Source organism: Schistocerca nitens, chromosome 5 (genome assembly GCF_023898315.1).
Source record: "Schistocerca nitens isolate TAMUIC-IGC-003100 chromosome 5, iqSchNite1.1, whole genome shotgun sequence".
Lineage (NCBI taxonomy): Eukaryota > Metazoa > Arthropoda > Insecta > Orthoptera > Acrididae > Schistocerca > Schistocerca nitens.
In genome coordinates, this window is record NC_064618.1 from 740,695,160 (window position 1) to 740,935,533 (window position 240,374).

General features: G+C 40.1%; 1 protein-coding gene and 1 non-coding gene across 2 annotated transcripts; one reads left to right on the forward strand and one right to left on the reverse strand.

Moving 5' to 3' along the window:
- Positions 1-17,837: 17,837 nt before the first annotated feature.
- LOC126260144 (eukaryotic translation initiation factor 2-alpha kinase) lies at positions 17,838-238,358 on the reverse strand. The gene is made up of 16 exons (XM_049957398.1): positions 238,056-238,358; positions 226,799-226,922; positions 212,089-212,242; positions 202,765-202,942; positions 199,573-199,750; positions 182,772-182,921; positions 182,193-182,304; positions 150,627-150,737; positions 144,233-144,392; positions 120,344-120,455; positions 116,418-116,662; positions 110,912-111,055; positions 78,361-78,940; positions 67,148-67,333; positions 34,514-34,678; positions 17,838-18,998 (listed from the first exon to the last, which is right to left on the reverse strand). The coding sequence occupies exons 1-16, from the start codon at positions 238,193-238,195 to the stop codon at positions 18,792-18,794; spliced, it is 2,946 nt and encodes a 981-aa protein (XP_049813355.1). The 5' UTR covers positions 238,196-238,358; the 3' UTR covers positions 17,838-18,791.
- On the forward strand, positions 60,219-60,291 carry Trnav-cac (transfer RNA valine (anticodon CAC)). Its single transcript has one exon. It is a non-coding gene; the product is annotated as a tRNA-Val (tRNA).
- Positions 238,359-240,374: the final 2,016 nt, after the last annotated feature.

The window sequence follows — 240,374 nt, forward strand, 5'->3', positions numbered from 1 at the left end:
AGGTGCATGGTAGATGGTACATCCCATTGCACCAGTTATTAGGGTTGATTTCTGTTCCATTCGCGTATGGAGCAGGGGAGGATTGATCGTTTGAATGTCTCTGTGCATGCAGTAATTATTCTAATCTTATACTCATCATCCCTGTGTGAGCAATATGTAGGGGGTTGTAGTATACCCCTAGAGCAATCATTTAAAGCCAGCTCTTCAACTGCATTAATAGAGTTTCTCAGGATAGTCTGCGTCTGTCTTCAAGAGTCTGCCAGTTCAGTTCCTTCTGTATCTCTGTGATACTCGCCCAGGGATTAAACAAATCTTCACCATTTGTGCTGCCTTTCTCTGTATATGTTCAATATCCCATATTAGTCATATCTGGTATGGTTCCCACACACTTGAGCAATATTCTACAATGGGTCTCATGAGTGATTTGTAAGCAAGATTGAGTGTATTTCCCCAGTATTCTTCCAATAAATGGAAGACTACTACCTGCTTTACCCACGACTGAAAGTATGTGATTATTCCATTCTATATTCCTACAAAGTGTTACACTCAAGTATTTGAATGAGTTCACCGATCCCAACAGTGACTCATTGGTATTATAGTCATAAGATCTACGTTTTTTCTATTTTAGAACTGCACAGTTTTACATTTCTGAACATTTAGAGCAAGTTACTATTCTCTGCACAATGTTGAAATGTTATCAAGATCTGATTGAATATTTATGCAGCTTCTCTCAAATGGTACTTCATTATAGATAACTGCATCATCTGCAAAAAGTCTGATGCTACTATTAATATTGTCTGCAAGGTCACTAACATACAACATCAACTGCAAGGGTTCCAGCACACTTCGCTGCAGCACACACAATGTTACTTCTACATCTGACAATGACTGTCCATCCAAGACAACAAACTGTATCCTCTCACCAAAAAGTCCTCAATCCAATCACAAATATCACTTGACAGCCCGCATCATTGTACTTTTGACAATAAGCGTAGGTATGGTACCAAGTCAAAAGCTTTTTGGAAATCAAGGGACACAGTATCTATCTGGTTGCCTTGATCGAAAGCTTTCAATATTTCATGTAAGAAAAGTGTGAGTTGGGTTTCACATGATCGATGTTTCCAAATTCCTTGCTAGTTGGCACTAAGGAGGTCATTCTGTTCAAAAAACCTTATTATGTTTGAGCTCAGAATATGTTCTAAGATTCTACAACAACTCGATGTGCAGGATATTGCACGGTAGTTTTGTGGATCACTTATACTACCCTTCTTGTAGACAGATGTGACCTGCGCCTTTTTCCTAAAACTAGGCACGGTTTTTTGTTTGAGGGTTCTTCAATAGTTTATAGTGAGAAGAGGGGCTAACTCAGCTGCAAATTCAGTTTAGAATCTGACAGGGATTCCGTTGGGGAGTGGAGCTTTAAGCCGGATTCACACACGCAACAAAAGTGTCGCAACAGCTAGTGGCATACTGCAGATGCATTGCAGTTCCATGTGTGAACTTCAGTTTTAAGTGGCGCAACTTAAGATACGCAACATTTGTGACACCACAAAAAGTTGAGCTTGGTTGTACTTTTTTTGCGACACTTCCCTATCACCCACGCTCCCTGGCCGCAGTAGTGCGAAACACAAGCATCCTGTTGCAGTTATCGTGCAGTAATTTGTTTTTACTTTATTTCTGAAAAAAGTGAAAACAGTAGTCAGCAGGTACACTTTCGCAGGTTCTAGAACTACAAGAGTAGCAAGTGTGTGTGTGTGTGTGTGTGTGTGTGTGTGTGTAAACCAATGACATATCCCATAAAGGAATAAATAAAGAAACTTAATATATGTAACCAAAAAAGCTAGTCGGATAAACTTCGTAATTTGTGAGTCAAAGCATTGTGTAAATTGTGGATTATATCCAGGAAATAGCCCCAAAATGTGACGTGACAGCTGTTGAACTAAAACTTAAGTTATTCAAATTGGCTATGTCAACAATACAATAAGATTCTGAAATCCCGGAAGCGTGGCTCTATGATATTTACATGCCAACTGTTGTGTAGTTGTTCATTGCAGACAGCATTTTCGTATCTGAGTGTCATTTATTTTACGAGGCCTATCCACAAAGTACATTACGTTTTGGAATTAAAAATAAATAAAGTATTGGAATTTTTTAAATTATACACAGATGAAAGCCACACTTAAATACTACTTTTCTACATAGGTGCCATTTAAATTAAGGCACTTATCGTAGCGATGGACGAGCTTGGAAATTCCTTCGTCCTAAAATTCGGCCGCCTGCGCCTTCAACCACGTGGTTACATCTTCTTGAATCTGTGCGTCGTCATCAAAACGCTGCATAGCCAACCACTTCTTCATTGCTGGGAATAAGTGGAAGTCGCTCGGTGCCAAGTCAGGACTGTACAGCGGATGAGGAAACAACTCCCACTTAAAAGATTCGAGAACTTCACGAGTGGCATTTGCCGTGTGTGCCCGGGCGCTGTCGTGAATCAGCAAGATCTTTGAGCCCAACTTTCCCCTGCGTTTGTTTTGTATTGCTCTTCTGAGGTTGTGCAGAGTTTGGTAATACCTTTGAGAGTTTATTGTAGTGCCTCTTTCCAGGAAATCCACAAAAATCACACCTTTTCTGTCCCAAAAGAGGTAACCACGTGGTTGAAGGCGCAGGCGGCCGAATTTTACGACGTAGGAATTTCCAAGCTCGTCCATCGCTACGATAAGTGCCTTAATTTAAATGGCAACTATGTAGAAAATTAGTATTTATGTATGGCTTGCATCTGCATATAATAAAAAATTTTCCAATACTTTATTTGTTTTTAATTCCAAAACGTAATGTACTTTGTGGATATCCCTCGTATAAATATATTTGTTTCCCTTGATTTATCCTTGTGCGAAATCTTTTTTCGGATCTAGCCTTTGGGTTTCATCCTCCTTGTACTTAACTCTTGTCACAACTCTAAGGCCGTAACCTGCACTATAACGTTCATACCCACCCATATGATTTCAACTGACACCAATTGAAAACCGTGCTCCTACGTAGAATTTGTGGCGTCCTGTGTGAAAGGTAGCTCACGAAGCCACTATAGCAAGCCACAATCTGTGGCGCCACATTAGACGCGTGTGTGAACCCAGCTTACGAAATTGTTCTCTAGTGTTTATTTTATGTTCCTTGTATCATTATTAGTATGCGTACTCTAACTATGTCAATACAGTATATTTGTACAATATATGTAAACTCTCTAGGACGACATTGGTTGCATAAAAATGCTCAAAGATGGATCAAAATAAATAAATAAGTACAGTACGTAATTTCAGTGGCGCCATGCGAATGGCTGCTAAGACACACTGTACTATGTCAAAATATATTTCAACGTGATTATCTGAAGCTCAGGTGGTATGGGAAGGAGGTGGGTAAATTCCGGGTCAAACATACCACACTGACTTCAGAGTACAGACATGTACAGAAATAAATACACGACTCGTCATTATCAGTGGTGTAGTTTGGACCTTACCGAATCTCAAGATTCGTGTTAGGCCCGACTGTAGTTCCTTGATTTTTCTCATAAAACTTAATGCCGTTTTAAAAATTCCGTTTTACATAAAATTACGAAACCAAGAATATTATATAAGAAACGAAAGTTCAGTGTGGTGTAATTCTACATAAATCGTTTCCGAAGCATCAGACAAAATGCTGAGGTCTTCTTGCTGTTTATTGATGAAAAGTGTTGCTTAATTGTGGTTGTTGTTGTGGCCAGAAGTGCTAAACTTGATTTGATGCAGCTGTCACACTAGTCTCTCCTGTTCAAGCCTATTTATCTTTGAGTATCTACTGCATCTGCCATTCATTTGAACCATCTCACTCTATTCATGCTTAGGTCTTCTTCTATAGTTTTACACATACATCTTCCTCCATTACAAGCTTGGTCATTCAGAGATGCTTCAGGATCTGTCTTATCAACCAATCCATTGTTTTTGTCAATTTGTACCATAAATTTCTTTTTTCCCCCCAAATTCTATTCAGTATCCCCTCATTAGTTATTCAGCCTGCTGCCTCATCTTTTGCATTCTTCTCCACCGCCACATTTCAGACTTTCTATTCTTCTCTTGTCTGAACTGCTTATATATATTTGATTTTTGTACAAGGCTACACTCCATGAACGCTTTCATAAAAGACTTCCTAATTTTTAATTAATATTGGGTGTCATCAAATTTATCTGTTTCAGGAGTGCTTTTCTTACTGCAAGCAGTTTGCATTTCATATTGTCTCTAAGTCTTTGTTGCCCAAATAGTTAACTTTTAGTGTCTCCTTTCCTAAACTAATTCCCTCAGCATTACCTAATTTAATTCGATTACGTACAATTAACGTTGTTTTACTTTTGTTGAAGTTCATTTATAAACTCTTTCTAAAATGCTATCTCTTCCATTCAACTGCTCTTCTGAACCTTCGCCATCTTTAGCAGAATTTCAGTGTCATCAGCACTCCTACAAAACTTTTAATTCTTCTCGCTTAACTTTAATTCCTTCTCCAAATTTCTTCTTGTTTTCCTTTACTGGTTGCTCATCATACAGATTGAATAACATAGGTGAACAAATTTCCACTGCTTCTCCATGAAGAATGCAATACAACACCTCACAAATGTATGTTAAAAGAGCTAAACGAGAAAAGTTATCCTGTTGGTATATTCTGTGTACTTGTCAAAGCTTCAGGTACTGTGGAACAAAAATTTCTACTTCACAAGGTAAAGTGTTATGTCATTAACGGCATCCCTCTTGCATGGATGGGATATAACCTCCTTAACAAAAAGGAAAGTGTCTTATTACAAGACTGTATCTTGGGCATGTAAATAACTTCAGAATTTGGTGCACAACATGGGGAGTGCCACAGGGACCAGCACTGACATCACACTTGGTGCTGACTTGCATAAATGATTTTCCAACGACTTTAAAGGGCTGTTCAAAACATGTAATGTTCGCTGATAGCAAAAGCAAACCAGTCAAAGGTCCAAGCTCAATACTGAGAGACAGGGCTCAAATAATAAGTGAAAATGCCCACATATGGTTCATAGCTAACAGTTTAAGTGTTAATCTCACAAAGAATCTTGCAGTTTCAAACAATCAGGAATGACTTTTAGCATAAGACGTAGACACTGACAGCCACATGCTGTATGAAATACAGTTTATAAATTCATGGGATCCAGTTGGATAACAAGTTAAAATTGTGCCAACACAAAGATAAACTAATCAAGAAGCTTAGTTCATCATGTTATGCCCTTAGAATCATCATCCACTGGGCTGACTGCAAGACAAATGTAGACTTATCTTCCATATTTTCACTGCCTACTGTCTTACGGAATTATCTTCTAGGGTAGTGCACCTATTGTAAGTAGCTTACTTTGTTCACACACCAGAAGCAAGCAGTAAGAATGTTGTGTGAATTAGACACCCACATATCTTGCAGAAGCTTTGTTAAGGATTTTAGCTGCGACGTAAATGAATTAGGTCGTGCACTCAGCCATGCCTGCTACAGAAATGATGGGCACCCTAGAATACGCTTACTTTAGTAAATAATGGAACTTTATTTTTGTGTGCGGCGCTAAAATACAGCGCTCACGATTCTAGTAAGGTGCTATAGTCTAGTCGAGATCAGTTAGCTCCTTGTTGCTAGCCTTACTAAACACATATGAAAGGAACACATACTAAAGAACGAGAGATAAAAAAAAAAACCAGAATAGTTAACATACAAAAGGTAACAAAGACATGGAGTAAATGATCCGCACTTCGTGCGAACAAACACAGCACCTCTAGCGGCGCGCACGGAACCACAGACGCACTAGCAAAAATTTGACACTTGCGCACTAACTCACACACACACACATACACACACATGGAAGGTCGCTGCGGGTCGCTACATCAGACCCTCGGCGGGAGCAGAGCGCCACCAGAAAACTTGCCGGGAAGTGCACATGAAGGCCAGATCTCGTGGTGCGTTGTGTTGCAGGAGCTGCTGGCGTAGTCGGTGCGGGTAACTGGGTCATTTCTGTTGCTCAGGTCAGCGCTGGAAAAGGCAATGAATGAGGCAGTAGTGGTCTCTGGGGGTGGCTCATGGAAAACGTAGGCCAGCTTGACACTGTCGACAGTGACAATGGTATGTTTCCTATTCAGGAGAATGTCCAATGTGTGGTCTCCTGTACTGACAACCTGGTGTGGACCAGTGTAGGCAGGTTGGGGAGCCGGTTTGATGCCGTCACTATGTAGCATCATTTGAGAGCACGAGCTGAGAGCCTTGTACATGAACAGCGGGCCAGTGCAGTGTCTGGATGGCTGTGTGGGGGCATATCTTCTGGATGTGCTCTCTCAGATGGCTAACGAGTGTAGAATGATCCATTTCTTCTCTTGGAACAGCTTTTACGAAATCACAGGGTAGTCTCAGCGTTTCCCCATATACTATCAACGCCGAGGAACCACCCAAGTAAGACGTTTGGTAAAGCCTCAGTCCACCCAGTCGCATGGCACATCAGGGCTGCTTTTAGGGTGTGATGCCATCATTCACCATTTCATTGCCTCCAGGGTGGTAGCTGGCTGTCCGAAGATGATTCATGCCGCAAGGTACTGACAGTTTTGTGAACAATTCAGACTCGAATTGTCTGCCTCTATTGGTGGTGATGTGAAGCAATATCCAATGTGACACAAAGGCATGCGTCAAGGTTTTGGCCAAGATATTATCTATTGGTACTGCTTACGGCCAACGAGTGAATCTGTCGAGTATGGTGAGCAGCTAGCGTTGGTTGTTCGAAAGCTGGAGCAGTCCAATGATGTCAGCGTGAACATATGCGAATCATACTGTGACATCGGGAAAATTACCTACTGGTGCCTGTATATGTCCACCAACTTTACTGCGTTGGCACTGGAGACAACACTTTGTCTACACTCTACAATACTTCTTTGCTCCCGGCCACATAAAGCGATCTAGTATCAGACAGAGCGTAGATCTCGTACCTGAGTGGCTCAGGGATTCGAATGCTTGCCGTCAGAAGTTCAGAGGCAGGTACGGACGTGGCTTGGCCGTGGTCACATCGCAATGCAGTTGTATGCCAGTGCCAGGAATGTCTACTGGTTGCACTTGCAATGAAGTCCGTGCATCTTGTAACAGGTCTTGCAGCTCTCGGTCTGACCTCTGTGCTTCTGCAAGTGCCACGCAGTCCAGTGTAGAGATGCTGCCGATGCGATATTGTCGACACTGGAAATGTGTTGAACATCTGTGATGAATTGGGCAGTGTATAGCAGTTGACTGTGTTACCTTGTCGAGCAGTTCAGATTATTTTGCCAAAAGGTGAATGTCAGCAAATTGTAGTCTGTAAATATTATGAAGCCGCGAGCCTTGACATGAGGACGAAAGTATTTGAAAGCCTCGTACATCGCCAGCAGTTCGCAGTCACATGCACCCCATCTCTTTTGCAAGGTGGTCAGCTTTTTAGAAAAGAAAGTTAGCAGCTGCCAGGCCTCATCAATGCATTGTTGAAGCACGCCTCCTATCGCTGTCTGGCTCACATCTACAACCACAGCCAACAGTGCATTTGGCTCGGGATGTACCTACAACCCACGTCTGCTATTGCTTGTTTTGTTTTCTCAAATGCCGCAATCATGTCATCCATCCAGGATTCCGCCAATAAAAGTTCGGCATGCCTAGGTAGCTCCACCGTGAGTCCATATGGCAAAGATGTCATCAGTGTATCTAAACCAAACCAGGAGCCGAAGACTTATCGATCCCAGGAAAGCCTCCTCCAAATGACCCATGAAAAGGTTGGCATAGACAGGAGCCAACCTGGTTCCCATTGTTGTGCCCCTGATCTGTTTGTATGTCTGCTTCTCAAAAGTAAAATAGTTGTTCATAAATATGAAGTTGCTTAACGTCATCACAAAAGATGTCATTGGTTTGGAATCAGGTGGGGAATGGTTGAGATAATGTTCAATGACACACAGACCATGTACATGGTGAACGTCAGTATGGTGCGATCTGGCATCAGTGGTGACAATGACAAGCAAGACATGTGGTAGGAATGGGATGAGCACAGATTTCAGACAATATATGAATTGGTTGATGTCTTTAATATAAGAGGGAAGTCTTTGCACTATAGGATGTAGTTGTTGATCAACTAAGCCAGATATATGATCAGTGGGTGCTTTGAAGCCAGCAACTATGGGATGGCCAGGGTGACTGGATTTATGGTCCCTTGGAACAATGTAAAAGGTGAGGGTTTGTGGTTTGGGTGGGATAAGAAGGATTGAGGTCTTAGTCCTGGTGTATCACAGCAATGGGATCTTAATGGCAGATGCTGTAGGCAGAAGTGTCAAAAAGCTTGCATAAACCATCACATACGTACTCTGGTTGGTCAAGTATCAGTGTAGTAGATCCTTGCCCACCAGGAGTCAATAGCTTTTTAGGGAATGAAGAGCACGGATTTCTTTTTAGGGTCATGTTGTAGGCCCTAAGAAAGAATTATGAGGCAACGCTGAATGTTGGGAATTCTTGGAATGTATGTAAGGGGTGATTTTGAGATAGTGCTGGTTGATCAAGTTGGGATTGTGACTAATACAGGTTAAGACAGGGTTCAATGTCAAGCTTGATCTTGGAAAGGTTTTTAGACTAGGTTGCAAAGTAAAATAGGTCCTTAACTAAACCAGCAGGATGAAATGCAGGTTTAGGGCTGAAAATGAGATCCTTGGATAATACAAATGATTCAGGAGGGGAGAGAACCTTAGATTAGAGGTTAACACTGTAGTGTTAGGGCTCGTTCTTGTGGTCATGGGTTACTGTAGCTTTGGGAGGCACTTTTGAGGGCTGGGAGATGTTAAGAAGCCTGGCCAAACCCAGGTTGTATGAGAGGAGTAGCAGTTGGTGTGGATGCATAGGGAGCTAGTGGGACAGGAATGGAAACACAGCTGTTGAAGTAGCGTAGGAGATTGGATAGCTTTTTGAGGTGAAGTCTGGCCTGTTGTTGCACTTTGATGTTGGCTTGGCAGATGATACCAACTAAGGAAATGTGAAGGGCAGATAACAGTAGGATTTTGTAGGATACATATGGTGGAGTGGAAATTGGCAGATGAGGTATATTACATCCAGAAAGAAGGACTTTCGGTGTCAGGCCTTTGCAGGTAACTCTCAGGATCAAGCAGCTTTCGAGAAACAGAATGTGTATGAAACAATATCGGAGTCTAAGTACTATAAATCACTGATCTTGTAACCCTGCCCACAAAATTCACTGCTGCTTTTTATCACTATGAACTTACTGACATTGGAGGCAAAAAACACATCAAATGTTGGTTAACTTATGCAGTACATACTACATTTCTTATTACCAAGTACTGCACCAAACACAAATTCTCCAGGCAATCAATGTGAACATGGTTCCATGCATCAGGTAAAATATATTTGATAGATAATCATCTGAAAACATTACAGTTGGTATTAGCGCATGTTGTTTGTGGACTTTCCTGGTGACCTGTTGGTCACTTGCAAAGTGAACATTGGTAAGTGTGGAAACATAGTACTATGAAAATTTCTCACACAAAATCTGCCCAGGGAGCTATAGTTAGCATGAACTACTGAGATTTAGAGAAAACTGACACTTTTATCGATAACAGACATAATGTGGTTCAATGTTCAAAGGTACACTATGTGATCAAAAGTAACCGGACACCCCCTACAACAAATGTTTTCCGTATTTGGTGCACTGTGCTGCCACCTACTGCCAGGTACTCCATATCGGTGACCTCAGTAGTCATTATTAAACATCGTGAGAGAGCAGAATGGGGCAATCCACGGAACTCACGGACTTTGAACGTGGTCAGGTGATATTGTGTCACTAGTGTCATACATCTGTATGCGATATTTCCACACTACTAAACATGCCTACGTCCACTGTTTCCATTGTGATAGTGAAGTGGAAACGTGTAGGGACACATACAGCACAAAAGCGTACAGGCCGACCTTGTCTGTTGATTGAGAGAGACTGCGGACAGTTGAGGAGGATCATCGACTGCATCACGATCCACTGCAAGTACTATGAGAGTTAGCTGGGAAGTTAGAAAACTTGGATTTCACGGTCAAGCGGCTGCTCAGAAGCCACACATCACACCAGTAAATTCCAAACAATGCCTCACTTGGTGTAAGGAGCATAAACATTGGACAATTGAACAGTGGAAAAACATTGTGTGGAGTGACGAGTCATGGTACACAATGTGGCGATCCGATGGCAGGGTGTGGGTATAGCGAATGCCCAGTGAACATCATCTGCCAGCGTGTGTATTGCCAACAGTAAAATTCGGAGGCAGTGGTGTCATGTTTTTCATGGAGGGGGCTTGCACCCCTTGTTGTTTTGCATGACACTATCACAGCACAGGCCTTGCTTCATTGATGTTTTAAGCATCTTCTTGCTTGCCAGTCTTGAAGAGCAATTCGGGGATGGGGGATTGCATCTTTCAACACAATCGAGCACCTGTTCATAATGTAAGGCCTGTAGCGGAGTGGTTACAAGACAATAACATCCCTGTAATGGACTGTCCTGCACAGAGTCCTGACCTGAATCCTACAGAACACCTTTGGCATGTTTTGGAACGCCGACTTTGTGCCAGGCCTCATCAACTGACATCAATACCTCTCCTCAGTGCAGCACTCCATGAATAATGAGCTGCCATTCCCTAAGAAACCTTCCAGCACCTGATTGAACATACGCCTGCAAGAGCAGAAGCTGTCCTCTAGGCTAAGGGTGGGCCAACACCATACTGAATTCCAGCATTACCGATGGAGGGTGCCACGAACTTGTGAGTCATTTTCAGCCAGGTGTTCAGATACTTTTGATCACATAATGTATATAATTTGACAAAGATTTAAGCCTCACAAGAACATGAGGTACTTTCATACCATCACTTATCAGAGATCACTGTAAAAAACATGTTGCGTCAAGGTGGTCTCTAGCCCATTTCCCTCATTAATTAAAAGATTTGGAACCCAAGACTGCATAAATAGTGCATTAGTTCGCTAAACATTCAGAGATATTTGCAATGAATTTCTCTGTAAAGTCTCTGTGAGTTGATTAGGTGCTTTTTTTAGCTCAGCTCCCCATAATTGTTTAAGATGGAGTTACATTATGTGATCTAAAGTATCTGGACACCCCCAAAAACATACGTTTTTCATATTAGGTGCATTGCGCTATCAGTTACTGCCATGTACTGCATATCAGCGACCTCAGTAGTCATTAGACATCGTGAGAGAGCAGAATGGGGTCCGTGGAACTCACGGACTTCAAACTTTGACAAGTGACTGGGTGTCACTTGTGTCATACGTCTGTACGCGAGATTTCCACACTCCTGAACATCCCTAGGTCCACTGTTTCCAATGTGCTAGTGAAGTGGAAACGTGGAGGGACATGTACAGCACAAAAGTGTACAGGCCTCCCTTGTCTGCTGACCGACAGAATCGCCAACAGATGAAGAGGGTCATAATGTGTAAAAGGCAGACATCTACCAGACCATCACACAGGATTCCAAACTGCATCAGGATCCACTGCAAGTACTATGATAGTTAGGCAGAAGGTGAGAAAACTTGGATTTCATGGTTGAGCTGCTGCTCATAAGCCACACACCATGACGGTAAATGCCAAACGATGCCTCCCTTGGTGTAAGGAGTGTAAACATTGGACAACGGAACAGAGGAAAAACGTGTTGAGTGACGAATCTCGGTACACAATGAGGCGATCCGATGGCAGGGTGTGGGTATGGCGAATGCCCGGTGAACATCATCTGCTAGTGTGTGTAGTGCCAACAGTAAAATTCGGAGGAGCTGGTGTGGTCACGTTTTTCATGGAGGGGGCTTGCACCCCTTGTTGTTTTGCATGGCACTATCACAGCACAGGCCTACAGTGATGTTTTAAGCATCTTCTTGCTTCCCACTGTTGAAGAGCAATTCAGGGGTGGTGACTGCATCTTTCAACATGATCGAGCACCTGTTCATAATGCACGGCCTGTGGCAGAGTGGTTACATGACAATAACATCCCTGTAATGGACTGGCCTGCACATAATCCTGTAGACATTTTTGGGATGTTTTGGAATGCCGAATTCGTGCCAGGCCTCACCAACTGACATCGATACCTCTCCTCAGTGCAGCATTCCATGAAGAATGGGCTGCCATTCCCTAAGAAACCTTCCAGCACCTGATTGGAAGTACGCCTGTGAGAGCAGAAGCTGTCATCTAGGCTAAAGGTGGCCCAACACCATATTGAATTCCAGTATTACCGATGGAGGGTGCCACGAACTTTTAGGTTATTTTCAGCCAGGTGTCCGCATACTTTTGATCACATAGTGTGTGAGTAGCGATGTTGCACAACACACTCTTCTGCGTACTGGGCTCGGTGCTGATAACTACTTGTCATTCTCTGGGCAATGAGTTTCAGCATAATGTCAGCTCCGAGGCATAATTTATTTCTCAGCTTTTATGGGGCTATCAGTTGTGAGATATGTCACAACACAGAAAGTTAGTGAATGTGTCCCTCAATGTTTGGCAGGTTTTGGAAAGGGGAAATCCACTGACACAATCTCAAAGATTGTCAAATCTCTTGCCCTTGTGTCTCATGAATAACTTAATTTATTCAGTGCTATGGCCTCATTGGTTTTATCACCATGGATCAATAGCAATTGGAAGACGACCAAGAATCTTTTCCCCTACAATATAGTTTTACCTGAATGTGCTGTTTGCATTGACACAACAGACTTCACTTCAAACATCTGCAACAGACATGTTACATTATACATTGTGTGCAGCTCTGCCATGTACTATTCACATTTATGTTTCAAGTCTGTAGTAATTTCAACTGAAATCATTAAAAGGTGTCATTTTATTCTTTCTACTGGTTCGGCATTGAATTTTACTGCACTCTTCATATTTTGAGCTGCTGTAGTTCAACATTTCCCGGTAGCAAGGCCAGTTGTATATTTGTTGTGGAGGATGTGCTGTTACCTATTAAACATATAAATTAATTTATGTGTGTGTGTGTGTGTGTGTGTGTGTGTGTGTGTGTGTGTGTGTGTGTGTGTGTAACTGAAACTGAAAACACAGGCCACTTATTATAAGAGTAAAAAACTGAACTTGCTAGACAATGTCAGTTAGTTTCAACATTTTCTTTGAATGATATTAGGTTGCTGCTAAGTGGAACACAACATAGTGTTTTATAACAAATTTATCCAGTTAGTGTCTTGGTAAATAGGTAAAGTGGGACTATGGTTGAGATGATGCCAAACCCATATTCAGGAACAGTGTCCAGTCATCCTGATTTTGATGTCCATACATTCCATCAACTTAAGGGTTTGTTTCCAGAGTGAAATTTTCACTCTGCAGCAGAGTGTGCAACTATATAAAAAAATGTTTCATATCAGCACACACTCCACTGCAGAGTGAAAATTTCATTCTGCAAACAATCCCCAGGCTGTGACTAAGCCATATTTCCACAATATCTTTTCTTCCAGGAGTGCTAGCTCTGAAATGTTCACAGGAGAGCTTCTGTTAAGTTTGGAAGGTAGGAGACCTGATACTGGCAGAATTAAAGCTGTGAGGACGGGTCGCGAGTTGTGCTTGTGTAGTTCAGCCGGTAGAGCACTTGCCCATGAAAGGCAAAGGTCCCGAGTTTGAGTCTCTGTCCAGCACACAGTTTTAACCTGCCAGTAAGTTTAATAACTTGGAAGTTACACTTTCTGCCACAAATGTGAAGTACCCAGAAGGGGAGGAGGAAATAAAATAAAACTTCATGGGTTGAAAGGGTATGTGAACTTATTTCAGTGATTACATAGGGCAGTATGAACCCAGTTATCAGGCTGAAAGTACTCTGTCCTGGTGCATGAATGAATCAGTATGATGTCATAAAGCTATTGTACACTCTGGTGAGGCACACTGACCCATAGTAGCTGTAATTTGTCCTTAACTGGATATTGGCAATGGGATGGTGGTGTTGTCCAAGTTGGTCACACACGTCCTTTCGGGGACAGATCTTGGAATCTCACTGGCCACAGAAGTACTTCAACATCACTTATACAGTTTATAGACAAACATGCTTCGTGTGGACAGGCATTGTCCTGTTGCAAAATGGTGACTTGATAATGTCACTTGAGAGGAAAAATATAAGGCAACAGGATGTCCATGATGTACCATTTTGCTGTCAGAGTTCCCTCAGTCACTATCAGCTCCAATCTTAAGTAATACCTGATGACTTTCCATACAATGACACTAAAAGTAACACCACTGTGCCTCTCCAAAACATCGGAAGAACAGGACTTCTCCCCAAGTTGCCACCATACTCAGTGATGGTTGTCATCCAGGTTAGTGTAAAGCCAGAATTCATCACTGAACACTATGTGATACCATTAATCAGCAGTCCATGGTTCCCAGTCATGGCACCATTTTAAATGAAGCTTTTTGTGAAGTGGTATTAATGGCAACATATGCACATGATGGTAACACCCTAGTCCGGCTGCTGCCAGTAATGCTAGACAATACAGAATGTTGCAGGCCATCCATTACTCATTTTCGGTTGGTGGGCGTAGATGTGAAGGGAATGCAGTACGCTTGGTGCACAGTACGGAAATCCTCCTGTGTAGTTGTCAGATGTGGTCGACCAGAACCTTGATGGTATACTGCCCTCGCCTTCCCATGCATTCCAACACTGGGCTACTGTTACATCTTCATGCCCCAGAAGTCTGGGTATTGTATGATTTAATCAGTTGACCAAATGGAGACCAACAAGGCCCCTTTCAACTCTCGTCTCTTGCTGATAATGCTGTATTACACGAGTATGCAGCATCTCCATGTCTTTCACAGTGATCACTCAACATCTCAGTCCCATGGCATTAAAACATTTATCCAGAATATTTGGAAATGTATTAGCTTATTCTGTTTAACATAAATTAAGCAAAATTAACAAACTTTCTCTACAGAAGCATTTGACAGTGAGGTAATTCTTGTGTACATAGTGGTATTCATGGATTTAAATGTACTTTACTTAAATGATTACATTGATGCTTGTGCATCGTACAGGATTCACACAGCCAAATTACTAAACTTTTTCTTCTTTCTTGGAAGACAGAAGTTCAAGAATATGAAGTTTTGTTTAATCAACTGCCAGAGATGCAAGTTTACAGCATACAGAATACACAGGCTATAGTGCTGATGTCACTACCACACTACAAACTCAGCTTATGTCTGATTAGACTTGTAAACCTAAAATATTTATTACATGTTCTGTATCATTCACTAATAAAGCTATGCAAGATAATACTTTTTATTTAATTGAGCTCCACTGAACTCCTCTCAAACCACATGAGAAAGGCACTTGTTATACCGATAGAAACTGCTGTTCTCTAACACTATTATTATTATTATTATTATTATTTATTTGGAATTATATGTAATTCTTGAACTGTCTAATGAAACTTCTTTGCTATCAAGATTCACAAACAAGATATACACTTTTTTGTGTTAATATAAGTAACATGAAATTTTCTCAGTTTGAACACACTATACATTCAGGTAAAAAAAAATATGCATGAATTACTGTTAAGAAAATTTGACTGTCCTGAGAAGACTGGTAGGCCATTAATACATAAATAATAATGATGTGATGCTGATGAATGCTTATGAAGTATGAGTTATATTGGCAGAAACAGTGAAATTGTTAAGCACAGTTTATCTTAAACAAACTAGGTACGCTGTCTTCAGGGAATGTAATGACTGCCTCTTAATTATTATTCTCGAATCAGAAACATACAAATTTTCAGTAGCCATACAGATCAATAAATATGTACATATGTATACACACACACAAATTGTATTTATATTACATGTGCCCAGTACTTTGCAACCTCCAAGGCGTTTGGAGTGGCTTGCTGGAGATCAATCTTCGTGCAGGATGTAGGGCACAAAAGGCACTGGAGCATGTGGCTTGTTCTTGTCCACAATCACAGGACGTATCTTCTGTTATGAAGCCCCATCTCTTCAGGTTGTCTCTGGATCGTCCAACTCCTGATCGTAATCTGTTTAAAGATTTCCACACCAGCCAGCTCTCGTTGTGTCCCGGTGGTAGTTCTTCAGCTTCTGGCATCTGCAGGTGAGGCGTCGACTTCTTCCATAACTCCAGCCTTGCCTTCTCTGGTGAAATCATAGTCAAAAATTTTTTACTGTATTTTTCTGCCTCAGGTATCATGAATGATACAATGATTTCTCTGCTCAGCACTTCAATACAGCAGATATCACAGTAATACTGAACCATTAATTTCCTATTTATTTCACACTGTGCACGGATATAATGACGTTACTTCACTCCTTGTCAATTATCATTCTCAGGACTGAGCGTACCATTGCAGATAAATGTCACCACTCAACACCTCAAGATTTATGATGTAGTAATTGTGTACTGTGAATTGAGACCTGCTAGAGGACTTAAAGAATTATTATTAGATTTTTAGTTTTTGTATTACAGCCTGTATCACATCTGCGAACTTTTGTAAATAGAGAGCAATTAGTAACTGCTTTCCTTTAATTTAGTATTAGAGACGTGTTTAACAAACTTAATGTGAGCCAGTCAATATTTTATGTTCTCTGTAGACGCTGTTATACCACTCAGGCATTAAAAATTATACGTGAACCTTCTGTATTTTCAGAACTGACCAACCCAAGAAAGCACTGAAATGTGATTGTTAATCCAAAGGATTGATAATATAGTTTCTTAAATTCATTCATCAAAATCACAGCTTAACAAACCAAAGCAATCTATATACACACTCCACAAGCCAGAATGCAGTGCATGGTGGAGAGCAGTTTGTACCACTGCTAGTCATTCTGTTTTCTGTTCTACTTGGAAATTCAGTGAAGGAAAAACAACTGTCTATATACTTCCATATGGGCCCTGATTTCCCTTATCTTTTTCTCATGGTCCATATGCAAGATGTACGTTGATATCAGTACATATTCAAGATGTCTATTGGTCTTAGTACAATTGCACTGCAATCCGTGTCAGATACAAGTTGTCTAAACGTTTTCAACGGCATTTTGCAAGAAGAATGTCTTCTTCCCTCCAGCAATTCCCATTTAAGCTCACGGAGCATTTACATAACATGCCTGAGTTGACCGTACCTGTTGTCGTCATTGTGGTGGCGGCGGCGGCAGTGGAGGAGGTAGTCTTCAGTCCAAAGGCTGGTTTGATGCAACTACCCATGATAGTCTGTCCTGTGCAAGCTTCAATTTCATCTCCCCCTACCCCACCATTTCCTTCCATTACCAAATTGATGATTCATCGATGCCTCAGGATGTGTTATTTAAGGATCCCTACTGGTAACAAATCTCAGTCTCACAGCATGCCTCTGAATTACTGAATTATTCACAAATTAGCCACACTACATACAACTGAACAAAGCCACAATTTACAGAGTGCAGTAACCACTGCAACTAAAGCAGTGAGAATCTGCAAAGATACTTTCACAACTAATTTAGAGCACTCCATTTTCATAGTATGAACAATTCTGCCCAACCCTTAGCCTACTATCCCTCTCACTCCCTGCCTCAGCCTCCTCCTCATTCCCACCACCCAGACTGCTCCTCCCATCAAGCACAGCTGCTGTACGCAGACCAGCCTCAGTGGCCAGAGACAGTTGTTGTTCAAAATAATGCATGCTGAAGAAAATCCAGAAAGTAGAATGTATATGTTGAGCCAAAGGAAACACAAGATGAAATATTTAGACTAGTCTATTTACTTATCCAAATTTTATTCACTGCATTTGATGCAATACATCATCAAAATAATTTACTCATTAAAAAAAAAAAAAAAAATATGTTTTTGAACAAACCAATGTGTGTGTCAGTCAGAGGATAGTTTAAGTGAAATGACTTGTTCTTAAAGCTTGCTGTTGCTGAAGCAAATCCAGCTATTAAGTACTAAAAGATCTAATTTATTGTGACTGTTTGCTTTTACCAAATTAAAATTATAGCAACCATACGAAATAACATTCAACGAAGCATGGAAAAACAGAAGATAGGTAACTGTGAAAATCAACTTTTATGTTATCCAACTGTTCTGAAGGCGGTAAGATAGTGAGCAAAAGAGGCACTCACACTCTTTTTGCAATTAGCAAAATCTTAGACAAGAATGATCTGATGGCTTTAGAACGCATTACTTTTCCCTCAAAACAACTACCAGTTGTATTTGGTGGTATCTATCTGTCCTATAGGAGCATGGCAGACGAATTTTAAGTGAAAAGGATGCTGCTTCTCAGCTGCACACACAAATACAAAAACTGTAAGTATTAAACAAAAAGTAATACACAACAATACTGATGCACAAACTGCAGTGCTGTTTTGGCACTTAATGACAATGGAATGTAAAACAACTCAGACCAGCTGAATACAACTAAACAGTCTTGTTTATCGAATGTGACATAGCCCATATCATTTGAGACTGTTCTCATAATGTTGACAGTGAGGGAAGGCACATTATGACTTGGTTATGCAATGCAAAGTTCTCCGATTTCCTCGTGAGGATTTAGCACTTAGTAGATTTCTCGTACTGTCACTCATGCAACCTTGCACAATTTCTCTGTGTAAAATAGTTTCTAAAATCTTGGGCAGCTATTTTCCTACAAAAATATATACAAAAAGTATATATACACTATTTACAGCAGTTTTGCTTATCTAGTACTTGCAGAACATTTAAATAAGGAAGTCGTAATAACAGTTTTTCAGACCACGCACAACTACAGTACTAGGTAACATCCCACGACTCCACACTGGAACTATTAGAAAATGATTTAGTTTTCATCCGAGAAGGTAAACTGAAATGTAAGGCATCATCTCCACTAGCTGGCCATCTTCCTTCTGAGAACTTGTCAAGCGGTGGTCGAGCCCTTATTCCAAATGTTGTTGGTCGCTCTTCAGGTATGTGGGATAACATAAGTTGTAACAGCATGTACTGAAACAATAAACAGCAGTATCTTTTACTACTTCATTTAGAAACTATTCTCTGTCAAATGTAACACTGACTTAAGGGGGAGTTTTTTTGGAGTCTTTCATCTAAGAAATTTCTGAATTTGCCAATTAATGAGATTGTCACTACGGAAAGTTCCAAAAAGATTGTAATAAGAGTTCATTAGACATGCTTTCACATGAAATGAAAATGAATTCCACAGATATTACTTAACTGATATCACTATTAATAACAGTCAAATGAATATGAGAAATATATGTCTACATGACAGGAGGCACTATTAAAAGGTGAAAGGTAAACCTTTTGCCACCTTTCTGATCCTGGGCCTCATTTGTTATGTAGGGGTGGGGGTTGGGGGGATATACACTCCTGGAAATGGAAAAAAGAACACATTGACACCAGTGTGTCAGACCCACCATACTTGCTCCGGACACTGCGAGAGGGCTGTACAAGCAATGATCACACGCACGGCACAGCGGACACACCAGGAACCGCGGTGTTGGCCGTCGAATGGCGCTAGCTGCGCAGCATTTGTGCACCGCCGCCGTCAGTGTCAGCCAGTTTGCCGTGGCATACGGAGCTCCATCGCAGTCTTTAACACTGGTAGCATGCCGTGACAGCGTGGACGTGAACCGTATCTGCAGTTGACGGACTTTGAGCGAGGGTGTATAGTGGGCATGCGGGAGGCCGGGTGGACGTACCGCCGAATTGCTCAACACGTGGGGCGTGAGGTCTCCACAGTACATCGATGTTGTCGCCAGTGGTCGGCGGAAGGTGCACGTGCCCGTCGACCTGGGACCGGACCGCAGCGACGCACGGATGCACGCCAAGACCGTAGGATCCTACGCAGTGCCGTAGGGGACCGCACCGCCACTTCCCAGCAAATTAGGGACACTGTTGCTCCTGGGGTATCGGCGAGGACCATTCGCAACCGTCTCCATGAAGCTGGGCTACGGTCCCGCACACCGTTAGGCCGTCTTCCGCTCACGCCCCAACATCGTGCAGGGACAATGAATTCACGGTGTTCTTATTTCAATTTCCAGGAGTGTGTGTCTATATATATATATATATATATATATATATGTTTAAATCTTTTTTGTTTATAAATCTGGATAGGGAAAAGCATCCAGTGCACAGTTTTAATAGTACAAGTTGGTATCACAAGTAAGTACAAAAGAACAATGGCATGTGAGCGATCAACAAGAGCCGGAAGTTACACAGTAAAATAGCAAATAAAATGGATTTACCAATTATAGTGAATGTTCAGTAAGTGGGTGAACAGGAATTTTAATTGATTTTTATGGGCAATATATGTCTGCTTGTGTCTGTTATGTGCGGATGGATGTGTGTGTGTGTGTGTGTGTGTGTGTCCTTACCCTCTCCCTTAAAACCCACATCCTTTCGTCTTTCCCTCTCCTTCCCTCTTTCCTGATGAAGCAACCGTGGGTTGCGAAAGCTTGAAATTTGTGTGTGTGTGTGTGTGTCCTTACCCTCTCCCTTAAAACCCACATCCTTTCGTCTTTCCCTTTCCTTCCCTCTTTCCTGATGAAGCAACCGTGGGTTGCGAAAGCTTGAAATTTGTGTGTGTGTGTGTGTGTGTTTGTTATTGTTTCTATCAACGTACCAACGCTTTCGCTTGGTAAGTTACAGAATCTTTGTTTTTAGATATATTTTTCCCACCTGGAATGTTTCCCCTCACACACACACACACACACACACACACACACACACACATATATATATATATATATATATATATATATATATATATATATATATATAGGGAAACATTCCACCCTCTCCCTTAAAACCCACATCCTTTCGTCTTTCCCTTTCCTTCCCTCTTTCCTGATGAAGCAACCGTGGGTTGCGAAAGCTAGAATTTTGTGTGTATGTTTGTGTTTGTTTGTGTGTCTATCGACGTGCCAGCGCTTTCGTTTGGTAAGTCACATCATCTTTGTTTTTAGATATATTTTTTCCCACGTGGAATGTTTCCTATAGAAGGAAACATTCCACGTGGGAAAAAATATATGTTTCCTATAGAAGGAAACATTCCACGTGGGAAAAAATATATCTAAAAACAAAGATGATGTGACTTACCAAACGAAAGCGCTGGCACGTTGATAGACACACAAACAAACACAAACACACACACAAAATTCTAGCTTTCGCAACCAACTGTTGCCTCGTCAGGAAAGAGGGAAGGAGAGGGAAAGATGAAAGGATGTGGGTTTTAAGGGAGAGGGTAAGGAGTCATTCCAACCCCGGGAGCGGAAAGACTTACCTTAGGGGGATTATTCTGTCCCATGCTTGTCATCATGAAACATTTCTTCAGCATACTTATAATTAAGTTGCCATTTCCACAGAAATGTGATGGTTTTTTGAAGTTTATCACATGCTGAAAATTTTTTTCCCCCTAAGGTAAGTCTTTCCGCTCCCAGGATTGGAATGACTCCTTACCCTCTCCCTTAAAACCCACATCCTTTCGTCTTTCCCTCTCCTTCCCTCTTTCCTGACGAGGCAACAGTTGGTTGCGAAAGCTAGAATTTTGTGTGTATGTTTGGGTTTGTTTGTGTGTCTATCGACGTGCCAGCGCTTTCGTTTGGTAAGTCACATCATCTTTGTTTCTAGATATATATAATAGAGGGAAACATTCCACGTGGGGAAAATATATCTAAAAACAAAGATTCTGTAACTTATATTATTACATGATCTAATACAGTCGCTACATTTACTCTTTGATATCAATTTTTTATGGCATTATTAATTATGTGATGATTATTCTGTCCCATGCTTGTCATCATGAAACATTTCTTCAGCATACTTATAATTAAGTTGCCATTTCCACAGAAATGTGATGGTTTTTTGAAGTTTATCACATGCTGAAAATTTTTTTTGCTTGCTATTAAATGCTATGCAGATTCAATAGAAGTATACAAGTAGCTCCCAAGAATGCATCACCACATAGTGTTCAACCTTGATTAGGGGTTTTCCTTTCTACAACATCTATTTCTTGATTTCATGGAAAATACAGATGTAACTCTTTCTTCCACCCTTGTTGACTGTTGTCTGTGACCGAGACATTTTTCTCTTTCTGAGGTAATGGAGGCTCACACGTGGATATGCTGGTGAAAAGGCTTTGAGATTCACTCAAGAGTACTATATTTACTCGAATCTAAGCCGCACTGGAATCTAAGCCGCACATGAAATTTGAGACTCGAAATTCATGGGGAGAGAAAAGTTTTAGAAAATCGAAACAAAGCTGGTCCATTGTAACATGAGACACAATTTAGGTCGATTGGATGAAGATACAGCTACAGTAGTTTGGTTTGAGTTGTAAGCTTAACAGTTAAGCTTTACCAAGTAGCCATTGCTATGTGTCAGGCGCTCAGTCCTTATTTGTTCGGGTACCCTTCCTTTTTCACGTGCTTCGTCTGGTTTGAATCGATTGCTTATTTTGCTTTGATCTGATAAGTGCCGTTCTCTTTGTTATAGGTGTTTATGTTACACTAAGCTGAAAATGCATTATTGTACTGTGTAATGCAATGTTTGTCTCATCCTGATAATGAGTGTTTACGACCTGTCGCCGCTCGCGGCATGGCTTGCTTTTGTGCGCGCTACCGCAGCTTACAATTAAAAAAAGCAAAACAATGGCAAGAGACTGCTATTTGTTGTTACTTACACTGCTGCTGTATTTGATAATGATCAACAAGAACCAAATAATAGACTGTGTATGATAGAAGATGTTCTGAACGAGAGTTTAGCGAAAATTTTTCTCCGTTTGAAAATCTTTGCAGACTCCTCTTTAGTACATTACATTCTGCACACAAATTAGTGTCATCTTACACTTAAAAATCTAGTCAGTTGTCGTGCTTCATTTCTTCTAACTGTATCACTATTCAGCATAAGAATAATATGAATATAAACATGATATGATGTGTATATTCTTCCGCGTTTGCTGTTGTCTCATTCTAGTTTCGTAGTTTATTAGGCAGACAGGATTTAAATGAGATAGCAGCAAACACGAAAGAATACATGGCATAATGTTTACATTCTTCTATCTTTTCTTTTAATTTATTTACTGACACAGAGGTTTTGGCGCCAGTATTTATCTTTGTGCCTGCGAAGCATGCCTGTGTAGCGTTACATATATTCGACGGCAGAAGTAAGTTGTGACGGCACCTACCAACATTTTTCAGAACTTCCGCTTTCTTTGCACTCAATTCTAAGCCGCAGGCGGTTTTTTTTTATTATAAAAAACGGGAAAAAAAGTGCGGCTTAGATTCGAGTAAATACGGTATAGGATTTTTTTAAAATGCTATTGTATACTAGATTCTGGGTAGTGTGCTGTTGTTGGCTATGATATTGTTTCATGATGTGTTTGTTGCCTGAACCAATGCATTTGTTTGTTCTGTACGGATGTGATTCCAATGATAGTAATATTGTCTTCTATAAACTCAGCATTGCTCCAATTCTATTTATGAAAGCATCGAAGGTTATCTTTATGTAAGTCCAACCCCTGGTTTTATGAGTGAAAGTTGTGAGTCATCCTGAAGACTGACATAATTTGCATTTTTCGACCTCAAGCCTGTTTCTCAATAATCTTTTGAGAAGAAACCACTATGTACAGCCACCTGTATGATAGGGGTGATAGTAAATCTGCATTCTTTGTGTAGTAAATCTGCATTCTTTGTGTAATTCAGTGTATCCTGCTGTGTTTCCAATTGTGAAATGGACAATGAGGCTTGTGTACACTGTCCAGTTTGTCAGATACACCTTAAAGCTAAGATTGTGTGTGGGTGGCCACTTTATGGCTAGAAGGTTTCTCAGCACAGGAAGTTGATCACTGAATTTGTATACCACCACAACATCATCATTTAAATTTTGAGCTGCTGTGAGTATGGCACAACATACTGAAGATCTGTCTCTTATGGTTGACTCCAATTAAAAAAAAAAATCAGCTGAAGACTGCTACCTACAACTTTGGCTCATAAGTAACACAAGGACTGTGGGACAGTTCTGTAATCTGCCTTTTTGGAGAGGTCTGACAATCCAAACAGTACACAATCACCTCCACAGCAATAAACAACTGGGTGTTCCCAATGTAGACAGTTTTTCTATGTCCTTTCATGTGCTCAGCCAGTTTAGTGGCGGTTATTATTTTACAAAATGCTGTGCACTGAACGCACATTAGCTGGTAAACAACAAGCATAGTTTTCCTTGTTTCTCTGCCTTCAATGTTTTTAATGATTTTGAAGTAAGAACAATTACAGGGATTGGAGGTTGAGAGTAGGGATATGATCTGCAAATGTCATATAGTTTTAAACCGCTCCTAGACATCACTAATATTGCACAATATTTCCAGATGCACAATAATACTGAGAACATCAAAACTTTGGGAATATGTTGCACTGCCTGGAAAATTTGTGCCATCTGTGGACAGTATTAATATCCTTGTCTACTGCTTTGTACACAGGCCATAGAGGTTAGGTTATTTGTTGTTGTTGTATTATTATTAGAACACACTGAAATGTATAACTGTTTGCATCTTGGGATGTTAGGGCATATCAACATGAAAACAGAAGTGGTTTAGAATGATGAATCAGATGATCTGTTGGTCACAAAGTATACGAAATGGTCACAAAAAAACATGTTTTTAAGAAATTTAATTAATGCGAAGTTATAAATAAAAGTATATATAGATATTTATTTCTGTGTACACGTTAATACCCGAATATAATACTTTAGTGCATTAATTATTGCATGAAACATTTCCACAACTGTCTCAAATTTTGTAAGGTGAAACTGCACTTGTAAATTTCAAGCCTTAGAAAGAACTGCCAGTATTGTAAAAGATGAGAGCTGACTTGGTGGGACTGCATCTCTCTGTTGATTTTTAATGATGGAGATATCGGTGTTGGCAGAAATTTATCCAGCGTGGTGGTGTTGGGGGGCCACAAGTGCCTATGTATGGGGAGAACCATTTCCAGTGATGTATCATATGTTGGATCATCCACACAAAAAAGTTATGATTGGAATGAGTGGTAGGGCCACAAGATCAGCCAATGTGAATCCCATCAAACATTTATGGGACATAAGCGAGATATAAGTTCGTGACAAAATCCTGCACCAGCAACACTTTCACGATTACAGGTTACTATAGAGCACCACGGCTCAATATTTCTGCAGGGAACTTCCAATCAATTTTTGAGTCCATGCCACGTTGAGTTACTGCACTATGCTCAGCACAACAAGGAGGTCTGACATGATATTATGAGATATCTCATGACTTTTGTCACCTCAGCGGAGGTAGCAGTAGGAAAACTGATAAGAGCCTACTGCAAATTTTGCCCTGACACAAGGATATGAACCTTACACAAGGAAGTGGGTTAGGAGGAAATTAAATAAATTTTATGAGGAGGGGTAATCAGTTCTTTCTCTTACTCCCCCCACTCCTCTCCCTCCCTCCCCCCCCCATATTTCTGGTTTCTTGACTGCCACCTAAAACATCTCTAACAGTTTTGACACACAGTGCCCTGTTGGTATTTCCCTGTTAATTTCCATCTTGGCCTGAATTGCTGTGTTTCACTTACATTGAAATCCTGACTGGCTTTAGTTGTAGTTTCATCGTGAACTTTTTCTTACATATGTGACTAGTACACAATGAAATTTCATGACACACGTTTTTTTGTCATATGTAAAGTAAAATTGATTCAGTTGTAGCAGCTTTTAATTTTTTTTCTGTGTTTACTTGATAAGTACTAAATCTGAAATACAATATCAAAACAACAATATGAAAAATAATTCAATATAAAAATTTTATTTCAGTTATAGAAAGACAGTTCTTTTCTTTTTTCAGTGGGAAGGGGGGGGGGGAAGAGGTGGGAGGGGGAAACTACAAAAATGCACCAGAATGGGTGCTAACAGCATTCTCTTGTACAGAGTCCAATAGCTCTGTGTTAAACTGAACTATATAGGTGAAAACATTAATGCTGACATTCTGAATTATAATGACCTGGAGGAGAAACATTTTGTAAGAATAAAGGGAACATTACTATGAACGGAGACGGATAAGAAATACACTGAAATAAAGATGTTACAGTAGTTACTGTTAGGGCATCACAGTTACACTAGACTTTTGCTGGAAAAGAAGACCTACTCTGAAACTGCCACAGCCAGAATTTTTAAGATAATATAATAATTCACACAAGGAACAGCTGAAATATACTGCAAAAATATGTAAAACTTCTCAAATACCTTCAAGCGTATTGGGAACAAATGGAGGAGACAATGAAGTTTGTGTGTGTGTGTGTGTGTGTGTGTGTGTGTGTGTGTGTGTGAGAGAGAGAGAGAGAAAATGGGGGGGGGGGGGGGGGTTGCCACAGTACGCAGCAGCATTTCTGTGAAGTGTCAGAACTTGGTTCGGGATAAAGATTCCCCACAGAAAATCACGGGAATAATGTATTGATCTTGATATGAGCCTATCTGGTTCCAATTTTCTGAAACACGGAAAGTCAGAAAGAGAGATTTAGGCATGGTACATACAGATAATAAAGCAATTAGACCTACAAGATCAGATAGAATCAACAAAGCAGCACAGACATGGAAGGAGAATGAAATATGTTGGAACACCAGGGAAGATGCATGAATAGAGGCTTTGAGGCAGAAGACACAGTGACAATTGGCTAAAATGTGTGGAGGAGAGTATTTGGAGAAAATGAGAATATTGGAACAGGTTAGTGGCAGACTGGTGGTGGGAGTATACAGGAAACTGGAGAGATTTCTGTGCAAACCAGTCCCACATAGGGACTGGAAATTGTTCTTGGTGATGCTGATGATACAAGAAGTATTAAAAATTTTGAATGGTGTTCCGACCAAACCTAACCTGTGCCAAGAGAAGTTTTAATGTCAGCAGCGGTGATTCACTTCCCACATTGACAGAAAATCGCTGTGTGTAATGTGTTTCTACTGTGCTCAAGAGCTGCTTGAAATTATAAAATATAAACACTTCCTTCAAACCTAATGGCAGGCGATAAGAAATGGATTTATGGCAGCAATGTGGAAGATGCAGTTTTGAAACTCCCTGGCAGATTAGAACTGTTGGGACTCCATTTTGGAAATGTGCCTTTAATGATCATGCTTTTCCCAACTGAGCCAGCCAGGCCCTCTTGGATCAGTTCCGCCAGTGCTCTCTCAAAATTCTACCATTACTCTCAAACTTCTCAACCGTTCAAGGCACGGTTCCAAGTTCCAGTATTTATTTCTGTAAACCAGACTTTTAAAGAATTAGTATTGAAGTTTTGTGATTTATTTTTTTATTTGTGGCAGATACACTACATGGTAGGATTAGTCAAAATTTACATTTGCATCAATACTCTGCAAACCACTGTGAAATGGCAGAAGGTAATTTCCATTGTATCACTTATTAGGGCTTCTTCCCATTTCAGTCATGTATAGAGTAAGGCAAAGATGACTATGTAAATGTGTCTCTACATGCTGTAACTAATTTTGTTCTACAATCTATACCGGAGTGATATGTAGGGCACTGTAGTATGTTTCTCACTTAAAACCTATTTTTGAAACTTCATTTTGTATCTCTTACAAAATGTTACACTCACACAATGGAAAGTCCAGAATTGAATAACAACAATATGAACAGAATAGACTGCTACTCACTGTGCAGAGGAGCTGTCAAGTTGCAGACTGCCACAAACAAGAAAACCATTAAATATTTAAGCTTTCATACAAAAGTACTCCTTCAAAAAAATGGACTGCACATTCACAGATGCACAACTCACAACTACATGGCCATTATCTCCAGGTGTTGGGGCCAAACTGCAGACTGTGACTGTGTCTGATATAAGCAGTAAGCTGCTGGGTTGGGTGGTGGGGGTAATGGAAAGGCTTGGGGTGGAGAGGGGGAGGGATGGCAGGGTAGGGGTCAGGGAAGATGCTGTGCTGCCTGTGGGAGCACGCAGGGCTTTGGTGGGGACACGATAGGGCCGCTAGGTGAAGTCAGGAGGCTGAACTGGGAGGAGGGGAGGGGTGGTGAAGAGTACATACAGAGGCACAGAAAGGAAACAGACTAGCAGGAGTGTTGGTGGGATAGAAGGCATTTTTAGTGAATGGGATAACTAGATGGAGGACAGAGACTAGTGAAAGCTGAGGGCAGGGGGTTACAGGAATGAACAGTATGTTTTGGAGGAGTTATCACCTGCATAATTCAGAAAAGCTGGTGTTGGTAGGAAGAATCCACATGGACCAAGCTGTGAAGCAGTCATTTATGTGGTGATAATTATTCAGAAAAAAAGTAAATTACTTACAAACTATGGCTTGCACACATTTTTATTCAATGTGTAAATGTCACTACAGACATTCAGATTTAGGTTATGACACATTCAGTATGCCCGCCATCATTGCCGGTGATGTGGTGCAGATGAATAGTGAAATTCTGTATGACCCGCTGAAGTGTTGGAACCTTGATGCTGTCGACAACCTCCTGAATGGCTGTTTTCAGTTCAGCAATGGTTTTGGGGTTGTTGCTGTACATTTTGTCTTTAATATAGACCCACAAAAGGAGTCACACTTATTCAGATCTGGAGAAAATGATGGCCAATCGAGGCCCATGCCAGTGGCCTCTGGGTACCCCAGAGCCAGAATGCGCTCCTCAAAGTGCTCCCCCAGGACATCAAACACTCTCCTGCTTCAATGAGGTCTAACTCCGTCTTGCACAAACAATATCTTGTCAAAATCAGGGTCACTGTGGATAATGGGGATAAAATCACCTTCCAAAACCTTCACTTACTGTTCAGTAGTCACCGTGTCATCAAGGTATATCGCACTGATTATTCTGTGACTGGACACTGCACACCACACAGTCACCCCTTGAGAGTGAAGAAACTTCTCGATCACAAAATGCAGATTCTCAGTCACCCAAATGCACCAATTTTGCTTACTGACGAACCCATCCAAATGATTCATCACTAAGCCGAACCATACTATTTCCCATCAAGCCCCGCACCCAAATGTAACCGTTCAGAAGTTATGACGATTTTATTTCCTGTAAGTAAAGTACACTGTGTTGGGCACGATGTTCAGCAACCAGGTGGCCCATCTGTCTCTTGGCTACAGTGCTGGAGGAATATCCTCCCACAGTGGTATTTCACTACCACACACATCGAAGCAGTATCATTGTCCATCCCTTCTCTGTCTCTGTTCATGCAAAATCTGTCTCACACATCCTTTTACTACCACAAATACTCCAGTCCAGTCACAGGTACCTCCTATCCCATCAAAGACAGGGCAACCTGTAAAGCACCCATGTGAACTACAAACGAAGCTGAAACCACTGTGCCATTTTCCGCATGGACACAGTGACTAACAAGCATGAATGGCCACTGCCAAATTGTGGCCAAGAGACACCTGGACCACCCACCTGTTGATCATGCTGCCCAACACAAATATTTCACTTCAACTCCTGCTTCAGAGTCTGTGCCATCTGGATTCTTCCTATCACCACCAGCTTTTCTGAACTGTGCAGCTGGGACCTATCCCTATAATGCACATCCTTCATTCCCAAGTACCCTGCCCTCAACCTGCACTTGTCGCTGCCCTCCACCATCCTATCCCATTCCCTGCTCATAATCCAGCACTACATGTGTCTTCTATCCCACCAAAGCAACTACTAGTACTTTTCCCTTCTCTACTTCTCTCCCCAGACAACCCTCCTCCCTCCCCCTAGTTCAGCCTCAAGATTCTGCACCTACAGTCCCACCATGCCCCCATGAGCAACACATCTCCCATCCTCCCTACCCTGCTCCCCCCCCCCCTCCCCCCATGCTTTCTCCTTATCCCGACCAGCCACTCTGGCAGATTGCTACTCATGCAGACACAGTCACAGAATACAGTTGGGCCCCAGTGCCTGGACATATGTGTGTGTGTGCGTGTGTGTGTGTGTCGGAAGAAGGGCTTTTCTGTCCAAAAGCTTAAATATTTGGCAGTCTTTTTCATTGTGCCTGTCTGTGAATCAATGGCTCCTGTACATGGCGAGTAGCAATCTATACTTTTCAAATAAATATTAGGCCTACATACTTGCATGAGTTGTATGAGTCCAACTGTGACTCACTGATACTGTAGTCATAGGTACTACATTTTTTTTATTTTGTGCAGTGCAAAATTTTACGTTTTTTAACATTTCAAGCAAGCTGCCAATCTTTGCACCACTTTGAAATCTTGTACAGATCTGACTGAATATTTGTATAGGTTTCTCAGACAATGCTCCATTATAAATAACTGCATCATCTGCAAAAAGTCTGTGGTTACCATTAATATTTCAACATGAACAGTAACTGTTGCATGACATACCCTGAGGCATACCAGAAATTTCTTCTACAGCTATGAATGACTCCATTGAAGATAACTATCACAAAATTCTCAATCCAGTCACAAATTTCTCTTCATACCCCATACAAATGTATTTTGGACAATAAGCACAGACATGGTACTGAGTGACATGCTTCGCAGAAATCGAGAAGTACTGCATCTAAGTGACTGCCTTGATCAAAGACTTTCTGGGAGTCGTGTGAGAAAAACCTGACTTCGGTTTCATATGATCGAGTTTTCTGAAACCATGTTGGTTGGCATGGAGGAGGCCATTCTGTTGAAGATACCTCATTACATTTGAACTCAGCATATGTTCTAAGATTACACAACAAATGAATGTCAAGGGCATTAGACGATAGTTTTGTGGATCACTTCTGCTATCCTTCTTGCAGACAAGTGTGACCTGCATTTTCTTCCAACTACTGGGCGTGTTTTTTTGTTCAAGGGGTTTACACTAGATTATAATTTGGTATATCTTGGTGGATTTGAGTTTCTTGTCTACTGAAAAAAATACACCACCTCCATTACCCGCCTCAATGACAGGTTGCTAATACGTGCTTGTGAAGCGGTGCTCAACTCCGAGGTAAGCTGGTTCAAATCGTGGTGGCGGATGAAGTGTCCACTGCCAGTATTCGGGTGGAAAGGAGAGAAGTGTTGGCTTGAAGTTCTTGACCACCCGTCTCTGCACCGCTGTCCTGGATTAAAATCAAAACTTCTCCATAGTGTTTCATAAAGTTAGGGCATGTGACACTCTACTGATGGTGATTCACGCATTGGATGGGGACGTTAAGCTTGGTAGCCCCCTTGGTGCTCTTCGAGAGCAGTAGACTATGTGCTGGTACTGTGTTTCATCCTCTCCCTTCTCTTAACATCTCTAACAACAACACGACACTACATTACACGTGCATCCATTACAGTCACCTACACTTAACAGTTACAATAACATAGCCAGTTCATAGTTCATGATGAAAAGGTGCCTGCTGGCATTAAGGATAAGGAAAATCTTTCCAGTTTGGTGACTAAGACTGCCTTTCATGATCTCCCACCCATTCATGATATAAGACTTCAGTTTTATCATGTCTATTTGCAGTTTGCCTATCCTTTCGATAAACGCTTAAATTTTGCCCAGCTATCTAACTGCTATCAATTTTGAGTTTTAACCAACTTTCTGTATCTAGTGTAATGTGAACTCCACAGCTTTTTAGGAGTGCTTCCCAAACTCTGGCATTTAGTTGCAAATGCTTCAACAAATCATTACTAGGATGTTAATACTCTCCCCTGTAGAGGGCATTTTTTTCGATCTTATGTCAACACTTCCATGTCATCATAGCAGCTATCTCAACTGGACGGAGAGTCACCTAATCTAAAAAGAAATCTTGTGTGAACCTCACATGCAGTGGGTAGCGTCCACTGATGTATAGTGCATCCCTGTCCAATCTGGGGGGGACTCAACAGTTCTCAACACAATGGTGCAGGTCCAGGAAGTTGCAGCCAAGCTTGTTACAGAATCTTCAATGTCTCTAGTTCAGTCTTTCCGCTTGACTCAGAACCAGGGGGCTGGGCGCATTTCTGGGGATGACGATGCAAACTGTCAACTTCACTGAAACTCCATACACAAGGCTGCTTATAATGAACAAGATTATCATTTACTGTCCCCGGCTGCTCTGTTTACGTGAGTTGTCAAATAGTTCATGCTCTGGTTGCCACAGGCTCTGGGTTTTGGGGTTTGTTAATTGTGTGCAGTGTAACATTCCATGAATGTAACACAGGATATAATTTCTTAGTAATGGCAGTCTATTATTGTCAAACTCTTTCCTAGCACTAACTAGTTTCAAGTCCTATAAAGTACCTGTTTCTGTGTTTACTGGTTAATAAATGTTTATTTGTTTTGGTACACCAGACCTCATATTTCGTACAAGTGACTGAGTATCACGAACACACAATTATTGTTGTTTGGATGGCTAACGTCTGCTCATGCTGACATGGTCTTCTGAAACTTTTCTGCCAGTTGCTTGAATGAGTCAAGTATGACCTTTGTGTCCCTACAAAGGGTACTGTTTGTTCCAATGTGGGCCACAATCTGCAGCTGGTTGCACTCTGTTCCCTTAATGACTGCTGGAATAGCCTCTTCAACATGTTGAATGAGAAGGCACACACAGAGTGCATCTGGTTTTCCTTTCTGTACCTTGTTGCCATTTCCCTACATGGTATCATTATTCATCATTAACTTGAACTGCTGACAATTAATAGAACCCTATGGTTTCGTGTTTGTCACCTCTTGTCACAGGAGACAGCAGGTTTCCCAACAGGTGAAGTGAGTCTCCCTGGTTCAGCTTTGTCACATCTGGAACATCACTCTCAGGAGTTCTGCCAAAACAATCATTTGTACCATGTTCCAATCATGTGGCAGAAGTCAGAATGATTTCCAGCTGCTTTCAAACATCAACTAACTAATCCTATGTTCACAAACAGCATTCACAGTGGAGCTGCACTGAGCTTGGTGCTATGTTTCACAGTACATTAATCAAATAACTTTAAAATAAGCCTACTGATTCTCTTTTAATCAGTTAAGATAAAAATAACCCTAATACCCTCTAAGAACTGAAACAGTTAATATACAAAATGAGATCTTTAATAAGGTAACAGTAGGTTAGTAGTTTCAGGAAACTTTTTTGGGGTTATAGTCACTAACAAACACAAAAATAGTGTCATTTTACGATAAATGCTGAAGATATGTCCTGTTGAAAGGGAAAATTAGAGGTAACATTATACTTTAGTTATAATATGCTACAGTAACTACGTGACAAATGCCGATTTACTACAAAATAGCTTATGCACACAACACTCTTAACTTACAAAAATTTCTCAAAATATATGTTTGCAAGCATTCAAAAATTCTCAAAAACATGCCTTTTTCACATAATTATACAATGAAATTAAGGAACAAGGTGTTTTTAATGAGGTGGCTGTTATCAAAATTTTCTAAAAAGTTCAATTCATGTTTAGGCCTACAACTGACAATAACAGTATGAGTTTTTCACAGCACTCTCAAATGATCATAATTTCATGATATATCACAATACACACGAGTGTTGACACAAGCAATGAGAGATGATGTGGAAATAGTAAACGCAGTGAAATATTAGAGTCTATAATTTCAAACTGGCAAACAAATGTGGCAAAAGTTGTCTCACTCAAATGAAAACGTATGTAAATAAAGTTGCTAACTGCACAGATTTTTTACTTCACTGAGATTGTGACACTTTCTATACTAACATGCTAAACACTTTCTACACGGACATGCTAAAGATAAACACTGCAGTGCCAGGTTATAACAATGAAAACTGTGAAAATGTGTGTTGTTGCAGAGCTTAATTGAAATAAAAGACACTTCATACTACAACAACAACTTGAAGGGACTTGCATTTTTTAGAACACCTACAGGTTCTTTTAGTATACAATCACAATTATACTCCATCTGAGCGATTGCAAAGAGTGTTACAGCTGGTAGGACTTCATCCACCAAGTCACTGAATAAATGGACACTGTAGGATTGTGAGTGTAATACATTTGTAACAACATAGTAGGCAACATCAATCACATCCCCCGCCCCCTTTTACTACACACACACACACACACACACACACACACACACACACACACACACACCTGGTAAGATATGGTTGGTAACGTAGTAAAATATGAAATACCTGAAAGAAAGACATCCAAATATAATCATAATAATAGGAAACTCAGGATGGAACAACAGCAACAACAACATGAAAGGGACAGATTGCTGCTCATCACACAGAAGAGGCACTGAGTTATGACTGCTAGATATTATTTAGCTATTGGTCTAAGTCCTTCATCAGATGTAAACAAATAGTGTGTGTGTACACGTTTCTCATGTTATGCATGTGTGAATACAAGTTTTGTCTCGTCTATGTCTGATAAAGGACTTAGTCCGAAAGCTAAATAGTATCTAGCAGTCTTTTTTCAATGTGCCCATCTTCCACTTCTGTGATGAGTAGCACATATGTCCTTTTCACATTGTTGCTCCACAATTGTAACAACAAAGATGTAACTAGTAAAGCAGATCATATATGTAAGCAGATTACCTCATCTTGAAATTTCTTCTGGAAGTCAGTTGGAAATTTATTTTCACGCAAATTCATCAATGTCCTGTGCCTTTCCATCTGTGTTGCAAATGGCACCAGAAGTTCAAAAAATATCAGACCCAAGGAGTATATATCTACCTTGTAATCATATGGGAGGCCATTCAGCTATGGTAAAAGAAATCAATTATTAAAACATTTTTCAAATGTTTAATAACAAATTAATCTCTCTTATGTTAGGAGATAGAAAGTAACTTTTAATAGGAGAATTTTCTTGTAGTTAATAAATACAGTAGAGGAATGTGCTTAGATCTTGCTACAAAAATTTAAATTTAGCTCCCTGTAAGCCTCACTAAAAACTCATTAGTAGGACTGCTTACTTATTTTGAAATGTGACTGTGTGGTTGATTCACTGTTAATACACATTCTTTGGTGCCCTGTATAAAACAGTCAGAAATATGTATGGTGAAATAATCTCCATAGGAACTTTAAATTAAAATCTACTCTCACACCAGAAGTGTAAAATACTTGAAATAATTATAGAATAAATTACATTCCCAAATAAGAAAACAGTCAGGTACACTGCGAAAGGATGAACCAAACAGTTTACAATAAACACCTTGTCCCTATTAATACAGGAATCATTGTTTAACAATTCACAAACTTTAATTTTGTATTACACTAGTTTTTCTCACAACCTGTTGTTGTTGTGGTCTTCAATCCAGAGACTGGTTTGATGCAGCTTTCCATGCTACTCTATCCTGTGCAAGACTCTTCATCTCCGAATAACTACTGCAACCTACATCCTTCTGAATCTGCTTGGTGTATTCATCGCTTGGTCTCCCTCTATGATTTTTATCCTCCGCGCTTCCTTCCAGTACTAAATTGGTGGTCCCTTGATGTCTCAGAACGTGTCCTACCAACTGATCCCTTCTCCCCAATTATATTCAGTACCTCCTTATTAGTTACGTGATCTACACATCTAATCTTTAGAATTCTTCTGGAGCACTAAACTTAAAAGCTCCTGTTCTCTTCTTGTCTACATTGTTATCATCCACGTTTCACTTCCATACATGGCTACCCTCTATACAAATACTTTTAGAAAAGACTTCCTGATAAATCTGTACTCGATGTTCCCAAATTTATCTTATTCAGTAACATTTTCCTTGCCATAGCCAGTCTACACTTTATATCCTCTCTACTTCAACCATCATCAGTTATTTTGTTCCCCAAATAGCAAAACTGATTTACTACCTCAAGTGTCTCATTTCCCACTCTAATTCCCTCAGCATCACCTGATTTAATTCAACTACATTCCATTATCCTTGTATTACTCTACATCAACAAGATGTTACACAGTTATGGTGGCGCAACGCATTCTACATTACAGCACTTCATGCTGCACGACAGAATCTGGTGAGCTGTGTTTGTGCCACAACTTTTGTATGTTAAATGAAGAATGAGCTGAGTTTTCATAGTCTCTTCTAAGAAAATGTTAGTAACTGTTGAGAACTGGGGAACTGTTGTTCAGATATTATTATTATTATTTCTCTTTCCTGTCTCAGACGTATGTCTGGTTAAAAATGGAAAGTGACACGGACCTTGATCAAGCGTGACTTCCTATTAACTGTACGGTATATGTTACATTGCATTTAGGAACTTTCGGGTAATTGAACATGTATCAATAACTACAGATTTCTGTAGTTGTATATATACGTTTGGATGTAGCTGTATTGTGTTGATGTACTGGAGGATATTGTGTGGTATGGCTCCTGTAGTTGGTAGTATAATTGGTATGATGTCAACTTTATCCTGATGCCACATGTCCTTGACTTCCTCAGCCAGTTGGATGTATTTTTCAGTTTTTCCTCCTGTTTTCTTTTGTATATTTGTTGTATTGGGTATGGATATTTCGATTAGTTGTGTTAATTTCTTCTTTTTATTGGTGAGTATGATGTCAGGTTTGTTATGTGGTGTTGTTTTATTTGTTATAATGGTTCTGTTCCAGTATAATTTGTATTCATCATTCTCCAGTACATTTTGTGGTGCATACTTGTATGTGGGAATGTGTTGTTTTATAAGTTTATGTTGTAAGGCAAGCTGTTGATGTATTATTTTTGCTGCATTGTCATGTCTTCTGGGGTATTCTGTATTCGCTAGTATTGTACATCCGCTTGTGATGTGATCTACTGTTTCTATTTGTTGTTTGCAAAGTCTGCATTTATCTGTTGTGGTATTGGGATCTTTAATAATATGCTTGCTGTAATATCTGGTGTTTATTGTTTGATCCTGTATTGCAATCACGAATCCTTCCGTCTCACTGTATATATTGCCTTTTCTTAGCCATGTGTTGGATGCGTCTTGATCGATGTGTGGCTGTGTTAGATGATACGGGTGCTTGCCATGTACTGTTTCCTTTTTCCAATTTTCTTTCTTCTTACCTGTTGATGTTACGTGATCTAAAGGGTTGTAGAAGTGGTTATGAAATTGCAATGGTGTAGCCGATGTATTTATATGAGTGATTGCTTTGTGTATTTTACTAGTTTCTGCTCGTTCTAGAAAGAATTTTCTTAAATTGTCTACCTGTCCATAATGTAGGTTTTTATGTCGATAAATCCCCTTCCTCCTTCCTTTCTGCTTAATGTGAATCTTTCTGTTGCTGAATGTATGTGATGTATTCTATATTTGTGGCATTGTGATCGTGTAAGTGTATTGAGTGCTTCTAGGTCTGTGTTACTCCATTTCACTACTCCAAATGAGTAGGTCAATATTGGATTCGTATAGCATCGGTATTTATAGCTTTTGTCTTGTTTCTTGCTGTCAATTCTGTTTTCAGTATTTTTGTTAGTCTTTCTCTATATTTTTCTTTTAGTTCTTCTTTAATATTTGTATTATCTATTCCTATTTTTTGTCTGTATCCTAGATATTTATAGGCATCTGTTTTTTCCATCACTTCTATGCAGTCGCTGTGGTTATCTAATATGTAATCTTCTTGTTTAGTGTATTTTCCCTTGACTATGCTATTTTTCTTACATTTGTCTGTTCCTAAAGCCATATTTATATCATTGCTGAATACTTCTGTTATCTTTAGTAATTGGTTGAGTTGTTGATTTGTTGTTGCCAGTAGTTTTAGATCATCCATGTATAGCAAATGTGTGATTTTGTGTGGGTATGTTCCAGTAATATTGTATCCATAATGTGTATTATTTAGCATGTTGGATAGTGGGTTCAGAGCAAGGCAGAACCAGAAAGGACTTAATGAGTCTCCTTGGTATATTCCACGCTTAATCTGTATTGGCTGTGATGTGATATTATTTGAATTTGTTTGGATATTAAGTGTGGTTTTCCAGTTTTTCATTACTATGTTTAGGAACTGTATCAATTTAGGATCTACTTTGTATATTTCCAATATTTGTAGTAATCATGAGTGGGGTACACTATCAAAAACTTTTTGGTAATCAATGTATGCGTAGTGTAGTGACCTTTGTTTAGTTTTAGCTTGACATGTCACCTCTGCATCTATTATCAGTTGCTCTTTACATCCTCGTGCTCCTTTGCAACAGTCTTTTTGTTCTTCATTTATAATTTTGTTCTGTGTTGTATGTGTCATTAATTTCTGTGTAATGACTGAAGATAATATTTTGTATATTGTTGGTAGGCATGTTATGGGGCGATATTTTGCTGGGTTTGCTGTGTCTGTTTGATCTTTAGGTTTCAGATAAGTTATTCCATTTGTACGTGTATCAGGGAATGTGTATGGGTCTGCAATGTAACTGTTAAATAATTTAGTTACATGTGAATGTGTTGAGGTGAACTTCTTTAGCCAGAAATTTGCTATTTTATCTTTTCCAGGGGGCCTTCCAATTGTGCATAGAATTAATTGCTCGGGTGACTTCATGTTGCAAAATTATCACTTCAGGCATTTGTGGTATAATCTTGCATGTGTCTGTTTCTGCTTGTATCCACCATGCATGCCTGTTATGTTGTACCGGGTTTGACCATATGTTGCTCCAGAAGTGTTCCATGTCTGCTATGTTTGGTGGATTGTCTATTTTAATGTGTGTGTTATCTATTGTCCGATAAAATTTCTTTTGGTTTGTGTTGAATGTTTGGTTTTGTTTCCTTCTATTTTCACTTTTTTTGTATCTTCTAAGTCGTTTGGCCAATGCTTGTAATTTCTGCTTCTTTTCATCTAACTGCTCTATCGCTTCTTGTTGTGAGATTTTACCTAACCTTTTTCGTTTTTTGTCTGATATTTCATTTCTTATAATTTGTGTTAGCTGTCCGATGTCTTTTCTCGGTTTTTCTATTCTGATCTGTAGCCTGTGTTGCCATGCTGGTTTTGTGGGTTTCTTCTGTATGTTCGTTTGTTCTGATCTCTGCCTAGTGTGTATATTTAGTGTAGTGAGTGCTCCTATACAAACCAGTAGTTGTAACTCTTCCATAGTTGTATTTTCATTTATTTTGTTGTGTATGATTGTGTTGATAGCTGTTATTGTTGTTTCGACTTGAGGGTTTTTTGGTGATCTATGCAAGAATGGTCTAATGTCTGTATTTGTGTCTTTGTATTCTATATATGTTAGCTCAAATTTTTCTTCTATATCTAACATGTGTGTCACTTCACGTTCTATTTGTGCTTGTTCTGGTGGCTGTCTTAAGATTTCATTTTCCTCTGATTGTTTAATTGATGCGTGGTGTTCTTTGTTTGTTTGCTCTGGGATGTTTGAGTCCATTACTGTATTTTCTTCTTCTTCTGATTGCACATTATTTTGTTCCAGTATTTGTTGTACTTGCTGTTTGATGTTTTCCAATTCTGACTGGGATATCCTGTTATTTTTGATTACTACACGGATCTGATCAGCTAGTCGTTGTTCTGTTAAAAATTTTAATTCTGGGTATCTGGTAATAAATTTTGTGTATACTTGTGATCTGTATCCAGTTGTGTTGGTTCCTAAGTTTGTTGCTTGGTAATAACAGAACATGAGGTGTCTGTTAACTTCATCTGACCATCTCATCCTCTGTCTTTGTTTTCCTTCTAGGGTGGTTGCAGGAAGAATATCCTGCAAAACACCTCTATTTGGTTTTAAATCATTTTCCATGTGGCTAGCAGTGTCATTACCATTGTGGACGGGCATAGGGTTCAAGTGTCGTCCCCGGCCATGACAGCGCTTGTCCGGGCTTCATTAGTTCTGTCCTGAACCAACTAATCACACTAAAAGGGGGGTTAGCCCTATTAGTGGTTTGTTCTTTTCGTCGCCTTTTACGACTGGCAGAACATACCGAAGGCCTATTCTTTTCCCGGGCCTCCACGGGGTTTATTATTATTTTGACTAAATATCTATATTAACTAGAAATATGAAGAAGCATTTGAAGGACTTCTTTGAAAAACTTTAGCTGATAATCTAAGGCAGATCTGATAGCTTAAAAGGGGAAGATAGTACTGATCTGAAAGCGCAAGTAGAACAAACTAGTGTTAATGAGGCCAAATTAGATACAACAAATGTTAAAATATACTAACAACTAAATTGGTTAAAATAACATACTATTGAAAAATGTAAGCCAAAGATTCAAATAAATTAAAGAATGCAAGATTTAAAAACCATCATACAACATTTACAGGGCAAATTATATTCTGAGATAATTAAACTCTGTCATTTAGTGACGAATGAAGTTAATGAACAATTCAGAGATGCCAATACTGTTATAAACAAATTAAGAAATTTACTGAGGTACATTAAGTTCAGAAATGATTGCAAGACTTAGGGCCAATTGTACAAAAGCATTTAACCTCAGAGTAAGACAGAAAATGATCTCAGATCAAGCTTAACCTGGAAATCTGCATTGTGTACATGTTAAACCTAGATCATATTTGATTGGCGAAAATTTGTGGTTCAAAGTCAGGTTCAGCTCTAATTGTCAGTTTATAGTGTAGGGGCACTACGATTCATCACTTTTGTGTTTAGCAGATACCAATTAAAAACGTTGTTATTAACACAAAAAATGGCCAATAAATATAGGACTATGCCATTTCCAAGCTGCTGGTGCTCAAAATACTTTTTTTCCCTTTTTCTTCAATCTGCAAGGCTAGGTTAAGGAACTTGCCGGCTACCATGTGTAGTTAATGATCAATCTTGTAACGCCTATTGGGAGATGACTCTTAATTTATGTGATTAGTTCACAGGCATTTCAAAGACAATTAGCAGCAAGTGAGAAAGGGAAATTTGCTTGAGCACCAGTAAATATGCAATTCGTTTTAAAACTTTAACTACTGTACACGCCCTTGAACTGCTACGGAATTCCATGTGCATTGATGAATACAATATAAGCAAGTATTTTGAAATAAACTAACCACATAACCCTGTTTCATTCATTTCGGTTGGTCAGAGGTTGCATTGTGGACTGCAGTGCAGAAGACCACATGCCTGAACCCATGTCAATTCAAGTAATTTTTTTCTATTTGTTACTACTTTCTGTACTTTATTGGTCGTAAAAACAATTATAACAACATTACCATGCTATTCCATGCCTCTAAAACTATACCATACTCTCCGTTTTTTTGAGCGTTCTGGACTACTGCTGGGCAAAATTCTGTGTGCAACATCCCTACGCAATGTGAATTACATTATTTCCTTTCGTTTACTTTACAAATATCTGAGCATTCAGATGTATCCACAGAGGGCAACGATGACGAGACACAACGAGCTCCCCACACGTTCCGTGAGAGTGAACCCACTCTCTAAGTTAAATAACAAGTCACTTAAGCTGAGGTTTCATTTTGAGAAAAGTACTGTAGAGCAGTTGCAATTGAGACTTAGAGACTATCTGATGAAACCAACCAAAAGAAACCAACCAAAAGAAACCAACCAAAAGAAACCAACCAAAAGAAACCAACCAAAAGAAACCAACCAAAAGAAACCAACCACTGACTGAAAGGAGCATGTTGCTGTTGCAGGGTGTATACACAGATAAGGAAAAAAATTCCTGGACTTCTCCTGGATTTCCCAGTTAAAAATACACTTTCTCCTGAACGAAAATACATTTTTTCTGTGTTAAGCAACAGTATACTTTTCCTCGAAACTGTAAAATTTGTCAATCCTTTGAATGATTATGGTTTTATAGACCGGTATAGAATTTTTCGGCACTTTAGAAAACGAAACTCAGGTGAAAAAAACACGTTTTGGAAAGTTGTCAGATGTGCAGCAACATACACACTGCATATTTTTGTATTAAGAAAGTATAAATTCGAATTCCACCAAACACTGCATGTTATTTTCCGCAGCACTAAAATCGAGATTGCGATGCACTTCTGTAAGCCAGTCATAGCTCATGTCACGTGATCTCACCAGCCCATGACAGCGGACATTCAGAGCATAGGACATGTGATGTAGTCGGCCAATAGCAACATCACTGTTAAGTAGCGCCAACACACAAACAGAAAAAGTTATTGGTTTAAATTAATATACATAGTGTTGCTACAAGAAAAGAGAAGCTTTGACATATAACATTGGTCTCAAAGATTAATAAGTTGCAAGAGAAGCTAAGCTTTCACACATAATGTTGATCTTCTTTGTGCTTGTTACATATTAAGGTACATTGCACAAATATACCAGTAAAATTTTTAACAATGACATAAATGACTTATCTGGGCTCGAAATTATTCTAAATGGGCATCCTCAAAGAGTTGATTTTTAAATGAGAGTAAAACGAGCTGTGATTTAAGAAATTCATTGTACATTCTAGCACATAGTTCATCTTGCATAAAAGGAAATTTACTTTGACAGCAACATTTTTAAAATAATCATTCGCAATATTTCCCTGCAACCTGTTAGAAATAGGTTCGTTTCAGCAGTTGTCAGAGAGTGCCAGATAACAGGCGTCACTGTGCTTGTGCAGCTACGATGACGCAGAAAGTCCGTATGTTTGTACGTGTAAAACATTGTAAGATCTCTTATGTCATAAAAGAAACAAGACATCAGAGGATATTTCAAGAGCATTGGAATTTTGTGAACCATACTAAAACACACAATTTGGCTTAAAGTGCACATTTGTATGTTCAGATTCGGATGTAAATTTTCTTGGAGTACCAGTACTGTATTATCTCATGTTTGGTTCTTTTTATGGCAATACCATGCCCGCCAGAAGACAAAAACATGCAATTGAAATGCAGCAAACAATTGAAACTAGCCAATAGTGTAGACTTAAACATTTCATTTCAAATAAATTGACTGCCTCAGCGGAAAACATTAATAAAAGCCAAATTTCTTTAGCAAACCGACAAAAATAACTTAATTGCTCTGCAAGGCGATTAATGCTTGACTGTCAGAAAGTTGCAAATAAAATAAAATCTGAAACTAAGAATATATTTTAGCCTTCTGTATCACTTAACAGATTCCGGCCACAGAAATCCGTTTTGTTTTCATTTGACGTGAGAGTAATAAAGAGGAAACAGCAAAATCAATAAACGTAAACACGGGTCATGTGGAGACTACCCACCTCCCCATTACAATTCAGATTGCTCTGTGCATCAGCCCCAGGTCTACGATATTTCCGAACTGGAGCAATACTAGATACCTTCCTAGAGCGTTTGAGGTAGGACACCAAAAATTTAAAAAAATCGAGTTTTCAAAAATATGTTCATTTTGTAGCACACATCTTTCTGAAGAGTCTTATACATAAATCATAAGTGCTTGAGAAAATGTAAGACATGTTATTTGATAACAAAGTGCAGTGCCACACCTCTCCACACAGATTCTTCTATTGCACGTCACTGTATTTCGCTCTGCGGAATTCAAACGTGTAATATTTTGTAATGGATGCCCTCAAACTATATTCAGGACAGTGGAAATTAAAATGTCCTGTGGTGCTTCTCCTGCTCCCCGTCAGCCAGTTTGACACCCTGGACCCCCTCAGACCCCCTCTTTTTAAGAAAGAAAAAAGAAAAACTCAATTAATACTGGATGGGATTATTTGTAAAAGGGAGAACAAGAACTCTTCAGAACATTTGCTCTCTTTAGCTAATAATTTGCTGTTTTGTTTCACATAAAATTAAATATAGGATACATAAAACCAGTAAAGACAAGAGACAAGCAAGACAGTACACATTTCTTCACTCCTTAAGTCATTGCATTTTTTTCTCTCTATCTTGCTTCAGTGTTACATGGTGTGCTTTCCTTTCTGGGAAAGAATCTATTACCTCATCAAAGTTCGTCAAACTTTTACCCCATGACAAAAACGAAATGTCGTTGTCTAATACTGAAAAACTTTTAATACAAATAGTACCCAAGACCGATGTGGTTTCACTATCTGATTACGTGTATTTTGTCACTGTCTGCAAAATAAAATGAAACAGGCCTGCCTAATATTGCAGGAATTTTAACACATACCAAATAAACTTGGAACAAATGGTCATTTTTATAACACGACAGAATTCACGAAGTACCAATATCAAATGCCTATTAGCCTATTACATGCAACAAGTTTTATGTTAGGAAATAGTTTCACATTTCATTCATACGCTCTAGCTTCTGAAGCACATGACTGAAAAGTAGTACTACGAAATTTTTGTATAAATTTGTAATCGTCATATTCTTTTGCAATTTGTGTGATGTCCCCATTTCTTCTCCTTCCTCATTCTAACAAACAATCTTGTCATCATCACTAATTTGTAACCATTCCTGCCAGTTTCAAAACGTATTCTCCGGTTAACTTCACTAACCATACCACAATCACCGGTTTAGTTATCCCGCATTTATTCTCCAGTTAGGTGTTATGTGTTCATACAACGTGTTTTTCGTGTTACTCCCAGAACAGAACTTTAGCGGCTGCTAGCCGGGGATTGTACAACTCACCCTTACTAGTGTAGCGGTCTGGCCAAAAATTTTCTGTCAAAACTTCATTTTCTTGGACACACCGAGAAGATAATATGTAATCTTTCTTTTGTTATTCCTGTTAGTTGTTTATTTCCACTCTGGTAGTCTGAATTTACGGATTTCACTAGTAATTATAACAACGCTGATCATTCGCAAGCCCAGTCAACCACATAAGCAGCGACTGTCATTCACCTGTCTGGCCTTATTCCACTCAGCTCGTATAGCCCCGTCCCCTTTTGTCTGCAGGAAAGTGTACTTCTAGGTGCGCCGGGATTCCCCTGGCAGAGACTTCATGTACAGTAGGCATGCAGTCAAAATTCAACTTATTCATTCAGAAATCAACTTAGAAGTTGCTCAAAAATCAACAGCGGTGCGTTTCAAAATCATATGAATAATCGATAGACCAAGGTGTGCTGGATGCTAGGCGCTTTGTGAAACAAGGTCAATATGAATTTGGTGCCACCCCCCTCCCCCACCTGAAATTGACACTCGGGGCACATATCCTGGTTTGCCCCATGGCCCCTAGATCCAGGCCTGTTGTGCAAGTGTGAATCTGGCAGCTTAGGCGCGCCAGTAAAATTTTTCCGGGTAGCATCTAACTGCCGCACTTCCGCAGCCAGAAGCAGGAGAAGGTACACTCGTACACGACTTAACTGCGCATGCGCATGAGATCGCTCCAAACTGCTCAAATGAATGTAATCTAAGCAGTAGTAACACTCATCAGAGACAATTTTTTGTTATGAAGCATTACATAGTCTTCCTAAAGCCTTTGACACATTTTGCTGTTTGCAGATGCTTCTATGAACACTGTGTTTTGATATTGTATATGGAGCTTTCCCTTTGCAATTTAAGTTTTATTTTCATTTTTTTCTCTTGTTCATGTTTTATTACTGCAGTATTATTCTGCAGTAGCGAGATACAGTAATAACCTTTGTTACAGTATTGGTTCTTAGCAGTCAAAGCTACAAAAATTTAACTGAAAACTAAAACTATGAAAAATTCTCGGAATTCTAAAAAAATTCCCGGGTTTTTCCCGGTTTTCTCCTAGATGAAAAAGTTCCCAGATCTCCCGGTTGTCCCTGATTGTATAGACCCTGTGTTAACCGTAAGATCTTATGTCAAAGGAACCTTTCAAATAGTGCAACAGCTTGCCAAGCTGTCCATAAGAGAATTACAGTCTACAGTAACTTTTCTGCATGCCTTTACCTTATTGGCCACAATGACTTCATCTTTACACTTGGCCAACAGAATTTCCTGCAGTAAGTCTTTCTCGTATTGACAGAAGCTTCTTTTTCTGTTTACTTGCTCCAACAGTAACAGTACAACACCTTCAATAATAAATACCGCGTACCTACAATTTATGATAAATATCTGTAGTCAAAGGATGACAATCATGCCAATAGCTGATTTTATCCGTGTTGCCAACATGTTATGTGCTGGCATAAGCTGGTGCCACCACACCATGCAGCAAAGAGGTTGCGAGAAGATTGACAGAGGCCAATGACAGACTCGCAGGAAATGCACCGTCAACACCCTCTCAGGCAGCAGTATTTAGATAGCCGCTGCGGACTGGAGGACAAGTCTGTCACACCCAGTGAGTTCCAGTCTGTTATACAGTGAGTCACTTAGTCGAAGTCGCAGTCACAGCCTCTAGCTCAGAATCTGGCAGCACACAGTGACTGGAATAGTGCACACAGTGGACTTTTACTTCACCAGCAGTATGGTTAATGTGGACTTCTATTACAGACAGCTTGTACCACAAAGACTATCGTAAGTTAAGCAATTTTCTATTTTATGAATGAAAAACCCAGTTAATATATGCACGCAGTTTGTGTTATAGAAAGAGCATACCGGCCACCAAACAGCAACTCCTCCTTGCTTCCCATGGTACAGCTCTACAGAGACAATGTGATGACATAAAATTTTAAATGCTACCTAAGATCAAATCCGAACCTGCTTTGGTGGATCCAAGTGTAGCATTATACAATAGAGTGGGGTCCTGAACAAAGTTCAATTTCTGATCTAATGACAAATTTGATCTCCAGTCAGCGATGTTGATAAAATTTGGTCTTACTGTTTTCGAACAAGGTTTTCAAATTCTGTGTGGAACAGTCACCAACAATCAGTCTTTCCATCTCATGTCGTCCTATAAGTGTCTCCTGTGCCGATGTGATGGGCAACTTTTCTGAACTTTATCCCTTTTCCTAAATCTCACCAGTCCTTCTCTTTCAACACTCTCCATTTTCCTTCGCCCTTCTGCCAGTAGAAGGAGCCACTGGCTCTGAAAGCTTACGAACTTCTCCTGCCGCCACTTGGTGAGTAGATTTTTCATACAGTCAAATACATTATATTTTCAAAAATTGACCATTGTAGCTAGTGATATTTTTGAAACAAAAGTTGATATTCATTTAGATTCCAGTAGCAAATCATCTAATGTCACAGAATTACTAGCAGAAATGAGAAAAAGGTTTGTGTCCTATACTACCAGTAAAAGGAATAAATCTTGTTGAAATTACAAGCAATAAAGGAAAACATATTAAAGTAGGGACATGACTACCTGTTACAATTAACGCAGCCTCTCTCTAATAGACATTAAACGTTGCCCCTCATTTAAAGCTAGACTTATTATTGGGCTTCAATTGGTTTACTGATAACAAGGTATTATTGGGCATGTATGGGAAGCGAATGGTGGAGGGGCTAGTATGATTTTCCTAAATAATTTATTACAGTTTAAGGAAGAAAAAAATAATGAATCATATTCATCTAGTAGCCGCCGCTGATACTGTGGTGGTAGAAGAACAAGAAAAAGTTAGACAAAAATCATCAGAAAATATTAAATTAAAATCTGAAGTTTTGGATATACTGATGGAAAAACAGAAGAGTTAATTAGAAAATATGTAAAATAGAGGAAAGGCAACCACTCACTAACAGCTGACTAATATGTGGTACATAGAACAGGCAATAGAAAAATGTATTCACACTAGCTCATGAACTCTTGCTCTTTCTCTAATAAAAGCATATTCATTTATGTACACAACAACCAGGGCAGAGGGGATGCACAAGGCAAAGAGGGTGGTAGTGCATAGCGTGAGCCAGATCTTTTGACAGGTGACTCACGTGTCTGCACAATGTGATGAAAGAAGTTCAGAGGGGAAGAGTGTACAGAGAGGGTGACAGAGCTGGGGGAAAGGGAGGGGAGCAAAGAGGAGGAAGATAGAAATGAAGAGGGAGACGGGGAGGGAACAGAGAAAGGGAGAGAATGGAATAGGGAGAGAGGGATGGGGGGGAGTGTCCAAATGCGGGAGGGTGGGGGAGTGATAGGAGAAGACTGTGGGAGAGGAAGAAGTGCTGTGGACAGACGAGAGTAGGGAAAAGATAAGGTACGGTGAGGCAGTGGGAAAGAGGTTAGAGGAGGTTTAGACCAGGAGGACTGTGAGAGCACATGATATGCTGGTGAGACAATTCCCACCTGTGTAGCTCAGAGAAACTAATGCTGGAAGGGAGTATCCAAAGAGCTCACATAGAAAGCAGCTTGGAACTCTAGATGGTCGAGATTGTGGTTTGCCACAGTTCAGTAGTGGCTATTCATGCAAGTAGACAGTTGATTACTTTTCCTGCCATACAGAATACTGCACAGTAACTGCCGCATGGCTGGTGTATAAAACGGCTGCTTTCACATGCAACCCTGCCTTTTACTATGGGATACTAATGCCTGTGACTGGACTGCAGTAGGAGGGAGTGAGTAGGTATACAAGATACATCTTGAACCTAGGTCAAGCACAGGGGAATGACCCATGTGATGTAGAATTGGGAGTATGATTGGTATGGGGATGGACAAGGATATTCTGTAGGATGGGTGGGTAGCAGAATACTCCTTTGGATGATATTGGTTGGATATCTCTCATCTCAGGGCATGGCAAGAGATAATCAGTCTCTTGTGAAGGATGTGGTTGCGCTTTCCAAGGTCAGAGTGATGCTGGTGATGAAAGGAGTGCTGGTTGGTGGCCGATTAACAGGTTTACTGCTGTCATCAGAGGAGATGGAATAGGAATTCTGTTTAGGCATGAGCTGGGTAGGATACTGTCTTTCAATGAAGGCTCTGTTAAGGTCAACAGTATATTTGGACAACTCTTGCTTTCTCCTGCAGAAGTGGTGTCCAAAGGTGGCAAGCTGTAAGGAAGACACTTTGACATGGAATGGTTTATTGTTGCTGCTGTTGTTATTGTCGTCGTCATTATCTTCAGCCCAAAGATGGTCTGACACTGCTCTCCATGCTACTCTATCCTGTGCAAGCCGCTTCATCTCCAAATAATTACTGCAATCTACATCCTTCTGAAACTGCTTACTGTATTCATCTCTTGGTCTCCCTCTAGAATTTTTATTCCTCACACTTCTCTCCAATGTGAAGCTGGTGATCCCTTGATGTCTCAGTATGTGTCTAGCGGATCCCTTCTTTTGGTCAAGTTGTGCTACACATTTCTTGTCTCCCCATTTCTACTCAGTACCTCCTCATCAGTTACATGAATTACCCAATTCTATTCAGTACCTCCTCATTACTTATGTGATCTACCCAGCTAATCTTCAACATTCCTTGTAGCATCACATTTTGAAAATTTCTATTATCTTTACTGTTTATCATCCACGCTTCAATTCCATACATGGCTACACACCACATAAATACTTTCAGAAAAGACTTCCTAAGTCTTAAATCTATATTTGATGTTAACAAATTTCTCTTCTTCAGAAAAGCTTTTCTTGCAGTTGCCAGTATACATTTTGTATCCTCTCTACTTCAGCAATCATCAGTTATTTTGCTACCCAAACAGAAAACCTCATGTACTACTTTAGATGTCTCATTTCTTAATCTCAGTCTCTTAGCATTAGCTGATTTAATTCTGACTGCATTTCATTATCCTTGTATTGCTTTTGTTGATGTTTATCTTACATCCTCCTTTCAAGACTATGTCCATTCCATTCAAAAGCTCTCCCAAGTCCTTTGCTCTGTCTGAAATTATATTTGGCAAATGTTTTCCCCAAACTTTAATTCCTATTCCAATTTTTTTGTGGTTTCCTTTACTGCTTGTTCAATGTACAGACTGAATAACATCGGGGATAAGCTACAACCCTGTGTCACTCCCTTTTCAACCACTGCCTCCCTTTCATGCCCCTCGACTGTTATATCTGCTATCTGGTTTCTGTACAAGTTGTAAATAGTCATTCACTCCCTGTATTTTAACCCCGCTACCTTCTGAATTTCAGAGTGCTCCAGCCAACAATGTCAACAGCTTCCTTAAGCATACAAATGCTGCTGTAAAATGTAGTATCATCGTTTTCCTGTCACTTTTTCTCTTTGAGCCCAAACTTTTATACATAATTGCACAAGTGGTCCACATGGATCAAAGACTTATTTACGACACACACACAGAGAGAGAGAGAGAGAGAGAGAGAGAGAGAGAGAGAGAGAGAGAGAGAGAGATTAGTGTTAAAATATTGGGGAAGTGGCTTCTCTCACCCTAAACTTTACATTCAAATAACTAGATATTAACTGAATCTTCTGTCTGTTCTTGGTAGAACAACATTATAACAAATGAAAAGTGTTAGTATGAATGTCTGAAGATGGCCTTGTAAGTCAAAAACCAGTTAACACAATAAAAGTAATTCTGTGGAACAAAAGCAACTAGCGCTTTGTATTTATTACCTAGATATTATTCATTCATAATAAGTTAACTTCCATTTAATGAGGAGAGAAGTTAAATTGGTAATTGTTTAGGCCAGGACTCTGTGTATAATATTTGTGAGTATCTGTTTCATGCTACAATGGAATGAGTACTGCTGCTATGACACTGTGTGCACATGTGAATTTCAGTCCAAATACTCGACAGAAGACAAGATATAAAGGTAGGACCTCTACCCAACTATCTTTCTGTATCTTTTATGCCACCAATTTGGTTCTTGTAATGAGTAGAAGTGGCAAGGACTCTGTTGCTGTTCTATGTTAAGGATAGTTTTCCATTTTTGCTATCATTCTGTAGAAAAACTTCTGCAGCGGTTGTCTGTGAAGTCCTACAAGATTTGCGTGTGAAATAGTGATTCAATTTATTGTGTGTGTTTTCAGAAAAGTAGAGTTTGCAGAACTGTTGGCATCATTTCATTGTTTTAACTCATGCACAGTTTAAAATATAAGTGGAACAAGAAAGCAAAATGCAACCAGGTAATGTAAGGGATGCAACTGCTGACCCCACAGCTGCTGTGCAGGATCTAGCTAGATCCTCAGCACCCATGATTTATCCCCTCACTGTAATTACGCAAAAGCTTGCTTTGCTGTTCAAGTCGATCAGATGGCATAAGTGCAGTCAGAAATCCAGACACAGCTGAACTTAATTCCACTGATTGTGTAAAATTAAAACAAAATGCAAGAGACGATACCTGATCTTATCAGAAACCATGAGGCCACGTTGATTGAATTCAAGAATTGCGACAGGCTCAAGACAAATTTCTGACAGAGATTGAAAAGATAGGTGATACTGTCAAAGAAATATGAATCAACAAAATCAGGTGGAAGAAATGGTTGCTAGCCTCAGTAAAACAATACAAGATATTTCGTCAGGACAGTAAGCTAAAAATCAAAGAAAATTTTGAAGTACACAAGCATTACTTTCTGGAGACCAGCAGCAAGCCGTATTCTTAGCTCACTTATTTGTCTCATAGTTTAATTCTTAATTTCTTTGTGCGTTTTTGGGTACATGCATAGTTTAATTCACAAATTTCGAGCGTATTATAGTATTTAAGAGTTGTATCATCGTGTTTTAGTACCTGAATAGCGTAAATTCGCGTAGTCGACAGTCATTTGTTTTGTTTTTTGAACAGCTAGTGACATAAAAAAAATTGTTAGGGATGGACAGGGACTGCACCTGTTACATACGGATTCAGGGGGAATTGGCCACCATCCGTAAACGGCTGGAATCTGTGTTGGCAGTGGTCAACAGGCTCCAGGCTGTTGCCCTGGGCCGCGGTGACATTGGGACACCCAAGGAGAGCACTTTGGTGCCTCTGAAACCTGTAGCATCGCCTGGGATCTCTGATGCCACTGTGCCCTCAGATTCAGACGTCCCTGCTGGTCGACACTTGCCTGATGGTGACTGGCGAACCGTGGCGGGATCGCAAATCCCTGAGCGGAAGGCGAGAGTTGGTGCTGGCCGCAAGGCTGTACCCTTACGTCTCCGTAACAGGTTTGAGGTACTGCCCACTGCTGAAAGTACTTCTGAGCCAGCAAGGGCAGCCTCGCCTGTTGCGGCAGTGGCGGGTCTTCCTGAGAGGTTCGGACAAGCGCAGAGGGTGGGACTGCTTGTCATTGGGAGCTCCAATGTTAGGCGGGTGATAAGAGCCCCTTAGGGCTATGGCAGCTAAGGACAGGAAGAAAGCCAATGTGCACTCCATGTGCATACCGGTGGGAGTCATCCAAGATGTGGAAAGGGTCCTTCTGGATGCCATGAAGGGTACAGGGTGCAGCCAACTGCAGGTGGTGGTTCGTGTTGGCACTAATGACGTGTGTCGCTATGGATTGGAAGAGATTCTCTCTGGTTTCCGGTGGCTATCTGAGTTGGTGAAGACTGCCAGTCTTGCTAGCAAGATGAAGGCAGAGCTCACCATCTGCAGCATCATCGACAGGACTGATTGCGGACCTTTGGTACAGAGCCAAGTGGAGGGGGTGAATCAGAGGCTCAAATGGTTCTGCGACCGTGTAGGCTGCAGATTCTTCGACTTGCGCAATAGGGTGGTGGGGTTCGGGTTCCGCTAAATAGGTCAGGTGTCCACTAAACACAGGAGGTGGCTACATGGGGAGCAGGGGCCGTGTGGCGTGGACTGGGCAGTTTTTATAGGTTAGACAGTCTCAGGAAAGATCAAAAAGGGCTCCAGTCTCAAAGGGTACAGGGCAAATAAATGACAAGAATTGACTAAGCAACAGTCCATATTGTAGTTGTAAATTGTCGAAGCTGCGTTGGAAAAGTAGCAGAGCTTCAAGTGCTGATAGAAAGCACTGAAGCTGAAATCGTTACAGGAACAGAAAGCTGGCTAAAGCCGGAGATAAATTCTGCCGAAATTTTTACAGAGGCGCAAACCGTGTTCAGAAGGGATAGATTAAATAAAGTAGGTGGTGGTGTGTTTGTGTCTGTTGGTAGTAGTTTATCTTGTAGTGAAGTTGAAACAGATAGTTCCTGCAAATTACTATGGGTGGAGGTTATACTCAACAGCCATACCAAAATAATAATTGGCTATTTCAACCGACCCCCCCTCCCCCCACCAACTCAGATGATATAATAGCTGAACGGTTCAAAGACAACTTGAATCTCTTTACAAATAAGTACCCCACTCATACAGTTATAATTGGTGGAGACTTCAATCTACCCTCGATTTGTTGGCGAAAATACATGTTCAAAGCTGGTGGTAGACAGAAAACATCTTCCGAAATTGTGCTAAATGCTTTCTCTGAGAATTACTTTGAACAATTAGTTCATGAGCCCACATGAATTGTAAGTGGTTGCAGAAACACACCTGACCTCTTAGCCACCACAAATAATCCTGATATAATAGAGAGCGTTACGACGGATACAGGGATTAGGTCACTGTAGTGAGGCTCAAAACCATACCAACCAAAACCACTAAAAATAAACGCAAAATATATCTATTTAAAACAGCAGATAAAAATTCACATGATGCCTTCCTGAGAGAGTGTCTCCATTCCTCCCAAGCTAATTATGTAAGTGTAGACCAGATATGGCTCAAATTCAAAGATACAGTATCGACAGAAATAGATTCATACTGTATGTTAATAAGAGGCAGGACTGATCCACCATGGTACACAAAGCACATCAGAACACTGTTGCAGAAGCAACAAAAAAAGCATGCTAAATTCAGAAGAATCAAAATTCCCAAAACCAGCTAAGTTTCACGGAAGCTCGAAATTTAGTGCGGACGTCAATGCAAGATGCTTTTAATTGTTTCCGCAATGAAATATTGTCTCAAAATATGGCAGAAAACCCAAAGAGATTATGGTTGTATGTAAAGTACACCAGTGGCAAAAAAACAGTCAATACTGTCACTGTGCGATAGCGATGGAAATGTTACTGATGATGGTGCCACTAAAGCGGAGTTACTAAATACAGTTTTCCGTAGTTCCTTCACAAAAGAAGACTATGTAAATATTCCAGAATTCGAAACTAGAACAGCTGTTAGCATGAGTGACATAAAAGTAGATATCTTAGGTGTTGTGAAACAACTCAAATCACTTAAGAAAGGCAAGTCTTCCGGTCCAGATGGTATACCAATCAGGTTCCTATCAGAGTGTGCAGACACAATAGCGCCTTTCTTAGCAATCATATATAACCGTTTACTTGATGAAAGGTCTGTTCCTGAAGACTGGAAAGTAGCACAGGTCACACCAATATTCAAGAAAGGAAATAGGAGTAACCCATTGTATTACAGTCCCATATCACTGACCTCAATTTGCAGCAGGATTTTGGAGCATATACTGTACTCGAGCATTATGAATCACCTTGAAGAAAATGACTTATTGATACATAACCAACACAGATTCAGAAAATATCGTTCTTGTGCAACAAAGCTAGCTCTTTATTCCCATGAAGTAATGAGTGCTGTTAACAAGGGATCTCAGATCGATTCCGTATTCCTAGATTTCCAGAAGGCTTTTGATATCGTTCCTCACAAGCTACTATTAATCAAAACGCATGCATACGGAGTATCGGACAGTTGTGAGACTGGATTCGTGCTTTCCTCTCAGAGAGGTCACCGTTCATAGTGATAGACGGTAAATCATCGAGTAGAACAGAAGTGATATCCGGCGTTCCGCAAGGTAGTGTCTTAGGCCCTCTGCTGTTCATGATTTACATAAATGATCTAGGTGATAATCTGAGCAGCCCCCTTAGATTGTTTGCACATGACGCTGTAATTTACCATCTAGTAAAATCATCAGACAATCAATTCCAATTACAAAATGACCTAGAGAGAATTTCTGTATGGTGCAAAAAATTGCAATTGACACTAAACAAAGAAGAGTGCAAGGTCATCTACATGGGTACTAAAAGAAATCCGTTAAATTTTGGGTATACGATAAATCGCACAAATTTAGGGGCTGTCAATTAGACTAAATACCTAGGAATTACAATTACTAGCAACTTAAATAGGAAAGACCACATAGATAATACTGTGGGGAAGGCGAAACAAAGACTGTGCTTTGTTGGCAGAACACTTAGAAGATGCAACAAACCCAATAAAGAGACAGCCTACATTACACTTGTCTGTCCTTTGCTGGAATATTACTGTGCGGTGTGGGATCCTTACCAGGTAGGATTGACAGAGGACATCGAAAAAGTGCAAAGAAGGGCAGCTCGTTTCGTGTTATCGCGCAATAGGGGTGAGAGCGTCACTGATATGATACGCGAGTTGGGGTGGCAGTCACTGAAACAAAGGTGGTTTTCTTTGTGGCGAGATTTATTTACGAAATTTCAACCACCAACTTTCTCTTCTGAATGCGAAAATATTTTGTTGACACCCATCTATGTAGGGAGAAATGATCATCATAATAAAATAAGAGAAATCGAAGCTCAAACTGAAAGATTTAGGTGGTCCTTTTTTCCATGTGCTATTCGAGAATGGAATGGTAGAGAAGTAGTATGAAAATGGTTCGATGAACCCTCTGCCAGGCACTTAAGTGTGAATCACAGAGTAAACATGTAGATGTAGATGCACGTAGATGTAGATGCACGTAGATGTAGATGCACGTAGATGTACAGGTGATTGATAGCTGGGCAAAGGCATAGGAACAACAGCTGAATCAGGTGATAACAGACGGTGTAAAATCTGCTGTCTCCCCTCTACCCCTAGATGAATTGCCAGAAGAGACTTTCTTTAAGAAATGATTAAAAGAGGTTAAGACTCAGCTAGGCTCTGACTTTGTGAAATGGAAGGAGCAAGTCAAGGAGTCTATTAGGATGACCAAAGGAAAGCTAGAGGAGTTCCAAGGGACGATGAACAGTGGTAGCAAAGGTACATCAAGTTCCACAACAACAAACTTGGGGTGATGCATCCAGTTACAAAAATCCAAACTTGTATTCACCATTCTATAGTCCTCATAAAGTACACAAGATGCTGCTATGTGCCACTACATATAGTCTACACCTAATATCAAAGAGAAAATGCTCAAGTATCGGCAATTTCAGATATTTCATTCTGATAAGAGGGTGGTAAATCATTTGGTGTTTGTGTTAAGTTTCGGGGGACCTTTGGCAAAGGACTGACTGGTACACAGAAGGAAAGCTATCTATCAAGTTATAATTCAAGGAGAAGGTGCACTACGGACAATCGACGCATGCGAATCTTGTTGGACTTAATGATGAATTTGAACAGGTGTTCTTAGCAAAATACTGATCACAAGGAAGTCAACAAAAGGATTCAAGCAAGGGTTGTTAGGAAAGTATTTCAAAAAATATCTTAATAAATTTTGCTACTGGGACAATCTGTTAACACAACTGGATGTATTGAGAATATTAAAAGCTAGATTACCGGTCAGTGTCAGAAATGACCTAGTTAATGCGTCAGATAAATATTTGGAGGAATTTTTATCTGTGTTAGTTTTGATCGACCTAATTCAAGAATACATGAAGTTCATGTAAGGATCAAATAACAGGTATAATAATGCAAACACTGGTGTCGATCACTCTCGAAGTGGAAATGTTAGTAATGCACAAAGAACCAACCAAATTGACAAAGCAAATAGAAGCAATGTACCAAATGGTAATCTGAACAATAGTTGGAAGAACAGCGGAAATGGATATGGTAGTGGCTTCCCACCGGCCGGAAACAAATTTAATACAGGTGTTTGGAGGTACAATCCAGTCCAGCCTAATAACCAGCAACCGTCAACTAGTCAGTTTTGGAACATAATTTTCCACAACAGCAACAACAGACTCAGTCGCAGTCTATACTGAGAGACTGACATATGCAGACACCAATAATTACGGAGAGAACAGTGATGCAAATAATGGCAGTGATGCGCACATCCATCAAACTAATCGTAACTGCCTCAAGCCCCCAGAGATGTGGTCAGGGATTAAAATACGGGCTCTGACCAACAACTGCAGATGCTAAGGTACAACAATGGAAAGGAATTAACGGAGTAATTGTCTGAGGATATTCGTTAGTGTGACACGGTTTATCCTTTCGTGCCAATGTCGAAAATTCTTGCTACAATTGAAGTAATTCCAGTCACTGTAACACTAGATACTGGAGCTCCCGCTAATGTGATATAAAGTGCTTTGTCCCAAAAGCTATTGCGAAAAGCAAAACTACCAACTTTGCCAGTGGAGAACTACAGAATTATAGGAGCCTTAAGCACAAGATCCAAAAGCGACAGGATGCAGATACAATTAATACTGAAATTGGGAAATGCAGCAATTACATGTGCATTCCTGATTTTGAAAACCTGATAGTGGATTGTATTCTGGGCATTAGTAGCATACAAGAGAGGGACAGAAACATCAACTTCTTAGTGGGGAAAGCAGATTTTTGGATCAACGATGCTTTAGTGGAGGTAGACTTAATAGGGAAAGGAGTAGTGCACGAGTGGTACTGCCGTGCAGCCCACATAAGCTTGATCATCACAAATAATAAACGACCGAAAAAGTTTTCCCTGAACACAATGAAAGTATTACATTTTCAGATCATGTAATCGAGAAACTAAAGGAACCCTTGCATCTCACTGATGAACAGAAGCTGCAATTATCAAGCCTCCTTTATCTCTTTTAAGAAAAACCTGGAATTATCAAAGGATGTGTTATCCACAAAGGACATACTGTAACAGCTTCTATCCAGTTCCCTGGCATCATAAGAAACCTACAGAAGAGGAAATTATGAACAACTTGCTTCACACCTCAACCAAATTCATGCCTGCTGAATTCATGTTTAGAAGAAAGGAAAGAAATGAACGGGCAGCTAAAAATTTGAAGGCAGAAGATACTGACATACCTTGGGAAGAGAACATTAGGCAAGCTCTGGTTAATCTCATCAAGAGGCTACGAACAGAAAAAAGGATTACGACAGCAAACTCAAATGGATGCAAACATTCAGGATTGGCGATAAGGCATTGCTGTGAACACATTCACGATCCTCTTTACCTTCCAAAAAGAATAGGAAGTGGCAATTATTATACGCTAGGCAGTTCGTAATTGTGAAGATTCCAAACCCTGGTGTGTATTTATTGACGTATCCAGAAAGTATACAAATCAGATCCCCATCAGTATATTAAATTATATCATGTGAAGTGATTAACATTGTGGAAAGACCTATGATGATTAAATTCAAAGTGATTAGGGATTACACAGTGACGAGTGATGGACTGTGAATAAATTTATAATAATTGTTTGGTGTTGGACTATGATGCACTCATAGTGAGATCAGAGTTACTAATAAGACACTATGTACCCCATAGTGAGAGCTTTAGAGAATTAATGGTAGTATTTATCTAATAATTCACTAATTAATCCTTTTTACTGATGACCAAGTTAATTCTTTATTTTTAGGAAGGGTTTATATACATTTGTAAGGCTATTTTAAATAATTAAGTTTTGATTTATGATGTATATGTTTTATCCACTCAGGTTCATGCATTGTAAGTTAGTCTTTTGTGAAAGGACGTGTATGTGAAATGACTGAACTTTGCTTCAAAATGGCTCTGAGCATTATGGGACTTAACATCTGAGGTCATCAGTCCCCTAGAACTTAGAACTACTTAAACCTAACTAACCTAAGGACATCACACACATCCATGCCCGAGGCAGGATTCGAACCTGCGACCGTAGCGGTCGCGCGGTTCCGGACTGAAGCGCCTAGAACCGCTCGGCCACAACGGCCGGCTGACTGAACTTTGCTGAAGGAGGTATTATGATGGTGACATTTTAGGGACCTGCAGGCATAATTGATAATGAACAGTTAAATTTTGCTACATTCTTACCACTTAGTGTAGATGCAAGTTGGTTGGTATATAAGGCGTGGATTGGAATTAGTTTGGTTGTTCCTGACTCAAATTAATTTTACTTTCAGGAAGATGAAATACTGCATATACATTTGTTGTTGTGGTCTTCAGTCCCGAGACTGGTTTGATGCAGCTCTCCATGCTACTCTATCCTGTGCAAGCTTCATCATCTCCCAGTACCTACTGCAACCTACATCCTTCTGAATCTGCTTAGTGTATTCATCTCTTGGTCTCCCTCTACGATTTTTACCCTCCACGCTGCCCTCCAATGCTAAATTTGTGATCCCCTGATGCCTCAGAACATGTCCTACCAACCTATCCCTTCTTCTTGTCAAGTTGTGCCACAAACTCTTCTTCTCCCTGATTCTATTCAATACCTCCTCATTAGTTATGTAACTACCAATCTAATCTTCAGCATTCTTCTGTAGCACCACATTTCGAAAGCTTCTATTCTCTTCTTGACCAAACTATTTATCGTCCATGTTTCACTTCCATACTTGGCTACACTCCATACAAATACTTTCAGAAACGACTTCCTGACACTTAAATCTATACTCGATGTTAACAAAATTCTCTTCTTCAGAAACATTTTCCTTGCCATTGCCAGTCTACATTTTATATCCTCTCTACTTCGACCATCATCAGTTATTTTGCTCCCCAAATAGCAAAACTCCTTTACTACTTTAAGCATCTCATTTCCTAATCTAATTCCCTCAGCATCACCCGACTTAATTCGAATACATTCCATTATCCTCGTTTTGCTTTTGTTGATGTTCATCTTATATCCTCCTTTCAAGACACTGTCCATTCCGTTCAACTGGTCTTCCCAAGTCTTTTGCTGTCTCTGACAGAATTACAATGTCATCGGTGAACCTCAAAGTTTTTATTTCTTCTCCATGGATTTTAATACCTAGTCCAAATTTTTCTTTTGTTTCCTTTACTGCTTGCTCAATATACTGATTGAATAACATCGGGGAGAGGCGACAACCCTGTCTCACTCCCTTCCCAACCACTGCTTCCCTTTCATGCCCCTCGACTCTTATAACTGCCATCTGGTTTCTGTACAAATTGTAAATAGCCTTTCGCTCCCTGTATTTTACCTTTGCCACCTTTAGAATTTGGAAGAGAGTATTCCAGTCAACATTATCAAAAGCTTTCTCTAAGTCTACAAATGCTAGAAACGTAGGTTTGCTTTTCCTTAATCTTTCTTCTAAGATAAGTCATAAGGTCAGTATTGCCGCATGTGTTCCCACATTTCTACGGAATCCATACTGATCTTCCCCGAGGTCGGCTTCCACCAGTTTTTCCATTCGTCTGTAAACAATCCGCGTTAGTATTTTGCAGCTGTGACTTATTAAACTGATAGTTCGGTAATTTTCACATCTGTCAGCACCTGCTTTCTTTGGGATTGGAATTATTATATCCTTCTTGAAGTCTGAGGGTATTTCGCCTGTCTCATACATCTTGCTCACCAGATGGTAGAGTTTTGTCAGGACTGGCTCTCCCAAGGCCGTCAGTAGTTCTAATGGAATGTTGTCTGCCGCTGGGCATGCATTGCTTGCTGCTAAGGTGATTGTTTTTGCTGATGTGACTTGCAATAACGACTGCGCGAAACGCCACCATCTCGTTCGGGATGCTATGGCAGACACCCTCTCGAGCACCCCGAAGACTTCTTGAGCCCTCGGCTGTGATGGTTTTCAGGCTGTCAAAAGAACTATGGTGTGTGCATGTGCGGACGAGAGAAAGGCTGAGGCGTCTTCGAGTGTACAAGGATGGACTCATTGTGTCAGTCGTTTCCGTAGTGTCGCGGTTATCACGTCTGCTTCACACGCAGAAGGTCCCCGGTTCGATCCCGGGCGGGAACAGTATTTTCCTGCCTATGTCGCATACTACACCAGTGAGCCACGTCATGTGTGGATCTGCTGCATGTACCTTCGCTATGCAAGTGTGACATTTATTGAATTTTTAAGTTATGATGGCAACCTTGTTATAAGTTCTCTGTGAAGTAATCATCACAGCAGTAGTTTCCATGGTGTAGCGGTTGTAACGTCTGCCTAACACGCAGAAGGTCCCTGGTTCGACTCGGGTCTTTCAGAGCTCTGTCAAACTCTTCACGCAGTATCATATCTTCCATTTCATCTTCATCTACATCCTCTTCCATTTCCGTAATATTGTCCTCAAGTACTTCACCCTTGTATAGATCCTATATATACTCCTTCCATCTCTCCGCTTTCCCTTCTTTGCTTAGAACTGGGTTTCCATATGAGCTCTTTTCTCCAAATGTATCTTTAATTTTCCTGTAGGCAGTATCTATCTTGCCCCTGGTGAGATAAGCCTCTACATCCTTACATTTGTCCTCTAGCCATCCCTGCTTAGCCATTTTGCACTTCCTGTCGATCTCATTTTTGAGACATTTATATCCCTTTTTGCCTGCTTCATTTACTGCATTTTATATTTTCTCCTTTCATCAATTAAATTCAATATTTCTTCTGTTACCCAAGGATTTCTACTAGCCCTCGTCTTTTTACCTACTTGGTCCTCTGCTGCCTTCACTACTTCATCCCTCAGAGCTACCCATCCTTCTTCTACTGTATTTCTTTCCCCCATTCCTGCCAATTGTTCCCTTACGCTCTCCCTGAAACTCTGCACGACCTCTGGTTTAGTCAGTTTATCCAGGTCCCATCTCCTTAAATTCCCACCTTTTTGCAGTTTCTTCAGTTTTAATCTACAGTTCATAACCAATAGATTGTGGTCAGAGTCCACATCTGCCCCTAGAAATGTCTTACAATTTAAAACCTGGTTCCTAAATCTCTGTCTTACCATTATATAATCTATCTGATACCTTCTAGTATCTCCAGGATTCTTCCATGTATACAACCTTCTTTCATGATTCTATGATTAAGTTATGCTCTGTGCAAAACTCTACCAGGCGACTTCCTCTTTCATTTCTTAGCCCCAATCCATATTCACCTACTATGTTTCCTTCTCTCCCTTTTCCTACTCTCGAATTCCAGTCACCCATGACTATTAAATTTTCGTCTCCCTTCACTACCTGAATAATTTCTTTTATCTCATCATACATTTCATCATGAATGTAAGAGGAATTAATATATCTATCTGCTCTAAAGTGAATTCAGTTTCATACATGGTGTGAAAAGAAACTGATAAGGCATAAGAGTTTAACAGAGAAATGTATGATGAAAGAACAGATGTGGTGCGAAGGCAAGGTGATTTATAGTCTTCATCAGAAGTACTTCCCAGGTGGAAAAGTGCAAAATATTCAGTTCTTTAAAATAAATAACACCGACAATTAACAAAGCACATGGGCAGTAGTCAGTCAATAAGGAAGAATGCTCCAAAATTTTGATGAAAAATTGAATATCATGTAAATGAGTTTCTGAAACAGGTGAGTTTAACAACTACTATTAAACTCCTAGTTTTGGAAACAAACCAACCTCTAGCTGAAGATATTTCCACTCATTATTTTATGGTATAATTTTTTGAGGTAAACTTTCGTTTAGGAAAGAAGTGTTTATTGTCAGAAATATTTTCCAGCCACTAGGTGGGTCTGTTTTGCACACAACCCTCGCCATTTTCCTCTCTCCTCCCATCACAACTTTGCCACCACCCTGAATCAGTCCTATTTTCTCCGAATAATCTCCTTTGCTCCTTTCAGATAACCCTCTCTTGGTCCTTTGCCTTGGTGCCTCTATTCAGGCATCTTCCCTGCAACTCTAATACATTTCATTCTCTTTAAAAGTTTAGGCAACTCAAGCCCTTGCTGATGCTATCTGCTTCTGGTTTCCAGGCAGTTTCTTACACCTGACTTTGTGAATACTGGTCTGGTAAAGATGTTCTGCCTCAGTTACAAGAATCACAAATATTTAAATAAGGAAAAAAAAGTTCTCACAGGAAGACGTTGGTAACACTAGAAGCAAACAGATGGGGTACACTATTTCCGTCTCAGAGGTGGGGACGTTCAGTGGTGACAGAAAGGGACATCCAGCCACACTAAACCACTAACATTCCCAAATCCAGATTAACATAACTACCCTGTGAAGATACAGGATAAAAGCCAGGGAAAAGAGAAGATTAGCATAGGCCATTAACTAATGATTATCCTCTCCAACTTTATTCTTCAGGGGCTCCCATACCTTGCTGCAGCACACATTGTCATACACTATCTCAAGATACAGGAAAATCAACAGATCTTGTCCACTCTCATGTTTCCCATGTAACTGCCTTACTGCAAATATGACATCTATCACTGACCTGCCAAGGCTGAAGCCATGCTGCTATTCCTTCAGTTTTCCTTAACTTTGCCCCTTATTCTCTTCCCTAGAATGTATCAAATATTTCTGCACAGTTGCACCCTTCTATAGTTCTTAAACTCATTCTCAATCCCTTTCTTTAAGACTGGGACAATTACTCCTTTCTTCGAGTCTTCTGGAGCTGTCTTCTCCCTCCAAACTACCCTCAGCACATTGTATTATCATTACTGCGTTGTTGCTCCAGCTGCTCTTACCATTTCAGCTGACACCACCTACCCTCCTCCTTTTACTGTCCATGGCTGATTCTACATTCGTACATCTAATACCTATTACATTTTCTTTTTCTCGGATGTCATCCATCTCTTTACTGACCTTCCTTCTTGGCTATCCATACTGGATTTAAAAGGGCTTCAAAGTGTTCTTTCCACACTGCTCTCAGTTTTTTCTTACTCCTTCCTTATTTTCCATTTACATTTCGTGCAGTGAAGTTTCCAGTAACACATTTCCTCTTTGTCTTCCTTATCCCAAATAGCAATTACCTGTTGCTTTTTCTGCCTTCCTTCATCACTTATGTCCATCAATTTCCCTTCTCCTCTGCTAATATCTTTTTGGCTTGCTTCTTCTTGCTATTGTATTCATGCCTTACATCTTGTTTCTTTTGCTGAAACCATGCCCTAACTGCTGTCCACCCCCCTTTTTATCCTGTACTGCTGCTTTCACTCTCTCATTCCACCTACATTTTTGCTTCAATCTTTTAATGTTGCCACCCACAGGTATATTGAAGGCTGATGTTTAAAGAGTTACAAATTCTTTGAGAGAGTGCTGAAAAGTAATGCCTCCAAATTTCTTATGTGAAAACTCTTATTAAGCGGCTCCGGAAAGGCTCAAAATCATGAAAAGTTCAATTTTTACTTTTTTGCATTTTCTGAATCTGCAGAGTATTACCTTTTAATAGATATATAATTTATTCAATTCCGAAGACTACAACTATTTTTAAATTTTTTTTGAAATGTGTTCTACATGGGCGTGACCCACTGTGGCGCTGTTAAACTGCTGTCAAATGGTGTTATTATCAACGTCCGTGTTCATCAGGTACATTTTAGTGATGTGAGATAAAGTATGTGTTGTGGCTAACCTGTGATGGTTCAATATATATCGCTGGTGTGATTGTCGATTGTTTCATGTTTATTTACTCTGTCGTTATCTCGAAAATATTCGTAATTAATTCTGTTTCTTGAGTCTCTGTTTTGTTGAAGTATAATAATGAGTAAAAGTAAAGTTATTAGAAATCCTCTGAAGGCTTTTAAGAAAAGGAGAAATGTTGGAAAGCCAAAGGTATGTGTTATTACTGTAAACAATAAAGACGATAACCAAGTGAGTGAACCTAACCTCTCAAGTACACCTGCCCATAGCAGTCAAAGTGGGAAAGAAAATACTTCACAGAAGAAGCTTGGTTCAATGAGTGAAAACTATGAATGTTTTATGGGCGAATCGGATGTGAATGAAATATTTGATATGTCGGTTCTCAAAGGAATTTTTTCAAACTGTGTAAGATGTATTCATTGTAGTGAAGTTGGTCTGGAACTCTCCATAATAAAGCACGTAGGACTTGCTAGTGAAATACAACTGAAATGTGATAAGTGTTCATACATGACCACCTTTTGGAACAGTGTTGCAGTAACCGCAACTGAAGAAAATGGTAGCAAAATCTACGAACACAACATTAGATTTGTTTATTCCTTGCGTTCAGTTGGTAAGGGTGCTACTGCAGGTGCAATTTTCTGTGGCATCATGAATCTTCCAAATCCCCCAACCAAGTTTACGACCTATAATAAATTAATAGGGTCTAAAGTAGAAGATGTCTGTATAGAATCTATGAAGAACGCTGTGGAAGAGACAGTAATGGAAAATAATGGTAACAGAGATTTGACTGCAGCGTTCGATGGTACCTGGCATAAACGGGGACACACATCTCTTCATGGTGTAGTATCTGCCACCAGTATGTATACAGGGAAAGTTTTAGATGTAGCAGTAATATCAAAGTATTGTAGATGTCCACAAAAATATAAAGGTACACATGAAAATAATTGCAAAGCTAACTATAGTGGCAGTAGTGGAGGAATGGAAGTGGCTGGTGTTGCCAGTATATTCCAGCGTTCTGAGGCGTGTGATAAAGTGCGATATGTTAATTACCTTGGTGACGGTGATTCTAAAAGTTTCAAACATGTTCAAGGACTGAAGCCCTATGGTAATGATGTTGTAGTGCAGAAATTTGAGTGTATTGGACACATACAGAAGCGAATGGGAACAAGACTTCGGCGACTGAAAGCTTCGTACAAAAAACAAAAACTCAGTGTTGGTAAAGGGTTGGATGGGAAGGGAAGGTTAACTGACAGTGTAATTGACAAAATACAGAACTATTATGGAATGGCTATTAGGCAAAATACACAAAGTGTCGACGAAATGAAGAAGGCTGTTTGGGCTCTTTTTTTTCATACTTCTTCAACCGATGAAAATCCCCAACATAGCTTGTGTCCCAAAGAAGAAGACAGTTGGTGTAAATATAACAAAGGATTGCTAACTGGTGAAGTGTACACTCATAAGCATAGTCTGCCTCATGCAATAATGGAGGCGATAAAACCTATTTTCAGAGACTTAGCAGCACCTGAACTGTTGAAAAAGTGTATTCACAGAAAAACTCAAAACCCCAATGAAAGTGTAAATAGTGTTATATGGTCGAGAATCCCCAAGACTGTATTTGTTGGAATAGAAACACTTCACTTTGGTGTGTATGATGCTGTTGCGACTTTCAATGATGGCAACATTGTAAGGTGCAAGGTATTTAGAAATATGGGAATGAAGATAGGTTCTAACATCGTACGAGCGATGCTTGCTTTAGACAAGGAACGCCTTCAGGCTGCAGACAGGGCTGTAAAGAGTCTAGAAATACAAGCAAGAGTAAACAGGAGGAGGAACAAGAGGAAGCTGGAGGAGGAGTTTGCAGAGGATGAAGATAATCCATCCTATGGACCTGGAATGCACTAAAAAGTTAATCCAATCTTTGTCGCTCGATTCCCAAAACTTTTATTTTCTCATACTAATTACATGTTTTCTAAGGATCTTCCAAACATATTTGTTTCAAACTTTCAGTAAATGTTACACAGTACCTTCTGCATAATTTAACACAGCCTTTTTCCAAAAAACTGTATATTTTTGAATCTATAAATAAAAAATTGCAAAAAAATGTTCTGAATTTTCATTACAATTGAAAAAAAAATCATCTTTAATAACTGAACTAAAATTTTGTAAAATCCCTGTGTTAAGTTGTAGCCCATATTCCAATAACTAATCTGTAAAAAGTTCAACTTCCTACCTCAAATACTTTGTGAGGAAAGATGTAATTTATAAGCGTTATTTTAACATTGCAAGTATAGGGCGTTCCGGAGCCCCTTAAAGCTTTTTAAATAAAATGAACATTACAAACATTCTACACCTTTATTCTTCATGTCTACACATTTGCAGCCCTCTGCCACTAGAGGGCTCCGAATTGTAGCCTATAACGTGGTGGTGTGTAACGTACCTATGTCTGTGCGTGACAAACGGTGTGCTGTAATCGAGTTCTGAATTCGAAAAGTTCATCTACATATGGAGCACCCTCTCCTTCAGCATGTCAATTCCAGAGACCACAGGAGTGCTGTGACATCTGCAACAATCTGATGCCTTGGGTTCACTGTCATCGATCATTCTACATAAAGTCCTGACTTTGCCCTATCTGATTTTCATCCATTTCCAAAATTTAAAGGACGCCTTCGAAGCCTTCATTGCTATAGCAATGAATTGGTGCATGCAGAAATGGGGTTGTGGCTCCCTCAACAAAGCCAAACAGCCTACAGTGACAGTTATCAACAAACTGCTCTCTCATGGCACAAATGTGTTTGTTGCAAGAGTGACTATGTTGAGGAATAACCATGTAGAATAAAGACGTATAATGTTAATAACATTCATTCTATTTATAAAGCTTTAAGGGTTTTCACATAAAAAACTCAGAGGCATCACTTATCAGCACACCCTCATAACTGGACCATCACAATACATACATTCACAAATGAAATTTGTTATAAATAATCCATCAAAATTTGAGAGGCGTTACAACATATGAAGAAAATATGACCTTCACCCCCGTCAGCCTTGTTTGGTTCAGATTCTGAAAAAAAATATTTCAGGTGAGATCTAGGAGCACGTTTACAGCATCTAATTCAGAATATGTTGTTACTGACAGTAAATTAATGAATTGTGCTCTGCAGTTTCATAGTTTATCTATCTGTTTTACATAGCACTTTGTTTGAAATACTGAAATAAGGTGATGTTCAGAAACAGCAGAAAGTATTTTCCTGCATCCAAAGCTAATCAGATCAGATTACTTTACAAAAGCTAATTTTAACTGCCTTACCTGCTCTGGGCTCATATATGTCTCTGTTCCGACTTGTGCAGTGTGCTTCTCATGCATTCTTTCATATGATTGTTGAATGGTGTCATGGAACGTTTTTTTCTCCGTAACATTCTCTACCATTGCAGTAACAAGACCAAAGTCTCCAACCTTAATTTGGCCGTTCAATGAAAAGAATATGTTGGAAGGCTAAAAACATGGTAAGATCCCAAATTACTAAATCAGATATATGTTCTCACACATACTAGAAATATAACAAATAAAATAAACTAAAATACAAAGTATGTTGAAAAATTCACATTGTTCATTAACAGATAGTTCTGGTAAAATGGTGCAGAAATTCTGAAACTACAGAAAATTTAAATATGTGTGAAAGTTATCATGCTAGAGTTTCTGTTCCCTTGATGTTAGGTGTGAATAAGTCAATGTATCAAGTTACAGCATTGGTCTTCTAGTGATTAATGTTAGGCAAGACATTGTTTTGTAAACCCCTTTTTTGTGAGTATTGAATGGTCTAGGCTTGGTTTTGTGTGCCTTCTGTTTGAGGTAATCATTGGGGTATGGTATGGGCAGCCGATGTTATGATATCAGAGTAAGGGCAGAGAGACCTCATCGCCAACTGCAGCTCCAAGGAGTACTTCAAACGAGATTCCGTGAACCCAAAATGAACAATGCTGAAGAAGACAATATCAAGCTTGGATGTATTTTTTAGGCAGTCTCTTCTCTGAAGTCTCTGGATAGACCTCTTATGATAGCATCTAATGAGACACTGCACATTGTGTAATTGACTCTGAGAATAAAGTAATCTGTCAGCAAGAACAACAGTCTACTAATTTAAGTTGATTGGATAAACAGCTGTTTTATATGGTGTGCTATGGTTCAGGAACTGTACAGGAGTACTACACAATTAGCATGGTCACAGTACGATGCAGGAGCACTAACACAAAATCATGTGGCACCCCGGCACTGGTTAGTAGCAACTTCAGCAAACAATATTATATGCCATGCTACTCATTTGTTTTCGGCATCAGAGGCGCAAGAGCCTAACAAAGTACTGAACAAAAAATTATCAAAATGCAATGGGTAAATAGTTTGGTGGTTTTCAAATATAATAGAACATAAGGCTGGGGGAAACTCCAGATCTGGACACTATTCCTCATAGTAATACCAATGATATAAACAGACACTACTTTACATGCAAGTTCTATTTTGTTGTCTAAACCATAAAATAAACGTAACGTGTGAGACGACAAGAATTTAATGATACATTTTAGAAAAAAATTATAGCTTGACAGAAAGTGATCAAATCCCATATCTAGCAACTCAAAGCCATGATTTGCTGGTTTCCTTAAATCACTATGCCCTCGGTAAGACCACAGCTTGAGTGTTTCACACATACTTTTCAACTGGGCTAGTGCCCTATCTATCTATATTTACGTAACTGAAAATCACCTTTCCTTCTCAGCAGGAACTTACATCATACAAAAAACTGTACCTGATCTAGTGGTAGTTTTAACTATGTAATTTTGGACTATATTAGTTTCAAAACAAGAATAACAATTTACAAAAAATATGGTACAAAACGAGCAAACCACACTCTAAAGCAAAAAGTTACAAAAATAAAATTGCGACTTTTCAGTCTTTGACAATGGGTCTGTTGCAAATACACTTTTCGGGTTTGCCACCAGACTGTATTGTGTAAATCACACAATATTTCATCGCTGCAACTGATTGACATCTTCAGGTGCTGATAGTTGTTGCTCAACTGAAGATGTCAAGTAGTTGCAGCGATGAAATATTGTACGATTTACAAGATATGATACAGCTGCAAACCAGAGAAGTGTATTTGCAAGAATTAAATTCATGTTCTGGTGTACTGTCAATGAAGAGAACGACTTTGAACAGAACAAACATGTAACAACCTTTAACTGAATAACATTTTTCTGAGAACCCATGCACAAACTTTATGCCATCCAACTGATGCCATGTGCCTTGCAGGATAAAGAATCTCTTACCATTTTCTCTCTTAAGTATGTCGATACTCAGCTCAGTTGCAGTGCAAAAACACATAATTTAACTGAAACTATTTAAATCTAAATTACTTAACATTCTAACAGTAATTCTTTATTAAACAAAACTGTGTGTTATGTGAATTATCTAGTCTCAGCAAAATCCCATGTTCTATAAATTGTCAGAAATCCATCACAAACTGATCTAATGGTTAACAACTGCAACAGTATGAAAGAATTTAATTAATAGAGCTATCTGGAACCATTCTCTAACTCGCACCACAAATTACATTTTGTCTCTTTACGCCTTTGTACTGTCAGGTAACAACTTGTTGCCCAGTTAGGTTGCAGTACTGGAACAATGTAAACTTCTCCTCTCTCTCTTTCTTTATTTCTGTGTGTGTGTGTTTTCTATTAGTTAGCTCTAAGGAAGGACATTATTGAACAGATTAGCAATGATTTCAATCTTGTTCGTTTGTGTGTGTCTCTTCATTTGCTTGATGCCTCATCATTGCCTTTATTCCTCCTATTACTAACAAAAGCAGATTATGCAGTTATTGAGTAAATGTAGTATTTATGGAGCACAGATTTTCCTGCATAACATTTACAGAGCTTTGAAAATGAAATTGTTTGATCAGCAATAGAACCAAGATGAAGAAAATGGTGTTTCAACTTACACACGCTATTAAGTAGACCAAAATTGCTCCTCAAAATCAAATAGAACTTCAAAATCAGACAGAGCTGTGAAAACATGCCTCAAAAATCATTTCATGACTCACTGATGGTCTTAGCTCAACTATGGGCTTTCTGTTTCCTCATAAAGTGAGTGTTCCAGAAATGCAGCCACATGTATGCTACTTAAGAGACAGGAAAAATTTGTGAAAACGTTAATGTAAAAAACGAAAAAAAAATTTGTGGGTTTTAGGAACATAACACAAAATCAGTGACTTTTACAAGGCATCACAAAATCTGTAATTTTGTCATGCAAAAATGTTATAAATCAGTGGACGGCAGTTTATCCAATATTCATAACTGATAGTTATTGAATGTTAGAACTGAGTTCTGATTTCTAATCCACTCAAGACAGGTTTGTATACAATTTTGAGATGTAACAGTATTAAGAAAAGGATAGTTGCTACTCACCTTATAGCGGAGCTGCTGAGTCACAGATACGCGCAACAAAATGACTGTCACAAAATAAGCTTTTGGCCAGTAAGGCCATTGTCAAAGTGATGTCACACACACACACACACACACACACACACACACACACACACACACACACACACACACACACCTCTCACATAAAGTGACAACAGATTCTGGCAGCTGAAGCGACACTACAACCAGCAGCAGCAGCAGCAGCAGCAGCAGCAGCAGCAGCAGCAGTGCATGATGGGAAAGACAACTGGGGGATAAGGAGGGGGCTGGGATGCGAGGGGGGAGGGATTGCAGGGTAGGCATGGGGGACAGTGGTGGTGGTTGTTGGGATGTTTAAGGGAGGACTAAACAGCTAAGGTCATCAGTCCCCCATTCCAAAAACAGGCGAGACATAAATGCACGAAGCAGGTAAAATCCCAAGGGGGAGGAGACTCCCCCCAGGCCCGAAAAGAACACAAATGCGGTAACGAACACTACAGACACGAAGAGTACAGATGAACACCAGACAAAAAGAAACAGAAGAAAAGAAGATGGCCGGAGACTGGTTGACTGACCACGACAACAAAAAAGGGAAAGAGTCAACCAACCGACTACACACTAAAATCTGCAACCAAATATGAGAGACTCGAGGACAAGAGACACACAAAGGGAAAGGAGCAGGACCTCCCTAAATCGAACCATAAAAAGGACTACCACGGATAAAATTTAAAACGTCATCAGCCATGGAGGCATTGTCGCTTAAAACCAAAGGCAAAGTGCCTGGGAGATGAAAAGACTGCCGGAGGGTGTGCAATCGGGGACACTCCAATAAAATGTGGGCAACCGTCAGCCGGGACCCACACCGACACAGGTGGGGATCCTCCTGACGCAAAAGATGGCCGTGCGTCAGGTATGTATGGCCATGCGGAGCCGACACAGGATAACAGAGACCCTGCGAGAAGCCCGCAGGGAGGAGCACCACACATCGGTCGTCTCCTTAACAGCCCGCAGTTTATTCGGGGATGTCATGCCACGCCACTCAGCAGTCCACATCCCAAGCACCTTACGGCGCAACACCAGCTGCTGATCGCGAGCCGTGAGGCCGATTTCCAAAGCTGGGGCGTCGATCGCCCCTTTGGCCAGCCTGTCGACACGTTCGTTCCCCGGGATGCCAACGTGACCGGGCGTCCAAATAAAGACCACCGAACGACCAGAGCGGGTAATGGCGGAAACAGACTCCTGAACAGAGGACACCAGAGGAGAAGAGGTATAGCAGTGGTCGATGGCCTGGAGGCTGCTCAGGGAGTCACTGCAGATGACGATGGATGTACCTGAGCAGGAACGCATATGCTCAAGAGCGCGCAATATGGCCACCAGCTCTGCAGTAAAAATACTGCAGCCAGCCGGCAAGGAGCGCTGTTCAATATGGGCAGCGTGAGCAAAAGCATGGGCAGTGCGACCATCAACCAGGGAACCATCAGTGTAGACAGTCTCACAGCCCGAAAATGGGGCGAGGAGCGCAAGAAAACGGCGACGGAGGGCCACAGGCGGAACCGAGTCCATGGGTCCCTGTGCCAAGTCCAGACGGACGGACGCTCGGGGCAAACACCAGGGAGGCGTACGTGCACGGACCCGAAAGGGAGGCAGTAGAGGGAATGACCCCAGTTCGGACAGCAGGGACTGGACGCGGACAGCTATGGAAAGCCCAGACCTAGGTCGCCGTTCGGGCAGCTGGAGGACCACGGCAGGGAAAAGCAGGCGATGATTGGGATGGCCAGGCGAGCAATGCACGTGGACAGCATAGTCGGCGAGCAGTCGATGGCGGCGAATCCGCAGCGGGGGAACCCCGGCCTCCACCAGTAGACTATCCACGGGTCTCGTACGGAAAGCGCCAGTTGCAAGCCGAACCCCACAGTGGTGTATGGGGTCTAACAACTTCAACACTGAGGGTGATGCAGACCCATAGGCCAGGCTCCCATAATCAAGCCGGGACTGCACAAGGGCGCTGTACAATCGCAGCAGCGTGGGGGACAGTGAAGTGCTTGTGTAGGGACAAGGTGGAGAGAGGGTAGGGCAGCTGGTGCAGTCTGGAGCTTAGACATAGGGCGGGAGAGACTTGGGGGGAGGGAGTAGGGCAGCGGAAAAGAAGAGAAGTAAAAAGACTGGGTTCATTGGTGGAACAGAGGATTGTTCAGTGATGGAATTGGAACAGGGAAGAGACTAGATGGGTGAGGACAATGATTAATGAATGTTGAGGCTAGGAGGGTTATGGGAATGTAGGATATATTGCAGGGAGAATTTCCACCTGTACAATTCGGAAAAGCTGGTGTTGGTGCGCCCTACCCTCTCCACCTTTTCCCTGCATGCTCCCCAGCAGCATTTCACCATCCCCTAGCCCTCCCCTGCTATCCCTCCCCATCCCAGTCCCAGCTTCCTCCTTACCTCCATCCAACTGCCTCTCCCATTATGCACTGCTGCTGCTGCTCATAGTGTGGCTTCAGCTGCCAGAGAGATGTGGTCGTGTGTGTGTGTGTGTGTGTGTGTGTGTGTGTGTGTGTGTGTGTGTGTGGTGACAAAGGCCTTGTTGGCCGAAAGCTTATTTTGTGACAGTCTTTTTGTTGTTCCTATCTGCAACTCAGCATCTCCTTTATATGGTGATCAGCAACTATCCTTTTCATAATATTGTTAATTCCATCCTGGATTTTCCATTGACCTTGGAATGTATGTTCATTTTCAGTGTAGCGAACTATGATGTGATGACAAAAACAGGACTGAAAATTGTAAAAAAAAGTCACTGAATTTCACAAAATATAACATAAAATTTGGCAAAAAACACAAAATTTGCCAGGAACAGCAAATCTGGCACAGAAATGACATTGAACTTGGCAAAAGATGACACAAATAAGGCACAAAAAAACAGCACGGAATTTGCCAAAAAAAAGTGGATCGGAATTTGCAAAAAAAAAAAAAGGGGGGGGGATCGGAATTTACCAACAAAAAAAGTGAATCGGAATTTACCAACAAAAAAAGTGAATCGGAATTTACCAACAAAAAAAGTGAATCGGAATTTACCAACAAAAAAAGTGAATCGGAATTTACCAACAAAAAAAGTGAATCGGAATTTACCAACAAAAAAAGTGAATCGGAATTTACCAACAAAAAAAGTGAATCGGAATTTACCAACAAAAAAAAAGTGAATCGGAATTTACCAACAAAAAAAAAAGTGACTCGGAATGCACCATACCAAAAAAAAAAGTTACTCGGAATGCACCATACCAAAAAAAAAAGGGGACTCGGAATGCACCATACCAAAAAAAAAAGTGACTCGGAATGCACCATACAAAAAAAAAGTGACTCGGAATGCACCATACAAAAAAAAGTGACTCGGAATGCACCATACCAAAAAAAAGTGACTCGGAATGCACCATACCAAAAAAAAAAGTGACTCGGAATGCACCATACCAAAAAAAAAAGTGACTCGGAATGCACCATACCAAAAAAAAAAAAGTGACTCGGAATGCACCATACCAAAAAAAAAAGTGACTCGGAATGCACCATACCAAAAAAAAAAGTGACTTGGAATGCACCATACCAAAAAAAGTGGCTCTGAATGCACCATACCAAAAAAAAAGTGGCTCTGAATGCACCATACCAAAAACAAGTGGCTCTGAATGCACCATACCAAAAAAAGTGGCTCTGAATGCACCATATCAAAAAAAGTGGCTCTGTATTTACCATACCAAAAAGAGTGACTCTGTATTTACCATACCAAAAAGAGTGACTCTGTATTTACCATACCAAAAAGAGTGACTCTGAATTTACCATACCAAAAAGAGTGACTCTGAATTTACCATACCAAAAAGAGTGACTCTGAATTTACCATACCAAAAAGAGTGACTCTGAATTTACCATACCAAAAAGAGTGACTCTGAATTTACCATACCAAAAAGAGTGACTCGGAATTTACCATACCAAAAAGAGTGACTCTGAATTTACCATACCAAAAAGAGTGACTCGGAATTTACCATACCAAAAAGAGTGACTCGGAATTTACCATACCAAAAAGAGTGACTCGGAATTTACCAAAAAAGTGACTCGGAATTTACCAAAAAAAGTGACTCGGAATTTACCAAAAAAAGTGACACGGAATTCACCAAAAAAAGTGACGCGGAATTTACCAAAAAAAAGTGACACGGAATTTACCAAAAAAAAGTGACACGGAACTTATAAAAAAAAAAGTGACACGGAATTTATAAAAAAAAAGTGACACGGAATTTATAAAAAAAAAGTGACACGGAATTTATAAAAAAAAGTGACACGGAATTTATAAAAAAAAAGTGACTCGGAATTTATAAAAAAAAAGTGACTCGGAATTTATAAAAAAAAAGTGACTCGGAATTTACCAAAAAGTAGCAAAAAGGTGGCATGGAATTTAGAAAAAAAGTGGCATGGAATTTAGCAAAAAAGTAGCACAGAATTTGGCTAAAGAAAGTAACACTGAATTTGACCAAAAGTAACACCGAATATGGCCATAAAATGAAACGAACTCTTCCTGTCCCTAATGGTACTGCAATGAGGCACTGATCCTCAAAGATGTATCTGCCTCTTATGGCCTAGCAAATCTTCCAATTAAATACTGTTTCTCTATACGCTTGATTAGTGTAAATAACATCCTTCCTGAAGTGCATGGTAAAGGAAGATGGGAATGTACAGCTCAAAGAGGATTCAGTCAACTAGAACGATATTTGTGCGGATAAATCCTGCCGTATGCTCTCAAAAGAGAATGCTCCCTAGCTTTGTAAGAGAGCAACAGGATGCCTAGTATCATCTCAAATGGCGGTACTGCAGTGCTCCGGAATTCATGCTGAACAACGGCAAGGAAAGTGTTTCTGAAGAAGAGAAATTTGTTAACATCGAGTATAGATTTAAGTGTCAGGAAGTCGTTTCTGAAAGTATTTGTATGGAGTGTAGCCATGTATGGAAGTGAAACATGGACGATAAATAGTTTAGACAAGAAGAGAATAGAAGCTTTCGAAATGTGGTGCTACAGAAGAATGCTGAAGATTAGATGGGTAGATCACATAACTAATGAGGAGGTACTGAATAGAATTGGGGAGAAGAGGAGTTTGTGGCACAACTTGACAAGAAGAAGGGACCGGTTGGTAGGACATGTTTTGAGGCATCAAGGGATCACAAATTTAGCGTTGGAGGACAGTGTGGAGGGTAAAAATCATAGAGGGCGACCAAGAGATGAATACACTAAGCAAATTCAGAAGGACGTAGGTTGCAGCAAGTACTGGGAGATGAAGAAGCTTGCACAGGATAGAGTAGCATGGAGAGCTGCATCAAACCAGTCTCAGGACTGAAGACCACAACAACAACATCTGTAAGTGATTCATAATTGATTTACACTCTAATCATAATCAAGTATGCAAAACCAACGTGAACAAAAAGATGACAAAATTTTTTGAAACTTTGTTCATGGAAATAAAAGAGCACTATTAAAAATTTTTAACTAAAAAATAGTTTTGATCACTAAAACCATTTATTTTTATCTTAAAAGATGACCAGTTTCAATGTGTGAGAGATCATCTTCAGACCAGTTAATCCATAATTACCACAGATGCAGTTGATCTTCACGCCTTCCTAGAGCAGTGCCACCATTTCCAACAGTAATCATGGAGTCACTGGTCTAAAGATGATAACACACAGATCAAAACCAGTCACCTTTTAAGATAAAAATGAATTACTTTAGTGGTCCAGACTGTTCTTTAATTTAAATTTTTTAAAAAAGCTGACATGTCACCAAAATGCCTGGAAAATGGCTGTTTTGAGAATACAGTGAATCTGAAATCTCGTGTAACACTTGAACTGATTTTCATGATGAAGTTTGTGTATTTTATCTGCTGCTGGATAAAGGTGTCTTCTAGACATTTCCATTCACATCAGTCCTCAATGATAATCATCCATGTCTCACTACCATAAATCAAAACTGGCAATACACACTGATTGTAGCTTTTCTTTTCAGTCACACACGTAATCTAGTATAGAAATCACTATTAGTTTCCCAAAAGCACTTCAGACCATTTCTAAACTTCTGTTTTTTTTTTCTTTTCCTGTTCACCAAGTCACCTTTAAATGTCCTAAATACAAAATGTCAGTGGGATTCATTGTTGAGTAATTCACAGTGTTTTCTTTTCAATCTGTTGGATATAAATAATTTCAGGCTTTTTGTTATTGATTTTCAGTCTTACTATCAAAGTTGATCAATAATATTCTTCCATTAGTTGCTCAAGTTTACTTGCACCAGCAGCAAACAGTATAATGTATCATCAAGTCAAAAGTGGCTCAGATAAGTTCCATTAACAATATGCCTTCTCCATTTTCCCAGTTTAAGGACCGTAAAGTTCCTCTAAGACTGCTGAGACTAGTTTAGGAGATATGGAATCACCCTGCCCACCTTCTTTCAATCCTAAATTTATCACTTTCTTGGTGAAATCTGATAGTAACTGCAGTGTTAACGTATTAGTATACCGACATATGTCTAATCAATTTATCATTGAAATGAAGCTGAAAGCATTCTCTAAATCTATGAGCCCTAGGTGAAGTGATAATTTATACCCCTTGCTCCATTCTATAATATCCTCCACGAATCACAAATGGGACATTGTGCTACAGCCATGTCTAAATCATGCTTTGCTCTGTAGGAGTTCAATGTTTATTCTATTGTTGGTGATAATTTTGTCGGACACCTTTTAATTTACAGAGGGGCTTTTTCTGTCTTGTCTGTCAACTATCTTATTAAGTAGAACAACTATATTACTATGTAAACTGAAGGTGGAGGGGGCAGGGAGGGTGGGCGTAGGGGAGGTGGGGGGGGGGGGGGGGAGAAAGGAAAGGGAAGGGAAGGAACTACTGACATCAGCTGAGTCAGGACTTTGTGTGGAATCAGCAGTGACAAGTGAAAATGTGTGCTAGACCAGGGCTCAACCTAGGATCTCTTGCTTACTAGGCAGTTTCATTAGCCTCTATGCCAGCCGAATACACTGATTTATAGCAATTGCATGGAGTATTTAGCATGTTCCCCAAATGACGCACACTCCCACCTAACACCACCTATCTGCATGTCTCCATCCATGTCCTCCATGCTCACTAATTTTAGATTTCCGCTGGAGATCGAACATTAACATGCTTCCACATTGAAGGTTGTGGATTCATTGCCCATCGAGTCAAATCAATTATATGAATGTGTGGTGTCAGTTCTTTCAGACAAAAACAGATTCCACGTATTCATATAAGTATATTATTGTCCAGTTTTTGGCAACTGTCTACAACCTTAGGCATTCTGTAAATAATTATCCAAGTTCTTTTTGTAATATTTTCCACTCAACTTTAATACACCACCATCCCCAGATAAGTTTCTTTTTTTCATGCCTTGAACGATTTTATATATTCATCCTGAACTACTTCAGAGTGCCATTAATTTCCTTATTAATTACATGTGTTTCAATTTATTCTTTAAGAATTTAGTTTGTCTCAATCGTTTATTATTTTGTCATTTGTGCATACCTTGGAATCTAAGGAGATCCACGCAGTCAGTCCAGCAAGAGATCATTGATGAAGAAAATCAAACACATGACCACCACACAATTAAGATGACAATTGCACTGCCATCATTGCACAAACATTTGCAAAATCACTGGCTACTGTGATTAAGAAAAAATCTGCTTTTTTTGTAATGTGATAAGTGGAATATGTTACTTTGTATAAGGTAGTGGCTGTTGTTTCTTTTGTCCTTCACAACAAAATAATGTATACATATCTCATTCATTATTTTGTGAATGAGTTTTACTGCAGACTAAGATGTTCTTTGCTAATCCCCAAACACAGCACTTGATTTTATTGGATGCTAAGAAAGGTACAGCAGTATCAATTTCTGAACTCTACTAGAATATGAATTTATAGGATTTTCATCTCTCAAAGCAAATATCACATCAACATTATTCAATGAAAAATATCACAAGTTATTCTAAGTGTATATATTAACCGGGTCTACTTTAACCTTACCTTTAGATCCCTGTGTATAAGGCCTTGGAGGTGAACATATTCCACTGCCTGCACAATCTGTTCAAACATTACAAGAACTTTATGCTGATCTCTAGAGGACACATTATCACATAACCATTCCCTTAGGCTTTCACGGTGGCATAGTTGCATTTGGATGTATAGGAACACAGATGTTGATGGACTGGCCATGATACTACCATCTCCACGTATGTTTAGTGATGCTGGTCTTCTTGAGGTCACATCACAGCTCGTCTGACTACTATCATAGTCTGAGCCTACAGAGATAATGCTGTCACCTTGTCCCTGTTCACTAATTTCATTGTCAAATGAAGTTAATAACTCATCTGCATTCTGTTTTTCCTTCGAATCCTCAAATACAATGAATGAATCATCTTCGTCACTTGCTGATCTGCAAATATTGGCACCTTTGGTGGTAGTCTCAGATGCCGTCCAACGGCTATCTTGAGCACCTGTCTTCATTGTCTTCGTGGGTAGCCCATACAGTCGTGCATACTCTGAGGTAGAGTGTAAATCTTTGCTCAGCTGAGAAAGGTCAATAGATGTAGCATCTTGTAAAAGACTGGAAGGAAGAACAGTGAGAATGATATTAGCACAATCAAGGAATCAAATTAAGTATTTCACTTACAATTCTGTATGCTTAGAATACATAATTCAAAATAACTGCAACAAAATTGTTTTACAAAATTATAACAACAATGCATGTTTCTTGGAAGGCAGTCAATTTACTTTAAAGAAAACGATGACTGCTGCACTGTTACTAGCACAGTGCAAATTTAGCCCCTTACACCACACATACTTGCCTCTTCTTGAGCAACTTCCAGGAACACTGAGAATTCCAAACTACAGGAACACTGAGAATTCCAAACTATTTGTAAAACTGAAGTTAACGGCAATTACACATTCGCTAATTCAGCATGAGGTACAGAGTGCTGGTGAACAATGAATAACAAACCACTGGCCCATCACTACAGTCCAGTATTTGCTATCACCTGTCCCAGGAACTTAACTGACAATACATGTCTCTAAATTTAGCAATATTTCAAATAATCCCTAATGTCAAAATTACTGATAGACTATAACACTGGGTTATAAAGAACCTACATGGAGTGTCCTTCCAGTTGAACCATCTAAATTTGTCTCATGAGGTGATGCAAAAATTCAGCTCTCATTACACACTGTCCCCTTTTTCAGCCACCACAGAGCTGTAAATCCGATCATAAAGGTGAGCCTTCAAGGCTGTCGAATAAGTCAAGTTACTGCTGACTCCTATCAACAAATTATGGTTCGTGCTAGTCAAATCACACTGATAGTTACAGAAATTATTTTAAACAGTGTGTCCCAGGAGGGATGGCTAATATTCAGGAACAATCATTCACAGAAATAAGTCCAGTAAACATGGGCTCTAAAATGCATATCCTAAGAGCTATGAGCACTCTTTTATCTTTGCTACTGTGGAACACAGCTCATCTACAGAACAAGTACTCATAGCTCTTAGGATATGCATTTTAGAGCCCATGTTTACCTGACAATTTTTTCTTGTTTTGGTCCATACTACCTCCCCACAAAATATGGATGGCAAGGAGCCTGCAGTAAGAGAGATTTGTTTCAGAGTATCAAAGATGAAGAAATGCCCCCATTTACAGGAAATTTTTGCTTCAAATGATAGTTCCTATTATATCCCCCTGAATATTGGCCTTTCTTCCTCACATACACTGTATGTGTATATTTGCAGAAAACAGCTCAATCGAATATGGGGGGGGGGGGGGATGCTCTTTCTGTTGTTTTTATCTAATTTTTTAAACAAATCACTTTGGTAACTTTACACAAACACCTATCAACTATCCATATATTTGAAAAGACAAGATCTATTTCATATAAATATTAGCACTACACAGATTGTAAGTCACTGATGATAAATATTATTGTAAGTTGCAGGAGTAGTGGCTAATGAGTTACTCTTTTACTTCTTTTTTAAATTTGTGAATTTACATTTTCCCACTTGATGTCTACCAGCAACATGTTGTAGGTCTTTGCACCAGAACACAAAATTCCATTCTGAACCCTAGCAGAGGCTGCAGAGTATACATGAAAATCATTTCTACTTCTACTAATGTGATCATGAATTACGCCGTTTATTCTAAATTCGCTCTAGTTATTAAGCACAACTACTATTAGGGACTATATACAGGATGTCCCATTTATCTTGACCACCCTAAATAACTGTTTGTCCAGATGCAAATTACAAAATGTTTCAACAAATGTTCTTTAGCCGTCAGTGGGACATCAATCAGCGTGACTGCCTTCGTTGTAGCTTTGTTTTTTACATAGATATGAACAGCGGTATGACTTCTCTAAATGGCACCCTGTATTTTTTATTTGGTAATTCATTTCCTCTCCTAAAGACCTATTCAAAAATGCATCACAGTGTACCATGCAATGAAACACAACATTATTAATTACATAACACAACACTGACGTTGAGACCAGGATCATAAACTTGTCCACTTGCTGGAGTTGTCAGAAAACAAATGAAAACCAAGTAAAAACATAACACAAAATTGACTTTGACTCTCCTGTACCATTGCCCAGGAATGGAACATTAAAAGGTGCTCAAAGTGGTGACTCTGGACACTGATACACTGGTGCACTCGTTGAATGAAAGGATTATTTACTGTTCCGGTGTTGCCTGCTGAAGAGAATTACAAACAAGCACAATATGTTCCTGCATGTCCTCTGGAGTTGTTGGAATAATGTCGCGATAGACAACGTCTTTAATGCATCCCCAAAGAAAAAAAGTCCAGAGGATTTAACTCAGGAGACCAGCAGGCCAAGTAACTGTTCCTCCTCAACCAATTCATCTGGCCAGATACCTTCGGTTCAGAACACGAAGTGCACACAAGACATTATGTGCTGGACATCCATCGTGTTGATACCACATAAGCACTCTTGTTCCTAGCAGCGCTTCATCCAGAAGAGGAGGAAGAATTCGTCTGAGGAAGTTGGCATACGTTGTGCCATTTAGGCTACCACTGATGAAATAAGGTCTAATAATTGTAGTACCAAGCATCCCACACCAGACGTTAACTCTCCACTGTCGCTGATGTTCCACCTGTCTAAGCCATCGTGGGTTGTCGCTGGACCAAAAATGCATGTTCCTTGTATTTACCTGTCCTTTGTTTGAGAAGGAACATTCATCGGTAAATAGAACATTGGAGACGAAGTTCAGGTTGGCAAAAATTTGCTACCGTGGCCACTGACAGAACTGTACACAATTCTGGAAATCATTCTCATGCAATTCTTGATGTAGGTGTACGTGGTAAGTGCGTAGTGCAATAACATGACATGCCTTGGAGTCAAAAGGCTTTGGCAGTCTCCCGCGGAAATATAGAGGCATACTGCTTCTACATCTGTCCACAACTGCAGAAGTGTTGCCAGTCCAGGATTTTATGCACGAACCAGCCTCTTGATTACGTCCCATAAATGTTTGATGGGATTAATATTGGACGATCTGGATGGCCAAATCATTCGCTCAAATTGTCCAGAATGTTCTTCAAACCAATCGCAAACAGTTGTTGCCCAGTGACATGGTGCAGTGTCGCACACAACAAGACATGTGCGCTGGCTTTGCGGCCAGTGTGGTACCTCTCTGTTTATCAATGGTTGTCCATGGTTTCGTCTTACGACCAGAGACGTTGTTCTGATGGTCTCCGATTGGCAGGGTGTATACACGGACAAGGGAAAAAAATTCCCATATTTCCCGGTTAAATATGCACTTCTCCTGAGTGAAAACACACTTTTTCCGTGTTAAGTGACAGTATATTTTCCCTTGAAACTGCAAAACTTATCAATCCTTTGAATGGTTATGGTTTTATACATGGATGTAGAATTGCCCGTCACTTTAGAAAACGAAACTCAGGGGGAAAAAAAAAAGACACGTTTTGGAAATAGCTTTGATGTGCAGCAACATATACGCTGCGTACTTTCGTACTAAGAAAATATACATTTAAATACCACCAAACACCGCATGTTACTTTCCAACTCATTGAAATCGAGATTTCGATGCGCTTTTGTAAGCCAGTCATAGCTCATGCCACGTGATCTCACCAACTGATGACAGTGGATATTCAGAGCATAGGACATGTGATGTAGTCAGCCAACAGCAACATCACTGCTAAGTAGCACGAACATACTAACAGGGAAAGTTAAAGGTTCAAATTAATATACATAGTGTTGCTACAAGAAAAGCAAAGCTTTCACATATAATATTGGTCTCTAAGGTTAATAAGCTGCAAGAGGAGCTATGCTTCCACATATAATGTTGATCTTTTTTGCATGTGTTACACTTTAAGATATATCACACAAATGTGCCAATAAAATTTTTAATAATGACATAAATATCTGACCTTCAGGGTTGGAAATTCTTCTAAATGGCTCGCCATCAAAGAGTTAATTTTTAAATGAGAGTCAAATGTTCTGTGATTTAAGAAATTCATGGTACATTCTTGCACATAGTTCAACTTACGTAAAAGGATATTTACTTTGAAAGTAACACTTTTCAAACCACCATTAGCAATATTTTCCCGCGACCTGTTAGAAATAGGTTCAGTTCAGCAGCTGCCAGAGAGTGCAGATAACAGGCAACATCGTGCTTACGCAGCCACAATGACGTAGGAAGCCCGTATGTACGTACATGTAAAACATTAAAAGATCATACATTATGTCATAAAAGAAACAAGATATCAGAGGCTACTCCAGGAGCATCGGAGTTTCATGAAGCGTACTAAAATGTGCACATTTAAAGTGCACATTCGTATGTCCAGATTCCCAATGAAGTAGACCTCGACCTGATATTAAGCATTTCAGTGTGGTTTTCAGGATGTAAATTTTCTTGGAGCACCAGTACTGTATTATCTCACGTTTAGTTCTTTATTATGGCATAATGCCATACGTGCTAGAAGATGAAAACATGCACTTGAAATGCAGTGAACAGTTGAAACTAGCCAGTACCGTGGAATTAAACATTTTGTTTCAAATACATTGACTGCCTCTGCGGAAAAGGTTAATAAAAGTCAAATTCCTTTAGCAAACAGACAAAAATAACTTCATTGTTCGGCAAGGAGATTAATGCTTGACTGTCAGAAAGGTGGAAATAAAATAAAATCTGAAACTAACAACATATTTTAGCCTTCCGTAATTATGTGAATGTATTTTAATTCAGTCTGCCCCTCGTGGTCTCACGATAGCGTTCTCGCTTCCCGAGCACGGGGTCCCGGGTTCGATTCCCGGCGGGGTCAGGGATTTTTCCTGCCTCGAGATGACTGGGTGTTGTTGTGTCGTCTTCATCATCATCATTCATCCCCATTACGGTCGGAGGAAGGCAACGTCAAACCACCTCCATTAGGACCTTGCCTAGTACGGCGGTGCGGGTCTCCCGCATCGTTCCCCTACGCTCTGTAAAGAAGCATGGGACTTCATTTCCATTTTAATTCAATTGATAGCTCCCGGCCACAGATATCTGTTTTGTTTTCATTTGACATGAAAGTAAACGAAGGGGAAACAGCAAAATCACTAAACACAGGTCTCATGAAGACTACCCACTATAACTCAGACTGCTCTGCACATCAGCCCCGGATCTACGATATTTGCAAACGGGGTCAATACTTAAAAAAACTTTCTGAAAAGTCTGAAGCATAAAACACGTGTTCGAAGAACTGCAGGACATGTTATTTGGTCTTAACTGTGCTAAAGTGCAGTGCCACACCTCTTCATAAAGCATTCTTCTAATGCACGTCACTATATTTCGCTCTGTGGAACTGAAACATGTATATTTTGTGATGGATGCCATCAATCAATATTCAGGACAGTGGAAATTGAAATGTCCTGTTGTGCCTGTCCTGCTCCCAGTCGGCCGGTTTGACAGCCTACCCTCTTGCAATTAGTAGTAGATGGGATTATTTGTAATCAGGAGAACAGGAACTCTTCAGAAAATTTTCACTCTTTACGGCCTATTAGTTAATAACTTCCTGTTTTGTGTGACACAAAATTAAATGTAGGATACATAAAACTAATAAAGACAAGAGACAAGCAAGAAAGTACACATTTCTTCAATCCTTAGCTCCTAGCATTTTTTTCTCTCTACTCTTGCTACAGCTTTACATGGTGTGCTTTCCTTTCTGCGAAAGAATCGATTACCTCATCAAAGTTTCCTAAAATGTTTTGCTACATGAAATATCCAAGTCTCGTTATCTAATACGGAAAAAGCTGTTAATACAAATAATACCCAAGACTGGTGTGGTTTCTCAATCTGACTAAGTCTATTTTGTCACTATCTGCTAGATAAAACAAAATAGGTCTTTCTAATATTGCAGCAATTTTGTAACACACACCAAATAAACAAGACTGTTTTGGCACAAATGGTCATTTTTCTAACACAACAGAATATAATTCACAAAGTACCAATATTGAATGCCTATTAGGCCTACTACAAGCAAAAAGCTTTATGTTAGGAAATAGTTTAACATTTCATTCATACACACCAGTTTCTCAAGCATGAGACGGAAAAGTAGTGTTATGAATTTTTTATATAAATCTGCAATCATCATCTTCTTCTTCCATAATTTGTGTGATATCCCCGTTTCTTCTCCTTCCTCGTACTAACCAAGAATCTTGTCATCACCAATTCTGTAGCTATTCCTGTCATTATCACAATCAGTTTGCCGATTAACTTCACTAACCCTGCCAGAATCACCAGTTTAGTTATCCCGTGATTATTCTCCAGTTAGGCGTTGTTACATGTTAATAAAAAAAGTTTTCCGCAGTACTTCCAGAACAGAACTTAAGCGGCTGCTAGCCGGGGTCGTACAACTGATCCTTACTAGTGTAGCAATCCGGCCAAAAATTTTCTGTCAAAATTTCATTTTCTTGGATACACTGAGAAGATAATATGTAATCTTTCTCACCTGTTATTCCTGTTAGTCGTTTATTTCCATTCTGGTAGTCTGAATCTGTGGATTTCGCTTGTAATTATAACAACGCTGATTATTCGCAAACCCAATCAACCACATAATCAGACAGCGATTGGTTTTCATCTGTTCGGCTTTACTCCACTCATCTCATATAGCCCAATCCTCCTTTGTGTGCGGAAAGTTTATTTCTAGATGCGACGAGGATTCTCCTGACAGACACATCATTTACACTATGCACGCATTCAAAAATCAACTTATGATTCATTCAGAAATCAACTTAAAATGTGTTCAAAACCCAACAAGGATGCGTTTCAAAATCATATGAATAATCGATAGACCAATGTGCGCTGGATGCTAGGCGCTTTGTGAAACAAGTTTATTTTTCCTCAAGAATATGACTTTGGCACCCTCTTTTCCCAGTAGCATCTAGCTGCTTGCTGCGACTGCTAGCACAGCCAACAGCCACACTCCTGTAGCCAGAAGTGGGGGAATCTACTACTCAAACGTGACTCAACTGCGCATGCGTATGAGCCCGCTCCTAACTGCTAAAACGAATCTAATGTAAACAGTTGTGACTTCACGCTCATCGGAGGCAATTTGTTGTTATGAAGCATTGCATAGTCTTCCTAAAGCCTTTGACATATTTTGGTGTTGGCAGACGCTTGTACGAGCACTGAGTGTCATAGTATATGGCACATTTCCTTTGCAATTTAAGTTATTTTCGTTTATGTTTTATTGTTGAAGTATTATTCTGCAGTAGCAGGGATACAGTAATATCCTTTGTTAGAATATTGGTCCTTACCAGTCAAAATTACAAAAATTTAACTGAAAACTAAAACAATGAAAAATTCCCAGAATTCTAAAAAAACCTGGGTTTTTCCCAGTTTTCTTCCGGATGAAAAAAGTCCCATGTTTTTCCCAGATCTCCTGGGTCATATAAGTGCATGCAGTCTGTCAGTTGCTCTCGGGTCCTTCAAGTTTGGTTCCGCGGTGGTGCGAGGATACTCCACAAGGTGATGGGTCATGTGGCTGCTGCCAGAGAGAGAGAGAGAGCAAGCAAGTGGTGTAATGTGGAGCATGTTATCTGCTGTGATTATGCGGAGCCAGCTTGGTCGCTGAGTACAAGTCCGATGAGAGTACTGTACTAGAGTCAGACTGGCCAATTTGTACTGGTGTTCACAAGGCCAATTTGCAGTAGTGTTCACAAACAACAGTGACTGTTCGTTAGTGTGGTTGCTAAAAGGCTGTTTAAAGCATTACTGTGTCCACACCTCCAATCCTACCACCACCCCCTAGAACTAGTCACAAAGGAGTGCCACCATCAGCTCTGGAACAACTGAACCATATACTTCAGCAGGGCTTTGATTAGCTATCATAAGGCCCCGAAATGAGGGATATCCTACCCAAGATCCTTCCTACCCCTCCTAAAATGCTGATCTGTCGCCCACCCAACCTCCACAACATCCTAGTTCATCACTATGCCACTCCCAATCTCAACCCCTTGCCACAAGGAAGACCCAGGTGCAAGATCTGCCCAATCTACCCACCCAATACCACATATTCCAGTCCTGCCATGGGTTTATCCTAGCTGATCAGGGGCCTGGCCACCAGTGAAAGCAGCTGTGTCATTTACCTGCTCTGCGACAATTACTGCAAAGCTTCTTATATTGGCATGACTACCAACTAATTGTCCACCAGCATGAGGGGCACAATATTCAACTGAATGTAACATTCTCGATTTCAATGGCTGCTTCACTAGACGAGCCTTCTGGATCCTCCCCTCCACCCTGAGCTTTTCTGAACTGCGCACATGGGAGTTATCCTCACGACACACTCTGCTCCCGTAATTACCCCTGTCTCAACATATGGTAACATACTGTCCCCTCACCCTCCACCCAACAGTTTCCACAGCTCTTTCCTATCATCTCCTCCTCACCTTCTTTGTTTGCTGCCCTTTACTGCCAACAAACTTGCCCATCTTTTCCCACTCCTATCCTTTTTCACTCCTTTTTTCCCCCACCTCCCTGCTCCACAACTACTGACACTGCACATATTGGCATTATAGTCCCTGCACACTCCTCCAGACAGCATACGTCTCTCCCTCCACCCATACACAACTATCCCTTTCCCTTTCTCACCCCCTGCAGATTACTGTTTGTAACCCACATGATAACTGCTTTCTGGCCCAAGCTGCCAGGGTTGGCGGCCATGTGTCCATGAGGTGTCCTTGCTTGTGTGTATGAGTGGTGTGTGTTTCTCTTTTGCCGATGAAGGCTGTAGCTGAAAGCTTCATATAAATGTCTTTAATTGTGCCTGTCTGAAAATGTTTCTTTTTTACAGTAAGTAGATATCTATCTTTATGTACATTGTTGACCTTCCCACCTGAGTTTCCATTGTTTGATACTCACGCATTAACTTGATAAGATTTGCCTGATCTGATGCTTGACATGCATATGTGGTTAACTTTAAAGATGATTGCTTGACCCAAACTAGTTATTTCTGAATATCCATTGAAACAGCTTTTGGTGGATCTATCATGATGTTGTTTAAATTCCATACCACAATATTGAGTGAAAAAATACAAAGTATGCTAGCAATACGGTCTGCAGGTCCACACAATGAGATAGATTATTATGTGCAAAGTACACAGAACTGAGATTTTTGGCTAACTTTCCACTTGCTGGTCCCACCTTAGTTTAATATCAATTTGGATATCCAAGAACTTTAGCCATTGAGCGTCATCTAGTATATACCCACTGATATCTCCTTCTGGTACCTGTAAGAAATTTGGTTTCTTTCAAACTGCATTACATGAGATTTTGTAAACAAAAGGTTAAAATACAGGCTGAGCCAGTTGTAAGCCTATTCTATTATTCTCCTTGTTGTGTTTGGTATGGATGTGTTTGGGCCCATCATCAAAATACTTGTATCATCACTAAACATCACAGTCACTGACAAATTCTCCAATGTCCCAGGTAAAACTTTATGTAGACCAAGAATAGGAACGAGCCAAGCACTGAAACTTACAACACACTACATGTAATGTGTTTCCACATTGAATTTTACCTTATCCCTACCATGTTATTCATTAAAGTGACCTTTCTTTTGAATTTTATCTTATTCCTACCATGTTACTCATTAAAGTGACCTTTCTTTCTGTTGTTAAGAAATGACTCCTTCCACACAAGGAGAAAACCCTTTAACACTATACCATTTGTAAAAAAATGTTGAAGTTACACATTTTTGCCGCACAGAGAACAGCTTATAGCAGTGGTTTGTACAGCCCTGCCCATCTAGCATGCGACTCGGTGAATCACTCACACAGCGCCTCATAATGGAATTATCCGGAGTTCACAGACGCCAATTTTCAGTACCTAAAACCTGCTTTACGATGGAGTGCTTGGAAGCGAACAAGTGCAAATGAGCATTTGCAGAAAACTCACCACCATTTGTTTGTACATGGGTAGAATCGTTCATACTGAAGGGAATGGAAGAGAACACGTGGTAACCAACATTGCCTATGAATGCTGTGTTATTAATTTTTAGTTTTTGGAGATAATATTCAGGATACAGGATACAATTCTATCTTGTTAGAGCCAAAATGTGAAACTTTGCTATTCAGTGAGGGTTATTTTGCATGGTGCGAGGAAGGAGGAATTTAAGTATCTCACTTTGTATGGAAGTGTGACATGCATGAAGATCGTGCACACTTTACACGGAATTGTATCTCCATTTCTCCTTAACACTGGTCCAAACTTTTCCTTGTAGGTCGGCTGCCGTTTTTCCCTGGCTTCTCATTACCACTGAGGGGAAATTTATAAACAGAACACTAATTACCAATGTCACGTATCATCTCAAGAGGTGACATTTCCACTACACTTGTAAGGTCTAATGGTCATTTTTTCCCCATAAAACAAAAATGGTCTAGTGGCAAAGCGCACACTTTGTGATTCAGAGAGCACAGGATCAAATCCTGTACAGACAACTTTTTCACTATGATTTTTAACCAAGCATTCACTTCACACAGATGTTGGAGTGTCCACAAAAGACATGTGGTTCGGATTCAAAGTTAAACTGCAGATCTCCATTTTCTGATTAGGTAACTGGGGAAGGCTAGGGACACGTAAGTAGTTGCAGTGGTGATCAGTTGAAAGACCTGCAAGAGGCCTACCGGGCACACCAGACAGAATTCTCTTTTGCTTGTGCTTGTTAGCTTGTTTGCTCCAGTGAAAGCCTGGCTTATACAATACAAACATTTTTTGAATAACTTCAACTCTTGCACATGTAATTCTGATAGAAATGGCCAGCAGAGAAAATAAAACCATGGCAGTGCCTGATGTCAGAGATGAGGACTTGTAATTTGTTGAAATGAAACGTATATTGCAGTACTACTTTTTATAATAATTCCTGTAGGCCATTCATTATAATAATGTTTCAATGTTGTACATTTGACTATCAGTGAAACAGTTGTTTGTTTATTCCTTGTAGTCATCACAAAAATGCAGTGTCTACTGAATGATAAAAACAAACATTTTTCTTGCATCAGGCACAACGGACAAAGGAAAAATTGATTCAGTCAGTAACTTCGCAGTAACCACTAGTTTTATTTAGACAGTACTGGGATGGAGTCAGATATGGTCCTGGCCACTGCGCTGCATACCAGGCATACTTGATCAAATTCTTAAAGCATGGTGAAGAAAACTAGTAATTATTGGAGCTTAAGAATATTGTTCCGGTGATAAACCTGAAATGAGAGAGAGGTATCGGAAATTATGTTGTCTGATAATTTCCTGACAAATGCTTTCCACTGTTGAAAAAATTCTTTATCGAGAGGTTGAATTGCACTAATAGTTCCAGGCGGAATCCACACTACATCTACAGATTTTTCGTCGTCCTCCACAAAAACATAGGCCTCGTTACGTCCAGACCATGAATCCAACAAAAGCAATGAATTAGTTTCTGCAGCTGGTAGGAATACTTTTTGAAGAAAATGCTGTAAATTATTCTCTCTCATTTTTCCAGATTTTGATACATCAATTACAAGATTTTTGCAACTAAACAGTCCATTTTTTATTTTTGGTCCAAATTTGCCTTGTGGTTCTTGAAGACAGATGTTCAGCTGCGGAAACAGTAAACCACTCATACTTTTCATTGGCATGATTGTATATGAATGTGTCATTGCATCCATTGATTGGGCAACAGACTCTTTTTTTCACCTAGAAATGAAAAAGTGCAGTGTGCACCCAGTTCTTTCATGAAACTTGACTGATCAGCATTATAAACAGCAGTTGCAGGGATAACAGCAAGTTTCGTCTTTACGTCAGCTATGAATTTCTCTATAGCATTGTCTATCACTGGCAACTGCTCTACACGTTTATGTGATATAAACTTGTTTATTTTGCAACTTCCTATTCTGTGCGATTTTTTGAACCTGCGTAGCCAGGTCAACAGAGCCTGTAAATTACCAATATTCATGTCAAATACAATTCAGAGGGCCCAGTCTCGTAGATCCCCATCAGTAATGGTGCACAGCCTCTCGCGAGCAGTTCTAATTCTTTTGAACAGTTTTTCACTCAGTTTTGGGTTTCTATTTGGCACATATTTTTTACTTAATGTAATTCATTCTTCCATTTGTACAGTTCACTCCCTGATTTTACGAAACAAAAATGCCTTGGCACACTGCTTCCAAGCGTTTTCCCTCCTTCGCTTAACCAATATTTCACTGTCTTTTTTCTTAAGGCTTAGAAGGTATTCTTCTTTAGAACTCTTACTGGCACAACTGACATGGTCCAAACCACAATTCATGGAATCGTCACAGTTATTTCCTATTTCTTTTAATGTATCCATAATTTCAAACAAAATGTCGATATCATTCGAATGAATGTCAAGGAAATCAACTAACAAACGACACATATGTACGTCCTCAGGAGAAGTATGTGATTTTGGCTGGAAACCACGTTCTTCACATTTCATCATTGCTAAATTAAGAATGATAATTGGATTCCACATTACTGTGAAACTGGAAGGGAAAAAAAAGAAGGTACTATTAACAGGCATGCCTTACGAAAGAACAATAAATATTAATTCAGCTTTATCTGTATTGTTAATACCTACCAAGAGTGCAAAAGCAACTGATAATTTGTAATATATGTTAATTGAGTGGCTAATTTGAGAGAATAGTAGCTGCATACTGTAGTGTCTGAGAAACTATCAATGAACGGTAACCTGGAACGTCCTTTACAAATTACGAGCGGGTTGTGTCGTGCTTCCTGTTTACAAATGTACCACCAACCTTGGCTGTCTGTATGCCTAATTCCGCACGCGCAGTTGCTACAGAGCCAGTAGGGGTTGTACATTTCTACCACAGCCTGGCATGCTACAAATTTAGCGTTTTTCAACTTTTAATTACTTGCAGCTAAAATTTTGACAGCACATTTCTTTCATTGTCTTCTTTCTGTGTGAAAAATTTTAGGGGAGGTTTAGACTTGTCTAATTGGACCAATCCCTTGTGAGTCAGCACATACTATTCTGTGAAATTTTACTTTTCTCTTCTATGCTGAACCTGGCTGATGAGGATACTAAGGTGCTCTCATTTGACAATCAAGGTTAGATAAACCGTTAACTATGAGGTCAAATCTATTTCATGTAAGATAGGTGGATTTATAACCAAATTATCAATCACTGTTGCACATGTCCTCCTAGTCTTGTTGGGATTGTTACTTTTTGGGACAAATGCAAAAATGGATATCAGCAACTTTAGTTGAAGCAGGCAAAAAGGAATACAAACGTCTCAAAAATGAGATCGACAGGAAGTGCAAAATTGCTAAGCAGGGATGGATAGAGGACAAATGTAAGGATGTAGAGGCTTATCTCACTAGGGGTAAGACAGATACTGCCTACAGGAAAATTAAAGAGACCTTTCAAGAAAAGAGAACCACTTGAATGAATATCAAGAGCTCAGATGGAAACCCAGTTCTAAGCAAAGAAGGGAAAGCAGAAAGGTGGAAGGAGTATATAGAGGGTCTATACAAGGGCAGTATACTTGAGGACAATATTATGGAAATGGAAGAGGATGTAGATGAAGATGAAATGGGAGGTATGATACTGCATGAAGAGTTTGACAGAGCACTGAAAGACCTGAGTCGAAACAAGGCCCCGGGAGTAGACAACGTTCCATCAGAACTACTGACAGCCTTGGGAGAGACATTCCTGACAAAACTCTACCATCTGGTGAGCAAAACATATCAGACAGATTAAATTCCCTCAGACTTCAAGAAGAATATAATAATTCCAATCCCAAGGAAAGCAGGTGTTGACAGATGTGAAAATTACTGAACTATCAGTTTAACAAGTCACGGCTGCAAAATACTAACACGAATTCTTTAGAGACGAATGGAAAAACTGGTAGAAGCCAACCTCGGGGAAGATCAGTTTGGATTCCGTAGAAATGTTGGAACACGTGAGGCAATATTGACCCTATGACTTATCTTAGAAGCTAGATTAAGAAAAGGCACACCTACGTTTCTAGCATTTGTAGACTTAGAGAAAGCTTTTGACAATGTTGACTGGAATACTCTCTTTCAAATTCTAAAGGTGGCAGGGGTAAAATACAGGGAGCGAAAGGCTATTTACCATTTGTACAGAAACCAGGTGGCAGTTAGAAGAGTCGAGGGGCATGAAAGGGAGGCAGCAGTTGGGAAGGGAGTGAGACAGGGTTGTAGCCTCTCCCCGTTGATATTCAATCTGTATATTGAGCAAGCAGTAAAGGAAACAAAAGAAAAATTCGGAGTAGGTATTAAAATCCATGGACAAGAAATAACAAACTTTAAGGTTCGCTGATGACATTGTAATTCTGTCAGAGACAGCAAAGGACTTGGAAGACAAGTCGAATGGAATGGACAGTTTTTTTTTTTTTTTTTTTTTTTTTTTTTTTTTTTTTTTTTTTTTTTTTTGGCGCAAAACTTCGATGGTCATTAGCGCCCAGCCCGCAACTTAGGAAACAGTAAAAAACCGAAATTGAAAACCAGCAGCAATGGGAACAAGGTCATAAAATTGGAGAAACTAAAAGCAGAAGGAAGGCTTAAAAATCCACTACAGAAAGGGGTTGGTTGTCCCCAAAAACAGCTTCAAATGACTGACGTCATTTCACTGTCACTAATAAACTGGAGAACGGGGTTGGCTGAGCGCGCGTCATCTGCTAAAATCAAAGAGAGATCAGGCGATAGCTGTAGACGGGAGCGTAACGGATTAAAATAGGGGCATTCAATTAAAAGGTGTCTTACCGTCCACAGCTGAGAGCAGTGGGGACAGAGTGGGGGAGGATCGCCGCTTAAAAGATGTCGATGGCTAAAAAGACAGTGCCCTATCCGGAGTCTAGCTAAAATCACCTCCTCCCGACGACGCGTTCGGGAGGAAGAGGTCCAAGCGCAAGGAAGGGCTTTCACTTCCTGCAATTTATTATGGGGAAGTGTTGACCAATGCACATGCCATAAATAAGCAACTTTGCGACATAAACCGCTCCGTAGATCGGTGAAGAGAAGCGACTGAATAGCTGGCCGAGGAAGAGAGATTGCAGCCTTGGCCGCTATATCGGCCGCCTCATTCCCACAGATACCAGCGTGTCCCGGGAGCCAGAGGAACGCCACCGAGATGCCCCCCAGGTGGACCAAGCGCAGACAGTCCTGAATCCGGTGGACCAGAGGGTGCACGGGGTAAAGAGCTTGGAGACTGAGGAGAGAGCTGAGAGAATCTGAGCAGATAACGTACTGTATCCGCCGATGGCGGCGGATGTAGTGGACAGCCTGGAGAACAGCGTAAAGCTCCGCAGTATACACCGAACACTGGTCGGGAAGCCGAAATTGATTTGGGGTGTCGCCAACAATATAGGCACTCCCTACACCTAACGATGTTTTCGAGCCGTCGGTGTAAATAAATGTGGCGTCCGTCATTTGTGCACATAGAGCAGCAAATGCTCGACAATAAACAAGTGTAGGGGTACCATCCTTGGGAAATCGACAAAGGTCACGGAGCAGGCAGATCCGGGGACGGAGCCAAGGCGGTGCTGTACCCCAAGTTGTCAGGAAGGTTTTAGGAAAGCGGAAGGAAAGAGAATGGAGCAGTTGACGGAAGCGGACTCCCGGGGGAAGTAGGGAGGAGGAGCGGCCTGCATACCCTACATCAAAGGAGGCGTCGAAAAAAAGGTCATGGGCTGGATTAGCAGGCATGGAAGACAGATGGCTAGCATAACGACTCAGAAGGACTGCTCGCCGATTGGACAGCGGAGGCTCAGCAGTCTCAGCATAAAGGCTTTCCACAGGGCTAGTGTAAAAAGCTCCAGACACTAAACGTAATCCACGGTGGTGGATAGAGTCGAGACGCCGAAGAATAGACGGCCGAGCAGAGGAGTAGACTATGCTTCCATAATCCAATTTCGAGCGCACTAAGGCGCGATAGAGGCGGAGAAGGACCACTTGGTCCGCTCCCCAGGAGGTACCATTCAGGACACGGAGGGTGTTAAGCGATCGCAGACAGCGAGCCGAAAGATAGGAAACGTGGGAGGACCAGCACAATTTTCTGTCAAACATAAGACCCAAGAATTTAGCGACGTCTGAAAACGGAAGGTTGACAGGTCCTAGATGTAAGGAGGGCGGAAGAAACTCCTTACGTCGCCAAAAATTAACACAAACGGTCTTACTGGGAGAGAAACGGAAGCCTGTTTCGATGCTCCAAGAGTGGAGGCGATCGAGACATCCTTGAAGACGTCGTTCAAGAAGGCTGGTCCGTTGAGAGCTGTAGTAGATCACAAAATCGTCCACAAAGAGGGAGCCCGAGACATCAGGAAGGAGACAATCCATAATTGAATTTATAGCGATGGCAAACAGTACAACACTCAGCACGGAGCCCTGGGGTACCCCGTTTTCTTGGGAGAAAGTGCGGGAGAGAGTAGTGTTCACCCGCACCCTAAATGTGCGCTCTGCCATAAATTCGCGAAGAAAAAGGGGCAGCCGGCCTCGAAAGCCCCAAGAGAACAGTGTGCGGAGGATGCCTGTCCTCCAACAGGTATCGTATGTTCTCTCCAGATCAAAAAATATTGCTACCGTTTGGCGTTTCCGGAGAAAATTGTTCATGATATAAGTGGAGAGAGCAACAAGATGGTCAACTGCAGAACGATGCTTTCGGAATCCGCATTGGGCAGGTGTTAAAAGACTGCGGGATTCCAGCCACCACGCTAAACGGTAATTCACCATACGCTCCAAAATCTTACAGACACTACTCGTGAGAGAAATGGGGCGATAGCTAGAGGGGAGATGTTTGTCCTTTCCAGGTTTCGGAACAGGAACGACGATAGCTTCCCGCCATCGTCTGGGAAAAGTACTGTCGGTCCAAATTCGATTATAAAGGCGAAGGAGGTAACGCAGACTATGGGTTGATAAATGCAGCAACATTTGGACGTGGATACCATCCGGTCCTGGGGCGGAGGAGCGAGAAGAAGAGAGTGCATGTTGGAGTTCCCGCAACGAGAAAACAGTATTGTAGCTTTCGCGATTTTGAGAGGAGAAAGCAAGAGGTCGCACTTCCGCCGCACGTTTCTTCGGGAGAAACGCTGGCGGGTGATTTGAAGAGCTCAAAATCTCAGCAAAGTGCTGACCCAACGAGTTAGAAATTGCGACGGGGTCCACTAATGTGTCATGCGCGACAGTGAGCCCGGAGACAGGGGAGAAACTAGGCGCGCCTGAGAACCGTCGAAGCCGACTCCAAACTTCCGAGGAGGGAGTGAAGGCGTTAAATGAGCTAATAAAGAATTTCCAGCTTGCCTTCTTGCTATCGCGGATGACACGACAGCATCGCGCTCGGAGCTGCTTATAGCGGATACAGTTGGCCAAAGTAGGATGGTGGCGGAAAACGCGGAGAGCACGTCGCCGCTCACGTAGTGCATCACGGCATGCCTCGTTCCACCAAGGAACTGGGGGGCGCCGGGGCAATTCGGAGGTGCATGGTATTGAATGTTCCCCAGCTGTAAGAATAACGTCGGTAATATGTGTGACCTCATCGTCGACGCTGGGATAGTGGCGGTCATCGAATGTCGCTAGAGATGAAAAAAGTGTCCAATCGGCTTGGGCAAACTTCCAGCGTCGCGGGCGCATATATGGCTGTTGAGGCTGCAGTCTAAGGACACATGGAAAGTGGTCACTCGAGTGTGTATCATCAAGGGCGAACCATTCGAAGCGCCGAGCTAGCGGAACAGTACCGACCGCAAGGTCCAAATGAGATAAATTTGTCGTGGAGGCAGACAAAAATGTAGGGACCCTAGTGTTGAGGCAAACTAGATCTGCTTGGTGGAAGACGTCTAGCAATAGTGAGCCACGTGGACAAGGATGTGGAGATCCCCAAAGCGGGTGGTGGGCATTGAAGTCCCCAACCAGCAAATATGGGGGTGGAAGCTGACCAAGAAGATGAAGGAGATCAGCTCGTGCCATTGGTGTGGACGATGGAATGTATACAGTACAAAGAGAGAACGTGTATCCGGAAAGGGAAAGACGGACGGCGACAGCTTGGAAGGAAGTGTTTAAATGGATTGGGTGATAATGGAGAGTTTCATGGAGAAGAATCATGAGTCCTCCATGTGCTGGAGTGCCTTCAACAGAGGGGAGATCATATCGGACGGACTGAAAATGAGGGAGAACAAAGCGGTCATGGGGACGCAGCTTTGTTTCCTGAAGACAGAAGATGACAGGCGAGTAGGATTGTAAGAGGATCAACAATTCATCCCGATTGGCCCGAATACCGCGGATATTCCAGTGGATAATGGACATAGGGTGAACAGAAAATGGAGGAATGTGACCAAGGTCGCTGTCAACTCAACGACTGCTCTGAGCTTGTGACCGACAGCATGGAATGGCATTCAGCCGAAGGCAGAAGATCCTGATCCATAGGTTGGTCAGGAGCAGCTCCTGCCACCAGCGACCGGCCGGTTGATCGGCCGCCAGCAGTGCGCCTCGGCGACACAGAAGACGGCCGAGGGCGATGTCCGCCAGGTGGTGCTGTAGATGGGACACGCCTTGGCGGAGAAGGAGAGGAACTGGGTTTCTTTGTAGCCTTCTTGGAAGTATGAGGTTTAGAGGAAGGAGGAACCGATGGTTGGGAAGTTGCCGTACGTAAAAACTCTTCACGAGTATGCTCTTTTTTCGAAGTCTTGGTGTCTGGCTTTTGGGCTTGAGATTTAGCAGAACTCGACGAAGGGTGAGCCAGAGAGGGGGCAGGCGAAAGTGGTGAGGTTGAACGGGCGATCTTTGCGCTGGCCGATCTGATGACCGTGGCACTAAAGGTGAGGTCGCAAGTCTGCGTGGCCGCCTCCTTTGTTGACCGAGGAGAAGCAAGGACAGTGCTGTATTTTCCTTTCTGAGGCACGGTGGGCTGTCGACTGGCGAATAATTTTCGAGCAGCAAAGGTCGACACCTTTTCCTTCACCCTAATTTCCTGGATGAGCTTTTCGTCCTTAAAAACGGGACAATCACGAGAGGAAGCGGCGTGGTCACCCATACAGTTGATGCAGCGAGGGGATGGAGGTGGACAAGCACCCTCATGGGCATCCCTGCCACACGTAACACATTTGGCCGGATTGGAACAGGACTGGCTGGTGTGATTGAACCGCTGGCACCGATAGCAACGCGTAGGGTTTGGGACGTAAGGGCGAACGGAAATTATCTCATAGCCTGCTTTGATTTTCGATGGGAGTTGAACTTTGTCAAATGTCAAGAAGACAGTGCGGGTTGGAATGATGTTCGTGTCAACCCTTTTCGTAACCCTATGAACAGCCGTTACGCCCTGGTCAGACAGGTAGTGCTGAATTTCTTCGTCAGACAGGCCATCGAGGGAGCGAGTATAAACGACTCCACGCGAGGAATTTAAGGTACGGTGCGGTTCCACCCGGACAGGGAAAGTGTGTAGTAGTGAGGTACGCAGCAATTTTTGTGCCTGGAGGGCACTGACTGTTTCTAACAACAGGGTGCCATTCCGTAATCTGGAACAAGACTTTACAGGACCTGCAATTGCGTCGATACCTTTCTGAATAATGAAAGGGTTGACCGTGGAGAAGTTGTGACCTTCGTCAGACCGAGAAACAACAAGGAACTGTGGCAACGATGGAAGAACTGACTGTGGTTGAGACTCAGTGAACTTACGTTTGTGAGCAGACATAGTGGAAGGTGAGGAAACCATTGCGGAAGAATCCCCCATGATTACCGGCGTCTCCGATGGCGCGCTCCTCCCTTGTGGGGGCCCTCTCTGAGGGCACTCCTGCCTTAGGTGATTGTTCACACCTCAGGTCACACCTCCCGACAAACGGACGAAGGGACCAATCGGCACTTTCGGAAGGTATCAGCTCGGGTAATCACCCCTCCCTGGGCCTGGCCGTTACCAGGGGGTACGTACGTGTCCTACCTGTCTACCCGGGGCGGGGAATTACGCGTTACCCTGTCACCGGCTACGCATGGAAGTGCGTGGGTCGGCCTTCAGACACGCACAGGGAGGAAGAAAGAGAAAGGGAAAGGAAAGGAAAGGAAAGGAAAGAAGAGGTCTCAAACGCCGCAGCGGAGAAAAGGGTAGAGAGAAGAGGTAAGGAAAAGAGAAGGACAAAGGAAGGATGAAGACTTATAAGCAAGGAAGGCGAAGAATGTGGTACATTTACAAGCGTCCGTCTCCGGACGTAGGCACAAACCGGACCCCCAGAGGGGGAGAAAGGAAAGGAAAGAGCCAGAGGTGAGGGGGGGGGGGGGAGGCGAAGAGGTGGGATGGGGAAGGATGCGGAAAGGGAAGGTATGCAGCCCGGAAAGGAAGGAAGGCCACATCAGCTCGGGGTCCCGTGCTCGCTACGCACGTATCCACAAAAGAGTTGTGGATCCCCTGGGGGGGGGGGGGGGGGGGGGAATGGACAGTGTCTTGAAAGGAGGATACAAGATGAACATCAACAAAAGCAAAACAAGGACATTGGAATGTAGTCGAATTAAGTCGGGGAATGCGAGGGAATTAGATTAGGAAATGAGACACTTAAAGTAGTAAAGGAGTTTTGCTATTTGGGGAGCAAAATAACAGATGATGGTTGAAGTAGAGAGGATATAAAATGTAGACTGGCAATGGCAAGGAAAGCGTTTCTGAGGAAGAGAAATTTGTTAACATCGAGTATAGATTTAAGTGTCAGGAAGTCATTTCTGATAGTCATGGCAGTGAAACATGGACGATAAATAGTTTGGACAAGAAGAGAATAAAAGCTTTCGAAATGTGGTGCTACAGAAGAATGCTGAAGATTGGATGGGTAGATCACACAAATAATGAGGAGGTATTGAATAGAATTGGGGAGAATAGGAGTTTGTGGCACAACTTGACTAGAAGAAGAGATCGGTTGGTAGGACATGTTCTGAGGCATCAATGGATCACAAGTTTAGCATTGGAGTGCAGTGTGGAGGCTAAAAATCATAGAGGGAGACCAAGAGATGAATACACTAAGCAGTTTCAGAAGGATGTAGGCTGCAGTACGTACTGGGAGATGAAGCAGCTTGCACAGGATACAGTAGCATGGAGAGCTGCATCAAACCAGTCTCAGGACTGAAGACCACTACAATAACAACATGATGAAACTAGTATTGAAATCTGCATATACAATCACTTCCTAGGTATTTATAGAAGTCTCATTAGGAAGTCTCCTAATTGCTTGCTGAAGTTTACAACATTTCCTGCTGTGGTTCTATGGACTGCCAGAAATACGATTATTTGTTTTTCAAGCCTATTACCGAAGTAAAGCAATCAAACAGCTGTTCAGTGCAGTACTCAGTGAGGTCAATGGCCACAGACCTTATGCCACTATGTTGTCTTTGAATAAACAGTTTCTGTTCTTCGTAAGGCGTCTCATGACCAATTGCTTTGTGAGGCACAGCATACTGGACATATGGTAATTGCATTTAGTTCTCCTTTTCACAACATTGTGTTTAAACTATTTTAATACTTCTGTAATGGGTGTAAAAGACACACATTTGCTACCTGTTGCATTGATTTTTCTGTAAGATGGAAAGTTTGGAAACAAACGTTTTGTTTCCACATTAAAGCACTATTGTCTTTGAGCAAGAAAATGACCCCACACCACACAAAGCATATCAAAATTCAAACTTGAATAAGTTAGGAATTCAATCATTTAAAGACTCGAGGGTTTACTGGTATTTACGATTAATCCTGAAATATCCTGTATACTGATGATAGAGGCATGGAGTCGTCAACAGGCAGATACACTATGTTGAAAACTTCACTAGCTTTCAGATGAAAGCTTTTTTTGAGCTACAGAACACGCACGCACGCACGCACACACACACACACACACACACACACACACACACACACACATTTTTTGAGCTACAGAACACACGCGCACGCACGCACGCACGCGCACACACACACGCACGCGCACACACACACGCACGCGCACACACACACACACACACACACACACACACAGATTCATAGAGGTGTGTGTGTGTGTGTGTGTGTGTGTGTGTGTGTGTGTGTGTGGTGTTTTATTCTAGCTTGAAAAAGGATTTGTGTTATGTTTATTCCTAAATAACTTACATTCTGCCAGAATTGTTCATTCCACGTAAGTTTCAGATCTGTTGTAAATGAAGATCATGATAAGTTTTCTCAACACTGTTAAGCAAAGTGTCAGTAATAACAATAACTGTAGACAGAGACACACATGTGCACACAAAGACAAGTGCACAAGTGTGATGACTTATCACCTCAATAACTGTAATGGCCAAAATACTGTTTTAAAATAATGCATTTGTAGCGGGACTTTGAATTTCGCCGCACTGCACTCGTTCCCTCAGACATGAATTGTGCCGTCACAGCGGTATGAGCGCTCGACGGCAGAGAAAATACTAAAATTGTAACTCTTTTTTGTTTTCTATCCGTTTCTTGTTTGTCTCTTGATAGCCGAAGCTTAAGGCAGACGTGATCTGATGCTGACGTAAAAAAACTTAATAGCTAGTCTTGATCTGATTTTAATGTGTAGACACATTGTGGAAGTTGTTATGAAATTCGGAGGATGGAGAGAAGCAACTAAAATAAATTGTATTTAAGATCAAGACGGTTTTGTATACATTAGAAATTCCTGGACAATGAAACTTATTGCAAGATTTTGGAGCAGACATTTCGCGCAGGAATGAAGTAGGAGATTTTTTGAAGACCTGGACACCGCATGAAAGAAGACATTTAACCTGGTAAAGGATGAACTCTTATCTACGCCATTTCCCCCTGTCAGTTACATTTTGTTATTCTCTGTTCTTTTTCAATACTTTTTGTAGTGGAAATTGATTTAACTTTTGCTCAAAAATGCCACCAGGACCACCCCAACAATAGCTTTTACGAATCACGAAGTCCAATAGCTTCTCTGTAATACGAAGTCCGATTTGCTTTTCATTCTTTCCCTTTTTTCACGGTCATTAACGATTTTAAAAAACCCATTTTTATTCACCATTTCTTCCCTCATTTCCGAATCATTTCTTTTCTCTTCTTTTTTATTAACCACAACAACTGGCTCCCGCGACAGGACGCAATTTTCGGATGTGTCGTTTTTGAGCAAATTTGAAACTTTAATTTGTATTTTTTCCCAACAGAGAATATCCAAAAATCCTGAACTGTAATGGGTAACGAAAACACCAACTTTATTGTACCTAAGCAAATGATTATACAACAATATTGTAAAGAATTTTTGTAACTAATTCAATCTGTTTTCTTTTCATGGCATATATTGATGCAAAACTGTTATTTTGAGACCTTTTGGTGATTATCCGATGGAGATGTATTAAGAAAATCCATACTTTGATGAATACGATTTACGCAGAAGTGTTTGACCAGCCGCTGCAGGACAGAAAATTTAATGGTGAGTCACACAATTATGTTTCATTCAAACATTCAATAGCCAACTACTGCAGAATCCATTTTTCCCTTTCCACACATCCTGCAGTTTTCTTCTAGATTTTTCCAAAATTATCTATCTCTATTGTAGTTTGTGGTAATTATAGTATTGTTGTAGCATATGAAGATCGTGAATTTGACCGCCAAACAGTCATTTGTTATGAAAAATTTTGTCCGCCCTGCTGCATCTTTCTCAACCATTGTTTGCAATACAGCAACCATTTACATTGACGAGAAAATATTTCAACCTAAATTTGAGTCAAATCTTTATTAATCAGACTCATATTATTCCCTTCTGACTTACGACTATACATCCTATTACAATGGAACGTGGTAAGGTAGAGGTAGTTTCGGCAGATGAGTTATCCTATTACAATGGAACGTGGTAAGGTAGAGGTAGTTTCGGCAGATGAGTTAAGTGAAGTAGATTCATCATTCAACCAACAAGAAAGTCCGCGTTTCCCTCCATGGACGAGTTCACAGATCAATGCAATGATTTTGCCTCAAACTCGCAACATTTGTGATAATACACAGATGGCGACTTTAAATGACGAAATGTGGAATGGACGCGAGACTAGACCGTCAGCGCCACTGTTAACATCAATGTCAGAACCAAATATGAGACAAATTCAGCAATGTGACACAAATCGGACACAGGAAACTGACAAACTGGACCGACTATTAGAGTTATTTGCAGACATGAAACGAGACGTTAGTCAGAAAATTGACATATTAAACCATAATATGACCGAAAATTTTGAACGAATGACAAAACAGATGACAGAATTAAATAACACCACTCAACAGCTCAGCCAGCGATTTGAGACACTGTCCGATCGAGTAACTAAACAGGAAGAAACTTTGGTTAGATTCACACATGAAACAAAAAACAATATCACCCGATGTGAGAATCAGTTAATGTGCAGCAGGAAGTGAACACTCGTGTGGAAGAGTTAGCTCAGGCCCACACTTCAGCTAGCTCCACCCAAGAAAAGCTGACTGATGAAGTGGGAAATATTACCCAACAGCTCACAATGGTAGTTCTTGAACAAACCCACCTCAAAGAAAAGATAGAAAAATTAGAAGATCGAGCGGACCTCGCGTCACTAAACGACGACACCAACATGGCCGAAAGAATTGTACACGAATGTAAAATGTGTGACCGACTATCTGTACAAAAAACTTGAAACAATTACACAGGACATACTTTCAAAAACAAAGACACATGTTAAAGACGAGACAAAACACATAGAAGACGAAGTGACAAAATTACGAGACAATGTTGTGGCGTGTTTGGCGATTGGTGCAAACGCATCGTCAGGAAACAACAAAACAGCTAAGACCATGGCTAATGACACAGACAGAACACCTATTGTGAAATCACCTATTTCCAATCAAAATTACAATGTGCCGCTTTCTTTTCCACCAAACGAGCAACATTACGGCACCACACCTAGGGTAGCAAGTGACCTAAATCACATCAATACAGTTATGCCAACCGGCATGGCCGATGACACGTTTGTAAGACATGGGTATTTCCAGACATTGTCCAGTGAGGACAAGCACAAAGTCCACCCTATAGTGTTTATTAGATCATTTGACGGTGTTTTTCCACGTAGTTGGTCAGAAGTCGATAAAATCAGATACGTCACCAATCTCATGAGAGGACGAGCAGCTAAGTGGAGTGCCGCTATGAAACGGCGGTGCCTTACATTTGAACAGTTCGAACAAGCCTTCTTGGACAAATTCTGGTCCGAGAATGAGCAACAGAGTCTTAGGAGAGAAGTGTGCAACCCCGAGACCTATGACCCTAAAAAAGAGACATTAAGACAATACTTTGAGAGGTACCTAGACAAGACACTGTAGTGGTCCAAACCAGCCGACTTGCCAGTGATAATTGACACTTTACAGAGCCACTTACCCTTTCCATACCGAGACAGATTAATAGGAGTACCGGAGAATGACATTAAGACTTTCTTAAACTTCTTAGATCAAATGGACTTAGTTTACAGAGGCGATTCACGCCACTCAAATTTTACTCATATTAGTAACCAAAATCAGCACCCACACCAAAGGAACCGTAGGGACGGTGGTTGGTGGAACCATCCGTCCGCGCCGCGACACTATACGATGCCTGCGCGCGAAACATATTCAAATGGTAACGTGTATGATGGTAGGAGCAACCGCAGAAATTCGTGGAATAATAATAACAACAATAATTATCACCCATATCAAAATGGTAACTACATGCAAAATGAAAATCACAGACAGTACAACAACAACCACAATGGGAGACTTGAGAATAACCGGCACAATCCCGGCTACTTTGACAGGAACATGACATATAACAGACATAATTACCACCAAAACAACAACAGTCCCAACAATCACTGACAGAATATGTGGAACACACAAAATTCACGCATGACAAATCATAACACTCCACGGAATCCACCGCCGTTTCCCAGTACAGTGATGCACTCCCCGCCGCGAAGTAGCAATAACAATTGCGGCGCGCCATCAGCTGACGTGTGGGCGCCAACCGGCTGGAATGTAAACATAGTGGAGCTGGTCAATGAACCCGGCCAAACACAGCAGACGACGGAAAACAGTCGACGATTGAGCTAAGCGCTCGTGCTTCGGTCGTGAGGTGTTGTAAGAGCGCAACGGTTGAGACAGTTTGTTTCCTCAGGTACGACAACAAAATGACAGCAAAACAGGAATTAACAAACCTATCAGGTTGATGACCTTGTTCTTTTGCGTTCACATCCCAAGTCTACAAAATTAAAACAACTGAACAGAAAATAGCAGCTATTATATTCAGGTCCTTTCAGAATAGCAAGCATACATCACCCAGGTTGTTACTCCCTAGAATACCCGTTATCGCACAAGCCGAGGGGGCTGCATCCCCACAGACATTTGAAACCCTTTGTGCACTAAAACAACATAATATAATGACAACTAATTTGAACATGAGCAAGTTGCTGTGAAAATGAGATCATAAATATTTGTATTGAATACACGAACATTAAGTTATACAGCCGAAGAACACAAACATTAATTTATGGAAATTATATACTGCAGTTACACTTGTACACATAATTATGGAGAGAATGTAAACCCAGGTGAGTACACTTACTGAACGAGAAGAGATATTCATATAGGAATGAGATCTACACAGGTTACATTGGTTGTTAATTGTAAATTATAAGGTGAATCAACAACTAGTTAGTTATTTCAAGGCACTCTAATGACAGGAGATAATAGCTATTGAGATCAGTAATGACATAGGTATGTAGCAGAATGAATGAGGACATAAGAATGAATGATCAGTATGAATGAGTTAATATTTAGGTTAATACAAGAAGGTAAGTTACTGTGAAGTAGTTGATGGAGACAGGAGATTATTTGAGGAAAATATTATTGGAGTTTTATGAGAATGGAAGTGCCAAATGGCCCCACGTATGTGATATATTAATGTTTGATGAGGTGTGTGTGTATATATATATATATATATATATATATATATATATATATATATATATATATATAATGATGAATATGTGAGTAAGGAATGAGTGAGAATGTTTTGGTAATATTGTGCTACATAGAGAAGTGAGTAAACAGTCTACATCTTTAAGATTACATAAGAATTTCAGTTTGAAAGAAAACATTTGTGATGAGTTAGAACACGTGAGTACAAGACAGTAAATGTGAATCTATTTACAGTGCCCTTGAAAATGAACGAATGCAAGAAAAGCAGAGTGAACATAATGATGATTACAGCTGTGGAAATAAGTGTAATAAGAATGTAGCTTGGAAACACATTAGCTTTAATTTATTGCAGAAGTGTAAATTGGTAACCTTTTGTTAAGTTTTGTTAAGCCACTGTGTGGAAGAAAACATTTATAGTTCGTGTTCAGACAGGAGAATGATATTTTAAGGAACTTAGGTTGAAATATAGTTTTTACACAGCCCTCATGTGAATACATTTGTATAAAAAAGAAATTTTTTTTTTTTACGAAAGTGAAATTTAGTGCCATGTTAGCCTTTATTATACTTACACACAACAGAAAACCCTGAGGAAGCAAAAGATAGGAGAGTTATTAAGGCCGTTTTTGCGACTCGTACAACACCTCCACTTAAGCGAACAGATGAAAAAATTACATGTATGTTGAAGACAACATTTGACTTTTCAGGTAATGCAAGGTAAGTGCAAAGGAGCAGTGACCACCCGTGCAACCGACGTCGAGCAACGGACACTGAGAAAGAGACATTTTACTGTCAATTATAAGACTACGTTCTTTATTTATGTTTTATAGAAAGAAATGATATATATATATCACATACATGATGTTTAACCTTCACTAAAGTAGAAGAAAGTTCATGGTTGAACTCTTGAGAGGGAATTTGATATGTTATTATATAATACACATTATGAGAGAGAGAATCTCTGTGAGATATATTTTCCATTTGTATAGACGGTATCCACAAGAAGTGGAGATATTAAGGAAGAACTGAGCAGATATGCGATTTACTCATGCAAGGATTTGTTAAGGTATAATACACTAAGCCATATGAACAATCACAACACAAACAGAGAATCTGTCATGTTGTTACACTACACAGACTTGACGTAAGGCCACTTACATTTACCCATGATTTGGTAAATTGTAAGCACCTCCTTTCACATACCCCTTGAAGGTGATGAAAATGTTATAATTATGTTCTCTTTTTATGTATTAGCTGTAGGATTTGGTAGTTTATAGGTGGTGAATAGTTTCTTCAGTCTATCTTTCTTTCTTTCTCCATTATCCTACCACCTCCTGCAGCTGGGTATTGTTTGTTTATGGAATGTAAGAATATATTGTGTGACAGTAAACTTTCAGGTATGAATAAAAAGACATGAATATTGATGGCATTACAAGCCTGGTCAACCACTAGCCAGATATGGAATCAAAAGAAAGAAAGCAATAATAAATGAAGGAAAGCCCATGCTTTAAATATTAAGTGTGATATCCCTTGGCACGCCCAAACCTGAATAAAAAAATAATAATACCCCAATAAAAGAAAGTAGCCAATGGGACTTAGTATAATTTTTAGTGTCATTATTTCACATGCATATTCTTGTAAATTTATATGTATTTGCGTATGTGTTAAAACTTTGCATATTGTCAACATATTTTGAAATGTGACCACGAAATGTAAGCTTTCATAACTAACTATGTAAACATGCTGGGACACAGTGAACTTTGTTAAAATGTAAATATTGCAAAAAAGTGTTGCAAACTGTGTACGTTATAAACAACGAATTTTGTGTTGTTTGTGAAACTTATGGTGCATAAACCAAATAAGTGTTTGTAAATCGATATAAACTGCAATTTACTTCGACGATAATGAGGATTTTCACACTGCAAATGAACGTTTGTTGGCAAGTGTAAACAACGTGGTGAAACACCTACCTTTGCGAACATCGACGCCGTTGTTCCTGACCGGCCTTTAGATGCTTTGGAGACAATAAACTCAGCACCTGTCGTAGACGATGTGGAGGCTAAAAACTACATCGACCATATATGCCCCGGGAACAATAGTCATGAAAACGCACAAGGACCCGGAGTGTTGGGTCAACAGAAAGGTCCGATCTTACTCGTCGGCTTTGACCCATGACGTAAGCGTGTTGTGGTGTGTGACGTCATTACGGCGCGGAAAACCTAATACATGGTTTGATGTACTCTTGTTTAAAGAACATGTATACGTAATATGAAGCAATTTGATGAACATATTGATCTGTAGCGTAGCCCACTTGAGGTTAGGTTGGGAGTTTTTTTTTTGGAATGCGGCCGCGGCAGCGGCCGCCTATGATTCGAAAATATTGATTTGACACTAATGAAGCCTGTGGGGGGATGGGGGGGCACTGCAGACTCCCCCCACCGCATAACGACATATTTAGTTTCTCCCCACCCAAAAACCCCCAATTTCCCACGCTTGTCCCGTTACAGTCATTAGGCTTTTTGTGAAACTTGTGTATTTCAGTGTTTACAATACGTATTCGATGTTTTTATATCCGCCATATTGGAATTGTTGTTTATGGTCGTTTCCGCGGTATTTGTGACGTCATGGGTCAAAGCCGACGGGTAAGATCGGACGCTTCTGTATTTCCCGGAGTGTTGTGTTGTAACAGAAGACATGGACGTTGCTTCAGATCACGCACAAGCTCAATCTTATGGTGTCACCGGACTTAACACGCCATTTATGCTGGAATAACAACTTGTAATGAACATTATGTGACAGTGAATACTGTTCAAGACTGTCATAACACAGCGGTTTTGAAACTGCCGCACGCGTAATTCAGTGATGCTACTGCGCATGCGCAAAGAATACGTGCTGCCAGAGATGCATTGGGAAACCAACGCTGGGAGCACACAACATTAACTGCGTTGGCGAGCAGCTTGTTCAAACCAACTGTATGTAAATATATATATTAATTGTGTAAAAAGGATCCAAACTGTAATAATTGTATTTAGTATATAGGTTTAGAAAGTAAGTGTTGGCAAAGATTATCCCCTATGGATGCACGTGGCCTTTCCAATGAAAATATGCATATACTGACTTTTAGGTTTGCTAGCCTGCCACGCTAAATGTTTAAGCGTGACAGTCGAGGGGGTGATGTAGTGGGACTTTGAATTTTGCCGCGCTGCACTCGTTCCCTCAGACATGAATTGTGCCGTCGCAGCGGTATGAGCGCTCGACGGCAGAGAAAATACTAAAATTGTAACTCTTTTTTGTTTTCTATCCGTTTCTTGTTTGTCTCTTGATAGCCGAAGCTTAAGGCAGACGTGATCTGATGCTGACGTAAAAAACTTAATAGCTAGTCTTGATCTGATTTTAATGTGTAGACACATTGTGGAAGTTGTTATGAAATTCGGAGGATGGAGAGAAGCAACTAAAATAAATTGTATTTAAGATCAAGACGGTTTTGTATACATTAGAAATTCCTGGACAATGAAACTTATTGCAAGATTTCGGAGCAGACTTTTCGTGCAGGAATGAAGTAAGAGATTTTTCGAAGACCTGGGCGCCGCATGAAAGAAGACATTTAACCTGGTAAAGGATGAACTCTTATCTACGCCATTTCCCCCTGTCAATTACATTTTGTTATTCTCTGTTCTTTTTCAATACTTTTTGTAGTGGAAATTGATTTAACTTTTGCTCAAAAACGCCACCAGGACCACCCCAACAATAGCTTTTCCGAATCACGAAGTCCGATAGCTTTTCTGTAATACGAAGTCCGATTTGCTTTTCATTCTTTCCCTTTTTTCACGGTCATTAACGATTTTAAAAAAACCATTTTCACTTACGATTTCTTCCCACATTTTCAACCTTTTCCTTTTTCTTCTCTTCTCTCTCTCTCTCTCTCTCTTTTTTTTTTTTTTTTTTTTTTTTTTTAACCACTACACATTCTTTCTTGAACTGCTCTTTTACGGGCCTGAAAATATAGTAAAATGCGTACACATCACATCCTTCCCTAGAAATGTCAAATGGAAATAACATTACCACAGAGTACTATCATTTCTGTCTGGTGAGCAAAAGCGGAAGATATTTCCTTTTTTCTTTAGTTTCATAATTAGATTACCCTTCCTATACTGTTCCCTATTATTTCAGTTAATTGCAGCTCTCTTGACAAATGCAGTTTTTTGCACTTATCTTAAAATTATGGGAGTGCCTCCTACTGTCACTTTTCTACTTGGCTTCTCCTTCGCCTCCTTCACTCCATCCATCCACGCAGTTGCAAACATGTATTTAAATAAATATGCTGGATTGCAGTAGGTGCAGTTACCAGACTGTTAGATCTGGCATCGGCTGATCCTTTTGTGAATATTATAAGCCATTTGCATGTTGAATTAAAACAAACTTAGACAATGGCGCTAGAACAAGACTTCTGCTCAGCTCCATATAGTTTCAAATAATGATGCTACAGATGCTCATTTCACACTGTAAATAAAGTATCAAGTAACAAGGAAACAGTATCTAAATGTGCCATTCAAGACCAATGTTTAGCCACTTAACTTGGGTGTCACAGCAATTCTACAAAAATTACTATAGGAGAGAGGTAGACAAGGGCCCTAGCAACTCTTCTACATCACCGCATACACAGTGGATCGGAAATGTACCTTCGTTTTTTTTTTCCTCCTCCTTTCCTTTCTCTGTCAGTTATTACACAACTCATTTTGTGATAATTTTCATGTTTTGTAGTTTAACAGCAATTAATGCTCTGTCTTAAAGGTGGAGTGCTCTCTTACTTCCATCACTGTTTAACAGAATGAAATTTGGAGATACTAAATGCAATCAAGATAGCAACTTTTGCTTTGTGTGTTATGAAGCACTGGTGCTCCTAGCCAAAAGCCATCTCTCTCTCTCTCTCTCTCTCTCTCTCTCTCTCTCTCTCTCTCACACACACACACACACACACAGGCATTTTAGACACAGTATAATACAGCTTTAATAAGGAGCTCATTCACTCCCAGCGATCTGAGATCTCATTTTCAATTATGTTGGATTTGAAAAAAATATAAAAGATCTAACTCCATAAAAAAGAAGGTACATACGGTTTAACAAATACACTGTCATGTTGCTGCTGCCAGCCTGGTGGGGGACACTCAACCCAGGCATTAAAATATCGAACAATGTGATGGTGGTCAAGTTTTGCAAGTGCCTTCACTTCGCGCATCACACGTTCCCGTGACTCGTGGCTGTAAAAGGATAACTACTTCAGTTTCTCTAGTCACATAATACATATCAGAACAGTAAAACAAATATAACTGGTTATACAAACTGAATTTTGTAGACTGTACAGTGCTGTTGGACTTTACGTGGTACAGCCTATTGGATCTGATATTTTAGCGATAGATAAACTGGTATAATTTATCCAAATGTGAACAAAAATTCATTCGACAAAAAATTCAATACACATAAAAATCATAAAAAGTCTACATTAATTAAAACTGAAATTGAAAATTGTGATATATGTTAAAGGAAGATGGTGAAGAAAAAAACAACTTGCAACCAGAACCAATTTGATCCCTCAAGACCAAGGACTCAAACACAGTTATTCCTTCTGTAAGGAGTGAGAGAGAGGTTGGCAGTGTGACTGAGAATGAGGGGGCCAGCCTGGGTCTTCACTAGCCATATCAATGCTAAAATCTACTTCATCTAACATAGAGCCTGTGTAAAATGGTAAACATGAAACATATTTCTTACAGTATTTCCCATGAAACTCCATGCTCTTCTAGATCATTGGAAATCAGTTTCGAAAAAGTTTCTTGATCCTTCAAGTGCTTTGAGTTTACTTTGTTATATGCTAGTGAGCTGCTTTATATCTGGTGAATCTTCTTACAAATATACATGTATATTTTTTAGAGGGCCAGAAAAAAATCCATGGGTCCAGCTCTGAATGTTAGCTATGATAAGTCTGTTAACTCAGAGAACTGAATGGTAAGGCTAGCTATGTGCATCAATGCATCATCATGCTGCAGGATGATTCCCCCATAGCCTTTGCCATGTTTTTTGAGAAATTATGATAGATCCATTACTGTATAACACTGAACAGCGATCTGCATGTGAATAATTTGAAGCAATTTGGCGTGGGGAGGGGGCGCTCGAAATAAATGTGAATTTTAGCTAATTATATCTCATGAAGTAACTGCAGGACAAATGTGAAACATTGCACATAATAACTTACCAATACAAGGGCTCAGAATAAAAAATTTCATTCTCCTACTACTTTCAAATATTTCACAAACTGACGGCAAAGTTGACCATTTTTAGCCCACTTTTGTATTTAAAAAAAGGGAGAGAGAGGTGTCTCCTGCAAACACTTTTCACATTTTCATTGCAAGACCATGCTCTAACCCACCTACAAATGTGAGCATATAAGCCCTTAAGAAACAATGACGAGTTGGAGATGCATGGAAAATTGGCCTATATTCTCCTGATACTCAAATTTGTCATCCTTATTGCTCTTTATTGCTATCTAAAAAGGCAATATCAAAAGTCTTGGTGACTAGGAAGTGAGATCAAGTCTGAATACCTTGAAAAGGTTTAAAAAAAGGGTGTCTTTTTCATGACTCCTCATGACACATTTCATACTATACAATCCTTGGTTTTCTCTGTCATCATAATGGCCACTGAGCTACTAGCATGGATCAAAACACATTTCGCTGTTTTTCTTGTTAGATTTTGTTTCCATATTTTTGTTTTCCGGTTCTAGTGTGTGCTTATTTATTCTTATTTGTTGTACTTTGTAACGTTCCCTGGCAGCACACACACTATTAATAAACTAAAATTTAATTGTACTATATATGCCGCTATGAAGAAATTTTTATATACTGTAATTATTTAACAAAAAATATTATTTAATTTTTTATAAAGGACATTCGTTATTATTGTAATATTTTCTGTAATAATATTCTCGATGTATTTATGATTGTAATATTTCTATACTCATAATGTAATTACGAAATATGTCAATATCTGCGATAAGAAAAATGTAAAATACAGCTGCAGATTGCAAAGAGACATTAACGGGCGGGACTGGTATAAATAGGAATACATAGTGTGCATTCTTTGTCGTCTTCCTCGAGAGCTGAGAGAGCGAGGAACCCGTGACGTAGCATTTTATGAATGAGTAGACTTCATTTGTTTGTATCTAGATTTAGCTGCCATTAGAGGAGAAATTACAAACTAATGTAAGTTGAATTATTGTTGTGGTCTAAATACATTATAATTTATCAAAATTGTGTATTACTAATGTAAATTAGCTTGCCCATGTCATCTATAATATTTCTTTAAAGAATTTTCAGCATTTTTAGCGATTATCGTTGGTGTTGCTGGGCTGTGCCGCGACCGAACGATTTGCAGCGGCGGCACATTTAAAAAATTGTTCCGCTAAGTAAATCGGGAGCAGATAAGATTAGCAGTGAATTACGAAAATATTTTTCTTTTACAGCAATCCTGAGACTGACGGAATTTATTACTGGTTTCACATTTGTGCATTCATAGGCGGATAGTTAACGTTGAAGTTTAACAATCTGTTGGTTCTTTCAATTTCTAAAGCAAATAACTTAAACATATAGTGAAGTGTATTTTATCAATGATAATTAAACGTTCAGGTCGGCTTGGCAATATTTAACCATTTTCTGCTAACAGAGACAGTCTTGTGTTCCATAGCTAACGCCGGGAAAGAATTCAGTAAATATTTTAAAAAAAAAACACTGCATTTAGAAAATGTGTGCCAAGGCCGAAATATGTAAAAAATTTAATTTATACAATTTTCAACTAAATGTTCTTAATCAGTTAATATGAATTTATCAGCATGAGAGGGTTGACTAAGTTCACGTAATTTTAAATGTGCTTAATTCTGTCTAAATGAATTTTTATTACCACACGTAAATAAGGGGTTCTACAACAAAGTTCGTACTGAAAGAGTAAATAACAAAAACAATTTAAAGTAACATTTACAATCCCCCCAACATAATCAAATCAATTCACAATTCATTCATTCTATATTTTATTTTTTTAAATTTAATTTCATTAAAACTTACATCCTTCTTCCACCTACATGTTTATTCACAGTGTCTCCACTTCCTCCTATCTGCCAACTCTATCTTTGACCCTCCAACATTCCAAGTCACCAACCTACATCAATGGAACAAATCAACTTCTATCCTACAATCTAATCACTGAATGACTGTTTCCTTCAAACACTGTTTCTCTATTGTCATGTAAGGAACCTCTGATTCAGCAAGCTAGTACTATGAGATTTTGTTTTTATATTCCAGTTCCAGTTTCCATTTGGGAATTCTTTTCAATAGAAAGATAACTGAGTTATAGAAACAATATTCTTTAGTAACGAGCCATTGGAGCCATGATTAATATGAAAACACCAACAGCCTTGAATTATCTTTATAAATTTGATGCTAAAAATGCACCACCAAACTATGTTTACATGCAAGCTAAATACAGGAAAATGTCCTGCAGTGTAGTGAGAGAGATTATGACAACAAGTGACATCTGCATAATTGACGACAATGATTTAAAACTTTTAAACAATTGGGGTGGGGGGAGAGGGTGAGGAATTTATTGCTGATAACAGCATGCATGCATGCACGCGCACACAATGAGCACTTGAATGAGAGAAGCAGCTGTGTTAAAGAGAGAGTGTGTCCACAAATCTGGGATGTCATCAGATCTTTTACTGGATGTAAGTATGACAGGATGTGTATGATGTACAGCATGACCACAATAATCGTGGTTGAGCAGCCACCCATAAGTATCATCCACACGTGGACCTCTGCCCACAGCGTGCAATAAGTCACAGAGTTTAACAAGGATACAGGAATACGAGGCCTGGACACACAGGGGAGCATTAAATAAGATCACCAGAAATGATGATCTCCAGAACATACTGGTCCATACTAATGAAAGAGTGAAAACACATGGAAGACCACATGGCGAGGCATCACGCATGCCGAGAGCAAGGGGGAGGTGTTCTCATGTGTTTGATGTTTACAGGATAAGAAATGGACTGGCAAAAGATACGGAACCTACTGTCCTACCATGTGTGTCCATTTGCTGGCCTGCAGTGGGCTACAAGCACTTCTTTCTTCAGCAAGATAATACATCATCTTAATGCTCTCAAATTATGTGAAATGACTTGAAAAACACCCCGCATATCTAAGAGTGCTTACATTTGTGTGTGTGTGTGTGTGTGTGTGTGTGTGTGTGTGTGTGGTGGTGTGTGTGTGTATGTGTGTGTGTGTGGGTGGGGGGGGGAGGGGTGAAGCAGAAGGGGACATGCGCTAGGCAGCCACATTATAAACGTTAAAATAACTCTGTAGCATTTCATGTGGAAATAACAACTGAACATATTCCGTCCACATGAATGGGCATCATCGAACTGTAGCTATTGAAAACATGACCACCAAGTTGTCAAACATACTGCACACCACAAAAAACAAGGACTTCAATAGCTGCTTCAGTATTTGCGCCATCTGGATCCTCTACCTACAACTAGCTTTGAATTACATAGGTGAAAAATGTCCTGCCACATCTTCCATTCTCTCAAACCCATTGGTCTGAACCCTCAGTAATACCCATTCCTTTACTCTTATTGTTCCACCGAGCGAGGTGGCGCAGTGGTTAGCACACTGGACTCGCATTCGGGAGGACGACGGTTCAATCCCGTCTCCGGCCATCCTGATTTAGGTTTTCCGTGATTTCCCTAAATCCTTTCAGGCAAATGCCGGGATGGTTCCTTTCAAAGGGCACGGCCGATTTCCTTCCCCATCTTTCCCTAACCCGAGCTTGTGCTCCGTCTCTAATGACTTCGTTGTCGACGGGACGTTAAACACTAATCTCCTCCTCCTCCTCCTCTTATTGTTCCTCTCCTGCTATTTTCCACACCACTCCTCCTCAGTGCGAACCCTATACTCAGTCCCCCCCACACCCTTTTGCGAATGTCACTTTTTCAGTTCTGACAGTGGAAACTTCAGGTTGGAATAACAACAATATTAGAAAAATGATAGATTGCTACTCAACATAAAGATGATCCATTGAGTTGCAGACAGGCACAACAAAAAGACTTTTACACATTACATCTTACAGCAACAGCAGCTCAGACTGGAATATAAAATTCTCATTTTTACACTTCCGCTGAAGGACAACTGTCCGACCCTCTATCGTACCTTCCATTTCCTGCTCACTTATCTACTTGCTCTGACTAGTATCAGCTTCGGTAAAAACTCAGAGTGTCAGTATTTAGGTGTCTATGCGGTTGTGCATGTGTGAGAATGTGTACATATGTAAGACAAAAAGATCAGTAGCTCAAAAGCTAACAACTCTGTGCTACGTGCATTTCTATGATCCACCAATCAATCACCTACAGCTAAATGGTTGCCTTCCTGATTTTTAATACTTTGTTGCCTGAGAGGAAATGGAATTCATACTACACATATTGTCAGTGCATTAGCTATTCCATTCAGAACATGTGTGTACCCTCAATACTACATACTTTCATGTAATTGTAATACTACAGTAAACAAGAAAAGTACTTACTTATCTGGAAGTGTTATCCGCTTTATAGCATATCGGCAGTCGTCTATCTTATTCTTAGCTTCAAAAACCACTCCAAAGCCACCTCTTCCTAGACACTGTATTGGCTCAAAGTCTGTAAGGTAACGTGAGACAAAACCATGAGATTCATTCAACAGCAAACCCGGCTCCGAGTAACTTCGTGGTGCCAGCCGCACATCTACTCCAGAATCATGTTGTTCTGAAGGCTTTTCCAAAACTGTTTGTGCCTAAAATACAAAACTATTATTTTTTTTACAAGTATATGCTGTAAATGAAAACTTATTCCAAAAGATACCGCAATTACAAAAGCATGGCATTATTTGAATGAAAGTTTACAAAAATAAAAAGTTACTGCTATTTTATTGTTTCCTTAGGTTCCAAAAAGGCATCTGCACCAGCCAAGGTGTCAGAGGCCTCTAGGGTGGTTAAACTTAATTTAACTACATTCCACTTCCCCCCTTTTTACTTTTGCTGATGTTCATCTTATAACCTCATTCTCAAGATGCAATCCATTCCATTCAACTGATCTTCAAAATCATTTGCCATCTTTGACAAAATGACAATCTCAATCGAAAAACCTCAAAGTCTTTTTTATTTATTCTTTCTGAACTTTAATTTCTTTTCTATACTTCTCCTTACAGACTAACAAATGGTAATTAGGTTGGAGTTCAATGTTTGCCTATGTGTATCAAAATCCATGTTTCATTTGTGGAGTAAAAAGGAAAACTTACCTGCTTGTCCACCAAAAGCTATCAGCAGAATATCTTTAAATTTAGCAATTTTAACTGCAAAATAATATTAAACAGTGCTACACATTATTGCAAATTATATATTAGCTGTTACTTCAGTATTTTCCCACAAATTTAAATTAAATTTTTCCTTTATCAAAGCAATATTACTGTTCCTCATGTTTTTATATACCATATGGAGAGGAAAATTTTTATTAATGTTGTAATTGAAAACAGCTAGAATCCTTGAATGAAATTTTCACTCTGCACCGGAATGTGCGGTGATATGAAACTTCCTGGCAGATTTAAAACTGTGTGTCAGACATACTAGAACTCAGGAGCTTTCCCTTTTGCAGGAAAGTGCTCTACCAACAGAGCTCTCCGAGCACAAGCACAAGTCGTCCTCACAGCTTTAATTCTGTCAGTACCTCATCTCCTACCTTCCAAACTTCACAGAAGCTCTCGTGCTAGTTCTGCAACGTTCACAGCAGAGCTTTTGTGAAGTTTGGAATGTGGGACATGAGATACCGGCAGAATTAAAGCGGTGAGGACAGGTCGTGCGTCATGTAGGTGAGTGCAAAAGACAAATGCAGTAAGAAGATTCAAATCAATGAAGTAGTTATAAGTAAATCAAGATACTTGCACAGGATAGCGTAGCATAGCATGCTGCACTGAACCAGATGTTGGACTAAAGACCACAACAACAGTATCTATTATTCGTGAAATGCTTACAATGGAAATGAGTGTAAAGAAAATAATTATTGTGTGTCCACATGATAACAGTCCAGTGACACTCAAAAAAGAGAATCAAAGATAATGGAGCTTTCTCTCTAGCACGCAGAACTTCAAAAACTTCAGCCTCATGGTAAAGAAGCAATACTGGCAGAAATTGAACAGGCCATAATTTTGACTCTGTTACCAACAGAGGACAGCCATGAAAGAAATGGGTGATTTATAAGGATCTTCAACTTGAACCTCAAATAAGTATCTTTACTAAGTACCAAAGGTGGCTACAGATTACAGTCTACAAAAAGGTAGTACCTATAGCAAGACATTTAGCACCATTACACAGTGACACTATTTGACCCATTTTGACCGTTACTGTAAACAAAGTCTGCATTTTGGAATGGTGCAATGGATGAAGAAATTTTCATGCAGGAACCTGACAGCTTTCCAAGATTCCAAATCACTTGTTATCAAGCTTCATAAAAGTTTTAATGAATGAAAACAGAGATCTAGGTATGGGAACAGGTGTCTTAAGAGGATGTTGTTCAACTCTGGATTAAGAAAGCAATGTAGTATCCTGCTTTTTTCGTCCAAACAAACAAACAAATTACAGTAGTAAGTTGTGATACATACAGATAATGGCTAAATGATTGCAACAACAGTATGTAGCATCAAAGAATTTTTACATGCAGTATAGAGAGCATTTATAACAGCAATTATATGTTATAAATTGTCTGGAGATGCAGTGTCAATATTAAGACTGTGGGTCAATCTTGGTAAGTTGACTTACGTTTGTGGAAGATATTTTGAGAAGTTCCAATACGGAAAGCAAGACTGATCAGTACTTCAAACAAGTGGTATGTACATCCACGGGAAGTTGAAGAATCTTATTACCTGGACATCTACATTTTGAGATCACTGGTTGTCTAATTTATTTCATTGGCACCACTACATAGGGCACACCATTTTATATGAACTAGACATCTCACTTTCTGCAGTAACTACATAAGAGGCATTGGACACTAGTATTCTTACATCTATAAATATTGGCAGTGTTCATTATCCTTGGGTATAGCTCTGACTTCGTGACAAGAAACCATGAGATATACAGTAATGCCAGTATTGCTGTAGATAGTATGTTGAGAAAGTCATCCAGCAGTGTAGTATCGAAGCACAATGGACAGTCAATTTTGTGGAATAATAGACAGGAGAGTTGTGTGTCACTCTGCAGTAATGAGGTAGAATACAGAGTACCTGTTTGATTTACTAAATTAAGCAAATATGATTAGGATTTAAGGTGCCGACGATGATAAGACCATTCAGGACAAAGCAAAGGCTGAGAGATTGGGAAGGATAAGGAAGGAAGTCTAGTGTGTTATTTTCAAAGGAATCATTCCAAGATTTGCATTAAGTGATTTAATGAAACCATAAAACATCCAAATATGAATGGACAGATGGCAATTGAACTGCTATCCTCCTGAATGAGATATCAATATAGTGGAGATGCTGAGTCACAGATAGGCACAACAAAAAGGCTGCAGCATTCAAAGGTTAGAGAGTATTAACTACTGGGAACTGCAAAGGTTTTGCATATGTCATGCACATGCAGTCAAATTGTGCTTTTGTAGTTTGGATAACAATGGTAGTTGCTGCAGCAATCTCAACAATGGATCACGTTGCTCATGAAAAAAGCATTCCCCCCCACAACAACGAATATTTATAAATATGTTCGTTATGATGGGATTCTTTGCATAACTTACTGACCTTCACCAATAAATTTCTTTAACTCAGAACCCATTTCAAAGGTTTTAGTTATTTATTTTTATATCCAAACTAAAATTTCTCATGTTACTGTCAACAGCACTAATGGAAATTTTCCTTTTGGTACAATTAAAATTCACATTAACTCCATAACTTCACGTTAAACCAATATTGCCTCCATTACTCGAGAGATTATATATACATAAAAACAAAGATGATGTGACTTACCAAACGAAAGTGCTGGCACGATGATAGACACACAAACAAACACAAACATACACACAAAATTCAAGCTTTCGCAACAAACTGTTGCCTCATCAGGAAAGAGGGAAGGAGAGGGAAAGACGAAAGGATGTGGGTTTTAAGGGAGAGGGTAAGGAGTCATTCCAATCCCGGGAGTGGAAAGACTTACCTTTTTTCCCCCTAAGGTAAGTCTTTCCGCTCCGGGGATTGGAATGACTACTTACCCCCTCCCTTAAAACCCACATCCTTTCGTCTTTCCCTCTCCTTCCCTCTTTCCTGATGAGGCAACAGTTTGTTGCAAAAGCTTGAATTTTGTGTGTATGTCTGTGTGTCTATCGACGTGCCAGCGCTTTCGTTTGGTAAGTCACATCATCTTTGTTTTTAGATATATTTTTTCCCACGTTTCCTTATATATATTTTACACTCAACATTCATGGAATCTCAGATTACCTGGTTGGAAACTTGTGCACATGCCGCCGTTTTCTTTAATATGCTCCGAAACCTCTGTGTTAGTAGATTCAGCAACACTGCAGTCGATATGCTGATTATGGTAACTTCTTTCCTGAAATTGAAAGGGGTCAATATCACACATTACTACCTGAAATAAATTTTCTGTCTTTAAACCAGGTATGGAAATTATTTTAAGCGGCATTACAATGTTCACACACATTTGTATTGTTTAAGAATAACACTGTCTATTTGTGTATTTTTCGTATACTTGGATGAGGGACTTCCACATTCACTGACAAATTTGTCAGAACTAAGTTAAGCACAGATGTTCCCATCTCCAATGAATACTTGGACACCGACATAAGTCAAAGGAAAAGGTTCATATAATGAACAGCACAGGCATCTGGACAGCAGTGATGCTGTTACCAGGGTAAACTCTCTGAGGTGCGTAAAGTCAGCAGGTGTCAGCTGGATATGTCACAGCAATTAGCAGCATTAACATTTTTTCAGGTGCTACTAAAGAGGGTGGGACTGGCAATGTGTGAAAATGTCAGACTGTTCATTTCTGAGTAACTATGAACAGTATGTATCAAAGGATGCCCAAAGACGGGAGAAAGGATGATCTTTAGCTGGTGAACAGATTAGGACCTGAACCATGGAGGACATTCGAGGCCTAAAAGATAAATGCAATCTGTTGTGTGTGAATTTCTTGATATCCAGTTAATGTACAGTATGTTCTTATAGTCCATAAATGTTTTTAAAGAATAAACTTATTACATTATTAATTTCACTAATTCAGAGTGACCGAGAATAAAGGAGAAGCCACTATATGTATCTAACTGGGGTTCACTGCAATCGAAGAAAGTGTACTGAAAAAATTCTCTCACCAACTGAAACTAGGTACTAGCAAATGTGGTAACTATTAAGAGACAGGAGATCATCTGTGAATTGGATGCAACAGTTTCAAAAGTGAGAGTATTCTGAATGCAACAGAGTAGGGATACTAGCAAGAGGGGACGACACTGAGTTGGGAAAAAACCATGTAGATTCAAACACAATATAAATGAAAAATTGTTGCAAGCAATTAATAATACAAGCAACTGGCAACAACAGTTTGCTGAGCAGCATAACTAGCAAGGCAAATATGGCACATAAAAAAATAATGTTAGATCAGAATGGTGGCAACACATCAAAACAGTACAAGAAATGTATTCGTAGTTGTGAATATGAAAAACCATCAGCTGTACAATGGAATGACAGCAATGAAAATTTGTGACCGATTGGGACTCGAATCTGAGCTTCCCACTATCACGAGTGGTCACCTTACCATCTGGCTATCCAAGCATGACTCACGGACAGACCCAGACTTCCATTATGTTGTCAACAATGTGTCTACAACCTTTACTCATAGATCTGTTATATACATTCCTATACAGAAGAGACATTTTACTTGAAAGTCACTTGCCCGGTGTCAGTGGATAAATACAATATTGCAGTGCCTGTGTTAGTCCGAATTATGATGCAATTCTTTCAGACATGTATGCTTATCCAAAGGAACACTGCATCATAGTTCAGAATAATGGAATAGCAATATAGATATCACAGCAGAGGGAAGTTATTTATGACAATAGAGATGCTTAAACAACTTAAGGAGGTAACAATAAAAATGAAGAGGGGTGTTTTAAAGAATATGTGTGATGCAAAGTACAATTGAGACACCTAGGTGTTCACACGCATGGAGATGGTGTACAAGAGGCTCCATGGAGAAAATAGCAATGATTTTTATGTAAGGTTGGAAAGAAGAAACATACAAGCAATCTTGCAATGTAGCAATTCTTTGGTGAGGTGAGCTTACAGAACCTAAAGATGAACCTTAAGTCAAAGTGCCTATCTGCGACTCAGCATTTCTGCTATATTGTGAGTAGCAACTTTCTTTCTCATATATTGTTTCTAGATATTATAGTCATTCTGGTCACCTCTAGTGATACTGAAAGAGGTATTAAATGAGTTGGAGGCTGACCCGAACAAAAAAGCACGTAGTTGTTTGACCAAATCAAACAGAGCTGGCAGTCATCTGACCAGAGCAGAGCTGGTCAATAAATGCAGTATTGTCGACTAGTGTTCATTGAGTGGGAATCAATATATAAAAGTAAAATTAACCACTATCATCTAACAAAAAAGAGCAAACTGCCTTGCACACTGTGTGTTGTGGTACCATTAATGTGCCACATAGAGCATTACTTTGTCTGAGAATGTTATTGCACTTATAATCATGAAATATACTATGTTTGGATAGAGGCAAGAGGTGTGACAGTGGGTATGTGTCAGATTTGAAATCTAAAGGTTTGAGGTTTGATTACCAGTTGGTCCTGGAATTGTTTATTTCACCACTGACAATAATTCAGTAATGTTAAAAACACCAAGCTGTATCACACTAATCTGGACAAGTCAGTTTAAAGTTGGAAGAATCCAAGGGCACATCAGATGCAATAGGACCATGCCAAGCAAATCGTGCCAAGCAGTTGTATTTTATCTGCCTGCTTTCCATGTCAAAACTAACAATACTTCTGTTAATTCAAATTTGTCCATACTCTACTAACACTTACATCCCATGAGCAAACTAGAACTGCTTATATCCCAACACACACACACACACACACACACACACACACACATTTTTATAAAAAATTCACAATTACAAATTTCGACATTTTCTTCCCACACATTCAAAAGATAGCCGTAGCTTTTGAACAATTTTTTCTTCTCTAAATTTCTAATACCTCTGGGACACACACGCAAATACAACATGTTCAGAAGATATCTGCATTCAAATGTATCAGGAACTTCTACTGGAAATAGGAGATAGTCGTTTGAGCCACTTATCTGAACTTCCCACACATCCTGTCCTATCAGAGTAATTCAGGCATCTCCAAGTGAAATGGTGCACAATTTCTGTTTCCAAAAAATTAGCTCCATTATTGGCATTTTAGTGGCGCACACATAAGAAGATGGTTGATGGGTGACCCATAATGATAAAGAGCACTCTATTAGGTGACGACTCTGCCACTGACATCATTCTGTCAGGTCTGCCTGTAGCTTGCTCTTTGCTAACTGTGTAGAATATTTAATGTTCATTTTGGTGTTAGTTCTGGTATGCTGAGATTAGTTAACCACATCTGGTAAATGATCATGCACTCATATGTCATCATCCAGGTGAATGGATGCTCAAAACATGCACCACTCTATGGACGCAGGCCAGTGGAGACAGTCTTATGCTGTGGGGCACATTCACCTGGGTTTCCAAGGGACCTGTTGCAGTAATCAAAGACACCACGACAGCTCTGGACTATGTGAAGGTTACTGCAGATCACCTGCATCCTTTCTTGCTTCATATCTTCCCCAACATCTTCCAACAGGATACCTATCAACAGTCAAAAGGCCTGAATTGTGCTACAGTGGTTTGAGGAATGTGATAGTAAACAGACGTTGTTCTCTTAGCCACCACATTTGCCTGATCTAAACATGATGGAATACTGTTGTGAGGTTATCAGGCAACAGTTCGATGCCCACATACCACTGGTCCACGATTTACAGAAACGGCATGACTTGCATACATATCTGATGCCATCTACATCCAGAAATCTACTAAGGACTTGTCAAAACCATGCCATGCAAAATCACTGCTGTATAGACCACCACCAGGCTATAAAGCAAGTGGTCATTATGTTCTGGCACATCAGTGAATGTGGGATTTTGTTCTACAGTATAACTGCTCCAGATGCTCCATAAACAACTACACTCCTGGAAATTGAAATAAGAACACCGTGAATTCATTGTCCCAGGAAGGGGAAACTTTATTGACACATTCCTGGGGTCAGATACATCACATGATCACACTGACAGAACCACAGGCACATACACACAGGCAACAGAGCATGCACAATGTTGGCACTAGTACAGTGTATATCCACCTTTCGCAGCAATGCAGGCTGCTATTCTCCCATGGAGACGATCGTAGAGATGCTGGATGTAGTCCTGTGGAACGGCTTGCCATGCCATTTCCACCTGGCGCCTCAGTTGGACCAGCGTTCGTGCTGGACGTGCAGACCGCGTGAGACGACGCTTCATCCAGTCCCAAACATGCTCAATGGGGGACAGATCCGGAGATCTTGCTGGCCAGGGTAGTTGACTTACACCTTCTAGAGCACGTTGGGTGGCACGGGATACATGCGGATGTGCATTGTCCTGTTGGAACAGCAAGTTCCCTTGCCGGTCTAGGAATGGTAGGACGATGGGTTCGATGACGGTTTGGATGTACCGTGCACTATTCAGTGTCCCCTCGATGATCACCAGTGGTGTACGGCCAGTGTAGGAGATCGCTCCCCACACCATGATGCCGGGTGTTGGCCCTGTGTGCCTCGGTCGTATGCAGTCCTGATTGTGGCGCTCACCTGCACGGCGCCAAACACGCATACGACCATCATTGGCACCAAGGCAGAAGCGACTCTCATCGCTGAAGACGACACGTCTCCATTCGTCCCTCCGTTCACGCCTGTCGCGACACCACTGGAGGGGGGCTGCACGATGTTGGGGCGTGAGCGGAAGACGGCCTAACGGTGTGCGGGACCGTAGCCCAGCTTCATGGAGACGGTTGCGAATGGTCCTCGCCGATACCCCAGGAGCAACAGTGTCCCTAATTTGCTGGGAAGTGGCGGTGCGGTCCCCTACGGCACTGCGTAGGATCCTACGGTCTTGGCGTGCATCCGTGCGTCGCTGCGGTCCGGTCCCAGGTCGACGGGCACGTGCACCTTCCGCCGACCACTGGCGACAACATCGATGTACTGTGGAGACCTCACGCCCCACGTGTTGAGCAATTCGGCGGTACGTCCACCCGGCCTCCCGCATGCCCACTATACGCCCTCGCTCAAAGTCCGTCAACTGCACATACGGTTCACGTCCACGCTGTCGCGGCATGCTACCAGTGTTAAAGACTGCGATGGAGCTCCGTATGCCACGGCAAACTGGCTGACACTGACGGCGGCGGTGCACAAATGCTGCGCAGCTAGCGCCATTCGACGGCCAACACCGCGGTTCCTGGTGTGTCCGCTGTGCCGTGCGTGTGATCATTGCTTGTACAGCCCTCTCGCAGTGTCCGGAGCAAGTATGGTGGGTCTGACACACCGGTGTCAATGTGTTCTTTTTTCCATTTCCAGGAGTGTATTTCTTGGGTTCTGTTGAATCCAAGAAAGTCTGTGACCAATACCTTTATTTTATGCCAAATATGGAAACTGCAAAAGAGTGAACCATATTACATGTTACAGAATATAAATGCTGTACATTTGCCCGAAACCCAGATGAAAGTCTTTATGATGGCATTATTCAGTTTTAAATTTCAGAAAGATCTCCAAAATAAAGTTCGTAAAACATATTACATGCAAGTAAAGTCAGGACAGCAATTCAAAGTCTGAAGTGCCCGCCTCTCTGCTGCACCAAGTGGTTGAAGTAGCAATACATATCACACATCATCTACAAGCATGTGGTGACTGGCATAAACGTTATAGGAAAGTGAGGAGGAGACAATGGTGACAGAAGAGAACACTTGAGATGATGGTCAAAGAAAAACAGTAATTGAAGAGTTTAGTTTTACTTTATTTATTTTAGGCAACAAAGAGCAGACAAAATGGGAAACAACTGGAATTATGTTGTAACAAAATTTCTCAGCAGCTGAAGAACACAGCTGCACAAAATCCCAATATTTTCTTTTGTTAATTAGAATACCAATTATAGTCGCAGAGATATTTGGAAAACCTATTAAGCAGAACATTATAGGTTAGAAGCTACATGTGTGAGCGACAGGTAACAATCACATGTGAAAACTAAATTTATGTCAGAATTAAATACACTACTGTCTGTGAAAACTGCAGTACAGAGAGTGAATGGTCTGAATCACTGTTCGAAGGATTTGTGAAGAACTGTGGAGCCGTAATAAGTAAGCAAATTTCAGAGAATTAGTGTGCCTGTACGCTCAGTGCAGAGCTGTCAAACAAAATCCAAACGAGTGAAAAAGCTTCAACACACTTTGCAGGTGTCAAAGAGCATATCAGCATGTCAGTGAGTTCAAAAGGGCAGAATGATTCTCTCCTGGAAATAAGATTTTTTGCACCATGACACTGTATTCAAACAGGGTACACTGCTATGACAGTGATGTGTTTGTGGAAGTATTGGATAAAAAAGAATTGCAAAATGCAACAATCTGGCCTGAAGCACTCAATGTGACTGCAGCGCGGGATGATCGCCATTTTGTCCGCATTGTCAAAACTGATGTAATGGTACTTTGACTTCCGCAAAGTTATAATTTACGATCGCGCACGCAGAAGAGCGCTGTGCCAGCGACCGATTTTATAAATAATTTTGTTCTTTTTTTTTTTTACTTTTGCGTAGTTTTTTGTTTTTAAGAACGAATGGATGTCTCTCTCTCTTGTCTTGATACAAAAGACGTGTATTTTTCCGCGATGTGTTGAATGTGCTTTTGGTGAAAATTAAAATTACATTACAAAGCGTGGTTGTTTCAATAGGTAATGAGGAGAAGATAAATAAAAGGAAACACTAAAATTGGCGTCCTGGTGACAGGACTTGCAATCTTCGGATTTGATACAAGTGCAGTTTGGATTTGATACAAGTGCAGTTTGGATTTGATACAAGTGCAGTTATTATAAATTTTGGACATTTTATCTAATTTTAACCACTTAATAGCATCAGAAAATGAATTTGGACTAAGTCTCATTCATTTCAATTGTAATGTTACGTGCATGAAATTTACAACAATATTGTTTTCCCTGTTATTAATTAGTGTTAATTTTTCATTTTCATGCTGAGGAAATTAATTTGGTAAAAAAAAAAGGGAAAAGGATAACGTTCCATAAAATAATTTGCACGGACGCGAAAGAAAAATTTTGGATTGAAAACTGTATATTTGACGCTACATTTGCAACATAAGACTGGGGGGGCAAAAAAAAAAAAAAAAAAAAAAAAAAAGGTGAGTACAGAAATTTACATTTTTTCCAGTTTCAAGCAGCCATCTGTACTTCCTTTATTCCGATCCATTTATTTCGAAATTATTTTTTCAAATTGTAGTTAAAATTGATTTACTACTATTATTGCAGATGTTAAGGTCATTCCATCTGAGGCCTTAGACAGTGACCATCGGCTGTTGGTAGCCACCCTGAGAGAGAAAAAAGATAGGAGGGCAACAGATATACAGGAGAAAAGGTTGAAGACATGGATGCTGAAAGAGGATGAACGGAGGACCCAGTACCAGACACTGATCAGGAAGAAGCTGCCAAAGGAAGATCAGAGAACAGTGGAAGAAGAATGGGGAGATTTTAAGAGGGCTCTAGTTGAGGCAGCTGAGACTGTGTGCGGAAGAACTAGCGCAAAGAGGAGAAGTAAGGAAACCCCATGGGGGAACAACATATGTAAAGAGGCAGTACTTCGAAAGAACAAAGCCTTCAGAGAATGGTTCCAGACCCGAACAGAGGAAGCTAGGGTAAAGTATAAGGAAAGCAAGAAAGCGGCACAGGCCATAGTAAGGGCGGAGAAGAAGAAGTGGATGGAAAAATGGACAAGAATGTTAGAAGAGGACAGTGAAGGGAACAAAAAAGTACTTTACACCATGGTAAGAAATAAGAGGAACGACAGAAGCGAGTGCCTGAGGATCATGGATAATAATGGAAGAGTTGTGGAGGAAATGCATGAGCTCAAAAATATTTGGAAAGAGTACTTTGAAGATCTGTTGAATGCCGCCAAGCGGGTAACTAACAGCGATGGAGAGCCTAAGGCAGCAGACGATTATAATAGTGGGGAAATTGATGATCTAACTTGGAATGAAGTGGAAGAAGCCATAAAGAGGATGAAAGGGGGCATGGCACCAGGTTGGGACGAAGTAACAGTGGATATGATACAAGCAGCAGGAGAAGTAGGAACCCAGTGGCTATACAGAGTGCTGAGGGTGGTGTGGAAGGAGAACAGAATTCCTGAGGATTGGACGAAAGGAATTATAGTCCCGATCTTCAAGAAAGGGGATAAAAGGAGATGTGAGAACTACAGAGGAATCACCCTGCTATGCCACTGTGGAAAAATCTATGAAAAGATCCTGGAGAAGAGAATAAGAAGCAGTATTGAAAGTAGACTGCAAGAGGAGCAGTATGGTTTCAGACCGGGAAGATCAACAACGGACCTCATATTTGCGGTAAGGCAACTGCAGGAAAGGCACTATGAGTACGGGAAGGACTTAATCATGGCCTTTTTAGATATTGAGAAGGCATATGACAGTATCTGTAGGGACAAGCTCTGGGATGTGCTGAACGCAAAAGGGATAGATGAAGAGATAACACGAAAAGTCAGAAAAATGTATGAGGGAAGTGAGAGTTGTGTGAAAGTGGGGAGGGAACGTACTGCATGGTTCAAGCTGGAAAATGGGCTGCGACAGGGAAGTGCAATTTCGCCTTTATTGTTTATTATTGTTATGGATGAAATCCTACAGCAAGTATCAGATGCAATTGGAGATCATAAAATGAAAGCAGTGCTTTTTGCCGATGACCTGATGTTATGGGGAAATTGCGAGAAGGAGGTGCAAGAGCAGTTAGATGTATGGGAGGCAACGGCAGCACAATATGGAATGCATTTCTCTGCAAAGAAAAGTGAAATAATTGTCACAACAAGGAAGAAGAATAGGCCAAATGTGGATATAACTTGTGGAAGGGAAAAACTACAAGTGGTAGAGAACTTCAAGTACCTGGGAAGCATGATTGAAAGTAAGGGGGGAAACGCAATGGAAATAAATGAAAGGTGCAGAAAAGCAGGGCAGTTCTACAAATGCATTAGGGGGCTTATTTGGAGCAAGGAGGTGCCACAGAAATCCAAGGGAATTATATACCGAACCTACTTTGTCCCCATATTGGCATACGGAAGTGAGACATGGGTAATGCACAAAAGCGACAAAAGTAGAATACAGGCTAGTGAAATGAAGTTCCAGAGGAGCAGGTTGAGTGTAACAAGACGAGACAGATTGCGAAATGCGTATGTGAGGGACAGACTGAAGGAGGAACCAGTACAGGACAGGATAGAAAAATCAAGACTGCAGTGGTATGGACACACAAAGAGAATGGATGAGGGAAGAATTCCAAAGAGGATGTTTGATCTACAACTGGAGGGGAAGAGGCCCAGAGGAAGACCAAGAGATAGATGGGTGAAGGGAGTGAAGGAATGTGTGACGAGAAGAGGAGAGAACTGGACGAAGGTGGAAGAGGGGGAATGGTGGAAAGACAGAACACGATGGAGAGGCTTGTGTTCCCGACAGACCCAGCCAGTGGCTGGAAACTGTCCAAGATGATGATGATTGCAAATGATAAGTGAAGAGCATATTCACAGTCATTTATTTGTGAGAGGGAAATTTCAGTGCCAGTTTAATAATTCAATTTCTAATTAGAAATCATATAGAAATATCCATTTCCATAAGAGAAATTTCAGATTTCAACATATCATATTTAAAAATTTTTTTTTTTTACCATTGGAAAATTTTATTTGCAATTAATTATGAAAATCGCAAGATGGACGCTAGACGCGTAGAAATTGTTTCCGCGGACGAGCTTAGTGAAAGTGACACATTGCAAAACATGTCCGACAGTCAAATGAATATTGAACTTAATAGGGAGGATGTTCAAGACATTATTTTACCGGATCGATTAAGACAACAACCCCTATATTTAAACAGATATACAGGCGAATGGAGAGTGAGTACTACGCGACAAAACGTGACATTGACAACGTCAACTTCAGAACCAGACATCAATCAGACACGAAAAAATGACGAAACTAAGACACAGGACTCTAACATGCTCAACCAGATGCTGAAGTTACTTGGTGACCAAAACAGAAAATTTGACACTTCAGACAAAAGATTTGATGCTTTAGACGAGAAAAATGACAATTTAAAACATGACATTGGGAAATTTGACACTAAATTCGATGAACTGACACGGGACATAAAACAAAATTTTGAAAAACAATCGAGACAATTTGCCGACTTGACAGAAACCACCAGTAGTCTTGGAAGGAAATTTACTGACTTATCAGACAAGGTTACGACACAAGAAAAGGTATTTGTGGAATTCAGTGACGAGACAAAAACTGACTTACAACGATGTAATGACAAATTGTTAACAGTAGTTTTTGAACAACAGGAAACCAGTACCCAAGTTGACGAATTACGACAGTCACACAATTCCGTAAAAACAAACCAAGAACACTTAGACCTGACGATTACAGACCTTTCAGACAGATTAAATGATGTAACATTGGAGCAGAAATCCTTACAGGAAAAGTTAGAAAAACTTGAAGACAGAGCAGATGTAGCATCTTTAAAGAATGACACAACTCTAGCAGAAAAACTTGTACATGAATGCAAATTATGTGATGATTATTTAGATGAGAAGTTTGAGACAATGACACAGATCATTTTAGATAAGACAAAGGAACAAGTAAAGGGAGAAACAGATAATATTCAGAAAGAGGTACGTAAACTTAAAGAGAATGTAATACCAAGTTCATCAGTGATACCAAAACCCATAACAGACAACCAAAACATAAATGAGAATCATAATAATGCTAGACCCAGCACACAGCCGAAAATAGAATTACCAATGAGTGATACAAATCCCAATGAACCATTTTCAATGCTACCACAAGATCAAAATTACTATCAGACATCACCACATACTATGCACAGTTTGACACAAAATACAGGACCCATAACACCATCGGGAGTAGCTGATGAAACATTAGTACGACATGGATACTTTCAGACATTTTCATGTGATGAGAAAGACAAAGTGCATCCGATTGTTTTCATCCGCTCTTTTGATGGTATTTTCCCGAGACATTGGTTAGAAGCCGATAAAATTCGATATGTTACAAATTTGTTACGTGGAAGAGCAGCTAAGTGGGGAGCAGCAATTAAAAGATGATGTTTAACATTTGAACAGTTTGAACAAGCATTTCTTGAGGAATTCTGGTCGATCACAGAACAGCAAAGTTTAAAACGAGAAGTATACAATCCAGAAATTTACAACCCGAAGAAAGAGACTTTACGACAATACTTTGAACGCTACCTAGACAAAACATTATATTGGACAAAACTAGCAGGTTTACCAGATGTAATTAGAACACTTAAAAGCCACTTACCATTTCCTTACCGTGATAAATTAATAGGAGTGTCCGAGGACAACATAAAGAATTTTTTCAGTTATGTTGATGAGACAGATGTTGTTTACAGAGATGAGATCAGGAATTTCAATCAATTGTATCCGATCCATCCAAGCAATTCGCGTACGCACAACAGAAATGACAGAGGCTATTGGAATCCGCCTCAGACACCACAACAAAATACTCAAAGAAAGAATTCACACTACACTGGGACAAATCCATTCAATATTAGGAGAAACAACTCGCAGCATTGGCAAGGAAACAGTAATTATTACTATAATGGTTATCCGAACAGTAATTACAATCAGAACAATAACAGTTATATTCAAAATAACAACAACAGAAGAAGGAACCGAAATTATAGAGATCAAAGAAGAGAGGATAACAGGTACCATCCAGGATATTTTCAGAGAAACAACATCCAACAACATCCAAACATGTATTGCAGGAATAACAGTAATGACAATACCAGTTACAATCATGGGCGAAATAATGTATGGGGAAATCACAATGGACAACTGCCACGACACATGCAATACAGCAACCCTCAATTTGTACCTAACGGAACTCCCAATGCGACGCGGGGTAATGTCAACAACCAAACAGCTGATACTTGGGTGACGCGCGACAGAAATGTAAATATTATTGAGTTGGGCAATGAACCCAACCCGCAGCAACAACCGAATTTGCCGGAAAACGAACGACGACCGAGCTAAGCGTTCGAGTTACGGTCAATAGGGAGCAGAGCGCAACGGAACCGACGATTTGTTTTCTCCGATATGATGATAGTAAGAAAATAGAAAAAGAATTATATCAGGATGTAGATTTTAATAGTACCAGTAAAACAAAGAAGATTATTCAGGCTATAACACGAGTTATGATTGGTAGTTATGAAGTGGAAGTAATGTTAGATACAGGAGCAGCAGCAAGTGTCATTTCAATGTCCTTATATAATGAACTCAAACAAATAATGAACATACAAACATTGCCAGTACAGAATTGTCACATTATAAGTGCCACCAGTAACAAATCAAAGAATGTGAAATTTCAAGTGCTAATTAACTTCACATTTTCAAATATACCACTCAATTACAGTTTTCTGGTAGTAGACAAATTAGTTATGCATTGCATATTAGGAATTGACTTTTTGAATGAATATCAAGCAATCATAGATTTAGGAAAAGGGAAATGTCATTTAACCGTAAACCAACAACAACTGACAATAGAGTTAACACAGGGTAAAAACTTAAACAGTAAACAAGGTAAATTTGAACAGTTACATTTTGTGCATCCACCAGCAATAAACATATGTGATTTAACTTTTAATGAAGCTGTATCTCAGGGAATTAAACCTAATGATTTATATGAGAAATGCACAGAATCTGAATATCTGACGAAGGAACAACAACTTGAGTACTTGAAGTTTTGCAGCAATTTGCTGAGGTATTTGTGGAGAAACCTAGAATTATTAGAGGCTACACTTACGACATGGATGTTAAACCACACAAAACATACTGTAGAACATATTATAATATTCCTTGGTCAAAGAAACCCGCAGTTTTGAAAGAGATTGAAAAAATGCAAGCTTGGGGTATCATTGTGTTAGAACTTCTAGTTAACAAGTATATTTAGGAACGACACAACAACACATATATGTCACAGAGTAAGTTGACATGTGTACACGTTAGCGTTCAGATAAGCACTGAGTCTCAGTCTAGCGGCCGCTGCTCGGCTGGCCGCTTAGGTGGCGCCGCTGCTGCATGGCTGGCAGGCAGACAGCGCCGCACGTAGAGGACGTGCGTAATTGCGCGGCGGCACTTTAAATGATCGGCGAGTCACAACACTTTTCCCCCCTTTGAAATTGTTGCACTGGTCTTGATGGATGTGTCCTGGAGATGGCTGATGTCCATAGGCGTTGTGTGACTCGACGTAAAGTCTCGAGGAGGAGGCTTCCCGTACGGACGGAAGTGTCCCCGATGATAACGGGTCGAGATGACAGGAGACGTAGGGGTCGAATCTGCTGGGGCCCCACGCACCAATCTGCCCGTTGCGGCAAGTCCAGTTGATATGACAGGAGACATGGGCGATGCGTCAGCGTCTGTTGGAGGAGGAGGCGAGTAGATGTACTCTGACACTGATTGGTCCTCCGGTTCCCGCATGGGCACGTCGTCTGGTGGCATCCGTTCTGGTGCTGGCATCGCGATGACGGGTAGAGGGCGGCGTTGTGAGTATGGAGATGTGCCAAGATCCCGAGCATCAGGGAGAGTCAAGGGTGGTGTGGCGGCATTCGGAACAGGTGTTGCTGGCACCCGAGGCCGAAGCTGGTCCGAATGACGCACTGCAACACCTGTGTCCGTCTGGATTTCATACAGGCGTCTGCCACGGTGTCTTAAGATGCGGCCCGGGCTCCATTTTGGCCGCCTGCCATAGCCCCGTACCCAGACGAGGTCGTCGGCGGTGAACCGGCCAAGTGACGGCACCCGCGGCCGGGAGGTGGGAGGCCGCAGAAGATGAAGTAGAGTGCGGGGCTGTCGGCCATGTAAGAGCTCAGCCGGGCTGTGATCGCCCATGGGGGTGAAACGGTAAGACGCCAGGAACTGGAGAAGCGCCTCATCAGCAGCAGAAAAAGTCAGAAGTTTCCGCATTTGAGCCTTAAACGTGCGGACCAGTCGTTCAGCCTCACCGTTGGATTGTGGATGGAACGGCGGGGCCGTGACATGCGTAACACCGTGACAAGCACAAAAATCCGCAAAGTCAGAAGAGGCAAATTGCGGACCATTATCAGTAACAAGAGTAGAGGGGAGGCCTTCCAAAGAAAAAATGCGGGCGAGAGCACTGGTGGTTGCTGCGGTGGAAGGTGACGTGCAACGGACAATGAAAGGAAAGTTAGAGTAGGCGTCAATTACGAGGAGCCAATAAGTACCTAAAAAGGGTCCCGCAAAATCAGCATGAATGCGCTCCCAGGGCTTCTCAGGCAAAGGCCACGGTGACAAAGATGACTTCGGGGCAGCGGCCTGTGACGCACAAGGGCCGCAGGCAGCGACCATGTGTACGATTTCAGAGTCGATGCCAGGCCAGTACACATGACGGCGCGCCAGAGATTTGGTGCGCGACACACCCCAGTGCCCCTGGTGAAGGAGGCGCAAGACCAAAGCACGCAAAGATGCGGGGACCACAACACGCGGCGAAACATTGTCAGTGGAGAGGAGGATAACACCATCCCTAGCCGTGAGGCGGTAGCGCAAAGGGTAGTAGTTCCGCAACGGATCAGAAGTCTTAGCGGACGGGCGATCAGGCCAACCCGTCTGAATACAGCGTAAAACCCGGGAGAGGGTAGGGTCAGAACCCGTAGCAGCCGCCAGCCTGTCCCCAGTGATGGGGAACCCGTCCACAACCCGCTGCTCGGCAACATCCAGGTGGAAACACAAAAGTTCGTCCCTATCGAATGCCTGATCAGGGCCCATGGGGAGGCGAGACAAAGCATCAGCATTCGCATGTTGAGCCGTTGGCCGGAAATGAATCTCATAGTTGAAACGAGACAAGTAAAGAGCCCAACGCTGGAGGCGGTGTGCAGCCTTGTCGGGAAGTGACGTTGATGGGTGAAACAAGGAAACAAGTGGTTTGTGATCCGTAACAAGATGAAATTTTGTGCCATAGAGAAAAACACCAAACTTATGAAGAGCATAAATGATGGCCAAAGCTTCTTTCTCAATCTGAGAATACTTTTGTTGGGCATCCGTGAGCGTTTTGGAGGCATAAGCAATGGGTTGTTCCGAACCGTCAGAAAAACGGTGCGCAAGGACTGCCCCAACCCCGTATTGAGAGGCGTCTGTAGCAAGGACAAGATGTTGGCCAGGTCGATAAGTAGCTAGGCACGGAGCCTGTATCAGCATAGTCTTCAATTTCTGGAAAGCCGCGTCACATGACGCGGACCAGTGAAAAGGCACGTTTTTATGCAACAGGCGATGCAACGGCTGAGCCACCGACGCTGCAGACGGTAAAAACTTGTGATAGTAGGCGATTTTCCCCAAGAAGGCCTGCAGTTCCTTAACAGACGTAGGGCGAGGAAGGGCATCGATCGCAGCGACAGCTTGCTGAAGCGGACGAATACCATCCCGAGAGAGTTGAAACCCCAAGTACGTGATAGATGCCTGAAAAAATTGTGATTTCTGAAGATTACACTTAAGACCTGCAGTCTGTAAGACATTAAAAAGTGTGTGGAGATTTTGAAGATGTTCGTCAGTGGTGGAGCCCGTGACAACAATGTCGTCCATGTAATTGATACACCCAGGAACAGGGAGCAATAATTGTTCCAAGAATCGCTGAAAGAGAGCAGGGGCGCTAGCAACCCCGAATGGCAAGCGTTGGTATTGATAGAGGCCGAAAGGCGTGTTAAGAACCAGAAACTGCCGGGAAGCAGCGTCGAGAGGAAGTTGATGATAAGCTTCTGACAGGTCAATTTTAGAAAAATACTGCCCTCCAGCGAGTTTAGTGAACAGTTCTTCAGGACGGGGCATAGGGTAAGTGTCGATGAGGCATTGAGCATTTACCGTGGCTTTGAAATCGCCACAGAGACGAATAGCACCATTGGGCTTGGCAACTACAACGACAGGAGAGGACCACTCACTGGAAGTGACAGGAAGCAAGACCCCTGAAGTAGTGAGACGATCCAACTCCTGTTTGACCCGATCACGAAGGGCCACGGGAATGGGCCGAGCCCGAAAAAACTTAGGCCGAGCAGTGGGTTTGAGCGTGATATGAGCTTCAAAGTCGAGTGCACGGCCTAACCCAGGAGAAAAAATGGACGAAAAGGTCGTCGACAAAGAATCCAGTTGAGCATAAGGAATAGCGTCAGAGACAATATTGACAGCATCATCTATGGAGAACCCAAAAACGCGGAAGGCATCGAAACCAAAAAGATTTTCTGCGTTGCCCCGGTCGACCACAAATATGGGAACAGTGCGAACGACGGATTTGTAAGATACCTCAGCATTAAATTGTCCCAAGAGAGAAATCTTCTGTTTATTGTACGTCCGTAATTGCCGAGTGACAGGGGACAGGAGTGGAGAACCCAGCTGAAGATATGTCTGAGAATTAATGATAGTGGCGGCAGAACCGGTATCCACTTGCATGCGAACATCTCGACCAAGGATTTGGACAGTGAGGAATAACTTCCCTGAAAGGGAAGAAGTGCAATTGACAGACAACACAGAATCAGAATCAGCGTCATGTTCATGAACGTCATATATGCGGTCGGATTTACAAACGGAAGACACATGACCTTTCTTTTTGCAATTGTGACACACAGCCCAACGTTGTGGACAATCCTCGCGTGAATGTTTCGTAAAACACCGTGGACATGAAGGAAGTTGCCGGGGATTTTGCTGCAGTTTCTTAGGGGTTTGTTTACGGCTTGGCTGAGGCTGCGCGTGGGAGCGCACTGCGGCCACGTCGGCTGGCGGGGACGCGCCGCGCGCGTCGTCAACAGCGCACAGAGGTTGTATTTCCCCGACGTCACCCCACGCTTCTATTTGTGCCCCAGCGGCGCGAGAAATTTCAAAAGACTGCGCAATGGAGAGAACTTCATCTAAAGTCGGATTCGCCAACTGAAGGGCACGTTGCCGAACTTCTTTGTCGGGCGCCGACCGGATAATAGCATCCCGTACCATGGAATCGGCATAGGATTCTTTGTGAACATCAGTAACAAAGTGACACTTTCGACTGAGGCCGTGAAGTTCAGCAGCCCAAGCGCGATAAGATTGATTGGGTTGTTTGTGACAACGATAAAAGGCAACACGAGAGGCTACCACATGCGTTTGCTTTTGAAAATAGACCGACAGAAGGGAACACATTTCAGCAAAGGACAAAGACGCAGGATCCTTCAAAGGGGCCAATTGCGACAACAACCGATACATTTGAGGCGAAATCCAGGAAAGGAACAGAGACTTACATGCTTGTTCGTCCGAGACATAAAATGCCAAGAAGTGCTGTCGAAGACGTTTTTCATAATCCGACCAGTCTTCTGCCGTCTCGTCGTAAGGAGGAAAAGGAGGTACAGCCAACGACGAGAAACGGCCCGCATTTGACGCCGCGACGAAATCGCGAATCGCCGCCGTTAGAAGCGTTTGCTGTTCAAGGAGATTTTGCAAGAGTTGCTCGACAGTAGCCATGGAATCCTGTGAGTCAACGGTGAAAAGGAAAAATCCACTACCTCGTCGCCAATTGTTAGAACTTCTAGTTAACAAGTATATTTAGGAACGACACAACAACACATATATGTCACAGAGTAAGTTGACATGTGTACACGTTAGCGTTCAGATAAGCACTGAGTCTCAGTCTAGCGGCCGCTGCTCGGCTGGCCGCTTAGGTGGCGCCGCTGCTGCATGGCTGGCAGGCAGACAGCGCCGCACGTAGAGGACGTGCGTAATTGCGCGGCGGCACTTTAAATGATCGGCGAGTCACAACACATTGAAAGGTCACATTCACCATATTGCAGTCCGATACTAGCAGTTAATAAAGAGGATGGTAGTGTAAGGTTAGTGCTGGATGCACGAGAAATTAACAAAGTTATAATCCCAATCAACACACGACCTATTAATTTGGAAGAACAACTTTTAAAATTTCATAATGTACAGTATTTAACCAATATCGACCTCCACTCATCATTTTGGCAGGTGAACCTCCATAAAAACAGTCGTAAATACACTGCATTTCTATGTGAGGGACGTAGTTATCAATTTTGTGTTCTACCCTTTGGTCTACGAGTGAGTGCTGGAGTATTTATTGAAGCCTTAGATGCTGTTCTTGGACCACAATTGTTATCGCAAATCACAGTTTATGTTGACGACATTGTCATTGCCACCACTACTTGGGAAGAACATGTAAATCTTTTGAAGCAACTTCTGACTAAATTTTCTGACGCAGGTGTCACTATCAATTTATCAAAGACGAAATTAGGGAGGAGAGAAATCAAATTCCTTGGGCACATCATATCAACTGAAGGCATTTATGCAGACTCAAGAAAAATTGACGCAATAAAGAATTTTCCATCCCCACAGAATCGTAAACAACTCAAAGCCTTTCTTGGTCTATCTTCATTCTTCAGGAAATTTGTACCCTACCACCTTCTTAACAGTCCACATCTTCTATCTTTACTCAAAAGAAATAATATTTGGAAATGGACAGAGTTCTGTCAGGCAGATTTTGAAGCGATTAAGAATGCTTTAGTTAATGCACCGTTGTTATGTCATCCTGACATGACGTCAGACTTTTGCCTAGTAACAGATGCAAGTTCCTATGGGCTCGGAGCATTTTTAATCCAAATTCATGTAGAAGATGAACAAACAGTCATCAAATCTATAAGTTTTGCTAGCCGCACGCTCACTGAATGTGAAAAGTCATATTCAGTGACCGAGCGCGAAACACTTGCCATAGTATGGGCGTTTCGCAAGTTTCGCTACTTTCTATGGGGAAAACGTACTAAGCTTTATACTGATCATCAAGCTCTTTCTTTCCTGCTATCATGCAAGTTATTACATCCACGTCTTGCACGCTGGTGTGCATCACTACAAGAATATGATTTTGATATTATATATATAAAAGGAGAATCCAACATTATAGCCGATGCTCTATCTCGTTTGCCACAAGGCCTACAAGAATTTTCAGATGTGACAGAACAAACATCAGATTTTAAAATTTTACTCATGTATGGCGGTACATTTGCACCTTACTACAAAAACATGTGCAAGAAGTTAGCCATATTGCAGGACAATGATCCCAGGTGGATCCACATAAAGAATAAATTACGTGCAGGAACAGACACACATCTTGAAAAATATTACACGTTACACAAAGAAGTATTATTTCACCGACGAAACCCTGAATCACAGCATTGGTGTGTTTGCTTACCTGAAGCTCATGCTGATGATTTTATTTTATTTACACACAGAACTTGGGGACACTATGGTGTAACCAAATGTACAGATAAGATTATACAATATTGCTATTTTCCAATTTTAAGGCGAAGAGTAATGAGTAATATTAGGAAATGCATCATATGTCAGAAAGCCAAATATTCCAATCGCACAAGCATGAATGAATTGCACCCAATCATACCTAAGAGGCCATTACAGCTAATTTCTTTAGATATTGCAGGACCCTATCCACAAGCACGTGGAGGAATGAAATACATCCTTGCTGTGTTAGACGTTTTCACAAAGTATTTAAAATTATATGCTTTACGTTCAGTTTCTACCACTGCTATTACCAGACATCTATTAACAGATTATTTTGTAAGAATAGGAAAACCTGAAGTTATGATCACGGATAATGCAGCATATTTTACCAGTTTAAAATGGAAGACATTTATTGAAGAACAGAATGTTAAACATATTTTAATTTCAAGATTTCACACAGCAGGAAACCCAGTAGAAAGAACATTTCGAGAATTTGGACAGTTTATGAGAACACACACACCAGAGAAGCACACAAAATGGGTAGAATACCTAGCACCATTTGAACAAATAGTGAACAATTTAACTCACATTTCTACTGGATACACACCAACTGAATTAATTATGGATAAAACAGAAAGAAATGAATGGACAGACCCTCTACCTAAATTTACAGCAACAACAAATCATGTTAGTTTAGAAGAAAAGGTAAGACAAGCTTACACAACATTATGTGACAAAGCTAAGGAAAGAAAGCAGAAATATGACAGAGGTGTCAGGAAAGCACAAACATTTCAAGTTGATGAGTTAGTTTTACTAAGAATACATCCTAAACCCACAAAACTGAAACATTTAAACAGGAAATGGCAGATCTTATACTTTGGACCATACCGAATTGCAAATATTCCACACCCTGGCTGTTATTCATTAGAATATCCATTAACACATAAACCCAGAGGTCTACATCCACACAGACATTTGAAAAAATACATACAGTAAAATGTTAGCTAATGAGAAGAAGATAATTAATATGATATACAGTTATGATGAGCCTACATCTAAGTTATACAGATACTTACAATCTAATGAATGCAGGTAAGTCTAGAAAGCAATGTGAACCATCCAATAGCTAATAAGATATTTGGTTATAAGAGGAGTTGCTATTGAGGCATATACACATTAGAGGAGGCATATACACATTAGAGGAGGCAGAGAACTGAACAGAATTATTTTCTTTAGGAGGCATGTGATAATAGTAATGTTGATATGAGTGATGTCAGTGACTGAATGAGATGAGTGAATGTAATTTTAGTTTAATAAGAGGATAAATAGTAATATGGAGAGAGGTAAATGGAATATAAGATGAGAAAAGGGTATTATTATTGCTGTTGTTGTTGTTGAAGTAAAAAGTAAGTGGTGATGAATAAGAGGAAAAAAAAAAAATATATATATATATATATATATATATATATATATATATATATATATATATATATATATATATATAATGCTGAGGAATAAGTATATGTTATTTTGTGAAGAATGAATAATGGATAGGTGAGAATGTTATGAGTAATTGAGAATATGTTGAGAGGAGAGAAACTAGATTTGAACGCTATATCACATGTACTCTTGGAATACAGAATGAAAGTAGTGGAAAGAATATTATTTATTGAAAGATTGGTATGCCTGAGATAATAACTTATGTGGTGTCTTATATATTCTTATAACTAAAGGTGAAAGTATAGATTTATGTGGAAAGAATTATTTACAGCAGCCAGAAGATTTAAATCTATAACACTTTAACGCTAATCTAATGGGAACTTGTAATGAAATTTTTGGAGTTATGTAGGCTTGACACTTCAGATTGGAAGAATTATTTAAGAGAACATATTTAGCAGTCATCTAATGACACAATTAAAGCTCGTCTACTGAACTGAACTAATGCACCATTAAATAGAAAGGAGAATAAGGAGAAAACAAAACGTCAGTCCTCTGTTGCGGCTCATACTCTCATCCCTCCCTTAGAAAAATTTATACATGTTGATGAAATATTGGACATTATATAATTCGTGATTATCTGATGTACTTGTAGGATCCTAAGATATTTAGAGGGGCACCACTCTTAGAAACGGTAATAGAGGGGTACCACTCTTAGAAACAGCAATAGTGGGGACACCACACTTAGAAACGGTATTAGGTATAGGAACTTTTACATTATATTAAGTTAACATGTATTTTATTTATCATATTTTATTTTGTGTAGTCCACTGTAGGGGATGACTTTACTAGTATTTATGAAGTAGTTAGTAACCATCCCATGAACCTATCCTCCTACAGAGGGCTGTCTTGAAGCTTGAAATATGTGTAAATTTTATTCCAGGGTGCAAGATGAATTTTAAGTTGAATATTCTAGCAAGTTGCCACAATTATCTTCAAATGTTGCAAGTGTAATGGGGTGGGGGGGGGGGGGGGGGGGGAGAGCTAACAAATAAAATGTATATTTCAATCTGAATGTAATGTAATTCACATGTCAGCACAATGATATTGAATGTAACGTAAAAAATTGACTATACTTTTCATTTAATTCTGTATATGTACTATATGACAACAATGTATCTCATATAATGATTAATTGTAAATATTTGTATATTTATGTACTTACTATATCAAGAAATGTATTTTAAGGAGATGTTAATGAGCTGCGAAGGACTTGTGCATGTAGCACATGAATCATATAAATGGAACTGAAAATGCAAAGAAGACACCAACGTGATGGAACACTGGTCAAGAAATATTTATGTAGTGTCAATATGCTTTGAAGTGTATGGTGTTGTGGAAGCCGGCAGGTCTTCAGGTTGGTGTAAAAGACAAACTCATCACCTGTCGTAGGCAGTGAGGTGTTTCCTGTGCCCTCATTGACCATTTATACCCCGGTAGACGCCATCAAAATTCGACTGCTGGAGCTCACAATTTCGTGTTGACACATTGAACAAACTTTGGATTTTCTTCAAGTCACACGCAAGAGATCCAGGCAGTACACACACACTCATAATCCGATACTACGTTTAAAGACATTGGAGCAACATAATAGAAACATTTATTGTTCGAATTAATTCCATTGTAAACACGAATCATGTGAACTGAATTCAAACGCTGTGCTAAGCAACGATAATACGCTGCAATTCAAAGACATTAATGTTACGACTCCTAAAGAAGATACACACCAAAAAGACTGTATACAAAGACTGATATGCAAAGAGCATTGTGCTCAGAAATATTTTTTGTAATATGTAAATTTCTTATTTTCTCATATATGTATGTATCTATGTAAATTTTCTATACTGCCACGCTCGCTTGCGGAGCGTGTCAGTAGAGGAGGCATTGTAATGGTACTTTGACTTCCGCAAAGTTATAATTTACGATCGCGCACGCAGAAGAACGCTGCGCCAGCGACCGATTTTATAAATAATTTTGTTCTTTTTTTTTTTTACTTTTGTGTAGTTTTTTGTTTTTAAGAACGAATGGATGTCTCTCTCTCTTGTCTTGATACAAAAGACGTGTATTTTTCCACGATGTGTTGAATGTGCTTTTGGTGAAAATTAAAATTACATTACAAAGCGTGGTTGTTTCAATAGCTAATGAGGAGAAGATAAATAAAAGGTAACACTACACTGACAAAACAGCTTCATCCAAAGTGTTGGTGTGATACTGGAGCACTGCAATGGATATGTACATGTCTGTGTTGATAGTTTGATGTCATTTCATGAGTGCTGGACTGGTTGCGCACATGCCATTACATTGCCTTTCTCTATCCAGAAACCACCAATGCCTTAGACTGAAACAGGCAAATTAACACATTCACTGGCATGCTGAGTGGCAAAATGTATCCCCGCTTCAACCTGTCCTACAGTGATGGCCGTCTATGTGCTTGAAACTACTGTAGTGAATGCAACTTGGCAGACTGCAGTGTTGAGTGGCATAATGAAAAAATGTTGAGTATGTTGTTTTGGGGAGCCATTGGTTATAATATGCAATCTCTCCTCTGGCATACAGATGGCAATTTGTACAGGAATTGTTCATCAGAGGAGTTTAGAGCCTTTGCCACCACCCTTCCTGCAGGCAGCTCCACTTGCCATATCTCAGCAGAACAATGTGGAGAGTAATGTGCAAGTTTTCCTTGAGTAATGCTGGGTGGCACTGCTTCCCTGGCCTGCATGCTCACCTGACTTTTGCCTATTGAACTTGCCTGGGATACGGTTAGTGGCAACTTGTTGGTTCTAGACCTCTGGCAGCCATTTTCAATGCTATGTGGATGGGCTACAAACCAAGTGGCAGTGTGTTCCCCAGCAACATATCCAGGATTCTTTCATTCCCATGTGGCGGCTTCACACCATAGTGAATTCTCTTGGGCAAAATACATGTACAGTCTGTAATTCTAATCATTTGTGTTTTGTCATGCCCCTAATCTGTGGAATAAATTTCCTTATATCCAAATGCCTCCTTCCTGGTGTTGCAGTTATCAGAAACAGCTGTGTATTTGAACACCAGGGTAAGTACATGACATCACTGTAATTAAAACAAAATATATTTATATTGCTGCCAAATGAAACTCTCCTAGTACCAGAAAAAAAATATGTAAAAGGGGCCACATAAGCGATACATTTTGACTTACCACCAATACCAAAGAGAAACTATAATAACTTGCACAGGAGTTTCTTCATCAACTTCAATGTCCTTGGCAACAATTGTGCTGTTATCTTTCCCAGACATACTGCATTGCATACTCTGAGTCCTCTTTGTCTCTTCCTCAGAGAACAGGTAATAGCCATTTCCTGCATATAACAATGGGTGTTAAATTGGTTCATGTAATCAAACATTTAAAGCATTATCAAGAAAATATGTCGTGCACATTCAGACAAAAACAACAAATACAGAGCACATTGTGAGTTCACATTTTGGATATGTTGTTCATTTGTCAAGAGAGTTATTGTTCTCCTACCTACTGTGCTCTTCTGGCTTATTTTCTTATTTTTTCATTATTATGACCCTGTTGAATGACACATAAGGTTAAACAATAGGAGTTGCATACTAAGTAAACAATTTTTTTGTGATCTTAAATAAAATCCCAGATTAAATAAAGCTTTTAAGCAATTTCAATGACTTTCAGAGATTATCATTTTTCTCACTGGTTCATAATTCCACAATTACTATGGATATTTTAGCAATACAAAAATAAGAGTAGGTTCAAGGGACTGACATTCAATAGATAGAACATGCATTCAAGATTCAAATACAAAAAAAGCAACAGTGGAAATTGCATTGTAAGAAATCTGATACTATAGTGGCTACATCAAGTTTTCTGAGGGAGGACCATGCTCAGGGGAGGGAGATACTTCAGACAATCTATTTATCTTGTCCCCGAAGTGTTTCATATGTGAAGCAAAATAAATCATTAATACTTTTCAAAAGTTTTGTCTTTGTAAACACTGTTTGTGAAACAGCTACTAGACAGCAATTTGCTACATTTCCTTAATGGTGTGCTGATAGAGTTTTCAGCTGTTTATCACTTGCCTAAATTTTTAAAATTTGTGCGTTTCTGTATCGGTTTTTGGACATTTGTGCACAATGTGTATCTACAGATACAGAAACGAGACTAAAAACTTGAATAAAATGTCATCTGATTGGAAGGAAAGTTACTTTCTTCCTAAAAAATATTTGTCATTTTTATGCATCACATGCAAACTGAATTCTCATTACTGCAGGATTTTTACCTCAAGAAGGTTTCTGAATGAGGAAATAAAATAAGTTATCAACAACTACGCTGAAAAGAATGTAAATAAATCTGCTTGTTGGGCACAGGGAAGGGCTAGTTTTCAAAACAGTTTCCTATGAATGAAGTTTGACAAGGAACAAAAAGTATGATAATGGCCCTGAGAAAATGTGTGTTAGTAGTACAAAACGGTAAAGGTGTGAAACATTACACAGAAAAAAAACAACTGTTGTCTGGCTACCAGCCTGGTGCAAGTCTTTCTATCTGGTACCACTCCAGTGACTTGTGTGTCAACTTTACTGTTTATTTATTCAAGTGCCTTCTCATTTTGCCTCACAAGGCGCCATTCTGTACCATTCCCCCACAGAAATATCTGAGGTTGTTCCCTGGAAGTGAACCCAGGACCACTGTGTTAGCAGCCAGCAATGCCAAATTCTAGATTAAGAATGAAAGACTCTATCATAGAACCCATCACTGTGTATTTTGTCTTCCATTCCATCCTTGCACACTAAAAAATTTTATTAATTTTTTTGAAATGCATTTGTAATATGGTAAAGCAAAGTCCCAGGTGTAATATGAAAAATGGAAAAAGTAAAGGTAATAATTCACTGTATGGGTTAGGCATCGAGTCATCTACAGATACAGAAACGAGACTAAAAACTCGAATAAAATGTTTCCCAGAATGTGAAAAGGCCATCATGTTGTTTATAAAACTAACATTTCAGCCACTGTTGCAAGTGGTTTTCATTAGGATGACATATTTACAACTGGTAAGTGCCACATTCAGATATTATATACTGCAATTTCATCTTGCTCCTAAGGTCAGTTCATCAGGAACAACTCTGAACTTTATTTTTTATTTATTTTTTTTTTTTTTTACAGGTTTTGTTATATGAACTGCCAACAGCAGCAGGCCTAGGGGCTAACAGCATCTGTGTGGTGGTTCCATCATCAGGTATGGCAGTAAATATAGGGCACATAGCTCACCACATTGTCTCAACTGCCACCAAGCACTCCAAGAGCAAAATACTGCATCACTGTACTGCTAGTTAGAGTGTGCAGGAATGAGGTGGAGATAGGGTACAGCAGGTTAGACAGAGGGCGAGGGAGGACTGGTGGATGGCGGAACAGGTAAGAAGTAAAAATACTGGGTGTCTTGGAGGGGTGAGGGCTGCATAGTGCTGGATATGACAAGGAAGGGGCTAGATGAGTAAGGACAATGAATAACAAAGGTTGAGGCCAAAAGGGTTATGGGAACGCAGGATATACCGCACGGAGGGTTCCCATCTATGCAGTACAGAACAGCTGGTGTTCCTGCAAAGGATCCAGATGGCACAGGCTGTGAAGCAGTCACAGAAATGAATAAAATCATGTTGGGCGGCATACTCAACAATAGGGTGGTCCAACTGTTTCTTGGCCACTGTTTACCGATGGCCATTCATCAATAAAGCTTATCAGACACCGCTTCCTGCTATCCAAACCATCCAAACAGAGTTTGGCCCAGTTGTAAATATGTCAGCCTGATAAGGGCCATTTGCAACAGTGGTCGAAACATTGTTTTTATGAACAACATTATATGTGGTCCCATATCCAAAAATATATTATTGAAGATAAAACACTGAAGGAAGCCTTTGGTCACATAAGACTGAAAATGTTGCTAAGACTTAATATAAAACACAAATACACACCAGTTGAGCTGTCTATGTGTGTCTATGGTCCTGTATCGCGAGATCATATTCAATAGTTCCCAGATTGTATAGGTAGCTCATGAAGTCTAACCAGAATGATGAAACACACCAAGTGGTACTTTTACATTATTTGTGTGTCAATGTCTCAAGTGACTTTGTGCTACACGCTTGCCTTCAGCTATCATGCGCATTTCCCCACTGTCATGTGTTGCATGTCTTGCAAAATCGACAATGGCGAGTAGCTGGGAACAAAGTGTGTACGTTAACTTTTGAGGTGCTATGTTACACACAAAGTGATGCATGAAAGTAAATGTGGACATAGGTAAGCTCGAAATGAGGAAACTACAGTAAGCTAATAACTTTAAATGAAAATGTTTAAATTAAATGTGACGAGAACATCTTAGGTCCTTCTCCCTGTCTGTGGCCATGGTATTCGCTGCATTAGTGAGATATAAGCCTTGTTTAACACTTAGAGCACAGTGTACAAACAAAATACAGGCATGCTCACTTGCTGTAGAGTAGAATGGGGTAAGGTTGCGTGGCGGGTAAGACTGCACAAGGCTTGTATCTCAGTTTTAGTAATGCAGCAGTTGCCTACTCTGCAGGGCACAAAATAGCCTCTGTGGCTGACCATTTATTGCCGTAGTTTGACTGTTGTCCTGGTGTTAACGGCTGCGCAATGTGGTAAGAACTGTTTTACGTTATTTTCATATAATATTTTATGTTCTGGAAATAAGCTATAAGTCAGGCAATAATGTGATTATCAATTTTAACTTTATTCCATTGTGTACTACAATGCATTGCCAGTCTTGTGGTATATTAAAACATCTATATTCCTACAAAGCATTTCCATGTGCAGTCAAAAGCTGCAGTGTCGTAGTGCGGGGCAAGTTTACGCGTTGCAGGTGGGGCAAAACTGCGCGGTGCGTAATCTTACCCCATGCGTTATAATTATCAGCTTTTTCATAGACCTAGAAATATTTATGAACATTGAGGTGGATATTATACATCGACAGTAGTCCTCTAAGAACCATTTTTTTATATTTTAGCGTCTACAAAAGGAAAACCGAACGGAACAGAAAACATGCACTCCAGAAATGCTGGAAGCTGCAAAAGAGGGCTTGAAAAATGGCAAGTCTAAACGACAAATAACGAGGGAGCTTGGAATAAGTGAAGCTGCCCTCAGAAATCACCTTACAGAGGTACGAGGCCCTTGCAAGTATAGTTTTAACTCTATATTTTTTGTTTTGGAAACTTTTACCTACATAGGGATAAGCTTAAAATTAATACTCCCACCCCCACTTTCTTCATGGTTTTGGGGTAAACAAACTGGGAAGATTCGGAAGAACTTTTAATGATGAACAGGAACTGGAACTCGCCGAACACAGCAGATCTTTGGACAAATGTTATTATGGCATGACTCTGAAAGATTTCAGAAGATTAGTTCACGACTACTCTGAGAGGAATAACATAAAAACAAAATTTGACAAAAACACTAAGATGGCCGGAAAGGACTGGGCTTATGATTTCCTGCAGAGACGAAATCTTTGCCTTCAGATCCCACAGAAAACTAGTCTTGGACGTGTGATGTTGGTTCAACAAACAGCAAACGAGCATCTTCTTTGATAATCTTTCGCCGCTGATGGAGAGATATAAATTTGAACCTCATTGCATATACAACATGGATGAGTCAGGAATTACAACATGGATGAGTCAGGAATTACAACATGGATGAGTCAGGAATTACAACATGGATGAGTCAGGAATTCCAACATGGATGAGTCAGGAATTACAACTGTTCCTAATAAGGTTCCGAAAGTGATTGCAACATGCGGCAAGATGCACATAGGCAACATATCATCTGCAGAAAGAGGTCATCTGATAACGGTTGTATGTTGTATGGCAGCTGGGGGGAGTTACATCCTTCCAGGAATAATATTTCCTCGGAAAAGGATGAAGGAGAGTTTGAAGAACAGTGCCCCTCCTAGGTCACTAATGATGTGTTCGGACACTGGATACATCAACTCAGATTTGTATCTCATATGGCTACAACATTTTGAAAAACATACACAGCCAACAGAAGATAATCCAGTCTCGTTAATTTTGGACAATCACTTGTCACATTTGAGTCTGAAAAAAGTGATGAAAACATATGAGTTTGTCACATAAACTGAAAATAAAAAATTAAACTTTATGCTGGAGGGAAGACTTGAACCAAGGACCTCTCGTTCCGCACCTGCTGACACTAACCACAGGACCACGGTGCTCCAGAGCTCACTTCAGCCTTGATATTGCCTATCTAGCGCATGGACTACTCAGTTTGTATATTTTGCTTATGTTTTCATAGTTCCACACAACTTCTTCCTGTTTTCTCGATTGATCTGTGTTCAGTTTTTCAAGGCCTATCCACTGTGCCAACTTATAACTAAATCTGAGGGGGGTGCAATGGGGAGGTTTCCTTGTAAGTGTGAATTACAGTTTAAATTGTTTCTATGACTTTCGGACTGTCATATAACAGGGAAAATTCAGATGCAATGCCAGTTACAATATAATTGTATTTTGTGACATTTCCTTCAGTATATCGCTATTTAAACCTTAAGTGCGCAATCTTGCCCCACTTTACTCGAATGTTTGCAATAGCATGCACACACTGTATGGGCAAGCATTTACTGGTAGGACATTTAGCATGTTATGGATGTTGTTTTGCCATGAAGTGTGACAAACATTCTGTGTTGCTGCCAAAGGACTGCCCTTGTAAGCTTACTCAAACTAGTGGCGATTGAGAAAAGTTCAAGGAAAGAACAATTAGTAGCTCATTCAGGGGTGTTTACGAAGGTAGAATTGGTGCACAGCATGCTGACAGAGGAAGAGATTCTAGATATTTTATAGAGAGATGAAGTGTCAGAAACAGAAGACACTGACAGAGATTATTCATATTCTTCAGATGAAAGTACGGGCAATGAATAAGGTACACATGTGTTTCAGTTGTTCGTACAGGGAGTACTTCATTCATGCATTTTGTATTCTGACTGATGTTCACTCTCATTTCCATTTACAACTTCCGAATACGGATCTAAGCGTTCTTTCTTTATGCAGGCAATTGTACAGACTATCAGTCACTGTCTGTGGTACCTGCTTATATTCATAAATCTCATATACCAGCTTTTAAATATTACTGTACTATTTTTGTGAATGCAGGCAGAATCACAATTATGACACAAAAAAGAGAGCCAATAACACTTTTTTTTTTTTTTTTTTTTTTTTTTTTTTTTTTTTTTTTTTTAGATTTCATGTGTTACTTGTTCCCATTAAATCATCCATTTGAAATATATATATTCTAAAATTAATTCATATTTCTATAAAATATTTACTTTCCCCTTTTAGATGGTGCAAGAATCATATTCCTATCAGATTTCAGTATTTTACAATGTCATTTAAAAGCAATCTATAATTATGTCAGTTCACAGGAAAATACTGGTTGTGAAGACGCCAGTGTTGAATGTGTTAATGTCTCTGCATTTATTCATTTATTTTCTGATGACAAGGCATGAGCAGTGCAATAATTCATGTTCAAATACTGTTTTATGATGAGGATCAAAATAACATACCATTGACATATTCTGTACCATACAGCACTGAAAGAGCTGTGGCAGAAGCATCTAGTGGCTGTAAAGCAGTTTCCTCTTTTGAATGTGAATCTTCTACACCTAAAAGGGCTCCTGAAACAAAAAAATAATTTTGTAGGTGCTATTTCCTTATTACTTAATAATAATAATAATAATAATAATAATAATAATAATAAACCCCGTGGAGGCCCGGGAAAAGAATAGGCCTCCGGTATGTTCTGCCAGTCGTAAAAGGCGACGAAAAGAACAAACCACTAATAGGGCTAACCCCCCTTTTAGTGTGATTAGGTGGTTCAGGACAGAACTAAAGAAGCCTCGGACAAGCACCGTCATGGTCGGGGATGACGCTTGAACCCTATGCCCGCCCACAATGGTAACGACAGTGCTAGCCAACTGGAAAATGATTTAAATCCAAATAGAGGTGTTTTGCAGGATATGCTTCCTGCAACCACCCTAGAAGGAAAACGAAGACAGAGGATGAGATGGTCAGATGAAGTTAACAGACACCTCATGTTCTGTTATTACCAAGCAACAAACCTAGGAACCAACACAACTGGATACAGATCACAAGTATACACAAAATTTATTACCAGATACCCAGAATTAAAATTTTTAACAGAACAACGACTAGCTGATCAGATCCGTGTAATAATAAAAAATAACAGGATATCCCAGTCAGAATTAGAAAACATCAAACAACAAGTACAACAAATACTGGAACAAAATAATGTGCAATCAGAAGAAGAAGAAGAAGAAGAAGAAGAAGAAAATACAGTAATGGACTCAAACATCCCAGATCAAACAAACAAAGAACAACACGCATCAATTAAACAATCAGAGGAAAACGAAATCTTAAGACAACCACCAGAACAAGCACAAATAGAACACGAAGTGACACACATGTTAGATATAGAAGAAAAATTTCAGCTGACATATAAAGAATACAAAAACACAAATACAAACATTAGACCATTCTTGCATAGACCACCAAATAACCCACAAGTCGAAACAACAATAAAAATTATCAACACAATCATACACAACAAAATAAATGCAAATACAACTATGGAAGAGTTACAACTACTGGTTTATATAGGAGCACTCACTACACTAAATATACACACTAGGCAGAGATCAGAACAAACGAACACACAGAAGAAACCCACAAAACCAGCATGGCAACACAGGCTACAGATCAGAATAGAAAAACTGAGAAAAGATATTGGACAGCTAACACAATTTATAAGAAATGAAATGTCAGAAAAAAATAGAAAAAGGTTAGGTAAAATCTCACAACAAGAAGCGATAGAGCAATTAGATGAAAAGAAGCAGAAATTACTAGCATTGGCCAAACGACTTAGAAGATACAAAAAAACTGAAAATAGAAGGAAACAAAACCAAACATTCAACACAAACCAAAAGACATTTTATCAGACAATAGATAACACACACATTAAAATAGACAATCCATAACAGACATGGAACACTTCTGGAGCAACATATGGTCAAACCCAGTACAACATAACAGGCATGCACAGTGGATACAAGCAGAAAAAGACACATACAAGATGATACCACAAATGCCTGAAGTGATAATTTTGCAACATGAAGTCACCCAAGCAATTAATTCTACTCACAACTGGAAAGCCCCTGGAAAAGATAAAATAGCAAATTTCTGGCTAAAGAAGTTCACCTCAACACATTCACATCTAACTAAATTATTTAACATATCTAAAACAAAGATGATGTGACTTACCAATCGAAGCGCTGGCAGGTCGATAGACACACAAATTAACACAAACAAACACACAAAATTCAAGCTTTCGCAACAAACTGTTGCCTCATCAGGAAAGAGGGAAGGAGAGGGAAAGACAAAAGGATGTGGGTTTTAAGGGAGAGGGTAAGGAGTCATTCCAATCCCGGGAGCGGAAAGACTTACCTTAGGGGGAAAAAAGGACGGGTATACACTCGCACACACACACATATCCATCCACACATATACAGACACAAGCAGACATATTTTAAATATGTCTGCTTGTGTCTGTATATGTGTGGATGGATATGTGTGTGCGCGCGCGTGCGAGTGTAAACCTGTCCTCTTTTCCCCCTAAGGTAAGTCTTTCCGCTCCCAGGATTGGAATGACTCCTTACCCTCTCCCTTAAAACCCACATCCTTTCGTCTTTCCCTCTCCTTCCCTCTTTCCTGATGAGGCAACAGTTTGTTGCGAAAGCTTGAATTTTGTGTGTTTGTTTGTGTTAGTTTGTGTGTCTATCGACCTGCCAGCGCTTCGTTTGGTAAGTCACATCATCTTTGTTTTAGATATATTTTTCCCACGTGGAATGTTTCCCTCTATTATATTCATAAATTATTTAACAGTTACATTGCAGACTCATACACATTCCCTGATGCACTTACACATGGAATAACTTATCTAAAACCCAAAGATCAAGCAGACACAGCAAACCCAGCTAAATATCGCCCCATAACATGCCTACCAACAATATACAAAATATTAACTTCAGTCATTATACAGAAATTAATGACACATACAACACAGAACAAAATTATAAATGAAGAACAAAAAGGCTGTTGCAAAGGAGCACGAGGATGTAAAGAGCAACTGATAATAGATGCAGAGGTGACATATCTAGCTAAAACTAAGCAAAGGTCGCTACACTATGCATACATTGATTACCAAAAAGCTTTTGATAGTGTACCCCACTCACGGTTACTACAAATATTGGAAATATACAAAGTAGATCCTAAATTGATACAGTTCCTAAACATAGTAATGAAAAATTGGAAAACCACACTTAATATCCAAACAAATTCAAATAATATGACGTTACAGCCAATACAGATTAAGCGTGGAATATACCAAGGAGACTCATTAAGTCCTTTCTGGTTCTGCCTTGCTCTGAACCCACTATCCAACATGCTAAATAATACAAATTATGGATACAATATTACTGGAACATACCCACACAAAATCACACATTTGCTATACATGGATGATCTAAAACTACTGGCAGCAACAAATCAACAACTCAACCAATTACTAAAGATAACAGAAGTATTCAGCAATGATATAAATATGGCTTTTGGAACAGACAAATGTAAGAAAAATAGCATAGTCAAGGGAAAACATACTAAACAGGAAGATTACATATTGGATAACCACAGCGACTGCATAGAAGCGATGGAAAAAACAGATGCCTATAAATATCTAGGATACAGACAAAAAATAGAAATAGATAATACAAATATTAAAGAAGAACTAAAAGAAAAATATAGACAAAGACTAACAAAAATTCTGAAAACAGAATTGACAGCAAGAAACAAGACAAAAGCTATAAATACTTACGCTATACCAATATTGACCTACTCATTTGGAGTAGTGAAATGGAGTAACACAGGCCTAGAAGCACTCAATACACTTACACGATCACAATGCCACAAATATAGAATACATCACATACATTCAGCAACTGAAAGATTCACATTAAGCAGAAAGGAAGGAGGAAGGGGATTTATCGATATAAAAAACCTACATTATGGAGGTAGACAATTTAAGAAAATTCTTTCTAAAACGAGCAGAAACTAGCAAAATACACAAAGCAATCACTCATATAAATACATCGGCTACACCACTGCAATTTCATAACCACTTCTACAACCCTTTAGATCACATAACATCAACAGATACGAAGAAAGTAAATTGGAAAAAGAAAACACTACATGGCAAGCACCCGTATCATCTAACACAACCATACATCGATCAAGACGCATCCAACACATGGCTAAGAAAAGGCAATATATACAATGAGACGTTAGGATTCATGATTGCAATACAGGATCAAACAATAAACACCAGATATTACAGCAAGCATATTGTTAAAGATCCCAATACCACAACAGATAAATGCAGACTTTGCAAACAACAAATAGAAACAGTAGATCACATCACAAGCGGATGTACTATACTAGCAAATACAGAATACCCCAGAAGACATGACAATGTAGCAAAAATAATACATCAACAGCTTGCCTTACAACATAAACTTATAAAACAACACGTTCCCACATACAAGTATGCACCACAAAATGTACTGGAGAATGATGAATACAAATTATACTGGAACAGAACCATTATAAAAGATAAAACAACACCACATAACAAACTTGACATCATACTCACCAATAAAAAGAAGAAATTAACACAACTAATCGAAATATCCATACCCAATACAACAAATATACAAAAGAAAACAGGAGAAAAAACTGAAAAATACATCCAACTGGCTGAGGAAGTCAAGGACATGTGGCATCAGGATAAAGTTGATATTATACCAATTGTACTATCAACTACAGGAGTCATAGAGATGATGTCAAGAGATGAAATCTGAGGAAGACGAAAACTCACTAAAATTTGCGAGAAGTCACTAAAAATATGCATATATTTAACAGAGAATCAAATTTAATCTTTCTGCTGCTGACGTCTTGACTAAACAACCCACACAAAAAAGGTGTCACATTTTACACTGCGATCAAACTGCAGCTACTAATTTTAAACATGCAACAAACTATCGAAATAAACTGAAAATTCCTCATAGTAACAGCTGGTTACCTTGATGCACAATACAAATTAAGTATCATATTGTCACACCATAATAAGAATCAACTCCAAATGCGAAAGCAGGGTCGTCAATGAAGTACAACACTTAAAACAGAAAGCACGTTTATTAGAAACACCATCGTACTGCCAGAACAGAACTCAGCTCCTGGATGGTGAGTACAGCTATTTATACAAATAGTGAAGATTCAGAAATAGACAAACATCAGAAACTTTGAGAATTTTCCAGAGCTGATAAATATTAAACGAGAAGTAACTGCTGCTGGTCAGGATTGAACTGGAGAATCACAGCACATTAGCCAGCGATGGTAACTGTTACAACACACGAAGCACAGATCACAGCATTGCTCCCTCTCCTGAAAAAAAACAGCAAACTTCAAACTGCTTTTTCAGTTCTCATTGGAGTCAGTTATACCTGCCTGAGTCTAGATCTTGTCAATGGTCCTCTGTATGGCAGGGCTGGAAGATCCTCATGTTCTTGGCGTGTCATCACATCCTCTTCATTATGAAGAGAATTGAAGAAGTCCCTTCGATCAGAGCATTGCAGTTGTTTCGCCCATCTTCAATTTTCTTGAACAAGGAGCCTTCGTAACCGACCTGCACTTTAGGACTTTAGTAGAGCTTTATCTCTGCAGTTTTGTCTTCTTGACGATAGGTCAAAATCTTAGACTTTCTATGTGATGTCCAACAAGGTACAAACAATACAATACGGCCCATAATAGAGCTTTAGTACTTTTTTCCGTACCAAGCCTCCTGGACTGTATCTCACTGGCAGTGCTTGCCATTATAACACTCTCGGTATTTCTCCTGAATGTCCTGGGTCCATATGCAAGCCAGATGTCTTTGGTCCTGGTGATGCTTTTCACTTAGGCATCCTGAGTTTCATCCAGCTGAAACAGGAACTGTGTATCGATTGTCATGTGGACCTCTTGACCATTGAGCATAAAGAGCAGTGTGAGGTCTGTAGTGTTTTGCTTCGTCATATTGTATGTCATGATGAGCAGTACTGTATCCTAATCCTCTTGTTCGATATCAACATATATTGAGAGGATATCATTCAATGTCTTATTAAAAGTGTTCTCCGAAGCCACTTTACAATGGCCGGAAAGCAGTTGTCATAACGTGGGTAATGTTGCAATGTGAAATTAAGTCTGACACTAGTCTCGACGAGAAAACCTTTCCATGTTAAGAGATGGTCACATGTATGCTCTGTGCTTCAAAATGATGTCTTCCACATGGAACCTTGCAATTTCCGGTCCTTTGACACTCTGCACATATTTGGTGACAGCACAGCAGTTGAGGCGGTAAGCGCGGACTATTATCCACTGATTACCATTTGACACTTCAGGAACCTCCCCAAGAGGTCAATTCTATTTCGAAGCAGTGGTGCTGCAGCATGCGGAATTGATATCAGATTCCTCAGTGGTAAATCTGGCTTGTGCTTCTGTTGTTGTCATTCCTTACAGTGAGTCACATAATGTCTAATGAGTTGGTTGAGACCTGGTCAGTGATACCCATGTCTGATTCTATCCAGAGTCGATATTAGTCCCGTGAGACCAGATGTTGGAGCATCCTACGAAAACTTCAGTACAGGAGACTGTAGATGAGCAGGGATGACTAGCAACCATTTCCACCCCATCAGATGATAGTTCTTCTTATATAATGTTCTGTTTATTTGTTGGAATTCTCCTTTGGTCAGTTCTTCATTCTTGAAGGCTTCTATGGTTCTCAACGAAGTGGGATCTTTCCTCTCTTCACTGGCAGTGTCATATAATGCGGCAATGACTAATTTCTTCCACACTGCTTTGTTCCAACACAGGATTCCTTGAAAGGCAGTCAGTGTCCTTGTGTTTGTGTCCATTTTTGTATACCACTGTGGTGTATTCCTCAAGCCTCAATGCCCATCTTGTCAGTCAACCCGATGGATCCTTCATGCTAGTCATCCAGCACAGAGTATGGTGGTCTATCACAACAGTGATTTGTCAGTAGTATGAGCACATTCTGAGAAAACTTTGCACCTCACAAATGCGCCAAGAAATCAGAAAATTTGTGACTGCTCCTATTTTCTCTGGACTGGGATACATTCCATCACCATTCTCTAGGTGTCGCAAGATTTTTATTTCTTAGATGGTGAAGAGGTACCTTTTCGGTTTCAAGCAGAGGCCTGTAGTCTGAATACATTTGAACACTGTTGTTGGGTGGCTTTGATGTTCTTCAAAAGTACCACAATGACACCCAGAACAGTCCCTCCACTTAAGTTGTCTGAGAAGGTTGTACATCATATGATCAAAGGTGGCTGGTGCATTACATACTCCTCATAGCAGTCTTGCGTGTCATCAGTGCTCAGCAGTGGGTAGGCATCTTTTCTCATGAATCTGTTCAGTCATCAGTAGATGATGCAGGAACACTATGTACCATTCTCCTCCTTTATTAGGATGATTGACAAGGTCCAAAGACACTCTAAAGGTTCAATGATGTCATCTTGCAGCATCTTCACTTGCTCCAGCGTTATATGGCTTTCAACCAGTTACATCCTATACGAGCACCAGCTAGCCTGGTGAACGATCCCTGATGTCAATACCGTGTTTTATCCCAGGTTGTTTGGCCTCACTTTTCTCTACTTTGGATCCGAAAGTTGGCACAGAACAGCTAACATTTGCCAATATTGTTCCTCGGTCATGCCAGATCCTATTGGCAGTTTGATAGAACCGTCCTCCCCTATACTGTCTGTTGTGATAACAGCACGAGTCTTCGTCAGTGGCATTAAGGAGGAGGAGGAGGAGGAGGAGGAGGAGGAGGAGGATATTAGTGTTTAACGTCCCATCGACAACGAGGTCATTAGAGACGGAGCGCAAGCTCGGGTGAGGGAAGGATGGGGAAGGAAATCGGCCGTGCCCTTTCAAAGGAACCATCCCGGCATTTGCCTGAAGCGATTTAGGGAAATCACGGAAAACCTAAATCAGGATGGCCGGAGACGGGATTGAACCGTCGTCCTCCCGAATGTGAGTCCAGTGGCATTAAGCTGTCATTCTTGAATTTAGGGATGAGCTGCTGCTGCTTGTGAAAATTAGTGATCCAAAGTTCTGCTTGATCACATACAATGCTTATGATCATCACTGGCATGTGCAGTAGATTTCTGTTGTGAGCCTGAGTATTTTTCTGCAACCGACAAAAATTTCACTGTTTAACTTAGCATCTAGACTGATCAATGGAACTCATCTCATTGATGATAATGGGATAACAACATCTTCAATGGCAAACAATCACCCAGAGCAATCTTACATATTCTAGTTATAACAGCTCCATCTATCTGGGTCTCCGTTTTTCCACTGGTTGTGATGCCCGGAAGAAGTCCCATCCGCGGACAACACCACGACTATATTCTGATAAAATGACAAATTCAAAGGACTGTGTTTTGTCATTGATAGTTATTCTTGTAATACATGTTCCTATCGGTTAGGTGTGTTTCTCATTTGCAATCTTCAGCATACAACTTGCATATCATGGAACATAGTCTTCTTTAGTTGGTGATGATAAGTATTTGAAATTACAGAAAAGGAAGCCCCTGAATTGACTACTGCCCGAACAGGTTGGCTGTTGATGATGACATCAATGAGATTTCCCACCATTTTGATGACTGCTATCCATAGAGGACTGTCAACTGCGGAAGCCTCACCTCCATAGATGGTCAACTCACTTAGTTGAGTCTGGCCTTGGAGGCCACAGACTGTGGTCATGTGTTCGAGAGTAGTTGTGTGTGTGTGTGTGTGTGTGTGTGTGTGTGTGTGTGTGTGTGTGTGTGTGGTGTCTGATTCTGATAAAGGCCTGTTTGGTCAAAAGCTTTGTTTGATGATTACTTGGTTGGGCCCACCTGTAACTCAGCATCTCCGCTATATGGTGAGTAGCAACTATCCTTTTCATAAATATTGCCACTTATGGCGTTTTACGGATTATAAGGCACTGCAGACTATAAGATGCACCATAACTCTTAATTTTTTTTTAAATATTATTTTTGCCATTTTTATTATTGGACTGCAAAGCCACAATAAAAAAGTTCTTAGTTTATAAAATCTAACTGATCCTTAAAATTCCTGAAAATTGTCATCTGAACTTTCTTGATTGTTTGGTTAGTTGATTAGGGGGAGGGGACCAAACAGTGAGGTCATCGGTCCCATCGGATTAGGGAGGGATAGAGAAGGAAGTCAGTTGTGCCCTTTCACAGGAACCATCCTGGTATTTACCTGAAGCGATTTAGGGAAATCACAGAAAGCCTAAATCTTGAAGGTCGGCCACAGGTTTGAACTGTCGTCCTTCGAATGCGAGTGCAGTGTGCTACCCACTGCGCCATCTAGCTCGGTACCTGAACTTTCTTCTTCCTCTTCCTCCTCTTAATAAATAAGATGGTCTTCACTGCCATTGAGAGTGTTACTTATGTGGCACTTCTTGGAAGATTTGGTATATTGTCTGCTCTCACTCTAGGCCACAAATGTTTTATCCACACACACACTTGTTTGACTGAGGGTGTTTTAAAGCTCCTTTCAGCATGAATTCGTGTTGAGTTTCATTCATCATCATTTGTTCCAATCCTCTCTCATATACACTTTAAATGGTTTACTTATTGAGACATCAAGAGGTTGCAATTTTGAAGTAAGTCCTCAGAGAATAGCAACAAGCTCTGTATTTCCCTGTCTCAACTTCTCATTCATAGAATTTTTCAAATGAGTACTAAACTGATCTAGCACAAGAAGAGAACTCTTCTTCAACAAAGCACCTTTCCTTCTCTGCCACACACTGTTAATCTATAATTTCATACCAGCTCGTTCATTCAAACCTTGTAATGTATGTGAACAACACCTGGCAGTATTTCAGAAGGCTTTGGCATTCACTTGAAAATTATCTTTGAATTAAGTTTAGTACCATCAGCATAACATCAAAGGACAACAGTGTAGTGCATTTTTTTCATGTCCGCTTGTTTTTTGCATGGAAACAGTTCAGTTACTCAGCACACCAAATGTCAAACTAGTTTTCTTTTGATGTTGAATAATGAAGTGATGGAAGATAACGTTTTCTCTTCATACTCTCAAGGCATTTTCTGATATATTTTGGTTTGCATGCTAATCCACGACACTTCATAAACCTGTAGCACCAACCAACTCCACTCTTAAAGTCAGTTAAGTTCAGCTGAAGTGCTAGCTTAAATGTGTGTATTTGAATCATATTTGCATTAGTTCCAATGTCATTAGGATGGTGTCACTGAATCTTCTATTTTTCCATTACTAAACTACCTAATAAAAATATTGTGCTGTTATCGATAACAAAAATCACTTTCAATTCACTTTCACTGGCACTGTAGACTGCAATGACACGTCATAGTCTAGACAGTGTTCTGGGTTTGTGATGACGGGGCAGAAGGGAGACAACGTTAGCAAGATTGTGAATCCCCACAACTCATATTCATTGCACTGGTGCACTGCTGCTGCCTGTTGAATCCAATGTTGCCAGATACAGACAGGTTTCCTGCAGCATCGAATATATGACCATTTTAAGACTGGCAGGAATTTTTAATCAAACATTGTACATTTTTATATCAATTCCGAGTACAAGGAGCACCTGAATTTTAGAGGCAATTTTTTGAAAGAAAAAAGTGTGTGTTATGAAGCAGCTGGTACCTCTATATGGTGATAGGGAATGACTACAGCATGTTGGGTAGTGACCTCATTCAGGCAATCCACAGGTGGATTGTAATCATACGCAGTTGACCAATGAACGAGATTGTTGGGACGGTTGATGTCGACAGCATGGCAGTTGTCATCGCCAACACATCTTTCTTCACCGCGGTTGTGTATATTTTGTCCAAGGTATCCACAGTGGAAACACATAGTTATGTTGTCTATCTCTAAATGTCTGTTCTTTTATGAGGCATTACACCTGGCAGAGGTGTTGGTTGTATCTGTATTGGTCGGATGTTGTACTGTCTTTTGATGGTTATGACAACTGTCTAAGTTGGCTTGAAAATTCTTCCTGGCACATTCAACTGGTGGTGGAAATTGGTACTAAGGATTGATACATCTCATCTTGAACATTCTCTTTTACCTCCTGCCATAACATTTTTGACTGCTGTCTCTTGCTTACTGAGTCTGACAATACTGGCTGACATAAAGTGTTCTATCTCTTCTCTTACTGAGAGAGAGGAGGTCACTGTGGTCTCCCACAACTGCCATAGAGACCACATTTGGGAGTCTTTCATCAGACTTTTTCTGTTGCATTTTCTTGATGTGCTGGTACCACATGATGAATTCCTCAGTTGCTGTGACATCGAGCTTGGTACACGTTGTCTATGACTGCTTTCATCAAGTGTGAGACTTTGTGAGCTTCTCTCATATTCAGATTCACAATGTGGCCTAGGGCCAAAACATTCTTTATGTAGGGCTGTGTTGCTTCCCCATGACACTGAGCCCTGTTCTTCAATTGTTGTTCTGCTACGTGCACTTGCTGCTAATTGCTGCCACACATTTTCTTCAGTTCAACCTGGAATTTGTCCTAGTTACTGAGGTTCACTGTTTTTTAACCACTGCTGGACTGTACCTTCTAAGAAAAGTATGTATCTGCCACATACATCATGTCATACAACCTGTTGTATTTGGCGACTCAGTCAAATTCTTTCAGCCATTTTGTCGTGTCCTGAACAGCGTCTGGAAAATACTGATGGATGCTTGGTGTGCAACTGATTTATAGCTGTTTTTGAATCAACTGGACTCCTGAATGAATATACACACTGTGGGAACACTGCACTGCTTATGTTCCAGTTGCTGTCTGTGAAGGCAACAGTTTTTATGTTGCCTAATTGGAGCCACAGTGATATTAATACTTTGAAGTAGACAGCGTCTCCACCAAACAATGTTATGTCAAAACCACAATTAAGTCCAAATCGGAAAGCAGGTTTGCCAATGAACTACAACACTTAGCACTGAACGCACATTTATCACAAAAGCCAATGATCGCCATAACAGAACTCAACTCCTTGATGGACAGTGCAGCTATTTACAAAAATGTCAAATCTTCCAGAATACACAAACATTACAAACATGAGAAATTTTGAGACCCTTCCGTAACTGATAAATACTAAATGAGAAATATCGGAGGTGGTCAGATGAAGATGATGTATGGTTTGTAGGGCACTCTAACGCATGGTCATCAGCGCCTGTACAAAGTCCCAACTTTTACACAGTCCAATCTAGCCACTGTCACGAATGACGACGATGATGATGATGATGATGATGATGATGACGAAAACATTATCACCCAGTCCGCGGGGGCAGAGAAAATCCCCAACCTAGCTGGGAATCGAACCCAGGACCCCGTGATCCAGAGGGAGCAGCACTAGCCACTAGACCACGAGCTGCGGACAGGGGTGGTCAACTTCGAACTGATGACACACTGTACACCAGCCAGTGATGCTGATCACCATGCCACTCGTGATGAAGCACAGCTCATGGCAACATCAATAAACAATAATTGTGTCAGTAAATTACAGCATCATCTGCGAACAACCTAAGAGAACTGCTCAGATTGTCACCCAGGTTGTTTACATAGATCAGGAACAGCAGAGGTCCCAGGACGCTTCCCTGGGGAACACCTGATATCACTTCAGTTTTACTCGATGATTTGCCGTCTATTACTACGAACTGCGACCTTCCTGACAGGAAATCACGAATCCAGACGCACAACTGAGACGATACCCCATAGGCCCGCAGCTTGATTAGTAGTCGCTTGTGAGGAACGGTGTCAAAAGCTTTCCGGAAATCTAGAAATACGGAATCAACTTGGGATCCCCTGTCGAGAGCGGCCATTACTTCGTGCGAATAAAGAGCTAGCTGCGTTGCACAAGAACGATGTTTTCTGAAACCGTGCTGATTACGTATCAATAGATCGTTCCCTTCGAGGTGATTCATAATGTTTGAATACAGTATATGCTTCAAAACCCTACTGCAAACCGACGTCAATGATATAGGTCTGTAGTTAGATGGATTACTCCTACTACCCTTCTTAAACACTGGTGCGACCTGCGCAATTTTCCAATCTGTAGGTACAGATCTATCAGTGAGCGAGCCGTTGTATATGAGTGCTAAGTAGGGAGCTATTGTATCAGCGTAATCTGAAAGGAACCTAACCGTTATACAATCTGGACCTGAAGACTTGCCCGTATCAAGCGATTTGAGTTGCTTCGCAACCCCTAAGGTATCTATTTCTAAGAAACTCATGCTAGCAGCTGTTCATATTTCAAATTCTGGAATATTCCAGTCGTCTTCCCTGGTGAAGGAATTTCGGAAAACTGCGTTCAATAACTCCGCTTTAGCGGCACAGTCGTTGGTAACAGTACCATCGGCACTGTGCAGCGAAGGTATTGACTGCGTCTTGCCGCTTGTGTACTTTACATACGACCAGAATTTCTTCGGATTTTCTACCAAATTTCGAGACAATGTTTCGTTGTGGAACCTATTAAAGGCATCTCACATTGAAGTCCGTGCCAAATTTCGCGCGTCTGTAAATTTTAGCCAATCTTCGGGATTTCGCGTTCTTCTGAACTTCGCATGCTTTTTCCGTTGCCTCTGCAACAGAGTTCGGACCTGTTTTGTGTACCACGGGGGATCAGTTCCATCTCTTACCAATTTATGAGGTATGAATCTCTCAATTGCTGTTGCTACTATATCTTTGAATTTGAGCCACATCTCTTCTACATTTACATAGTCAGTTCGGAAGGAATGGAGATTGTCTCTTAGGAAGGCTTCTAGTGACACTTTATCTGCTTTTTTAAATAAAATTATTTTGCGTTTGTTTCTGGTGTATTTGGAAGAAACGGTATTGAGTCTAGCTACAACGACCTTGTGATCACTAATCCCTGTATCAGTCATGATGCTCTCTATCAGCTCTGGATTGTTTGTGGCTAAGAGGTCAAGTGTGTTTTCGCAACCATTTACAATTCGCGTGGGTTCGTGGACTAACTGCTTGAAATAATTTTCGGAGAAAGCATTTAGGACAATCTCGGAAGATGTTTTCTGCCTACCACCGGTTTTGAACAAGTATTTTTGCCAACATATCGAGGGAAGGTTGAAGTCCCCACCAACTATAACCGTATGAGTGGGGTATTTATTTGTTACGAGACTCTAATTTTCTCTGAACTGTTCCACAACTATATCATCGGAGTCTGGGGTTCGGTAGAAGGAGCCAATTATTAACTTAGTTCGGCTGTTAAGTATAACCTCCACCCATACCAATTCGCATGGAGTATCTACTTCGTCTTCACTACAAGATAAACCACTACTGACAGACACAAACACTCCACCACCAATTTTGCCTAATCTATCTTTCCTGAACACCGTCTGAGACTTCGTAAAAATTTCTGCAGAACTTATTTCAGGCTTTAGCCAGCTTTCTGTACCTATAACGATTTCAGCTTCTGTGCTTTCTATTAGCGCTTGAAGCTCAGGGACTTTCCCAGCTCAACTACAACAATTTACAACAATACATCAGATACAGATTTTCAGCAACATTTGAGAGCTTTTTGACTTCACTGTCAGCATGATGGCACTTACAAGTCATTACCATTGACTACAATTAATTTGATTTTGCAGTGAATATCAAAAAAACAGCTCCTCAACTTTCAGCCTTTAAGATCAAGTGGATGCTCTGAACATCAGAGCAACATCAATAGATCCTTAGAGAAAAGTAGAAGATTAACGTGAAGTGCTACCTCCATAATAGAGAATAAAATTTAAAAAATTAAAAATTACGTGAAATGATACAATAAAATTATGAAAATTTTAAAAAATGCAGTAGCCACCCATTGGGCACAGACTTGAGGATTGACAATGTGTGCACATATCAGTGGGGACAATGGAGAATAGTGTGATAACAACAGTTCCAGGTATGGTTGCAGATAGTCAGCAAACCTAGAGTTTTTTCCAAGGCAGCCAGTAACTGATGTAGTAATATGAGAGTTGAAAGTTATTTGATTAGAAGTATGTCAGAGTACCTCAACACTGCCACTACACTGGAAACAAGTGAGCTTTTCATGGGAATTGAGGATCCAGGTGAAAAGGAATGAAAATGGGAGACAGAGGTACACATTGACCAAACTGGTGAAGATAAGTGACAAAGGCCATCAGTGAAGCAGAGACAAGGATACTGGGTCATTCCATGTCAAATCACCACACTTTAAATAAAAATTTTACCTCACCCTCTTATATTTTGCTGAAAGTTGGTATACTTATAGTTGGTGCTGAAACTAAGAAAAATACCAAATTTCAATTTTTTACCTCAAACCATTCCTGAAATATGGTCATGTAAACTTTTCAAAAACTGGCCAAAAATGTGTGAGTGGACTTTTTTTAAATTGTCCTAGGAGCTGCCCTAATTGAGCTAGAGAACTGGGAAAGGTGTCATTTTGCAGCGTTTTTCATGCTCTTTCCAGTGATAGACAAAAAACATAGCTTCTAATTAATAACCTTTTTCAAAATGGTAATCAATATTTTGATTTAATTTTTTTACAAAAAGTACATAACTGAAAATTTTCAAAATATTTCCATAACTACTTCATACTGTTGTAAATCACATGGCAAAATATAAATGTGGCATGATGATGGGTTCATTGTTAAAAAAAAATTATTCCGGACTCTTTTTTTTCACTAACGGCCCTAGTTTGACCAAACTGACCTTTAAAGTAGTACGTCAGTAGGGGACCGTATACATAGGGCTTGATGTCTGTACAATAATTCAGAGACTGGAGCCATTGGTGAAATGATGTAGTCTGCATTGTTATCTTCTAAGGCTTTGTGTTCCTACAGCATTATTGTGCACTGTGGTTTTAGTGCAAATCAATTGTTACGTCTGTGTTGACCAGTCTGTATCTATTTTATTTAATAGTTCATTTTCAAGTCAAGTAAAAAGTGCAGTACCGTAAGAGTGCAGTGTTGTAATCCATTGAAGAAGTCAAATCATTTTATTAGACAGAAAAAAACTGAGACATGTCACAACATGGATGCCGAAATTATTTCCTCAAATACCAAGCGGCACCAAGATTTGTGATAGATGTAGGAAAGATGTAACCAAATTGAAAAATACACCAGAGCCCATCAGTGACGAAAGTGTCGAAGAAGAATCTTCTGGACCAGAGATAATCATCCGAGACCAAGACCCTGACTTCACTCCAATCTCAGTAGCTGTTAAAACATTTAACACAACACTTCACTTCAAGAACTAGGTGAGTCTCCAATTGACAAGAGAAAACTAACATCTAGGCATTACGCCAAATCAAAAGTGAAGAAAATCTCATCAATGACACGTAAACTTTTTGTTGTTCCTGAAACTTCTTCGTCAAATACTGATACTGATGAATCCGTTCTTGAAAATCTTAAAAGAAACTTTAAAAATTCTATAAGTAGAGCAAAAAAACTAATGATTCTTACAAGTTTACCTGAAAAGTGGAGTGTCAGGAAAATAATGAGGGAATTTAATGCTCCTAATTACATTGTTCGGCAGTCCAAAAAAATTTTGAAAGAGAAAGGATTCATGGAAGGTCCAAACCCAAAACCAGGGAAGTGTTTACCAACAGAAACTGTACATTCATTTTATGAAAATGATGAAGTTAGCAGGGCAATGCCAGGTATTAAAGATTGTGTGACAATTATAGAAACAAGCGGAAATAAAACAAAAATATCAAAAAAACTTATTTTGTGTAACCTTAAAGAAGCTTACAAGCATTTTAAAGACAAGTTTCCTAACATAAAAATAGGTTTCTATAAATTTGCTGAGTTGAGACCAAAACATTGTGTATTAGCTGGTTGGAGTGGCACACACACTGTCTGCGTGTGCACAACTCACCAAAACATAAAATTAATGATAGAAAATGCCAAACTAAATACAGTAACAAGCAGCAGCTTAAACAATTATAAGCAGTGCATTGCAAAAATGCTTTGCAACCCATCATCAGTTGATTGCAACATGGGAAACTGTGAATACTGCCCAGGAGAAACTGTCATACGTAAAATTTTAAAAGACTCTTCATGAAAACTTAATTGAACAAGTTCAGTTCGGACAGTGGATGTCAGTTGACCGATGTAATCTGGAAATTGTTCAGAAAACTTCTGAAGAATTCACAGATTTATTTTGTAGTAAGATGTCGACTTTGATTCAGCATGACTTCATTGCCAAGCAACAACGAACATTCCTTAACTCCACAAGAGAAAACGTTATGGAATCTGAATTTGTTGTCATAAGTGATTTTTCAGAAAATTATAGTATAGTTCTACAGGATGAAGCTCAGAGTTTCCACTGGACAAGACAACAGATTACCATTCACCCTTTTGTTATATATTACAAACAAGAAGACAAAATTGAGCATATGAGCTTTTTCATTGTTTCTGATTGCCTGGAGCACAATACAACTGCTGTTTACATGTTCCAAAAGAAGCTAATTTCATATCTAACAAATCAATTTCAAAAGATTCCAAAAAAGATATACTATTATTCTGACGGTTCTGCTGCTCAGTATAAAAATAAGAAAAACTTCCTGAACCTTTGCCTTCATGTTGAAGACTTCAACATAAAAGCTGAGAGGCACTTTTCAGCCACAGCACATGGGAAAGGGCCTTGTGATGGAGTAGGGGGTTCAGTAAAGAGACTGGCAGCTCGTGCAAGTTTGCAAAGGCCATACCAAAATCAGATCCAAACCACACGAGATCTATTTGAGTGGGCAGTAGATAACATCAGAAATGTTGATTTTGCACATTCCACTCAAGAATGCTACGCTGCTTCAGAAATATTCTTAAAAAGCCAAATTGAAGAGGCATTGACAATCAGAGGAACAGCAATTTCACGCTTTCATTCCCAACACTACACCAAAATTAATAGTCAAATACTTCTCAGGTGATATGCAGAGTTGGGAGAGGGAAGTAACTACATCACCAGACAAACTGAAGTTACAAGGTGTATCAGGCTATGTCACCACAGTATATGGCAGAAACTGGTGGCTTGGGTACCTTTTAAAAAAAAAACGAAGAACTTGATGAAGTGAAAATAACTTGTCTTCATCCATGTGGACCAGTTAAGTCATTCTCTTATCCTGCACATGCAGATGTCCTGTGGGTGTCAGTTGTGGATGTTCTCACAAAAGTGAATCCATTTACTCCGACAGGGAGAACATACATTCTTAGTGAAAGTGATGTAAACCAAACCCAGTCAGCTTTATTAAAATGTAATATGTGAAGTTCCAAGGCAATTTATTGGAAAACTGCTTTCAACTCAAAACTTAATTTTTGTCTCAGGTTAGTATTGATGTATATTTTATAGAAAGTCGTTTCAAAATTATTGTTAGTACCTATTGTGTTAAATTTAGCTATGTACAGATACCTGTTACTTAAAAACAAGCATTACATATTTAATTTGTTTAATAGTTCCATTTCAAACATCATGGACCAGAACTATTATGTAAATACTTGTACTTATTCATACTTTATTTCAGTTTGCAGTTAAATGCTCAATCTCTTGCTTTTGTTATATCGGTTAATATATTGTTAGTGAAGTTGTATGAAATTAAAATAAGCAATCACCTTAATTATAAAATATGCTGATTATTTTTGGTTTAATAAGGTGATGTTTTGATAATTCTAATACTTTTTTTACTTACCTTTCAGTATATTGTAAAAAAATTCTTGTTTGTTAAAGGTCAATTTGGTCAAACTAGGGCCGTTAGTGAAAAACAAGAGTCCGGAATAATTTTTTTTAACAATGAACCCATCATCATCCCACATTTATATTTTGCCATGTGATTTACAATAGTATGAAGTAGTTATGGAAATATTTTGAAAATTTTCAATTATGTACTTTTAGTAAAAAAATTAAAATTAAATCAAAATATTAATTAGTATTTTGAAAAAGGTTATTAATTAGAAGCTATGTTTTGTTGTATATCCCTGGAAAGAGTGTGCAAAATGACACCTTTCCCAGTTCTCTAGCTAAATTAGGGCAGCTCCGAGGACAATTTAAAAAAAGTCCGTTCACACATTTTTGGCTGATTTTTGAAAAGTTTACATAGCCATATTTCAGGAATGGTTTGAGATAAAAAATTGAAATTTGGTATTTTTCTTAGTCTCAGTGCCCACTATAAGTATACCAACTTTCAGCAAAATCTAAGAGGGTGAGGTAAAATAGGTGTGTTGATTTTACATGGAATGACTCTACTGAAGATTTCAGAATACTGAGAGAGAAGAAGGGAAATGATAACAGGTTCAGGGAGGATGAGACGAAGAAAATGCAATCCATGAAGGGGCTACCCATGGTCCGACAAAGATTTTAATGTCAGAGGAGGAAGAAGAAGAAGGAGAAGGAGAAGAAGAAGAAGAAGAATTCAAGTAGAACTCAAACAGCCAGAATAATAGCACTGAAAGGCAAATCAGCCACAAGGAAGAAGCATTATTAACTGAAGAAGAGATCTTGATCTTTTGTACCTACCTCCACCAGACAGACTACATTTGAGGAATGGAGTAGGAAACCCCAGACTTATACCACGACTGCCAGCAACGTTTCCTGATAACACAGATACCATGTGCTTCCTTATCAACTCAACTGCCATACAGAAGAACAGCTTCTACTGAATGGAGGACAACACACCCTGGGAAAGTCGTACCTTACTATAAAGAGAGAAGCAACAGAGCAATTCTAGACATGCTAGCCAGCTGTAGATCACTACACCCAGCCTGCATGACAAAGCCCATCGGCACTTTTTGACGAAGCAAGCTTGGATATTTTTGCTTCCCCTCTTGTTTTGGCTTCTGCCTCCTTTAAATTCATTTTTTCAATTTTAACTAATTACCGTTAACATGCACTTGCCCGCGAAAGGCAAAGGTCCCGAGTTCAAGTCTCGGTTCGCCACACCGTTTTAATCTGCCAGGAAGTTTCATATCAGCGCACACTCCGCTGTAGAGTGAAAATTTCATTCTAGAAACATATGTGAGTATAACCTGCATTTTCATAAAAAGAAAAAGTTTGGCCCTCAGTTTTAAAGAATATACAACCAGATCTAATGTTTTGCTTAGTTTTATGTATGTTATTGACTTTCTAATTTATTTTGACTATTACTATGAGGGTTGACTGAAAAGTAATGCCTCCATCTTTGTAACTCTTCAACAGTTGGCAGCATTGGTACACAACAGGTACTGGCTTTTTCTGTAGCCTCTTCTCTACAGCTCCAGTTGGCAGGAAGCCTTAGCCTTGAACGGTTGTGTTGTTACAGTGTAAAGTATGGAACACTGCACAGACAGTCGGTCAATGCGATTTAAGCAACGTGCAGTCACTGAATTCTTGACAGCAGTAGGTGTCACCCCACAGGAGATTCATCAGAGAACGAAAGCAGTTTATGGTGATTGTGTTGATGTGAGTACTGTGCGTTGTTGGGCGAGTAAGTTAAAAGGTGTTGAGGCAGGAACATATGACCTGAGTGACAAACAAAGAGTTGGACATCTTGTGACAGCAACCACCGAGTTTCACAAGCAAAATGCTGACAGATTAATTCTGGACGATACATCACAATGCTGCGAACTCTGAAATGACAGCTAACAAGGGTCTGAAAGGAAAAGGGAAATGTTTTCCTGCAGCATGACAATGCCAAACCACACATTTCATGTGCCACCACAGAATAACTTCAGAGACTGAATCTCACCACCGTACGACATAATCCATACAGTCCAGATTTAGCACCCTCTGACTTCCATCTGTTCCTGATAATGAAAGACTATCTGTGGGGACATCATTATGCTTCTGATGAACATGTTGAGAGAAATGTGAGACTGTGGTTGCAGAAACGTAGTGTCGACTTCTTCCGTGATGGCTTCAGAAAACTTGTTGGCAGAAATCTATCCAATTGGCTGGTGACTACGTGGAAAAGTGAATATTGGTAATTAAAGATCACATTCTGAGGATTATTTTTGTGTTTGATTTATTAAAATATTCCCATCCAAACCCAGTTAACAAAGGTGCAGGCATTACTTTTCATTCAACCCTCAGAGTTAGTATCTTTCATTATAGTGCGAAATCAGTAACTGTTTCATAACTGAAATTTTATTGGTGACTTATAAATAAATAGAAATTCTGTAATAATTGTAAACATTTGGAAGACAAAATACTAGTAATCTTAAAGTATCAATTTGGCTCTATTCGAAAACATGTTAGCAAAGCCAGCCCTTAATTAATTCCAAAGTAATTAAAAGTTCTGTCAAAAGTATTGTTTGCATAAGAATGGAGTGAGGGGTAAAGATGGATTAAGAGGAACAGAGATGAATAGTGCAATTAAGAATTAAGAAAGAAGGATATACATCAGATACAGATTTTCAGTGACATTTGATAGCTTTTTGACTTCACTGTCGCATTATGGCACTTACAAGTCGTTACCATTTCATGATGTAAACAAATAATTCGGCTTAACCCCAGCAGTAGAAGAAACTGTTAAAAAGAACCAATTTTTCAATGTATTCAGTTAATCGAATGAGTTTAAACTGTAATTTCTGTAAATTTAACTTCGAACAATGTGTAGTTTCAGCACCTATTATTGTGAGGATATATAAGGACCCGATTTTTGGTCCCGACACAGTCAGTCCACAGCCGAGTTTCAGACGAGAAACCTGTGTTGGTTAGAACAACAACAATGCTTCAACTTAACAGTGAAATAAGTGTTACACAATTAGGTCATGTGTTAAAACAATGACAGTGTGTGCTCCATAAGTACCTTTTTATTCTTCAAGAAATGTGAACTATGTGGTTAGGCTTTTACTGTTCGTAGATGTTCAACAGGAAACTATTGTAGCAGTATGTGGATGTTCGCTTGCAAACTATTAATGAGGATTATAGAAAGTTTAAACGATGGTGCACTGGCCATACGTAACTGTGTATTATTGGGGTGGGCGTTGTGAACAGTGAAAGTAAGACTGAAATGCAACTGTGCACCTGTTTGCTACATCATTTACAGTAGACAGTACTGCACTTCCTCCCATTATTTTTTTCAGCCGGTATGTTGACACTGAGGACAACAAACTAAGAAACAAAGAAGGCAAACCATCACAACTTGGGGGTTCCACCTAACCGCTCAGCTGTCAAAATCAGAGCAATTGAACAATACAAGAATCTATAAATGTGAGAGCCTCCTATAAAGGTAACTAATCTATCCAGACACCAGTTGATTCTGAAGTGTCATTTTCTGTAGTACTGGAGACTGACCACTGCCAGCTGAAAAATAATGAGGTCTGTGTTTCAAAGGCTGCAAATGGATAATACGTCCAGCCAACAGGAACATGTGTTGTGAGAATACAAGACGTGATCAAAAATCACAGTGAATAATCATATTAGAAACACAGTAATAAGCTTACATATAATTTAATTTAATTTCATTCAAAGTATTTCCTTGGTTAACAATGCACTTATCCCAGAGTTGAATTCATGACTGGAAGCATTTCTGGAAGGGTTCTTCTGGAAGCGCATTCAGTTGCTCTGTCATGGCCCCTCAGTGTCAGTAATGGTATCAAAATGTTTACCTTCAAACACGATTTTAATTTTTAGGAAGAGCAAGAAGTTTCAATGTGCTAAACCTGTTACATTTGATGTGGACAGACAAGAACACTTTTTCCACCCAAAACCTCGCAAATCAAAAGTGAGTTACAGCATGGCATCTTGTGATGAAGAAGGAAGCCATTGGTCCATTTTCTGGTCTCTTTCTTAATAGATCATTTCACAAACATTCAGTACACCCTCATAAAATTCACTGTTTACAGTTCTTCCTATTGGAAAGAACTCTAATCACACTATGTTCTCAATATTGGAAAAAACGAGCGTGACTTTGATGATCAATTTTGACTGACATGTCTTTTTAAGGTTCAATTGGAAACTCTGAATTTATGTCTCAGGGTCATAGCCATAGAACCATGTTCCACCTCCAGTTACAATTTTCCTCATTAAGTCTAGCTCTGATGAAGACAATCCTTCAACTCCATGCAAACTGACACAATATTTTCCTTCTATTCATTACTCAGAAGTCCGGGAACACATTTTGAACTCAGTCATCTAATTTCCAAATTATCAGTTAAAATGCTTTACAAGGACCCATACAAGATGGGAAGTTTTTCTTTAAGCTCTCGAATAGTTACTCAACTGTTTGAACATACAATTTTTGGCACTTTTTGCACGTTTTCTTCTGTTTTTAAGGTTAATGATGTCTCAAACTCTGCTTGCCCTCTACCGACACATTTACACTTTTAGATCATTCATACCACTGCCTGTCTCAATGAATCTGGCTGTCAGACAAATTACATCAAATGGTTGTAGCATCAGTAGTTGCTGGTAAAAAATTCTTTCGCCATATGGTTTGATCACATTTGTAATTATCAATGACAGAACACACCGTTTGAATTTGTTGTTTTACCATAACACAGTCATAATCTTATCCTTGGATGGCACTTCTTGCAGGTGTCACAAGCAGTCACAGACTATGGAATATTGGCACTACACTCTCATAAGTTCCTCCAATAAGTTCATACAAAAACCAATTGTTCTGGGCAACTGCCTACCACTGATCACAAACTTATACCACTGTTTTCAATGAGATGGTTCTAGTTAACAGTCCACAAAACAGCCTCACAAAACAGCACAAATCCCCATGAACAGAGCTGCCTACAGTTATGTGAATAGTGACAGCCAAATCAGTCGGGGAGGGTCAGCTCAGTGTCATTGCTGGGGAAACAAGTTACTATCATCATTGACTAACACCAGTAAGTTCCAGCTTGACTAATGACAATCATCAACAAGAGTTAGCTATTCTGCAACAATATTTGGGTGCACTTAAGTTCAGAGTGGAGATGAGGAAGACCAGATGACCTAAACTGAAACAATGAATCAATACTGAGAATCATCCACCCAACAATCAGCACCCGTGTTTCTCCCATTTAATGGGAGACAATTAAGGAAAAAGGTAGAGAAAAGGCTGCAAGATATCATTCAGCCAACAGAGTCCTTGGTCATCTATCTCCTGTGCTATTGTGAAGAGGATGGCACTCATAGTTCTGCTTCAGTAATCAGCAGCTGAACAAAACTGCCAAAAAAAGATTTATAACCATTGCCTCAGACTGACACCACGTTGGAATGTCTAATGGCAGTGAAGTATTCCTTACTAAGGATAAGCATACTGGCCAGTGGCAGGTCAAGTCTGACTAGGCAGACTGGAGAAAAAAGTGCTTTTGTAATAGCTGATGGCCTCCGAGTTCAAAGTATCATTCAGCGAACTTCAAATGCATTTTAAATGGACGACATATCTTTGGTACTTGGATGGTGTTGTTTTCTTGAAGACATTTATATCAAAATTCCGATATTTGTGCACCAAGTTAAAAGAAATGGAATTTATCCTTATCTAGTTAAACTAAGAGCCATAAAAGATTTATCAATTACCCTGCCGCCATTGGATAAGCAGCTGCCAGCAGAAAGTCATATACTCCTAGCTACCTCATTTGTTACATAAATTAATTCTTAATTTCTTTGCGTGTTTTTGGTACTTGCATTGTTTAATTCATAAATTTCAGGTGTATTATAGTATTTGAGAGTTGTAGTCTCCTTCCGCCGGCAAGCAGTGTGTCAGCAGTGTGCAAGTAGCAGCATTACTGCATTTACTACGCAATCCTGTATTTTAATAACCGTTTAAATTTTGTGTCGATTTGTTTGTGCTCTCTGTAGATTAATTCAGACATTCTTTGCACAACAGTTTTTAGCATGGATAGGGACTGCAACTGCTGTATTCGGATGCAGGCCGAGCTGGCATCCCTTCGCTCCCAGCTTCAGGCAGTGTTGGCTTCAGTCACACAGCTTGAGGCTGTTGCCAATGGGCAACACTGTGGGGGTCCGGATGGGGGTTTGTCGGGGACGGCCAGCTCGTCCCACGCATCCCCCGATCGGACTACGACTGTGCCTGCCCGGGATACTGCCCACATTGAGGCTGATCCGTCACCTGTGGTAGAGTGGGAGGTCGTCTCAAGGTGTGGCAGGGGGCGAAAGACATTCCAGAGGGCTGAACGGAAGGTCTCTCCAGTTTGTCTGAAGAACCGGTTTCAGGCTCTGTCTCCGGCTGATACTGATGTTCGGCCAGAGATGGCTGCTTGTCCTGTTCCAGAGGTTGCCCCTCAGTCTGCAAGATCCGGGCAGTCGCAGAGGGTGGGCTTACTGGTAGTTGGGAGCTCCAACGTCAGGCGCGTAATGGGGCGCCTTAGGGATATGGCAGCAAGAGAGGGGAAGAAAACCAATGTGCACTCCGTGTGCATACCGGGAGAGTCATTCCAGATGTGGAAAGGGTCCTTCCGGATGCCATGAAGGGTACAGGGTGCACCCATCTGCAGGTGGTCGCTCATGTTGGCACCAATGATTTGTGTCGCTATGGATTGGAGGAAATCCTCTCTGGCTTCCGGCGGCTATCTGATTTGGTGAAGACTGCCAGTCTCGCTAGCGGGATGAAAGCAGAGCTCACCATCTGCAGCATCGTCGACAGGACTGACTGCGGACCTTTGGTACAGAGCCGAGTGGAAGGTCTGAACCAGAGGCTGAGACGGTTCTGCGACCGTGTGGGGTGCAGATTCCTCGACTTGCGCCATAGGGTGGTGGGGTTTCTGGTTCCGCTGGATAGGTCAGGAGTCCACTACAGGCAGCAAGCGGCTACACAGGTAGCAGGGGTTGTGTAGCGTGGACTGGGCGGTTTTTTAGGTTAGATGGCCTTGGGCAAGTACAGAAAGGGCAACAGCCTCAAAGGGTGCGGGGCCAAGTCAGGACATGAGGGGACCAAGCAGCAATCGGTATTGTAATTGTAAACTGTCGAAGCTGCATTAGTAAAGTACCGGAACTTCAAGCGCTGATAGAAAGCACCAAAGCTGAAATCGTTATTGGTACAGAAAGCTGGCTGAAGCCAGAGATAAATTCAGCCGAAATTTTTACAAAGGCACAGACGGTGTTCAGAAAGGATAGACTGCATGCAACCGGTGGTGGCGTGTTTGTCGCTGTTAGTAGTAGTTTATCCTGTAGTGAAGTAGAAGTGGATAGTTCCTGTGAAATATTATGGGTGGAGGTTACACTCAACAACCGAGCTAGGTTAATAATTGGCTCCTTTTACCGACCTCCCGACTCAGCAGCATTAGTGGCAGAACAACTGAGAGAAAATTTGGAATACATGTCACATAAACTTTCTCAGCATGTTATAGTCTTAGGTGGAGATTTCAATTTACCAGATATAGACTGGGACACTCAGATGTTTAGGACGGGTGGTAGGGACAGAGCATCGAGTGACATTATACTGAGTGCACTATCCGAAAATTACCTCGAGCAATTAAACAGAGAACCGACTCGTGGAGATAACATCTTGGACCTACTGATAACAAACAGACCCGAACTTTTCGACTCCGTAAGTGCAGAACAGGGAATCAGTGATCATAAGGCCGTTACAGCATCCCTGAATATGGAAGTTAATAGGAATATAAAAAAAGGGAAGAAGGTTTATCTGTTTGGCAAGAGTAATAGAAGGCAGATTTCAGACTACCTAACAGATCAAAACGAAAATTTCTGTTCCGACACTGACAATGTTGAGTGTTTATGGAAAAAGTTTAAGGCAATTGTAAAATGCGTTTTAGACAGGTACATGCCGAGTAAAACTGTGAGGGACGGGAAAAACCCACCGTGGTTCAACAACAAAGTTAGGAAACTACTGCAAAAGCAAAGAGAGCTTCACTCCAAGTTTAAACGCAGCCAAAACCTCTCAGACAAAGAGAACCTAAACGATGTCAAAGTTAGCATAAGGAGGGCTATGCGTGAAGCGTTCAGTGAATTCGAAAGTAAAATTCTATGTACCGACTTGACAGAAAATCCTAGGAAGTTCTGGTCTTACGTTAAATCAGTAAGTGGCTCGAAACAGCAGATCCAGATACTCCGGGATGATGATGGCATTGAAACAGAGGATGACGCGCGTAAAGCTGAAATACTAAACACCTTTTTCCAAAGCTGTTTCACAGAGGAAGACCGCACTGCAGTTCCTTCTCTAAATCCTCACACAAACGAAAAAATGGCTGACATCGAAATAAGAGTCCAAGGAAAAGCAACTGGAATCACTCAACAGAGAAAGTCCACTGGACCTGACGGGATACCAATTCGTTTCTACACAGAGTACGCGAAAGAACTTGCCCCCCTTCTAACAGCCGTGTACCGCAAGTCTCTAGAGGAACGGAAGGTTCCAAATGATTGGAAAAGAGCACAGGTAGTCCCAGTCTTCAAGAAGGGTCGTCGAGCAGATGCGCAAAACTATAGACCTATATCTCTGACGTCGATCTGTTGTAGAATTTTAGAACATGTTTTTTGCTCGAGTATCATGTCGATTTTGGAAACCCAGAATCTACTCTGTAGGAATCAACATGGATTCCGGAAACAGCGATCGTGTGAGACCCAACTCGCTTTATTTGCTCATGAGACCCAGAAAATATTAGATACAGGCTCCCAGGTAGATGCTATTTTCCTTGACTTCCGGAAGGCATTCGATACAGTTCCGCACTGTCGCCTGATAAAGTAAGAGCCTACGGAATATCAGACCAGCTGTGTGGCTGGATTGAAGAGTTTTTAGCAAACAGAACACAGCATGTTGTTATCAATAGAGAGACATCTACAGACGTTAAAGTAACCTCTGGCGTGCCACAGGGGAGTGTTATGGGACCATTGCTTTTCACAATATATATAAATGACCTAGTAGATAGTGTCAGAAGTTCCATGCGGCTTTTCGCGGATGATGCTGTAGTATACAGAGAAGTTGCAGCATTAGAAAATTGTAGCAAAATGCAGGAAGATCTGCAGCGGATAGGCACTTGGTGCAGGGAGTGTCAACTGACCCTTAACATAGACAAATGTAATGTATTGCGAATACATAGAAAGAAGGATCCTTTATTGTATGATTATATGATAGTGGAACAAACACTGGTAGCAGTTATTTCTGCAAAATATCTGGGAGTATGCATGTGGAACGATTTGAAGTGGAATGATCATACAAAATTAATTGCTGGTAAGGCGGGTACCAGGTTGAGATTCATTGGGAGAGTCCTTCAAAAATGTAGTCCATCAACAAAGGAGGTGACTTACAAAACACTCGTTCGACCTATACTTGAGTATTGCTCATCAGTGTGGGATCCATACCAGATCGGGTTGACGGAGGAGATAGAGAAGATCCAAAGAAGAGCGGCGCGTTTTGTCACAGGGTTATTTGGCAAGTGTGATAGCGTTACGGAGATGTTTAGCAAACTCAAGTGGCAGACTCTGCAAGAGAGGCGCTCTGCATCGCGGTGTAGCTTGCTCGGCAGGTTTCGAGAGGGTGCGTTTCTGGATGAGGTATCGAATATATTGCTTCCCCCTACTTATACCTCCCGAGGAGATCACAAATGTAAAATTAGAGAGATTCGAGCACGCACGGAAGATTTCAGACAGTCGTTCTTCCCGCGAACCATACGCGACTGGAACAGAAAAGGGAGGTAATGACAGTGGTACGTAAAGTGCCCTCCGCCACACACCGTTGGGTGGCTTGCGGAGTATAAATGTAGATGTAGAATGTAGGAGGTCTTTCTCGGAATGTGCTGCTACTTTCAGTTTCAACGGTGATCACAACAGCAACTGTTGCTGAGAGGAGCAGTCATCAACTGTGTTGCATTTAGCACACTCAATAGCATGTTGTGCCACTGAACAGTCAGCTCCATTCTTGGTCACAGTCTGGCAGTGGTCATTCATTATTCTGACGCACAGCTGTTTCACAGTCATGCCAACAGAAAATGGTATTTAGAAATTGCAGCACAGTAGATATATGACACAGTTACTTTCACAGGTGACCCTGCCTCTGATGCGATAGGATAAGCCTGTGACAGGACTAGAGTAGGATGTGCACGGTGGGTAAAAAGGCGAATTGTAAAAAGGCCAAGTCTTGCCCGTGAATCTCCCACAGGGATACAACCCTTATGGCTAGGTGTTTCGAGTGGGAGTGAGACGTTGTTGAACCAGGGTGTTGTGTAGGTTGGGTGAATGGCAAAATACCAGTTTAGGAAGGGTGGGAAGGATTGTGGGTACGATGTCTGTCATTTCTGGGCAAGATGATAAGAGAAACGAAGCCCTGGCAAAAGACACAGTTTAGTTGATCCAGTCCAGGTTGATAGTGGGTGATGAGAGGGACACTTCTTTGCAGTTGGTTCTTAGAGGAGGTGGGGGGATTAGGTATGTGAGGACATGGCACAGGAAATCTGTTTGTGAACTAGGTTTAAGGGATAGTGTCCATTTGTGAAGGCCTTTTTGAGACATACAGTATATTTGGCAAGGAATTTTCATCACTGCAGATATGCTGTCCACAGGTGGGCAAGCTACATGGCAGCGATATTTTGTTGCAGAAGGGTTGGAATTCTGCTCTAATTCATCCTCTTCATAAGCAAGGCGACAGAACAGATGTAAACAACTATTGTGGTATCTCTCTCATATCAACAACCTGTAAGATTCTGTCAAAAGCTCTGCAAACTAGGACAGAAGAATAGCTAGACCCACAGCTGGGAGAGTATCTAGGTTTCAGGAAGGGGCGATCATGTGTCGAACAGATAATGAACCTCAAATTGATCCTTTCGTACCTGAAGCTCAGGAATAAAAATTTTGCTGTGGGTGGATTTCAAAAAGGCACACATCTCGATTGATCGTAAAACCCTGATCAGAATTCTAAAAGAACTTGGCCTAGACAAAAAGACCAAAGTGATAATCCAGCAAGCACTAACCAACACAACCTCGAAAGTGAAATTTAGAGGATAAACATCAGAAGCTTTTGAAATAAAGACTGGAGTGAGGCAAGGAGACCTCTGCTCTTTAACTGTGACCTTGATAAGGGGATTCGTGAGTGGTGCAAAGAACTGGAAAACCAAGGAATTAAAAATGGTGTCAGGCTGGGTTACAAGAAACAAAATCTTGAAATCGATTGTCTTGCTTTTGCAGATGATCTTGCAAATTTTTCTGATTCCACGGAAACAGCTGAGAGAGTAACGAGCTTAACATACAAGTAGAGAAGACTGGCCTCCTAATTTCATTTGAGAAAACTGAGTTTATAATGAATATAAATTCACCACCAAGGGTGCTTGTAGTGGGTCAGGCAAAATTAAGCGAGTTGAAAAGTTTAAATATCTCGGAGAATGGATAACAGACACCTTATCAGACAAAGAAGCCTTAATATCATGCATGGCATTCCATTTAACCAAAAACATCTACAACAAAATATCAGCATCGTTCAATGCAAAATTAAGGCATTACTGCAGTGTTATCTGTCCGGAGGTGTTTTACACTTCTGAATGCCTAGTAATGAACAAAGAAGGCCTAATTGAAAAACTTGAGGCCAAGGAAAGGAAGATTTTGACAAAGATCTTAGGTCCCATCAAAGACAATGGGGAATATAGAAGACGCTATAATCATGAACTGAATTCCCACACAGAGAAGATAACTGATACCATCTGGAAGAGAAGGATTATGTTTTATCGACTTATGACCTGAATGAGCCCTGGACGACTCACCAATCGTTTGATCACCTACTTGCAGGAGAAGTAAACAAAATGGGCCTGGCTCACAGGTGGAGAAAGATCTTAAAGAAGTGGGGATCACCCATGGTAACTTCTTGGAGTGTGTCTCACTCAAGGAGAAACTTATGGTATGGCAGGGTTTCCAAGAAAAGCCAAAACTATAAACAGGAAATGCTTGGACCCAGGAGAGGAAGAAGCAACACTGAGAACGAATGCAGGACCACTGGGCAAACATCAGAACATGTAAGGCAAGAAAGTTCAAATCACATGGTCCAAAGATGACCTATATGAAATGAATGCATTCTATTCCTGCTATTTTATGAGTGTGTGTGTGTGTGTGTGTGTGTGTGTGTGTGTGTGTGTGTGAATCATTGTTTGATTCTAGTCATAATTTTCTTAATGCTTGTTTATTTTTCATCTATTTTTGTGAGAGATTCCTATTGTCATATGCTGATAGACAATAAACTAATCAAAAGAAAGTTATTTTTTTCCTCCCCCAGTTTACTTTCCTGCCCAATAAACTTTCACTTCTTTCGAGACTTCAAAGTACCGTGTTTAACTCAGCCACTGCTTGAAGCAAGCTGTACACTCCAAAGAATGTCTAATAGCTTCATGACTATGTATATTATATTAATGGTATGTTATAGTACACAACACAGGAAAGCAAAACACGACAACTTTCATTCCATTTTTCCCAGAATGAAGTTTTACTATGCTGCACTGATTTGAAACTTCCTAGGGCAGATCAGAACTGTTTGCTGGACTGGGAACCTTTGCCTTTCACTTGCAAATGCTCTTATGTCCAAGCTATCCAGTCATGACTTATGATCTACCCTCACAGCTTTACTTCCACCAGCACCTACTTTCGAAACTCCAGTTCACTCAGAAACTTATTATGTATGGCACTCAGATGCTCAAAAACTATCCAACCCTTGCATAAACAGTACAGAAAAACTTAATAGCCTCCACATTCATGTGGCTAAGGCCACTCATAATCAGATTAACATACATCCTGCCTTGCAATGGTCCAGTCAATTACAATCTTTGTGTGGTTTGGACACACCTTTATGTATGCGAAGTGCTTCTCACAGACCACAAAGAGACAAAACATATCTGTTACAATTGTAGTAAAGATATATAATTTTTTATTGTAGTTTTCAGTTTATACAATTTATGAACCATTTGATAAATTCTGAAAAGTTTATTTAATATGATGCTTCATAGTCATTTAAATCTTAAATAAGTCTAATTTACTGTAACAAAATTCAATGCAGACATACCAGTGGCTGGTATAGGATTCCATGGGATACGGGGATAGTCTGAGTCCACAGCAATGAAATTTCCAATCTCACCGTATTTCTTTTGGACTGTCACACTCTCCTGCACATAAAGCTGCAAATTAAATAATTCATATCCATCAAAATCGCTAAATACGAACCAGGAAAAATAAACAAGAAATGCATTAAAAATATGTGTCCCATTTTTTTCTGTATGTAACATTTAGTGATTCAACAGAAACACATTAAAAATCTCGAGACATCATATTAAAGGAATGTAAGAACATAAGTGTTAATCCATTACAGGTATTCTAATTTATGAGAGCAGATATCTGGTGTATTGATTCGCTTAAGTTGACACCCCACATCAGCAGCAATAAATATTCATGTAAGAAAGGTAAATGTTAAATATAAACATTACCATTGTGTTAAATAGCTGAATTTTCCTCTAAGTTTATAAACGTGAATAACTACTCATGCTTGTTGCCACAAGAGAAGAGAATAATTCACAAATAAGTATTTGCCCTGTTGTACGAAAACAAATCACACAATCCATTGAAATAAATTAAAAATATGTATTACCTGCATTTTGTGCATTCCAAGATACAATGAAGGTGACACTACTCCACCAGAATCTCGATACGGCGACGACCATTGACTTCCACTGAAAAGATCTAGTGTTTCTGCTTTCCCATCTCTCATAAGCCATGCAGTAACAATTGGTGAATCAAACTGTTGGGATAAATATATTAATGAATGCAACAACTTACAATTGGTGAAAATTTTCTATACAGAATATGAAGTCTTTTTTTAATACAAGACTCCACCAAAAAATCAACACTCAACTAAAGATAAATGAAAAAAGCAGAGACCACAAACACCAAAAATACCCACATACACAGAAACACAAAACAATAACACTCATGACATGACTAACAAAAATAATTGGTACACTTTAACATAAAAACATAAATCAGCAGACAGGATAGCAAATATATTGAAGAAAGAGGGCTTATACATTGCATATGAACAAGAAACACACTCCAGTCAAATTTACGAACAGACAAAACAGATAAATACCAAGGAGCTGGCATATAACAGTTAGAATGCCAAGAATGTGAATCAGCATATGTTGGGATGACAGGCAGGAATTTCAAAGGTGGGTTGCCAAACACTTGCTAAAACATGGACATGAATCATCCAACAGGGAACAAGACATGAAAATTATTAGAGTGAACAATCGCAACTAAAATTTCACATACGAAGTGCCCTTGCCATGAAAAAAAAGAGTAATTAATGACCAAATCAGTATAAGTTATAACTCCCAGATCATGTTACCCCAAAAACAATAACAAACAGATATCTGAAATATAACCAGAGTAAACATAAGCAGAGTGTATAATTAAGGAATCTTACCCCCCCCCTCTCTCTCTCTCTCTCTCTCTCTCTCTCTCTCACACACACACACACACACACACACACACACACACACACACAACAAATGAAAAATATCAGTACTGAATGAATATATCTCCAGGACCATACATATGAACCAATAAGGACTAATAACACTAGAAATCTTAAGCAATGCCAAATAGTAATTTATCATCATGATATTTGTGCTACAATAGTTGTTCCTAAATTGAAAAACAAGAGACAAATATGACAAAATGTAACATAATAACTACATAATAAATTTTTTATATGTATAAAAAGAAACACGTATTACAGACCACTGAAGACTCTTCACAAATAAAACAAGCAAAACGCATATGGCAAAAAACAAATTGACTTTCATTTAGTTGCACACATGGCATACACCAACATGAGGAATATAAAGGCTTAAGCCATTACACAGCAAGCTTGCAGTTTACATCATAGTACAGTAGCTAACAGTTCTGAACAGCAGTAATTATATTCAACTGTTTTATGTACTTTGATACAACAATATTTTGGATGCTGGGAGTCACATTATGATCATTAACTAAAACACAGCTCGTCTTAAAGTCTCCCTAACATTTTCTTTTCAGTGGATAGGAGAACTTACAACATTTTATTCTAACTTGCAATTATCGAACAGTGAAACAGATGCAGTGATATAAGTTCTTGCACTCTGTAACCAGAGAGATTACATTTACTGTTTTCTTGTGTCATACTGGCCTAATTATCACAAGTTAAAGAACATGACTTGAAGAAGATAAAAGAGTATAGGAACATGGCACTACCTTCTCCACATTCGTCGAGCCACTTGACAACCAAATCAATACTCCAACAACTTAAGAAAATACCTGACACTTAGAATAAAATAACATTGTTAACATACAAAAGCAAACTACATCAACCACACATGCCAACCAGCTGGTCACTAACAAAATAACTATGCCTTCTGTCAAAATACACCAGTACATCCATTTTGATGACAAATTTATGATGAAATATATAATGCTGGTGATGAAAGAAACAGTGCTTGGTGAGAGCTGCACCACTGTTAAAGAAGAGACAATGTATCAGCCACAAAGAAAAAAGTCTAGCAAGATGCTGCAATTTGCGATCCACATTCCAGTAGCTCTAAAGTTGCCTGAAGTGAGAGAGATGTTTCTGTAGATAACTTACCTAAACCTTAGAAAAATTTCTTACTCTGCACCAGTTTGTCTGATGCATTGAACATTTGATTGGAGGAAAAACTGAACATTAGTCACAAGAATGTGAGTCAAACCAAAATTCAAATATACAATTGTGCCTTGGACAGTTATTGCTCTTCTGGCTTAACCATTCGAGCTCCCCACACTGATACAACTTGCCATCAGTTCCTCACAGTTTATAATAAAAGTTTAATTAAAAGAACTTTCAGTGTAGAATATGTTGAGTCTTTAATAACATGCACAGCTCTGCAGTTTTTACTCTTCTTAACACATACTACAGATATCTTTGTGGGTTCATCTCATTTTCATGTGGGTGAAATGCTCTCAATGAAATACATTTTAACCATTCTACATAAAAGCTTTTTAGGTGATAAACAATGGGGTGAAACAACTATCTTCTCAGACATTATGAGCAGTTCTATTGTTGGAAGTAAAGAAGAAGTTATTCATTTCCCATCTCAGTTCCATGGAAGCCTTCCACAGTAACAACAACGTTCACTGTGGGTTGTGTAACTATTACTTTCACGAAATATGAAACAAAGAAAGTCCCTATCTGTCTCAAATTGTTAATAAAATATTCTGTTTTTATTACCATGTATTCTGAGTTCTGGAGGCTACACTTAGCTGCTTAAGATTAGTATTTTGTCATTGTTTGTGTGTAAGAGTTGTCACTAGTCTCATTACTAGGGACATGAAAAGTTTTCATTTTGTAATAAAAGCAAATATAGATGCAAATTATGCCCCAAAATACAAAAACACGAAATTACCTAATAAATGCTACTTCACAGTTAATTGTATGCAGATGAACTATTTTATCAAAGTTTGAAATAGTTTTATTTTCTACATATAAATATTGAAAATGTAACCAGTTTTCAGTTACTGGTATTGCACACCATCTGACAAAGTTCAATTGGAGAGATAATGTGCATAAAACACATTGGCAAACTAAAAACACAATGAAATTCTATATCAGTCAGCTCGATGCTCTGGTGCCACGTCAACTGCAAGGGGTTGTGGAACCTAACAATTTACCACAAAGAAACATGTACGTTTATCTCATAGCTAAAGTTGCTATACTGTGCACACTTTTAATGTGACAGTATTAGGTGGCAGTAGTTTTGAACTGTGGTTGTGTAAAATACCATTAGAGGTTTTGCCTGAACTAACCCAACCTCAGTAAGCGCTTGTGTGGTATTTGTTGTTGAATGCTTTGTGTTGTGTGTTGATCATTATTTTTTATAACAACAAAAATAATCAATTATTGATAATATAATGTAAATGGACAGATAACAAAAATCTACTCACCAAGCAGCAGCAAGAGCACACACACACACACACACACACACACACACACACACACAAAAGGATTTAACTATTATTGTGTGTGTGTGTGTGTGTGTGTGTGTGTGTGTGAGAGAGAGAGAGAGAGAGAGAGAGAGAGAGAGAGAGAAAATATTTAGATGTAAATTTCACCAAAAGTAGATGCTACATTTTCAGGTCCCTACTTATTATAAACATGTAAACTGAGGTGACAAAAGTCACGGGATAGCGATATGCACGTATGCATATGTCAGTAGTATCACGTACACAAGGTATAACAGGGTGCTGCATTGGCGGAGTTGTCATTTGTACTTTGTGATTAATGTGAAAAGATATCTGACATTATTATGGCCACAGGAGAGGAAATAACATACTTCTAGCGCAGAATGGTAGTTGGAGCTAGAATTCCATTTCGGAAATTGTTAGGGAATCCAATATTCCAAGATCCACAATGCCAAGAGTATGCCGAGAATACCTAATTTCAGGCATTACCTCTCACCATGGACAATGCAGTGGCTGACGGCCTTCACTTAACAACCAAGGACAGCAGCATTCACATAGAGTTGTCAGTACTAACAGACAAGCAACAATGCTCACAATAATCACAGAAATCAATGTGGGACGTACAACGTATTCACTAGGACAGCACTGCAAAATCTGGCACATTAGTTGGCTATGGCAGCAGATGAGTGACGTAAATACCTTTGCTTACAGCATGATACCACTTGCTCCTTGGCTCGTGAGCAAATTAGTTGGACCCTAGATGCTTGGAAAACCGTGGCCTGGTCAGATGAGTCCCAATTTCAGTCAGTAATAGCTGAAGGTATGGTTCGAGTGTAGCACAAACTCCATGAAGCCATGGGTCCAAGTTATCAACAAGGCACTGTGCAAGCTGGTGGTGGCTCCATAATGGTGTGGGCTGCGTTTGCAAGGAACGGATTGGTCCTCTGGTCCAACAGAACCGATCATTGACTGAAAATGGTCACATTCAATTACTTTGAGACCATCTGCAACCATTCATGAACTTCACGCTCTCAAACAATGGTGGAACTTTTATCGATGACACTGAGCCATGTCACCAGGGCACAGTTGCTTGCGATTAGTTTGAAGATCATTCTGGACAGTTTGAGTGAATGATTTGGCCTCTCAGATCACCCGACATGATCTCACCGAACATTCGTGGGACATAATCGAGAGGTCAGTTCGTGCATACAATCCTGCAGTCAACACTTCCGCAATTACGGACGGCAGGTAGGCTCAATATTTCTGACTGGGGGTGGGCGGGGCCTCCAATGGCTTGTTGATCCCATGCCACACTGAGTTGCTGCACTATGCCAGGCAAAAAGGTGGTCTGACACGATATTCAAAAATGGCTCTGAGCACTATGGGACTCAACTGCTGTGGTCATTAGTAGACACGATATTACGAGTTAATTTACGACTTTTGCCACCTAAGCAAATGTTAATACGGTATAGGAAGTGCTCGCACAATGTACATAATTTAGAAGAAAAGTTAACAACTCACTGAATAGCAGATGCATTCTAAGTGCCTCACCTGGAAACTACCTTGGGCAGTTAATAAAGAACCAACTTGTAAAGATCAAATTTTAGACACATCCATTAAATAGATCTGAACTTTTCAACTTGTTTAACACAGAACAGAAGATCAGAGATCATAAGGTCATTACAGAATCACTGAATATCAGTGTAACTAGGAATACAAATAAAGATAGGAAGATCTTTGTGTTGAGCAAGAGAAACAAGAAACAGATATCAGATTACCTGACAGGTCAATATAAAAATTTCACCTCTAGCACTGAAAACATTAAGCACCAATGGACAAAGTTCAAGAGCATTGTACAATACACTTTGGACAGGCATGTGTCCAGCAATGTTGTGACGCACAGAAAAGACCGCAACTGCATTAGAAAGCTACTGTGAAAGCAAAGAGAGCTTCACTGCAAAAGTATTCAAAGCCTCACAGACACGTAAAAACTACATTAAGCCAATATTAGCATAAAGAGGGCCACGTGTGAAGTATTCAAAGAATTTAAAAGTAAAATTCTATCTACCGACTGGACTGAAAATCCTAGGAAGTTTTGGTCTTTATTTTAAATTAGTAAACGGATCAAAGCCATCTGCCCGGGCCCTCTGTGACCAAATGGCGTTGAAACAAAGGGTGACATACAAAAAGATAAAAAATACTAAATGTCTTTTTTCCAAAACTGTTTCACACTGGAAGACTGCACTGTAGTTCCTCTTTTAACTAGTCACACAAGTCACAAAATGACAGATATTGGAATAAGTGACTGAGGGACAGAAAAGTAACTGATCTCTCAACTGAGAAAATGCCATTGGACCTGATGGAATAACAATTTAATTCTACATAAAATATGAGAAAGAACTTGCCCCTCTTCTGGCAGCAATGTACCATAGATCTCTGAAGGAGCAAAGCATTCCCCATGATTGGAAAAAAAGCACAGGTCATTCGCGTTTTCAAGAAGGGTCATCAAACAGACACACAGAACCATAAGTGTATATCTCTAATGTCCGTCTGTTGTAGGATTTTGGAACAAGTTTTATGCTCATGTATTATGACACTTCTGGAGCCTGAAAAGGAATCAATGTGAGGTTCATCCACAAGACTCAGAACACAGTACATACTGTCACAAAGCTAGATGCCATGTTTCTTGATTTGAAGAAGGCTTTTGACTCAGTTTTGCACTGCTGCCTAATGAACAAAACACGAGTTCACCAAATATCACACGAACTGTAAAATTAGACTGAAGAGTTCCTAGCAAATAGAACACCGCATGTCATCTACAACGGAGAGAAGCCTTCAGCTGTAGAAGTAACTTTGGGCATTGCTCAAGGGAGAGTTATAGAATCACAACATCTCACAATGCATATTAATGACCTAGTAGATAGCATCAGAATTTCCAGTAGGCTATTCACTAATGATGCTGTTGCATACAGTGAAGTCACAATCCTGGAGGGCTGCAATGAAATGATGGAAGACCTGTACAGGATCGATGTTTGGTGCAAAGAGTGGCAATTGACCCTTAACATAATCAAATGTAACATACTGCATATACATATTAAGGCCCATTATAGTATGATTACAAGATTGCTGAACAATCACTGAAAGCAGTTACTGCCATAAAATATCTAGGATTACACATACAGAGCAAATTGAAGGAAACGACAAATTAATCACAGGTAAGGTAGATGCCAGATTGAGATTCACTGGAAGAATCTTCAGGAAATGTAGCCCATCAACAAAGGAGGTAGCTTACAAAACACTTGTTGTTCTGCAAACCAATCAAGACTGGAACAGGGCAAAGTAATGCCAGTATATGAAGTACCCTCAACTACACAAAAAGAGGTGGCTTGCCGAGTTTAGATGAGGCACCAGATCAAGTGAGTTCATGTGGAGCATCATAATGATGTTGAGGAGTGCGAATCGGAGGGGATACAGGACACACAAAGGCGATATTGTTGTCTAGAGGGTGTGCGAGGTTAGCGGAGATTGAGTCCGACAGAATTACAGATACATGGTTAACTCTCATCTATGTACGCTACTGGCCATTAAAATTGCTACACCACGAAGATGACGTGTTACAGACGTTAACTTTAACCGACAGGAAGAAGATGTTGTGATACGCAAATGATTAGCTTTTCAGAGCATTCACCCAAGGTTGGCACCGGTGGCGACACCTACAATGTGCTGACATGAGGAAAGTTTACAACCAATTTCTCATACACAAACAGCATTTGACCGGCGTTGCCTGGTGAAACGTCGTCGTGATGCCTCGTGTAAGGAGGAGAAATGCGTACCAACACGTTTCCGACTTTGATAAAGGTCGGATTGTGGCCTATCGCGACTGCGGTTTATCGTATCGCGACATTGCTGCTTGCGTTGGTCGAGATCCAATGACTGTTAGCAGAATATGGAATCGGTGAGTTCAGGAGGGTAATACAGAACGCCGTGCTGGATCTCAACAGCCTCGTATCACTAGCAGTCAAGATGACCAGCATCTTATCCGCATGGTTGTAACGGATCGTGCAGCCACGTCTCGATCCCCGAGTCAACAGATGAGGACCTTTGCAAAACAACAACCATCTGCACGAACAGTTTGGCGACGTTTGCAGCAGCATGGACTATCAGCTCAGAGACCATAGCTGCAGTTACCCTTGACACTGCATCACAGACAGGAGCACCTGCGATGGTGTACGCAACGACGAACCTGGGTGCACAAATGGCAAAAAGTCATTTTTTCAGATGAATCCAGGTTCTGTTTACAGCATCATCATGGTCGCATCCGTGTTTGGCGACATCGCGGTGAACGCACATTGGAAGCGTGTATTCGTCATTGCCATACTGGCGTATCACCCGGCGTGATGGTATGGGGTGCCACTGGTTACATGTCTCGGTCACCTCTTGTTCCAACTGCAGCACTTTGAACAGTGGACGTTACATTTCAGATGTGTTACGACCCGTGGCTCTACCCTTCATTTGATCCCTGCGAAACCCTACATTTCAGCAGGATAATGCACGACAGCATGTTGCAGGTCCTGTACGGGCCTTTCTGGATACAGAAAATGTTCGATTGCTGCACTGGCCAGCACATTCTCCAGATCTCTCACCAATTGAAAACGTCTGGTCAATGGTGGCCGAGCAACTGGCTCGTCACAATACACCAGTCACTACCATATTTACTCAAATCTAAGCCGCACTTTTTTTCCGATTGTTGTTATCCAAAAAACCGCCTGTGGCTTAGAATCGAGTGCAAAGTAAGCGGAAGTTCTGAAAAATGTTGGTAGGTGCCGCCACAACTAACTTTCGCCGTCGAATATATGTAGCGCTACACAGGCATACTTTGCAGGCACAAAGATAAATACCGGCAAAAAAAAAAAAAAAAAAAAAAAACTAGAAGACGAGCTTTTATCTCCGCCCTGAGTTTCGACTACTGCATTTTCATACATTATCCAACGAAGTAAATAGAAATTCCGTATTCTACATCTTCGAGTATAGCACCCTTTCAAATATTCGTAGCAACAAAAATAAATTTCTTTACACAAAAATACCAACACTGCACAAAGCTTTAGGATTGTTGCATGAGTTGATACGCTGCGGCTCATTAAGATTTCATGTAGCAGCACCTATTGCTTCGTGGAATTTTGTGAAGAACTTTCATTATAGTGCCAAATTCAATAGGGGATTTATTTCTTTTGCAGAACAAAGTTCTAATCGTGCTGCAGGTTTGCGATACGGGATTGATGAGGGCAACGCAGGCAATGGCGACTACAGAGAGACAAATTACTTGAATGTTCAAGTAGCAAGAAAGCATTTAGTGGGCCAAAGTGTGGCTGATACCATGCACTAGAAGCGATTTTAAATGAATTTGTTAAGGAACAGTGTCAGAAATTCCTGCCTCTGAACACAGAAAATTTAAAAATTAAGGCACATGAAATTGCTAGAGAGCAAAAAATTCAAAATTTTAAGGCTAGTCGTAGCTGGATTGATCTGTTTATGAAGCGCTGGGGTTTTTCACTTCGGAGGTGAACTTCAGTTGCACACAAGCTGCCGAGAAATTATGAAGAAAAACTTGTGGAATTTCAGCACTTCATAATTAGGCAGCGCACAGAAAAGCAATACCTTCTTGGTCAGATAGGAAATGCTGACCAAACTCCCGTATATTTTGACATGCCGTCAAATTATTGGTTGACGCCAAAGGAAAGAAAGGCGTAAGTGTTCTTACATCAGGGGGTGAAAAGCAGCGGATGTCCGTCATGCTTGCTTGCACAGCAGATGGACATAAATTACCCCCATTCATAGTTTTCATATGAAAGACTTTACTGAAATCAGAATGTTTCTAAAAACTGTAATTGTACGAGCAAACGAAACTGAGTGGTTTTCGGAGGACATGGTGCTGGAATGGATTGGGCGTGTGTGGAATCGTCGCCCTGGCACAATGCTTGGTTTACACAGTCTGTTGGTATTAGATGTGTACGCACACCATACATCTGCAGTAAAACAAAAATTAGAGGAAAGCAAAACGGACTTGGCAGTAATTCCAGGCGGGATGACTTCAATTCTGCAACCACTTGACGTCTGTTTGAATAAACCATTTAAGGGCAAGCTTATACGCATGTACACAGACTGGCTTTTGACAAGCAACAGACAACTGACACCAACAGGACGTGTAAAACGCGCAAGTTTGTCGCAAGTGTGCTAACGGATTTATGATGCATTGAAGTGTGTTCCAAATCAGACTGTGTAACATGCATTTAAAAAATGTTCAATATCCAATGCACTAGATGGTATGGAGGACGATACTTTGTATGAAGAAATGAGCAACAAAGAATAGAGTGATAGTGATTCAGAATCATGATTGAGATTTTAAACATTTCATATAAGATGTATTACAAACCTAATAAAATTTTGTTTTAAGTTTCAGCATTTAATTTCTACGTTATTTTCATTTTTATTTTATAAGTGTTGCACAGGACAGAAAAGAGTGGAGAGCTGCATTACACCAGTCTACCGACTGAAGACAACAACAACACACTCTGCATTTGAACTCATCTCTAAAAATATACTACGAAAATCCAACTGGCAAGACTGTTTGGGATGTATGTCAACGTGGCCAACTCTACGTTCTGAATTTTTTCCTAACTGTGACAAGAGATGATTGCTAATAGGAGCTTTTATGAATCGCGAGTCACATGCAGTATTCTCTTCACCAAACGAATAATACGAATGTAAACATTATGCCATGTATTCTTTCGTGTTTGCTGCTATCTCATTTAAATCCTGTCTGCCTAATAAACTACGAAACTAGAGTGAGACAACAGCAAACGCGGAAGAATATACATATTATGTCATGTTTATATTCGTATTATTCTCATGCTGAATAGTGACACAGTCAGAAATGAAGCATGGCAACAGACTAGATTTTTAAATCTAAGATGACTCTAATTTCTGTGCAGAATGTAATGTACTAAAGAGGCGTCTGCAAAGATTTTTGAACGGAGAAAACTTTTTGCTAAACTCTCGTTCAGAACACCTTCTATCATACGCAGTCTATTATTTGGTTCTTGTTGATCATTATCAAAGAAAGCAGCACTGTAAGTAACAACAAATAGCAGTCTCTTGCCATTGTTTTGCTAGTGAGACAATTCCTCTCTCTTTTTGAATTGTAAGTGGCCGTAGCGCGCACTAAAGCGAGCCATGCCACGAGTGGCGACAAGTCGTAAACACTCACTATCAGAATGCGACAAACAATGCATTACACAGTACAATAATGCCTTTTCAGCTTAGTGTAACGTAAACACCTATAACAAAGAGAATGGCATTTATCAGATCAAAGCAAAAAAAGCAATTGATTCAAACCAGATGAAGCACGTGAAATAGGAAGGGTACCTGTATAAATACAGACAGAGTACCTGATGCATTATGATGGCTACCTGATAAAGCTTAACTCATAAGCTTACGACTCAAACCAAACTACTGTAGCTGAATCTTCATCCATTCGACCTAAATTGTGTCTCATGTTACACTGCTTCAATTTGGAGGTGAGGTCTAAAACTTCCCTCTCCCCTTGAATTTCGAGTCTCAAATTTCAGGTGCGGATTAGATTCGGGAAATTTTTTTTCCCCTTGATTTCGAGTCTCATTTTTCAGGTGCGGCTTAGAGTCGAGTGCGGCTTAGATTCGAGTAAATACGGTACTCTTGATGAACCATGGTATCGTGTTGAAGGTGCATGGGCAGCTGTACCTGTACATGCCATCCAAGGTCTGACTCAATGCCCAGGCGTATCAAGGTCGTTATTATGGCCAGAGGTGGTTGTTCTGGGTACCTATTTCTCTGTGCACCCAAATTGCGTAAACATGTAATCACATGTCAGTTCTAGTATAATATATTTGTCCAATGAATACCCGTTTATCATCTGCATTTCTTCTTGGTGTAGCAATGGCCAGTAGTGTAGTTCAGAAAAGATGGCGTGGGGAGGGTTGTTAAGCAGCCATTGAAATCAAGCATATTATGCTCAGCAGTTTTTCCCACCACTGGTTGGTCACATCTACTTCTGGCCCATTTTGTGGTGGCCACTCATTTGGATGGACAGTTGGATGGTAGTCATACCCCATAAAATGCTGTGCAGGAATTTCAGCTGTGTTGTTGTATGACAGGGCTGCTTTCACAGGTGGCCTTGCATTTGTTGGAAGAGGATAAACCTGTAACAGGACTGGATGAGGATTTGCTACATGTGTGAACTGGATAGGTTTTGCACCACTACCCACAACTCTTATCCTACTCCCAGCGACTCCCTTGAGTTATGCCTAAAGTTACTTCAACATATGAAGACTTTTCTCCATTGTAGATGACATACGGCATTCTGTTTGCTAGAAACTTTTCAGTCCAATTTCACAATTGGTCTGATATTTGGTACACTCTTCAACTTATCAAAGGACTCAGACCCTGTCTTGCTGACCTTTCCCATCTGCCACATCTCCCAAAACTCCCTCTGAATACCCCATGAAACCCAGATCTGAAACAAACCCACAACCTATCTACCAAAGACCTCAGTCCAACAGAAGTTTCAATCCCATCAAAAGGCCTCACACCCAAGCTCAATTATGCTAGACTCATCAAAAAAACTACTCTTCCTCTCCCAGTCCCTACAGTGGTAACCCTCTTTTCCTACCAATCCCTCCAACCAAAGTCAACCTAACCCCAATATTGAATCGTGTTTCTACCAGTTCATGTCACATTCGCACTATAATCACCCCCATCTAATCAACCGCTGGTTACCTTCCAGGAATTTATTACCACCAATTTAGCCTCAGCATCCTTCTTCAGGTACCTTCCTTCATTGGAAGAAAGAACAGCCATCTGCAACCTCTAGGCAGATCCTGATATAATAATCCTCCCTGCAGACTAAGGTACCACCACTGTTGTGATTAATCACAGCAATTAGCTAACTGAAGGCATCCTCCAACTATTTGGGTCCAACTAAAAGTCCTGACACAGTGATCCCACCTCAGAAGTCCAGTATAACCTCCAAAATCTGCTCAACTTCAACATCCTTCCCAAAATCCATAAATCCAACAAACCTGGGTGAACCATTGTAGCTGGTTACTGTGTTCTCACTAAAAGAATCTCAATTCTAGTCAACCGACACAGCTAGCCAACTGGCAGTAGATATGAAAAACTTCCTTCATCGACTGTCAATCATCCCCATCCCATTATCAACTGGATTCCTTCTCAATGTTGATGCCACCTCCCACACAGCAGCATCACCTAAACCTGGGGTCTTGATGCTATCAAACACTACTTCTCCCATGGTCTTCCCTGCTCCAAAACCACCACCTCCTTCCTTACACTTCTAACTAATTACACCAACACAAATTACTGGTTCTCCTTTGAGGGGGAGATATGCAAAATAATCTGTAGCACAGCCACACACGATCACATTCTACCCTCCACTGCCAATCTGTTTATGGACCATCAAGAGGAATCCTTCCTAGCCACCCAAAACTCCACACTCTTGTCAGTTTCGAGTTTATTGATTAAATCTTTGTGGTGTGGATCCAGGGTCAAGACACCTCATCCTCATTCCTCCGTGGCCTTAACACTTTCTCTCCCACTTGCTTCACCTGGCTCTCCTAAGTCCAATGTGCCACCTTCTTGGATATCGACCTCCACTTCTTTGACGATGCCATTCATACTTCTGTCCATATCAAGCCCACGAACCGTCAATAGTACTTGCATTTTGACAGCTGTCAGTCCTTCAACACCAAAAAAATCATTCTCACAGTTTGTCCACCCATGGACAGTGCATCAGCAGTGATGAGAACTCCCTTGCCCAGTGTGCTGAAGGTCTCACTAGTGCCCTCATACATAGGATCTATCCTCAAAATCTAGCCTGCAAACGGATTTCCTCTGCTTTATCCTCATGCATCTCTAATCTTCCCGATCGACCCCCAAGAATCATCTCAGACTCTTTAACAACTGAAGCATATCCTTTGCCAGGGCTTCAACTGCCAATCATCATACTGGGAAATGAGTGACAGCCTAACCACAATCCTCCTCACACTTCTTAAAGCAGTATTCCACCACCTACCTATCCTACACAATATCCTGATTCATCCTTATGCCACTTGCACTCCCAATCCCTTGCTACCTGTGGAAAACCCAAGTGTAAGACCTATCATATGTACGTGGCCAGCACATTTTACTCCATTCCCATCACAGGCTTATCTTATCCCATTACATGCAGGGCCATTTGTGAAAGCAGCCCTGTCATATGCCAGGTTACTGCAACTGGTGCACAACATTATACATGGGCATGATCCCTAACTGGCCTTTCTGTGTGTGACATGGGCATGATCCCTAACTGGCCTTTCCGTGTGTGGTGGTGGTGGTGGTGGGGGGGGGGGGGGGGGGGGGGGGGGTGCTAATGCATGCAATCTGGCTCTAATATAACACTTGTTAAAAGAAAACATTCTTACGAAACCTACTACCTGGTTCCAGCAGCAGTAGCAGCTATACAGACTTTAAACTCATTTATTGTACATGGTATAATACAGATTTTGTATATAACCTGTTTTTAAATTAGTTTGTTGCAACTGCTTCAGTATCATTAGATCCTTCATGACTACGAATGTTGACTGGAGAACATTCAGTCCTATTTCTGCAAAGTTGTCAGAAAATAAAACACAGATTTTTCATACATATATGGATCACGATGCAGTTAAAATGCAACTACTGAATAAAACTGCAGGATTAGTTCAACACTTCTAATTCTGAAGAGCAACAAACACTGAAACCAAATCTTCCCAAACTGTTTGCATTTCAGCAGCCGCCAGCAATCAACAACAAACAGAAATATACAAGAGCACAACAAAGTCTGTAGCAAGCAGATATCTGACACCTGGAATGTTGGATTAGCCCTTTCCACTCCAATGTTGAGTGCCACTCGACATTGCGAAATTTGTTTTCCACTCCGATGTCGAGCCTCATTCGGCACGACTTTTCGAAGCTGTCAGACGTATTTTGAGTCTACTAGGCATTATTGCTGCAGTGTGCTGCCATCTAGTAGAACTAGTGTTAACTCGGTGTCAAACAGTAGCAGCTGTGTTAAGTCAAAGATTGTAATTATTACGTTCAAGTCCACGCACTCGAAATGGGTAATTCTTCATGTACAGTCCTTTCTGAGGAAGAGATTTTAGATCTTTTAGAGCAATCTCTAAGTGAAAACGAGAGTGAAAATGATTTTGATTATGATAGTGATTCATTTCAAAACAATTCAAGTGACAATGACGAAGAAAACAGTGACAATGTGCATATTTCTAGCGATTCAGCAGAGGATTCGTGGCGAATGTGGAGCGACACTGACACTGACTTCACAGATTTTCCTTTTGACGAATCAAAGTGTGGTTTTATAACAGAAAGTAGTTCTGTTCCATCATCACCTGTCGGATTCTTTCAATTAATATTTTACAGATAACCTATTTCAACAAATAGCAGATGAAACGAATAGGTATGCTACATCAAAAATACGTAAAGTGACACCACTTCCACAACATTCTGCATGGTGGGACAGGAGAAATGTTAGCATGGAAGAAATGAAACGCTCCCATGGTGTGCTACTGAATATGGCATTACAAAAGTGTAAGAACTTGCACGCTTCCCCCCCCCCCCCCCCCCCCCCTCAAGAGAATGGTTACAATCATCCAACTTCTTTCCAGACTGTTTTAGTCGCCGACGATTTATGCAAATTTTCTGGGCACTTCATGTTTCTAATCCGACGAGTGCTACACATGTCAACAGTCAGGTTCAGTCATGTCTGAGTAAAGTGACAAATGTACTAAACTACTAGTCTGGCACGTTTCTCGAAATTTATCGACGACATCAGTATTTAGCTGCTGATGAATATACAGTATCGTTCAAGGGTCGCGTATTATTCAATATGTACAATCCTCAAAAACCAACAAAATGGGGACTCAGAGTTTTTGTAATTTCGGATTCATCAAATGGTTATATCTGCAATTTGATACCCTATTTTGGCGCTGTAACAACTGAGTCATTGATTTGTCCACACTTGAATTTTTCTGAGATAATAGTTCTTCAGCTGCTAGCTAATATCAGAAATGCTACAGGGCAATCAGGGTATCATTTGTACACTGACCGTTTTTATACAAGTGTTGCATTAGCTGATGAGCTGCTGAAACAGAACATGCATCTCACAGGAACGATTCAGGCCAATCGCAAAACCTTCCAGCTGCAATCAAGAAAGGAGCTCTGTGTCTAAGGAAGCACGAAATAAAATGCCTCCGCAACAACAAAATGATGGTTCTGGCATAGCAAGATAAACGAACAGTTCTCATGCTTTCTACAAAAGCCAATAAAACTCAGTGTCACTTATAGAAAGGAGAAACAGAAAGGAAAGGGAAGAAATGAAGAAACCAAATGTGATTACTGATTATACTTCAAAGATGGGTGGAGCTGATCGATCTGACCATTTTATTTCCAGTTACGGTTTTCTAACGAAAAGTCTCAAGTGGTGGTGAAAACTATACTTCTGGCTGTTGGAGGTAGGACTTGTAAACAGCTGTTTACTATACAAGAACCACTGTGAGAAAAACAACTTGACAATACCATCTCCCAAAGCATTCCGTAAAAGTGTTATAAGAGGATTAGTGGCTGAAGAAAGAACTCAAGGACAAAAACGAGGACGTCGTTCAACTTCTGATGATGAGGAACGCTTGAATGGAAAGTTACACGTTATCAACAAGCTTCCTGGGAACAAGCATAAGGATTGTGCAGTGTTCTCAGACAGAAAAAAGAAAGGTGGCAGGCATGAAACTGTGTATTACTGCGAAACATGCTCACAAAACCCAGCTCTCCACCCTGAAGAGTGTTTCAAAAAATACCACACAATGGAAAGTTTTGTACTGAAAAAGCTTACGTAAATATATTAATGAAAGCACACATTTTGTTTTAATGTATACCCCAATTGTTTCCACAAAGAGATCCGCGCAAATCTCTGTGGTGCACTGCCACCCAGGCGGCGGTGATTTAAATAAGAGCGCGCAGAGCCGCCGTGTGTCTGCCTTACAGAGTGTAAAGGGTTAAAACACAAAAGAAAGAAAAACTAACGTAACAATAATAAAGTTTCCAGAAGCTTACTATTCACCACAGCAAGACCACAGGTGATTCACCCCGGCAAACTGTCACAATATTAACTGCAGGTGTAAACAGAGATATGTACAGCAATATGCCCATACAAACTTAATAAGAAGAGCAAATTAAGAAACAAACAAGTGAAATACAAAAACACCTTTCTTGTTTGTAAGATGGAAGTCAAGGTTTTAGTTTCTTAACTGCAATAAGGTCATGTAATTGTAAGCAGTTACCTTATGTTTCCAAATAATTTTCTCTGGTTTTTCTTTGCTCACAGCACATATGAAACCACTTGGTACAATGATCTTTAGTTCAAAAGGCAGTGTGACGTCAACACTAGCAGCACCTCCACAATCACCACCATTTTCTCTCATGTATTTTATGTCATGCTGACCAACACTAAAATTCCAACTGAAACAAAAGTTCCAACTGTTGTTAGAAGCTATCCTATTACATTTTTGATGAATTTTGAATTTTCAGGCCACATTGTCATTACATAGCTTAAATATATGGTTAAAAAAAAAAAAAAAAAAAAAAAAAAAAAAAAAAAGACTACAACAGACAGTCTCCTACTGAAATTCTTAAATAAATACATAAATAGAAAACACAATCTAACTGTACAGTAATAATAAAAAATAAAGGCTTCCTTAACACTATGTATGAATCACAATAACAAGAAAGATAATGTGTTGAATGCGATAAATCTAGCAAAACCGAGGGATAGATGGTACCTCGACAACCCAAAAGTTTAACTACAATTCCATACAATGAATTCATGAGGAAACATAGTACTTGTTTTAAAATGGCTATATCAATTAGATGGCACACAATTAAAATCAGTACAGCATTTCTTCTTCTAAAATATCTCATAATGAAGCACTTCTCTTGAAATGAACTGCACCTAGAAACACGCCTCCTGAGAGCTTATTCTATGGCATTCCCAAATTGTGTCACAGTTGCAGCAAAATTTTCCCAATGATTCAGGAAGATATTTATATATTTTTATTCCTGTTGTAGATCACAAATTTTTTATTTGATTTTATTTGCTACATTATTAATTTCTGTCAATAATGATCATCTTTAGACCTACAAAATGTAGACACATCTTGTTGTAGAAAATATTCCAAAATGTTATTTTATCCATGCTGGATCTTGTGAGCTCTGCAGCCGTTAATGACAGTCGGTGAATGACGCAACCAGCCACAAATTGCATTTCATGATTCACCAAACATACCAAAATTACAAAACAAGGTATCAGAAATCAATTTAAGAATAAACTAAACAGTCGCATACCTGAATACACACAGTTTGCTAATCATATTCAGTCAGCATGTGGAAGAATGGTACAGTCACAATAACGAGCCAGACAAGGTTTGTCATACACATAAAAAATTTAAGAGCCCGATGCACAGTTGTAACAGACATGCTGAATCTGTGAAGGAACTTATTACACTTCTGTGTAGCAGCAGATCAGTCACTGCTGCATGTGGTATTTAAATCTTATATGTATACAATGAAACTTGTTTAGCTCATTGCTGTGATTGTACCATTTTCACACACATCAACTCAATGTGATTAGCAAACTGCATGTACTAAGTAATTTCACTGTTTCATTTATGCTTAAATTGATTTTAGATGCCTTGTATTGTAACTTTGGTGTATTTTGCATGACAAGATGTCTATATTTTGTATGTCTGAATCAACTGAAATGAATAATGTAACATACAAAAAAAATTTTTTTTTGGCAATTCGTAACTGGAATGAAAGTTTAACTATGGCACTCCTTTTCAGAAATCAGAATGGTAAATATGAGCAGTCTTACTCAATCACTGCTTGGAAATGAGCACTCGCAATCAAATGGGGTGAGGAAACAGCTTTATGGTCATACTTCGAATCGACTTTCCCCTCCAAACCATCTTCTGCTTGCTATTAGTTGGCTGTTGTGGCTGTACCTTGAATGCAAGCCAGTCTGCTTGAGCAAGTCCAAGAAGAAGGCTCCTCTGTGCAATTCAGTCTAGAGGTCAAGGCCGCTATTCCACACACTGAATTGTGTGAAGTTTATTATTCATGTCCACATGACAGTTCCCTCGTGAGCAAACATTTCTCTCTTCCATGATGAAATTGTCATAAACTGCATTGGATAATAAATGCCCAAGAGAATTATATAGCTGGACACAGTTTTACATGAAGAGACAATGTGCAAGTGTCCAACCACTACAGATACAAGAGGCACAATGTGTTTCATGAAAATATTGCTAACAAAGAACATTTCATGTATGATTCAAGATCCCAAATCCTTAAAAAAAAAAAGAGAAGAAGAAGAAGAAGTTGCAGAAAAAGGGTGGGGTGGAGTACCTGTCTGTTTAGAGACTAACCCAAGTCTCATTTCAGAAGATTAAAGTCTTACTTTAATTTACTGTGCTGTTCATATGCTGACACCTCTGCAGATGCTCCTTCCAGTGAGAAGCAGTGGGTGGTGAAAGTTGGTGTAGCACTCCAATCTTACACCATTCGTTTAACAACAGGAAGCATCAGTCACTGTATGTGGTAAAATCTTCATCCCTCAAACATGAATCGCTACAATCGTGTTATCATAATTTTATTTTGTCCAATTTTTCACTTCCAGGCTGTGGCTCAAGGCACTGAACTTCTGCCTATTTTACAAACGTTATATCTATGATAAATAAGCAAATGTTTTTTTTCAAAATATTTCACTACAGAACGCATGCCAGCTGTGTCAAATACTGCTCCGTCACCTGGCAACAAACAATACTTGGGACTATTATCAAACAACAGGAAACTATTACAGCCTAACTTTCTTAAATTAAGCTACAGTGTTTACACTCAAACAACAACTGTGCTCTCCAGATAAGAGTTTTCACTAGTAATGCTACACAATAATTACTATCTATATTAACTGAAGTGCAGTCCTAAGCACACATGAGAAATTTTACAAAAATGAGGCTGATTACTTTCCAAAGTGTGCATCCCCTCTTCGAGCTTAGTCTGCTCCAAATTAGCAAACACACTCCGCTGCGGTTTGTTTGGTTAGTGGTACCTTGATGCCACTCACTTAAGACAGCTATCTTCCATCAACTCTCACACCAATGACAACATAGTACCCCAGACCACGCAGTTTACTGTACAATACAGATGTTGCAAGTAATTTACAGTATAGCGGTTTGCATGTGGTAGCTTTGCGTAGTATTAAAGTAGCAACAACATGCTCAATTTCTTTGTCAATTACTTTACAGTTCCAAATTAATGAGATATTTCAATGGTTTATGATAACCATTGTGTTAATTGTAATGGTAATTACCCTAAGAACAAAGGCTTAGTTAAAAACTGCAGAGTACCAAGTATGTCACAAAAGTAATGTTTTTACTTCTAAACGAGCCTTCATGCAGAATAAATAATTTACACACCGCTCCTCACCCGAGCGAGCTTCCACAGCCCTGACCGTCTGTGTCTGACGTTGTACAACAATAACATCTTGGCTGTAAGAGTTCTCCTTAGTATAATTTGTGCATCCTTTCATTGAACACTCATACAACAGCTTCCCGGTTTTCACTTCAACACCGTATGTTCTGCTTTCCTTTCCACCTAGAAACAAACAAGTATGAACATCTCAAAACATATTCTACTGTACATGCAAAGATGGCAAATGGAGGAAAAGGGGTAAAAGTATACATAAGGATCAGTGGTGTATTTACATGTTTCATGCAAAAATACTGTCAGCACCAGCCCTGAGGTACAACTGGAACAAAAGGAGATGTGAAAGCGGCCAGTGCAACATTGCTAATGACAGAGGAGCGGGCAGACGATGTGTTCAGAAGCAAGAGAAGGAATATTATAACATTGTCACATCAATACACCACAGCCTCTGAAATATAGACACATTTGGAGAAGAGTGTCACATATTCATGACAACCAAGATAACAAATCTAATTGCTGCTTGTTTCACTCCACAGCAATTTACGCTGTGCTATTACCGTATTTACTCAAATCTAAGCCGCACTTTTTTTCCGGTTTTTGTAATCCAAAAATCTGCCTGCGGCTTAGAATTGAGTGCGAGGTACGTGGAAGTTCTGAAAAATGTTGGTAGGTGCTGCACAACTAACTTCTGCCATCGAATATATGTAGCGCTACACAGGCATGCTTTGCAGGCACAAAGATAAATACTGGCACCAAAACCTCTGCGTCAGTAAATAAATTTAAAAAAAAAGGTGTAAGACGAGCTTTTTTCTCCGCCCCGAGTTTCAACCACTGCATTTTCATACATAATCCAACGAAATAAATACAAATTCCGTATTGTTCATCTTCGAATGTAGCAGCATTTCAATGTATTACGAAAATCCGACTGGCAAGACTATTTTGGATGTTTGTCAATATGGCCAACTCAACGTTCTGAAGAGATGGTTGCTAATAGGAACTTTTATGAATTGCGAATCACATGCAGTATTCTATTCAACATAGGAATAATACAAATATAAACATTTTGCCATGTATTCTTTCGTATTTGCTGCTATCTCATTTAAATCCTGTCTGCCTAATAACCTACGAAACTAGTGTGAGACAGCAGCAAATGCGGAAGAATATACATATCATGTCATGTTTATATTCGTATTATTCTTATGCCTAATAGTGATACAATCAGAAATGAAGCACGGCAATTGACTAGATTTTTAAATCTAAGATGACTCTTAATTTCTGTGCAGAATGTAATGTACAAAAGAGGAGTCTGCAAAGATTTTCAAACGGAGAAAAATTTTAGCTAAACTCTCGTTCAGAACACCTATCATACGCAGTCTATTATTTGGTTCTTGTTGATCATTAGCAAAGAAAGCAGCAGTGGAAGTAACAACAAATAGCAGTCTCTTGCCATTGTTTCGCTAATGAGACAATTTCTCTCTTTTTTTTATATTGTCAGCGGCGGTAGCACGCACAAAAGCAAGCCATGCCGCGAGCAGCAACAGGTCGTAAACACTTATTATCAGAATGTGACAAACAATGCATGACACAGTACAATAATGCATTTTCAGCCTAGAGTAACGTAAACACCTATAACAAAGAGAACGGCACTTATCAGATCAAAGAAAAATAAGCAACCGATTCAAACCAGACGAAGCACACCTGACGCATAGCAATGGCTACCTGGTAAAGCTTAACTGCTAAGTTTACGACTCGAACCAAACTACTGTAGCTGTATCGTCATTTATTCTACCTAAATTGTGTCTCATATTACAATAGACCAACTTTGTTTCGATTTGGAGGTGCGGCCTAAAACTTTTCTCTCCCCTTGAATTTCGAGTCTCAAATTTCAGGTGCGGCTTAGATTCGGGAAAATTTTTTTTCCCTTGATTTCAAGTCTCATTTTTCAGGTGTGGCTTAGATTTGAGTGCGGCTTAGATTCGAGTAAATACAGTAAGTCTCAACCTAACTACAACCTTGTAGTTTGTGACATAATTGGAAAAGACAGACAAATATTTGTGATAACAGCGGAGAAGAATGCGAAAGCAACGAGTTGCCGACCCATGAGCATTAGAGAAATACTGCCATGGCTTGTATTGGCCCTGATCTAGACTTTAGACCAAAAGATGTGTCTATCCCAAGTAAAAGTGGTTCAATCTGATGAGTGAAAGTTTCTTTTGTAACATTCATACAAGGTAACAGAGATTATAGTTAAACAGCAGACATAATAGCTGAAAGAATGCATTTGTGAAGAAAAAATTTACAATGCAGCATTATTAATAGAGATTTACAACAAGATTGGAAAGAACTTTATTTCTTTACAAAATATGTAAAATATAAATAATTCAACAACAAGAGCTGCTGTATAGATGTTTTAAGCAGTTGATTAATAAGTTGAATTTACTATTTTGACATTCTAACCATCCTATTATTTAAGGCAGACTAGGTGTAACAAATTTTCCTTTTATCGATTAGATTTCTGGGAATTGTTACGTCTTTGTTAATGTTAATGTGGAATGACATGTGAGCTTGAGATGACTGGACGTGAATCAAATGTTACTCACAACTATCCTACTTAATAATACTTGTTAGGTATGTTCTTCCACATAAGAGTCAACACCGTCGCTTAAAATGTTCACTGCTGCACGCCTAGTGATAGACGTTAAACCACTAGGTCAGGCAGGTACACACTGTTAGACATGAAGCTCTATTGCGGCCACCAGCAGCCACAATGTGTTAGGCATGCCATTCTGCTGGTGCCACCAGCGGCCACAAGGAAGTCAACATATTAAAGAACTTATTCCATAAAAATACTGTGAAGTTTCAGAAACACAATTTAACATAACATCAAACAAGCTCGGCAACACTGATAGGGAGCTATATAAATCTCTATTTAGTGCCTTCTCCATTGTTTTCTAATTTTATTTATATAAAAGATGAGACAAAAATTAGGGGAATTTTACTATCACTTGTGGGGGTAGATGAGCAGGGCATGATAAGCTCTATATTGGACTACCCAGAAAAACTGAAATTATATTTACAATGCAGTTAGCTTATAATTTCAGTCATCACACATCATCATTATCATTATCATTTTCCGACTCCAGTTTCCCTGGTGTGGTGTACATGTGCTTGTCATGTCCTGTCTTCACACATCTTCTGTTCCAGGACAACTTCCCATTTGTGTCCTTTCTCCTTGGCACCTGATCTTACAGTTTCTATCCAGCATTTTCTTGGTTTCCCTGTGGTCTTCTATCTACAAGGTTCAGATTGAAATAATTTCTGGCAGGTCTTTCACTGCAAATTCTCATTATGTGCCCATACCACTGAAGCCCAGATTTCTTTATGACACTGGTAACAGGAACCTCAATACCAGCTACTTTTCTCTTCACCTCATTCCTGATTTTGTCCTTTCTAGTTGTTTGATTCATAGTTCTAATGAATCTCATTTCTGTTGCCTGAATTCTGCCGAAGCCTTTGTTTAGTAGGTTACATGTTTCTAAACCATATGTAAGGAATGGTATGAAATAGGCGTGGTACATGGTCGTTTTTGCTTTTTGTGGCATTTTATTATCCCAGAGAAGATTTCTGATTGGACTGTAAAAATTAAATGATCTCTGTGTCTTGCTCAGTATTTCCTGCTTAATTGTGTTGTGCAGACCGTGTGAGACGACGCTTCATCCAGTCCCAAACATGCTCAATGGGGGACAGATCCGGAGATCTTGCTGGCCAGGGTAGTTGACTTACACCTTCTAGAGCACGTTGGGTGGCACGGGATACATGCGGACGTGCATTGTCCTGTTGGAACAGCAAGTTCCCTTGCCGGTCTAGGAATGGTAGAACGATGGGTTCGATGACGGTTTGGATGTACCGTGCACTATTCAGTGTCCCCTCGACGATCACCAATGGTGTACGGCCAGTGTAGGAGATCGCTCCCCACACCATGATGCCGGGTGTTGGCCCTGTGTGCCTCGGTCGTATGCAGTCCTGATTGTGGCGCTCACCTGCACGGCGCCAAACACGCATACGACCATCATTGGCACCAAGGCAGAAGCGACTCTCATCGACACGTCTCCATTCGTCCCTCCATTCACGCCTGTCGCGACACCACTGGAGGCGGGCTGCACGATGTTGGGGCGTGAGCGGAAGACGGCCTAACGGTGTGCGGGACCGTAGCCCAGCTTCATGGAGACGGTTGCGAATGGTCCTCGCCGATACCCCAGGAGCAACAGTGTCCCTAATTTGCTGGGAAGTGGCGGTGCGGTCCCCTACGGCACTGCGTAGGATCCTACGGTCTTGGCGTGCATCCGTGCGTCGCTGCGGTCCGGTCCCAGGTCGACGGGCACGTGCACCTTCCGCCGACCACTGGCGACAACATCGATGTACTGTGGAGACCTCATGCCCCACGTGTTGAGCAATTCGGCGGAACGTCCACCCGGCCTCCCACATGCCCACTATACGCCCTCGCTCAAAGTCCGTCAACTGCACATACGGTTCACGTCCACGCTGTCACGGCATGCTACCAGTGTTAAAGACTGCGATGGAGCTCCGTATGCCACGGCAAACTGGCTGACACTGACGGCGGCGGTGCACAAATGCTGCGCAGCTAGCGCCATTCGACGGCCAACACCGCTGTTCCTGGTGTGTCCGCTGTGCCGTGCGTGTGATCATTGCTTGTACAGCCCTCTCGCAGTGTCCGGAGCAAGTATGGTGGGTCTGACACACCGGTGTCAATGTGTTCTTTTTTCCATTTCCAGGAGTGTATTTGCAAAACAGTATTCTATGTATTACCAGCCCTTGGTCTCATCTGGTTGATTCTGTAGCTCATATATTTGACATCTGTCTGAATGTCTATATCTTTATGGAGGAAAAGGCCAAATCCATTTTTGAATTCACTATTGTTACCACTCCAGTATAGTACATACCCATTTCTCATTTCTCAGTGATTTCTTCCCACAGTTTTTCCACTTTGTCTCACCCAACCCTAATATTCTAAGCTTATGCCTGTCCATAAGATCTACTAGTTCTTTACATTTGGTGATCAATCATTTGCCCTTCATTACTTCGAGCATTAGAACTACTGTCATATTTTGTGTTCATTCTTCAAGCCGAGGCTTAGTTTAGGTTTCAAAGCAGTATATATTTGCTCAGCTGCTGGCTTGCTAGGCCTAACACAGAAGATCCCTCTTCTCCACAAGGCAGTAGTGATCTCTTCTAATTATCCCCAGGGAGAACAGGTTACCTTATCTGCCATCTCCGCTATTCCAAAGGTCTTCTTCTCTGCTGAGGATGTTGTTTAGGAAGTGGAAGATAGTTCAGTTTCTTTCTATTGGGATGGACACATTGCTATTCGAATGGGTAAAAATCTTCACCAAAATTCACAATTTAATTTTTACCAAGGTATAACTGAATTCTGAATAGATTCCAAAGTTTCTGTGAATAACAGTTCAGAGAAAAAAGGGGTTTATGAACACTAGGCTGCAACAAAAGTGTATTATGATGGGAGATCAAATATGAACTAAATTTGTTTTTTGTATACCCCCTCCCCATGAAACTGGACCTTGCTGTTGGTGGGGAGGCTTGTGTGCCTCAGCAATACAGAGGGGTATCTGGTGAGAGGCCAGTCAGACATGAGGTTCCTGAAGAGGGGCAGCAGCCTTTTCAGCAGTTGCAGGGGATCTGGCCTTGTAACATCAACCAAAACAGTCTTGCTGTGTTGGTACTGCAAATGGCTGAAAGCAAGGGGAAACTACAGCTGTAATTTTTCCCGAGGGTATGCAGCTCTACTGTATTGTTAAATAGTGATGGAATCCTCTTGGGTAAAACATTTCAGAGGTAAAATAGTCCCCCATTCAGATCATCAGGCGGGAATACTCAGGAGGACGTCATTATCATGAAAAGTAAAACTGGCATTCTACAGATCGGAGTGTAGAATGTCAGATCCCTTAATCGGACAGGTATGTTAGAAAATTACAAAGGGAAATAGATAGGTTAAAGTTAGATATAGTGGAAATTAGTGAAATTTGGTGGCAGGAGGAACAACAGGAGTAGGCTTAGTAATGAATAAAAAAAAAATAGGAACACAGATAAGCTGCTATGAACAGCATAATGAACGCATAACTGTAGCCAAGATAGACACGAAACTTACACCCACTACAGTATTACAAGTTTATATGCCAACTAGCTCCACATATAGGAAGAGATTGAAGAAATGTGTGACAAGATAAAGGAAAGTATTGAGACAGTTAAGGGAGATGAAAATTTAATGGTCATGGGAGACTGGAATTCGACGTTAGGAAAAGGAACAGAAAGTACGTAGTAGATGAATATGCACTGGGGAAAATGAATGAAAGCGAAAGCTGCCTCGTAAAATTCTGCATGTAGCATGATTTGATCATGGCTAACATTTGGTTTCAGAATCATGAAAGAAGGCTGTATATGTGGAAGTGACCTGGAGACACTGTTAGGTTTCAGATTGATTATATAATGGTAAGACAGAGAGTTTGGAACCAAATTTTAAATTGTATGACAGTTCCAGCGGCAGATGTGGACTCTGGCCACAATTTATTGGTTATGAACTGTACATTAAAACTCAAGAAACTGCAAAAAAGGCAGGAATTTTAAGGAGACAGGACCCAAATAAACTGAAAGAACCAGAGCTTGCAGAGAGTTTCAGAGGGAGCATTAGGAAATGATTGACAAGAACAGGTGAAAGGAATACAGTAGAAGAAGAATGGGTAGCTCTGAGAGATGAAATAGTGACGGGCAGCAGAGGATCAAGTAGGTAAAAAGACGAGGGCTAGTAGAAATCCTTGGGTAACAGAAGAAATATTGAATTTAATTGATGAAAGGAGAAAATATAAAAATGCAGTGAATAAAGCAGGTGAAAGGGAATACAAACAGCTAAAAAATGAGATGAACAGGATGTGCAAAATGGTTAAGCAGGAATGGCTAGAGTAAGTATGTAGAAGTGTATATCACTATCACTAGGGGTAAGATGGATGCCACCTACGGAAAATTACAGAGACCTTCTAGATTTTTAGAGAAAGCTTTTAACAATGTTGACTGGAATACTCTCTTTCGAATTCTAAAGATGGCAGGGTAAAATACAAGGAGCAGAAGGCTATTTACAATTTGTACACAAACAAGATGGCAGTTATAAGAGATAAAGGGCACAAAAGAGAAGCAGTGACTGAGAAGAAAGTGAGACAGGGTTATGGCCTACCCCCAATGTTATTCAATCTGTATATTGAGCAAGCAATAAAGGAAACAAAAGAAAAATTAGGGGAAGAAATTAAAAGTCCAAGGACAAGAAATAAAAATGTTGAGGTTTGCCAATGACATTCTGTCAGAGGCAGCAAAGGACTTGGAAGAGCAGCTGAATGGAATCGACAACATCTTGAAAGGAGGACATAAGATGAACATCAACAAAAGCAAACTGACGATAATGGAATTTAGTCTAATTAAATCAGGTGATGCTGAGGGGATTAAATATGGAAATGAGACACTTAAAGTAGTAGAGGAGTTCTGCTATTTGGGCAACAAAATAACTGATTATGGTCAAAGTAGAGGGGATATAAACTGTAGACTGGCAATGGTAAGAAAAGTATTTCTGAAGAAGAGAAATTTGTTAACATCAACTATAGATTTAAGTGTCAGGAAGTCTCTTCTGAAAGTATTTGTATGGAATATAGCCATGTACATAAGTGAAATATATACGATAAATAGTTTAGACAAAAAAGAGAATATAAGCTTTTGAAATGTGGTGCTACAGAAGGAACGTTGCAGATTAGGTGAGCTGATCTTATAACTAATGAGGAGGTACTGATAGAATTGGGAAGGAGAGAAATTTTTGGCACAACCTGACTATCAGAAGGAATCAATTGGTAGGATGCATTCTGAGGCATCAAGGGATCACCAATTTAGTACTGAAGGGCAGTGTACGGGAGGAAGGTAAACATCTTAGAGGAAGACCAAGAGATGAATGCAGTAAGCAGATTCAGAAGGGTGTAAGACTGCAGTAGTTACTCGGAGATTGAAGGGTGCGCACTGTATAGAATAGCATGGAGACCTGCATCAAACCAATCTTTGGACTGAAGAGACCAACAAAAAACAACAACAACAACAACATTCATTACTGAAGCAAATAAAACCTACAAGCATCCACCTAAATTTTCTACATCATATCCTGTGTTTGTTACGCATTTTTCCCACTGAATGGCAATATTTTGATGCCATCCTCAAAGAAAGAAGAGGGACTTGTTTACAGCCATCTGCGAATGAACTACTCTACTGCTCCATTCTCATCAGAATGGTGTCCTCCAAGGTATTCCTTCAGCAGTACAAACACGTAACAGTGTTCGAATGCATTTCTTCCCCAGACTGTGCATGGAGCCTTCTCAAAACTACCACAGGTGTGGTGCCTTCTTTCACAAGAAATTTTATGAACACACACTGCGCAACAGACTTCCGTACCTTTTGCTTGCACTTAGTGGCCTGACTCTTACCATTGCATCATGTTAACTGCAGCATTACAATGCTACCCCACCAACACACTGTCAACATCACCCCATTTCCGTCCACTATCACAGCCACCAGATTTAAATTTCCATTCATATTTCATAAACTCTTATACATGCTACATTGGAACTATTGCTCAGTACCTGGACTAAAGATTTTATTTTGTGTTAAGCACACTAATTTAAGACCACCATCATGGAAGGCAAAGATTCAGTGAAAGCACTTGCTCCACTCACTGCTTCCCTTTCAAAACCAACATCAAATTATAAAAAATAAATGCAAATAAATGCTCCAGTTTCATATCCATCACCAGAATGAGTGAATATCAAATGGGGCATGGAAAACAGAGCTTTTCCACAACTTTTTAACAATTGCTAGCTATTGATACTTGCAACAATCAATTACAATGAATAATGCCACAGCATGCATTTCTTCTAGGTGAGGCAAAATACTTCAATTGAATCATTCAAAAAAATTTTAGTGAAATCTTCTCATGAATGCAATAATAACTGGTGCAGGTGAACAAAATATTTCTCACAATACATTTGCAAATCAAATGCTATTACAGAAATACAATATTCAAAAGCTGACATCCACAAATTAAAAAATAAATAAAAAAGATAGTGCAGTATGGAGAAGTTTACCCATCACTTACAGTGACAAAAATGATTTAAAATTAAAAAATTTTATTTCACCATAGACTAAGCTGACAGCATTAGAAACAGAATCCACCGAATTAAAAGATTAATATACATTACCTGCAATTAGCAGATCATCTGAAAAAATGAATGAAGAAGATTGGAGCAAGTTGTCAGCTGTTATCGGTACTGCTTCAATACTTTCACCATTAAATTTATACAGACCACCACTTAACGATGGAATCATTCTCACCCAGTGTCCATTATTTGATAGCTGAAGAGAGAAAAGCCATAATTAGTTAGTCACACAACACAGAATTGCAGCTATACCTACAAACTGATTCAGGTCACATGTATACTTTTTCCCTGCCTGTTGCAAGCACAATTCAACATTTTGCAAAAGCTTCCATTACAGTCACAATAGTTTAATGTGTGACTTCTTGAAAAAACACTTATATTTTTATCTCAGTGCAAAACAACATTACCTTATGTGAAGCAAAATCAAATAATTGAGAACATGCTGCCACTGTAAATGATACAGCAGCAGACTTAAAAATTCATATAACAAGGTACTGGTGAACTATTTTATTTATAATTTTATGCTGATTTTACAGATGGCTTGCACTCTAGAAGCTAATGCAAGCCATCTTCAAAAGGTATTACCAAGATTTGCAATACATTAGTATTTTTTCCATGTTCTATAAATAATACCCCCCCAGCCCCCCCCTCTCCTAATAATATCTTAGCCATTTCTGAATCTTCTAGAAGTAGGAAGCAAGAAGAAAGGAAGATTATGGTTTAGCCTACCACTGACAATGGTAGCACTTGAGAGATAGATAGATAGATAGATAGATAGAGAGAGAGAGAGAGAGAGAGAGAGAGAGAGAGAGCACAGAAACTTAAGAATCAGGCAGGTAGTGCAACAGTATACAGCATGCTGCTCAATGAGGCGAAACAAAATAGTGCTGCCCTCTGATAAGGAACACCCACAAGATCATGTTTAAGCAGAGAGAGATTCTAGTCCAAGCTTCTAACTTCTGACAGTCAATTATCAAAGAAGTTGTGTAAATTGGAATGTGTGGCAACAACTTTAATAGACGTATCGGTTCTGCACTCAGCAATGCATGGAAACACGCATTCAGTACTTAGAGAGTGCATCGAAGTATGTCCCATATTATACATTGTCTTGGAAACAATGAAAGAGAGTAACATTTGTCACCAGCATTAATGTTAACTCTGGTTTCAGTCAGCACTACTACATAATTTACATCTACATCCATACTTTGCAAACCATTCTACCCTACATGGCAGACGGTATATACCGTTGAACCACATTCTGTGAGTTTCTTCCGGTTCCAACTACATACACAGTGTAGGGAGAATGATAGCTAAATTGCAACTGGGTTATGGATATTATTGCATTTTGGAAATTAAAATATCAAGAAGGTGACTTACTTTTCCTATTTTCATTCACTGGTGTCTTTTGACACCATATTCTCGATATCTCTTCATCGAGGAAAAAGGCGTTTGTTGCACAGAAGCATGTAATAAGAATAATAAGTGATAGGCAATCTACAACAATCCTGTTGGGCATACTGACAATAACATCACTGTACATTTATCCTGGTATGAAGTTTGATGTCAACAATCCGTAACAGTTTGGAAGTAACAGTGACATTCATCATTCTAATACAAGACACAGAAATCACTTTACACTAGCCATCACACTGTCTTTGTGTGGGACAGAAAAAAATGAAGTAATCAGACACAAAAATCTTTAACTAGTGTAAAGAATTGATGGGTATAGTGAGAGAGGGAGCCATGTCACAAAAATTGAAAAACTGAGTTTTTGACATTCCTAGTATACTCGTCATTTGTTGACCGCCATGCAAAATAGAATGGTGTCACATAGTTCCCACATTTCCTGCACAGATTTTCTAAGTTTGAAAATATGTGTAAGAGGAGGCGCTATGCCGCCCACTGATGTTGTCTGTTATGTTGGTGACGAAGTTGCCAACATAGTAATGTTACCAACTGTTACAAAAGTTTATCATATGAGAAAGGTATGCTGTTATTTAATTTTTGCTTTTACATCTTTCCTCTTTTGTGCACAGTATATCTAAACTGTTATTTTGCTTCACTTTCTAACGTATATTTTATGTCATTCTTTTGGTAATGGAAGTGACATTTCTGGTAGCTGTACTATACAATATTTCAAAAAAATATGGGTGCTTATGTATTAGAGAACCTTGAAAATTGTTGTAGAAAAACATATTCATAACACAGCCAAATGAAAGAGAGAAAATGTAAAGAAGAAAAGGAGAGGACATGAATAAAATCAGTAAAAAGAAGTAGCAACTAAGCAACAAGGACATCAATGTGACTAAGATACTGAAAACACATTATTTTGTGAGTTTTACAAGCTGCAAGAGTACAACATTCAAAACGCATACCTAAATGATATTATTGAGGATAATGATTGCAGTCAGGGGTATGCTAAAAAAAATGTGATGATCTAGGAGTGAGTAGAAGAAAGAACTCATTAGCTTGTCTGTGGCAACAGCTACTGGTACAAAGCTTAAGAGTACATTCCAAAGCTTTTTGTGAAATATTTGTAGTTTGCAGAAAAGAGTGTCAACAGTAAGTGGAACAGGGGAGTGTGTAATGTTGGTGAAGATTGAGATCATGATGACGTAAGCAATGAACTTAATACAACCTATCTTGGCATCCCATATATAGATAGATGTGGAAAATACGGCAACGCAAGGCTGCCGACTGTTAACGGATTGCTCGTAACTGTTATGGATTTATCACCTTAGTTATGGAGTCATGGGAAGTTACTAAAAAAAATTATGGAAACAGATATTTCATTATCTGACGGTGTTAAAAAGCCAAAAAAAATACTGTTTACATTTTGCTACTAAAATGGTTTACAGGCACTAATGATTTCCTTCCTGAGTACTCAGTAAACTTGGCTATGAATGAATTAGTCACCACAGCTTACTAAAGGAGCTTTTACACTGAGTTCGAAACATGTTCTGCAACACTGTTTGCAGTCAGTACTGGACTATCAATGTTCACAACATGTTGCCAACATCTTGGATATACAAAATCAGTGTTCCACGGCTGTGTAGGTACAGATCAAAGGAACACTGTTCCTGGCCTGCTACCACTAAATGTCGCTGTGCAGTGCTGGTGTTTGCTTTTATTCTGTCTGCAGTGTTGTGCATTGGCTTTACAGAATGGCATGGGCAAGAAGCCAAATTTATGAGTTGGGCACACTTGATAAGCCAGAGAAATGCCTCTGGAATGTTTGAAGTCATAGTTATAAAAATATTAAACAGAAGCATGACTCCCTCCAAAAACTGCTCTGTTGCTTCGCACCAGCAGCAGTGACACAGATAAAACAAATTTAAGTGTCTCATTTCTTAATACTGCAACAGCAACAACAACTACTACAACAGGATTCATTATCTGACTTTGGAAAAATTTGTCATCAACAAGTTATGTGAGCTGACACCATACGGAAGGATGGCAGCAATGAACCTCATTGGACTGTATTCGAAACCGTATTAAAACTTTTCTGAAATACAGAAGTTGTTATTCACAGAGAAACAATACAAAAGAGTCATACATTACAAGTGTGAAAACTATGGCTGAAATGCACCGTCTGTATGAAAAAGAGTGCCACGATTCAGTAGCTTTACTTGTGAAAATGAACTGTATGTACGTAATGTAGTGAAGGCGACCTGTCTATGGGTGACAACCCCGAATAAGCCTCTCAAGCTAGCAACTTGGGTAGTATCTTGGGCAGTGGTTCGCCACTGTCCCACGAACAATAATCTTCATCTGAGCATGGAGGGAAATTTCGCTGAATGCACTACCCCAGGTGGTAACCAATTGTCACCCAAGGTGATATTAGTGGACCTTCAGATTCTGGGGAGTTCGCACCAACATGCTTCGAGGATGAGTCTGAGCATCCTGAAATCACAGGACGTAAACTCAGACCAAGACGGCATAGCTTCTTTGCAAAATTTAATGCTAATTCACTGCTCAAAGTGGGTAAATTGAAACATCTGACCGATTCACTAACAGAATACGACATAGTACTGACAGCACTACAGAAAACCAGATTCATGGATGATCGTGCCTTTGAGTCCCAAGGATACAGAATCCTCAAAGGAAAAGGGGTCAGCGGGTAATGAAGAACATACCCCACTTAGGTACAGGATTTATAACCAGTCACAAGATGCTGGATTCAGTGACTGACTTCACCTCCCCAAGCAGTTGTGTATCCATCCTCCCACTCAAACGTGCTAACAAGGGCTACAATGTAGTCAACGTACATGCCCCAAAGAACCAGGACAATAGACGCAATCCTGACAGAACTGACAAATTCTGGGAAGCCTTAGAAGATACTCTCTAAAGTTCCAGACACACACACACACACACACACACATACACACACACACACACTGTGATACTGCTTGGTGACTTCAATGCCCAACTGGGAAGAGAGAAAAAGTACAGAAATAGAGGGAGCAACTATTGGGCAGATATGAGAACCAACCGCAATGGTGGATGATTGGTGGATATGTGTAGGACTTTTGGGTTTGTCATAAAGTCTACAGCCTCCAGACACCTGCCAAGGAAGCAGAAGACTTGGATTTTCCCTAACACCAACTTGGGTGAATTCTAGATAGAACATGTGGCCATTTCAGTAAAACCTCAAAGGGAAATACAAAATGTGAAGGTATTAAGAAGTGCCAATCTGGACTCGGACATTACCTCTCAAAGATCAAAATTAGACTCCAGCCTACACACACTAGAGTACACAGAACCTCCAATATGGTAAGATTCGATGTAAGCCAGAGACTGAACAGTACAGACTTCAACAGTGGTGACCAACTGAAGGAGACACTTGTGAAGGTGGCCAACGAACTCGGCCCCCTCATGAGAAGAAGGAAGCATTCTTGGTGGAATGAAAGCTGTGACAATGCAATAGCCCAAAGATAGACACTATGGGGAAAGTGGAACTGTGAGAAAACCAAGAAAAATTGGGAGAACTTTTTGGAACAAAGAAGGGTTCCGGCTAAGATAATTTGAGGAACCAAACAGACCTTCTCACAAAACCATCTAACCCAAATCGAAGAGAGCTTCACTAAGAATAACTCCAACGATATCTACAGACATTCAAGCAGATATTCAGAAAATACAATCTGCCAAGCCTCCATTTCAGAGACTGGCAGGGCAAACTGGTTTTTAATGACAAGGACAGTTGCCACCTCTTAGATCAGTACTTTAAAAACCTACTCAACTGTGATCCATGCAGCGAAGACTTCGACTACAAACAAATCACACCAAACGCGGACGCACTAGCCTCTTCATTGGAAGAAGTTGGACAAATCCTTGAGCTTCTAAAGAATAATAAGGCAGCTGGAGAGGACTCTAACGTTGCTGCATTGCTGCACTCTGGAAATGTACTGGATGCAATGCCATGGGCAAGCTGATCGAGATCATCCAGGACATCTGGGAAACAGAGAAATTACCACCTGATTGGAACACGGCTCTGGTCCATCCACTTCACAAAAGAGAGATTTTACTGATCTGAATGACTACCGTGGAATTTCTCTTGTTCCGGTAACATACAAGATTCTCTCCACAGCATTACTAACAAGGGTGGAAGATCAACTGGATAGTCAACTGGGAGAGTATCTGGAAGACTTTAGGAAGACCCGATCCTGTGCTGAACAGATCTCCAATCTTAAAGCTGTACTGGCATACTCCAAGATGAGAAACCACAAGATGGTCCTCACCTTTGTTGACTTCGGGAAGGACTACGACTCCACTGATAGAGAAACGCTTAACAAAATACTCCAGGAACTAGGACTAGACAACAAAATCTGCAGACTCTTTCTAGAAGCATTGATCAGCACCCATTCAAAGATCAAATTTACAGGGCAGATCTCAGAAAGCTTTGAGATAAAGACTGGAGTGAGACAATGGGATAGGCTCTACTTATCTTCAACTGTGTCCTGGAAAAGGCTGCGAGATAATGGTGCGAGGAACTGACCAATTTGGGTGTTCAGAGTGGTGTCTACCCGAGCCATAAGGAAGAAGGACTGATTGTAGATTGCCTAACTTTTGCAGGTTACATCGCACTGATTGCTGATTCTCTTGAAATGGCACAAACGCAGGTACACTGCCTCAGACAACAGGCAGCCAAAGTGGGTCTTCAAACAGAGTCCATCACCAACATCAAAGAAGCTAACAGAGAGATGTTACTAGGCTAGGGGAACATCAAAAGAACGGAGAAGTTTAAGTATTCTCAGTGACTAGATTGAACCCAACAGTCAACAAGTTGGAACTACCCTACTGACTGACTATGAGCACCTACACCAAAAAATGCCTGTCACACAACCTGAAACTTAAGCACCATGCTTCAAGTCATAGGACCAGAAACCCTGTAGGCCATGGAATGTCTTACCATGAACCAGAGAGGTCTGATGGAGAAATTGGAAGTCAGAGAGACGAGAATCCTCAGAAGATCCTTTGTCCAGTAGAAGAAGATAAGGAATTCAGAAGGTGACATAGCTTTGAGCTCTATGAACATATCGAGAGGCTCTCTGACTGGGCAGTTGCAATATTGCCTCCAAACAGATTGACCAACCATCTGTTCATCTTCTGGCAAATCAAGAAGGTTTGCACCACTTGGTTGACAGAAACTGAAAAGGGCATTAAAGGACTGGGAATAACTATCTCCAGAACAGACAGTCTATGAGACATACCTTGAAGGAAGTATGAGGACTTCATGAAAAGCCCCGAAGGAAAGATAACCCCTGGACGGAAGAAAGGAAGGAGTTACATCGGCAGAGGATGCAACAGAACTGGGCAAACACCAAAGCCCAGAAGTTGAACAAGCATGGTCCGAAGTAGGTCCATTCTGAAGAAGAAGAAGAAATTACGTAAACAATAATGGAAATTCCTAGATGAAATAATACATAAAATAAAGGAAAGGCAACCACTCAACTACAGCCGACTAATGCTTGGTGCATAGAAACACACAACAGAAAACAGTATTCACATTAGTTTTTGAGCTCTCGCTTTTTCTCTAGCAAAAGTACACACATTCTCACACAAAACCACACAGTCACCCAAATGCACAAATCCGTGGCCAACACTTCAAAAAGATGATGATGATGAGATAGAATATACGATGGGATTGAAGGGGTAACTCAATAAGTAAAAGTTGAAAAAAATCATGGAAAAGGGGGGGGGGGGGGTTTAGATATGTTATAGTAGAGGAAGAAATAGAAGGCAGAATTATAGGAGGATAGAAGGCAGAATTATAGGAGGATACAGACTCAGCAATAGAAATGAGGAGACAGATTCCTTGAGTTCTGCAACAGATTTTAACTCTTAATACACTGTTGAAAAATCACAAGTGGGAGCAACATATTTGGAACAGGTCAGGGGCACAGAAAGGTACCAGATGGATTACATCATCATTAGACAGAGATATTGCATTATAAGGTGTACCCAGGAGCTGTTATAGCTCAGATAATAAATCGGCAATGGCAGAGAAAAGAGAACTGTCAAGAACAACCAAAGCACAAGGAAGTGGGATAGTGAAACACTGAGGAATGTTCAAGTGCATTCCAAGTTTTCTGAGGCTGTAGGTATTGCAATAATCAATATCACAAGTAGTAGTTTAGTCGAGGAGGAATTGACATACCAAAAATGAGAGCAGACGTGTTGAGTTTGCTAGGTTTTGGAGTAATCCTTTTATGAACTAGAATAAAATAATTATATATATATATATATATGACTTACCGAACGAAAGCGCTGGCAGGTCGATAGACACACAAACAAACACAAACACACTCACAAAATTCAAGCTTTTGCAACAAACTGTTGCCTCATCAGGAAAGAGGGAAGGAGAGGGAAAGACGAAAGGATGTGGGTTTTAAGGGAGAGGGTAAGGAGTCATTCCAATCCCGGGAGCGGAAAGACTTACCTTAGGGGGCAAAAAGGACGGGTATACACTCGCGCACACACACACATATCCATCCACACATATACAGACACAAGCAGACATATTTAAAGACCAAGTCTGCTTGTGTCTGTATATGTGTGGATGGATATGTGTGTGTGTGCGCGCGCGAGTGTATACCCGTCCTTTTTTCCCCCTAAGGTAAGTCTTTCCGCTCCCGGGATTGGAATGACTCCTTACCCTCTCCCTTAAAACCCACATCCTTTCGTCTTTCCCTCTCCTTCCCTCTTTCCTGATGAGGCAACAGTTTGTTGCGAAAGCTTGAATTTTGTGTGTATGTTTGTGTTCGTTTGTGTGTCTGTCGACCTGCCAGCACTTTCATTTGGTAAGTCACATCATCTTTGTTTTTAGATATATTTTTCCTACGTGGAATGTTTCACACTACTGGAAATTGAAATAAGAACACCGTGAATTCATTGTCCCAGGAAGGGGAAACTTTATTGACACATTCCTGGGGTCAGATACATCACACGATCACACTGACAGAACCACAGGCACATAGACACAGGCAACAGAGCATGCACAATGCCGGCACTAGTACAGTGTATATCCACCTTTCGCAGCAATGCAGGCTGCTATTCTCCCATGGAGACGATCGTAGAGATGCTGGATGTAGTCCTGTGGAACGGCTTGCCATGCCATTTCCACCTGGCGACTCAGTTGGACCAGCGTTCGTGCTGGACGTGCAGACCGCGTGAGACGACGCTTCATCCAGTCCCAAACATGCTCAATGGGGGACAGATCCGGAGGTCTTGCTGGCCAGGGTAGTTGACTTACACCTTCTAGAGCACGTTGGGTGGCACGGGATACATGCGGACGTGCATTGTCCTGTTGGAACAGCAAGTTCCCTTGCCGGTCTAGGAATGGTAGAACGATGGGTTCGATGACGGTTTGGATGTACCGTGCACTATTCAGTGTCCCCTCGACGATCACCAGTGGTGTACGGCCAGTGTAGGAGATCGCTCCCCACACCATGATGCCAGGTGTTGGCCCTGTGTGCCTCGGTCGTATGCAGTCCTGATTGTGGCGCTCACCTGCACGGCGCCAAACACGCATACGACCATCATTGGCACCAAGGCAGAAGCGACTCTCATCGACACGTCTCCATTCGTCCCTCCATTCACGCCTGTCGCGACACCACTGGAGGCGGGCTGCACGATGTTGGGGCGTGAGCGGAAGACGGCCTAACGGTGTGCGGGACCGTAGCCCAGCTTCATGGAGACGGTTGCGAATGGTCCTCGCCGATACCCCAGGAGCAACAGTGTCCCTAATTTGCTGGGAAGTGGCGGTGCGGTCCCCTACGGCACTGCGTAGGATCCTACGGTCTTGGCGTGCATCCGTGCGTCGCTGCGGTCCGGTCCCAGGTCGACGGGCACGTGCACCTTCCGCCGACCACTGGCGACAACATCGATGTACTGTGGAGACCTCACGCCCCACGTGTTGAGCAATTCGGCGGTACGTCCACCCGGCCTCCCGCATGCCCACTATACGCCCTCGCTCAAAGTCCGTCAACTGCACATACGGTTCACGTCCACGCTGTCGCGGCATGCTACCAGTGTTAAAGACTGCGATGGAGCTCCGTATGCCACGGCAAACTGGCTGACACTGACGGCGGCGGTGCACAAATGCTGCGCAGCTAGCGCCATTCGACGGCCAACACCGCGGTTCCTGGTGTGTCCGCTGTGCCGTGCGTGTGATCATTGCTTGTACAGCCCTCTCGCAGTGTCCGGAGCAAGTATGGTGGGTCTGACACACCGGTGTCAATGTGTTCTTTTTTCCATTTCCAGGAGTGTGTGTGTCTATATATATATATATATATATATATATATATATATATATATATATATATACACGTCTATGCCATTACGTGGTACTGGCTGGACTAAGAGTGCCAGTGCTGCATTTCAGCATGTTGACTAGGTTGTGGTGAGGGTAGTGCTGCGTGGACCGGCTGGAGGGAGGCAAGAGCCATGGAGACAGAATTGGGAGTGGATGGCTAACAACTTTGGAGGCAGCCAGTTTGCTGGCTAGGAATGCGAGGGAGGAGTGGCAGGTATACAGACTAGGCATGTAATGCGCAGTTGTAGGAGCCACTGGGGTACGGCAAATGCTGAAGTGACATGAATAGGGAGAGGGTGGCAGTATGGAGGAAAGGGACACTGTTGTGTGGAGGGTGCAGAGACAGCGGGTTTATCAGAGATTGAGGTGAGGATGATCACAGGAGTGAAGGACGTATTTTAAGGATAACTCTCATTTGCTTAGTTCAGAGAAGCTGAGGGTGGAGCACAGGATCCAAATGGCCTGGGTTATGAAACAGCCTTTGAAACCGAGCATGATGTGGTCAGCTGAATGTTGTGCCACCAAATGGTCAGCTTTGTTCTTGACAACAGTTTGGTGGTAGCCAGTCATCCTGGTGGACAGCCGATTGGTAGTCACACTGATGTAAAAAGATGTGCAGTGTTTGCAGCAGGATTTGTATATGCCATGGCTGCTTTCACCGGTCACCCAGCCACTGATGGCATAGGAGAAGAGGCCACAGGTTGGGCCAACTGTGAAAGCAGCCATGTCATATATCAATCATGCAGCAAACACTTTACAGCTTTTACATCAATATGACGATCAACCAGCTCTCCACCAGTATGAACGGCTAAAGGCAAACTGTTGCCATGCACAAAGTGGAACACCTGGTGGCACAACATGCTCAATTTCAATGGTTACTTCACAAACTGGGCCATCTGGATCCTTCCCTTCGCCAGCACCTTCTCTACCACCCACTGACACAGATGGGTGGTATTCTTACGACATATCCTCCACTCCCATAATCATCCTGGCCTCAATCACCCGTAACCCACTATTCCTGCACCCTCCATCCAACAGTTTCCCCTTCCTCCATCTGTCACTCCATCCCCATTCACTTCCCCATGTCACCTTCAGCATCTGCCATACCCCACTGGCCACTACAGCCATGCATCACATGCCTAGCCCGTACAACTGTCACCCCTCCCTCCTGCATCCCTAGCTGACATATCGTTTGCTGGCCTTGGAACCACTAGCCATCCACCACAATTCCTCTCACTGGCTCCTGCTACCCTCTACCATCCCACCTAGCCCTAACCCCAGCACAAACATAGTCAACCTGCTAAAATGCAACAGTGACACTGTTAGTCCAGCTGGCACATTGTAATGGCACAGGTGTCTGTATGTATAAAAGTGTATGTGTGTTTATTTTACTTTGGCCTGTAAAAGGATTACTACAAAACCTAGCAAGTTTTCTTTCTTTTCGTGTGTGTCCAATGAAATCTCAATGCTTCTGCTTTTCAGTGAATGGTTTCCTTTAATCCAAAAGTATTTACATTTTAGAAGTACTTTTCTACAACACACATACTTCAGCTTGTTGACAAAAGAAGCAAATACTAAAAGTCTAGGAAAAGAAAGTCATTCCATGATATGTCACTTAGAAATGAAAATAAAGTCAAGTGAAATGGCTGTAGGAAAGATGTTAAGAAACTGAAAAAGAAGCAGTTGTCAGAAGACAGATTCAGCATGCAATAAAGTCAAAATAAATTATGGAGAATTTAGAACCAAGGCATCAGCATTAAGAGCGTACAAGGTTTCCACAACTAAAGAAAGAGTAAACTGAAGACCAGTGTGCTAATGTTATAGAAGAAGATAAACAGTAACTAATTTGGACATAATGGGTCCAATATTAGAGTTTGAAAGGGCTTTGGAAGTCTTGGAATACAATGAAGAGGAGGGAATAAAGTACATTCTTTTAAAAATTCTAGAACCATTGATCTGAATGATAATTCAAGTTGGTTTTACTAAGGGTTTGGATTAGATCACAAATATTTTTACTCTTTTTATACTTCACTATGAGACTTCTGATATGTCATCACACCTTTGGGAGAATATCATTTTCCACAGATAGCAAGGGCAGATAAATGCTAGAACTATTACACAAACCATTTGACAATTTCATGTATCCCAGAATAGGCCTAATATACAAATGAATGAAAAGGAAAACTGAAGCTGTTACATTTGGCCTGAGGGATGTTACAGCAACCAAAGTAGTAGTTCCTGTATTACTGAATGCAACAGATGCGTAAAATCAACACACAATCTGTCAACAAAGCAAAGTCTTTGAACAATGTAAAGCGGTGCAAGATGTTGAAATCGTCGCAAAGAGGTATACACAACAGGGAAATATGGGTAATATATAACATGCACAAGATCAAGTGAAACAATAAGAATAAAAGATCAAGTGAGAAGTGCTGGGATTAAGGAGGATGTACTCTTTATCCTCCACTGTTCAATCTGCATAATGAAAAAACAAGGATTGAAATGGGATTAAAACTCACGGAAAAAACACCATCATGAGTTTCACTGATGAATTGTCTACTATGAAAGTAAGAAAGATTTACAGGACCTATCAAATGGAACAAACAGAATGAGCAGAGAATGTTGACTGAGAGTCAACCAAAGAAAAACAAAGAACTGATGAATAGCAGAAACACAATTAACAACAAATTTAACAGTACGAGTGGGGACAAAATGGTAGAAGTGGAAGAATTCTGGTACACTGGATGAAAAAAAAAGACACAATGGATGAAGCATGGTCAACATAAGAAGCAGACCATTGTAGGGAAAGACAGCATTCCTCACCAAAAGAAGCCTATTCAGTATCAAACACATACATTAATTTGAGGATGAAAATTCTGAGACTATATTATGAGAGAAAACTTATGGGAAAACCATAAAAAAATAGAACTGAAGTACCTAGCTGAGAAGTGATTTTACAGAAGGCTGCAGATAATTAATATAAAAGGAGACATTCTCCATAAAAATAGTGAGGAAATGTATTTGGAAACACTAAGTAGACAAACAGGCAGGACAACCCACAGCATACACTAATATGACAGAAAATACCTTCCATGATATTAGTGGGGGCTGTATGGAGGCAAAAACTGTAGAGGAGGACAGGGATCCAAATGTATACAGCAAATAATTGAGAATGTTGAGTGTAAGTGCTACTCTTAGATGAATAGGTTGGCACAAGGGAGGTTGCATCAAATTAGTCAACATACTCATGAGATGGAAAAAAGAACATCTGCAATCAATGGTTCTCCAAAAGTTGTAAGTGTAATTCTACAAAAAGAGTTCTGCATACTTCCATTTAGTTCCCATTTGTTTCAAGACACAGTTCTTAGACTCTAGAGTTGTGCACACATTTAGTCTTTGCATTTTATCATTATGCATATTCTTAATCTTAAGTCAACCATTGTAAAGGAAACTTGTTCAGCCAAATAAATTAGTCATTTGGTAGATACAAAAAATTTACTTTAAATACTTTATTAACCCGTTCCCCAAGTACCTTAGACGGGACTTTACACAACTGAGTTTTGCATATCTGTGTGCTCTTGATTTATATTACAACACATTCTGTTATTAAGATCTTTTCCTTCTATCCAGACAATCTCTTCACATCCCTAATCACAATTTGTCCATTTATCTAACAATAAACCCACATCAGAAATATTAACTGAAGTAAAATCAGATAATAGATAATCCAAGATGGAACCTGTACATAAATTGTTCTTCCCGTATTCTTGCTATGAAATTCACAGTGTGAAACAAAATGAATGGGGAGAAGAACCATCAAATTTCTTGGTTAAGATGGAACCAATGATAAAACTGTACCCAATATATGTCACTCAGAAATTACAAGCACATAATACTATGAAACTACAGCAGTCGTACTTGCAAATTTTTATGAAATACATGCCATAAAAAGAAATAGAATTATTCAGGATTTAGTGTGTGTTGACTGCCAATTCAGAACCAAACTGCCACCTTTCAAGCTGACACAGACCTTGGGAGATGCTACAGTTTGGTCTGCCAACACAACCTACAATACATAACCAAAAATAATAACACATAAGCAAAATAAATATCGTCACATTTCTGCTTTCAAATACCCACTCATGGTGAGGCAAAAGTGTACTGCAAGTAGATAAGGCTATTTGTGCTAGTTTTTTAGACAGGCATCTGCAATTGGTACTTTTTCCAGTCCACACTGACATTTACAGTTAACTCAAATTCTTTCTTCTCTCTACAACAAAGAAAGTTAAACTGTGTCACCTCACACCACTATATTAGTATTTTCCCTTAGAATGAAGGATAATATGGTTTCTGCTCTGCTTAGAAAGTTTCAAAAACACTTTCACTAAATTTAAATCATTTCTGCAAATTCAAACACCTACTCATTCCAATGGTTGGAAAACCAGCTACCTAAAACGCTGCATTTTGAATGTATAATACTGCAACCATATACAAGCAATACAAGAAAACCAACTAATGTGCAACCCTGCAAACTCATCATCCCTCCCACCTCTAATATGGCCTCGATGGGGATGGGATGTTAAATCCTAATCTTCCTTCCTTTTTTCACCTCTTTCTGCAAACAAAGATAGTATCTTCATTTTGTAGCTCACTAGCTTCCCTTTTAAGTTGTCCTTGGCTTTCAGTTTTCATCTTTTGGTTTGCCCTCACCTAGAAATGCATTACAATGTTATATACACTATTTAGTATCAGCAGTCAGTAATCTTCCTAATATGATGTGGCATGGTTTGGAATTAATATATTTCCTGATCAGTTTCATATGTTGGGTTAACAATTAATGCCACAGTCAATACACGTCAGTACCGTAGAAAGAACCTCAAAAACGCATGCTACAAGACAATTACAGATTACACTTATGAACTGTATAAATTAACTAACCTCTCGTCTATGGATGCTAGAAGAAAGCATTGGTCCAGGCCCAGTTTCAATGCTCCAGGCCAAAAAGCCATCTTCCAAATTAAGGGCTGATAACGAGCCATCTAGTGTGCTTACATATACTAACCTAAAAAAAAAGAGAAAAGTTATCAGTCAGATATTTAAATACTAAATTTTGTCTGCTGGCATAGTATCTGCATACCCCATTACAAATTTCTGTTCCTGTAATTATTTGGGTGATTCCGTGTGAGCCTGAGTCCGCGATTATTTTAAATTTTATTTGTAATTTAATTTATTTTACAGTTTTTTGAATCTACAAAAGTTAAATTTTATTGTTATGAAAAATTACTAAAGCTACAAAATTACTTGAGGAAATATATTTATATAAATTTGTTACTACTGTAGATGAGAATGTAGGACATCTAGACTGGCTTTTATATTGGAGATTTCAGCTGTTGTTGATGATGATGTTAAGTTTGAAGAGCAGCACATACGAGCTTTGGTTTTAAAAGAAACATATGATATTAAGTACACAATTTTCAAAAGAGCTATGCATTTTGTGCCCCACCCATGATAGAAAACATGCAAATCTTTATCACAGCAATAATAGCACTCTTGTTTATTTTAGATTAGGAATGAAGAAAACCAATAAAAACATCTGGTGACCCATAAGGCAGTGTTTAGAACATAAATGACCATATATAAATAATGAAAGTAGTTGTGTCCCAGCCATAAAAGTTTTTAAGCTGTTATTAAAAGCTTAACAATTTAACACAGTTTTTAGTTTTGTTGGTTAGAATAACTGGTGCCTTAATGGTTTACACTAATACTGACTTATTATTTATTCAGAAAAATGAGGAAAACAATGACAGTAGACTGTATGAGAGAACTATGAAGAAAGATGCAAGCGAACTACAACTCCAATAAAGAGAAAGAACGTGACAGAAGAAGATGGAAAAACATGAAGATACATCTTATGAAAAACTTTTAGTTGAACATCATAGGAAGGTGCCTGAAAGAAAAAGGAGGTATAGGCTTAAACTAAAATCTGTACCGACTGAAAATGAGTTTGAAACCTGTACCTCCCAGACAAGATCATGTGAATGTCTTCAGTCCGTCAAGCAAATCTGCCTCTTGGGTAAAGAACATGCTTCCTACCAGGTCCTCGGGGAAAAAACTACAGTAAAAAAAAATATTGCATGGGAAAACCTGTCTAAATAGGTACCAAAGCAAATTTTCTTTGTCAACAAGAAAACATCACGTGAACTTTTAGATGACATGTTGTTGTTGTGGTCTTCAGTCCTGAGACTGGTTTGATGCAGCTCTCCATGCTACTCTATCCTGTGCAAGCTCCTTCATCTCCCAGTACCTACTGCAACCTACATCCTTCTGAATCTGTTTAGTGTATTCATCTCTTGGTCTCCCTCTACGATTTTTACCCTCCACGCTGCCCTCCAATGCTAAATTTGTGATCCCTTGATGCCTCAAAACATGTCCTACCAACCGATCCCTTCTTCTAGTCAAGTTGTGCCACAAACTTCTCTTCTCCCCAATCCTATTCAGTACCTCCTCATTAGTTATGTGATCTACCCACCTTATCTTCAGCATTCTTCTGTAGCACCACATTTCGAAAGCTTCTATTCTCTTCTTGTCCAAACTAGTTATCGTCCATGTTTCACTTCCATACATGGCTACACTCCATACAAATACTTTCAGAAACGACTTCCTGACACTTAAATCTATACTTGATGTTAACAAATTTCTCTTCTTGAGAAACGCTTTCCTTGCCATTGCCAGTCTACATTTTATATCCTCTCTACTTCGACCATCATCGGTTATTTTACTCCCTAAATAGCAAAACTCCTTTACTACTTTAAGTGTCTCATTTCCTAACCTAATTCCCTCAGCATCACCCGACTTAATTTGACTACATTCCATTATCCTCGTCTTGCTTTTGTTGATGTTCATCTTATATCCTCCTTTCAAGACACTGTCCATTCCGTTCAACTGCTCTTCCAAGTCCTTTGCTGTCTCTGACAGAATTACAATGTCATCGGCGAACCTCAAAGTTTTTACTTCTTCTCCATGGATTTTAATACCTACTCCGAATTTTTCTTTTGTTTCCTTTACTGCTTGCTCAATATACAGATTGAATAACATCGGGGAGAGGCTACAACCCTGTCTCACACCTTTCCCAACCACTGCTTCCCTTTCATGCCCCTCGACTCTTATAACTGCCATCTGGTTTCTGTACAAATTGTAAATAGCCTTTCGCTCCCTGTATTTTACCCCTGCCACCTTCAGAATTTGAAAGAGAGTATTCCAGTTAACATTGTCAAAAGCTTTCTCTAAGTCAACAAATGCTAGAAACGTAGGTTTGCCTTTTCTTAATCTAGCTTCTAAGATAAGTCGTAAGGTCAGTATTGCCTCACGTGTTCCAACATTTCTACGGAATCCAAACTGATCTTCCCCGAGGTCCGCTTCTAACAGTTTTTCCATTCGTCTGTAAAGAATTCGCGTTAGTATTTTGCAGCTGTGACTTATTAAACTGATAGTCCGGTAATTTTCACATCTGTCAACACCTGCTTTTTTTGGGATTGGAATTATTATATTCTTCTTGAAGTCTGAGGGTATTTCGCCTGTCTCATACATCGTGCTCACCAGATGGTAAAGTTTTGTCATGACTGGCCCTCCCGAGGCCATCAGTAGTTCTAATGGAATGTTGTCTACTCCCGGGGCCTTGTTTCGACTCAGGTCTTTCAGTGCTCTGTCAAACTCCTCACGCAGTATGTTATCTCCCATTTCGTCTTCATCTACATCCTCTTCCATTTCCATAATATTGTCCTCAAGTACATCGCCCTTGTATAAACCCTCTATATACTCCTTCCACCTTTCTGCCTTCCCTTCTTTGCTTAGAACTGGGTTGCCATTTAGATGACAATCTGCTCAAAATACAAAATTTTTTCACAAGAGATACAGTCAGCAGGCAAACATCTGGTATAAAAAATGGCAAATCTATTGTAGACACAGCAAGTGGAATAAGAGTTAGCTTGCAGAAATGTTGGGTCAAGCAAAGGGTCTGTTTCTACCTGTCTGATTTGACCCATGACATAACAGTGTTGTGCAATGCATCATCTTGAGGAGCAGCGTGTCTGAAGTGAATGTGTTGCTAGAGTGCATGCTGGAGTAAGTGGTGACGCACTCTAGTGTGAGGTGTTAATGTCTCTATATTCTTTGCGAGTGATGTTAGTACAGAATTGGACTTTAACAATACGAGAGAAGGAAAGTTGCTACTCACCATATAGCGAAGATGCTGAGCCGCGATAGGAACAATAAAAAAGATTCACACAATCATAGCTTTCGGCTATACACAAGCGCGCGCGCGCCCACACACACACACACACACACACACACACACACACACACACGCAAGCGCAACCTGCACACACATCAGCAGTCTCAGAGAGCTGAAACTACACTGTGAGCAGCAGCACCAGTGCATGATGGGAGTGGCGACTGGGTGGGGTTAAGGAGGAGGCTGAGGCACGGGAGGGGGAGGGATAGTATGGTGGGACTGGTGGACAGTGAAATGTTACAGTTCAGACAGAGGGTAGGAGAGAAGGTGCAAAGGGGGGAGGGGGTAAGTAGCGGAAAGGAGAGAAATAAAAATAAAAGAAATTAAAAGACTGGGTGCGGCAGTGAAATGACGGCTGTGTAGTGCTGGAATGGGAACAGGGAGGGGGATGGATGGGTGCGGACAGTGACTAACGAAGGTTGAGGCCAGGAGGGTTACAGGAATGTAAGACATACTGCAGGGAAAGTTCCCACCTGTGCAATTCAGAAAAGCTGGTGTTGGTGGGAAGGATCCATATGGCACAGGCTGTGAAGCAGTCATTGATGTGAGGGGTGTCATGTTTGGCAGCATGTTCAGCTACAGAGTGGACCACTTGTTTTTTGGCCACAGTTTGTCAGTGGCCGTTCATAGGGACAGACAGCTTGTTGGAAGGATTCCTCTATATGGCCCATGACTAGGTTAGCATAGGAGGGTGACATGCGGGTGCCCATAGCCGTACTGTGGATTTGTTTGTAGGTAATGCCTTCAAAGGAGAAGTAATTGTTTGTGAGGATATAGTTGGTCATGGAGACTAGGAAGGTGGTTGTCGGTTTGGAATCCATAGTGTGTCTGGAAAGGTAGTGTTCGATAGCAGTAAGGCCATGGGCATGAGGAATGTTAGTGTACAGGGAGGTGGCATCAGTAGTGACGAGCAAGGCACCATGTGGTAAAGGGAGAGGAACTGTGGAGAGTCGGTTGAGGAAATGGTTGGTAACACAGAATCCAAAACCCGTCACCTGGTTCAGATTCATTGATGACATCTCTGCTATCTGGATTGAAGGTGAGGACACCTTATTCACATTCCTCCAGAACCTCAACTACTTCTACCCCATTTGCTTCACCTGGTCCTCCTCAACCCAACACGCCACCTTCCTAGATGTTGACCTCCGCCTCAGAGATGGCTACATCAGTACCTCCGTCCATATCGAACCTACTAACAACCAGCAATACCTCTACTTCGACAGCTGCCACCCATTGCACACCAAGAAGTCCCTTCCGTACAGCCTAGCCACCCGTGGTCATCGCATCTGCAATGACGAGCAGTCCCTCTCTAAAGATAACGAGGGTCTCACTGTAGCCTTCACTAACCATAATTATCCTCCCATCCTTGTACAAAAACAAATTTCCCATGCCCTATCTTTCCAGTCTCCCACCACCTCCCAAAGTCCCACAGTCCAGCCACAGAGGAGCATTCCCCTCGTAATTCGGTACCATCCGGGACTGGAGCAATTGAATTACATTCTTCACCAGGGCTTCAACTGCCTCTCATCGTGCCCTGAAATGAGAAAGGTCCTACCCACTATCCTTCCCACCCGTCCTACCGTGGTATTCCGCCGTCCACCAAACCTACACAATATACTCATCCATCCTTACACAACCCATGCTCCCAATCCCTTACCTAATGGCTCATACCCCTGTAATAGACCTAGATGCAAGACCTGTCCCATACATCCTCCTACTCCAGTCCAGTCACTAACATTACCTATCACATCAAAGGCAGGGCTACCTGTGAAACCAGTCATGTGATCTACAAGCTATGCTGCAACGACTGTGCTGCATTCTATGCAGGCATGACAACCAACAAGTTGTCTAGAGATAAAGATGAAAAAATCAAAATAACGTTTGCCAACATTTAGATCAAAGAAATTTACAGGATGCTTAAAGGATCTGGAGGTAGTGATTGTTTATATCTATGATCTCTCATCAGTGACACTGGAAAGTTTTATAAATGAATATAATGAAAAATCGTCCTTGGCTGAGCCATAATATTTAAATACACTAAAATCTGACAGAACTGGGATATATCCAAACCAATAAAGATGAACCTAGTGGAATTTCCTGTGTTGTTGTATGGCTGTGAGATTTGCACCATGAAAGTTAGTGACAAGAGCCGAATTGATATCTTCAAGATGTGGTATTTTGATAACAGTTAAGCTATTGTGTGTTCTTGCTATCACTGTCTTAGTTGGTAATATTATTCTTATTGCTGTATATCTAACTTGTCTCTTCCCAAAATCTCCTACTTCCCATTGCTGGTCTGTTAGTTTAATGTAATTGCTGGAGTGCAATATTTTATGTCATTCATATCTTTGTTAGATATCTAGTGACATTATTGCAGCCATAATGTGTATGCTGAAAAAAGGGCTGCCTGCTATCTTGATGACATCATGGATCAAAGCAGATGGGTGGAATCGGCATTTTCAAAATGTTGCATTAATATGACAGTAGAGGAAACATTTTTTAAGCAAGAAATCCAGATACTGAAAATGTAAAGGGTCATTCCATGCCAAACTGAGCCTGAGGCTTATTTTTTGAAAAAATGCCAAATTTAACAATGTTATAGTTTTTTGAATCTACAAAAGTTGAAATTTACCGTCCTGAAAAAATAATAAAAATTACATAATTAGATGAGGAAATATAGTTAAACAAAGTTGGCGATTCTACAGATGAGGATGGAAAACAAAAGGTTTGTTTTTTGTGTTGGCAGCTGTTTAAATTTGGGTTGCAGCGATTGTTGATATTTTAATTGTTAAATTTCAAGAGCAGAATCTTATCTTTCTGACAAACTTCAGTTTTTAAAGAAAGGTAAGTTATTAAGTATGCAGCTAATTCACAAAAGTTACTATATATTTAGTGTCCCACCTGTGACAAAAAACATGAAAAAGTTTACCTTCTAACTCAGCAATTATAGTAATTCTATATATTTTAGGTTAGAAGTAAGAAAAACAAAAACATCCAATGAACAATAAGGCACCTTCTAAGTTGTAAATTATCATTTATAAATGTTAAAAGAAATTGTGTCCCACCCGTGACAGTTTTTTGGATGTTACTCAAATCTAAACCAGTTAACACTTCTTGTTATTGTTAAGTTAAATTGGTTGATATAACAAGTGCTTCGATGGTTTACACTAAATAAAAACTTACTGTTTATTCAGAAAATGGGGAAAACAACATCAGCAGAGCGTATGAGGAAACTTTGAGAAAAACTGAAGAAAGTAACCAGCAAGTACAATGTCCATAAAGAAAAAGAAAGAGAGTGGGATAAAAGAATAAGAGAAAATTTGAAGATTAATGTATCTTCCAGTGAAAAATCTTTATTGGAATATCGAAAGAAGGAAGCTGAAAGAAAAAGGAAGTACAGACTTAAACTAAAATCCGTATTAATTGAAGATCAGTCTGAGACCTGTATTTCCCAGTTAGGATCATATAAATGTCCTCAGTCCCTTGGCAAAGCTGTTTCTCGGGTAAAGAAGGTGCTTCCTTCAAGCCCCTCAAAAAAATCAGCAGTAATAAGAAAGCTTGAAAGTGAAAGTTTACCTAAAAAGGTAGTAAAGCAGATTTTCCCAGTAGTGAAGAAAACATCTCGTAAACTTACAGGTGATTATCTGCTCAAAATACAAAAATTTTTCACAAATGATGAAATCAGCAGGCAGACACCTGATGTAAAGGATGCAAAGTCTATTGTAGACCATGAAACTGGGAAAAGAGTTAGCTTGCAGAAACGTCACATGAATATGACAGTTAAGGAAGCATTTTTTCTTTTTAAGCAAAACAATCCAGATTTCAAAATTCTACGAGTTGCAGCCTAAAAATGTTGTTCTAACATCTCAAATGCCTCACAATGTGTGTGTGTGTGTGCGCGCAGATATCATGCTAACTTCATCATTGAAGCCATTCACAAATAAATAGCTAGTTTCCCTGCTACTCACACTCACCTTATGAATCTTGTTTGCTGTGATGTAGAAAGTGAAATATGCATGACAAGTCAATGCAAGAAATGCATCATGAATTTGCACACATTAATAGATGGAAAATTTGATTTGTGTGACATAATATCTTGGAGAAAATGGACCGAACATGAGTGTCACCCTAAACAGACTACTACCAGTGGAACACTTTATAAAGCTCTCTCTGAACTTCAGTCTCAACTAAAAACATTCAAGGAGCACTTCTTTGTCAAAAGGATGCAATCTGGAGCTTTCAAGACTGTGAAAGCATCAGTTAGTGATGATGAAGTGATATTGCAAATAGATTTTGCAGGAAACTATGTAGCACTGGCACAAGATGAGATACAAAGCGCCCACTGGAGTCATACACAGATTACAGTGGTCACGATTTGTGTTTGGATGAAAACAAGGCTACAGTCATTTGCAATTGTGAGCGATGAACTGTGCCATGACAAGTACTCAGTTTATGAATGTTTGAAGATTATAATAAGTAAGCTGAAACGAGAGCTTCCCAATTTGACCTCTATACGAATTTTTTCTGATGGTTGTGCAGGTCAATTTAAGAACAAATTCATCATTTCTAACCTCTGCTACATGATGCAAGACTTTGGAGTGTCTGGAGAATGGTTTTTCTTTGCAACATGACATGGGAAAGTTGCAGTGGATGCCATTGGAGCTGTAACAAAAAGGGCTGTTTGGAATAAAGTTAAGCAAAGAAAAGTCATCATCAGCAATGCACAGGAATTTTTAGACTGTGCCAAATCATCTGTTTCTGGAATAAACTTTCTTCTTCTCACAAAATATCATATTGATGAAAACAGAGACCTTCTGGATGGACGCTGGAAAGCTGTCAAAAAAATTAAAGATATTCGCAGCAAGCATTACTTCAACGGTTATAATACCTGTATTCTAGTATGTGGTAGAACTTCCCTAAAATCAGATTTAGAGAAAGTGGAGGTTTTCCCACTTTCACCCAACATATATTCGCTAATCTACACAGATTCAGATATGAGTGATGAGGACTCGTCCTGATGTCCTGTTGACACCCAATTCCCAAGAAGTTACAGGTTCAGAACCAGCTGTGGAACAAATCATTCCAGGAACATTCGAGTTCCAAACTGCAAGAAAGAAATCCACTACATACGGATATGCTGCAATTGCACAGAGAAGTGTAGAAGACAATGGGGAAATACAGATCATGTGTATACAATCTGTTGGGGACTCAGCAGAGGTATTTAAAGCTGCCGAGCAGGATGTATCCTACATAGAGTTTAAACAAGTTCTTCCTATTCTCCCGAATCCAAATGTCAAACATGTTAGGGACACCTTATATTATGAGTTTCCCGGAAATTTATACATTTTCAAAAGTGGGTGAGAGGTCAAGTGTATATTTTTTCAAAGTGGTACATTCTTCAAGTGAAATGGGTCGACAGAAGCGTCCGATCCCACGCGTCCGCTTTGACCCGTGACGTAAGGGTGTTGTCGTGTGTGACGTCATGACGGCGCGGAGTTTGGTTTGAGTGTGGCTAGCTCCAGTTCTGTTTTATCTTATTTTATTTACTTTTCTGATCTGTTCGTTCTATCTCGTGAGATTTTTTTAAAATTTAAAAACGCTTATTACTTATTTTAATTATCTGTTTCCTCCAATTTCTGTTTTAGTTTATTATATTTATATTTCTGATCTGTTCGTTGTATCCCGTGAGATTTTTTTTTATTTTATTTCAAAAGACAAAAAACACTAATCAGCTACTGAAGCATCTTTATCTTCTATGGATTGCAGGGGTTACGACCCCTGGGGAGGTTGTTTATATTTGGTTTGCCCCCCACCCAAAACACCCCATTTCGCGCGTGTCCCGTTAGTGTCATTAGGCTTCTTGTGGAAAGTGTGTGTGTTTGTTTTTGTTTCCGCCATATTTGTGACGTCATGGGTCAAAGCAGACGGGCGGGATCGGACGCTTCCGTATTTCCAGTGAAATAATTAAGTACTCAAACCTGTAAACTAATACTATACCAAAATTTATATTATTTATAAGCAACAAAAATGTTCTACAAAGTTATTAAAACTTAAAGTGTCCTCTAAGTATATGTTACCTACTGATTCATAGCTAACTGACATAATAAAATCAGTTCAAATAATAATAATAAAACAGATTGTACTTCACATGAGTCCCACCCGTGACAATTCCTTGTCCCACTTGATTGCAATTATTTTAAGTAACTAAGTATTACTAATCTAATATTTATTGATATTATGTCATGTAGAGAATAGTTTTATTAATGTGAATTCAATATTTTCAAAAGAAAATAAGTGCACAAATCACAGAATTCTTCTAAAATGTTGGTGGTTAATCAATGCTACGTCTACTTGCTGTCCCACCAGCGACAAAGTTTTAAAGATGAATAAAAGCTCAATTTGTAAACTTCTGACATTCAGATTTAAAGGGAAGGTAAAACATTATTTGTAAGGCAACCAGTCAATCTTTACTTTATTTGTATTTATACTTTATGTTATATCAGCATCTGACTGTTGAAAAACGTAGTGCAACTGTCCCACCCGTGACAATGGAATCCCCCTAAAGGACTCGGCACATGATGAGAAGGATGTATCCTTCATTAACTTTGAACAAGTTCTTACTCTTCTACCATACCCAAACATCAAACAAATTTAAATTAAAATAATTCGCTAGCCTACTGAGGACATTAATGCTATACTCTACTGAAATTTATATTATTTATAGGAACAAAACTTTCCTACAAGGTTATTCGAAAACAAGAAGTGAGGTCTCAATGAGTTAGGCCTAACTACTGATTCATTTATAGATTAATGATCATAAAATTAATTTTAACTTATAAAAATTGATTCCATTATGCACGAGTCCAACCAGTGACAATTCCTTGTCCCATGTGTGACAGTTTTTGACTGTAGTTTTTGTGAGTAATTGTTAATGCTGCACTATTGATATTAAATCACATAAAGAATTGTTTTAATAGGTGACTTCAATGTTTTCAAAGGAAAATAAGTGCAAAATTCACAGTTTTTGTAAAATGTTGTTGGACATTGAATCTACGTACATTTACTACCCCACCTGCGACGAAGTTTTAAAGATGATCAAAAACCTACTTTGTAAACTTCTGATATTCAAATATAAACAGAAAGTATGATTCATAAGACCACCAAGCATTTTTCGTGTAGCCTATTTCCATTTATACCTCTTGTTATGTTAGCATTTCGAAAAATTTAGTGCAAATGTCCTATCTATGACAATGTAATCCCCCTCTGTACAATGATCACACGAATTGAAGACCAAATAGTAATGAAGCTGAATTATGAGCAATGAACTCTGAAGAATAAAATGTGGTAGATTCTTCTATAAAACTTACCTCCCTGCAGTTTAACACAAACAAATACATAAATCCTCTAGTTATGTTTCTATTTATAGAATATACAGCAAACTAATAAAAAATGAAAAAAGAAAGTACCTAAGAGACAGAGAGACGCATTGTTTTATGTGAACTGTTCTGATATGTAGGCTGTTTGCTTTATTGTTACTCCTCCAAATTTTTGTATATGTACAGAACAACAACAAAAAACAATTCAGAACACACTAACAATGACACTCATTTATGGCATTATATATATAGGCTAAATGACAAACTTCAAATCGCATGGTATCCAATGATAAGTACAGCTGTGTTCCACTCCTTTTGCCAGTTATCATCAATGTATTTTGGCAATATACTATGTCAAACTAGAAACTGCAGTTAAAAATACAACGCATAAGTAAATCATAGCTATTATAATGTCGATAAATTCTTTCCACGACATCAAAACAATGTTATTACGATTAATAAGATTTACACATGTCTATGAGACAGAAAAGTTACAAAATGATGTAAAAAAAGGACGTAAAATGTTTACTTGTCATAAGATTTTGCACTGTCCTCGGGGTTGCAGTAAGGAAGCTTCGGTACACTGTCATCTTCCGCTGCTACTACGATAAATGATAACGTGATGCATGCTATAACGCTAGTTCGTTTTACTATCGAAAGGAAACCCATGGGAATAACGATAACAAATGCCAACTATTCACATAAATTCACTGACAACATCCACTGAACTACATCGCTTGTCTGACAACTCAAAACACAGAAACTCAAAACACAGCATTGCGATTGGTTCATTCTCCAGGTAGGTGGTTGCATGGTCTGACGTGTTCAAACCTGTTATGTTATGGCTAGGTCGAAGTATGACCACTGGAATCGCAGGTTCGATAGTCTATTTCCGGAAACGCATACCTATCGAATTAAAGAGTCTGGTTGATAACAAAGACCTTGCGAAAATTATTAATTAAAGCTCCAATACTGAAAAACGGTGAAAAATACGATCGGAATTTGATTGCAACACATCATCTGCTAATACAGCCTCAGATTCGAACATACCACCCTTACTGTTGTAATTTAAATCACAACTGTCGAAGTTTAAACCTCCTACGTAGCTTTTGGAAATTACTTTTCATCCCTACTGAATGCTGAAAATCCAAATCAAAAGCTTGATTTCTATCCTACTGTTCCTCCTGCAGATAGTCACCCTCCCACATTAAATGAAATCATGAAAACTATACAAGGCTTGAAAAATAACAAATTTGAAGGTGAGAGTCGCATCTTGGCTGAAATGTGGAAATACGCAGATCGTGATACAATAAAACATCTCCATAATATCATAGTGAAGATTTGGAAAACTGAAACTCTACTCCAGATTGGACCGTAGTAATTATTCATCCACTTCATAAAAAAGCGAAAAGAGTGATCTGAATAATTACCGAGGAATCTCTTTGCTACCGACGACGTACAAGATCTTTCCCATACTGTTGTTAAACAGAGCGGAATCAGTCTTAGATAAACAATTGGGCGAATATCAAGCTGGTTTCAGGACATCAAGATCCTGTGCAGAGCAGATCCATAACCTGAAATCTGTTATATCACACGTCAAATCAAGATCAAAAACTTTTGTTGTGACCTTTGTCGACTTTCAAAAAGCGTATGACTCAATTGATCGAGAAACAATAAAGAACACCCTTGCCGAATTTGGTCTAGATAGGAAAACAATAAATCTGATAAGCGCCACTTTAAATAACACAGTGTCAAAGGTCAAGTTCAGAGGCGAAATATCAGAACAATTTGAAATCTATACAGGGGTGAGACAAGGTAACATGCTCTCCCCATTGCTTTTCAGCTGTGTCCTGGAAAAGACAGTCAGAGAGTGGAAAACAACTGTACCGCCAGGTTATGGGATTCAAATTGAACACAAAAGAAATGGCCTCAGTGGAAATTGTTTGGCTTTTGCTGATGATCTAGCACTCATTGCAAATAATATTGACGAAGCTAAGGTTCAAGTGTCCAACCTACAATCAATTGCTGCTAAGACTGGCCTAAAAATAACATTTAACAAAACTGTATTCATGACAGACATCAAACACGCTCCTCCTCAAATTGAAATACAACAAGAGAAAATCAAGCAGTCGAAGAAATTTAAATATCTTGGAGAAATAATTACACCTGACGGTTCAAAAAACACAGCTGTAGAAAGTAGGTGTTCTAAATTAGAAGGTGCTTTTCATCTGTGCAAAGACTTATACATAATCAAAAGTCTGTCTTTAAACCTAAAACTTTGTCATTATAACACCATAATTAGACCGTCAGCTAATTGTATGCATCATAATGTTTAAACATGACAAAGAAAGGATCACTAAGAAAACTTGAAATAAAAGACCGGAGAATTTTGAGGAAAATCCTTGTCCCTATCAAAGAAAACGGACAATTCCGCCTAAGACACAACTGTGAATTATACGAACATACAAAAGACATTGTTACCAGCATGAGGAAGCGGAGAATGATGTTTTTTGGTCATCTGGAAAGAATGAACCCATAAGTACTTACTCATCGCCTACATTCATCAATTTCAAAAACAAAATCGTATTCAAAATGGGAAAACCAAGTTAAAAAGGATTTACAGGAAGCTGAAATTTCATTTTACGACATTCAGGATCGAGAAGTTTTCAGAGAAAAAGTCAAAATTACTAAAAACCTTATTTCACTTACTACGCCAGTTCCACGTCCTGCTTGCAAATGGCCAAAACAGAGAAAAGAAGCACAGTCAGCGAAAATGAAAATCTACTGGCAAAAGAAGAAAACATAATCAGGGAAGAGTTAAAAATCTTCATGGTCCATAGCAGGCCGA

Excerpts from the sequence above, each read along its gene's own strand:
- LOC126260144 (XM_049957398.1), bottom strand. The coding sequence starts at position 238,195 with ATGGGTTTCCTTTCGATAGTAAAACGAACTAGCGTTATAGCATGCATC. Across the intron at positions 212,243-226,798 it reads CTAGCATCCATAGACGAGAG|CTATCAAATAATGGACACTG; the intron begins GTTAGTTAATTT and ends TTCTCTCTTCAG. Across the intron at positions 120,456-144,232 it reads GTTTCTCTTTGGTATTGGTG|GAAAGAAGTTACCATAATCA; the intron begins GTAAGTCAAAAT and ends TTTCAATTTCAG.